Source organism: Lissotriton vulgaris, chromosome 7 (assembly GCF_964263255.1).
Source record: "Lissotriton vulgaris chromosome 7, aLisVul1.2, whole genome shotgun sequence".
Taxonomy (NCBI): Eukaryota; Metazoa; Chordata; class Amphibia; order Caudata; family Salamandridae; genus Lissotriton; species Lissotriton vulgaris.
This window is the reverse complement of record NC_141695.1, coordinates 1,774,914,853-1,775,203,210: the sequence shown is the minus strand read 5'-3', so window position 1 is coordinate 1,775,203,210 and position 288,358 is coordinate 1,774,914,853. Positions and strand designations below refer to the sequence as shown.

At 52.3% G+C, this 288,358-nt stretch overlaps 1 protein-coding gene across 4 annotated transcripts; it reads right to left on the bottom strand.

The window, feature by feature from the left end:
- Nucleotides 1-47,203: 47,203 nt before the first annotated feature.
- On the bottom strand, nt 47,204-252,794 carry LOC147706651 (nectin-2-like). 4 transcript variants are annotated; one of them, XR_015297682.1, is made up of 10 exons: nt 252,254-252,787; nt 210,096-210,428; nt 207,634-207,927; nt 202,423-202,540; nt 198,386-198,537; nt 104,008-104,152; nt 74,154-74,217; nt 59,834-59,929; nt 50,434-51,853; nt 47,204-49,361 (listed from the first exon to the last, which is right to left on the bottom strand). XR_015297682.1 is itself a non-coding variant. In XM_086933151.1 (9 exons), exons 1-9 carry the CDS (start codon nt 252,306-252,308, stop codon nt 51,671-51,673), a joined length of 1,440 nt encoding a protein of 479 aa, XP_086789277.1. In that variant the 5' UTR covers nt 252,309-252,794; the 3' UTR covers nt 47,204-51,670. The 4 variants fall into 4 exon arrangements, 3 of the variants coding, with proteins under 3 accessions (XP_086789277.1, XP_086789279.1, XP_086789278.1); XM_086933151.1 differs by having other exon boundaries at nt 47,204-51,853; nt 252,254-252,794; XM_086933153.1 differs by lacking the exons at nt 47,204-49,361; nt 50,434-51,853; nt 59,834-59,929 and adding an exon at nt 73,920-73,952 and having other exon boundaries at nt 252,254-252,786.
- Between the last annotated feature and the right edge of the window lie 35,564 nt (nt 252,795-288,358).

Sequence of the window (288,358 nt, the reverse complement as noted above, 5' to 3'; positions counted from 1 at the left end):
CCTCCTTGGATTCTGTGCAGATTATACCTTAAGTTGGAATAGTAAATACACAGCCAGCTTCCCATTAGAGTTTATCATTGCTTTAAAAGGGAGGGTATTTTTCCGCTCAGAGCCCTCCTACGAGACACTGATTAGATGGGCCACCTCAATTTGAGAGAAGTGAACCTCACTTTTCTGATGTTTTATTCACACATTCAGGGGAAAATTTACAATCCCCTTGAGCCTCTTTTACGCCACCGTTGTGTCACTTTTGTGACGCAGGGGCGGCGCAAAGCCAGCACCATGCTGCAGTGTATTTACAACGCAACGCATCTGGGAGATGCGTCACGTTGTAAAGCCCTGCGCCACATGTTGGCGTTCTGGCGCGGGGGGGGGGGGGAGTTCCGGTGCAGGAACATCTCCTAAAAGTGGCTGAGTGAAATCTACAGTCACTTTTAGGGCCATGCTGCGTCAAAACCCTGCGCCTGCTTGAAGCAGGCGTAAGGGTTGACGCAGCATGTTAGAGATCATGCATCATGCATCTGCCCATCCGAGAGCCACGGTGCGCCGCATTGTAAATGCGGCGCAACAGTGGTAGCGCACGGGTGGGCAGATGCGTCGCAACTCCTCTGGTGCATCTCTGCTGATTAGCAGAGATGCACCAGAAGTCGTAAATCTGCCCCTAAATGTTACCTTGTTTTGGAACGGGCATTGGTGCAAGTTCAAAGTCCTCTCATTCAGCCTTTCATTTGCCCCTTTGGTGTTTCACCAAAAGGATGAGACCCCTAACAGAAAGTCTTCGAGCCAGTGATATGAGGCTGATTGTTTACCTCGACGGCATGCTTCTGATGGCACAAGACAAGGATTTCGTGATAATGCATCTTACATGGACAATACATCTTCTTTAGGAGCTAGGGTTCTTAGCGAATGAGAAGAAATCACTGTAGACCCCCTCCCAAAGCAGTGACTTTGAGTTTACAGATCAGTTTGGTGGGCAAACAAGTGCCACTGCGGCTTACAAAGTGAAAGTGGCGAAGTAAGAATTGAAACAGACCTTGATCAAGGCGGGGTGTGCAAGGCGGGGTGTGCAAGGCGGGTGTGCAAGGCGGGGTGTGCAAGGCGGGGTGTGCAAGGCGGGGTGTGCAAGGCGGGGTGTGCAAGTCGGGTGTGCAAGGCGGTGTGCAAGGCGGGGTGACTTTGAATGTTTTGGCCAGAACTGTAGGACTGCTGGCTTCCTCCATTCAAGCCGTCTTATTGGGCCTGTTACATAACAGAGCCCTCCAGAGACACGAACAATACATAATCTTCAGAAAGGTGTTGCTTATTCAGAGCTGGTCCAGTTGTCTCCAGAATCCAGAGCAGAGCTGTCATGGCGGCCAGATCCATTGGCCGCCATGACATTCCCCCATCGCTCCGTGCCACCGCCTATACCCGGACCTTCAAAGCTGACCTCAAATCTCTTCTATTCCAAAGTCACTTTCAGATCTAATACTTTCATTCTCAGACCCCGCCAGGAAGTTCGCTCATGATTGTAAATGTATCATTTTTTCCTGGACATTCCTCACCCGTGCTTGCTGTGTTGGATATTGTGCTTGTGTACCCTACCTTTCTTAGTCTCCTATTTATTTTGTAACCTTCTATTGTGTAACACTTTTCTCATGTAACGTAACTGGCTCTATTGTACAGCACTCTAACACCTGCGGGTAATGTCTGCGCTTTATGAAAATGTACTAAATAAATAAATCTCATGACTGCTTGGAGTGGCCGAGCCATGTTTGGATCTCAGCTGACATCAGAATAGAACCGGACGCCAGATGTTGGGGGTGGGGAGCCAGCCGTGAAGGGGCATTTACAGGAGGTGAAGGGTCGAACTGGGGTTCCACATAAACTGCTTTTAGGAGGCTCTTTAGCGATGAACGAGATGCACCTTGCCCCCTCACCTCATCATAGCCGAGCATAACCTGTCGTTTGCAAACATCGCAAAGTCACATAAGCCCTTGAACGCCACCCTTCTTCCACTTTCCTCTCCAAGTAACTCTACTATCTACACCATACCGATCATCTCGTCTGTCAGAACCTCTCACCCACCTAAACCCTCCCGAGCACCCTCGTATAAGTACATCATCCCTATCACCCCTCATAGTCCAAGTGCCCCCGTCACCAAAACAGTCTCGACAGAGCTGCGCTGTCTGCTCCACAACTGCAGATCTGCAATAAAACACAAACTTGAAATCTCCGATATCATCACCCTTCACAATATTTACATACTCTTCCTCACAAAGACCTGGTTTAACGATACTTCTCACTCTACGTTTGATCTCCTAGTACCCACAGGCTATTTTATATTTAGAAATGACAGAATTGACAACGTTGAGGGAGGTATTGCAGTCATCTTTAGAAACTCCCTTCAACTTAAGGCTTTTCCTGTCAGCGCCTTCCGCAATTTTGAATGCCTATCTCTTGAGCTTCAACTACACCACTGCTCACCCCTCAGATTCCATGCCATTTACCACCCGCTGTGCAGTGGCCCTTCATTTATGGAGGAACTCACTGACTTCATCAGCGACCAATACTCGCGAAGTTTCAATCAGACCTTCGTGGGTGACTTCAATCTCCACTGGGTCGTACCGCAAGACTCTTCTGCGAATTTGCTGGCCTCCGTCCTCTCTGCAAACGATCTTATCCAACACTGCACAGAATCAACACACTCTAAGGGCTCAATCCTGGACCTTGTCATTTCTAAAGCAGACAGGCTTTCTATCACTATCCCTATTCACGTAGACTGGTCCGACCACCTCCTCATCCCATTCTCTCTTCACCTAGCACACTCTATAACTCTTGGCCAACCTAAGAGGGCTACCTCCTGGTTCCGTGACCCTAAAAATATTGACTCCGTTTCCCTCTGTGATTCAGCTTTGCTGTCACTTCCAAGGCTAGACATGAAACTAGATATTGGCGAACTCACCTCCCAATGCCTCTCAGTCCTTGCAGTCGAAATTAATAACGTCGCTCCAATCCAAAGCAAAAAGATAAGGCCTACTGGGTTCAACAAATCCCTCTATGAAGAAAGGAAACACCTAAGACACCTGGAGAAACAATGAGGCAAGCGCCCTCCACCGATAATTTGGCCATGCTTCATTCAGCAAGATCCAAGTGCCACAAGCACATCTTTCTTGGGAAAGCATCACACTTCAGAACCCTCCTTGACTCCGCCAAAAATAGACCTAAAAAACTATTCGATCTCATCAAGAATCCAAACTGCTCTCCCCCAATCTCCAAGGTGGAGGATTCTACAAAGAAAGCAGCGGAATTCGCTATATTCTTTGACAAAAAAGTGAAATCACTTGTGGATCAGGTCAGTCATCCTACCCCTCCAGAGGAGCGCAAATCCTTAGCCATTGGCAGAACTTTGACCCCATCTCCGAATATGCCCTCCTCAAGTGCATCCGCGAAACAAAGCTCTCCAACCATTCTCTTGACCCCATCCCTAGTGCCATTGCCATTGACTTCTATACCCATTCCCTCTCCTATTGGACCACTCTGATCAACCTCTCCCTCTGGCAAGGCTCCCTTCCTGTCTCCTTCAAAAGTGGGCAGGTCACCCCTCTGCTTAAAAAACCCACTGCTGATGCGAACGACCTCAACAACTTCCGCCCCATCACTAACCTACCCTTTCTTGCGAAGATCACAGAAAGATGTGTAGCGAAACAACTCTCTTGTCATAGCAATTGTCAGTCCGGCTTCATCTAAAACTGCAGCACTGAAACAGCCCTGCTGCAAGTGATTGATGACACGCTGCGGATACTCGATTCTGGGGAGTCTTGTCTTCCAATTCTCCTTGACCTTTCTGCATCCTTTGACACTGTCAATCACAACACTCTCCTCAACACTCTTCAACAGAGAATGGGCATGGCGGGCACTGTGCTGAAATGGATTGCTTCCTTCCTCTCGGATAGATCCCAAATGATCAAAATAATAATAATAATAATAATAATAGGGGCATTTATAGAGCGCTGAGTTACGCGCACCGGCGTGTCCCCGCGCTGACAGTGAGAAGGCATAAGACAGAGAAATGAGGCTGCTAGGCCGGCCGATTATCTAACGTAAAGATAAGTTTTGAGCTTAGCTCGGAACCTCGTTTCTGCTGGTTCCAAGCGAAGGTCTACTGGAAGTTTGTTCCAGTAGTTTGGAGCTAAGTGTCTGAAGGATCTGCCTCCCATGCGAGCTTTCTTTATCTTGGGGATCCTCAACAGTCCCCCGCCCGCAGATCTAAGCACTCTGACAGGTTCATAAGCTTCGATCAATCTCTGCATTGGCCTAGGTGCCCGGCCGTTCAAAATCCGATAACAGGTGCAGAGAGCTTTGTACTCGACTCTACTCCTTACAGGTAGCCAGTGTAGTTTTTGCAAGGCTAGCTTCGAGGGCGCCCTTTTGGGCAACCTAAGGATCAAGCGTGCTGCCGCATTCTGCAGCACTTGAAGCGTCCCACACTTTTACTCGGTGCCCCCAGGTACAGCAGGTTCGCATAGTCCAGCCTTGCGGTCACCAAAGTACGTACCAGAGTTTTACGAGCTTCTAACGGCAGTAGGTCAAGGACTTTTCTCAGTCTTTTCAAGACCCCAAAACACATGCCGACCACACGATTGATCTGGGGCCCGAAGGTAAGACCCGCGTCGAACCATACACCAAGGTTTTTTGCCTCCTGACAGGGGGTGGGAGTCGGTCCAAGACAGGATGGCCACCAGGCTGATGACCAGGCCGACTGGGCTCTCCCTACCACCAGCACCTCTGTCTTGCTGCCGTTAAGCTTCAGACAGTTCATGGCCATCCAATCGGCAAGATCTTTCATGCACGACCGGAAGCCATCTGCAGCAAGACAGGGCGCGTGTGACAGGGAGATGACCAGTTGCGTATCATCAGCGTAGGATACCAGTTGGAGGCCATGACTCTCCACAATAGATGCAACAGGCGCCACATACAAATTAAAAAGGGTCGGGCTCAGGGACGAGCCCTGAGGCACGCCCTGGCCCAAAAGTACCCCTTTGGAGTAGCAGTCGCCCTGCCTCACTTGGAAGCTCCTTCCCGTTAGGAAGGCCTGGATCCACCTCAGCGCGGTGCTAGCGATGCCACCTTTGCTCAGACACTGTAGCAAGGTGGAATGTGTTACAGTGTCGAACGCCGCGCTGAGGTCAAGCAGGATCAAGGCCATAGTTTGCCCCTCATCTACACCCTGTCTCAGATGTTCCGTTGCCATGAGGAGGGCGGACTCAGTGGAGTGACGCAGTCTGAAACCAAACTGCGTATCGTGGAGCAAACCCACCTCCTCTACATGTTTCATAATTTGGGTGTTTACCACCTTCTCTGCCACTTTGGACAGAAAAGGTAGGAGTGAGATGGGCCTCAGATTTTCCAACACCTCAAAACCGATGTGAGATTTCTTTCGGAGGGGGAGCACCACCGCCTGCTTCCACCCCTTAGGTAGTGTGCCGGACTTGAAAGAGATATCCATGACATGCCTTATATAAGGCTCCAGGACTCCCAGACTGTCCCCCAACCGCTTAGGAGACACCGGGTCCAGAGGGGAGCCAGATTTTACTGAAAGGCATATCCTTACTAGCTCTTCAGGAGGAGGAGTGATGAAATTTGTGAGGAGCCCCGAAATCTCCATACCATCTGATGTCACTTCAAACTCAACCCCCATGGGGGGAGGGTTGGGGAAGGTCGAGTAGATTTTCTCGACTTTAGTGGAGAAGTAGTTGGCGATGCGGTCACATGTTTCAATCGAACAACTCTTCGGGTCTGCAGTCGCGTCAATAGTAGTCAGTGACTTATAGATGCAGAAAAGCTCCTTAGCAGAGTTTTTAGCCCCTAGAATTTGCCCTGCATAAAAGGCCGCCTTCGACTTTTTAATCAGTCTGTGATGCAGCCGCCTTTTCTCTAAGAACATTTCCCTGGCCTGAGTGTCATAGGATACCCTCCAGGCTCGTTCAGCACGTTTACATTCTGCCTTTGTCCGCCGCAGCTCTCCATTGAACCATGGAGCAGATCTTTCCTTGCGGCTGCCCGCAGATGTTCGGCAGAGTGGTGCTGTCTGATCTAGTGCCTCTGTGATGTGCCTATTCAAGTTGAACACAGCTAATTCTATGTCCTCACCTCCAGGCTGGCCTTCCTTTATCAGTGCTTCATTGAAATCCTCCAAGGAGAATTTTGCCCACTTCCTCCTTAAATAATTCAGGGGTGCCTGACTATGTTTTATAGGTTTGGTGCTATTTATAGAAAATCCCACCAGAAAGTGGTCTGTCCAGGGGATCGGCTCAACTGTGGAGACCTGAACCCCTCCCCAGTTTGCAAAAACCGGGTCCAGCAGATTACCTTGCCGATGCGTGGGACTAGAGAGCTTGAGTTCAAGCTGAAGGGCTTGAATGTCCCTACAGAACTCCTCCGCTCCTTTATTCTCTGGGCTATTCAGATGCAAATTTAAATCTCCCAGTAGGAGAAATGTGTCCCTGCGTAACGCTGCCTCAGCCACACTTTCTACCAGACTCTCCCTAAACTTGGTACAAGGCCCAGGGGGTCTGTATATAAGAAAGCCTTTAATCACCATCCCCCCATTTATTTGTATGGTAAAAGCTCCCGCTTCGCTCTCCTCGACCGGGGTAGACTCCAGTGAGCATTCAAGACTCTTTTTAAAAAGGATCGCTATTGCCCCTCCCTTCCCCACAGGCCTTTCCAGCCTGGCCATGGAGTAGTTTGCAGGCATGGCCTCAATAACATCTGAGTCGGAAAACTGGTCAAGCCACGTTTCCGTGAGGAACAAAAGATCAAGCCTTCTCTCCGTGAGCAGCTCGAATATGTCGAGTCTATGCTTACGCAGTGATCTCACGTTGAGAAGGCCGCATGATAGCGCGGCATGCTCCCCGGTTGTTACCAGCGAGGTGGTGAAGCGATACCGACATTGGCCACATTCCTCATCCTCACTAGACATGCCGTGCCTGCGGGGACAGATAGTCTCATGACGTAGGCTAAGTAGCTGCTCCCTGTCCCAATAGATCTTACCCTCAGGAGCAGGGGTTGTCGCCCTAGCCCGCAGTCGGCCGCGGACGGGCGCGGACGGGCGCAGACGGGCTCGACTTTGGCGACACTTCGGCGCGCCTTCGTCGCGCCCGCTGCGCTCGTCCGCTGCGCTTCCGGGGAAACATCCGCCTTTTGAATCCCTCAGCCCGTCTGCCTCCCAGCGTCTAGACCGCTAACCGTCAAAATAGCGAACAGTCTTTCACCTCCTTTGGCGGTGGGTCAAGGTGTTTCTCAAGGCTCTATACTTGCACCCACACTGTTGAATCTCTATTTAGAACCTCTGGGAAATCTCCTAAGCAAATCCGGGATCCACTATCATCTCCATGCGGACGACACTCAAATCTACCTCAAGGTTGCCTCCACTCGCGATCTCTCCGTCCTAAGCTCTACTCTCGACTCCATTCATAACTGGATGTCAACTCATCAACTGATTCTGAATCCCTCCAAAACCGAATTCCTCCTCTTCTCCTCTTCAATCTCTCCTCCCCCGGTGCAATCATGGATGGATCAGACTAATCTACTTAATAATAAAACCCATCATTGTCGACAGCGCAAAATCCCTTGGTGTCATACTCGACAAGAAATTCAATCTAGTCTCCCACATAAATTCCATTGCAAAGTCTGCTCGATACCAACTGCGCCTTCTTTGGGCAATTTGTTAATTCTTCCCGGAGCAGGACCTTAAAACTCTGGTGCAATCGCTGGTCCTCTCCAGACTGGACTACTGCAATTCTTGTCTTCCTGGCCTCCCCAAATCCCACCTGTCCCTCCTTAGATCTGTTCTCCATTCAGCAGCTCGCTTCATTTATGGGGCCAAAAGAAGCGACCACATCACACCCATGTTATCCACCCTCTGCTGGCTTTCCATCGAGGCTAGAGCTATCTACACAACTGCCTGCATTACCCACAATGCCTCACACTCCTCCTCTCCTCGCTACCTGGCGAATAAACTGAAACTCTCTGGAGGCTCTAGACCATCACATAATGCGGAAAATATACTGCTTGAACCCCCCACTTTCAAGAAGGAAAGATCGATGGCCCAATCCTTCTCAGGCAACGCGGTGAGAATCTGGAACTCACTTCCGCCTCAGCTCCGGACCACCACCTCCTCCCAGGCCTTCAAAACTGACCTCGAAGTTCTCCTCCTACAAAGACACCTCCTAAAGTAATTCACGTCCTCCCTATTACCTGAAGGAAGACCCTCCATTATAGAGAATCGAATTGAATTGAATTGAAGGTTCACTTGTATAGCGCTATCTACCCAGAGGCCTCGTAGCGCTTATGACAGAAGACTAAATTAGCGTGGACTCGGGTAGAATCCTTTTCTCCATGACTATGGAAGTGCCTTCCCAGTGTGTTGTTGTGGTTTGAGAGTCTGACATTTATTGCAGTATTATCCTTCTACCTGTATTTTGTACTCTTTTGTAACATACACACATGTCATTTTTTAGGGCTCGGCCTACGTCAACACTGCGTCAGCAGTGGGGCGGAGCTCCGAGCCGTATTGTTAAGGGGCTCAGAATAGTGAAGTAAAAATTCCTCAATGTTCGTGGTGTTCTGTGCCATCTGCATGGCAATTGGTCCTCTTACGGCTGTGTTTTTGTAAGGCTTCACGCAATAGGCCCTAGGAATTTTGCTCTCTGTACTTCCTGCATATTCCGTGCTAGAACGCGCATGAGAATCCCATAAATTCCCAATTACCAGATGTCAGGGTCCGTTCACGCATTCACAACTCTGTAGTTTTCTTGAGCTGTAAGTGCGTGCATGCTGTCTCCCCGGCCAGGAGAATGCCATAAATTCTCAATTACGAGCTGTCAGAGGTGCCGGTAATTGAAGGCAGATGCCAGGCTTTTCGCGATTTTGTGCCATTGGGAAAGCCATCTTTCTTTTAACCTTTTAGTATGATTTGTAGTAGTATATAACTATTTGCAGTTCTCATTACACAGACCTGTATTCATCCAAATCATACAATTATTGTACCTAGGCTACCATTTCATTTGCAAACACACTGTCTTCATATTTGAAAGGTTACTCTAGCACATTATTACCAGCATCCACCACAATAATTTTAAAGTCCGTCCAAATATTACCACCAATGAAAACATTTTGTGCTGTAGTTGCAGCACTGTTTACTGCTTTCGCCAATATACACCTTATTTGACAGCAATGAAGACCAGCCTTTAAAAAAAAAAGAAACCTATTTAAATTCGACTGAATGCCACTGATGTTCAACATCAATGGGCAAGTACAGGATTTTTAAGGGTAGATGTTAACATCAAATGAAACGCACTGTTGTTCTGTCAAAACTCAAGGGGATGGTCACTGGGTCCAACCTTACCCCACCAACTCCCACCCAAAAATATACAATTTCAAACAATCTATGAAATATGATGATGTATTTTGGAGAGAGAGACGGCCAAAGATGCTCGCTTCTCAGTGCACTTTCCTTACTGAAGCATAAAAGGTCCGCACTACTTTACATTAGTGAATAAAGGGTCCCCATTCAAGTCTATTTCGGAAGTAAACCTCGGCACGTTGCTTTCGGTTACAGAAGCACAACAGGCCACACTCTGTTACGTCCAGGAATAAACAGAGCACTTTCAATTCTGGACTAAAGCAGTGCAAGATTCTTTCCCCTACTGAGTAAATCACTGCTGGTTCCGTTTAGGTACCGAATAAAACAGTGCACACTCCAGTCTATTTAATGACCAAAATGCGCAGATGCATTTCCACTGCTTAGGCAAACACGGCATATTGCTACACAATGTCGACAAAATGGTGCTTGGTTTTTCTTTTAGGGAATATAACAGTTGACAATTTGTTTACATTTTACACTAAAAACGTGTGCATTCTTTTCCCATTTAGTGCTGTGTGCAGCGGTGTGCTGTAGAGTGCTGTAGAGTGCTGTGTGCTGTAGAGTGCTGTGTCCTGAGAAGGGATGTGTGCTGTAGAGTTCTGTGTGCTGTAGAGTGCTGTGTGCTGAGAAGTGCTGTGTGCTGAGAAGTGCTGTGTACTGAGAAGTGCTGTAGAGTGGTGTGTGCTGTAGAGTGCTGTGTGCTGTAGAGTGCAGAGTGCTGTGTGTTGTTGATTCCAGAGTGCTGTGTGCAGTTGAGTGCAGAGTGATGTGTGATGTAGAGTGCTGTGTGCTGTAGAGTGCTGTGTGCTGAAGAGTGCTGTGTGCTGAAGAGTGCTGTGTGCTGAAGAGTGCTGTGTGCTGTAGAGTGCTGTGTGCTGAAGAGTGTTGTGTGCTGTAGAGTGATGTGTGCTGTAGAGTGCTGTGTCCTGAGAAGTGATGTGTGCTGTAGAGTGCTGTGTGCTGTAGAGTGCTGTGTGCTGAAGAGTGATGTGTGCTGTAGAGTGATGTGTGCTGAAGAGTGCTGTGTCCTGAGAAGTGCTGTGTCCTGAGAAGTGCTGTGTGCTGTAGAGTGCTGTGTGCTGTAGAGTGGTGTGTGCTGTAGAGTGCTGTGTCCTGAGAAGTGCTGTGTGCTGTAGAGTGCTGTGTGTTGTAGAGTGCTGTGTGCTGTAGAGTGCTGTGTGCTGAAGAGTGCTGTGTCCTGGGAAGTGCTGTGTCCTGAGAAGTGCTGTGTGCTGTAGAGTGCTGTGTGCTGTAGAGAGTTGTGTGCTGTAGAGTGCAGAGTGCTGTGTGCAGTTGAGTGCAGAGTGCTGTGTGCTGTAGAGTGCTGTGTGCTGTAGAGTGCTGTGTGCTGTAGAGTGCTGTGTGCTGTAGAGTGCTGTGTGCTGTAGAGTGCTGTGTGCTGAAGAGTGCTGTGTGCTGTGTCCTGAGAAGTGCTGTGTCCTGAGAAGTGCTGTGTGCTGTAGAGTGGTGTGTGCTGTAGAGTGCTGTGTGCTGAGAAGTGCTGTGTGCTGAGAAGTGCTGTGTACTAAGAAGTGCTGTGTACTAAGAAGTGCTGTGTACTAAGAAGTGCTGTAGAGTGCTGTGTGCTGAAGAGTGCTGTGTGCTGTAGAGTGCTGTGTGCTGTAGAGTGCTGTGTGCTGAAGAGTGCTGTGTGCTGAAGAGTGCTGTGTGCTGTAGAGTGCTGTGTGCTGAGAAGTGCTGTGTGCTGAGAAGTGCTGTGTACTAAGAAGTGCTGTGTACTAAGAAGTGCTGTAGAGTGCTGTGTGCTGTAGAGTGCTGTGTGCTGAAGAGTGCTGTGTGCTGAAGAGTGCTGTGTGCTGTAGAGTGCTGTGTGCTGTAGAGTGCTGTGTGTTGATAAGTACCAACAGTCAGTACAGAATGAGTGCAGAGTGGCAGTGAGTGCAGCATGCTGAGTGCAGAGTGAGTGCACAGTGAGTGCAGGGGCAAAGCGAATGCAGTTGCAGAGTGAGTGCAGGTGCACAGTGAGTGAGTGCAAAGTGAGAGCAGGTGCAGAGTGCAGAGAAAGTGAGTGCAGAAAGAGTGAGTGCAGAGTGAGTGCAAGTGCAGGATGACTGCAGAGTGAGTGTGACTGCACAGTGACTACAGTGAGTGTGACTGCATAGTGACTGCAGAGTGAGTGCGATTGGAGAGTGAGTGCAGAGTAAGTGTGACTCCAGAGTTACTGCAGCGTGAGTGTCACTGCAGAGTGACTGCTGAGTGACTGCAGAGTGAGTGTGACTGCAGAGTTACTGCAGCGTGAGTGTCACTGCAGAGTGACTGCTGAGTGACTGCAGAGTGAGTGTGACTGCAGAGTTACTGCAGCGTGAGTGTCACTGCAGAGTGACTGCTGAGTGACTGCAGAGTGAGTGCGATTGGAGAGTGAGTGTAGCGTGAGTTCAGGTGCAAAGTGAGGGCAGAGTGAGATCAGGTACAGAGTGAGTGCGAGTGCAGAATGACTGCAGAGTAAGTGTGACTCCAGAGTTACTGCAGCGTGAGTGTCACTGCAGAGTGACTGCTGAGTGACTGCAGAGTGAGTGTGACTGCAGAGTGACAGTGACTGCAGCTGTGAGTGTGCAAGGTAAACAGTGTGTGAGTATGTGAGTATGCAGGGTGAACAGTGTGTGAGTATGTGAGTATGCAGGGTGAACAGTGTGTGAGTGTGCAGGGTGCAAAGTGTGTGAGTGTCCAAGATGAACAGTGTGTAACTATGCGAATGAACAGTGTGGATGTGCAGAGTGAGCAGTGTATGTGTGTAGGGACACTGTCTGAGTGTGCAGGAGACAAACACTAAAACTAAGTTCACCACACACATACATAGGACCACACACAAACCCACACACCACATACACATACATCACACACACACTAAACACACACCAACCTCTCACCAGCACACACTCATCACTACACACAAAAAAACACACAAAACAACACACCTCCAGCCGTCAGTGCATACTTTCACTAGGCACAAATACCAACAGCCATCAATGTACGCTTTCACCAAACTCAAACGCGACAATGCATCAGTGCCGCAAATCCACCACACACACAACACAAAATTTCAGTACATGCTTTCACCAAACACACACACACACCAGCAGCTGTCACTGCACACTTTCATCAGTCACACACAACACCACCAAAGTTCACTCTTTCAGTAAGCACACTCATCAACAGCTGCCAGTGCACTCTTTTACAAAGCACACGCATTACCATCCATCTATGTACGCTTCACAGCCACACAAGCACACACACCACCAGCCATCACTGCACAATTCCTACAGGCACACACATCCACAACCCATCAATGCACCTATCAATTGTTAATGCATCCACCATAAAATATTGTAGCAATCGCTCTATGCTACACTTTACCTTTTCAAGATAATGCGTTAAAGCACAGCACACCACCATTGCTAATATTCAAATGCAAAACACATTTTTTCAACTCACACCACATGCTCACACTCCAAGACACATGCATAAAACACATTGCCATTTACAAGGCCATTTTCTCTAACTCCAAAAAACCCGAGACCTATTGCATTTCCGATGCTTGTTTCCCTCTTGTAATGTACCGCTTGCTACCTCTTGAATTTTGTTTGTTTTTGATTCATGCGCAATTGTCACCATTGCCTCATGTAACATAACGTCCCATGTCTCAGTTCTGTTCCCATCGTGAAGCCTCTGACGCTGTTGGTTTCCTGTTTCCACGTCTTCCTGAGATCACTACAGACGCCTTCGGGTAAAGTCCGCGAGGTAGAAAAACGCATTAAATAAATAAAATAAAACATCTTTTCCCCTCACAAAACAAACCGCTGCAGCCGTCTCTGCCTGCACCAGGGGCCAGTAGTCCAGTCTAAACTGGGAGGCACCAAACCCAACCTCCTGCACGCACTGACATGGCGAGAGTCCGCCGCGGGGCGGCGCTGTTCGTTTACATTCGAGACGAGCGGAACAGTTGGGTCTTAATTCCATTTCCATTAAAAGTGACGGATGCCCAAGCCCTCCTCACAGCTCGCGGGCTGCAGCGGCCTGACTGAGAGCCACCCTGGCAGGAGAGTGGTGGAGGTGCTGTCATGGGCAGAGCTGGCAGGGCACTGGGCGCTGCAGCCTGCAGTGGCCCCTGGCACGGGCCCTGGCATCATGGGCATAGCTGGCAGGGCACTGGGCGCTGCAGCCTGCAGTGGTCCCTGGCACAGGCCCTGGCATCATGGGCATAGCTGGCAGGGCACTGGGCGCTGCAGCCTGCAGTGGCCCCTGGCACGGGCCCTGGCATCAGGGGCATAGCTGGCAGGGCACTGGGCGCTGCAGTCTGCAGTGGTCCCTGGCACGGGCCCTGGCATCAGGGGCAGAGCTGGCAGGGCACTGGACGCTGCTGCCTGCAGTGGTCCCTGGCACGGGCCCTGGCATCATGGGCAGAGCTGGCATGGCACTGGACGCAGCAGCCTGCAGTGGCCCCTGGCACGGGCCCTGGCATCATGGGCAGAGCTGGCAGGGCACTGGACGCTGCAGCCTGCAGTGGCCCCTGGCACGGGCCCTGGCATCAGGGGCAGAGCTGGCAGGGCACTGGACGCTGCAGCCTGCAGTGGTCCCTGGCACGGGCCCTGGCATCAGGGGCAGAGCTGGCATGGCACTGGACGCAGCAGCCTGCAGTGGCCCCTGGCACGGGCCCTGGCATCATGGGCAGAGCTGGCAGGGCACTGGACGCTGCAGCCTGCAGTGGCCCCTGGCACGGGCCCTGGCATCAGGGGCAGAGCTGGCAGGGCACTGGACGCTGCAGTCTGCAGTGGCCCCTAACAGGGCCCCTGCACTCTTTTGTTTATGAATAAAGCACTGCTCTCGCCAACCCCCCTCGACCAACACCCGCTCCTCGTGGGGCCCCCCTGGATGCTGTTTTCGGCCCCTCGGGCTCGACCGTCGCATCCAGGGAGGACGCGTCCGGCTCTTATCTTAAGAAAGGGTCACAAGTCCTGCTCGGAATAAATGCGCACTTCAAGGTGCCAGGTGAGGCGAGGCCGCCCGACGGCAGGGGGCGCTGGGTGCAGCCACTGTCCAGCAAGTGTGGGCATCTTTAAAAGCCATCCGAGAGGCGGCATTGAAAGTGCAGGAGTGCGCCCACTGTCCTCGGAGTCGGCGGCAGCTCCTCGGGCTCGGCCAGGGGGGGGACGAGGGACGTGTCTGCCACGCTCAGGGCCTTGCCCTCGGGTCTGCGGGCGAGGGGCTGATGTGCGGGCGCTGGACTGGCAGGTGGCACCTCTGCCCGGATGAGGTTCCTTCTGTGATTTCAAGACAAACTCGGAGCTTCTCTGGACAGGTCTGGCCCCAGCTGCACCGGGGACCCTGAACCGCGCATTGTTCAAGGTTGAAAGAGTGCGAGGCTCGCACCAGGGCACACGCCACCCCAGTTCAGATATGGCATATGCAAATCAGCCTTGACCCTGTGCCTCATGGGAACAGTCCAGCCCGAACTGCCAAGCCAGCCCCTCCATGGACCGGAATCAGGCATCCTGGGACCGATTTCTGGGCATCACCCTTCATCAGCCGGGCTATCTTGAATCCAGTGGCAAAGTGAGCAAGGGACCCACGTCGGGGCAACTTAGGGCGGCACAGGCAAAAGAAACAGACATTACTCCCAGCAGCGAGAGGCAAATTGCTGGAGTGATGGCGGTCTCATCCCTCCCGGGGTGATGGCGGTCTCATCCCTCCCCTCCTGGAGTGATGGCGGTCTCATCCCTCCTGGAGTGATGGCGGTCTCATCCCTCCTGGGGTGATGACGGTCTCATCCCTCCTGGGGTGATGGCGGTCTCATCCCTCCTGGAGTGATGGCGGTCTCATCCCTCCCGGGGTCATGGCGGTCTCATCCCTCCCGGGGTCATGGCGGTCTCATCCCTCCCCTCCTGGAGTGATGGCGGTCTCATGCCTCCTGGGGTGATGGCGGTCTCATCCCTCCTGGGGTGATGGCGGTCTCATCCCTCCTGGGGTGATGGCGGTCTCATCCGTCCTGGAGTGATGGCGGTCTCATCCCTCCTGGGGTGATGGCGGTCGCACCAGGGCACACGCCACCCCAGTTCAGATATGGCATATGCAAATCAGCCTTGACCCTGTGCCTCATGGGAACAGTCCAGCCCGAACTGCCAAGCCAGCCCCTCCATGGACCGGAATCAGGCATCCTGGGACCGATTTCTGGGCATCACCCTTCATCAGCCGGGCTATCTTGAATCCAGTGGCAAAGTGAGCAAGGGACCCACGTCGGGGCAACTTAGGGCGGCACAGGCAAAAGAAACAGACATTACTCCCAGCAGCGAGAGGCAAATTGCTGGAGTGATGGCGGTCTCATCCCTCCTGGGGTGATGGCGGTCTCATCCCTCCTGGAGTGATGGCGGTCTCATCCCTCCTGGAGTGATGGCGGTCTCATCCCTCCTGGGGTGATGGCGGTCTCGTCCCTCCTGGGTCTCATCCCTCCTGGAGTGATGGCGGTCTCATCCCTCCTGGAGTGATGGCGGTCTCATCCCTCCCGGGGTCATGGCGGTCTCATCCCTCCCGGGGTCATGGCGGTCTCATCCCTCCCCTCCTGGAGTGATGGCGGTCTCATCCCTCCTGGGGTGATGGCGGTCTCATCCCTCCTGGAGTGATGGTGGTCTCATCCCTCCTGGAGTGATGGCGGTCTCATCCCTCCTGGAGTGATGGCGGTCTCATCCCTCCTGGGGTGATGGCGGTCTCGTCCCTCCTGGGTCTCATCCCTCCTGGAGTGATGGCGGTCTCATCCCTCCTGGAGTGATGGCGGTCTCATCCCTCCCGGGGTCATGGCGGTCTCATCCCTCCCGGGGTCATGGCGGTCTCATCCCTCCCCTCCTGGAGTGATGGCGGTCTCATCCCTCCTGGGGTGATGGCGGTCTCATCCCTCCTGGGGTGATGACGGTCTCATCCCTCCTGGGGTGATGGCGGTCTCATCCCTCCTGGAGTGATGGCGGTCTCATCCCTCCCGGGGTCATGGCGGTCTCATCCCTCCCGGGGTCATGGCGGTCTCATCCCTCCCCTCCTGGAGTGATGGCGGTCTCATGCCTCCTGGGGTGATGGCGGTCTCATCCCTCCTGGGGTGATGGCGGTCTCATCCCTCCTGGGGTGATGGCGGTCTCATCCGTCCTGGAGTGATGGCAGTCTCATCCCTCCTGGGGTGATGGCAGTCTCATCCCTCCTGGGGTGATGGCGGTCTCATCCCTCCTGGGGTGATGGCGGGTCTCATCCCTCCTGGGGTGATGGCGGGTCTCATCCCTCCTGGGGTGATGGCGGGTCTCATCCCTCCTGGGGTGATGGCGGTCTCATCCCTCCTGGGGTGATGGCGGTCTCATCTTTCGAACTTACCGATCTTCACTTGAAGAGCAGAGCGAGCAAGCTGGCTTGAGCGAGGTCTTCATCACGCGCTTTGTTGTTTATCGTCATACGCACAGACTGTGCGTCAGTTGGATGTGCTCTATTTCCTTTCAAAATAAAGACGTAAACTAACCTGCGTGGCGGCCATCTTTAAACATTGGGAAAGCCTCTGCCTGTTAACATTGAAAACAAAACTTTTAACCTGGATTTCATCGGAAATACGATGTGTTTCTTGATTTTAACTGTGTGAGGACATTCTACCACAAGGACAACGAAGAGAACTGCATTGCTGACATCGATTCGACCCAGGAACTGTAACATTTATAATTATTTTGTCACATCGATCCAGGAACTGTATCATTGCAAGTCAAGTTATATTTATTTTAGCTTATTATTTTCTTAACCTATTTTCCTCCTTAACAGGTGTGCAAGTGTCAGTAATTATGGCTGATCAAGGTTTATGTGCTCCACCTTCTTTTCTTCCTACTCCTGGGGAACCTGCCATTCCCTGGAAGGAATGGAAAAAGTTATTCCTGACTTTTATTCTTGCCTCTGGTGCTGATAAATATGGGCCAGTGCGTAGGCAAGCTATCTTACTTCATAATTTGGGAGTGGAGGGTAGGAGGTTGTATGAGAATTTACCTGAGGTTTCTTTAGGTACGGGTGATGGTCAGCCTATCAATTTGTATGAAATGAGTATGAAGATGTTAGATATTAGATTCATTACTAAAGTTAATGTGGTGTTGGAGAGACATAAATTATTTTGCAGAGTACAAAAGAGTGAGTGATGAAGACATTATCTTATGTGGCAGCTTTAAGGGGTTTGTCATTAACATGTGAGTTTGAACAATTGGCAGATTCTCCGATTCGTGATCAGATTGTCAGATGTACAAACAATAAAAGGGTGCGTGAAAAGTTGTTAATTAAAGATTCTACGTTAGAAGAAGCGATTCAAATTGCGAAAGGTTTAGAGCACACTGATATTTGGATAAAAGAAATGGATAAATGTACTAATTCCATGATGAACAAAGACTCTGGATCTAGAATGTTATCATCTAAGGATTCAGTGATACAAGCTGATATTCATGAGACAAAAGCAACTAAATCTTTTTCTAAGCCACCCTTTACTAAGGTCAATGATAAACGCAATGAATCCTCTCAATTTAAAGGGCCAGTATCTTTTGGGTCACGACCTATTACTTGTTATCGTTGTGGTTCACCTGGTCACATTGCTTCTAGTACTAGATGCATGGGAAGGAATGCTATTTGTAGAACTTGTGGAAGGAAAGGACAATTTGCAGAGGTTTGTAAAACTAAAATGCCTATTGTACATTAAATTGATGATTCATGTGAGAGTGTTCATGAGTTTATTCCTTCTATTAATGTGATTTCTACACAAACTGATGTTTCCACTTCCATTTCTAGTACTAGTTTCAACATCAGTGATTCGCCTATTAAAATTGAAAGTATGAGTAAGTTAGAAAAACCTCATTATGTCATTAGTTTAGATTCTAATGGTGTAAGGATGCTGATCGATTCTGGTAGTCTCTATACTCTTTTGTCAAAAGAGATGTACCTTAAATCTTGGAATGAGTCGTGTATTGATAAAAATTGGGATGTTCCAGATATTAAAGCCGTTGGCTATGGTGGTAAAACTATAGATATTTTGGGGTTAAAATGGATGGTGATTGAATTTGAGTCTAAAAAAGTGTATGGACGTGTTTATTTGACCAAACAAGGGTCAAATTTATTAGGATGGCGACATCAAAAAGATTTAGGAATTGTTCTGAATCCTAATGCCTCTGAACCTGTTCAGTCTGTAGTTGTCAATGACATTAATGATTATGAATCATTAATAATGGACAAATATGCTGATGTTTTTACTGAGGAGTTAGGAAAACTTAAAAATGTTTCCCATAAGATTATTCTTAAAAGTAATGCTACCCCCATTGTTCATAAAGTTAGATCTGTACCTCATTTAATGAGGGGTCCCTTGCAAGAAGAACTAGATAAATTGGTAAAAATGGGTATCATTGAACCAATCCAGGCTTCTGAATGGTTGGGGCCCATTGTAGTCGCACCTAAGGATGGTGGGAAGAAAATTTGTCTATGCATTGACCTCCGCGATTTAAATAAGCGTATATGGGTAGATCGTCAGCCTTTGCCTAATATATCTGAAATGCTCACTGTAATGGGTGGGGGAAGTGTATTTAGTGTCATGGATATGTCAGCAGCGTATCATCAGATTGATCTTGATGAGGGATCGAGACATTTGACATCGTTTGTAACTCCTTTAGGGGCATTCCGCTATTGTCGAATGCCATTTGGCCTAGCTTCGGCCTCAGCAGTTTTTCAAAGAGTCATGCAAAAGTACTACAAGGGTTGAAAGAGGTACTCTGTTTTCAAGACGATGTTCTCATTGTGGGTAAGAATTATGAACATCATGATAAAATAATGGAAGATGTTCTCTCTCGGATGAGAGAAAATGGTTTGACAATCAAAAGAGAAAAATGTCAATTAAGAAGGAATGTAGTGTGCTACTTGGGTCATGAGATTTCTGAGCATGGAATCAAACCTAAAAAAAATATTGTTTTAGCTATAAGAAATGCTCCTACTCCTACAAAGAACAACTTAGGAGTTTCTTGGGTTTGGCTGAATACTGTTCAAAATTTGTAAGAGGTTTTACAAACATTGTTGAACCTCTGCGATTATTAATGAAAACAGGAGCTGAGTTTGTTTGGAGTGAAGTTTGTGAGGCTGCATTCAACCAAGTAAAAGAAGGGATTTTATCTGCTCCTTCTTTAGGACATTTTGATGTTAGTGCAAAAACATACGTAACCACTGATGCCAGTGCTGTGGGTATCGGTGCGGTTTTGTCACAGGTAAAAGATGGTGAGGAGAGAGTAATAGGATTTGCTTCCAGAAGATTACAAAATGCTGAATCTTCCTATTCTGTGATTGAAAAGGAGGCGTTAGCATGCTGTTGGGGAATTAGGCATTTCAAGTATTTTGTTTGGGGTGTTCCCTTTAAACTTCGAACTGATCATAAACCTCTTGTGCACTTATTTAAAGGTGGAAAGGGGTTAGAAGGGAGTGTAACTCCGAGAATTTCAAGATGGATTCTTTCTGTGTTGGACTATAATTTTGAAATTGAGTATTTGAAAGGTTTAAAAAATGTTGTGGCGGATTGCTCGTCGAGGATGCCTATCAAGACAAGTGAGGAGGATGAGGAAGTTGTTGAGGAGTTGGTATGTTATACTGAGGAGCAATCTTTTGATAAGGAAGAATGGGAAGCAGCGATGTTGGAAGATGTTGTTTTGAAAGAGGTCATTCTGGGAGTTTCTACTGGTTGGAAGAGTGATTCCAGTCATAATTTGTCTTTTAAGGCTTATATGAATGTGGAGGAAGAGTTGAGTGTAAGGGAAGGAAAATTGTGGAGAAGAGATAAACTTGTACCCCCTCAAGCTCTTAAAGCGAGGATCATCAACATCGCTCATGAAGGTCACTTCGGAAGGAGTATGACTAAAAGACGCATTTGTCAATCTTTCTGGTGGCCAAAAATAGATAAGGATGTTGAGGATGCTGTTAAGGATTGTTACGCTTGTGCTGCTAGTGATAAAACCAAGGTTGTTCGTCAACCACCACTCTCGTGTGTTAAGTTTCCGGATCGTCCTTGGGAGAGAGTGGCAATTGATTTTCTTGGTCCCATTTCTAAGTTGGGGTCAAATTGTAAATTTTTAATGGTTTTAGTGGACTACCACTCTAAATGGTTTGTTGTGGAAACAGTTGATAGTATTGTATCTGAGAAAGTGATAACGTTTTGGAGAAGGTTTTTATGAATGAGGGAATTCCCAAGATACTTGTGTCTGATAATGGTCCTCAGCTTATTTCTAGGGTTATGCAAGATTATCTTCATGGAAAAGGCGTAAAACATGAAAGAGTTGCTATGTTCAGACCTCAAGCTAATGGTTTAGTGGAGAGAATCAACCAATTGATAATGGATAATATCCAACTTTCCTTGTGTAATGGTTTGTCATGGTCAGATGAGTTAAGGAAACTAATTTGGTCTTATAGAGTGACGCCACATTCTGTGACTGGTGTTTCACCTTTTGTTTCACTCAAAGGAAGAGAGCCAGGGGTTAAGGAGATACCCGGGTGGTTGAAAGACAAGGAATGTGTGTGGGTGGATCGAGAGAGAATTGGTAGGAAAGTTAAGTGTCAGCAATTAGCTGCTGCTTCTCGGTACAATCTAATGAGAAGTGTCAAGGTTCCTACTATTAGAGTGGGCGACTGGGTAGTTGTGAGAGGAGGTGGTGTTGTCGTCAAAGGTGAGAGTAAATATTCTCAACCTTACTTAGTTAAAGAAGTAAAAAAAAGTGTGGTGGTTCTAAATGATGGCTCCACTTGGAGTTATGGAAATATTTCTAAGTGTTCATCACCTTCTTTATTGCCATGAAACTGACTGTGTTATTTTTGTGTATATGTAAAGGTGCTTTTAGAGCTATTCAGTTGTTCCAATGTTTTTAGAATCTGTATAAATGTTTTTAAAATTTTGTATGGGGAAGATGTGTAGGGATGTCTCTGTTAGAATGTTATGTGTATCTAGGTAACATAGAATGTTATGTTTAGAAGACTGGCAGTACAGAGAGAAGCTGGTGGATAGAGGAGCTGAAGTTTCCTGTGCTTTATCTTCAAATAAAGTTATTCATCTACAACTCATCAGATCTACAATCTTGCTTTATTTACATCTTTTCAACTACGGTTATCAATGAAGCCGCTCCTCTACAACTAAAGAGAGTGCCTTCTAAAAACTCTAAACCCTGGTTCAATGACCTGCTGAACGATGACAGACGCTCTCTTAGAACCTCAGAACGTCTCTGGAGATCAGTCCCTTCTGCCAAACACCTGAAAACTCTAAGAAGGAAGAGAAAAGACTATTACAGAAAGATCAAACGCACTAAAGCCGAATTTTTCTCTCACCAACTAGATCAGGCAAGAAACAGACCCAAAAAATTGTTTGATTTAATCAAATCACAATCTAGAGATGAACCTAAACAACTACAAGATACCTCAGGCACCCATCCCACCTGTGAAGAATTCTCGGCTTTCTTTAACACCAAAACAGAAAATATCAAGAGGGATCTCCACAACGACCTCACAGTCCTACAGTCTTACCCTCCTATAACAACTCCTCCCTCATCTCCATCTACTACCCCGCTTCATCAAACAACCTCAAAACTCCAACTAAAAAATGATGCAGTGTGGTCTTCCTTCGACCCATTCACGGAAGAAGCTGTAGGCAAGATTCTGAGCACCCTCAAGCCGACCAATCATACCACGGATCCTCTCCCTGCTAACGCAGTTAAAGATCTAACCCCTCTGATCCTGCTGCTCTGGACCAAGATCATCAACAGCTCTCTACAGCAAGGGTGCATCCCTGACGTCCTCGAAATAGGGCAAGTCACACGTATCCTAAAAAAACCACAGCTGACCCGATAGATCTTAACAACTATCGACCTATTTCGAACAGCCCTACCCTAGCCAAACTCTTGGAAAAATGCGTCCTCCAACATCTGACAAAACATATTGACCTCTTCAACCTCCTGGACAATCACCAATCTGGCTTTAGAGCAGGGCATAGCACCGAAACTGCCATGACTCACATTATCGATGATGCGCTACAAATACTCGGCTAGAATGGTTCATGCCTACTCATCCTGCTAGATCTCTCCTCTGCCTTTGATACGGTCAAACATGAGAACCTGACCGATCTATTGAACCTCAGAATGGGTCTATCAGGGTCAGTGCTCAATTGGTTTACCTCCCTCTTCAAAACCGGACCCAAAAGTTCAAGGTCAATAACTCCTTCTCCAAACCAGTTCCAGTAACTCTTGGAGTCCCACAAGGGTCCGCTCTATCTCCCACACTGTTCAATGTATTCATGGAACCTCTTACTACCTTGTTGCAAGCATCCAACGTCCAATTTCACATGTATGCAGACGATACACAACTCTATCTGAAGATTCAGACTCCTGAAGATGTCATACTACTCAACCAAACACTGTTGAGAACCCAAACATGGCTAACTGAGAACCACCTCAAACTTAACGCACTCAAAACTGAATTCCTACTCATAGCTCCACCCTCCAAAATCCCCCTCCTCCAGGACTGGTTCAAACACCTCACGGCATTCAACGTGCAACCGACAATCATTGACTCAGCTAAATCTCTGGGTATAACCCTTGATGGCAACCTCAAAATGCATAAACACATTGCCAATGCAACAAAAGGTGCAAATTTTCAGATTAATATTCTAAGGAAACTTAAACCCTTCCTACCAAAAAACGACCTCAAAACGGCAGTTCAAGCTCTAGTTATCCCCAGGATCGAATACGGAAGTGTCTCCCTTTGCGGTCTCCCCAAAGCTACAACAGCACCACTAAGAGCCACCATCAACACTGCAGCCAGGCTCATCACGGGCTCAAAAAAAAGGTCTCACATCTCCCCCGACCTGAAAGCGTTGAACTGGCTACCATGGGAAGCCAGAATTCACCTAAAAATAGCATGCTTAACCCACAAAGCCATTCACCATAAAGCACCCAGCTATCTCTCTCGGAAACTGTCTATCTCGGAAGGCAAGAGATCCACAAGAAGTGCAGAAAGCCTATTACTGAAACCACACAGATTTAATAAGGCGAAAACGTACAAATGCGCCTTCTAAGGGATGGCTCCTAGGATTTGGAACACACTACCCCCAGAAACCAGACTTACCACATCTACTTCACTGTTCAAAAAGGAAGTAAAGGCGATCCTCATGGAAAAATTCACATAATCCTCTCGGACATTCACGTCCTATATAGATGCAAACAGACAATCTACATCGCATGTTGGCTCTCTCGGCCGGCACCTTTCTCTATATCTGAGTCAAGATTTAGCGCATCTTAGGATGCAGCTTTTGATCTACCTCTCTTGGCTGTTTTTATGCACACTTTATCCACACACGTCTGTATTTCTGTATTGTGTACTGCCGTATTATGTTTTTATATCGCATTCTGCTTATTTATGCTATTGTATATTGTTTTTGTATAAAAAAAAATTTCACTGTTTGTAAAGCGCTTTGATATCCGCAAGGATCTCGTTCGCGCTCTATAAAACTTTCAAAATAAATAAATAAATATAGTCATGCATTGAAAGGTCAGTTGGATTCCTTGTCACTCCCTGCAGGTAATGTATTGCTTCAATATGTCGATGACTTACTCATCGCATCGGATACTAAACAAGGTTGCAGAGATAGTACCATTAAATTGCTGCTACATTTAGCCCAAAATAGCCATAAAGTGACTCTTTCCAAATTTCAGTATTGTCGACAGGTCACCCACTTAGGTCACTTACTGTCGAAAGAGGGTAGGAGACAGACCCTTGAGTGCATCAATACCATTGTTAAAACGTCTGTCCCGTAATTCAGAAAGATGTACTCGCTTTTATAGGTATCACTTTCTATTGCAGGCAGTGGATACCTGGCTACTCCCTGCTTATTAAGCCTCTGCTTGCGCTAACACGAAAAGATGTGCATGAGCTCCTGCCTTGGACCGCTAGAGTGTCAGCAGTCTTTTGAGCAATTAAAAACTTCGCTTTGCTTGGCTCCAGTGCTTTGTACCCCTAATTATGCAAGGTACATCGTATTGTATGTCCATGAGCTGGGTGGTTGTGAGCTTTCTGTTGTAATACAAACATTTGGAGATAAGCAACGTCCGTGTGCATATTTCTCTGCTGTGCTTGACCATGTCGCCCGAGCCCTCCCGAGCTGTCTAAGAGCGGCTGTGGCAGTCTCAATAAGACAATCGGCGGGACTCGTACTATACTGACCTCACAGTTATGGTACCCCATGCTGAGGATAGACTTTTGAATAAGACAAGGACACAACACCTCACCAGTGCATGTCTGACAGGTTACGAGGTAACGCTTTTTCAAAAGCACATTACGATCTAACACTGCTCTACTTTGAATCCAGCCATGTTATTACCCTTCTGAGAATGAGGAGATTGAAATACATGATTGTAAATTTGGGACAGAAGAAGAAACGAAGGGACGGTTAGACCTGACTGATGTTCCCTTATCTGACCCCCAGGGGGAACTATATGTTGATGGCTCTTGCTTTAAGTTACCAGATGGCACTACAACTGCTGCATACGCAATTACAACACTGCGTACTGTAGTTGAGACATCACAAGTTCCCTATCAGTCGGGCCAAGCTGCAGAGCTAGTCTCTGTTATTGGAGCCTGTGAGTTGAGCAAGGGGCTGGTTGTTAATATTTATACTGACAGCCAGTAGGCCTTCGGGGTCACCTATAATTTTGTGCGGCTCTGGGCGGAGAGAGGTTTCCTTACTTCCCAAGGGATAAACATTCAGCATAGTCCTCTTACACATAGGGTTCTGTCTGCTTTGACACTCCCTAAGAAAGTGGCCACAGTGAAGTGCAGCGCCCATTAGAAAATTACTGATGATGTGGGTAAGGAGAATGCTTTTGCTGATCAGACCCCTAAGGAAAAGGCCCAAACAAAGATGAAAAGAATGTTTGTAGCGGGTCCAGCCAGGTGGGTGCCTGAGTACTCCATGTTTGAGGATACATTCGAAAACGTGAAGGAGATACAGAGTGAGGCTACCGTGGAGGAATTAGCGGTGTGGCAAGAAAGTAAAGCAAATTTGATTGATGAGGGATGTTGGATTGACAAGTCAGGGAAACAGAGATGGATGTTGCCAGATCATATGTTCTTCCTGTAGTCACTATGGCTCACTTGCCAGCTCATATCAGTGCTAAGGATATTTGCAAGTTGTTAGACCCCGTATGGCAAAATGACAATATCTCCAAGATAGCTGACATTTAGTAAAATACTGCATGATGCACAATCCTGGCAAGGGTACCCCCTACACCACCCTGTACTTATGCACCTCCCACTTTCCCTTTTGAGGTCCTTCAAATGGATTTTATTGAAATGAACAGGGTCAAAAAATTTGAAGTATGTGTTGGTGGTTATTTGTACATTCAGTAAATACTTTGAGGCTTACCCCACTAAAGAGAATACAGCTATTGCGACTGCAAAGATACTTCTGAATTAGTTCTTTCCTCGATTCGGCTTGCCCAGTTTGATCTGGAGTGATAATGGAAGTCACTTCAATGCCAAGGTTATTCAGTTTGTTTTTGAGGGACTACACATCAGACAAAAGTTCCATGCTGCGAATCACCCCCAGTCTGCAGGTTCAGGTTGAGAAGTACAACTGTACTCTCAAACTGAAATTAGCAAAGATCCAGGAGACCACATGGTTGCAGAGGCCAGAATATTTACCATTAGCCCTTTTGTCCACAAGAACAGTAGCACATTCTAAGTCAGGATTGTCACCTTACAAGGTCGTTTTCGGACTCCCGGCGAAAGTCTGGGGTGTGCAGGGACTGCGCAAGTTTTTGGAAATTGAGTATACTTTGCTGAGATTACCTGTGTGAGTTAACTCAATGTCTGCATTCTATTCACCAACAGATCCATGACTCCCTTCCACCCATACCCGAAGGGCTTGGCCATAACATCCAGTCAGGGGACTGGGTGCTGCTGAAGAACATCAGTGAAAAAAGTGCTTGGGGACCCGTTGGAAGGGGCCAGAATTGTCCCTCCTCCCCTCCAGAGCCGCCGTGAAAGTCGCTGGCGGAAAGAATTGGATACATTGCACCAATTGCCGTTGCCCTATGACGAATGGGTGAGGGATGGTATTGGGGATGCTGAGGGAGAGAAGAAACCTCAGTTTGTCCCCTTTAGTTACGCGCAGCTTATATGGACCCTAACAGATGCTGAGAACGATGACGCGCTAAATGCAGCAGTCCCTCCTGAGATCCGAGCAATAAAACAACCCCTCTGTGCCTGGAGTCATCAGGTACAATTTACGCTCTCGGATGAAGGACGGTGCACCAAAGGAGAAGTCAGATTAGTTAGGGATGGACTGTGCAAGACAGGTGTACTTTGCCAATAGTACCAACAGTGTTAGTTTTGGGTGAGGTGAGATTGGCGCACTGTTCTGACACAGGACAGGATACATCAAACGTGCTCCCTTGAAGGGGGGTACATTATCCTGAGCGACGTGGAATTCTTCAAGAGCTAGGACTGAGCAGCTCCACCACCGGTGCTCAAGAGTGCCAATGTTGATGAACAATAGGCATCTGTACCAGTGAGGCTCAGACAGACACTGAGAACAATTGCCCCGTTATTGCTTTACTGCATTTCCCTTTTGCTTCATAATGTATCCATTTGGTCTGCCTATTACTGAGGAGGAACATGCGTTCACACCCCGCGTCCAGCGCGGGTTGGTCATCGAAAAGTAAAATCATTTTTGCATCAATAGTTGCGATCGGGTTAATATTTCTATCGGGGATATCCTGATTTCTGGACGAGAAGTATCCTGTGCATTCCTTAGTTGGTACAACGCCAATTCCCCTTGAACACGTTTGTTGCTTTGACCCTCACAAAGGAGAGCACTGAAAGTTTTATAAAGATAATGTATTTATACAAATGTTGCATCAGGCTCATGAGGTGTCGAATACAACTAATTGTTGAGTTTATGGATTACTTCCCTCAGAGACTCATAAAAGTGATAACTTGTTGTCCATGCCACTGTCGTACATCAGTAGCTGTGAGCGTTGGTTTGCATTGCTCAGTATGGTGAGTCCCCATCCCCAATTCGATACTCTGGATAGGACACCTGCTGATTCTCTCACTGTGGTACAGAATGTGCATTTCTATCACAGGGCTCCCCCGACAGACCAAGAGGCGTTTGGTCAATTGTTTTTAAGGTCCTGCATGAACGCATACAAAAGTGTAAAGAACGGTACATGGTCTCGAATGGAAATAGCTGATTTCCAAAGGTTGAACTCCTCAGAGTTTTTCCAGTCCTTCCAGGTTCGGAATGTTATCGAGGACCAGCCAATACCAGTGTCAGTGATCAACACAACAGCTAGTTTCTGTGTCCGGGGGGACCGGGAAGATAAAAGTGGGGGACAGCAGATGCAATTCCACATATAAGTTGCGAACGACCGATGGTCCGCCCTTAATACCACTCCCTAGTGTCTATTTTGTCTGTGGACCCCAAGCTTATGTCTGGCTCCCGGGGGGGATGGTCAGGCAGGTGTTCTCTCTTTTCTCCTCCCCCCTGTGTATATAGCTCCGTCCAATTACCATAAAGATCATCGGCTACAGGATAGGAGTGTATACTTGCCCGAGACAGAAGGGTTATTGACACAGAAGATATAGATCAGACAGATACCAATTTGCAACAATTTGAGGATGTCATGAAGGGTATTGTCCCCATTGCCACAGTTTACATTAACAGAGTGCATTCTTGGGCTTAGCACTTACCAGTCAGCACGAAGAAAAAAGGTGTAAGAACTTGAATAAATATGAAGAAATAAGAAAAAAAGAGTGCATCCTGTTCCTATAGTAATTGATTTATCATTATTTCAGGAAATGGACATTGCAAAATACGTAATGGTTGTGTTCATAATATTTAAATGGTTTCATATTCACAAGACTTTAACATGATGTTCGGGTTACATTGAAATGCCTTATGGGGGATGCAGTTTATCTGAAGGATCAGCAGTGGGCGGGTGCAATTATGACGCAGAAAAAGCAGGAAGTTTGTAACTTGCACAACAAGTGGGCGGGGAGCAAGAAGGGTATTTAGAGAGAGGAAGGGTGGGGCACAGCTAAGATCGGGTTTAGGAAGCACGGAAGATGCAACATGTGTTTTTAGCAGTCCAAGGGCATGTATGTGTTCTGTCAGCAGTATGAATTTTTGTGAGGGGAGTAATCCTTTAGGTAATAACAGATAGATTCTTGGAAAAGAGCCTTTTTTTAAATGCATGCATTTGTTTAAGTACAACATGTCCGATAAAGGGTTTAATTAATAAAGCAAACCAGGATCAGTTGTCAAGCGATACATACAGCGATTGCAAAGTGGAAATACACTGGGAAGGACAAGGGTTGTGGTAGTTTGAAGGTAATTGGGGGTTTGAGCACGAGTGAATGGGGTGTGTGAATGTCATGGTTTATGTTAAAGTAACAAGATGCTGCTGGTACAGGATAGGTTTCATGTTTGCACATAAAATTATAGTTTTGCGCACAATATAACTGAATTGTTCTGAGAACACAATGATAATGATTTAAATTAATCAGAGACCGTTTTTTATTGATTGTAGTGACCCCTGAAGAAGTGCCTACAAGCACGAAATGCATTGGGTTATGACGAATAAATACTGCCCTAAATGAAGAAATGCTTAAGTCGTGCTCTTTCAGAGAGGTCCGGATGGGCACAGTGGGAGCATCAGAAACTTGGGAAATTGCATATTCACTCCGCTGGTGGAATTTAAGCAAGATGAAATTAAAAATAACGAGCAGAATGAATGAACAGACAGTTGAAATATGGAGTATGTCTGAAGTAATTGCCGAGGTTGGCACAACCAAGCTGTGCAATTGGATTGGGGTGAGATGTCGCCCCATTGCCACAGTTTACAGGAAGGGTTTTGTACCATTTTGTGGCCCCATGTCTAATAGCCTTTGTTAGACGGACCGGGAGGGTCGGCCGAGAATAAGGGGAGAGGTCTCCGGGGAGAGCCGTCTCCAGCGATCGTACAGACGAGTAACTTCCCCCCCACAGATGTACACCACTCACGGATAAGGTTTAACGTTCTTTATAAGCAATTCTTTAAGTACGGTGAAATGGTACAAGGAGGTCTGGACTCAGGGGTCCCCTCGGTTCTAGTCTCTCGATTGGGAGAAGGGTAGCGGGACAGTCTTGTTACCAATCTGGTAGATGAAATAGCTCACAATCCTCGAGCTCGGCGTTCTAGATGATCGGGCCGCGGCGGAGCCAGCAGGTCCCGGGATGGTTGAAGTTAGCGACGGTCCGCGGCGGAGCCAGCAGGTCCCGATGAAGGTGGTGGTTACAAACGGTCCGCGGCCACGCCAGCAGGTCCCGACGACGATGAAGGTTTCAGAAGGTTGCGGCAGCGCCAGCAGGCAGGACAATAGTTCGCAAGGTAGGACTACGGCAGCGCCAGTAGTCCGTCAAGGATGAGTTCTTCACTGCGTCTCTCGACTCCAGGATACAACTGCCTTCCTGCTCTGGAGCTGCCCCAGTTATAGGTCTGGTGCCCTTTGATGTCCGGACCCTCGCACTTGGAGGTCGGGAGGTCCGGGATGAGGGAGTCCAGACACCCAGCAGGGGGGTGGAGCCAGCGCCCGGGGGAGCTGGGTGCGATCGGCACCTGGCGGGGGAGAGCCATCGATACTTCTTTCTCCCATCAACCTGCCAAGTGAGCCGTTCACCTCCTGGGTGGATGGTGGTGCCGGGATGTCGGGGCCTGGCCAGGCCCAGGGTTAGGGTCGATCTGAGGCCACGCGGCCTCGTGGTGCAGTGTCCAAGATGGCGGCCGGGCCGGCCGAGGGAGCGGGAAGGAATTCGGCCCCATGATACAGAGATGTCCGCGGCAGGAGTCCCGCATGGGACGGGGTGCGGGTTGCCTTTGTGGGTAACATCTGGAGGACCGGGGCCCGGGTCCTGTCATGTGGGGAGGAGGCAAGCCCCTCACGTGGCCTGTCCAACATGCGTCCCCCCCAGCTGAAGGCGGGGAGAGTCACCCATCCTCTTGGGGACTCCTCGTCGAGGCGGAAAAATCTTGACAGGCCATCTGCGTTGGCGTGGTCTTGGCCGGGTCGATGTTCCACGGTGAAGTCCATCTCCTGCAGGGAGATGGACCAACGCAACAGTTTTGGGTTTTCCCCCCCGCATCTGCATTAGCCACTGCAGGGGCCGATGATCTGTTTGCACCCGGAAGTGGGTGCCGAAGAGATAGGGTCGGAGCTTTTTGAGAGCCCACACCACTGCGAAGGCCTCCCTCTCGATGGTGCTCCAGCGTTGTTCTCGGGCCAGGAGACGTCTGCTGATGAAGGCCACTGGTTGGTCAAGTCCTTCGGGGTTCAACTGGGAGAGGACTGCCCCAATGCCATGGTCGGAGGCATCCGTTTGGACGATGAATTCCCGACTGTAGTCGGGGGCCTGGAGCACAGGGGCAGTGCACATGGCGGCCTTCAGTTTCTCGAAGGCCGCTTGACAGTCTGGGGTCCAGTTGACCTTCTTTGGGTGGTTTTTGGAGGTGAGCTCCGTGAGGGGCCCCACAATGCTGCCATAGTCCCTCACGAACCGCCTGTAGTAGCCTGTGAGCCCCAAGAAGGCGCGGACCTCGGTCTGGGTGATGGGGGGCTGCCAAGACTGGATGGCAGCGATTTTGAGTTGCAGCGGGGCCACCAGACCGCTTCCCACCTGGTGTCCGAGGTAGGTCACGGACCCTTGGCCAATCTGACACTTGCTGGCCTTGATCGTGAGGCCGGCGCGTTGGAGGGCCTGCAGGACCTCTCGGAGGTGGTTGAGGTGGTTGGACCAGTGGCGGCTGTACACAGCGATATCGTCCAGATAGGCGGCGCTGAATTCTTCGAGTCCCGCCAGGACCTGATTTACTAGCCGCTGGAATGTTGCTGGAGCATTCTTCATGCCGAATGGCATGACCTTGAAGTGGTAGTGGCCATCAGGGGTGGAGAAGGCAGATCGTTCTTGGGCTCGGGGTGTGAGACCGATCTGCCAGTAGCCCGCTGTCAGGTCGAAGATGCTGAGGTAGCGGGCAGCTCCCATACGGTCGATGAGTTCATCTGCTCGGGGAATGGGATGTGCGTCGGTTCTGGTGACCGCATTGAGGCCCCGGTAGTCAACGCAGAACCGGAGCGGTGCCGGGGGCGGCGGCTTTGGGGACCAGTACCACTGGGCTGGCCCAAGGGCTGTCTGAGGGCTCGATGACCCCGAGCGTGAGCATCTTGGACACCTCCTCTTGGATGCAGGCCCGTACCCGATCTGGTACGCGGTAGGCCCGATGTCGGACAGGGGGACTGTCTCCCGTGTCTACATCGTGGGAGCACCAGGGGGTGACCCCTGGGGTGAGGGAGAACAGAGCGGCAAACTGCAGTAGGAGGTCTCGGCAGCCTTGACGTTGCTCCTGGGTGAGGGCCTCCGAGAGTCGGACCCCATCCACGGAGCCGTCCTTCTCTCGAGTCCGTAGGAGATCAGGGAGTGGCTCGGAATCCTCTTCGGCTCCGCTGTCTGTTGCCATCAGGAGGCTGAGCTCCGAGCGCACAAAGTGGGGTTTTAGTCTATTGGCGTGGAGGACCCGGAGGGGGTTCCGTGAAGATTCCATATCGATGAGATAGGTGACAGGGCTCTTGCGCTCGACCACTTTGAAGGGCCCTGTCCATTTGTCTTGCAGGGCGCATGGTTCGGTGGGAGACATCACCCATACCTGTTGGCCGGGTTCAAATTCGATGGAGGAGGCATTTTGATCGTACCACCTTTTCATGTCTTCCTGGCTGGACTCCAAGTTCGCTTTAGCCATTTCTCTGAACCTTCTGGTCTGGTTGCGTAGGGTCAGGAGGTACTTGAAAACATCTGGAGGGTTCTTCAGAGGGGGCATTTCCCAACCTTCTTTGACTAGGCTGAGCGGCCCTCGCACCGGGTGTCCATATAAGAGTTCGAACGGGCTGAAGCCGAGGGACTTCTGGGGAACTTCTCGATAGGCAAAGAGGAGGCACGGCAGTAGCACATCCCACTGGCGACGGAGGGGCTCTTCCAACCCCCCAATCATCCCTTTGAGCGTGCGGTTGAACCGCTCAACTAGGCCGTTTCCTTGAGGGTCGTGAATCGGTAGGTGACCCCACACTGTTGCCAGAGGGATTTCATGTATTTTGAGATAAAGTTCGTGCCTCTGTCGCTGACGACTTCTCGGGGGAAGCCCCCCCGGGAGAAGATTCCCATCAAGGCCCGGCCAACCATCGGGGCTGTCACAGTTCGCAGGGGAACAGCCTCGGGGTAGCGGGTGGCGTGGTCCACCAGTACCAGGATGAACCGATGTCCTTGTGCTGTACGGGGGTCCAGGGGCCCCACAATGTCTATTCCCACCCTCTCGAACGGGGTGGTGACCACTGGAAAAGGCTGCAGAGGAGCTTTCAGCTTGCGGCCGCTCTTCCCGCTGGCCTGGCACGTGGGGCAAGACCGGCAGTGCTGGAGTACGTCATTCCTCATCTTTGGCCAAAAAAAGTGGGTCACCAGGCGACTGTAGGTTTTGTCCTGACCCAGGTGACCAGCCAGGGGGACATCGTGGGCCAGGTTTAGCAAAAAGTCTCTAAAGCGGAGGGGCACCACTAGCACTCGACTGGCCCCTAACTCCGCGATTCTCTGTTCACTGTACAGCAGGTCATTGTCCCAATAGATCCAATGGGTTCCGGCGGTATCCCCGGCGCTTTGGGCGAGGGCTTGTTGGCGGAGTCCCTCGAGGGAGGGACAGGTCTTCTGCTCTTGACGAAACTGTTCTTGGGTGGGCCCCCCTTCCTGACGCCACTGAGCCAGGTCGGGAAGGTCCTGGAGCTGGGCGAGCCCTTCGGGGGTTTGCTCGGGAAGGTCAGTACGGACGGTGTCTTCAACTGGAGCGACCGGGGGAGGAGGTGCCGGCCATTCGGGTTCTTCGGGTCTGGGGATGGCACGGGCGGCTATGGACCGGGTGGTTACGCACGCCCAGTCCGGGAGACCCAACATCCCCAGGTGCTCTCTTCTCTCTACGGCGGCCCACGGGGAACTCTCCAGATCATTTCCCAGGAGGCAGTCTACGGGGGCATCATCTCGGACCGTCACCTTCAACATGCCGGAGACTCCTCCCCACTCGAAGGGGACGCAGGCCATCCGACAGAGACTCTCCGAGTTGTCGGCTGAGCGGACAGGGCAGAGAACGTTCGGCAGGATCTGTTCTGGGGTCACCAGGTGACAGCGGACGGCTGTCACACTGGCCCCGGTGTCAAGTAGGGCTTCGGCCCGGCGCCCATTAATGCTCACCCACTGACTGTACTTCCGGGTGTTGGCGGGTAGGGGGGCCCGCGGGACCATGTCTTTTCCCCCTAGGCATGCTAGAACCATGGCGGCCGGTTCCCATTCTGGGTGTTCTTGCTCATGTTCCTCGTGATCTTCGGAGATTGGTTCTTCCCCCAGGGCGGCGGCAGCCATCTGGCGGGGTCTCGGGCTCTGTGGACAGTTCGGGTCATTGGCGTAGTGGCCGACTCGCTGGCATCGGTGACACGTGACATTGGCTCTGTACCCCGGGCGCGCCGGGGTGTTGCCCCGGTTGGCCGGGGGTGGCGTGTTGGCAGCGGGAGCGGCCGGGGCGTTGTCTCTTCCTCGTCCCAGGCCCCCTCCTCCTCCTCGGGGACGGTGCTGACCGTGGTTGTTCCGGTTCTGTTCATGTGGCCCATTCCGGCCCACTCGGGTGATTTCCCACCGGTCAGCCTCGGCGGCGAGCTGCCGTGGATCAGTCAATTTACTGTCGAGGAGGTGCTGCCTGAGCTCGACGAAGCAGTTGTTAGATAGGTGCTCCCACACCATGAGATTGAAGAGTTGCTCGTAGGTCGTTATATTGCTTCCCTTGATCCAACCCTCGAAGGCTCGACTGAAATAGTTCACGTACTCCACCCAAGTTGTACCCGGGATCCGGGTGCAGTCTCGGAACCTCTGGCGGTACATTTCGGGTGTGAGCCCATAGCGGGTGAGGAGGGTAGCTTTCATGTGGTCATAGGAGGTCATTAGATGGTCGGGGAGCTGTAACAGGGCATCGCGGCCCTCATTGACGAACCTCCCCCATAGGCCGGCTCCCCAGTCGCTTCGGTCGATCCGGTGGGAGGTCATAGCGATCTCGTAGGCCTTGAACCACTGCTGTATGTCGTCATCTCGGAAATATTCTCGCACGACATCCTTGGGGATGTGTACTTTCTTTTCTGTTGCTCCCGGGGTGCGCGGTTGCTCGGGCACTCCTAATTCTTTGTTCTGCTTACGTAATTCGATCTCTGCTAGGTTGCGTTCGTGTTCATACGCCAGTCTCTTCTCTTCGAGCTCTCTTTGTCTCTGTTTTTCTTCCCTTTCTTCTCGGAGCCGTAGATGTTCTAGGTTCAGTTTTTGTTCGGCTAATTTGAGTTCGCCCTCCATTTTGAGCCGGGCCATTTCTAGTTCATGTAGTCTGCTTTTCTCTCGCTCTTGGATTTCGTTTTGCGAAAGACCCGTTCTTCGCTCCTCGGGAGCCGTGGCGTTTTTCTCGGCTGCTGTGATATTTTGGTCCGGGGTTCTGTCGGCCCCGGTTTCTGCCCATGACTCAATGGCGTGCTTGAAATCGTCCTTAGTACTCAGACCGGTGGTAGCGATACCTAGTTCAATACAGAATTGCTTCAACTCACGATGGCTGTACTCTTCCAATTTCTCCATCTGGAATTTCTCGGTGGATCCGTTCTCTTTGGTTGTCATCGTGGTTTTGTCGTAGGGTGAGCTACTCTCTGTACGATTACGCGTTGATTCGGATCGCGCCGCTGGCCACCAATGTTAGACGGACCGGGAGGGTCGGCCGAGAATAAGGGGAGAGGTCTCCGGGGAGAGCCGTCTCCAGCGATCGTACAGACGAGTAACTTCCCCCCCACAGATGTACACCACTCACGGATAAGGTTTAACGTTCTTTATAAGCAATTCTTTAAGTATGGTGAAATGGTACAAGGAGGTCTGGACTCAAGGGTCCCCTCGGTTCTAGTCTCTCGATTGGGAAAAGGGTAGCGGGACAGTCTTGTTACCAATCTGGTAGATGAAATAGCTCACAATCCTCGAGCTCGGCGTTCTAGATGATCGGGCCGCGGCGGAGCCAGCAGGTCCCGGGATGGTTGAAGTTAGCGACGGTCCGCGGCGGAGCCAGCAGGTCCTGATGAAGGTGGTGGTTACAAACGGTCCGCGGCCACGCCAGCAGGTCCCGACGACGATGAAGGTTTCAGAAGGTTGCGGCAGCGCCAGCAGGCAGGACAATAGTTCGCAAGGTAGGACTACGGCAGCGCCAGTAGTCCGTCAAGGATGAGTTCTTCACTGCGTCTCTCGACTCCAGGATACAACTGCCTTCCTGCTCTGGAGCTGCCCCAGTTATAGGTCTGGTGCCCTTTGATGTCCGGACCCTCGCACTTGGAGGTCGGGAGGTCCGGGATGAGGGAGTCCAGACACCCAGCAGGGGGGTGGAGCCAGCGCCCGGGGGAGCTGGGTGCGATCGGCACCTGGCGGGGGAGAGCCATCGATACTTCTTTCTCCCATCAACCTGCCAAGTGGGCCGTTCACCTCCTGGGTGGATGGTGGTGCCGGGATGTCGGGGCCTGGCCAGGCCCAGGGTTAGGGTCGATCTGAGGCCACGCGGCCTCGTGGTGCAGTGTCCAAGATGGCGGCCGGGCCGGCCGAGGGAGCGGGAAGGAATTCGGCCCCATGATACAGAGATGTCCGCGGCAGGAGTCCCGCATGGGACGGGGTGCGGGTTGCCTTTGTGGGTAACATCTGGAGGACCGGGGCCCGGGTCCTGTCATGTGGGGAGGAGGCAAGCCCCTCACGTGGCCTGTCCAACAGCCTTACCATATGTAGGTTAACAAGGGTTGTTGAAGGGGTTATAAATACAACAGCTGGTATACTGACAAATATTACTGCTGAGCTTCAGGCTATGAGGTTAGTTATCTTACAAAACCGAATGGTGTTAGATGTCATACTTGCAGACAGGGGTGGGGCCTGCCGCATCATAGGCAGTAGCTGTTGTGTGTACATACCTGATCACGCCCCCAATGTGTATGCTGCTATACAGAAACTGCAAAGACTCTCGTCTGACATACACCAGAAGAATGGTACTTGGACTCTATTAGGATGGTTCTGGAGGATGTTCATGTCTTGGGGTTGGAAGATCCTTATCTTTCTAGCTGTGATTGCTGGTATTTTCTTCACATGTTGCCTTTGCATACACTGTCTCCCGACCTGCTGCATTCGTTGTATTAGTGTTCTCACCCATAAACGGAAAAAGCCAGCTCCTGACCATAGTGCTGCAATCATGTTGCAAAAAGGCATTGCCGATATGATGCAGATTGACAAGGGAATTTTTGAATCTGCATCATCCCTTGCAATTTCTATCCCCGATACGGAGTATATGGATAGTTCTGAGTGTTGATGTCTTCTGTCCCTCTGACATATTACATCTTTTCCAACCCAATCTGAAAACGTTTAGAAAATGCTAAAAGGAAGGTCTGATGAAATGAGAATGTTTCACTATTTTGTTAGTGCTTTGTTCATGTGTTAAGTTAGCATTTGCGGCACCATTTTAGGTTCAGCCGCCATTTTGAATCATGTCGTTAGCTGTGTATTCCTGATTCGAGAAGCAGACTGTGGACATTTTTGTTTCTCCAAGGTTAGACCTTGCTCTGCTAATGAATACACTGTTCCTATTAATGCATTCCTTTCCCATAGATAAAGGCTTTCTCGATTACCCTAGCTGTAGACATGAACAGAATAACCTTGGTATGAATATAACGTGTACCCGGTCCCAGAGTCGAATCTCATCTTACTGTACTTCTTTGTTTTAGCTGCACCTGCTAGTAGATTTCCATTAGGGGCGGGACATTCTTGGTTCAGAAAGTGTACATATTGTATCTCTATGTTTTCTGAAGTCCGTTCCGCTGCAGCAATCTCAGGAGGCTGGTCAGACTGGACTCCGCTTGACTGTATCTGAATAAAATATACCTGGTTTGTTTTCTCTACTGTCTGACCAACTCTTCATTTGTATGGAATGCTGAGAGGTGGTTGTGAGTGACCCGGGTGGCCCTAATTGGGTCACTTCCTTCAGGAGTGCATTGCCACAAGACTTACTTTTGTTTATACTCAGCACAGGAGCGCTTGTGTTGTTCCAGTATTGCAGCACGTGCTGGAGCGCATTGCCACAAGACCTACTTTGTTATACTCAGCGCAGGAGCGCTTGTGTTGTTTCCATATTGCGGCACACACTGCCACAAGACCTAAGTGCTTTACATTAGTACAGGAGCGCTCGTGTTGTTTCGATGTTGCGGAACGCACAGGAGCGCGTTGCCACAAGACCTGCCTTGTTTATACTCAGAGCAGGAAGCACATTTCTTATCATTTACGCAGAAGCGCTTATGGTTTTGTTTCCATTACCTTTGGATGTGTGACGACTTCAAGTTCCAGCCTATCCATGTACCACACACCAGGTGGTTATAAAAGATCCCTTGGAATGCTTTTACTGACTGTATGTAAGCCTGTATAAGTGTGATCAGAGGGTGTAGAAGAACTTACCCATATAGTTTCTCCCTACAGGCGGTGATTCCTAGAGGGATTCCCTCATCATCAGTGGACGTACTCAACCAGGTCTTCACATAATAGGACACCACTCCACACTCCAAGGATTCCTTCCCCTGGCCCCCATCTCTACCCTGGTCAGTATATATATTTCCTCACTAGGGAAATGTGGGATTACTCTGCAACACTTTCTTTTTTAAGCACCCCTGGTATAAATTGAACTGGGAACAATTTCAAATTCCTCTTGTTGCCACCTCTCCAGCTACGGCTGACCCTAACGAGGCCAACTTGGTCTTTTCCAATTGGATTACTCAGCGTTTGGATGGCCTTATCCAAGCCAAGTTGTCCATGAATTGTCATATTAAATCTGATCCTTGGTATAACATCAAATTATCTGCCTTACGCAAGACCTCTAAGAAGCTGGAAAGAGTTTGGCGACATGACTTTGACTCTACCTCCAAGCATCTCTACAGCGCAGCTGTTAAGCAATATCACAGGGCTATCCATACAGAGCGCGCAGCATTTTACGCTGAGCAAATTAGCAGGAGTACTAATCCGGCTAAGAGCATTTTTTCTATAGTCTCGGAGCTTAAAACACAGGACGTTACTGGCTCATTGATTACCTCTGATCGGCAGTGTAACAAGCTTGCAACCTTCTTTGTTAGGAAGGTTGAGGATATTTATAAAAGCTTCCCTACGGCCCCCCTGAGACATCTTGTGTCTCTACCAATGGTACCCTTGAGGCTTTTCCTCCTATTACTTAAGAGGTTTTATTGACACTTTGTTCCAAGGTCAAGTTAGGCTCCCCTGCTGATCCCCTGAAGCCTGACCAATTCCAAAAAATTCTACCGACCATTATACACTCTTTGGAACAGGTGATCAATGGGTCCTTGAGTACAGCGGTTGTGCCCAAGGCATGGAAACAGGCCAGGGTAATACCGCTGCTCTAAAACCTTCCTTGGACCCCAAAGAACCTGAAAGTTTTCGGCCTATCTCCCTGTTGGACTGCGAAGATTACAGAGGCCTACATTAATTCCCTTCTCACAGAATATCTCACTGCAAATCACAGGCTTGTCCCCTCTCAAAATGGTTTTCAGCCCGGCCACAGCACCGCGTCAGCACTCTTGGCTGTGACTGAACATCTGTGGAAGGCCTTGGATGCGGGACAGACGTCGGCACTGATCCTTTTGGATCTCAGTGCCGCGTTTGCTACGGTGTCTCAGGGCATCCTGCTGATTCGTCTGTTAGAGGCTGGTGTTACTGGCTGAGCACTTAAGTGGCTGTCCTCTTTTCTAGCTGATAGGACGTTCCAGGTGATTGCCCCCCTCTTCCCCCTTCGCTTCTGGTACTTTTCCTATAGGCCAGGGGGTCCCACAGGGCTCGTCCCTGAGCCCTCTGCTCTTCAATCTCTATGTCCAACCTCTAGGAGCAGTGGGTTGACCATGATCTCTTATGCCGGCGATACTCAGTTGGGGGTGGCTCTCTCAAGCGACTCCGAGCAGGACGCCAGAAAATTTCAGGACGACCTCTCGGCAGTTGCCGAGTCGATGACCACCAACTGTCTCCAACTGAACGCCAACAAGTCTGAGGTGTTGTTGGTGGGAGGGAACCATGACCGATGGCACGAGAGTTGGTGGCCAGAGAGTTTAGGTCTGGCCCCGGTCCCCAAGCCCGTAGTGAAGAACCTGGGGGTCTGTATGGACACCTCACTCAATTTTCAGAATCAGACTAAAAAGATGGCGGGAACTTGTTTCGGTCTGTTACGTGGGCTCAAATCTATCCTGGCCTCCTTCGATGCCCCGACTAGGCAGATCATTATTCAGGCCTTTATCTTGTCTAGGCTCGATTATGCCTGTTCACTGTACTTGGGAGCTAACAAGTCTGAAATACAGAGGTTACAGAGAGTGCAGAACGCGGCTGCAAGATCTCTCCTGGCCCTGCGTAGAACCTGTTCAGTGACTAGTGCCGTCCATCGTCTCCACTGGCTGCCTGTGGCAAGCCGAAAGGAGTTCAAGGCACTGTGTATAGCCTATAAAATCCTGAAATTGGCTTCCCCGCAAATTCTGACTGATCTTCTCTTACCTTATACTCCCACACGATCGCTTTGATCGATGTGCCAATGCCTGGTCTTGATCCCCCATGTGAGTAGGATTCGTGCGGGCGGTCGCTCTTTTCGTAATAGAGCTGCCGTTCTGTGGAATTCGTTGCCGGCCCACATTCGAGGGCTCACTAACTATCTTCATTTTAGGAAAGCTATCAAAACTTTTCTTTTTCCTTCTCTGTAGGCCCCCTGTTCCTTATGTGTGTGCTATTCTCCTGTTGCTTAGCGCCGGGACGCCTCTTAGCTGGGGCAGCTGTTGCGCTTTATAACATTTTTAACATAACATATCATCCCTGCAAGATCACTCCACAAGCAGAACGTAAGACGTGTGGAGTCCTGACAGTCTCTCCCTCCAAAAGGCCTGTCTCTATCTCTAAGACGCGTCTCTGCTGTCCTTGAGTCGATGCTGTGTAAGGGGTCTCTCTGACCTCTTCTTTCCAAAGAAGCCCCCTCCCTTCTAAACACCCTCTCATTTCTGATCCCCTCAGCTTCAGCCACGTCATTGACTGCCTTCACTCCCTCCCAGGGTCTCTCTGACCACTTCTTTCCAAAGAAGCCCCCTCCCTTCTAAACACCCTCTCATTTCTGATCCCCTCAGCTTCAGCCACGTCATTGACTGCCTTCACTCCCTCCCAGGTACCATCCCTCCGGGGTTCCAGCAGATTTGCCCCCACAGAGGTCAGAAGTATCTACTTCCGGTTTAAACCCTGTAGTGTTCAATCAGGCTGGTCTTCGCAGGGCAGTTGTTGTCAGCTTCCCCCTCCTCCTTCAGCAGAGTCCAGTCCATGTTTTAGGCAGGCGTGAGGGACATCTATTCCTCCTATACTGCTCCCCTCTGTAAGTCCTCCCAGGGTGTCTCTTCACTCTCCTCTCCCCCCAGCAGGGATCTATTCAGGTCTCCCCACAGCCTGCGGTATCCGTTTAACACCAAGAGTTGCTTCATTCTGAAGCCTTGTGCATGTCACACACGTGTACAGTTAGTGGGCCTTTACTTCGAAGCCTTGTGCATATCACATACAGGTATGGTGACGGGGGGGCTTTACTCATGGTGAGGGGGGGGCTTTACTCTGAAGCCTGTGCGTATCACATACATGTACGGCAAGGGATGGCTTCAGTCAGCAGCCTGTACATGTCACATACTGTACGGAGAGGGGTGCTTTACTCTAAAGCCTGTGCACACCACATAAGTGGACGGCGAGGTGTGGCTTCAGTCTGAATCCTGTGCGTGTCGCATACTTGTACAACGAAGGGTGGCTTCAGTCTGAAGCCTGTGCGTGTCGCATACGTGTACAGCGAAGGGTGGCTTCAGTCTGAAGCCTGTGCATGTCATATACATGTAGGGCAAGTGGTGGTTTTAGTCTGAAGCATGTGCGTGTCACATACATGTACGACGAGGGGTGGCTTCAGTCTAAAGCCTGTGCTTGTCACAAGTGTACAGCGAGGGGTGGCTTCAGTCTGAAGCCTGTTCTTGTCACATAAGTGAACGGCAAGTGATGGCTTCAGTCTGAAGCCTGTGTGTGTCACATACGTGTAGGGCAAGGGGTGGCTTCCGTCTGAAGCATGTGCATGTCACATACAGGTACGGCGAGGTGTGGTTTCAGTCTGAAGCCTGTGAATGTCACATATGTGTACAGCAAGAGGTGGCTTCAGTCTGAAGCCTGTGTGTCACATACATGTATGGCGAGGGGTGTCTTCAGTCTAAAGCCCGTGTGTCACATACCTGTACGGTGAGAGGTGGCTCCAGTCTGAAGCCTTGTACATGTCACATATGTGTACGGTGAGGGGGGCTTTTCTTCAAAGCCTTGTGCGTGTCACATATTTGGACAGAGATGGGTGCTTTACTCTGAAGCCTGTGCGTGTCATGTGTACGGAGAAGGGTGTCTTCAGTCGGAAGCCTGTGTGTGTCACATACTGTACAGTGAGAGGGGCTTTACTCTGAAGCCTGTGTGCACCACATATGTGTACGGTGAGGGGTGGCTTCAGTCTGAAACCTGGGGTAGGCACTGGTCCAAACAAACGTACTGTTCCATTTCAGAGAAATGGTACATCGCATCTTTACCATGTTTGATTCGAGTAGGATAGTGCACCTATTTAAGAGCAAATTCTGGACTATTGAGCACCTTTCAGAGTTCTTCCATCAGTTATGCACTCCGTGTTGGGAAGCGGTTTTGGAGCTCTTTCGCTGGTCCTACTCTTTGTTGTGGGTATCCTAGTTTTTATTTTCCAGCTATGCTATGGACGTCCTAGTTTCCACAGAGGTGGAAGAAGCAGCCCTGGTGCGGGGTTGCCGAGAACGCATGGTACTCCATTTGGGCACACCTCTGCTTCGGGAGCTAAGTGAGCAGTGGTTCCTATTGTTCAGATCAGACTGGGTTGACTGCAGCTTGCCTGTGCTCCGCTGCCTGTTCTACGGATACGAGTATGTGTTGGACATGTAGACTCTTCCATCGGTTGAGCTGCCTGGACGTAGACGTACTACTGCACCTCTTAAAGGCCCACATGTTAGTGTCTTCAGCGTGTTCCCATTTTGATGTTGGCATTCTTAGAGCCACCAGGGGATGCTTCAGCTCCTGGCGGAACGGACACCGGCTCTACAACGGGCACGCAGGTGGCATGTGCTTCCTCAGCGGCTGCTGTGGGAACTGAAGATGATCACCTTTGCGTCATTGACCTGAGCCAAGAGGTGCCACAGGGACCGTCACCTGTGAAGGCAGGCAGCAGTGATGTTGAGTCTCCCACACAGGACACAAACACTTGGCTCTCCGTGTGATGGGAACAATTCGGCCTTTTTCGAAAACATCCCAAATTAGAATGTGAAAACATCATCTTTGTTTTATTTTCTCTCCTGCTTTCACTGAGCACCATGGCTTTCGATGTGCTCAGTTGGTCTCAACAGTATATTGAATTTCTAGAGGACTTACAGAGCTTTTTTTAATTTACATCATTTTACATATACCATGTTTTTAAGTTTTTTTACATTCTTTTTTTTTAACAATGTTTTTATGCTTTTTAGACAGGCATATCTTATAATTAATTTACCCAACATCCTTCGGATGAGGAATGGGTGTTTTGAGCCTCACTGTACCCCAATATAGGCCTAGGTTGCTGCATAACCTTTAGCCTACATTTGTCCTACTGTGCTCTACATGAAGGCTCGGGCACTGACCTTTTACCTAGTTAGGTGCGGACTAAATGTTGAGTGATGTTCTTAGAAAACCAGCCCATTTATCATGCATGAGGATTCTTAATATCAAAGCAGGATTACCATCTTCTGCATAATAATTCTGAGTATGGGTCCCCACCGTCGTCATCCTTGGCCGACATGCCCCCAGTACCATGAAACATGTAGGCAGAACCCCTGAGGGTACCTTTCGGGGATATAGGTAAAACATCTTGGCAGAGCAAACCAGAGGAGATGCTTCCACGCTGACAAGACGCTGTGGTCCCTGCACGCAGACACTCCAGAACGCAGAGGTCCGACATCCTTTGCCCGGTGTCCAACTAGCGACCAAGATGGGGTCCTTCGTTCTCTCCCATCAGGTAATGGGGTTGCCTCTTTCCTAGGCGATTCTTGGCTCTACACCTACATACATGCTAGGTACATTCAGGTACACGTAGCTAGGGTCCGCATAGTAGGAGTTCGCTGGATTACTGCATATATCGATATGCCTGCATATATTCACTGTTTTAGCACTATGGTAGAATTCTACCTTTTCTTTGCTCTGCTGAAGCTTGTAATCAAATATCTGGTTCTGACTAATGGTTGATGCAGCACAAGTATTGATACTAGAATGACGTTGGTTTAATAAATACTTATTGAAAACCTCCCTACCGTTTCTTCTGTGTATCTCTCTGAGAAGAAGTAGGCAAGAGCGACCAAGCAAAAAGTACTGTGCTGTTTCCACAATACCTCAGGGAGCCAGGGTTGTCCTGTTCGATAGGTGCCAGAAACGATTTGCTCCTTGGTATGGTTAGGGGGCTTCTAGTGTCACTGTGAGCGAGCTGGTCTACGGACTAACCTATCCTGTGGGGGTGTCAGGAATCTGTCTAGACAACGTACACTAAGGGATTGGTGCCAAACGCACAGATCCTATATAGATTTGTAAGAACTACTCGACACCTGGGGTGTAGGATTCCTATAACCGGAGGGATAGCTCTGCTGTCTGAAGATTGGGGAGTGAGAGCTACATAACCTGAGGGATAGCTCTACTGTGTAAAGCCTGGAAAGTGAGAGCCCCAAAACCTGAGGGATAGCTCTGCTGTCTGAAGATTGGGGACTGAGAGCTACATAACCTGAGGGATAGCTCTGCTGTCTGAAGATTGGGGAGTGAGAGCTACATAGCCTGAGGGATAGCTCTGCTGTCTGAAGATTGGGGAGTGAGAGCTACATAGCCTGAGGGATAGCTCTGCTGTCTGAAGATTGGGGAGTGAGAGCTACATAACCTGAGGGATAGCTCTGCTGTCTGAAGATTGGGGAGTGAGAGCTACATAGCCTGAGGGATAGCTCTGCTGTGTAAAGCCTGGAAAGTGAGAGCCCCATAACCTGAGGGACAGCTCTGCTGTCTGAAGATTGGGGAGTGAGAGCTACATAACCTGAGGGATAGCTCTGCTGTCTGAAGATTGGGGAGTGAGAGCTACATAGCCTGAGGGATAGCTCTGCTGTCTGAAGATTGGGGAGTGAGAGCTACATAGCCTGAGGGATAGCTCTGCTGTCTGAAGATTGGGGAGTGAGAGCTACATAACCTGAGGGATAGCTCTGCTGTCTGAAGATTGGGGAGTGAGAGCTACATAGCCTGAGGGATAGCTCTGCTGTGTAAAGCCTGGAAAGTGAGAGCCCCATAACCTGAGGGATAGCTCTGCTGTCTGAAGATTGGGGAGTGAGAGCTACATAACCTGAGGGATAGCTCTGCTGTCTGAAGATTGGGGAGTGAGAGCTACATAGCCTGAGGGATAGCTCTGCTGTCTGAAGATTGGGGAGTGAGAGCTACATAGCCTGAGGGATAGCTCTGCTGTCTGAAGATTGGGGAGTGAGAGCTACATAACCTGAGGGATAGCTCTGCTGTCTGAAGATTGGGGAGTGAGAGCTACATAGCCTGAGGGATAGCTCTGCTGTGTAAAGCCTGGAAAGTGAGAGCCCCATAACCTGAGGGATAGCTCTGCTGTCTGAAGATTGGGGAGTGAGAGCTACATAACCTGAGGGATAGCTCTACTGTGTAAAGCCTGGAAAGTGAGAGCCCCATAACCTGAGGGATAGCTCTGCTGTCTGAAGATTGGGGAGTGAGAGCTACATAGCCTGAGGGATAGCTCTGCTGTCTGAAGATTGGGGAGTGAGAGCTACATAACCTGAGGGATAGCTCTGCTGTCTGAAGATTGGGGAGTGAGAGCTACATAACCTGAGGGATAGCTCTGCTGTCTGAAGATTGGGGAGTGAGAGCTACATAGCCTGAGGGATAGCTCTGCTGTCTGAAGATTGGGGAGTGAGAGCTACATAGCCTGAGGGATAGCTCTGCTGTCTGAAGATTGGGGAGTGAGAGCTACATAGCCTGAGGGATAGCTCTGCTGTCTGAAGCTTGGACGAGTAAGAGCCCCATAACCTAAGGGATAGCTCTACTGTGTAAAGCCTGGAAAGTGAGAGCCCCATAACCTAAAGGATAGCTCTGCTGTCTGAAGCTTGGTAGAGTAAGAGCCCCATAACCTGGGGGATAGCTCTGCTGTCTGAAGCTTGGAAGAGTAAGAGTGGCATTACCTGAGGGATAGCTCTGCTGTCTGAAGATTGAGGAGTGAGAGCTACATAGCCTGAGGGATAGCTCTGCTGTCTGAAGCCTGGTAGAGTAAGAGTGGCATTACCGGAGGGATAGCTCTGCTGTCTGAAGCCTGGTAGAGTAAGAGTGGCATTACCTGAGGGATAGCTCTGCTGTTTGAAGCCTGGTAGAGCAAGAGTGGCATTACCTGAGCGATAGCTCTGCTGTCTGAAGCCTGGTAGAGTAAGAGTGGCATTACCTGAGGGATAGCTCTGCTGTTTGAAGCCTGGTAGAGTAAGAGTGGCATTACCTGAGGGATAGCTCTGCTGTCTGTAGCTTGGTAGAGTAAGAGCCCCATAACCTGAGGGATAGCTCTGCTGTCTGAAGATTGGGGAGTGAGAGCTACATAACCTGAGGGATAGCTCTGCTGTCTGAAGCTTGGGGAGTGAGAGCTACATAGCCTGAGGGATAGCTCTGCTGTCTGAAGCCTGGTAGAGTAAGAGTGGCATTACCTGAGGGATAGCTCTGCTGTCTGAAGCTTGGTAGAGTCAGAGCCCCATAACCTGAAGGATAGCTCTGCTGTCTGAAGCCTGGTAGAGTAAGAGTGGCATTACCTGAGGGATAGCTCTGCTGTCTGAAGCTTGGTAGAGTAAGAGTGGCATTACCTGAGGGATAGCTCTGCTGTCTGAAGCTTGGTAGAGTAAGAGTGGCATTACCTGAGGGATAGCTCTGCTGTCTGAAGCTTGGTAGAGTAAGAGTGGCATTACCTGAGGGATAGTTCTGCTGTCTGAAGCTTGGTAGAGTAAGAGTGGCATTACCTGAGGGATAGCTCTGCTGTCTGAAGCTTGGTAGAGTAAGAGTGGCATTACCTGAGGGATAGCTCTGCTGTCTGAAGCTTGGTAGAGTAAGAGTGGCATTACCTGAGGGATAGCTCTGCTGTCTGAAGCCTGGTAGAGCAAGAGTGGCATTACCTGAGGGATAGCTCTGCTGTTTGAAGCCTGGGAAGTGAGAGCTCTATAACCTGAGGGATAGCTCTGCTGTTTAAGCCCCAGGTGTGTAGGATAGATGCAACCTGAAGGATAGCTCTGGTTCTTGAGAACTATACAATAATTACTTGTTGGGATAACTTTGCTGCCTAAACTCTGAGCCTGTAAAATCTGTGCACTCCGAGGGATAGCTCTGCTGTCGGGTGCCTAGGCTAAGGCTTGTAAGATCGCGGCAGTGACCCCCCCCCCACCCCCTCACCCCCCCCAGAGACCAACGCTGACAAACACACTCACTCTTCGATTAAGAAATACCTAGCAGCACCCGCATATGAGAAACAGTTTATTTACAAAACAGAGCTTTTAATCAAAATATTTATGTTATTGTCTAAATTGGATCAAGAGATAAAAGGCACTCGGGATTCACTTTATAAACAAATGTTTCATGATTGGAACAAGATTCCGCAACACAAAACAAAATTAAAAAACACCTTAATTGGAATGACAGTCATCTCGATTCCTGGACAGAATGAGGCTGTTTGAGTGACAGCCCAAAACTATTTATAAAATATTCACATTCCAGCAGCAGCCCCGGGGTCACGTGACCCTGGGGCATTAATACAATCAGCAGTTACTACTGTTTCACAGAGAAGAAACCCAAGGTGGGCTGTGGGGGCAGAAGGGGCGCAACAGAGTTTGGGAATGTAGAGGTGTAGGCACGGGGGTGGTTAGGGGGGGGGGGAGTCAGGCAGAGACCCCGGGAGACAGGAGGGAGGCCTAAGGGTCCTCAGAAGAAGGCACATGCTTTCCAGAGACTTGGAGATGTAGTTACAGATGTAGGCATGGGGTAGTCAGACAGAGACCCAGGGAGACCGCACTACCTACTAAAAGAGCTGGCACAGCACAGTGGGCCCGGAGCAGGGGTGGGGCCATGGGGTCCTCAGGAGAATGCACAGAGTAGTGTGGAGTAGTGCTGAGCAGACACCAAGTTCTTCTGTTGAGTAGGGTTATCAGTCATGTTAGCAGCCCTAATACCTAGCAGGGTTGGAGGCAGGAGCTGGTTCAGCACTGAATAACGTAGAGGATTCACCCTTGCGGCCCTAGTGTCGAGTAGGGTTGGGAATAACACGCTGTCCTACTACGGAGTAGAGGTTATGAAGAAACTCTTGCAGCCTTAGTGTTGCGTAGGGTTGGGAGTCACGCGCTGCCCTACACTGAGTAGAGTTGATGGAGTAACTTTTGCAGCATTAGTGTCACGTAGGGTAGGGAGTCACGCGCTACCTTACCACCGAGAAGAGGTTATGAAGAAACTCTTGCAGCCTTAGTGTCGAGTAGAGGAGGGAGTCACGGGCTGTCCTACCACCGAGAAGAGGTTATGGAGAAACTCTTGCAGCCTTAGTGTCAAGTAGGGTAAGGAGTCACGTGCTACCTTACCACTGAGAAGAGGTTATGAAGACACTCTTGCAGCCCTAGTGCAGAGTAGGGTGTCACAAGCGCTACCCTACCACCGAGTAGAGGTTATGAAGAAACTCTTGTAGCCTTAGTGTCGAGTAGGGTAAGGAGTCACGCGCTGTCCTACTACGGAGTAGAGGTTATGGAGAAACTCTTGCAGCCTTAGTGTCAAGTAGGGTAAGGAGTCACGCGCTGTCCTACCACCGAGAAGAGGTTATGGAGAAACTCTTGCAGCCTTAGTGTCAAGTAGGGTAAGGAGTCATGCGCTGTCCTACTACGGAGTAGAGGTTATGGAGAAACTCTTGCAGCCTTAGTGTCAAGTAGGGTAAGGAGTCACGTGCTACCTTACCACTGAGAAGAGGTTATGAAGACACTCTTGCAGCCCTAGTGCAGAGTAGGGTGTCACAAGCGCTACCCTACCACCGAGTAGAGGTTATGAAGAAACTCTTGCAGCCTTAGTGTCGAGTAGGGCAGGGAGTCACTTGCTGCCCTACACTGAGTAGAAGTAATTGAGTAACTCTTGCAGCCTTAGAGTAGGTTAGGGAGTCACAGTTGCAATCTTGAGTAGGGGGGACAATCAACCCTTCGCGGCTGGTATCAGTTTGTAGTGGGGTGACCCCCCCCCTTGCAGTGCCACTCTTAGGGTCTGAGAGCGCACTGTAGCACAGAGATGAGACCCCCAAGTAGGTGTTATGGTAGACACTGTCACTGGACAGGCGATACTCTTACACTACAGCACTGAATGGAAGCGGTGAGCTGCTCCAAAGGCTTGTTTCGGGGGGGAAGAGAAGCTCTCCCAGGGGTCTCAGGTGGGATAGCTCAGTGTGCGCTGGTGGTCGGTCTTCCAGCCTCAGAGGTCAGTGGTGTAAAAAGACAGAGAAAGGCCAAGCACCAAAGTGCTGCCCAGTCAGTATCCTAATAGGGACTGTAAAAAAGAATTTAGGCACGGCGCAACGAGCCAGAGACATCCCTCCTATGTCTCCAAAGACATAGTCTGGAGAGAAAATCCCCACACAGAATTAGGACATGAATGGCTCTGCAGTCAACTATATAAGTGGATTCATAAATGGATATTACTGTCCACAGTGCATCATCATCTAAGGCAAAATAGTATCTCCCACATAATTTACGTAGCACGTCGTTTTTTCTTGAAACATTATTTTTTTTAAATTCTTTTTTTCAATGGTTGTTCCTTAAAATCACAGCACACAATTGACAGCCAACGCGTTTCGTCCCATCTGAGACTTCTTCAGGGCTTAGCGTGTCAAAGACATATTGCACTAGTTCCCCATGTCAAACTATAGCGTGATGAATGAAAGGTACGGAGAGTAAATGGGACAGATATCTCCCAAGTGTGTGGTTGTGGTGTCCGGTGGACACGCTAAGCCCTGAAGAAGTCCCAGGTGGGACAAAACGCATTGGCTGTCAATTATGTGCTGTGATTTTGAGTTACAACCATTGAATAAAGAATAAAAAGAAAATATTTTTTCAAGAAAAAACAACGTGCTACGTGAATTATTTGGGAGATACCATTTTGCCTTTGATGAGGGACTGTGGACAGTAATATCCATTTATTAATCCACTTTTATAGTTGAGTGCAGAGCCATTTCTGTCTTAATAAAGGTCAGTGGTATGTAGACACGCCCAGTCACCCCGCTGCAGTGGGTAGGACTGGGACCCCTGCCAGACCCAGCAGAGGTCGGACACAGAGAAGCAGAGACAGGGGCTACCAGAAGTAGGCACAGAATCCATCTGTCAGGCTGCTCCTACCTAGGGTAGAGGCCCTGCCCCAGGGTCTCAGGGGCAGGATCAAGTCAAGGTGCGTTAGGCTCAGGTGTGATAAACCCAACCTTGTATCATGTGCTCGGGCTCAGGCGTGACAAACCCGACCTTGTAGCATGTGCTCGGGCTCAGGTGTGAAACCCAACCTTGTAGCATGTGCTCGGGCTCAGGTGTGATAAACCCAACCTTGTATCATGTGCTCGGGCTCAGGCGTGATAAACCCAACCTTGTATCATGTGCTTGGGGTCAGGTCTGATAAAACCGACCTTGGATCATGTGCTCGGGCTCAGGTGTGATAAACCCGACCTTGGATCATGTGCTCAGGCTCAGGTGTGATAACCCCAACCTTGTATCATGTGCTCGGGCTCAGGTGTGATAAACCCGACCTTGTATCATGTGCTAGGGCTCATACATGAAATTCGCTCTCATGTGCGAGGGCTCACACATGAGAACCGCTCTTTTGTATCATGTGCGAGGGCTCACAGATGAGAACCGCTCTTTCGTATCATGTGCAAGGGCTCAAAGATGAGAACCGCTCTTTCGTATCATGTGCGAGGGGCTCACACATGAGAACCGCTCTTTCGTATCATGTGCGAGGCCTCACACATGAGAACCGCTCTTTCGTATCATGTGCGAGGGCTCACACATGAGAACTGCTCTTTCGTATCATGTGCGAGGGCTCACACATGAGAACCGCTCTTTCGTATCATGTGCGAGGGCTCACACATGAGAACGGCTCTTTTGTATCATGTGTGGGGGCTCACACATGAGAACCGCTCCCTCACATAACACAATGATGCCATCAGCTGCTTCTCCCTGTCCTGGCAGCCGAATGATGCTCAGTCCCTATGTCCAGCACGAATGACCCCCAGAGTGTGACCTACGAAGGGCAGAGGGCACCAGGGACCCTTGAGGCGGTCAGTGTGAGCAGGCATCACACCGAGGGTCAGAGGTGGGCGTGTAGGAGGAGGTGTAGTGTGGGACAGACGGACAGCCCAAGAAAGAGACGTCACTCCAGCTATTAGGCAGGCACCACCCCCTAGAGGGGGCAGGCACCACCCCCTAGAGGGGGCAGGCACCACCCCCTAGAGGGGGCAGGCACCACCCCCTAGAGGGGGCAGGCACCACCCCCTAGAGGGGGCAGGCACCACCCCATAGAGGCGGCAGGCATCACCCCCTAGAGGTGGCAGGCATCATCCCCAGAAACATCTCAAAAGCAGACCGACGGGCCTGCAATGTGGCTTCATTTTTAAGTTGGAGATGTGCGGGTACTGGTAGGCAGCCCAAAGTGGCAAAGATGGAAAGGCGAGAGAGATGCCCCTTAACTGCAGGATACTGGAGGCTGGAGGGGCTGGTAAAGTCAGTAGGGGCGGCATTTCCAGTGATAGTTTCAGGTGACTGAGGTACAACCAGGAACATCCAGTGAAGCGGAGGCCTCTCCCCAACTCAGCAGACATCAGAAGTGAGCACAGGGTCATTAAAGATCTCCCCAGGTCCACGGAGCACTGACCGAGGGTCCCGGAGCAGAGGCTCAGGCCCTCCAGCATGGGGGCCCGGGGGGCCCTAGACGTACATAGCCCTGGACATGACGAAGCCTTGGTCGTCCTGGTAGCGGTCGGAGGCCGGGTAGGACAAGTCATTGTAAATGGGGTTGATCTGCTCCAGGTAGTCGTCCTCGGTGCTGGGGGGGTCCTCGGTGTGGCCCAGGCCCTCGTCCACTGTCACCTCCTGGTAGAGGGGCTGCGTCTGTGGCAGAGGGGACACAAGCAGAGTGAGACCTCAGGTGTCAAGAGTCTGGCCTCGCCCACACACAAACAAGCCTCCAATCAGACCACTCGACTGTGCCAGGGGTCCCCACGGGTACAGCGCCATAGCCATGCCGCCCCCAAACCTGCCCCTGCACGCTGCGTCATGTCCACTGTACAATAGGCTTCATTCCTGTGCTCCACGGATGCACACTGTGCCCTGCGTCCCACGGCTGGGCTCCACTGATGCACACTGTCATATGTGTCACACTGCTGCCTCTACTGACGCACACTGTGCCCCACGGCTGGGCTCCACTGATGCACACTCTGCCCTGTGTCCCACGGCTGGGCTTCACTGATGCACACTCTGCCCTGCGTCCCACCGCTGGGCTCCACTGATGCACACTGTGCCCTGCGTCCCACCGCTGGGCTCCACTGATGCACACTCTGCCCTGCGACCCACGGCTGGGCTCCACTGATGCACACTCTGCCCTGCGTCCCACGGCTGGGCTCCACTGATGCACACTCTGCCCTGCGTCCCACGGCTGGGCTCCACTGATGCACACTCTGCCCTGTGTCCCACGGCTGGGCTCCACTGATGCACACTCTACCCTGCGTCCCACGGCTGGGCTCCACTGATGCACACTGTCATATGTGCCCCACTGCTGCCTCTACTGACGCACACTGTGCCCTGTGCCCCAAGGCTGGACTCCACTGATGCACACTCTGCCCTGCGTCCCACGGCTGGGCTCCACTGATGCACACTCTACCCTGCGTCCCACGGCTGGGATCCACTGATGCACACTCTACCCTGCGTCCCACGGCTGGGCTCCACTGATGCACACTCTGCCCTGCGTTCCACCGCTGGGCTCCACTGATACACACTGTCATATGTGTCACACTGCTGCCTCTACTGACGCACACTGTGCCCTGCGACCCACGGCTGGGCTCCACTGATGCACACTCTGCCCTGTGTTCCACGGCTGGGCTCCACTGATGCACACTGTGCCCTGCGACCCACGGCTGGGCTCCACTGATGCACACTCTGCCCTGCGTCCCACGGCTGGGCTCCACTGATGCACACTCTGCCCTGCGTCCCACGGCTGGGCTCCACTGATGCACACTCTGCCCTGCGTCCCACGGCTGGGCTCCACTGATGCACACTCTGCCCTGCGTCCCACGGCTGGGCTCCACTGATGCACACTCTGCCCTGCGTCCCACGGCTGGGCTCCACTGATGCACTCTGCCCAGCGTCCCACGGCTGGGCTCCACTGATGCACACACTGCCCTGCGTCCCACAGCTGGGCTCCACTGATGCACACTCTAGCCAGCGTCCCACCACTGGGCTCCACTGATGCACACTGTGCCCTGCGTCCCACGGCTGTGCTCCACTGATGCACACTGTGCCCTGCGTCCCACGGCTGGGCTCCACTGATGCACACTCTGCCCTGCGTCCCACGGCTGGGCTCCACTGATGCACACTCTGCCCTGCGTCCCACGGCTGGGCTCCACTGATGCACTCTGCCCAGCGTCCCACGGCTGGGCTCCACTGATGCACACACTGCCCTGCGTCCCACAGCTGGGCTCCACTGAAGCACACTCTAGCCAGCGTCCCACCACTGGGCTCCACTGATGCACACCGCGCCCTGCGTCTCACCGCTGGGCTCCACTGATGCACACTGTGCCCTGCGTCCCTCGGCTGGGCTCCACTTATGCACACTGTGCCCTGCGTCCCACGGCTGGGCTCCACTGATGCACACTCTGCCCTGTGCCCCACGGCTGGGCTCCACTGATGCACACTCTGCCCTGCGTCCCACGGCTGGGCTCCACTGATGCACACTCTGCCCTGCGTCCCACGGCTGGGCTCCACTGATGCACACTCTGCCCTGCATCCCACGGCTGGGCTCCACTGATGCACACTCTGTCCTGCGTCCCACGGCTGGGCTCCACTGATGCACACTCTGCCCTGCGTCCCACGGCTGGGCTCCACTGATGCACTCTGCCCAGCGTCCCACGGCTGGGCTCCACTGATGCACACACTGCCCTGCGTCCCACAGCTGGGCTCCACTGATGCACACTCTGCCCTGTGCCCCACGGCTGTGCTCCACTGATGCACTCTGCCCTGCGTCCCACGGCTGGGCTCCACTGATGCACACTCTACCCTGCGTCCCACGGCTGGGCTCCACTGATGCACACTGTCATATGTGTCACACTGCTGCCTCTACTGACGCACACTGTGCCCCACGGCTGGACTCCACTGATGCACACTCTAGCCAGCGTCCCACCACTGGGCTCCACTGATGCACACTGCGCCCTGCGTCCCACAGCTGGGCTCCACTGATGCACACTGCGCCCTGCGTCTCACCGCTGGGCTCCACTGATGCACACTGTGCCCTGCGTCCCTCGGCTGGGCTCCACTGATGCACACTGTGCCCTGAGTCCCACGGCTGGGCTCCATTGATGCACACTCTGCCCTGTGCCCCACGGCTGGGCTCCACTGATGCACACTCTGCCCTGCGTCCCACGGCTGGGCTCCACTGATGCACACTCTGCCCTGTGCCCCACGGCTGGGCTCCACTGATGCACACTCTGCCCTGCGTCCCACGGCTGGGCTCCACTGATGCACACTCTGCCCTGCGTCCCACGGCTGGGCTCCACTGATGCACACTCTGTCCTGCGTCCCACGGCTGGGCTCCACTGATGCACACTCTGCCCTGCGTCCCACGGCTGGGCTCCACTGATGCACTCTGCCCTGTGCCCCACGGCTGGGCTCCACTGATGCACACTCTGCCCTGCGTCCCACGGCTGGGCTCCACTGATGCACACTCTGGCCTGCGTCCCACGGCTGGGCTCCACTGATGCACACTCTGCCCTGCGTCCCACGGCTGGGCTCCACTGATGCACACTCTGTCCTGCGTCCCACGGCTGGGCTCCACTGATGCACACTCTGTCCTGCGTCCCACGGCTGGGCTCCACTGATGCACACTCTGTCCTGCGTCCCACGGCTGGGCTCCACTGATGCACACTCTGCCCAGCGTCCCACGGCTGGGCTCCACTGATGCACACACTGCCTTGCGTCCCACAGCTGGGCTCCACTGATGCACACACTAGCCAGCGTCCCACCACTGGGCTCCACTGATGCACACTGCGCCCTGCGTCTCACCGCTGGGCTCCACTGATGCACACTGTGCCCTGCGTCCCACGGCTGGGCTCCACTGATGCACACTGTGCCCTGCGTCCCACGGCTGGGCTCCACTGATGCACACTGTGCCCTGCGTCCCACGGCTGGGCTCCACTGATGCACACACTGCCCTGCGTCCCTCAGCTGGGCTCCACTGATGCACACTCTGTCCTGCGTCCCACGGCTGGGCTCCACTGATGCACACACTGCCCTGCGTCCCACGGCTGGGCTCCACTGATGCACTCTGCCCAGCGTCCCACGGCTGGGCTCCACTGATGCACACACTGCCCTGCGTCCCACAGGTGGGCTCCACTGATGCACACTCTAGCCAGCGTCCCACCACTGGGCTCCACTGATGCACACTGCGCCCTGCGTCTCACCGCTGGGCTCCACTGATGCACACTGTGCCCTGCGTCCCATGGCTGGGCTCCACTGATGCACACTGTGCCCTGCGTCCCACGGATGGGCTCCACTGATGCACACTCTGCCCTGTGCCCCACGGCTGGGCTCCACTGATGCACACTCTGCCCTGTGCCCCACGGCTGGGCTCCACTGATGCACACTCTGCCCTGCGTCCCACAGCTGGGCTCCATTGATGCACACACTGCCCTGCGTCCCACAGCTGGGCTCCACTGATTCACACTCTGCCCTGCGTCCCACCGCTGGGCTCCACTGATGCACACTCTGCCCTGCGTCCGACCACTGGGCTCCACTGTTGCACACTGCGCCCTGCGTCCCACGGCTGGGCTCCACTGATGCACACTGTGCCCTGCGTCCCACGGCTGGGCTCCACTGATGCACACTGTGCCCTGCGTCCCACGGCTGGGCTCCACTGATGCACACTGTGCCCTGCGTCCCACGGCTGGGCTCCACTGATGCACACTGTGCCCTGCGTCCCACGGCTGGGCTCCACTGATGCACACTCTGCCCTGCGTCCCACGGCTGGGCTCCACTGATGCACACTCTGCCCTGCGTCCCACAGCTGGGCTCCATTGATGCACACTCTGCCCTGCAGCCCACGGTTGGGCTCCACTGATGCACACTCTGCCCTGCGCCCCACGGCTGGGCTCCACTGATGCACACTCTGCCCTGCGTCCCACGGCTGGGCTCCACTGATGCACACTCTGTCCTGCGTCCCACGGCTGGGCTCCACTGATGCACACTCTGCCCTGCGTCCCACGGCTGGGCTCCACTGATGCACTCTGCCCAGCGTCCCACGGCTAGGCTCCACTGATGCACACACTGCCCTGCGTCCCACAGCTGGGCTCCACTGATGCACACTCTAGCCAGCGTCCCACCGCTGGGCTCCACTGATGCACACTGCGCCCTGCGTCTCACCGCTGGGCTCCACTGATGCACACTGTGCCCTGCGCCCCACGGCTGGGCTCCACTGATGCACACTGTGCCCTGCGTCCCACGGCTGGGCTCCACTGATGCACACTCTGCCCTGCGTCCCACGGCTGGGCTCCACTGATGCACACTCTACCCTGCGCCCCACGGCTGGGCTCCACTGATGTACACTCTACCCTGCGCCCCACGGCTGGGCTCTACTGATGCACACTCTGCCCTGCGTCCCACCGCTGGGCTCCACTGATTCACACTGTGCCCTGCGTCCCATGGCTGGGCTCCACTGATGCACACTCTGCCCTGTGCCCCACGGCTGGGCTCCACTGATGCACACTCTGCCCTGCGTCCCACGGCTGGGCTCCACTGATGCACACTCTGCCCTGCGTCCCACAGCTGGGCTCCACTGATGCACACTCTGCCCTGTGCCCCACGGCTGGGCTCCACTGATGCACACTCTGCCCTGCGTCCCACGGCTGGGCTCCACTGATGCACACTCTGTCCTGCGTCCCACGGCTGGGCTCCACTGATGCAGACTCTGCCCTGCGTCCCACGGCTGGGCTCCACTGATGCACACTCTAGCCAGCGTCCCACCACTGGGCTCCACTGATGCACACTGCGCCCTGCGTCTCACCGCTGGGCTCCACTGATGCACACTGTGCCCTGCGTCCCATGGCTGGGCTCCACTGATGCACACTGTGCCCTGCGTCCCACGGATGGGCTCCACTGATGCACACTGTGCCCTGCATCCCACGGATGGGCTCCACTGATGCACACTCTGCCCTGTGCCCCACGGCTGGGCTCCACTGATGCACACTCTGCCCTGTGCCCCACGGCTGGGCTCCACTGATGCACACTCTGCCCTGCGTCCCACAGCTGGGCTCCACTGATGCACACACTGCCCTGCGTCCCACAGCTGGGCTCCACTGATGCACACTCTGCCCTGCGTCCCACGGCTGGGCTCCACTGATGCACACTCTGCCCTGCGTCCCACCACTGGGCTCCACTGTTGCACACTGCGCCCTGCGTCCCACGGCTGGGCTCCACTGATGCACACTGTGCCCTGCGTCCCACGGCTGGGCTCCACTGATGCACACTGTGCCCTGCGTCCCACGGCTGGGCTCCACTGATGCACACTGTGCCCTGCGTCCCACGGCTGGGCTCCACTGATGCACACTGTGCCCTGTGCCCCACGGCTGGGCTCCACTGATGCACACTCTGCCCTGCGTCCCACGGCTGGGCTCCACTGATGCACACTCTGCCCTGCGTCCCACGGCTGGGCTCCACTGATGCACACTCTGCCCTGCGTCCCACGGCTGGGCTCCACTGATGCACTCTGCCCAGCGTCCCACGGCTGGGCTCCACTGATGCACACACTGCCCTGCGTCCCACAGCTGGGCTCCACTGATGCACACTCTAGCCAGCGTCCCACCACTGGGCTCCACTGATGCACACTGCGCCCTGCGTCTCACCGCTGGGCTCCACTGATGCACACTGTGCCCTGCGCCCCACGGCTGGGCTCCACTGATGCACACTGTGCCCTGCGTCCCACGGCTGGGCTCCACTGATGCACACTGTGCCCTGCGTCCCACGGCTGGGCTCCACTGATGCACACTCTGCCCTGCCTCCCACGGCTGGGCTCCACTGATGCACACTCTACCCTGCGCCCCACGGCTGGGCTCCACTGATGTACACTCTACCCTGCGCCCCACGGCTGGGCTCTACTGATGCACACTCTGCCCTGTGTCCCACCGCTGGGCTCCACTGATGCACACTGCGCCCTGCGTCTCACCGCTGGGCTCCACTGATGCACACTGTGCCCTGCGTCCCACGACTGGGCTCCACTGATGCACACTGTGCCCTGCGTCCCACGGCTGGGCTCCACTGATGCACACTCTACCCTGCGCCCCACGGCTGGGCTCCACTAATGCACACTGTGCCCTGCGACCCACGGCTGGACTCCACTGATGCACACTGTGCCCTGCGTCCCACCGCTGGGCTCCACTGATGCACACTGTGCCCTGCGACCCACGGCTGGGCTCCACTGATGCACACTGTGCCCTGCGTCCCACGGCTGGGCTCCACTGACGCACACTGTGCCCTGCGACCCACGGCTGGACTCCACTGATGCACACTGTGCCCTGCGTCCCACCGCTGGGCTCCACTGATGCACACTGTGTCCTGCGACCCACGGCTGGGCTCCACTGATGCACACTGTGCCCTGCGTCCCACGGCTGGGCTCCACTGACGCACACTGTGCCCTGCGACCCACGGCTGGACTCCACTGATGCACACTCTGCCCTGTGTTCCACGGCTGGGCTCCACTGATGCACACTGTGCCCTGCGACCCACGGCTGGGCTCCACTGATGCACACTCTGCCCTGCGTCCCACGGCTGGGCTCCACTGATGCACACTCTGCCCTGTGCCCCACGGCTGGGCTCCACTGATGCACACTCTGCCCTGCGTCCCACGGCTGGGCTCCACTGATGCACACTCTGCCCTGCGTCCCACGGCTGGGCTCCACTGATGCACACTCTGTCCTGCGTCCCACGGCTGGGCTCCACTGATGCACACTCTGCCCTGCGTCCCACGGCTGGGCTCCACTGATGCACTCTGCCCTGCGTCCCACGGCTGGGCTCCACTGACGCACACTGTGCCCTGCGACCCACCGCTGGGCTCCACTGATGCACACTGTGCCCTGCGACCCACGGCTGGGCTCCACTGATGCACACTGTGCCCTGCGTCCCACGGCTGGGCTCCACTGACGCACACTGTGCCCTGCGACCCACGGCTGGACTCCACTGATGCACACTGTGCCCTGCGTCCCACGGCTGGGCTCCACTGATGCACACTGTGTCCTATGTGTCACACTGACCTCCACTGATACACACTGTGTCCTATGTGTCACACGGCTGCCTCCACTGGTGCACTTAATGTCCCAGCTCCTGAGTGTGGATCTTGTGAACCACCCAGACATAAAGAATCCTGAGAGACTATTTGCCCCAGCTTAAGTACCCCCCTAACGGAGACCAGGGAAGCCACCACCCGAGTAAGAGAATAATAGGATACTCCCCACGCCAGACTCACAACAGCATCATAGGAGAGGGAGGACCCTAGGCCAACTAAGGGGATCACACAGTACCCTCTGATTTCAGCCAGCGCCACTCGGAGGATCTCTCCAACCTAAGGTACCCCCACAGCCCCCCAGAGAGGTTCATGGAATACCCTCCACCCCGGCCCAATTAGGAGGATAATGAGAAAAGTGCTACCCAGTACCACTTGCATGATTATGGATCCCGAGGCACCACTCCAGCCCCACTGAGGGAATCACAGGATGCCCCAGACCACAAGGCGATCATCTGGCACTCTCTATCCTGGCCAGATGGAGAAGATCACAAGGTACCCACCAACCCTTCCTCATCGAGAGCATCCCATCAGCGCAGCGCACCACCTACCGTCTCTGGATATGCTGCTGCCCAAGCCGGGGACTCGAAGGACATAGGTTTCAGAGCCACAGATTCCTCAGTCTCACTCTCTTTATTCTTAGAGACCTGAAACGACAACAGACCCCATCAGAGAAGACAAAAGTAAACATCAACCTGAAACAACAAAAAACCTCAAAGAACACCAGCCATGGAACAGAACCTGAAACAACAAGCCAGTACAAGAAGAGCAGCACAGAAATCAAACTAAAGCAACAACAAACGCTTGAGGGAAGACCAGCACAGCAATAAACCTGGAACAAGTCCCTAAGAGAAGACCAGCCACAGAAATAAATCTGAAACAAAAAACCCTCAAAAGACGCCCTGACATGGAAATCAACCTGAAATAACAAACCCCTCAGAGAGGACCAGCCACAGAAAATGAAACAAAAAAACACTAAGAGAAGATCAGCTATGGAAGATCAAACAGAAACAACAAACTCCTGAGAGAAGACCAGCCACAGAAAATAAAACATAAACCACAAACCCCTGAGATGTGCCAAGCACAAAAAACTACCTGAAAAAACAACAAAACCTCAAAGAGGACCAACCATGGAATATTACAGCAAACCACTCAGTGAAGACCAGCCACAGAAATCAAACTGAAGCAATAAACCCCTGAGAGAAGACCAGCACAAAAAGCAACCTGACAACAAATCCTTCGGAGAAGGACTAGCAACATCAATCAATCAGAAACAACAAGCCCCTAAAAGAAGACGAGCATGGAAATCAACTTGAAACCACAAACTCCTCAAAGAAGGACAAGCCACGTAAAATAAACTGAAACAACAAACTCCTGAGAGAAGATCAGCCATGGAAAGTCAAACTGAAACAACAACAACCCCCTCAGCGAAGACAAGCACAAAAATCAACAGGACAACAACAAATCCCTCAGACAAAGACTAGATACATCAATCAAACAGAAACACGCCCCTGAAAGAAGACAAGCACAGAAATCAACTTGAAACCACAAACTCCTCAAAGAAAGACCAGCCACGTAAAATAAAGTGAAACAACAAACCACTGAGAGAAGATCAGCCACGGAAAATCAAACAGAAACAACAAACCCCTGAGATGTGCCAAGCACAAACAAACTACCTGAAACAACAACAAACCCTATAGGAGGACCTACCATGGAATATTACAGAAAACCACTCAGTGGAGACCAGCAACAGAAATCAAACTAAAGCAATAAACCCTTGAGAGAAGACAAGCAAAAAAGCAACCTGACAACAAATCCTTCGGAGAAGGACTAGCAACATCAATCAATCAGAAACAACACGCCCCTGAAAGAAGACGAGCACGGAAATTAACTTGAAACCATAAACTCCTCAAAGAAGGACAAGCCACGTAAAATAAACTGAAACAACAAACCACTAAGAGAAGGTCAACACAGAAATCAACCTGAAGCAACAAACAAACCCTCAGAGAAGGCCGTCACAGAATTTAACCTCCAGCATTAAAAACCGCTCAAAGAAGACCAGTCATGGAAAATCAAACCGAAGCAACAACAAACCCATGAAAGAAGTTTAGCACAGAAATCAAACTTCTGTTCCTCCACCTTCTAAGCACACCGGGCTACTTGCAGTGACAGCAGAGGCAGAAACATAGAAAGACGGGAAGTAAGATGGACAGAGCCACAGAGGCCAACACTCTGATGGCAACAGAGTCATTGGTAAAAATACAGTCTACTAGAGACAGAGTCACTGGGAAGTCAGTCTGATAGGGACAGAGCAACAGGTGGCAGCACAGTCTGACAGGGACAGAGAACACAGCCTGATGGGTACCCAGGCAGAAACAGAGCTTGCTCAGGGCAGAGCCACGGGCAGGAACACAGAGTGATACAGACAGAGCCACAGATAGGCACAGAACAACAGACATGAACAGGCTGATAGGCACAGAACCACATATAGGAGGAACTGAACTTGACAGGGACAGAGTCTCTGTGAGAGAGAGGCACAAACAGGAACACAGAGTGACACAGAAAGCGCCACAGGGAGGACAAGGTGTGGTAGAGACAGAGCCACAGGGAAGACAGTGTGGGAGGGATAGAGGCACAGGTAGGACACAGTGTGGTAAAGACAGAGGCACAGGTAGGACACAGTGTGGCAAAGACAGAGCCACAGGTAGGATAGTGTGGTACAGACAGAACCACATATAGAAGGAACTGAACTTGACAGGGAAAGCGTCTCTGTGAGAGAGAGGCACAAACAGGAACACAGTGACACAGAAAGCGCCACAGGGACTACAAGGTGTGGTAGGGACAGAGCCATAGGGAAGACACGGTGTGGTAGGCATAGAGGCACAGGTAGGACACAGTGTGGTAAAGACAGAGCCAGAAGTAGGACACAGTGAGATAGGTAGGGACAGAGCTATAGGTAGGACCCGCTGTGGTAGGGACAGAGCTGTAGGTGGGACAGCGCTGTAGGTAGGACACAGTGTGGTAAAGACAGAGCCACAGGCAGGACAGTGTGGTATGGACAGAACCACGTATAGGTGGAACTGAACTTGACAGAGACAGAGTCTCTGTGAGAGAGAGGCACAGACAGGAACACAGAGGGACACAGAAAGCGCCATGGGGAGAACACAGTGTGGTAGGAATAGAGCCACAGGTAGGACACAGTGTGGTACGGACAGAGCCACAGGTAGGACACAGTGTGGTACAGACAGAGTTACAGGTAGAACACAGTGTGGTAGGGACAGAGCCACAGGTAGGACACAGTGTGGTAGGGACAGAGTTACAGGTAGAACACAGTGTGGTACGGACAGAGCCACAGTGTTGGACAGGCCACATGACGGGCCATTCTCCCCCGGCTCGACCAGGCCCGAGCCCAGTCACGCAAGCACCACACACCACCATTGCCCGTCCTACGTCCCCTCAGGGACCCCTGCCCTCGAACATGATAACCTCGTGGGTCCGATCCACTGCCGGCCCATGCGCCCAGCCCGGGCCGCCATCTTGGACACTTCGCCACGAGGCCGCCTGGCCCCCGATCGACCTCAACCCTGGGCCTAGCCCGGCCTCAGACATTCCGGCACCACCCTCCAACCAGGAGGTAAGCGGGCTACTTGGCAAGTCAATGGGAGAAAGAGGTGCCGATGGCTCTCCCCCGCCCAGTGCCGCTCGCCCATCGCCTCCCCGGGCGCTGGCTCCACCCCCCTGCTGGGTGTCTGGACTCCCTCATCCCGGACCCCCCGACCTCCAAGTGCGAGGGTCCGGACATCAAAGCACGCCAGCCCTATAACTGGGGCAGCTCCAGAGCAGGAAGACAGTTGTATCTTGGAGTCGAGAGACGTAAAGAGGAACTCATCCTGGACGGACTACTGGCGCGGCCGTAGCTCTGTCCTGTGCACCATCGTCCTGCCTGTTGGCGCTGCCACAGCCGTCGTAACCTTCATCCTTCATCGCCACCGGGACCTGCAGGCTCCGCCGCGGACCGTCGTCCTTCATCCATTCCGGGACCTGCTTGGCTCCTCCACGGCCCGACCATCTAAGAACGCCGAGCTCGAGGATTGTGAGCTATTTTGAACTCATTGGTAACTAAGACTGTCCCGCTACCCTTTTCCTCAACCAGAGATCAGAACCGAGGGGACCCCTGAGTCCAGACCTCCTTGTATCATATCAACGTAACCTAAGAATTGCATATAAAGACTCGTTAACCTTCAATCTTGTGTGGTGTCCGTCTGTGGGGGGGAAGTTACTTATCTGTACAGTCGTTGGAGACGGCTCTCCCTGGAGACCTCTCCCCGTAATCTCGGCCGACCCTCCCGGTCCGTCTAACATTGGTGGCCAGCGGCGCGATCCGAATCACCGCATAACGTACAGAGAGTAGCTCACCCCACAACGAACCACAATGTCGACTAAAGAGAGCGGATCAACTGAGAAGTTCCAAATGGAAAAACTAGAGGAATACAGCCATCGTGAACTAAAGCAGTTCTGCATCGAACTAGGTATCGCTACCACCGGACTAAGTACCAAGGACGATTTTAAGCACGCCCTAGAATCTTGGGCAGAGACCGGGGATGTCGAAGCCCCTGAGCAAAGCACCGCGAAAAATACCAACACGGCCCCTGAGGGGCAAAGAACCAGCCTCTCGCAAGACGAGATCCAAGAACGAGAAAAAGCCCGACTACACGAACTCGAAATGGCCCGACTCAAGATGGACATAGAACTCAAATTGGCCGAGCAAAAAATAAACTTAGAGCACCTTCGCCTCCGAGAAGAAAGAGAGGAGAAACAGAGGCAAAGGGAGCTCGAGGAAAAAAGACTAACGTACGAGCACGAACGGAACCTAGCCGAGATCAACCTGCGCAAGCAGAATAAAGAGTTAGGGGTGCCCGACAGACCGTCCACCCCAGGGACCACGGAGAAGAAAGTGCACATCCCCAAGGATGTGGTCCGAGAATATTTTCGAGAAGACGACATCCAGCAATGGTTTAAGGCCTATGAAATCGCGATGACTGCGCACCGGATCGATAGAGCCGACTGGGGAGCCGGCCTATGGGGCAAATTCCTCAATGAGGGCCGCGATACTCTGTTACAGCTCCCAGACCACCAGATGACCTCCTACGACCATATGAAAGCGGCCCTCCTCACCCGCTATGGCCTCACGCCCGAGATGTACCGTCAGAGGTTCCGAGACTGCACACGCATTCCAGGTACAACTTGGGTGGACTATGTAACGTACTTTAGCCGAGCCTTCGAAGGCTGGATCAGAGGGAACAACGTCACGACCTACGAGCAGCTGTTCAATCTGATGGTATGGGAGCATCTGTCCAACAATTGCTTCATTGAACTACGCCAACACCTCCTCGACAGTAAGTTAACCGATCCCCGGCAGCTCGCAGCCGAAGCTGACCGGTGGGAGATCACCAGAGTGGGCCGGAATGGGTTCTACGAGCAGAACAGGAACAACAATGGTCACCACCGACCCAGAGGAGGAGGAGGGGGCCAAGGACGAGGAAGAGACAACACTCCGGCCGCCCCCACTACCAGCACCACCCCCCCGGCCAACCGGGGCAGCACCCCGGCGCGACCGGGATACAGAGCCAATGTTACATGTCACCGATGCCAACGAGTCGGCCACTATGCAAACGACCCAAGCTGCCCGCAGTATCAGAGTCCAAAACCCCGCCATGTGGCCGCCGCGGCACTAGGGGAAGAACAGATCTCCGAAGAACAAGAAACAGACGAGCAAGAGTATCAAGAGTGGGAGCCAGCCGCCATGACTCTCGCGTGCTTAGGGGGAAGAGACATGGTCCCGCGGGTCCCCCTACCCGCTAACACCCAGAAGTACAGCCAATGGGTGAGCATCAATGGACAACGGGCCGAAGCCCTTCGAGACACCGGGGCCAGTGTGACAGCCGTCCGCTGTCATCTGGTGACCCCAGAACAATATCTACCGAACATTCTCTGCCCTGTGCGATCAGCCGACAACTCGGAGAGTCTGTGTCGGATGGCCTGCGTCCCCTTTGAGTGGGGAGGGGTCTCCGGCATGTTGAAGGTAACGGTCCGAGACGACGCCCCCGTGGACTGCCTCCTCGGAAATGACCTGGAAAGCTCCCCGTGGGCAGCCGTGGAGCGAAAAGAACACTTGGGGATGTTGGGCGTCCCAGACTGGGCGTGCGTCACCACCCGGTCCATGGCCGCCCGTGCCAACCATCACCCGGAAGAACCAGAATGGCCGGCGCCACCACCTCCGGTCGCCCCCGCCGAGACCCCCGACCATGGCATCCCCCTCGAACTTGCTCAACCTTCCGACCTCGCTAATCTTGACCAGTGGGCTCAAGAAGGGGGACCCACACAAGAACAATTTCGTCAGGAACAGAAGACCTGTCCCTCCCTTGAGGGACTCCGACAACAAGCGCTCGCCCAAAGCGCAGGGGATACCTCCGGAACTCATTGGGTCTACTGGGACACTGATCTATTGTACAGCGAGCAACGAATCGCCGAGCTGGGGGCCAACCGAGTACTAGTGGTGCCCCTCCGCTTTAGAGACTTCCTGCTAAATCTGGCCCACGATGTCCCCCTGGCAGGGCACCTGGGACAAGATAAAACCTACAGCCGCCTAGTGACCCACTTCTTCTGGCCCAAAATGAGAAACGATGTGCACCAGCATTGCCGATCTTGCCCCACGTGCCAAGCCAGTGGGAAGAGCGGCCGCAAATTAAAGGCCCCCCTGCAACCCTTTCCAGTAGTCACGACCCCATTTGAGAGGGTCGGGATAGACATTGTGGGACCCCTGGACCCGCGTACAAGACAAGGCCATCGCTTCATCCTGGTGCTAGTGGACCACGCCACCCGCTACCCTGAGGCTATTCCTCTCCGGACCGTGACAGCCCCAGTGGTCGGCCGGGCCCTGATGGGGATCTTCTCCCGTGTGGGGTTCCCCCGAGAAGTCGTCAGTGACAGAGGCACGAACTCTATTTCTAAATATATGAAGTCCCTCTGGCAACAGTGTGGGGTCACCTACCGCTTCACGACCCCCTATCACCCCCAAGGAAACGGACTTGTTGAACGGTTCAATCGCACGCTAAAAGGGATGATCGGGGGATTGGAAGAGCCCCTCCGTCGCCAGTGGGACGTGCTACTGCCGTGCCTCCTCTTCGCCTACCGGGAGGTCCCACAGAAGTCCCTAGGCTTCAGCCCATTCGAGCTGCTCTATGGGCACCCAGTACGGGGGCCACTCAGCCTGATCAAAGAAGGCTGGGAGACGCCTCCGGCCAAGAGTCCTCCAGATGTCTTCCGGTACCTCCTCACCCTCCGCAACCAGTCCCGGCGGTTCAGAGACCTAGCAAAAGCCAACCTAGAGGCCAGTCAAGAGGACATGAAGAAATGGTATGACCAGAACGCCTCATCCATTGAATTCGAGCCGGGGCAACAGGTCTGGGTAATGTCCCCCACAGAGCCGTGCGCTCTCCAAGACAAATGGACGGGACCCTTCAAGGTAATCGAGCGCAAGGGTCCTGCCACCTATCTGATCGATATGGAGTCCGCCCGGAATCCGCTCCGAGTCCTCCACACCAACAGACTGAAACCCCACTTTGCACGAACAGAACTCAGCCTCTTGATGGCCACAGACAATGGGGTTGAAGACGACTCCGAGCCTCTCCCTGACCTCTTGCGGACCCAGGAGCAAGACGGCTCCATGGATGGGGTCCGACTCTCGGAGACCCTCACCAGAGAACAACGCCAAGAGTGCCAAGCCCTCCTATCACGGTTCGCCAGTCTGTTCTCCCTCACCCCAGGTGTCACTTCCTGGTGTGTGCACGATGTGGACACCGGAGACAGCCCTCCTATCCGCCACCGGGCCTACCGCGTACCTGATCGGGTACGGGCCTGCATCCAGGCGGAAGTAGCTAAGATGCTCACGCTCGGGGTCATCGAGCCCTCAGACAGTCCATGGGCCAGCCCGGTCGTACTGGTCCCCAAAGCAGCCGCCCCCGGAACCACACCAGAACTCCGGTTCTGTGTCGACTACCGGGGCCTGAATGAAGTCACCAGAACAGACGCACACCCCATCCCCCGGGCAGATGAACTTGTCGACCGAATGGGCGCTGCCCGCTACCTCAGCATCTTCGACCTGACGGCAGGTTATTGGCAGATCGGCCTCACCCCCCGAGCGCAAGAACGTTCTGCCTTCTCCACCCCCGATGGCCACTATCATTTTACGGTCATGCCCTTCGGCATGAAGAATGCCCCAGCGACTTTCCAACGGCTCGTCAATCAGGTCCTGGCGGGGCTCGAAGAGTTCAGCGCCGCCTACCTGGACGACATCGCTGTGTACAGCCACCATTGGACCGAGCACCTCCACCACCTCCAAGCAGTGCTGCAAGCCCTTCAGCGAGCTGGCCTCACGATCAATGCCAGCAAATGCCAAATTGGACAAGGGTCGGTGACCTACCTCGGACACCAGGTGGGAAGCGGCCTAGTGGCCCCTCTACAGCTGAAAATCGCCGCCATCCAGAACTGGCAACCCCCTATCACTCAAACTGAGGTGCGAGCCTTCCTGGGCCTCACGGGCTACTACCGAAGGTTCGTGAAAGACTATGGTACCATCGTGGGGCCCCTCACCGAACTCACGTCAAAAAATCAGCCCAAGAAGGTGAACTGGACCCCAGAGTGTCAAGCGGCATTCGAACAGTTAAAGGCCGCCATGTGTTCCGCTCCTGTGCTCCAGGCCCCAGACTACAGCCGGGAGTTCGTCGTCCAGACGGACGCCTCCGACCAGGGCATTGGGGCGGTCCTGTCCCAAGTGAACACCGAAGGCCTTGATCAACCGGTGGCCTTCATCAGCCGGAGACTCCTACCACGGGAACAACGCTGGAGCACCATAGAGAGGGAAGCCTTCGCGGTGGTGTGGGCCCTCAAGAAGCTCCGGCCCTACCTTTTTGGCACCCACTTTCGGGTGCAGACTGACCACCGACCCCTGCAGTGGTTGATGCATATGCGGGGGGAAAACCCAAAATTGCTACGCTGGTCCATCTCCTTGCAAGGTATGGACTTCACAGTCGAACACCGGCCTGGGTCCGACCACGCCAACGCGGATGGCCTGTCCCGGTTTTTCCGCCTCGACGAAGAGAGTCCCCAAGAGGATGGGTAACTCTCCCCGCCTTCAGCTGGGGGGGACGCATGTTGGACAGGCCACATGACGGGCCATTCTCCCCCGGCTCGACCAGGCCCGAGCCCAGTCACGCAAGCACCACACACCACCATTGCCCGTCCTACGTCCCCTCAGGGACCCCTGCCCTCGAACATGATAACCTCGTGGGTCCGATCCACTGCCGGCCCATGCGCCCAGCCCGGGCCGCCATCTTGGACACTTCGCCACGAGGCCGCCTGGCCCCCGATCGACCTCAACCCTGGGCCTAGCCCGGCCTCAGACATTCCGGCACCACCCTCCAACCAGGAGGTAAGCGGGCTACTTGGCAAGTCAATGGGAGAAAGAGGTGCCGATGGCTCTCCCCCGCCCAGTGCCGCTCGCCCATCGCCTCCCCGGGCGCTGGCTCCACCCCCCTGCTGGGTGTCTGGACTCCCTCATCCCGGACCCCCCGACCTCCAAGTGCGAGGGTCCGGACATCAAAGCACGCCAGCCCTATAACTGGGGCAGCTCCAGAGCAGGAAGACAGTTGTATCTTGGAGTCGAGAGACGTAAAGAGGAACTCATCCTGGACGGACTACTGGCGCGGCCGTAGCTCTGTCCTGTGCACCATCGTCCTGCCTGTTGGCGCTGCCACAGCCGTCGTAACCTTCATCCTTCATCGCCACCGGGACCTGCAGGCTCCGCCGCGGACCGTCGTCCTTCATCCATTCCGGGACCTGCTTGGCTCCTCCACGGCCCGACCATCTAAGAACGCCGAGCTCGAGGATTGTGAGCTATTTTGAACTCATTGGTAACTAAGACTGTCCCGCTACCCTTTTCCTCAACCAGAGATCAGAACCGAGGGGACCCCTGAGTCCAGACCTCCTTGTATCATATCAACGTAACCTAAGAATTGCATATAAAGACTCGTTAACCTTCAATCTTGTGTGGTGTCCGTCTGTGGGGGGGAAGTTACTTATCTGTACAGTCGTTGGAGACGGCTCTCCCTGGAGACCTCTCCCCGTAATCTCGGCCGACCCTCCCGGTCCGTCTAACACACAGGTAGGACACAGTGTGTTACGGACAGAGCCACAGGTAGAACATGGTGTGGTACGGACAGAGCCACAGGTAGGACACAGTGTGTTACGGACAGAGCCACAGGTAGAACATGGTGTGGTACAGACAGAGCCACTGGAGAACATGGTGTGGTACAGACAGAGCCACTGGAGAACATGGTGTGGTACGGACAGAGCCACAGGTAGGACACAGTGTGGTACGGACAGAGCCACAGGTAGGACACAGTGTGTTACGGACAGAGCCACTGGTAGAACATGGTGTGGTACGGGCAGAGCCACAGGTAGGACACAGTGTGTTACGGACAGAGCCACTGGTAGAACATGGTGTGGTACGGGCAGAGCCACACGTAGGACACGGTGTGGTAGGGACAGAGACACAAGTAGGACACAGTGTGGTAGGGACAGAGGAACAGGTAGGACACAGGGTGGTAGGGACCGAGCCACAGGTAGGACACGGTGTGGTAGGGACAGTGTTACAGGTAGAACACAGTGTGGTACGGACAGAGTCACAGGTAGGACACAGTGTGTTACGGACAGAGTCACAGGTAGGACACAGTGTGTTACGGACAAAGTCACAGGTAGAACATGGTGTGGTAGGGACAGAGCCACAGGTAGGGCACAGTGTGTTACGGACAGAGCCACTGGTAGAACATGGTGTGGTACGGGCAGAGTCACACGTAGGACACGGTGTGGTAGGGACAGAGACACAAGTAGGACACGGTGTGGTAGGGACAGAGGAACAGGTAGGACACAGGGTGGTAGGGACCGAGCCACAGGTAGGACACGGTGTGGTAGGGACAGAGCCACAGGTACGGCACAGTGTGGTAGGGACAGAGCCACAGGTACGGCACAGTGTGGTAGGGACAGAGCCACAGGTACGGCACGGTGTGGTAGGGACAGAGCCACAGATACGACACGGTGTGGTAGGAACAGAGCCGCAGGTACGACACAGTGTGGTAGGGACAGAGCCACAGGTAGAACACAGTGTGGTAGGTAGAGACAGAGCCACAGGTAGGACATAGTTTGGTACGGACAGAGAAACAGGTAGGACACAGCGTGGTAGGGACAGAGTCACAGGTTGGACAATGTGTTGTAGGGACAGAGGCACAGGTAGAACATGGTGTGGTAGGGACTGTTATGTTTCATATAGGTACCCTAATATAGGCCCTGGGGACATCATACCCTTTCACCTACATCCCTTCCCCACATTACACAGTCACAAGCCTTTTAAGGATTGAACGTCTTTTATGGACTGAACATTGAGCCTAGTTCTGGGCCTGGGTGCAGCAGGAGGGTTTTCCCTGAGCAATGGTGTTCTATGAATGTATCTTTCAGACTGACACCACAGGAATGAATATTGATAAGGAAACCAGGCAGGGTCTATACACCACCACCCTAATATCTACGCACAAAGTTCATCACATACGTCATCCTCAAACCCAACAATGGTTAACACGAGAATAAGGGACAAAGGAACCTTAGACACTTTTCTCTATAAATACAGCAGCTCTTGCTAGTGTTAGCTAGAGGGAACCGAGGCTTTCACACAACACACTGAGGCTCCTGCATGCAGACGCTCCAGCTGACAGCGGTCTGAACATCCCTTGCGTGGTGTCCACCTCGAGACCAAGAAGGGCTCCGACATTCTCACACTTCAGGTAATGGGGTTTAACTAATCCTAGAGGGTTTTTGGCTTCCACACCTACTCACATGCTAGGTACATCTTGATAGGCATCTTAGGAGTACGCGCACTTGTATCCTGCATTTTATATTCATGTGTTTATTCATGCTTATTGCAAGATGGTAGGACTGTACTATCCGTTCATATTCATAGTACTGCTAACCATATCGTGTCTAATGGTGGTTGCAGCTCATATACTTTACACAAGAATAACAACTGTTCAATAAACCCTTATTGAAACGCCCAGACTGTTTCTTCTGTGTATCTCTGAGATAAACTAAATGAGCACGAGTGACTGAGTTAAAAGTAGCACATTGTTTCCACGATCCTGGGGGATCAGAGTTGTCATGTTCTAAGGTTGCCAGAAACTAATCTCTCCCAGATAAGAGGAGACACTAGTGGCACTGTGCAAACAGGCTAACATATCTGGTGGGGGTGCACGGAATCAGTCTGCCACCAATCCTACAGTTTATGTTATCCAAACACGCAGGTCCTGCCTGGGTAATATAGGAACTACACGACATGGCGCCCAATTTGGGTATGGTACTTATTGAACAGTAATATCGGAGTCGTGCGAAATTCTCAGAGAAAACTACTCACAAAACACCTGTGATGTCTGGAGTGTGGGGGTACAATCTTCGCCAAAGCCGAGTTGGTGAAATATCCTATTTATTGGCTGCTGGTTAATCAAGCTTGACAGGACATACTGTTCCAAAACAATTGTGCATAACACCTTAACTTAGTTCCCTTGAACATACTTTTTCTCTGTTACAAAATGACTGGGGCAAGAGGTGACAGTCGTAGACCTGCAGCTCTCAGAAGAGGTGGATGGAGTTCTCATTCCACCTAAATTCAGACGTACTATCACCCTGAAACTACTAGAAGATGGGTTACCACCCAGGGGTGGCTTAGTAGCCTTTGTGATTGAGGCACACAAATCAAACAAAACAGAGGTTTTCTATTTGTGGGTTACCTTCCCAGAAGCAGATGCTAGAACACACATATTTCATCTTACACAGAGGGAGATGCACCAGCGGCATATGGTCCTTGCGAGGACGTAGAAGTTCCACTGCCTTACCAGGAACATTTTACTGGTTTAAAGGCGCCCTACCCCATTTACGAGACGGAGTAAGATTAGGCCCGCTAGAAGACAGGGCAACACGGCCTACACACCACATCCTGACATTGACACAATGCCACAACCAGACTTACTCATACAACACAAAGATTTAAGCAGAATCTACAGAAACCAATACAATACGTCATGAGGACTTTCACAGCCAGACAACAGTTGCAACAAATGGTGCTCAATACCAGGGTATAGCAACTAAAATAACTCTGTAAACATTACAATCAGTAATTGGCAAGATGCCCACGAAACGCAAACAAATACCATTCTGAGTAGCTGAAAAATAACGTAGATTGAGGGTGTATTCCCAAATATGACCACATTTGAAAAACACAGAATGTTAACAATCTGCTTGCCCATGGGGAGAACACATCAGTTACAGGATTGCCCAACAGGTCAGGGAGATGTTATATCAACTTGAATACCAGGGGGTTATTGAAACATGCACCTCACCAATGAACAATCCTTTGTTTCCCGTATCAAAACCAGATAATTCATATCATCAAATTTTAGATTACAGACATTTAAACAATTGTACAAAGACAATCGCTATCCAAAACGCAGACATTGCCGCATTAATGAATAACATTATGAGTAAAAAATACTAAATGACACTTGATATCTCAAATTGATTTTTCTTGTTAAAATATAGAACCTGAAAGCAGTCATTTGACTGCATTCTCAGCGCTGGGGTCTCAGCGACAATTTTGTCGTCTCCCAAGGGTTATAAGAACAGCCCGGGGTATTTGCAGCAAGGAAACACCAAAATTTTGATGAAGAATCATAGTCCTTTAGAAAAGTGTGCGCTGCTCCTGCCACGAAAAACATTAAAAAATGTACAATACTGGAATTCCTACATTTTGTCAGAAGACACATTTTGGATTATGCAGAAAGAGTAAAACCTTTCTACGATTTAATAAAACCCTACTTTTCAGTTAGACATTGGACATGGGAACACAGATTTCCTACGTTCATTACAAGAAGACATGATTGCCTCCAAACACTTTCAGAAATGCGTAAATGTATGCAACTTGGTGATCCGTGTTATAGCGAGGGGTCAATGCTGGCCACCATCACTTACACTTCTTTCCCCTCCAACTGCAACAATCACCCGCACTTCCTTCCTCTATGCTTGCTGATCACCATCACTTATGTTTCTTTCCGCTCTACCTTCTGGCCACCATTGCTCTCTTCTTCGCTACCTGCTGGTCCCCATCACTCACGCTCTCTTCCTCTCTACCTGCTGGTCCCCATCACTCACGCTCTCTTCCTCTCTACCTGATGGTCCCCATCACTCACGCTCTCTTCCTCTCTACCTGCTGGCCACCATCAATTGCGCGCTCTTCCTCTCCACCTGCTGGTCACCATCACTTGCGCTCTCTACCGTGGCCACCATCACTTGCACGTCCTTCCTCTTGACCCACTGGCTAGATGCCAACAAGATACTCACGTGTTTATCTGTTGATTTGCCTTGATACTATCCCTTTGGGGAAGACCCCTCCATCCACAGGTCTTCCTTCTCATTCCCTCTAGCGTGTCTTCTTTCCTGAGCCCTCTTTTTATTTCGCTTGTTTTACAGACACTTCTCTAGTGCTTTAAAGTGACTTCACAGGGGTAATAGGTGCTACAAAATTATCAACAGTGAAGAAAAAGAGGACAAGATGTAAGAGGGGAAGGAATATGGACAAAGGTTCAGATGAGCAAAAAAGAGGTGGGAAGGAGAGCGGGGACACAATGATGGAACAAGAGGAGGGAGAGAAGTAACACAGGGAAGGCAGGGCAGAGGTAAGGGTGGAGAAGTAGTGATCAAGGCTGGTTCACTGACCGTGTCTTGCGCCTGCAGTTTGACTGAAGGAGGCGGAGGCTTGTACGCTGGAGGCCCCTCCAAGCTGAAAATCAAAACAAAGAATTAGAAAAGTTTGAAACTATTCAGTAAAAGGCAAAATCCAGAGAATGCAGGCATGCAGTGTGCCTGCAAATACAGGAAGGGTGCATGACTGCATGCAGTGTTCTTGAGAGTACAGGCAGGGTGTAGGACTGCATGCAGTCTGCCTGCAACTACAAGCAGGGTGCTCGACTGCATGCAGTGTGCATGCGTGTCCAGGCAGGGTGCACAACTGCATGAAGTTTGCCTGCAAAGTCAGGCAGGGTGAACGACTGCATGCAGTGTGCCTGTGTGTCCAGAGAGAGTGCACGACTGCCTGCAGTGTGCCTGCGAAGTCAGGCAGGGTGCACAACTGCATCCAGTGTGCCTGCGAGTACCGACAGGGTGCACGACTGCATGCAGTGTGCCTGCGAGTACAGGCAGGGTTGCACGACTGCATGCAGTATGCCTGCGAGTACAGGCAGGGTTGCACAAATGCATGCAGTGTGCCTGCGAGTACAGGCAGGGTTGCACAAATGCATGCAGTGTGCCTGTGTGTCCAGGCAGGGTGTACAACTGCATGCAGTGTGCCTGTGTGTCCAGGCAGGGTGCACAACTGCATGCCGAGTGCACGACTGCATGAAGTGTGCCTACGTGTCCAGGCCGGGTTGCACGACTGCATGCAGTGTGCCTGCGAGTGCAGGCAGGGCGCACAACTGCATGCAGTGTGCCTGCGAGTGCAGGCACACTGCATGCAGTGTGCCTGCGAGTGCAGGCAGGGTGCACAACTGCATGCAGTGTGCCTGCGAGTGCAGGCAGGGTGCACTCTGAAGGCAGGGTGCACAACTGCATGCAGTGTGCCTGCGAGTGCAGGCAGGGTGCACACTGCAGGCAGGGTGCACACTGCAGGCAGGGTGCACAACTGCATGCAGTGTGCCTGCGAGTGCAAGCAGGGTGCACAACTGCATGCAGTGTGCCTGAGTGTCCAGGCAGGGTGCACACATGCATGCATTGTGCTTGCGTGTCCAGGCAGGGTGCACACATGCATGCATTGAGCCTGCGTGTCCAGGCGGGGTGCACAACTTCATGGGGTGTGCCTGCGAGTACCGGCTGGGTACACAACTGCGAAGGGACAATTTGGACACTGGGGCTGGATCACAAACATTTTCACTGGTGCCATTTCAAGTCCTTGATGGCAAGATATGAAGAGCCTTGTGCGCTACCAACTGAGCTAGCCAAGCAGTGGTAGGACAAGAGCCTTGTGCACTACCAACTGAGCTAGCCGGTCCGCTGGTAAGAAATAAAGAGCCTTGTGCTCTATAGAGTCGCTAGCCAGCACCGCGGTAAGCTATGAAGAGCATTTCCCTTTACTGACTGAGCTGGCCGTGTGTAAGATATGAAGAGCCTCGTGCTCTACTAGCTGAGCTGGTTGCGCATAAGATATGAAGAGCCTTGTGCTTTTCTGACTGAGCTGGCCGGGTGTAAGATATGAAGTGCCTCGTGCTCTACCGACTGAGCTGGTTGTGCGTAAGATATGAAGAGCCTCGTGCTTTTCTGACTGAGCTGGCCGGGTGTAAGATATGAAGTGCCTCGTGCTCTACCGACTGAGCTGGTTGTGCGTAAGATATGAAGAGCCTCGTGCTCTACCGACTGAGCTGGCTGGGTGTAAGATATGAAGAGCCTCGTGCTCTACGGACTGAGCTGGCCGAGCGTAAGATATGAAGAGCCTCATGCTCTACAGAATGAGCTGGCCGGGTGTAAGATATGAAGAGCCTCGTGCTCTACTGAGGGAGCTGGCCGGGTGTAAGATATGAAGAGCCTCGTGCTCTACCGACTGAGCTGGCTGGGTGTAAGATATGAAGAGCCTCGTGCTCTACTGACTGAGTTGGCCAGGTTTAAGATATGAAGAGCCTCGTGCTCTACCGACTGAGCTGGCTGGGTGTAAGATATGAAGAGCCTCGTGCTCTACTGACTGAGCTGGCCGGGTGTAAGATATGAAGAGCCTCGTGCTCTACTGAGGGAGCTGGCCGGGTGTAAGATATGAAGAGGCTCGTGCGCTACCGACTGAGCTGGCCGGGTGTAAGATATGAAGAGCCTCGTGCTCTACCGACTGAGCTGGTTGTGCGTAAGATATGAAGAGCCTCGTGCTCTACCGACTGAGCTGGCCGGGTGTAAGATATGAAGAGCCTCGTGCTCTACCGACTGAGCTGGTTGTGAGTAAGATATGAAGAGCCTCGTGCTCTACCGACTGAGCTGGTTGCGCGTAAGATATGAAGAGTCTCGTGCTTTTCTGACTGAGCTGGCCAGGTGTAAGATATGAAGAGCCTCGTGCACTACCGACTGAGCTGGCCGGGTGTAAGATATGAAGAGCCTCGTGCTCTACCGACTGAACTGGTTGTGCGTAAGATATGAAGAGCCTTGTGCGCTACAGACTGAGCTGGCCGGGCGTAAGATATGAAGAGCCTCGTGCTCTACTGACTGAGCTGGCCGGGTGTAAGATATGAAGAGCTTCATGCTCTACTGACTGAGCTGGCCGGGTGTAAGATATAAAGAGCCTCGTGCTCTACTAGCTGAGCTGGCCGTGCGTAAGATATGAAGAGCCTCGTGCTCTACCGACTGAGCTGGCCGGGTGTAAGATATGAAGAGCCTCGTGCTCTACTGGCTGAGCTGGCCGGGTGTAAGATATGAAGAGCCTCGTGCTCTACTGACTGAGCTGATTGTGCGTAAGATAAGAAGAGCCTCGTGCTCTACGGACTGAGCTGGCCGGGTGTAAGATATGAAGAGCCTCGTGCTCAACCGACTGAGCTGGTTGCGCGTAAGATATGAAGAGCCTCGTGCGCTACCGACTGAGCTGGCCGGGTGTAAAATATGAAGAGCCTCGTGCTCTACTGACTGAGCTGCCTGGGTGTAAGATATGAAGAGCCTTGTGCTCAACCGACTGAGCTGGTTGCGCGTAAGATATGAAGAGCCTCGTGCTCTACCGACTGAGCTGGCCGGGTGTAAGATATGAAGAGCCTCGTGCTCTACTGACTGAGCTGGCCGGGTGTAAGATATGAAGAGCCTCGTGCTCTACCGACTGAGCTGGTTGCGCGTAAGATATGAAGAGCCTCGTGCTCTACCGACTGAGCTGGTTGCGCGTAAGATATGAAGAGCCTCGTGCTCTACTGACTGAGCTGGCCGGGTGTAAGATATGAAGAGCCTCGTGCTCTACCGACTGAGCTGGCTAGGAGTAAGATATGAAGAGCTTCATGCTCTACTGACTGAGCTGGCCGGGTGTAATATATGAAGAGCCTCGTGCTCTACTGACTGAGCTGGCCGGGTATAAGATATGAAGAGCCTCGTGCTCTACTGACTGAGCTGGTTGCGCGTAAGATATGAAGAGCCTCGTGCTCTACCGACTGAGCTGGCCGGGTGTAATATATGAAGAGCCTCGTGCTCTACTGACTGAGCTGGCCGGGTATAAGATGTGAAGAGCCTCGTGCTCAACCGACTGAGCTGGTTGCGCGTAAGATATGAAGAGCCTCGTGCTCTACCGACTGAGCTGGCCGGGTGTAATATATGAAGAGCCTCGTGCTCTACTGACTGAGCTGGCCGGGTATAAGATGTGAAGAGCCTCGTGCTCAACCGACTGAGCTGGTTGCGCGTAAGATATGAAGAGCCTCGTGCTCTACAGACTGAGCTGGCCGGGTGTAAGATATGAAGAGCCTCGTGCTCTACTGACTGAGCTGATTGTGCGTAAGATATGAAGAGCCTCGTGCTCTACTGACTGAGCTGATTGTGCGTAAGATATGAAGAGCCTCGTGCTCTACGGACTGAGCTGGCCGGGTGTAAGATATGAAGAGCCTCGTGCTCAACCGACTGAGCTGGTTGCGTGTAAGATATGAAGAGCCTCGTGCGCTACCGACTGAGCTGGCCGGGTGTAAGATATGAAGAGCCTCGTGCTCTACTGACTGAGCTGGCCGGGTGTAAGATATGAAGAGCCTCGTGCTCAACCGACTGAGCTGGTTGCGCGTAAGATATGAAGAGCCTCGTGCGCTACCGACTGAGCTGGCCGGGCGTAAGATATGAAGAGCCTCGTGCGCTACCGACTGAGCTGGCCGGGTGTAAGATATGAAGAGCCTCGTGCTCTACTGACTGAGCTGGCCGGGTGTAAGATATGAAGAGCCTCGTGCTCAACCGACTGAGCTGGTTGCGCGTAAGATATGAAGAGCCTCGTGCGCTACCGACTGAGCTGGCCGGGTGTAAGATATGAAGAGCCTCGTGCTCTACTGACTGAGCTGGCCGGGTATAAGATATGAAGAGCCTCGTGCTCTACTGACTGAGCTGGCTGGGTGTAAGATATAAAGAGCCTCGTGCTCTACTGACTGAGCTGGTTGCGCGTAAGATATGAAGAGCCTCGTGCTCTACCGACTGAGCTGGCCGGGTGTAAGATATAAAGAGCCTCGTGCTCTACCAGTTAAGCATAAGATATGAAGTGACTTCTGCTCTACCAGCTTAGCTGGCCGGGCGTAAGATATGAAGAGCTTCGTGCTCCATCGACTGAGCTGGCCAGGTGTAAGATATGAAGAGCCTCGTGCTCTACCGACTGAGCAAGCCGGGCCAGTGGTAAGATATGGCAGTGCTTGGCGCCGCAAACACCTTCTACCTCTCAATTATGAATGTAAGTTTGTGAAGGTGTTAAAGTGTGTCAAGAATGTTTGTGTACATTTGTTGAAATGCAGTATGTTGTGGTGGTGGTGCGAAAACACTGAGTTCCACAGTGTTAAACCCAGGCCCACGAGAAAGGCTTTGAGGCCATGTGTACAAGGTACATGTGGAGAGGTGTGGCTCACTGGTTAGAGGCGGCAGACCCGAGTGCAGAGAACGGCCCGGGACCAGGGTTCGATTCCCGACGCGGCAGGGTCTTGGACCAGGATCAGCGGACTGATAATTCTCGCATCGGTGCCTACTCCGACCAGGGAGCACACTCGGCAACTCTGGGCATTAGCTTGCCTCATCTCCACAACGGCCCCACACAAACGCCGGGGATGCCTGGTTTCACCTTGGAGACCCCCAGGAGGGACTATCTCACAGGGAAAGCCAGGACGGGTTCCCCAGCGGTCTATAGCGCTACGAGGCCTCCGGGTAGCAGTGCGCTTTACAAGACACAACAATTTACAATTTACAATTTACATAAGGTTTTAAAAGCTGCCCGCGGCTTCACGTGGAGTCGTTGGAAGCGGATATGAGCCCTGGTCACCTGATCACCCACGAGCCACTCTTACTGCAAAGCTCTCGATGTGTGTAAGATGGAAGAGGGCTGCCCCGATGGCAGAATGTTGCAGCAGTCTAATCTAGACAACAGAAGAAGCTATCACTTGCCCATGCGGATCAGATGATAAAGACCGTCAGGGGCGGTGCCCAGAACAGCTGCAAGACATGCAACAGCATCAGGCCCATCTCATAGGGCCATAGGATGTTTGTCCATCCTTCTGGGGTTAGCCTGCTACCAGCAGGTGTCTCTTCATTGCATTTACCTGTCTGAAACGACAGGGAATCCAGTGCTGTATGAAGTGACAGTTTCGCGTTCAGGAGAAACAAGGGTCACCCTACCCACATGGAACCAGGGTATAACCTATATCAAAAAACAATGGTGCCTGTGGAGAAAACAAGACAGTAACAATACTACTTATAATAATCATATCTGTGGAGCACAATAGCAATAGTTAGGGAAAAAAGATGTCCAAGCTCAGAGAAACACTCTAAGCCCAATGAGTAAATTGAAATTCTTATTTATAAATTCATGTAGAAATACAACAAGCATTAGAAATGCAATAGGTCTCGCAGCATTAGAGTTAGTGCTTTTAGAATTGTTAATGGGTTTTTTTGTAAATCTTTAGCATGAGGTTGAGGGTGAGTGAGGGTGAGTGAGGGTGAGGGGTTGAGGGTGAGTGAGGGTGAGGGTGAGTGAGGGTGGGTGAGGGGTTGAGGGTGAGGGGTTGAGGGTGAGGGGTTGAGGGTGGGTGAGGGGTTGAGGGTGAGTGAGGGTGAGGGGTTGAGGGTGAGTGAGGGTGAGGGTGAGTGAGGGAGGGTGAGGGTGAGTGAGGGTGAGTGAGGGTGAGTGGGGGTGGGTGAGTGTGAGTGTGAGTGAGGGTGAGTGTGGGTGAGTGTGTGAGGGGTTGAGGGTGAGTGAGGGGTTGAGGGTGAGTGAGGGTGAGGGGTTGAGGGTGAGTGAGGGTGAGGGGTTGAGGGTGAGTGAGGGTGAGGGAGGGTGAGGGGTTGAGGGTGAGGGGTTGAGGGTGAGTGGGGGTGAAGGTGAGTGAGGGTGAGGGTGAGTGAGGGTGGGTGAGTGTGAGTGAGGGTGAGTGTGTGTGTGGAGCGATATGAATTAAGGGACTAACTGCTTGCCCGCATAAACATGTGTATATTGCTCAGTGTTCACACCTTCCAAAATGTGCGTTCACTTCGACACTATCACTTCATTCCATATTCCTCATGAAAAGTTGCATACAGAAAGGAAATAACTAATGTGTAGAAAGATGGTGTTCCTTTGCCATATTAGTAGGAATAAATAGGACTTACTGCTGTGACCATTTGTTTGTATGTAAGTACACTCTTGCAATTCAGACAACAGGGCCTAGAATAAGGAGGCCCAGTAACCAGGGTGCAGCACGGTCCTCCTCGCACCCGAGGGCGTGTGAAGGACGTGCACCCCTCACCCTCGAGCCTCGATGGATCTGTCCCGCTCAGACTCCCTCAGCATAGGCCCGGGCTCCCATGGCTCTGTCAGATGCGTTGTACATTCTAGGAATATCTCAGCCAGAGGGCTGGAGCGACCGACGGACGGAAGCTGCGTGCACGAAGCGCGTCACTGATGCTTATATATCATATACGAACAGTAGCGTCTCTGTTGAGATAGGAAACCATTAATAACGGATCGGTTATGTGCACTTATCTAGACAGTGTGTACACACAACCCATGATAGACGGGGACAGCTGACAGACATCTCTTTGTGTTGCTTCACTGTCTTTATGCATTTACGCTGCATTTAGGTTTGAAGACTCCTATATTTGATCACACTCAGTACATTTTGATTTATTTTAAGGGCGAAACGTACATTACGTGACGGCTGATGTATGAACGTAAACAGTGGCAATTGTGGGAGAGGCGGGTGTGAACTTGCGTGGTGTGTGTCTGTATACGTGTGCTTGTCTGGTAGGGGCATGGTACAGAAATGTAAGAATGTGTGTGTGTAAGCGTGCGTGTCTGAGTGTGTATCTAAGTGCGTGTTTATATCTGTGTTTGAGCGTGTGAGGGCAATGTGTGTACGTCTGTGTTTTTGTGTGAGTGCATGTGTGTTTGTTAATAAGATCATCTGCGTTTGCGTGATTGTGTATCGATATATGTGTGTGTCAGTGTGAGGATGTTTGTGCGTATCTGCGTGTCGTAGAGGGTAGGTGTATGTATTCGTGTGTGAGTGTGTCTTTGGGTGTGTGTCTGGGTACTTGTTTGTTTATTTGTGTCTTTGGGGGCGTGATTTGCTATATATGTGTGTATTCGTTTTTGTGTATATCTGAGTGTGTGCCGGTGTATATGTTTGTGTAATATGTACGTTAGCTTGATTGTGTATTAGTGTGTGAGAGAGAGAATGTCAGCGTTGTTCAAATAATAACACTGTTTTGCAGGTTACTCTGTCATTGATTCAAAATTTCAGACCGGTTTCTAGAGCCATACGCACGCTGTAATTATGGTGTACATTGCAACTGCATAGGATTCAAAATTGAGGACCATTTCGACACTAAACAGTTTTTGAGGTATTTGCAGCGTTTACAAATGTACTGAGTAGGTGTACAACGTCTGTCATTGCCAGTGGGGTGTACATGTCAAGATGAAATTTGCATATTGTACATTGCTCATTGGTGAGCCTATTTAGTGCGGTTGTGTAGATTTGCCGGCGGTTAGAGTGCGCAGGGCCGCCTGCAGCGGGGAGTGAAGCCAGCAGTCGTGTGAGGCGGCCGGGGAGCCGGGGAGGAGTGCGGGAACAGACGGGAGGAGAGTGGGAGGAGAGTAGGAGGAGTAGGGGAGGCGAAGCCTTCAACAACAGGAAAACAAAAGGGGAACAGCGATACGAGGCAGACATCAGCAGTATTCAAATTATCGGACGTCTGCTCAATCTATACCCCAGACCCCGGGTTTACATGGGTAAATCCACGCAAACTGTATAGTACCTCATCGGCTAACACGCATCTCTGTCAGCGCTGCCGCGTGGGAGTTTCTTTTTGCGTGAATAACAATCAGGAGATTCCAAGCAGCATGCCAGTGTGTCGGAGTGCCAAAGGAGCGCTGTGTTCCGGACGGGGTGCATGCATGACGTCAAAGCGCACAGCCATTTTGAAAGCAAAAGTTTGCAGTATTTAATGCAGCGCACTGGAACAGTGATGTGCACACTTATTTGCATATTGTTTTAGCTGAACGTCTGAGGCACACGTTTGAGACCCCATAGAAGTAACACGGCGGGAAGGGGAGGGGGCGGAGAGGGGAGAGGTGCGAGTAAAATAAACAAAAAAAAAGAAGCCGGAGGGAAGAGAGGGGAGGGGGGAGGAGAAATGCGACACGGCGGGAAGGGGAGGGGGCGGAACGGGGGCGGAGAGGGGAGAGAGAGAGTAGGCAAGGCGACACGGCGGGAGGGGGCGGAACGGGGGAGGGGGCGGAGAGGGGAGAGGTGCGAGTAAAATAAACAAAAAAAAAGAAGCCGGAGGGAAGAGAGGGGAGGGGGGAGGAGAAATGCGACACGAAGGGGAGGGGGCGGAACGGGGGCGGAGAGGGGAGAGAGAGAGTAGGCAAGGCGACACGGCGGGAGGGGGCGGAGCGGGTAAACAAACACGGACGTGCACGCGCCCGTGACTTTTAAGGTCAATGCGCATGCGCATAAGCTTAATGCGCATGCGCATTGACCTTAAAAGTCACGGGCACTGCAAGGAATCGCCACGATTCCTTGCAGTTAGATAAAGAGTCGATGAGCCCCTATAGTCTCGCTTGCTCGATGCGCATGCGCATCGACAGGCGAGACCTAAAAAAGGTGTAAGGTGTCCCAAGTGAAATTAGAACCTATATATACAAGAGACAAGTTGTGACATACACTAAGGTTTCCAAAATACAAAAATCGACCATCTAATCAATATACAAAAATCATTTACAGCCTTTCGTGACAATGATGAAGGCTGAGTACATTGGTTGGTTTTGTATGCGTGTCGACAGTGTTTCGGCCTTTCATAGGGTAGGAGGTCCCATCAGGACCGTACAATTTAAATTGACTGATTCCAGGTGTGTCTCATTGTAAGGTCCAGATGAGACGACCTACCCTATGAGAGGCCGAAACTCCGTCTACACAGAAGAAAGAAGATATGGTTCATGCACATCACTTGCCCGGGTTAGGGAAGGGATGGCCACCAAGAAAGAGGTCTTTATGGTTAGAAACCAGGTCCTATGCCGTGCATTGCTTTGGAGGGTTGTTGCAGAAGTTGTGTAAGAACAATGTTGAAGTTCCACGTGGACGCAAAGGCTGATCACAGTGGTGCTGGGCTCTTTGCCTGATCCAGGAATCATCTCTTGATGACTGGTGTTTTAAAGAAGTTTCTGTCTATTACTGTTCTGTAGTATGTCAGGAAGGCTGGCAGGTGCAACGTAAGTGAGGTGCATGAAGCCCCCGTTGAGTCGATGACTGACGTATACTGGCCCAGTTGCATTTTGCGCCAAGCTGCGATCGGGCGATTTTAGGAGTGACCCCAGTTCACACAACTTCCATTTCGCAGTTTAGCGCCAACTGCGGATGGTCTAGTCTTCCTGTAACACATCCATGGTTATTCCTGACAAGAGTAGGTGTCCATATTCAAAGTCTTCAGGAGCCATGCTGAGTGTGCGGTTCTGGATGGAGCACGAGTCTCCTCTGCATTGTTAGTAGGTCTTGCTATATTAGTAGGGTTATCCTTCTACCCTGTGCCGGCTCTCCTAGATCTACAGACCTGGCTTGTCTTTCTCTGCAAGCAAATGAGGGTTAGTGTGATTGTTCTTTGCTTGTTTTTCTCTATTACTATCGGGATCGGAGACCGGAGGAATTGCTGAAAAAGTGCATCCAAATGTCTCTGACCAAATCGACTGACCGGGCATTTACCTGTGCTTGTTGCTTTGGGAATCTGGCTGTAAAGCTTTAGCATTTGGCGTCCTCTTGTGAGACATATATAGTTAGTCTTCCTCACTTCTTGAATATCAAGGTCTACCACCTCTTCCTTTAGCTCCCACCTGGGTGAGACGCTTGCATGCCATGTCCATATCTCTTGAGCTGGAGTGGACGTTTGTGCGATGCTGCCCCCTCTTGTTTGTTGAGGTAGATAATGGCTGTCAGTCTGTCAGTCTGTACTTGCACAGTTGTCCCAATGATCTGTGTCTGAAAGGCCTTTAGTGCCAGAAGGATCATGTTACTTACCCAGTAAGCATCTGTTCTTGGCATGTAGAGCTGTAGATTCACATGCTTTGCATACTCCTGCCATGCAGTGTTGGGTCCGGATGTTTACACTTTGTTCTTCTTTAAAGAAGTCGTTCCAGTCACGAGGTAAGATGAGTCGTCCTGTCGGTGATAGTGCGCATGGGCATCGACTCCATTGTTAGATTGTTTTCCTGCAAGAGGGTGAGTGTAGTACAGCGATGTCCATGCATGTAAAATGTAAGTAATAAGAACTGCAACAACCATTGGTGTCCGGGGAGGAGGGTGGGTGCATGTGAATCTACAGCTCTACATGCCAAGAACAGATGCTTACTGCCAACTAACATGATCCGTTCGAGGCATGTGTGCTGTAGATACACATGCTTTGCATAGACTCTATAGCAGTATTCTCCCAAAGCGCTGGCTGACCAGTGGGTGTTGCAGTTGTTTGAAAAAGTGTTTTCAGCACTGCTTGGCCTACATTAGCTTTTGACGAGCTAACACAGCCACACAATAATGTTTGGTAAATGTGCCTGGTGTAGGCCATGTAGCTGCCTGACATTTGTCAGCTATGGATGGAAATATTACCTAAAAAGGCCATAATGCTCCTAGTTCGCGAGTAGAATATGCTCTAGGGGGTATAGTTAAGTTCTTTTAGCCTTAGCCTAGCACGTTTGAATACATTTGACAATCCACCTAGACATAGAGATAGGATTCCCAATGACATGGAGCAAATGCAACAAAAAGTTGTTTTGCAAAAATCTTTTGTTCTATTAATCTAGTACAGTAGGGCTCTTTTTACATCAAGTACGTGTAGACCCCCGTCTGCTACTTCAATCAGGTTGAGGTGAGAACACAGGTAACTCTGACTGCTTAATATGCAAAGCAGAAACTACTTTTGGAAGGAATTTAGGGTTTGTACGAAGAACCACTTTGAAGTTGAAAGAAGGGTTCTTCTAAGGTTAATGCCTGTAGATCACCAACACCTCTTAGTGAAGTGATCGCAACGAGAAAGGCAACCTTCCATGAAAGAAATTGTAATGCACAGTTGTGTAAATCCTTGTAAGAACTAGGTTAAGGTTCCAGATAGGTGCAGGTGGTACCCAGGGAGGTATTATTTTAAGGCCATCCATAAAAGCTTTAATTTCTGGAACTTTGAATAGACACAAATGCCTGTTTTGCAGATCCGCAGCTACTGCTGCAAGATGTAATCAAATAGATGCGTGAGCTAAGCAAACTCGCTGTAGATACAAAAGACCACAAACAATATTTTGTTTAGATGCATCTAATTGATCCATTGTGTTATTATTACAATAAATAAAAAACCTTTTCCACGTTGCTGCATAACCTGCAGGTTCCCTTGCTTCTTTAAGGATTGTCCTGCAATCTGGAGGTAGATTTAGGTATCTAAACTCTAAGACTTCAGGAGCCGGATCGCTAGATTGAGCTCCTTGGGGTTTGGGTGTCTGATTTCTCCACGGCGCCGTGTGAGAAGGTTGGAAGTGAGGTGCAGCTTTTGATATGGAACCACTGACAGGTCTAGTAGTGTGGTGAACCACGGTTGACAAGCTCATGTGGGAGCCACTAGATTCAGTGTGAGAAATGTCTGCCTGAGTTTCCGAAACAGAAATGGAAGGAGAGGGAGAGGCGGAAAAGCGTAAGCAAATATCCCTGACCAGTTCATGCTTAGGGCATTGCCTTTCGATAGATGGTGTGGGAAACTGGAGGCGAAATTTGGGCATTTTGAGTTGTCCACTGGGGCGAACAGATCTATTTGTGGGAATCCCCCATGTCTGGAAATATGGAAGGAGAACCTGGGGATGAAGTTCCCATTCGTGTACTTGTTGCCACATCCTTCTGAGGTAGTCTGCAAATTGGTTGTGCATTCCTGGAAGGTGTTCTGACAGAAGATTAATTTTGTGATGTATTGCCCAACACCAAACGGTCTGAGAGAGGCTTGAGAACTGTAGAGTGTGTCCCCCTCTGATTTTATACATAGTACATGGCTGTCATATTGTCCGTCCGGAGTAGGACATCTTTCTTTATTAGGTAGTGCTAGATACACGGCTAGAAGCTCAAAGTAATTGATGTGAAGACTTCTGTGCTTGTTTTCCCATAAACCCTGAATTGTTAGACGCTAGAGATGGGCACCCCAAACTGTGAGGGATGCATCTGCTGTCAGTACGACTTGTGGAATGGGGTCGATGAAGGGCCGCCTTTTTTATAGGTTTTGTGTGTTCCACCGCTGCAGAGAGCGATGAATGCTGCTGTCCACCAACACTAGATCTGTTAATTGACCCTGTGATTGAGTCCACTGACGTGCTAAGCATTCCTGTAGAGGACGCATGTGTAGTCGTGCGTGAGACACTATCAAGATGCATTATGCCATCATCCTTAACAGTTGCATGAAAGTTTTCACGGTTAGGTAGTGGTTGTTTTGAAACTGTAGTAACAGAGTTTGAAAGTTTTGAATTCTGGCTGGATTGGGAGAGGCTAGAGCTGGGTGAGTGTTCAGCGTTGCTCCCAGATATCTTTGTTGCTCTGATGGTTGAAGATGGGATTTTTGTGCATGGTCTGTAAATCCCAATGGATGGAGAAGGTTTATGGTTTCTTGAGTGTGTTGTAAACAATCGCTCTGTGTGTTGGCTTTGATGAGCCAATCGTTCAGATACTGGAAGACACGAATCTTGTCTTCTGAGAGAAGCTGCTCCTGCTGCCAGGCCTTTTGTAAATACTCCTGGGGCAGTAGTCGCCCCGAATGGGAGTGCTTTGACTGATGGTGATTTCCTGCTATCACAAACCTGAGATATTTGCGATGTGCTCGGTGTGTAGGTAATATGGAAGTATGCGTTCTTAAATCTAGTGTGGACATGAGGCCAAGTGGAAGCATTTGTTGAAGGATAACCATATGTAAGTGTTCGGACATTTTGTATAGGTTTAACAGTCTGAGATCTAAGATTGGTCGTAGAGACCCATCCTTTTTGGGGATTAGGAAGTAAAGTGAGTAAATTCCTGATCCTTGGTGTTGTAATGGAACCGGTTCTAAAGCTCCTTTTGTTAGAAGAGCTTGTACATCTTATTTGAGGTGCTGTTGGTGTCCTGACAACGTTTGTGAGTGCGAGGTGGAATATCAGGAGGATCGCTGGTAAGTTCCGGCAATAACCATGTTGAATAATATCGAAAACCCATTTGTCTGATGTTATTGATTGCCAAATGTGAGGAAATAGTTGTAATCTTCCCCGAAAGGCGGCATATGGCCGGGGGAAGTGGCAGCAAGTCGTGCTTGTTAGAGGACTGGGAGGTACGTGCGAGTGTACCCTTACCTCTGCCTTTAAATTGTTTCCTCTATATCCACCCTGGTAGAAGGCTCTAGAGGGGTTTGATAGTGTTTGTGTCCTGTATGAAGATGCGGCTGTATCGGAGGTGTTCATGTTCGTTTTGGAGCCTCTGGTAGAAGGAGATTGAAGCGCTCCCATAGACTTTGCCACTTCAATATCCTTCTTCATCTTTTCACTGTACTGATCTATTTGAGGCCCAAGAAGGTTTTCCGTATCAAAGGGTGTATTAAGGATGGTTTGTTGCTCCTCAGATTTGAAACCAGAACTTCTGAGCCGTGCATGTCTCCTAAGCAGAAGGCTGGCGTTGATACCTCTAGCTATAGTATCTGCGGCATCTAATGCACAACTGATGGATGAAATAGAAATAAGTTTACCGTCCTTTACGATTTCCTGCCCCCTCTTTTTGTGTTCTTCTGGGAGATATTTTAATAATTCTTCCATCTCATCCCAGTGAGCTCTATCGTATCTGGACAAGAGACCCTGCGTATTAGCTATACGCCAATGGTTGGCTGACTGAGCAGCTACTCTCTTCAGACACACCTATCAGCTTGGATTCCTTATCTGGAGGTGGAGCCTCTCCTGATGTCTGTGAGTGCGCCTTTTTATGGGCAGTAGAGACCACCAAAGAATCCAAAGGCAACTGGTCCCTGTAGGAAGGTGGACATCCGACTACGGTTACCCCCCACTTTTTGCCTAGTGTTTAGCTGGTTTTCGACTTAGTTGACCTGGGACCCTGCTATTCAGGACCCCAGGCCCTCTGCTCTCTCTGTTAAAATGGACTCCATGTACTCTAGGTACATACCAATTGGAACATGGATCACCTTGTGAGCCCCTGTACAGTGTACCCTAGGTACCCAGGGCATAGGTGCATTCAAGGCCTACCAGGGGCTGCAGCACGTATTGTGCCACCCCTGGCCTGGCCTTACTATTTGACACAACTGGCTGATCACTCAGCTGGGGCAAGGTGGTGTAATCACCCTTTGCTTTAGATATAGTATCTCTATATCTAACCCATACAAGGACACACAGTAACCTATAAGTCACTCCTATGGCAGGCCTTATCAATCCTGGAGGCAGAGTGCTTGGTTATGTGTGAGATGGTGCTCTAGCATGAGCTGAGCCTGCCTGCAGCTTTCAGAACCATGTCCTTTAGCTGTTTCCTGATAGCGTCATACCATATACTCTTAAGTGCATTATGAACCTCGCGGTCAAATGCTAACTCTGGTTTGATATTATCAAAACATGTTGAGTAAGGTGTCATACGATTTGGAATACTACCCCCTCGCCAGTTCTGGCGACGGGGGTAGCATTCCATCCTTTTAGAGGGACACAACATGTACAGAACTAGAACCCCGGTTAAAGTTAACCAGAGCCTCAGCATCACAAAATGGATGCTGCTGCCACAGACACAAGTCTGACCTCCTGCTGCTGGGAGTCCTTCCAGCAAGGGAGGCCTGGACAAAGGGTTTCCTGCCTGGGGAGGTGCCAGCACCACCCCAGACAGGACTTTGTGTATCCAGATAGGCAGGGCTGAAAGGAATGAGACATGCCTGGGGCACACAAGGTGTCCCTGTGCATACCCCGGTTCAAACCAGTTGCTGGGGCACTCCAGCCCCAGCTCTGGCGCAAAACCGGACAAAGGATAGGGGGTGTAACCACCCACCTTCCTGGTCCCACCCATGGGAGGGACCTCGTCGCTAGTACAGCCCCCTTTAGCAGGATAAAGGTAGGAGCTGGTCCCATTCCAAATTCGATTATCCTGAATTGAAACTTTACTAGAAGAAACTCTGGACTTCAACGTTCTGCTCCTCAGAAGACTGAAGAAATCTCCCTTGTGGCCAAGGAGTGACCACCCTGCACAAGCAGGCACCATCAAGCGTCCTAGCGGTTAACTTTGTCGTCCTTCCTGCCGGAACCAGACCTCAGAGCTCGACGAGACCCGGACTCCCAGACCTCTCCGACCTCTAACCACATCTGCAGCACAGCTGAGACCCGTGGGTGCGACGAGACACGTGGGACCGGCCATCTTTGAAGAACTGCACTTCGCTTCCAGTACGACCTCTGAGGCACCCTCGAGAAAGTGCTTTGGGGACTGAGAAGCCCCAGCCCCGAGCAGCTCCTGCATTGAAGATCAGCCCTCCAGCATCCACGAGATCTGCGTGGGGCCCTTCTGCTTGATTGCTACTCGACGCGTTGTCTGGTCACTTGCCGACTGGCTAGTGGCCTCCTAGACGACGAACCTTGAAATCTACACCGCTGGTCTGGTTGCTCCAGACAGGCCCTTGCTTTCTTCCAAAAGAGAAGTACCCCGGACCCTCCTGGTCCGCCCCAGACGCCATCTTCACTTGCCACGTGGGTTGCATTTGCCAAGGCCTGTTGACTCCGATCCTGGAGCAGACACCGCCGACAGCGGGAGCCTGCGTGGGACAGCTTGTGCCTCCATCCTGGTCGTCAAAGACGCCTCCTGGTTCACGTGGCTGCAGAGTCAAGCGTCACCTTTTCACCGGATCGCAACAACATCATCTGGTTCCTTCCTGGTTCCACTCCGGTCACTGGCTAGTGACTTTGAACACTGTCCCCTCTGCTTTCAGGTCTCCATCTTCTTCGATCCGCCCTTGGATCACACGGGACATCTTCCTCCTGGTCACCAGCAGCAACTTTCTCCAAGGCTCCATTGACTTCAACGCGGAAACCCGACATGTTCACACCTATGCACCCGCAGCCCGTGGGTGAGATAACGAGAGCATTTCGGTGCTCATAGGTAGATTGACTCTCCTAGTGTCCAGGTATCCTGTAGTTTCAATCTCAACCAGTCGGAACTGTCCTTACTCACCTATTTTGTAAATTGTTCATGCCCATTGACTTTGCATTGAAACCCGCCTTTGTGTTCTAACACTGCACACGCGTCCAGTGGGCCTCCTGCTCCTTACCTAAGGTTACTGTAGTGTAGCCCCAGTGATTATACAGCCTCTGGGCATCCTCATTCTTCTATCGTTCTACTTATACCATTTACTTAGTATATGGTTTGCCGTGCCCCTAGGGCACCATTGTAATTTGTGCAACTTATTGTATTTTTTTTTCTGAAGAGTATTGTTATGTGCTTAGCCCTATGATCTCATAAAGAGTTCAGAGGTGTTTGTTAGTAATAAATATATTGTTTATTTTCATAACCTGTGTGGTGTCCTTTCATCTGGTATACTAGGGGTTATATGTGGTAAAACCGCTGGCTTCACATGCCAAAAGAGTTTAGCCTAAGACTGCTTTATCCATGCTACCATTAGGATAGCTGGTCTATAAGGTTGACTTGCAACCAATCACCATAAGGGTTGTTTGGACTGATACAAGGTGATCACTAGAACTAGTGAGCATCATATATCAGGCCAACTTCACACACCCATGGGTGAGGTAACAAGAGCATTTTGGTGTTCAAGGGTAGATTGACTCTCCTAGTGTCCAGATTTCCAGTCGTTTCAGCCCTAGCTAGTCGGAACTGTCTAATACTTACCTTTTCGTAATTTGTACCATCCATTGACTTTGTTACGCATCTCGCGTGTGGGTTCACACTCTGCACACGCGTCCCGTGGGCCTCCTATTACTTACCTCAGGTTAGGGTAGTGTAGTCCCAGCGATCCTACAGCCTCTGGACAACTCCATTCCTTCGATCAATTTCCTTATACCATTTACTTAGTATATGGTTTGTCGTGCCCTGGGGCACCTTTGTAATTTGTGCAACTTCACGTATTTTTCTTAAGAGTCTTGTCATGTGCTTAGCCCTCTGATCTCATAAAGAGTTCAGAGGTGTATGTTAGTTAATAACTACCTATGTGGTGTCCTTTCATTTGGTATTCAAGGGGTTATATGCCGTAAAACAGCTGGCTTCACATGCCAATAGAGTTTAGCCTAAGACTGCTCTGTCCATGCTACCATTAGGATAGCTGGTCTATAAGGTTGACTTACAACCAATCACCATAAGGGTTGTTTGGACTGATATATGATGCTCACTAGTTCTAGTGATCACCTTGTATCAGGCCAACTTCTCACAGTCCCTAATACAAACCGGGTCAGCTGGTGGGGGGTTTATATTTTTGTCCACCCTCGGTGTTAGTATGCGAGCTCTTACTAGGCTTTAAGAATATCCTTAGTATGCCTCATCAGACCTTTCAGCAGAGGCAACATTAGGGTTGTTTTGTGTTCTGTGTGTGTTTCCTAAGGTTTCGAATAGGAAATCCTCTTCTAGGGCTTCTCTGTGTAAGGGTACCCATGATAATTAGCTGCCCTAGCAATCAACTCATGATATGCGGTATTATCATCGGTGGGGGGAGGGTTTGCTGGGTATAGATCAGGGTCTGTATCTTGAGGTGGATTAAATGTTATCGTCATCCCAGGGATCTGGTGGTGCCTGATTATAATTGTCGTCATTCTCTGCTATATCAGGATTTGTGTTAGAAGACCCTGATGGTGTAATGTGTAGAGGATCTGTAGGTGGTAAAATGGGTATTGGTGAAGAAGGTAGCCGGGTCTGGGGACTATGAATGTGGCTGGTAGCCATGTCCATCTTAGGTCTCGCCTTCGCAGCACGCATGTGCTGCATAGGAGGAGACCTCTTGGAATCGATTAGCTTTTTAGGCCAAAAACGTGCACGCATTGCATTGCTTTCAATGGCAACACATGCACGTTTGGCGATTCCCTTGTGTGAGCGAGCTTTGACACCATCTGTTTGCAAATTAATTACAGAAAGATGTCGCCAAAGCTTGCTCCCGCAAGGGAAACAGGCGCAGGTCCCCTCCTCTCTCCCCTATCTCTGCTGCTTCCTCCTCCTCTCCTCGTTCTCGCCTCCTCCACCCCTCCCCCATTCCTCTATAAACAAACAAGGAAGCGGGTGTGTGTCCTGGGAAGTGAACTGGCGGAGCTCTTTGTGGAACGGTGAATAGGCAAAGCAGCATAATAACCGGCAGACATCATGCATACCCTAAGTTCCTGAACTGCATTTATAGTACCCAACCGTCAAGAGGCTGTTCCCCGGAGGATGACAGCTGACCGGCCTTTACTATGGAGCTTGACACTCTGGGCCTATCCCGGGATTTGCCATTTTACACATAACTATTAGAACTGTGTTGTATATCTCTTGAATGAACGGTGTGGCCTTTACAATGACTGGAAGTTACTTACTCAATTACAGTCTGTCAATCAGCCACCAAAATGCTTGAGCTTCTTGTCCAATGAAATCTCCTATCTCACGCTAGCTTCCGGCTTCTGAGAGAGCGTTAGCCAATGACGTATCACTTCAAGGTTCAACCAGTGTGCAGACTGCTGTTTTCAGAACCAATGGGCAAGAGCACAGGATGTGTATACCGGCGAGACCCGCCCTCCTGCTTGCACTCCCTCAGCCCTTTGATTACAATGGGAAGCACTTCAGCCCCCGGCTGGGTCCAGGCTGCACGTGCGGTGACGTAGCGGGCGGGAAGCGGGGCGGCAGCAGCAATGGCCGCCCTGTAGAGACATGCAGAATTCACACAGGAGCTTCCACTTCAGCATCAATTTCCTGCTGCCCAGGAGGAACAAGGAACTGCCGTCCCTGGCGACCGGCAGCAGTGCCGCTTTGCCAGCCAGGAAGGTACTTAGCACAGACCTTGCCGGGGAGAGCCCTTAGCCGAAGGAGACCCCACTCTTCCCTTCCATTCAGTGAGGACTCAGGGAGACCCCCAGGCAGCAGCCTGCTAGACTGCAGTCTGTTAGGAAGTCATTCTGTTCGCCTTAGTACGGAAAGCGCCCCGTCAGCGGCAGCCGTGAGAGTCCTCGTGCCTGCAACGGCATAGAAAACAAGTGTCAGCAGTTGCTCAAAAACCTCACTGTCTGCAACGCACCAACATCCCTTATTCGCACATCCGATTTTATTCCTAAACGAAGATCATGCTAGTAGTACAGAAAGACGTCTTCCAGTAGCAGCACAGATGGCTTGCTCTGTAAAGCAGTTTTCAGATCAGCAGCAAGCACCTCAGCAGGGGCAGCACAGAGTACCCTAAGTCAACAACTCATACAACCTCCACTCAACAGCGCTCAAAACACCGCATCATCACTCAAGAAAGGCCCGATCTCGTCAGCACTCCTTTATGCCCACCATTTCAGTTGCACAGTAAGTCAGCAGAATCAACAGCAGCGCATAAAGTTGCAGTCGGCACCATGCAACTCAAGCATTGGCATAGCCAATAGGTCTCGCCTTTGGGACCTTATAAGTGTTTAACCATGCAACAGTTAATGTTGTTGCACCAAGGATATTGTGCTGCATAACTAAATACTTATAAGGTCCCAGAAGCAAGACCTATTGGCTATGCCAATGCTGGTTCTCCTTGAGAGGGATTCTGTATTCAGGGTTTGCTTTCCTTTTTGAAGGTATCACTGGTTATGACCTTTAGAAATCGGTCTGCACTTTTCAAGCACTCGAGCTTGTGCTGGCATCCACCTTGCGAGAGCGAGCAGCGGTGCGCAGGGGCAATCTGTTTTGAATTAGCATTGCCGCAAACGCTTGTTTTTTTTTGCACATGTGTGTTTTTCCCCTCTCCCACATTAGTACGCCAAGCAGGTCTTCGCGGAATGTTCATTCTGCCACACATTAGAAGCGCTATTGTTTTAATTAGCGCTGAGCATCAACATCGGCAGATGGAGCTACCAAGTCCGGGCAGACTCCTGAGGGTGACATAAAAAACGGGTACATTGAGGGCAATGAAAGCAGATGCAACCACAGAAATGCCACCTTTTTGTTTTCTTGTATTTTCCCATCAGATGATCCTTACGTCAAGGCAAAGCTTTTAAAGCCCCCACTTTGACATGTTTACAGTGATAAGATGCATTATGGGAGGCATGATGCATGCCACGACAAAAGACTCCTCAAACTGTTTTTCATTCATGTGGAGAGCATGCAATTTTTCGCTATCTGCTGAGTAAGTGAGTCGTCAAGATGTACAGTTGGGTTCATACACTATAATGACGTGCCATACACTATAATGACGTGCCGTCACGCTCCATGTTTGCAATGTGCAGAATTTGCCCCTCTGGTGGTTCAGTCGGGGCTCAGGGTGGGTCTATTGCAGCTGCATTACACATGAGCAGTAGCTGTCATCTTTGTATGGGCTAAATACAAATTTCTCCTCCCCATAGCTGCCATGTTGAGATTGGGGAATAAAATGGATAAAGCGGACAAAGCTCATGTTGTGCTATGCCCATCTCATGATTTGTGGTTGGGTTGGTTTGTTTCCTGTAGCTTTCATGTTATAATTCCGCCTCATATCGCCGTGAGCGTTCTAATGTGGCTGGTGTTTTAATACAATGTGTCCACAGATGAGATGTTGGTTGTAGATACATATTGACTTTCAGCCATGCTGAACAGAAGCCCTGTTGCTTGCTATTCAGCATGGCTAAAAGACATTGACGAGGCCAATAGCTCTCCGATTGCTGAGACTTAGTGGCTTTGCCAATGCTTGTTTTGGTATGTGACCAGTATCAGGATTTATGTGAATCTTCTTCTGTTTAGGATCCAGCTTTTCCTTCATTTTCTCCAAAATCGGCTCTGGTGACTGTCTTTTTGTTTTGGTGCCAACATTTCCGGTGCCGAGCTGGATTTTTGCTTTTTCTCTTTTGAGCCGATTTGTTTTGGAACTGGAGGGGTATCATCTTGGCTTGGGCCCAAACTCGAAGGCTTGACTTGCTGTTTCGGAGTCGAGCCGTAAGGCAGGGCATTTAATTCAGAGTATCGTGCCGACTATGCCTGTTGACCGTGGCGGCCCAATAGCCTTTTGTTTTGTTGGAGTGGATTTGGTGGCCAAAGGGGCTTTGGTACCCGCGGCACCCTGTCCAGCAGGAACGTCTTGTGACTCTAGTTCGATCTCTAGTTCAGAATCTGAGTCCTGGAGGTAGAAGGCCCCTTCCTCCACTGTCATTTCTTCCTGCTTCTTTTCAATGCCCTCACCGAAGAGATTGCTGCTGAATGTCTCTTCGCAGAGTTTGACTGTACCACACAGAGTCTTTTTGGAAAGGAAAGACCAACCTGCGTCGCAGTCTACCTCTTTATGTTTCAGGGAGAGGCAGAGGTTACAGACCTTATGCTAGTCGGTGCGCGGATATTTGGATTGGCATCAAGGACAGAATTAAAATGGTATCCATCCAACAGCGGAAAGCTGGACGCTGGCTCTTGAAGTAGAAACCGAGGAAAGAGGTAGGTTTGAAGGCCGTGCTTAGAGATTTTTCAATATAGATGAGGTTTCCTTGGATTTCAACACAAAAGGTGGAGACGCGAAAACAGTACAGACGAGGGTTGTGCATTGCCCACCGAAGGGATCCTGATTAATGGTTTCGAATCGGAGCGCCGCAATTCATGTCCAAACCCAATGGTGGAAAGAAAACAATCTACCTATGGAGTGGATGCCGAGAACGGTCACTGAAAGGAGGAGTCACCTTACCTCGTGACAGAAATTACTTCTTCAAAGAAAAACAACTTGCAAACCTACGGACCCAACACTAGATGGCAAGAGCATGCAAAGAATGTGAACCTACAGCATTAATTCCTTCAACAAACTGTTTTAAATGATAGCAGACTTATGTGCTTCACTGAGCCCTGAAGGCTCCATATGTCCTTGATCCCCAGCTGGTTCACGTGAGCTCCCCAGCCTATGCGAGGCACCCGTTAAAGCAGGGACTGACTCCGTTAGGATTGTGACTGACGAAGTCGGGTTTGAAAAGGTTTGTCTATCGCAATGTTCGACATGGTCCGCCATTGCAGCTCCTAGTGTACTTTGTCTGTTACGACCACTAGATCTTCCCAAAGCCCCGGTCGCATGTGGCCATCGTCTTTGTTGCCATTCCTGTAGCGGTATCATGTGCAGCTGTGCCCTGGGGATAAAGAGAGCACAGGCACCTGTAAAGCTCAACAGTTCCCCCACCGTCCTCACTGTCAGAGCTTGTTCCTTCTGGTAAAGCAGAGTCTGGCCTGTAGCGCATCGATTCTCTTCTGAACAGGGAACACTTGCTTTTCTGGTGTTTAGCTGTGCTCCCAGAAAGGTATTTTCCTGACGTTTTCTGATTTATGGAGAAATCTAGGCTGTGCAGCGTATACTCACCAGGCATCTTTTGAATTAAAACCCACAAAGGTGGTTCAGTACTCAGCTTACAAATCAGGTATGTATAGCAGAATTTTTAGCCCGTAGTACGCAGATAGGAACAACCAAACAGTATCTTCTCAATGAACAAATGTAGGAGTCGTTCCTTCTTCCAAAAATTTCTGTATTCATCAGTTTTTCTTAAAATCACAGCATGCGATCAGCAGCCAAAGAACCGGACGACATGCTACTATACCCTGGAGCAACTGTACTAAATACATCCTATACACCATATATCTCTGTTAAAAAGCACAACATGACAATCATGCAAGAAGACAATTTGCATTCTGAGCCCTGAAGTCCCAGGTGGACAAAACGCGTTGGCTACTAATTGCATGCTGTGATTTAAAAAAAAAACTGCTGATTAAAGAATAAATAATTACATTTGTGGTACTGTCAACTCATGACTGTGCGCAGTCCGGGCCCGCAGCAACTGGGCGTGTCCCGTCGAAACTGGGCGCGTCCCGCCGAAACTGGGCGCGTCCCTGCGCAACAGCGTGCGTCCCTCCGCAACAGCGCGCGTCCCTCCGCAACAGCGCGCGTCCCGCTGCAACAGAAGGGCCAAGTCCAACAGGGACACGCACTGACAGGTTCACCCCTAAGCTTTTTGCTTTTTATTGTAACTTGGTGTTAGTGATTTTTGGCTTCTGCGCACTTTACCACTGTGTCCCAGGGTAAAGTGCGTGCGTGTAGGGAGGTTGGCCTGCCCTCCCATAGGAATGCATGGGGAATGCATGGGGAATGTATGTGTCCCTGGTAGTTCCTGATGCGTGGGGAGTGCAGGGTCGAGTTTGGTAAGTGCGGTCTCGTGTGATTAAATGCTGCGCGATGATGTGTGCGGCATAAATGTGTCTAGTGCGGAAGTGCCACTTCTAGAAGTTGGCCTGTCTGTGTAATAAAGGTGCATTCCCTGTCTGGCTTGCGATTGGCTCGAGCTGGCTGGTGAGCCTGGCTCCAAGAGTCAGGATGGGTCTGCCTGGGGAGTGCAGGGTCGAGTTTGGTAAGTGCGGTCTCGTGTGATTAAATGCTGCGCGATGATGTGTGCGGCATAAATGTGTCTAGTGCGGAAGTGCCACTTCTAGAAGTTGGCCTGTCTGTGTAATAAAGGTGAATTCCCTGTCTGGCTTGCGATTGGCTCGAGCTGGCTGGTGAGCCTGGCTCCAAGAGTCAGGATGGGTCTGCCCCGGTGGTGAATAGGGAGATTGATAGCCAGATGGGTGGGAGGAGTGCACATGGGACCTGAATAGGGCTGGGCTTTCCCCACACAATGCTGGCTCCGCCCCCTGTGGAGCGACTGATGACCCTGGCCAGTGAATAGTGAGAGGGGCTGAGCACAACAGAGTGCTCCAATACCAGCTACGACTGGTTTTCCCCCTACCCTACAGACAAAGGGTTTCTGTGTATAAAAAGGGGCTGTGCCCCCATACAAAGTGTTCTGTTCCTGATCCAAGCTTGAGGGAGGCCTGCTGCTACTGGGCGTCAGGAGGACCGCCACTGGGGAATGCCTGGAGGGCACTGTTAGCTCGCCCCCTGGGCCCAGCCTTTGCCCCCCTGCCTTTCTAAAGGACTTGCCCTGGACTTTTGCGCATCTAGCATTTGGGAGCGCTGTATTTGTTCCACTAGCGCTTGGGAGCATTTTCTTTTCACTTGTGCGGTACGTGCACAGTACCGCACTGTTACCACGGGATGTGCACGTCCCGCGGTAACAGTGCACGTCCCACGGTAACAGTGCACGTCCCACAGTAACAGTGCACGTCCCGCGGTAACAGGGCACGTCCCGCGGTAACAGGGCACGTCCCGCGGTAACAGTGCACGTCCCACAGTAACAGTGCACGTCCCGCGGTAACAGGGCATGTCCCGCGGTAACAGTGCACGTCCCGCGGTAACAGTGCACGTCCCGCCGGTAACAGTGCACGTCCCGCCGGTAACAGTGCACGTCCCGCCGGTAACAGTGCACGTTCCATGGTAACAGTGCACGTCCCGCCGGTAACAGTGCACGTCCCGCCGGTAACAGTGCACGTCCCGCCGGTAACAGTGCACGTCCCGCCGGTAACAGTGCACGTCCCGCCGGTAACAGTGCACGTCCCGCCGGTAACAGTGCACGTCCCGCCGGTAACCGTGCACGTCCCGCCGGTAACCGTGCACGTCCCGCGGTAACAGTGCACGTCCCGCGGTAACAGGGCACGTCCCGCCGGTAACAGTGCACGTCCCGCCGGTAACAGTGCACGTCCCGCCGGTAACAGTGCACGTCCCGCCGGTAACAGTGCACGTCCCGCCGGTAACAGTGCACGTCCCGCCGGTAACAGTGCACGTCCCGCCGGTAACAGTGCACGTCCCGCCGGTAACAGTGCACGTCCCGCCGGTAACAGTGCACGTCCCGCCGGTAACAGTGCACGTCCCGCCGGTAACAGTGCACGTCCCGCCGGTAACAGTGCACGTTCCATGGTAACCCTGTACGTCCCGCGGTAACAGTACACGTCCCGCCGGTAACAGTGCACGTCCCGCCGGTAACAGTGCACGTCCCGCCGGTAACAGTGCACGTCCCGCCGGTAACCGCGCACGTTCCGCGGTAACAGTGCACGTTCCGCGGTAACAGTGCACGTTCCGCGGTAACAGTGCACGTTCCGCGGTAACAGTGAACACACGTATGGTACTGTCAACAGGGACATCTCAAAGATTTGAGGAGCCCAGGGCCAAATATATTTTGGGGTCCCCTGTTCCAAACAGCTTTGAATTTGTGATCCAATTTCAGCTCACATTAAAAAGAAATTAGGAAAAATGGTAATTCAAACAATCTGTTTAAGAATGATTCAAGGCTACCAGGACAGCTGGATGGCGCAGCACTGAGCGTCTCACTTACGGAACTAAAGAGAGGGACTGATGCGGTTCAGGACACATCCCTGCAGACAGGCGCCTTTGCTCTGTGTGACTTACTCCTGTCCTATCCCTCTCCTACACTTATTCCCAGTTTTTCTTCTCCTCTCTCTTTCCTCCATCCTACCAGCAAAAGGGAAGCCTGCCGAGATGTATGCCATTACCTCTATACCGTATAACCTCACGGGCGGGTAGGCAACATACATTTTTGTCTTTGTTGTATGTATATACAATCACAAAAATAAAATAAAAAAAATAATTAAATAAAAAGCTCAGTTTTTGCTTAAAATGTTGCTTTTCTGCGTTGGTCCATCAGGCTGTTTGACAGATTTGCACTTTTCTTCAAGTGTTTTTGTTTAATATTTGGTTTGCGGTATGGAAAGGCGGGTTTGTAACATTTCTCCACTAAATATATATATATATTTTAGTGGGCATTTCCGGGTACTTCCCTTAGCCCCAGTGCTTGTAAAGTGCACATGTGCCTTTTGCCAGCAGGTGGCGGTGCAGTCCGCCCTTTACCTGCAAGGATACAGACTGAGTGCAGGGCCTTGTGCAGCTTCACAGCCGCTTAACAAAGAGCCCGGAGCTGCTGAAGAGCGGGAGGGTTCCGGGGTCTCAGCGGTGAGAGGCCTTTTGTGGTCGAAGCTTGTAAACCCAGCACTTCTAACCTGCTGTGTGCCAGCACTGGGCGGAGAAGTGCTGCTTCACTTCAGGTAATCTGTTTATCAAACACACAGTAATGAGTGTAACAAAAGGCAGAGGTGGGGGGAGGGAGGGTAGACAAGGAACAGACGAGGGCAGAGGGAGCGAAAGGGAAAAGCAGCAACAGGGAGAGAAGAGATGGTCTGAAAACACAAGTACTCCCAGGAGTGCTTGGAGACCGATAAAAACAAGCATTGAAAATGCAATAAGTCTCGCCTTTGATTAAGTTAAAGCCATTTGCTTTGCTAATGGTATTGTATAACAAAATCAAATGGCTTTAACTTAATCAAAGGAGAGACCTATTGCACTTTCAATGCTGGTTTCAGAATGATAGGAGTGAACTGAAATGTTACATTTTTCTCAAGCAAAGTGAAGAAGTGAAGGAAGAGAGCGGGGGTGGGTGGGAGATGGAAACAAGGTAGAGGGGTAGAGCGACACAGGGGTCAGGCGTGGAGGGAGGGGAGACGGTACCTAGGAGAGAGAAGTACACACACACAGAAGTGGAGCGGAATAGAGGATGAGATTGAAAGCAGGGCAGAGGGAGGGCAATGTGCACACAGGGTCTGAAGTGGAACGAGATAGAGAGGGTTGAAGGAAGCAAGGGCAGAGGGGAGAGAGATACCACACAAGGAACCTTCATGTCTGCGGTGGGCATCGTTTACCTGCTTCCGCCGGCAGAAGAGCCAGCCCGCTTCGCCGCCGCTTACAACCGGGAAGCCATGGCTGAGCTGCAGAAAGTGTTTACTAGGAGCTGCTCTCACATGGGGGTCACGGTGCCAAGCAAGTCTCGCGAAATGTACAACCAGCAGAGGTTTGGGTCTCGCTCAGATTAAAGAGCCTGCGGGGGGCGCGCGCACTGCCTCCTTTCCATCCTCCCACTTAAAGCGGACGCCTGGTTTGTAGGTCAGTCCATAAGGAATGGCACGCATTAACATTTATGAATGGCATAAAAGATACAATTGTTGCACGCTAGATCTGATCAGCATGATCGCGCAATAAACAACATCCCTCAAACAGCAGAGGTTTACTTATCTGAGACGAAGCCTTTTTTAGCCGAGTTACGAAAACGCTACTTAACTTGAGAGTGAAAATTGGTTCAGTCAGCAGTACCACAAGGGCAGCCGCGTGTTTATTTTCGCATGGCACTTTCACTTAAAGTGCCATGCGAAAATAAACACGCGGCTGACTTTACCAAAGCTGAGTGAGAAGGAAAAAGTGTGTGGGGACAAATGAAGGAGAGAGTATCATGCCACCGGTAAATGATCAAATCCCGGTAAGCGGGGCCAAAAGGAGACAAGGCGGCAACAAGGAGGGACTAAGAAGTCTCCTTTTTTATAATCAGAAGCCAGCGTTTTGCATGTAAGATGACGCTAACCAATTAAAAATATAGGCGGGGCTTGAACTCCGCCTCCAAGAGCTTCACAATCTGTATTGATTCCAAGAAGCCCTTGTATGACGAGAGCAACGCATGCGCTGCTTTCGCCAGGCTGAGACCTAAAAACAGCTCCAAACAACGGGAGCAGTGGAAGGAGACAGTACTTTGCCCATGCTCTTTGGGAGGGTCAAACACAAGAAGAAAACATGTCAGAATGCCAGGACCGAATGGCAAGCAAGCAAAGGAGAACCATGCAGATGCTTGGCAACGGTTGGCTGTTAGCCTACAGATTAAAAACAACATTTTTCGAAGGGAGAGCGCATCTGCTGTTTAGCTGCAGGGACATTTGAAGTATTATGGGGGCCCAGGATCAAACATTTATTGGGGGCCCCTGTTGGGCACAGCTTTGAATTTATGATCCAGTTTCAGCTCTTTCAAGCCCTCCTTGCCCAGATCACAGCCAGTGCAGAGGCGCAGACTCCAGATATGTTTTCAGTATTGTATATCTGGGAGTGGATTGGCTGAAGGTGTTTGCAGGAAGTGTATCTGGGAGCAGATTGGCTGTGTTTATAGGCAGTGTACCTGGGAGTGGTTTGGCTGTGTTTATAGGCAGTGTAACTGGGAGTGGATTGGCTGGAGGTGCTTATTAGCAGAATATCTGGGAGCGGATTGGATGAAGGTATTTGCAGGTAGTGTATCTGGGAGTGGATTGGCTGGATGTGTTTGTAGACAGTGTATCTGGGAGCGTATTGGATGGAGGTGCTTATTAGCAGAATATCTGGGAGCGGATTGGCTGAAGGTATTTGCAGGCAGTGTATCTGAAAGTGTATTGGCTGGATATGCTTATAAGCATTGTATCTGGGAGCCGATTGGCTAGCGGTGTTTGCAGTCAGTGTATCTGGGAGCGGATTGGCTGAAGGTATTTGCAGGAAGTGTATCTGGGAGCAGATTGGCTATGTTTATAGGCAGTGTACCTGGGAGTGGATTGGCTGAAGGTGCGCATTAGCAGAATATCTGGGAGCAGATTGGCTTAAGGTATTTGCAGGTAGTGTATTTGAGAGTGGAATGGCTGGAGAGGTTTGTAGACAGTGTATCTGGGAGTGGATTGGCTAGAGGTGTTTACAGACAGTTTATCTGGGAGTGGATTAGCTGGATGTGTTTGCAGACAGTGTGTCTGGGAGTGGATTGGCTGGAGGTGTTTGCAGACAGTGTGTCTGGGGGCAGATTGGCTGGAGGTGTTTGCAGACAGTGTGTCTGAGAGAGGATTGGCTGGAGGTGTTTGCAGTCAGTGTATCTGGGAGCGGATTGGCTGGAGGTGTTTGCAGTCAGTGTATCTGGGAGCGGATTGGCTGGAGGTGTTTGCAGACAGTATATCTGGGAGCAGATTGGCTGGAGGTGTTTGCAGACAGTATGTCTGGGAGCGGATTGGCTGGAGGGGTTTGCAGACAGTATATCTGAAAGCGTATTGGCTGGAGGTGTTTGCAGACAGTATATCTGAAAGCGTATTGGCTGGAGGTGTTTGCAGACAGTACATCTGGGAGCGGATTGGCTGGAGGTGTTTGCAGACTGTCGGAGAGTTGATTGGCTGGAGGTGTTTATAGACTGGGAGTGGATTGGCTGGAAGTGTTTGCAGACAGTGTATCTGGGAGCGGATTGGCTGGAGGTGTTTGCAGACTGTCGGAGAGTTGATTGGCTGGAGGTGTTTATAGACTGTCTGGGAGTCGATTGGCTGGAAGTGTTTGCAGACAGTGTATCTGGGAGCGGATTGGCTGGAGGTGTTTGCAGACAGTGTATCTGGGAGCGGATTGGCTGGAGGTGTTTGCAGACAGTATATCTGGGAGCGGATTGGCTGGAGGTGTTTGCAGACAGTGTATCTGGGTGCGGATTGATTACAAAGGCACAGAAGTGTGATCTTACTCTTCGTCGTCCTTCAGTGTCTGATTTTTCCGCTGCTGTTTGCAGATCATTACGACAGTGGCAATAACAGCAATGCCCACAATGGCTGCGATGATCCCGCCGATGATCCCACCTGTGGCTCCGGCTCCTGCGGTGTTCGGAGTCTCTGAGGAATGGAAAAGACAAAATGAAGACAGCTTAGTGTGGACCCCCACAGTCTCATTACTCGAATCAGAGACCCCACAGAGTTATTACTGGAGTCCAGGGACCCCTCCCCCTGATGGAGCAAGGATTCGAAATGAATCATGCTCGGAACAATCTTCTCCCATAAAACGTTAATATTAAGTATTAATAATGGTTTGTCGTGCTATTCTTACATCAAAAATCCATATTCCGTAGTCAGAGGGAAGCTTGGATATGTGTTTTACTAACAAATATCCCGACTGGGATTAAAGGTGGCTGCTAAACGCGGGAATTGAATTGCGCCTGTGCAGGGTGCGTGACAACATAATGCTTGGAGGGAAAAGCTTGCTTCTGCGCAGTAGTGATAAAAACGGCTGCTTAGAAACTCATGTGCTAAGCATCTGCTTTTCCAGAATTAACATTAGCTATATACTAAATGCTAATGCAAATATAGTTAAAATAAGTAAATGGGAATAGTGTAGAAGTAAGTGGTATACAGTAAAATCATTTTATTTTTAAATTAATATTTGTTTTCTTTGACTTTTCTAAATAGTTCGTATTTAGGCCTGGAAGGGGTAATGGAGTCTGAAGCACGTGCAGGACAGGCACAACACCCCTCTTACACGTACGGACAGGCACAACACCCCTCCGACATGTACAGGACGAGCACAACACCCTCTTACATGTACAGGACGTGCTCGACACCCCTCTTGGACGTACAGGACGGGCACAACACCCCTCTTGCACGTACAGGACGGGCACAACACCCCTCTTGCACGTACAGGACGGGCATAACACCCCTCTTGCACGTACAGGACGGGCACAATGAATGAATGAATGAATGTTGGATTTGTAGAGCGCATGGTTACCCGGAGGCGTCCCAGCACTGTACCACTGGGGAACCCGTCCTGGCTTTTCCTGTGAGATGGTATCTTTACTGGGCATCCCCGGCGGTGAAGGGGCCGGAGTGGAGATTAAGCAGGCTATTGCCCAGAGTTGCAGCGTGGGACCCCATGGTTAGAGTGGCACCGAGGCGAGATTTATCGAGCCCGCTGACATTGGTCCTGCACCCGGCCGCGTCGGGAATTGAATCCTGGTCCCGGGCCGACCTCTGCCTCCGGGTCTGCTGCCTCTAACCGTTGAGCCACACTTCTCCACAATACCCCTCATACACGTACGGATGGGCACAACACCCTCTTACATGTACAGGACGTGCATGACATCCCTCCTACACGTACAGGATGGGCACAACACCCCCTCTTGCAGGTACAGGACGGGCACAACACCCCTCTTGAAGCGTACAGGACAGGCACAACACCCCTCTTACATGTACAAGATGGGCACCACACCCCTCTTGCACTTACAGGATGGGCACCACACCCCTCTTGCACTTACAGGATGGGCACAACACCCCTCTTACTTGTACAGGACGGGCACAACACCCCTCTTACACCTACAGGACTGGGTGTGCTCGGTGTCCGTTCCTCCTAAAAGCATCCCGTCCATGTCACTTCGGTCAAGCCCCGCCCACAGCAGCTCCATGGTCACTTGGAGCCGTGCACAAAAGAAACAAACGTGTGCGCCAGCTGGATGAGCGCGCATGGTCATGCCGCATACGTTGAAAGGTTGGTGCTAAAACTGCTTTCTTGATAAAGTTTTACCACAGCAGTGACATGGTTCAAACATCTGGGGCCGCATTACATAAGGTGCCCTGAGGGCGCAACAGGCGTTTACACCCTCTTTGGGAGCTCCCCGGGCACTTTGGCACTATAGAAGGGGGCGCAAATGCTTGTGCGTCCCCTTCTATAACACGAATAGCGCTGGCGCACTTAATGCGCCAGCGCTACCTTCAGAGGGCGTTTCCTCATTTGCATAGGGGAGTGCCGTATGTAAATAAGGGAATCCCTTTGACTCTGCGCCCGCGCCATATTACAGATGTGGTGCAGAGTCAAAGCAGCCCTGAGGGGGAGCACTGTCAGGGCGCCTCCTGACAGCAGCCCCCTGTAGGAGGTAAAGGGGGTCCCTGGACCCCCCAGACCTCCCATTTGAAAATGCAAGCGGTGCAGTCACTGGCTGCACCCGCCAGCAAGGGGGTCTCTAATCCCCTTTGAAACTGCAAACGGTGCAGTCACTGGCTGCACCCGCCTGCAAGGGGGTCTCTATCCCCTTTGAAACTGCAGGCGGTGCAGTCACTGGCTGCACCCGCCTGCAAGGGGGTCTCTATCCCCTTTGAAACTGCAGGCGGTGCAGTCACTGGCTGCACCCGCCTGCAAGGGGGTCTCTAATCCCCTTTGAAACTGCAGGCGGTGCAGTCACTGGCTGCACTCGCCTGCAAGGGGGTCTCTTATCCCCTTTGAAACTGCAGGCGGTGCAGTCACTGGCTGCACCCGCCTGCAAGGGGGTCTCTATCCCCTTTGAAACTGCAGGCGGTGCAGTCACTGGCTGCACCCGCCTGCAAGGGGGTCTCTATCCCCTTTGAAACTGCAGGCGGTGCAGTCACTGGCTGCACCCGCCTGCAAGGGGGTCTCTATCCCCTTTGAAACTGCAGGCGGTGCAGTCACTGGCTGCACCCGCCTGCAAGGGTGTCTCTAATTCCCTTTGAAACTGCAGGCGGTGCAGTCACTGGCTGCACCCGCCTGCAAGGGGGTCTCTATCCCCTTTGAAACTGCAGGCGGTGCAGTCACTGGCTGCACCCGCCTGCAAGGGGGTCTCTATCCCCTTTGAAACTGCAGGCGGTGCAGTCACTGGCTGCACCCGCCTGCAAGGGGGTCTCTATCCCCTTTGAAACTGCAGGCGGTGCAGTCACTGGCTGCACCCGCCTGCAAGGGGGTCTCTAATCCCCTTTGAAACTGCAGGCGGGTGCCGTCTGCACTGTGCAAACATGGAGAGGCTGCTCCGTGTTTTCACATGAATGCGCTGCCCTAGGACAGCGCGAGGTCGCGGCTCCCCTGGGGGCAGCGTATTCACTATAATGGGGTGCATTAGCATGGTTTGCGCCTGGTGCAAATTTTCAAAGGAGCGCCGGGCGCAAACAATGCCAATACATAATCCGGCCCTAATGTTACCTCTAGACCAGAGGTCTTCAATCTGTGGGGTGCGACCCCCAGGGGGGCCGTGGACCCCATTCCCCAGGGTCACTTGTGCCTACAACTGAAAATGTCTGCTTTCCTTTTGAAAAAAGACAGGTGTCCTGGGGTGGCTAATTTAGATCGTTATCGGACGAAGTTACATCAATTGAGTGTCTTGTGTGTGAAAAGCAGTCATGCCAGGGTGCCACTCGCCTGAATGAAATGCAAACGTGCCTTTAGTTCATCTGCAAGTGTAAAGGGCGCTTGGAAGCGGGTTCGGACTTTAATTGATGCAACCGCTCCAAGCTGCGGGATGACAGATTTGTTTTTTGAGTGGTAGCGCAAAGAGTTAACTGGGCTGTGATGTGTGGGCTTTTAAATGTAACTGCATTTGCACAGCTCTTAGTCCCCCATAAGAGGTGTTGAAGGGACAGTTATGTAAAAAAAACCTAATTTGAATTACATGCACACTTGAATGACTAAAATCTACATTTTGGAAGCACAATTTTAACGTAAAACATTTTGCGCATTTTGTAGCAGTCTATATTACACCGTGTGTAGTGCAAGTATAAAAGAATGACTTACATATTCACAGTGCTTTCCGTCGCATGCTGTGACCTCGTAGCACTAGAAATACACGTCACTATTCACCACCGCACCAATCAAGATTTAATTCTGTGCCGTTCGGGTTACTCACAGACTCTGAATGTACAACTTCTAACCATGTATATTCAATTTACGCTGCCCATTATTTTATATGTGGTAATCTGAAGGTGAACGACCGAAACAAACCTGCAGAATATTCTGCTGCTTATTTACGAGAGGCGTGCATCGCCAGGGCATCTCTTTTTTTGAGGCTCCGGTAGCACAGGCGTCTCAACCATTCCTACGAGGTGGTGCAAAGCCACCTGCAACGCTGTACATGGCGTCCTAGATATAAGACATAGAAGCGCAGGTGACTGCGTTGCCTTACTCTGCGTCATGGAGGGGTTCCATGGGCTTTGTTTGGGGTTCCCACGCAACAACCATGGACTTTGATGCTGAGCCATATTAACAAAATCAAGTAAACCCGGGGCAGCTCTAAAAGCAGACGCCTCCCCAGCAGAGGCAGAACACGGAGAAAGGTTTTCATTTCTCCCCATGTTTTCCTCTTTCCATGTGCGCTGCATTCTACAGCTCGCGTAGAATGAGGAAAGCGCCTCTTGGGGTTGTTTTTGGGAAGGAAGGTGCCCCTTTCTGCACAAAAACAATCCTTGCTGTGTTGGTGCTGGGCAGCAAATTCTGCACCAACACAAGGCAAAAGGACAGGAATGCACGTATTTCATAAATACAGCACATTCTGCCCTTTCACTTTGGCCTAGGGCACCGCAGCAGGAAGACTGACAACGCGGCGCTACGCCAGTCCCTTATAACTGAGGACCTTTGATTTTATCTACACCTTTGACCACACCCCCACACTCACTCACCTTTGGTTTTCTACACACGATTTAATATCTTTTCCCCACCGTAAAAGTTATTTGCTGTGGGCTTTGGGGGTGTTTATGGTGGTCGATAGTGGTCAATGATGAGGAGTACTGGGGTTTATAAATGTTTGTCAGAAGGGGGTCCTTATGCCTTAAAAAGTTTGACAAGGGGGTCTCGGCATCAAAAAGACCTATGCTCTAGACAGAGGCAAGTACACAAATAAAAAACCTGTCGCAATTACACAGGGGAAGTAGTGATGGAGGGCAGGGCGAGCTGCACCGACCTATGTCGTGAACATTAACAGTAAAAGTGCAGCGAGAGGAAATGCCGTAAGTGGGGAAATCCGGTACAGTGCACGTCTGCACGTTCATGAGCAGCACCAAAGGCTGAAAGGGTACCAGTGGTAAGAGTCGTGCTCGGAGGCCAGGGCGCAGCTGTGGAGGAGGTGGTGCGGCATGGTGGTACTCATGAAGGATTAACGACAAGCATAGGCCCTGGTGAACGGAGGCGGAATCACAGCCTTGAACTGTATGGAGCTAAAGAGCGGCAGGCAGGTAATGCCAGATAGATGCCCGGCCGGGTAGGACCCCGGAGTGAAGCGGTGTTAAAGGGCCTTTATAGCTATGCGAGAATGGGCGACATTGGAAGAAGAGAAGTACAGATACTTGGCCTCAGCGGTATCGAGGAGACAAGCAGACGCGGTCCAGCGTAAAGGACGGCAAAGCGCTTGCTGAAGAAAGAAAAGAAACCTGTTGCGACAGGCTGGCATGCGTCCCGAGGCACACATGATGGTTCAAGTTAGCAGCCACACCTTGAATAACAAACGTGAACATTACTGGAACGTGTCCCGGAACGTAGAAGTGCCCGTGTGTTTGCCAGCGGGAGGGTGGGGAGGCGAGAGGCCTGTGTTTCTCCTTTAAAACAATGCAGCATTTATTAAAACACATAACAAAAACACCACGTGCCCAGAAAAGGGAGAGGAGGGACGAGGGAGGTGGTCAACACAGACTACGGGTGGGGGCTGAGAGCAAAGGCAAGACGGACAACAGGCAGCGCTCGGAGAGAGGAGCGGAGCTCGGGACACGCAGGAAACGAAGAAAAGAAGCCGAGGCAAAGAAAAAAAAAAACAGTGCTCCGACAATATAAATGGCTGTTAGAAATGGGATTTTTGGCAGGCTAGGGCATGTGTCAAAGCCAGGCAGAAACCACCACTCTAGTTGGGATGAGGGAGTTACACTCCTAAAAAACCCTGCTCACCCCCTTGGTAGCTTGGCACCAGCAGCCAGGCTCATCTTAGAGGCAGGGTGTAAAGCATTTGCACATAACCAACAGCGATACAGTGTAAGCACTACAAAAGGACATCACACCAGTTTAGAGAAATATCCAATATTTTTACATACTTAAGACAAGACCAACAACGATTGCTTTGTGATTCCGCTCGAGGTCCCTTCGCGATCCCTGGTCCGTTGGCCTGTAGGTCCCTGTGAAGGTAATTGACTTTTCTTGGGCTTCCCTGGTTGCTCCAGAAGTACCTGGACTCCCCATAGCTTGGAGAGTCTCCTAAATCTCCGTAACTTGCTTCCTCTGCAAGCGTGGGTTGCATTTGCCAAGGCTTGTTGGTGTTGAATCCTGACACGGACCCCTCAGCACTCTACATCCTTCGTGGGACAGCTCAGCTCCAGACTTTGGTCGCTGTCGACGTCTCTGGTCCCAGAGGCTGCAGAGTCAAGCATCCTATCTTCACACCTGAAGCACCCATCGGTGGGCATTCGTCTACAGAGCCCCTGGTCACCATAAAGTGATCCAGACTCAGTCCCCTCTGCTTTCAGGTTCTTCTCACATCGGAACCAGGCTTGGATTCCACTGGACACGTAATCTTCCCGGCAGCAGCACTTCTTCACATCACGCCATTGAAAATTACGAGGGTTCCCGACAACACTTGACCCCTATGCACCAAGCTCCTCTGGGATAGGTAACACAAGTACCTCGGTACTCACAAGGGTGCTGGCCTTAGAGCCTTCTATGTTCCAAAGGGTTTGCTTTAAGTCCTCTCCGAAGTGTCCTTAAACTGCAATTTTCCAACCGTGATTTTCCCATAGAGTTGTACGGAGCCTGCGCCCGTGTTCTCACACTGCACCCGTCGAACAAGTTACTTACCTTCGGTAACGATATATCTGTAAGAAACATTAGTTAGTATTAGATTCCTTACCTTAGAATAACCCCAGGCGTCAGTCTGGATCCGGAAACTTTTGCGTAGCAGTACCCCTGCGCGTCGGTAGGCGTCGTCTGCAGGCGTCCCCTGTGGCTCCGCGTCAGTCGTCAGCGTCGTGCGCCGTGATGACGTCGCTGGAGTATATAGACGCCGCCTCCGCGCGCTGACGTCAGTTCTTTGTACACAGCTTTTCCACGCCAGAACACGCAGAGCCGTGTGAGAACCAACACTTGTGCCATTTTGAAACTAGGGCCCTGAAAGGGATGTCCTTAACCCTAGGTATCAGTTCGCAGAACGGGGAGGATGGGTGGGTTCGGTAAGGAATCTAATACTAACTAATGTTTCTTACAGATATATCGTTACCGAAGGTAAGTAACTTGTTCATCTGAAAGAAACACGTTAGTATTAGATTCCTTACCTTAGAATAGATACATCAGCAATACCAATCCCGGTGGTGGGTCTGCGAACCAATGATCACACCAGAAAGTCTTGGAGGACAGAACGGCCAAAGAAGCCATCCCTCCGGACTTGACCGTCCAGGCAGTAGTGCCTCGCAAAAGTGTGCAGCGAGGCCCACGTAGCCGCCTGACAAATGTCCTGCAAGGGGACTCCCCGGCCCAGGGCAGTAGTAGCCGCCGTGGCCCGAGTGGAATGGGCCCTCAGCCCAACAGGAGGCTCCTTCCGAGCCAAAGAGTAGCACGCTTTGATGCACAGAACGACCCACCGAGAGATGGTCCGTTTATGTACCGCCCGTCCGTTTATGTACCGCCCGTCCCTTCTTCGCACCCACGTAGCCAACAAACAGTTGGTCATCCACCCGGAACTGGCGTGTGCGATCCACATAAAATGAAAGCGCACGTTTTGGGTCCAGACGATGGAGCTGCTCTTCATCCTTCGAAGGATGCGGAGGCGGTAAGAAGGAGGGGAGGGTGATGGACTGCCCGATGTGAAAAGCAGAAACTACTTTGGGCAGGAAAGAAGGTCTAGTCCTGAGAACCACCTTGTCAGGATGAATGGACAGGAAAGGAGGTTGGGCAGAAAGAGCCTGGAGCTCACTCACTCTCCTGGCAGAGGTGATGGCAACCAGGAAAGCCGTCTTTAAAGTCAGGAGACGGAGAGGACAAGAATGAAGGGGCTCAAAGGGAGCACACATCAAAAAGGTTAGAACCATGTTCAAGTCCCACTGAGGCATCACAAACGGAACAGGTGGATACATGTGTGTGATGCCCTTCAAGAATCTCGTTACAATTGGGGACTTGAACAAAGAAGGCTGATCAGGAAGCCTCAGATAGGCTGAAAGGGCCGAAAGGTAGCCCTTGATAGTGCCCAGAGCAGAGCCCTGCTGGGCAAGAGAGAGAAGAAACAGAAGAACCTCGGAAAGAGGGGCAGAAAGAGGGTCCACAGCCTTTGCTGTGCACCATGCCACAAATCTGTTCCACCGACAGGCGTATACCGACTTTGTGGAGGGACGCCTGGCTGCCAGAATTACATCACAGACTTCAGGAGGCAAGTCAAATGGCCTCAACTGCCGCCGCTCAATCTCCAAGCATGGAGGTGGAGACTGGACAGGTTCGGGTGGAGGACCGTCCCCTGCTGCTGCGACAGAAGGTTTTCCTGAAGGGGCAGGCGGATCGGGGGACCGACTGACATGCTGAGTAGCTCGGGATACCAGTACTTTCGAGCCCAGTCCGGAGCCACAAGGATGACTTGGGCCCGGTCGCGCCTGATCTTCTTCAGCACTCTGGGCAGAAGTGGTATAGGCGGAAAGGCGTATAACAGACCGCAACTCCACTCGCGCCGAAAGGCGTCGCCGTGCGAGTGCTGTCTTGGAAACTCCAACGCGCAGAACTGATGACATTGCGCGTTCTCTTCTGTGGCGAATAGATCTAACCAAGGCTCTCCCCATTGCAGAAAGAGGCCTCGCGCCACGTCCGAGTTCAGACGCCATTCGTGATCCATCGAGCACCGACGGCTGAGTTCGTCCGCCCTGGCGTTCAGAGAACCTGCCAGGTGTTGAACGGTCAAAGTCACGCCCTGATGTTCCAGCCACTGCCAGAGGCGCAGAGCCTCCTGGCAAAGGGTCCACGACCCCACCCCGCCCTGTTTGTTGCAGTACCACATGGCGGTGGTGTTGTCTGTGAACACCTGCACTACACTCCCATTGACAAAGGGGAGGAATGCCTTCAGTGCTAGACGAATCGCCCGCAGCTCCAACAGGTTGATATGGAGCCGGGACTCCGCCGGAGACCAGATGCCTCTGATCTCTGCCTCTCCCAAGTGGCCACCCCAGCCCTGGAGGGACGCGTCCGTCACAACAACGTGCTCCGGTTGGGGAAGGGAGAGGGATCTGCCTCTGACCCAATCGCGGTCCGTAAGCCACCACTGCAGTTGTCTCGCAGTGCCCTCCGAGATCAAGACGTGGTCGGACAAGTTGCCCTGATGCTGGGCCCACTGAAACTTCAGGTCCCACTGCAGAGCCCGCATCCGCCACCGGACGTGATGCACCAGAAGGATGCAGGAAGCCATCAGCCCCAGCAGCCGCAGCGTCAACCTGACCGAAACCCGGGATAGCGGCTGAAAGATGGGAATCAAAGCCTGTATATCCCGGACCCGCCGTTCCGGAGGATAAACCCGAAACTGCGCCGAGTCCAGAACCGCTCCGATGAAAAGGAGCTTTTGAGAGGGACACAGGTGTGATTTCGGCACATTGATGGAGAACCCCAGGCCGTGCAAGAGGTCTGCCGTCATCTGAAGGTGGTGGACGACTGTCTGGGGCGAGCCCGCCTTCAACAACCAGTCGTCTAGGTAGGGGAAGACTGAAACCCCTAACCTGCGCAGATGGGCTGCGACCACCGCCATCACCTTTGTGAACACCCGTGGGGCGCTGGTAAGGCCGAAGGGGAGCACGATAAACTGAAAGTGCTCCTGGCCTACCGTGAACCGCAGGTAACGCCGGTGGGCCGGCAGGACAGGGATGTGAAAATACGCATCCTGCAAGTCCAACGCTACCATCCAGTCTTGCGGGTCTAGAGCAGCCAAGACCTGAGCTAATGTCAACATCTTGAACTTCTCCTTCCGGAGGAAGCCGTTGACGTTCCGTAGATCCAAGATAGGACGTAGGCCCCCTTTGTCCTTCTTGGGCACCAGAAAGTAGTGGGAATAGCAACCACGCCCTACTTCTGGCCCAGGAACGCGCTCGATGGCCCCCTTGGCCAAGAGGGCCGTAACTTCCTCCTGCAGAAGCGTCAAGTGGTCCCCCGACACACGGTGGTTCTGCGGTGGCATGGCTGGAGGAGTGGTCTCGAAGGGGAGGGAGTAGCCCCTTCGGACGAGTTGCAGCACCCACCTGTCCGATGTGATTGTGCGCCAGCGGGCGTGGTGATGGCGAACCCTGCCACCCACTGGCGTCACATGGGCCTGAAAGCACGGACTAGGAGGATTTGGAGGCAGATGCTGCGGGGGGAGGTGTGGCCTGACCCCGCCGTTGACCCCGACCGCCTCCACGGCGGTTTCCACGGCCGCCACCGCATTGGAAAGATTGTTGCGGCGAGTGGCTGGCAGCACGTGTGGGGACGCCCCTTCCTTGGCCACGAAAGGAGCGAAACGAACCCGTTTGCTGGCGCTGGGTCGAGAGACCCAAGGACTTGGCCGTGACCCTGGAGTCCTTGAAGCGTTCCAGCGCGTGGTCCGCCTTGTCACCAAACAGGCGACAGCCATCGAACGGCATGTCCATCAAGGCATTCTGGACATCTGCCGAAAAGTTGTTGAATCTCAGCCAGGCGTGGCGACGAATCGCCACCGTCGTGAACATCGCTCTGCCTAGCGAGTCGGTCGTATCAAGACCACACCGTATGGAATATTTTGCTGCATCTCGGCCCTCAGCCACAGCCTTGCCCGCACCTCCATGGGGCATTCTGGCAGCAGTTCCGCGACCGTATCCCACACAGAGTGGGTGTAGCGGCCCAAGAGGTAAGCGGTGTTGCAAGACCGCAGTCCCAAACTCAGGGACGAGAAGACCTTCTTGCCATACTGGTCATACCTCTTAGATTCCCGGTCGGGCGGGGCCGACGGGAATGCGGTTTGGGAGGTTGAGGCCTGGATCACCAGACTCTCAGGGGTGGGATGGGTGGACAGGAACTTGGGGTCGTCCGGACAAGGACAGTGGCGTCTGGCCACGTTCCAATCAACAGGCGAACCTGAAGAGGGCCTGGACCACGTGCCCAACAGAACGTCTGACAAGGCTTCGTTAAACGGCAGCAGTGGCTCCTGTGGGCATGACTGCGGTTTGAAGACCTCAGTGAGGATGTTAGGCCTCACGGCCGCGACGGGGAGCTCAAGGTGTAAGGCCTTGGCAGCCCTCATCAACACCACTGAATAAGCAGCTCCCTCCTCCAATGCCACGGAAGGAGGAGAGACAAAGCCAGGGTTAGGAGAGTCGTCCAGACCACTGGCATCCCCCAAATCACCTGTCCAGTCCGCGTCATACTGGCACTCACGTGACAGAGGGTCCTCAGACCCCTCCCAACCTTCCCCGTACTCTTCATCATCTCCATATTCGGAGTCAACGATGTAGACCGGCTCCTCGGGGTTCACAGGCCCCATCGGCGTTGAGCCCGACGTCGGTTCGACTCCGCGTCCGGATTCGGGGAGGGTATGGGGACGGCGCCGCAGGAGAACCGGCGCCGCGCGGGGGCGGCGTCGGGGGTAACCCTGATGGAATCGGCGCCGGAGCGGCCGTCTTACCACTCGGCGTCGATCCCGAAGGCCCTTGCGGCGCCGGGGTCGGAGCCGTCGGCGGCACCGGGGCCGGAGCACCCGATGGCGCCGAGGCAGGGACACCCGAACCTCTAGGGCCCCCAGACGGTAGCACTGGGCCCGAAGGCGCCGTAGGCCCCGTCGGAGAAGTGAGCGCCCTCATGGCCATGAGGAACGTCTCAATCTCCTCAGGCGTCGCACCTTGCCCAGGGACCGGAGGGTATGGAGCAGGCCGCGCCGGCGACTCTCGCGGAGCCGCGGGGTTGGGGTCACCCGAACCCCCGGCCGCGTCGTGCGAGCGTCGGGGGGAGTCGGGGGTACGATGACGACGCCCCGACTTCTTGTGTTTCTTACCTGAAGAGCCCGACGAATGGTGACTACTTCCGGAGCGTCCGGCGCGGCTCCGCGACCGCTCCCTCGAACGCTCCCTGATACCCCGGCCAGACCGAGACCACTCCCGACGCGGGGCCGACACCCGGAGCTCGAGTAGCTTGCAGGACCGCTCCCGCCTAGCCTTATTAGTCAGAGCCCGGCAATCGACGCAGGCGTCCACGTCGTGGTCGGGGCCCAGGCACCGGAGGCAGAGTCGGTGATGGTCCGTGACCGACATCGTGCGGTCACAACCGTCACAATTCTTGAAACCGGGCATCCTACCAGGCACCAAAAAGATATAGAAAGTTGACAAAACTTGGTCAAAAGACCGGAGTACTGCTCTTCGGATCTGCGCTTACTGGCGCGGAAAAAAGAAGAACCGACGTCAGCGCGCGGAGGCGGCGTCTATATACTCCAGCGACGTCATCACGGCGCACGACGCAGACGACGGACACGGAGCCACAGGGGACGCCTGCAGACGACGCCTACCGACGCGCAGGGGTACTGCTACGCAAAAGTTTCCGGATCCAGACTGACGCCTGGGGTTATTCTAAGGTAAGGAATCTAATACTAACGTGTTTCTTTCAGATCTCCGTGGGTCCCCTGTGTCACTCCTTTGGGTGCTTCCTTGGGGTTCCAGCGATTCTACGTGCTCTGGGCACTGTGTCTATGGAAGTCGTCATTGTTATACAATTTTTTTAGTATATGGTTCGGTCTCCCCTTGGAGCCCGCTGTGTATTGTGCTATTGACTGTTGTTCTATTGATTAAGTAATGTGTGCTTTGTTATAAATACATATTTATATATTAACACCTAATGTGGTTCTCCTTTCATTTGGTCATTCAGGAGGTTACAATCTGGTAAAACAAGCTGCTTTACATTCCTTCAAGACTTAGCCTGAAGGCTGCTCTCTACAACTACCACTAGGACAGCTTTCAATAAAGGTGGTCTTTCACCTAATCACCATAAGGGTTGTTTGGATTGGTACAGGGTGCCCACTAGAATACTGGACAGCATATGCCAGGCCAACTTCTCACAACCCCCTCCCACTGAAGTTTGGAATAATAGGGGGTGTACCCACCCTAAGGAAGGGACCCATTGGTCCCAACCTGCACAGCACTGTAAACCCCCCTAAATGTAAGTATTTAGAGGTGACCCTGAACCTTGCCTCCTCAGATTCGTGGAAGAAAGAAGAGCCGAAGAGTTGTGCTGAACAAGGAAGAAGAGGACACCAACTTCTTTGGCCCCAGCCCAACCTGCCTGTCCCAACTCCGACCTACCTACAGCGGAAACCCTGGAGTGTCCAGCAGCCCTCAGTCTGAAGGAACTGCCCTGCACTCACCTTATCTCCCATGAGCACCGGATTTCCTCAACAAAGATTCACCCACAGAATCTGGATTCAGGCGGCTTGCGCTTTTGCACTACTCTGCACCAGATGCCCATGGCCTGCGAGAGTGGCTCAACACCATGAGGAGGTATCCCCAGTGATCCCGACCTGGGATCTGGTGCTTCCCACCCTCGCTTCAAGCAGAGGTCCACAACCTCAACCTGAAGCCCCCCCACCTCGACCGGAGCTGGTAAGATGACCAAACGCAAAAAGACATCTGCACCCGACACCCATGGCCTTGGGTGGCCCAACCGATGGTGTCCAGGCATCCCCCGAAGAACTTCACTAACCTCCCCAGCCTGTGGTCACCTTTAGAAAGCCTCCCGGCCAGAGCCGGCAGCACCTTTTCCGAACTGAAGATCTTCGTTAGAAGTCCCAGGGTGTCACTCTGCACCCGGCCGACCTCGTGACATTGATGGTGCAGTTTGAATGCCGAACCGAACCCTGGGGAACCTTGGTTCTAACCCCCAAAACTATTCTTGCAGGTCGTTTTCTTACCTGCAAACCAATAACCTTCTTTTTCCCGTAGGAACCAAAGTTGGTAGTTTTGTTCCCAAAAATGTTGTCGAGCTGAAATTTTGAATGAAAGAAAAGTAACTATTACAAACCTGAAAAGGTCTTACTTACCTAGTTTAGTAGGATCCACAGTGTGGTATCTAGGCATACCACCCTGAGTAGTTGATGTAATCCAAAAGTAACACAAAAGTAATCACAAGTAAGTTCTATCTGATTTAAATTGTTTTTCAAGCCCATACATATCTGTAACGATTGCAAATCCATTCCCAATTGCATTTCCTTGTACAGTTTTACAATTTCAAGTACAATGTACCTCGCTGTACCAGGTGCGGCTTGGTTCTATAAATGAAGCAAAAGTAACCCTTTTTATATTTGCCTAAACGCTCTGGATTTGGTCTCGGAGTGTGTTTCAGTGCTTGCTTGAGTGAATGCAATAAGTGCGTAGCACACTCTTCATAAGCCTAACTGCTCGCCCACACTACCACAAAGGGAGCTGTTGGTACCGACCTAATGAAACCTCTGCCTACCTCTGGGGATCCACTGGACTCTGTGCACACTGTACCTTACTTTGGTATAGTATATACAGAGCCAGCTTCCTACACCGCTAATAGGAGATTTGAGTTAAAACCCCACGTGGCTAATTTTCTCCAGAGCGTAGGACGATTAACCTTGTCAGAGGCAGCGCTGGAATCAAGAAAACTGCAGAGAAGCAGTAACCGTTTTATTTGGGCTGCTTGGTGATTTGGGAAAGCAAGTGTGGTGATGTGATGGGGAGGGGGCTGGGCTCAGAGGTGGGGAGGGGGTGGTGGGGAGAGTGGAGGGCTCAGAGGTGAGGAGGGTGGAGGGCTCAGAGGTGGGGAGGGTGGAGGGCTCAGTGGTGGGGAGGGCGGAGGGCTCAGTGGTGGGGAGGGCGGAGGGCTCAGTGGTGGGGAGGGCGGAGGGCTCAGTGGTGGGGAGGGCGGAGGGCTCAGTGGTGGGGAGGGCGGAGGGCTCAGTGGTGGGGAGGGCGGAGGGCTCAGAGGTGGGGAGGGCGGAGGGCTCAGAGGTGGGGAGGGCGGAGGGCTCAGGTGGGGAGGGCGGAGGGCTCAGAGGTGGGGAGGGCGGAGGGCTCAGAGGTGGGGAGGGCGGAGGGCTCAGAGGTGGGGAGGGCGGAGGGCTCAGTGGTGGGGAGGGCGGAGGGCTCAGTGGTGGGGAGGGCGGAGGGCTCAGTGGTGGGGAGGGCGGAGGGCTCAGTGGTGGGGAGGGCGGAGGGCTCAGAGGTGGGGAGGGCGGAGGGCTCAGAGGTGGGGAGGGCGGAGGGCTCAGAGGTGGGGAGGGCGGAGGGCTCAGTGGTGGGGAGGGTGGAGGGCTCAGGAGGTGGGGAGGGCGGAGGGCTCAGGAGGTGGGGAGGGCGGAGGGCTCAGGAGGTGGGGAGGGCGGAGGGCTCAGAGGTGGGGAGGGCGGAGGGCTCAGAGGTGGGGAGGGCGGAGGGCTCAGAGGTGGGGAGGGCGGAGGGCTCAGAGGTGGGGAGGGCGGAGGGCTCAGAGGTGGGGAGAGGGAGGACACATGGAGGGGTAGAGCAGAGTTCCCTGGTGCGAGAGTGTTCGCTGAGCCCGTGGAATCCTTGACACACTCAGTCTCTCCACAGCAGGTGACACAAACACTGCTCCTGCAGGAAGGAAGCCATTGCACAGAGACAGCTCTGCTTCCTGTACAGGGAGGCAGCCTGCCAAGCGATGAGCAGGCCATGGGAAACCAGCAGGGGGCAGAGGGCACCCTCCAGACAGGGGTGAGGCCCACATGCACCTGTAGGACTTCCAGCAACCAGGGCAGAGGTGCAGGCACAGGGCATCCTGCAGCCAGGGCAGAGGTGCAGGCACAGAGCATCCTACAGCCTTGGGTACAAGCAGACGCACTGCCATGTCCACGCTGCAGTCACCAGGTCAGATGGCCCGGCTGCCACTGCCAGAGAACAACAACAAACCAGGTGAGAGTCTGGACCTTAAATCACCATGGCAGGGGCTGGGGCAGGGGGGAGCGCACATTAGGACAAGGTTCCTGCAACACACAGGCTGTACTACACCTGGGGGTGGGGGGTATGTCCTGTGCTTGGCTTTGGAAAGATGGGCACTGCCATCCTGCCCTTGCACGTTTCCTGCCCTGCCCGGTGATCGACACTCACACAAGTGCACCGGAAGTGCTCTGTAGGAGACTGGGGTATTAGTTCTGCAGGAGGTGAGCCCTGAGCAAGGATGGCTCCCAGTAAGGAGACAATTGTGGACCCAAGTGCTGCGTTGTGGCCCTTGACTCTTTCAGGGAGCGAAGGAAGACCGTCCAAGCGCGGGCTAGTCCTCTCCGTCTGCCAGCACGCAACCCCTCTCAATAAATGATTGTCCAGTCTGCGCTTTTTGTTTTAAAAAGAAAAAATAAATTTATTGCACACACTACTAAATACTACACACTATCTTACATAATATGCGCATCAGATTGAAAGAAATACCTTTGGTGACACCCTGAAATCATAGGAACCCCCATAATAAGCATCCCCCACCTATACCAGAAGTGACATCACACTTCACGAAGGGTGCTTTATATTATAAGGTGAATCCAAAGGGGATGATGGACGGAGTGTTGAACATTGCAAACACTCACCCCCAGGCAACTGATCTGGGTTAAATCCATCAATCTTTAGCCCACTCCCCACCCCAGTTCAGACATGGCCATATGCAAATCAGTCTGACCCTGTGCTTCATGGGAACAGTCCAGCCCGAACTGCCAAGCCTGGTCTTCCCTGGACCAGAATCAAGCATCCTAGGACCGGTTTCGGGCTAACACCCCTCATCAGCCAGGCTAGCTTGAATCCAGTGGCAAAGTGAGCCTGGGACCTACATCTGGGCATACCCTGCCAACTTAGGGCGAACAAAGCAAAACCATGCTTGATTTGCATATGGCCATGTCTGAACTGGGGTGGCGGAGTGAGCTAAAGAATGACGATGGATTTAACCCAGATCAGTTGACTTGCAATGTTCAACCCTCCGTCCATCATCCCCTTTGGTTTTGCTTTATATACAAGGTGGACTTTTGGCTTTGGCAAGGTGTCACCACATCAATATATAAAGCAATAATCACAAATTCGAAATCACAATTGAACCCAATGGAATCAAGTTGAAATGTATTCATTGCAAAGTTCACTGACATTTGTCAAAGGAGTGTTTTAAATAAAGCATTTGAATAATAATCACAAAGGATTCAGAGCTTTTCTTTTTTCACTCCTTGGGGCCACAGCCTGTAGCTATTGGACTAACCACCAGGGGGCCCCACATTCTCACAGTGCTTCAAAGTGGATAAAACCTCTTGAGGGGGTCACACCTACAAAACCCCTGAAGACTTAGCAGCAGCATTTAGTGCTAATGGGGAGATTGTTGCACCTTTTGCAGCCCCTCTCCACACAGTGTATCACCATTGGTGGTGTCCATGCCCCTCCATTGGGCATCACAAGACAAAGAAAACGTGCAGCTTCGGGCCCTCAGGGCAGTATGGGGCACTCTTCAGCCCAAGGAAACCAATATCTAATCAGCAGCTCTCGACGCTTCCTCCTGCGGCCTCACAATGGGTATTTAAGCTTTACTTTTCCCATTCACGAAGGCGCGTGCGTACTGGGCACCCCATGTGTAGGTAGAGAGGTGGGGGCATCACGGGAAGCTCACTCAGCTCACCATGCTAACATACACCTCGGGTGTGGCACACGAAAGCAGCCTTTTATTGAGCGGCTCACCATGCTAGCGTGCACCTTGGGTGTGGCACACGGAAGCCGCCATTTATCGAGCGGCTTACCATGCTAGCGGGCACCTCGGGTGTGGCACACAGAAGCCGCCATTTATCGAGCGGCTCACCATGCTAGTATGCACCTAGGGTGTGGCACATGGAAGCCGCCATTCATTGATCGGCTCACCATGCTAGCGTGCACCTTGGGTATGGCACACGGAAGCCGCCATTCATTGATCGGCTCACCATGCTAGCGTGCACCTTGGGTGTGGCACACGGAAGCCAGCATTATAGAACTGCTGACCATGCTAGCATGCACCTAGGGTGTGGCACACGGAAGCCGCCATTCATTGATCGGCTCACCATGCTAGCGTGCACCTTGGGTGTGGCACACGGAAGCCGCCATTTATTCAGCGTCTCACCATGCTAGCATGCCAGAGGGCGTTCCTTCCACACCTTGGCAGCCAAACTTTGGAACAAGCTTCCTACTTCCATCCACAGCCTGAAGAATTATTTGGCATTCCATAAAGCAATCAAAAGGAGTAGTTTCTGTCCTGTAACTCCAGTTCTGTAGTAGGGGATCTCGGTTATAGTCATAATCTAGTGAATAGTCCCGCCCATGTGCGTGGACCCCGGCAATCAAAAATAATCTCTTAAGTTGTCAAAAAACATGCAGAAAACTGCAAAGACACTTAAGAGAGAATTTAAAGACAAATAATGCAGCCTATATCCACAGGCTACACTGTCCAGTACTTCAACTAGAGATTCCACCAAATAACACCACACAACACAGCCTGCCCAGTTTCTACCATAGAGAAACTTGCCTCCCCCAGTAAAAGACACTGGAATGATAGAGAGGAAGGCATGGACAGACAAGCCCCATAGGCTGCCATTATGTAACTTAAATAGGATACTGTGCCTTTAAGAGAACTTTCCAGAACTTCTCCCAGTATCCCAGAATGCATAGCAGGTCCCTCTACTTTCAGTTCTTTTTGAAGGGGAAGCACGCCAGGCCCGTCGCATTCCGTACATGACGAAATATCTCCACCGGGGAGGAGGGCGGGCGCTTATGACTATAACAGAGATACCCCTACTACAGAACTGGAGTTACAGGACAGAAACTACTCCTTCTGTAGTAGGGGATCTCTGTGTATAGTCATAATCTAGTGAATAGAATGGCAAGCCCATCCCCACACCAAAGCGGCGGTGGAGAATAAAATAACGCCACTACTGTGCGAACAAATTCCGCAGCGAAGCCTGCCCAACCTGAGCGTCTGCCCTGGCGTCAGAGTCCAGGCAGTAATGCTTAGCAAAGGTATGAACCGACTTCCAAGTGGCTGCCTTGCAGATTTCAGCAATCGGCACGTTACGGAGCAGAGCCGTCGTGGCAGCTTTGCCCCTGGTGGAATGAGCCTTAGGCTTACCTCCTAAGGTCTTATTAGCCTTTTGGTAACACAATTGTATGCAGGACACAATCCAATTTGAGATGGACTGTTTAGAGGTAGCAAGACCAGTCCTGACTGACTGACCCATAATTGATGAACAACTGGTCAGACCTACGAATATCTTTGGTTTTATCCAGATAAAATTTCAACACCCTCCTAACATCCAGGGAATGGAGAGACCTCTCCGCTGGGGATGAAGGGTTCTGAAAAAACGTAGGCAAAGTTATGGTCTGGTTGATATGAAAATCAGAAATAACCTTGGGAAGAAATTTAGGGTGAGTACGCATAACAACCTTAGCAGCATGAAACACAGTATAAGGTTCAGTACAACACAACGCCTGAATTTCACTCACCCTGCGGGCCGATGTAATGGCCACGAGGAACGCCGCCTTCCAGGACAGGTGCTGCAACGAAGCCTTATGAATAGGTTCAAAAGGCTCCTTCATCAATCTGGACAGCACCACATTCAATTCCCATGAAGGCGAAGGAAGCCTGACAGGAGGGAATACTTTCTTCAATCCTTCCAGAAAATCTTTGATCACAGGGATCTGGAAAAAGGAAGTCTGTGAAGGGCATTTCCTGTAGGCAGTCAATGCAGCAAGATGAACCTTAATGGAATGAACATTAAGGCCAGACTGCGCCAAATGTAAAAGGTAAGGAAGGATGACATCTTCCTTACAGGTCGTAGGGTCATGGTTCTGGCACCCGATACAAAACCTCTTCGACTTGTAATCATATGAAGTTCGAGTGGAAGGCCTCTTAGACTCCTTCAGTATGTCCATGCAATCCTCAGGCAGATTCAGATGGCCATATTGCACTCTCTCAGGAGCCATGCCGCCAAACTCAAAGACGAGAGGTTGGGGTGTAACATCCGTCCCCCGAACTTCGTGAGAAGGTCCGGCCTGCACGGCAACCGAATGTGAGGAAGGAGAGACCGGTGAAGTAGGTCCGTGAACCACCACTGCTGGGCCACTCCGGCGCAATGAGTATCATCCGAGCCCTGGGCCAGGCCAGCTTGATGAACACCGCCGGAATCAGAGGAATGGGAGGAAAGGCGTACAGAAAGCTGTTAGTCCAGTCGATCCATAACGCATTCCCCAGCGTCCCTTGCTGGTAGTACCTGGAGGCGAAGTCTCTGCACTTGCTGTTTTCGGCGGTGGCGAACAAATCTACGTCTGGAGTTCCCCACCTTGCGAAGACTTCTCCTAGTACTTCGTCGTTTATGACCCACTCGTGGTTTTCCTGAACCAGTCTGCTCAGTGCGTCTGCCTGAACATTCTGCACACCTGGCAGATGGGTAGCAGTTATCGTCAGTTCTCTGGCTAGGAGCCAGTGCCAGATCGCCTGCGCCTCCTATGACAGAGTGCGTGATCTCGAGCCCCCCTGCTTGTTGAGGTAATACATCGTGGTGGTATTGTCCGTCTGTACAAGCAGAGAGGTGGTCTGGAAGGACGGAAGAAAGGCCTTCAGTGCCAAGTGAACAGCTCTGAGTTCCAGGAAATTGATGTGATAAGTGGCCTCCATCGGTGACCACGTTCCTTGAATCTGTAGAGTCCCGGAGTGCGCTCCCCATCCCAGGAGAGAAGCATCAGTCACGACAGTCTGCGTGGGAATGTCCTTGTGAAAGGGAACCCCTCTGAGGAGATTCTCCGCTGAACACCACCACTTCAGAGACTGAAGAGCATGCAGAGACAGTCGTATCTTGTCGTCCCAAGACCCTTTCCTCTGATCCCACTGATCCTCCAAGCACGGTGTCATGTGCAGCCGTGCGTGTGGCGTTAGGAAGATACAAGAGGCGATCGATCCCAGTAGAGAAGACACCGTCCTCACTGTTGTAGATGAAGTGGTCATAAGAGCCTGCGCCTTCAGAAGGAGTGATAATCGTCGCTTCTCTGAAGGAGACACGCTGCTGACAGCGTACTGATGGTGGCTCCCAAGTACTGAATGCACTGGACCGGAGTCGGGACAGACTTGGACATGTTGATGTGCAACCCCAGCTTGCTCAAGAGAACGCACGTCTTCTCGAAGTGTGCTCCCACTTCCGAGAAGGAGGATGCCTTGATCAACCAATCGTCCAGGTACGGGTAGACGAACACCTTGTTCTTCCTCAGGTGTGCTGCTACCACCGCCATGCACTTCGAGAATGTTCTCGGCGCAGACTTCAGTCCGAATGGGAGTACTGTGTATTGATAATGATTGGTGCTGACTTGGAACCGCAGGAACTTCCTGTGTTTGTGTGTAATGGGCACATGGAAGTAAGCATCCTGTAGGTCTATAGCACATAGCCAGTCTCCCTGTTGCAACGGAGGATAAATCTGATGCAACGACAGCATGCAAAACTTTTCCCTGCGAATCCATTTGTTTGCCTGTCGCAAGTCCAGAATGGGCCTGAACTCGCTTGTCCTTCTTGCGAACCAGAAAGAACCGGGAGTACAGACCTCTTCCTCTCTGAGACAGAGGTACGTCTTCTATCGCCCTTTTCCTTAACAGGATATCCGCTTCCGCCTGATGCTCGCGCAGCTGAAACTGCGAGCTGACCGGTGGAATTGCTGGAGGAGGGCTGGTGAACCGAAGACTGTATCCGTTGCAAACAATATTCAGCACCCACTTGTCCTGAGTAATTTTTCTCCACTCTGCCAGAAAAAATTGAATGCTTCCCCCTACCGGAGTGGGTAACAGATCCGGGGGAAGTAGGTTCCTAGGGCCTAGACCCAGCCTGGCCCTTGGGCGCCGGAGCAGACTGCTGGCCTCCTCTGCCCTTCTGGCTCTTCTGGAATGGCTTACGGAACTGTTGTTGTTGCGACTGTCCCGAAGCCTGGCCACGTCCTCTGCCTTGCCCACCGAACCGCCGTTGGAACGGGCGGTACGACTTCTTCGTGTCTTTAGGCTTCTCCAGGCCCACAGCCGTGAGCGTTTCGGCCTCCGCCTTCATGCGGGCCATCTCATCGTCCGCATGCTTCCCGAAGAGGGTCTCGCCGGAGAATGGTAGGTTGGCCACCCTCTGCTGTGCGTCCGGTTTCAGGGACGTAAGACGGAGCCAGGCGTGACGTCGTTGATTAACCCCATGGCAGAACCCATGAGCTGCCAACAAGGAAGAGTCCGCTGCAGCGCTGATAATCTGGTTAGCCACCAGCATCCCTTCATTCAGCACTTCCTGGAAGTCCTTGCGCTTCTCGCTCCGCAAACTGCTGGAGGGATTCCCAGAGGGCGTGGTCGTAGCGTCCCAACAGCGCCGTGGCACTCGCAGCCTTCATGGAGGTAGCCGATGTTCCACACACTTTCCTCCCTGCCGAATCCATCCATCTGGACTCCTTATCCGGGGGAACCGTGGATGACGGGGAGGTGGCATGTTGCTTGCGGGCCGCCGTCACAATTACAGAGTCTGGAGGGGGTTCCGCCCTCAGAAAGGCCGGGTCCGAGTCGGGAGCCCGGTACTTCTTCAGCAGCCTCGATGGAGCCGCCTTCGTCACCGCAGGGGTGAGAAAAAGGGCCATAGCCGTTTCCTCCAGGCCCGGCACCAGAGGTAGGAGTGGACGAGACAGGTGTTTTTGATGCAATGTCTCAAAAATGACTGAAGTTTTAGGAGTAGGCACCGTCAAGGATATGCCCAACTTCGCAGCGCCCCTTAAAAGGACATCATGGAACGCCACCAGGTCATCAATCAGGGATACCCTTGTGTCCGGGGACTCCGACAAGGTAGGAGAATAGTCTCTGGTACCAGAGGACCTTGTGTGGGAGCGAGATTCGCGCCTCCTATGGTGGTGTCTCGACCTCGTGGACGATCTGTGTCGCAATCTCTCCCTTCTCCCAGAGCGAGAGCGAGACCTGCCAGCCCGCGGCCGCTCCACCGGTTTCCGTGGTGGGGTCTTCCTTGGCTCCTCTCGGGGTTTCGGTTTTGGGGTCCCCTTAGGAGGTACAGGCAAAGACGGCAGCGAAGTGGACCTCGGCGGAGGAACCCTCGGCTGCGGGGCGGGCCCATGCGGAGGGACTGGTGGTAGCGGTGGGTCGCCTGACTGAAGTGGAGGGTTGGGTGGAGGATCCTCCTTAGGAACAGGTGGAGGTGGCGACCGAGGCTGAGATGGCGTGTACACCTCCGAGTACACCGACCCGGTGACCCCTTAGGCGAAGGGGGCTGAGATCCAGCCCCTTCTGCAGGTGATCGCTTCCTCTTGCGCCCTCCACTAGAAGCAGTCTGACTTCTAGGACCAGAATCCCTCTTGCGCCGTTTTGTAGCGGTAGAACGACTCCCAGATGCCGGCCTCTTTCCTCGACGCTGAGCGTCGCTTTTCTGGCGTCGAACGTCGCATCCGCGACTCCGGCGTCGAACGCCGCCTCTGTGACGTCGACCTCCTCTTCCTTGGCGTCGAACGCCGACCCCTCGACGTCGACCTCTTCCTCCGTGACGTTGTACGCCGCCTCCGCGACGTCGAACGTTCCTTCCTCGACGACGAGCGTCGATTCCTCCGTCTTGATGCTCTCGACGTCGAGGAGCCCCTCGAAGTCGACCGATGCTTCGACGGCGATCGGCGGTGTCGCCTCGACGGCGAGCGCCGATGCTTGTCACTTCGTCTCCGACGTCGATAGGAAGACCTTGACGTCGACGATGACGTCGACGGTGGCTTCGACGGCGGCCTCTCCAGGCCCTTCGACGTCGAGCCGTCACGCCGTCTCGACCCGGAGCCCCGGGGAGAAGGGGAGCACACCGCCGTCATCCCTCTCGACGTCGTTGTCGATGCAATCGACGTCGACGGAGACCGGGACCGTTTGCTGGACTTCCTGCCTCTGGGGAGCCCCCCAGAGGCCTCAGCAGAGGCAGAGGGAACCTTCCCAGCCTGCCCAGACCCACCTGCAGCCTGCAGACGCCTCTCCTCAAGGCCAGAAAGCCTGATCTTCATCCTGTCCCTCAGAGTCCGAGCAGTAAACTGCTGGCAGATGAGTCCTCAGGGACATGATCTTCAGGGAGGCAGACGATGCAGACATCGTGGGGATCACTCTTGGCCTTCTTCCTCCCACTGCTGGACACTTATCAAAAAGGCCAGGCATTTTAGAGCCTTAAAACGCCTGAATCAGCACACAAAAGAGAAAGAGAACACCAAGAAAGTAAACTGAAACACTTTTAAAACACAAAAGTGCCAAAATATCCAATAAACCCTTGAAACAAGGGAGAGCTCAATGCCAGGGTCCTGTAAGCAGGAGCCGGAAAAAAGAACTGAAAGTAGAGGGACCTGCTATGCATTCTGGGATACTGGGAGAAGTTCTGGAAAGTTCTCTTAAAGGCACAGTATCCTATTTAAGCCACATAATGGCAGCCTATGGGGCTTGTCTGTCCATGCCTTCCTCTCTATCATTCCAGTGTCTTTTACTGGGGGAGGCAAGTTTCTCTATGGTAGAAACTGGGCAGGCTGTGTTATGTGTGGTGTTATTTGGTGGAATCTCTAGTTGAAGTACTAGACAGTGTAGCCTGTGGATATAGGCTGCATTATTTGTCTTTAAATTCTCTCTTAAGTGTCTTTGCAGTTTTCTGCATGTTTTTTGACAACTTAAGAGATTATTTTTGATTGCCGGGGTCCACGCACATGGGCGGGACTATTCACTAGATTATGACTATAAAAGAGATCCCCTACTACAGAACGTACCTCTTTCCTCCATTGTAGGCCTCCTCCTTGTTGGAGGCTGTTGCAGTTTTCTGCTATCAGCACCGGGGGCCCCCCTTTGCTGGGGCAGCCGTGCGCTCTACAAAACCACTTAACGCACAAGTTTCTTACCTTCGTAACGTTATATCTGTAAGAAACAGTAGTTGGTATTAGATTCCTTACCTTAGAATATCCCCAGGCATCAGACTGGATCCGGAAACTTTTGCGTAGCAGTACGCTTGCACGTCGGTAGGCGTCGTCTGTGGCTCCGCGCCCGTCTTCGGCGCCGGGATGACGTCGCCGGAGTACTTAGACGCCGCCCTCGCGTGCTGACGTCAGTTCTTATACATAGCTTTTCCGCGCCAGAAACGCAGAGCTATGATAAAAACCAACACTGGTGCTATGAAACTAGGGCCCTGAAAGGGGATGACCTTAACCCTAGATATCGGTTCGCAGAACGGGGAGGATGGGTGGGGCGCTAAGGAATCTAATACAAACTACTGTTTCTTACAGATATATCGTTACCGAAGGTAAGTAACTTGTGCATCTGAAAGAAACAGGTTAGTATTAGATTCCTTACCTTAGAATAGATACCCCAGCAATACCAACCCCGGTGGTGGGTCTGCGAACCAATGATCACACCAGAAAGTCCTGGAGATTGGAACGGCCAAAGAAGCCATCTCTCCAGACTTGGCTGTCCAGGCAGTAGTGTCTTGCAAACGTGTGCAGCGAGGCCCACGTAGCTGCCTGACAGATGTTCTGCAAGGGGACTCCCCGGCCCAGGGCAGTAGTAGCCACCGTGGCCCGAGTGGAATGGGCCCTAAGCCCAACAGGAGGCTCCTTTTTAGCCAAAGAATAGCATGTCTTGATGCACAAGATGACCCACAGAGAGATGGTTTGTTTGTGCACCGCCCGTCCCTTCTTGGCGCCCACGTAACCAAAAAGAGTTGGTCATCCACCCGGAACTGGCGTGTGCGAGAGGATTCACAGCCTTTGCTGTGCACCATGTTTCAAATTTGTTCCACCTGCAGGCGTATACCGACTTCGTTGAGGGACATCAGGCTGCCAGAATTACATTGCAGACTTCAGGGGGCAAGTCAAATGGCCTCAACTGTCGCCGCTCAATCTCCACGCATGGAGGTGGAGACTGGACAGGTTCAGGTGGAGGACCGTCCCCTGCTGCTGCGACAGTAGGTCCTCCTGAAGAGGCAGACGAATCAGGGGATCGAGAGACATTCTGAGTAGCTCGGGATACCAGTACCTTCGTGCCCAGTTCGGAGCCACAAGGATGACTTGGGCCCGGTCGTGCTTGATCTTCTTCAGCACTCTGGGCAGAAGTGGTATAGGCGGAAAGGCGTATGACAGACCGCAACTTCACTCGTGACGAAAAGCGTCTCAGAGCGAGTGCCGCCTTGGAAATTCCAACGCGCAGAACTGATGACATTGTCCTTTCTCGTCGGTGGCAAATAGATCTAACTAAGGCTCTCCCCACTGCAGAAAGAGGCCTTGCGCCACATCAGAGTTCAGATGCCATTCGTGATCCATCATGCACCGGCAGCTGAGTTCGCCCGCCCTGTCGTTCAGTGAACCTGCCAGGTATTGAACCAACAGGGTTACGCCCTGATGTTCCAGCCACTGCCAGAGGCGCAGAGCGTCCTGGCAGAGGGTCCACAACCCTACTGCGTCCTGTTTGTTGGAGTACCACATGGCGGTGGTGTTGTCCGTGAACACTTGCACTACACTCCCCCGGACAGAGGGGAGGAATGCCTTCAGTGAAAGACGAATCGCCCACAGCTCCAGAAGGTTGCTATGGAGCCGAGATTCCGTTGGAGACCAGAGGCCTCTGATCTCCGCCTCTCCCATGTGCCTCCCCCCCCCCAACCTTGGAGGGACGTGTCAGTCACAACTACATGCTCCGGTTGGGGTAGGGAGAGGGATCTGCCGCTGACCCAATCGCGGTCCGTGAGCCACCACTGCAACTGTCTTGCAGTGCCCTCCGAGATCAGGACGTGGTCGGACAGGTTGCCCTGATGCTGGGCCCACTGAAATTTCACGTCCCACTGCAGAGCCCGCATCCACCACCGGGCGTGATGCACCAGAAGGGTGCAGGAGGCCATCAGCCCCAGAAGCCGCAGCGTCAACCAGACCAAGACTCAGGATGAAGGCTGAAAGATCGGAATCAGAGCCTGAATATCCCGAACACGCTGTTCGGGAGGATAAACCCTAAACCGCGCCGAGAACCGCTCCGATGAAGAGGTGCTTCCGAGAGGGACACAGGTGTGACTTCGGCACAATGATGGAGAACCCCAGCAGGTGCAGGAGGTCGGCCGTAGTCTGGAGGTGGCTGACGACTGTCAGGGGCGAGCCCGCCTTCAACAACCAGTCGTCGAGGGAGGGAAAGACTGAAACCCCTAACCTGCGCAGATGAGCTGCAACCTCGCCATCACCTCCGTGAACACCCGTGGGGCACTGGTAAGGCCGAAGGGGAGCATGGTAAACTGAAAGTGCTCGTGGCCTACCGTGAACCGCAGGTAACACCGGTGGGCCGGCAGGACGGGGATATGGAAATAAGCTTCCTGCAAGTCCAACGCTACCATCCAGTCTCCTGGCTCCAGGGCAGCTAAGACCCGAGCTAGTGTCAGCATCTTGAACTGCTCCTTTCGGAGGAAGCCGTTGACGTTCCGCAGGTCCAAGATAGGGCGTAGGCCCCATTTGCCCTTCTTGGGAACCAGAAAGTAGTGGGAGTAACAACCACACCCTACTTCTGGCCCAGGAATGCGCTAGATGGCCCCCTTGACCAAGAGGGCCGTAACTTCCTCTCGCAGAAGACTCAAGTGATCCCCCGACACGCGGTGGTACTGCGGTGGCATGGCTGGAGGAGTCGCCTCGAAGGGGAGGGAATAGCCCCTTCGGACGATTTGCAGCACCCACCTGTCCGATGTGACAGTGCGCCAGTGGAGAAGGTGATGGCGAACCCTGCTCCCCACTGGCGTCACATGGGCCGGAAAGCTCGGTCTAGGAGGGTTTTGAGGCGGATGCTGCAGGGGCAGGTGTGAACTGACCTAGTCGTTGTCCCCGACCGCCGCCACGGCAGTTACCACGTCCGCCACCACGCTGCCACGCTGAATGTTAGTCTGCGGGCCGTGGCTGGCAGGATGTGTGGGGGCGCCCATTTCTTGGCAACGAAAGGAGCGAAAGGCAGCAGTTTGCTGGCATGGGGCCGAGAGGCCCAAGGACTTGGACATAGCCCTGGAGTCCTTAAAGCGCTCAAGCGCACTGTCTACCTTGTCGCCAAAGAGGCGACGGCCATCAAACGGCATGTCCATAAGGGTGTTTTGGACATTAGCCCAAAAGTTGGCAGACCTCAGCCAGGCGTGGCGATGAATCGCCACTGTCGTTGCCATCGCTCTGCCCAGCGAGTCCGTGGTATCCAGCTCACACTGGATGGAATGCCGTGCCGCATCTCGACCCTCCACAAGATCTTGTGTGAGTTTAGTCCGGACCCCCTCCGGACATTGTGGCAGCACGTCCGCGACCGTGTCCCACAGAGAGTGGGTGTAACGGCCCAAGAGGCATGAGGTGTTGACTGACCGCAACCCCAAACTAAGTGAGGAGAACATTTTTTTACCATACTGTTCGTACCTCTTGGATTCCCGATCGGGGGGAGCCGTCGGGAATGCGGTCTGGGAGTTAGAGGCCTGGATGACCAGGCTCTCGGGGTGGGGTGGGTGGACAGGAAGCAAGGGTCGCCCGGAGCCGGGCGGTGGTGCTTGGCCACGTTCCTATCTACAGGTGGACCTTGTGCGGGCTTGGACCAAGTGCCCAGAAGAACGTCCGACTAGGCCTCATTAAACGGCAGCAGAGGCTCAGCCGAGCTTGCCTGCGGTTTAAGTACCTCAGTGAGGAGGTTAGTCCTAACGGCCGCGATGGGGAGCTCAAGGCGCAAGGCCTTGGCAGCCCGCTTCAGCGCCACACTATAGGCAGCCCCCTCCTCCGTAGCCACGGTAGGAGGTGAGACAAAACCACTGTCTGGCGAACTGACCAGAACACTGGCCTCCCCTAGCTCACCTGCCCACAGTCCTGAGAACGTTATAACAGGGTTATACCCAATGCAGTCAAATAGGGACCTGGGTAGCAAATGGAAAGAAAGGAAGGGGTCCCGAGACCAGAAAGAAATTTACAAATTCCATTTGTATTCATAAATTCAAAAACAACGTTTTTAGATGCAAAAAAGATTTTACTTCAAGATTGCATACATCCTATTCAATGGATACATTATTCTCTATACAATTGCTTTATATACAATATATTGTGCCCACATTCACAACGGGGAGGGGGTGACGTGAGGGAAAGTGTAAGGGGTAGGATATGTGTGAACTGATTCATTCAGTGACATGTCTTATTCAATTACTAAGACAATATACATGTGGTCCCTTAACATCAGGGCCACATCTGTAGGCTCCATGGGAGTCCAAACACTGTAAATGGCGACAAAGGGCCTAACTCCGCAATAGCTGTGAGTGTCTAAATGGGGACCGGAGCTGGTCTTAGGTGACGTAGTGGTCTACGTTTCGACCCACAATCAGTAGGAGTCTTTTCCTTACGGAAGGGTCTTCATCAGGACAGACATTGTTGTGGGTGGGCAAAATCCTGGGGAACAATTAGAGAAACGAATTAGAGATACACCATTCCTGTATTAAAATTCATAGGATGGTGATACATGATAGTCAGTGAAACGAGAGCAACCGTGTTCTCTTGTTACGTCTGAATCTCATACGTACGAAATAAATACAATGCCTAACGCTCACCTTTGGCAAGGGGCGATAGGAGTAGACTCAAACGTTGAGTAGTCTTAGTCCAAGCTGCTGGAGGTACCTCTAAAAGTTAGAGGAAAGACTAGTATTGGAAGAGAATCAGCAAGTACCTTACTGGTCTATACAAAAGGTCTAGATCATTAAAAACCATGATGGTAGTCAACAAGCCATCTATGCTGAGTAGTATTTTATCACAAAAAAGGGTTGGGAAATATTAAACTTCTATGCGATTACCTGTCCGCCTGTATGGGGTGGTGTCCAGGGCTATAGAATACAATGTTGCTCAATGGTAGATCAAGGTTATAAATCTATACAATAGAGAAATGGAATACCTATTTACAAACTGATTGCCATACATAAAACCAAATTTGGGAGTCTCCCAAAGGGGATAAAGTACATCAACATTGGCTTACCACTATCAACAGAGTCTTAGAGATTAAATTAAATGGATCCTGGGTGCATTACGCAGGAAATATTTCCAGGCGTAATTATTCCATTTCGGGCACCTACGTTTGTCAGTGGTAACCTGTATGCAAAGAAAAGAGTTGGTAAAGGAACTAGTATTGTTATCTTATGAATTGGGGTCTCGTAAGGTATCTATATATATATATACATAGAACAATGTTATTACCAGCAGAGGCAGCTGAGGGTTATCTATACATCACTAGATTTTTAAGTCTCACCACTTCTTTGGGACGACATATAGGGAAATTCACCTATTTAGGAAAACAGCACGTAATTTGCCTGAAAAGAGAAAGATTGTCGCCATAGCGTAAAAGTCACTAAACACTCCTCTGGTGGTTTCATAGTCGTAGAGATTAGAAAATAAGTGCAAAAAATGAGTACCATTACCGGGATAGAGGGATCCTGCCAAAAGTCCTTAATAGTTCTCCTGGGACGCTGACATCTTGTCTAAGAAGGGGGTTAAATGTAAAGTCGTTTGGGTATAGTAGCCCAGAAACAATCAAAGAACCCTCAACACAGTCCACTAAATCCCAACTCTCCTACCTCTACCGCCGAGCAGTTCTTCAGATGCGTTCACCTCGGTCCTATAATCAGGTAAAGAAACAGTTTCAGATGACCGAGCCGGTCAGACCGCCTCGCTGCACAGATCCCCGGAGGGTTCGCTATGCATATTTACCTCGGGGTCCTGTATACACAGATGGAATCAGCGCTCCTTTCCAATCCGCCGGGGTCACTCATTAACGCTGCCGCGCCGCGTGTGCCGTGCCGGTAAAAACCTCCGCGTTTTGTATTTCCTGGTCATGCAAGGACTAGGGGGCGGAGTTACGTTTTTCAATAAAGGCAGAAAACAGACTCAACTTCCCACATTAATGTTTAGGTGAGAATATATATAAAACTGGATACATCACTACATTGCAATACTTAATGTTATAGTTATTATACACTTGAAAGCGCTCCGGGCACTCTATGTTGTATTATGTAAAGGCAGAGAGCAGACTAAACCTTCCGGATTAAGGGAAATTACATATAAACCTTGCCACATCAATACATTTCAATGCTTAGTAATATAGGTATTTTTTAAAGGTTACAGGCGTATCGTATTTTATATCTTAATACCATATACAGTGGAGCTTCGGATGTACCTGTCACAAAGGATGGTGTAGACCCATGCACTCCATATTGTATTGGATAGAGGCGGAATAGAGACCAAACTTCCCGTATTGTTATTAAGAGACAAATATATAAAACTTGCTGCATCAATACATTTCAATACTCAGTATTATAGGTGTTTTAAACTTGAAGGCACATCGTGGTTTACACCTGATTACCATAAACAGTGGAGCTTGGGATGCACCAATCGCAAAGGGTAGTGTAAATCCCTCCTCTCCATGTTGTGTGTTTGATAAGGACCATCAGTACCACCGAATCTTTTTATGAGGTTATTGTTGCACCACGTACTGATCAATTTCTTAAAAGAGTCACATAAAGTGTCTGGGTGCACACGTCTTCATAGAACCGTGAAAAGACTAATATTTGCATCATAAAATACCAAAGTGTTAAATACACTCCATTTCCAGAATAAGAAGGATTGTCTCAACCTGGTATTCGTATCATATTGCACATTGGATTTACAGTTATTGTGCTTACCGGAGTGCACAGATCACATAGGATAGTGTAGACTCCAACATTCCATGTAGGAAAAATGAGGAAAACGGTTAGAACGTATAGTCACAGATAAGTGAAAAATGTTTAGAGAGTAAGTTCTTACCCTAAAGGATGGACAATTGGGCAAAGCTATTTTCTGATTCATTCAGGCCCTGTACTACGGAGTTGAAGGTGTAGATCCATTTGAGCACTCTAATATTAAGAATATTAGATAGATCCCCTCCCCTGGGGCCTAATGTGATGTGTTCCAAAACTATCCATTTGAGTGAGTCTGGCAAGTGATTATGTGTAGTGCAGTGTTCTACCAGGGGTGCCCCGGGTACCTTGCATCTAATTCTGCTACAGTGTGAAAGGAACCTTGCCTTCACCCGTTGCTGAGTCTGACCGATATAAATGAGGTCACATGGACAGATAATTCCATAAATCACATTTTTGGTGTTGCAATTCGTGTGTTGGTTAAGTATATGTCGATCTTTAAAGACAAATTCTTTGGATTGAATGGTAGACGGGCACGCTTTGCACTTCCCACATCTGTAATGTCCCACTACTCGAGTTTGGTTCCAACATGAGGTTATAGTGGGTTCAGGTGGACATTCCAGGAAAGACGAAACATGATCTTTAACATTTTGTGCCTTCCTGAAGGCATGCATCGGCACGTTCATTATATCTAGGTCCTTTGCAATTAGATTCCAATGTTTGTTTATAACCTTTTTGATGGAATGACTCTTGGTTGAAAAAGTAGTGACACAAATCATACGTTCTTCTAATGGACAGTTGCGTACTGTTGGTTCAAGAAGTATTTCACGGTGACAGAACCATGCCCTTTTTCTCGAGCGTTTGATGAGTCGCTTGGGGTAGCCTCTCTCAATTAAGCGTGACATCAGGATCTCGGATTGTTGCATGTAGTCTTCCTTTTTACTGCAGTTCCTACGAACACGGAGGAACTGGCCATAGGGTAAATTGTCCCGGAGACTCCTGGGGTGGTGACTAGAATATTGTAGTAATAAATTCCGTTCTGCGGGTTTTCTGAATAAGGTGGTATGTAGAGTGCCTTCTTCTGCCACTATTGTAATGTCCAAGAAGTCAATCTTCTTATTACTCGCTTGCTTTGTAAATTGGATGTCGGTGGACCGTGAGTTCAACCATTGATGGAAAAGTTCAAGGTCATTGTTATTGCCCTTCCAGATTAGCAGCACATCATCAATGTACCGAACCCAAAGTTGTATATGATGATGGAATGGATTCTGGTCACAGATCACAAAGGTCTTCTCATAAAAGGCCATGAACAATATGGCCAGATCAGGGGCAAAAGCTGCCCCCATTGCCACCCCCTTCGTTTGTAAATAGAACACGTTCTGAAACATGAAATAGTTCCTCATCATGGCGATTTTGAGTAGAAGTAGTATGAATGAGGTTGGGACTTGTACTAGGGCCTCGCGACTATCCAGAGCTTCAGTGACCACCAAAATGTGATTTATGGAATTATCTGTCCATGTGACCTCATTTATATCGGTCAGACTCAGCAACGGGTGAAGGCAAGGTTCCTTTCACACTGTAGCAGAATTAGATGCAAGGTACCCGGGGCACCCCTGGTAGAACACTGCACTACACATAAACACTTGCCAGACTCACTCAAATGGATAGTTTTGGAACACATCACATTAGGCCCCAGGGGAGGGGATCTATCTAATATTCTTAATATTAGAGTGCTCAAATGGATCTACACCTTCAACTCCGTAGTACAGGGCCTGAATGAATCAGAAAATAGCTTTGCCCAATTGTCCATCCTTTAGGGTAAGAACTTACTCTCTAAACATTTTTCACTTATCTGTGACTATACGTTCTAACCGTTTTCCTCATTTTTCCTACATGGAATGTTGGAGTCTACACTATCCTATGTGATCTGTGCACTCCGGTAAGCACAATAACTGTAAATCCAATGTGCAATATGATACGAATACCAGTTTGAGACAATCCTTCTTATTCTGGAAATGGAGTGTATTTAACACTTTGGTATTTTATGATGCAAATATTAGTCTTTTCACGGTTCTATGAAGACGTGTGCACCCAGACACTTTATGTGACTCTTTTAAGAAATTGATCAGTACGTGGTGCAACAATAACCTCATAAAAAGATTCGGTGGTACTGATGGTCCTTATCAAACACACAACATGGAGAGGAGGGATTTACACTACCCTTTGCGATTGGTGCATCCCAAGCTCCACTGTTTATGGTAATCAGGTGTAAACCACGATGTGCCTTCAAGTTTAAAACACCTATAATACTGAGTATTGAAATGTATTGATGCAGCAAGTTTTATATATTTGTCTCTTAATAACAATACGGGAAGTTTGGTCTCTATTCCGCCTCTATCCAATACAATATGGAGTGCATGGGTCTACACCATCCTTTGTGACAGGTACATCCGAAGCTCCACTGTATATGGTATCAAGATATAAAATACGATACGCCTGTAACCTTTAAAAAATACCTATATTACTAAGCATTGAAATGTATTGATGTGGCAAGGTTTATATGTAATTTCCCTTAATCCGGAAGGTTTAGTCTGCTCTCTGCCTTTACATAATACAACATAGAGTGCCCGGAGCGCTTTCAAGTGTATAATAACTATAACATTAAGTATTGCAATGTAGTGATGTATCCAGTTTTATATATATTCTCACCTAAACATTAATGTGGGAAGTTGAGTCTGTTTTCTGCCTTTATTGAAAAACGTAACTCCGCCCCCTAGTCCTTGCATGACCAGGAAATACAAAACGCGGAGGTTTTTACCGGCACGGCACACGCGGCGCGGCAGCGTTAATGAGAGACCCCGGCGGATTGGAAAGGAGCGCTGATTCCATCTGTGTATACAGGACCCCGAGGTAAATATGCATAGCGAACCCTCCGGGGATCTGTGCAGCGAGGCGGTCTGACCGGCTCGGTCATCTGAAACTCTGTTTCTTTACCTGATTATAGGACCGAGGTGAACGCATCTGAAGAACTGCTCGGCGGTAGAGGTAGGAGAGTTGGGATTTAGTGGACGGTGTTGAGGGTTCTTTGATTGTTTCTGGGCTACTATACCCAAACGACTTTACATTTAACCCCCTTCTTAGACAAGATGTCAGCGTCCCAGGAGAACTCTTAAGGACTTTTGGCAGGATCCCTCTATCCCGGTAATGGTACTCATTTTTTGCACTTATTTTCTAATCTCTACGACTATGAAACCACCAGAGGAGTGTTTAGTGACTTTTACGCTATGGCGACAATCTTTCTCTTTTCAGGCAAATTACGTGCTGTTTTCCTAAATAGGTGAATATCCCTATATGTCGTCCCAAAGAAGTGGTGAGACTTAAAAATCTAGTGATGTATAGATAACCCTCAGCTGCCTCTGCTGGTAATAACATTGTTCTATGTATATATATATAGATACCTTACGAGACCCCAATTCATAAGATAACAATACTAGTTCCTTTACCAACTCTTTTCTTTGCATACAGGTTACCACTGACAAACGTAGGTGCCCGAAATGGAATAATTACGCCTGGAAATATTTCCTGCGTAATGCACCCAGGATCCATTTAATTTAATCTCTAAGACTCTGTTGATAGTGGTAAGCCAATGTTGATGTACTTTATCCCCTTTGGGAGACTCCCAAATTTGGTTTTATGTATGGCAATCAGTTTGTAAATAGGTATTCCATTTCTCTATTGTATAGATTTATAACCTTGATCTACCATTGAGCAACATTGTATTCTATAGCCCTGGACACCACCCCATACAGGCGGACAGGTAATCGCATAGAAGTTTAATATTTCCCAACCCTTTTTTGTGATAAAATACTACTCAGCATAGATGGCTTGTTGACTACCATCATGGTTTTTAATGATCTAGACCTTTTGTATAGACCAGTAAGGTACTTGCTGATTCTCTTCCAATACTAGTCTTTCCTCTAACTTTTAGAGGTACCTCCAGCAGCTTGGACTAAGACTACTCAACGTTTGAGTCTACTCCTATCGCCCCTTGCCAAAGGTGAGCGTTAGGCATTGTATTTATTTCGTACGTATGAGATTCAGACGTAACAAGAGAACACGGTTGCTCTCGTTTCACTGACTATCATGTATCACCATCCTATGAATTTTAATACAGGAATGGTGTATCTCTAATTCGTTTCTCTAATTGTTCCCCAGGATTTTGCCCACCCACAACAATGTCTGTCCTGATGAAGACTGTAGGAGAGTAGGGTCTGCTATCCTATGGTCACCCCAATTTTTGCTTTTTGCTTCACTGGTTTTCTACTTACTGAGGCTGTGGGCCTGCTAATCAGACCCCCAGCCTGCTGTTCGCTCTCTAAATTTATAATACATGTGCTATAGGTACATACCACAATTGGAAATGGACTCCTTGTCAGCCCCTGTACCATGCACTATAGGTGCTCAGGGCATAGGTGCCACCAAGGCCTACCAGGGGCTGAAGCATAGCTTTTGCCACCCCTGGCTGGTTCTTAAATTGACACAACTGGCTGATCACTCAGCTGGGGCAAGTGGGTGTAATCACCCCTTGCTTAGATATAGTATACCTATATCTAAACCTATATCTGGACACATATATAGCCTGTGAGCCACTCCTATGGAAGGCCTCATCAATCCTGGAGGCAGAGTGCGTGGTTTTATGTGAGATGGAGCTCTGGCATGAGCTGAGCCTGTCTGCAGCTGTCGGGAACAACTCCCTAAGCTGATCCGGGATAATGCCATACCATATACTCTTAAGCGCCTTATAATCCTCGCGGTTATATAGCAACTTTGGTTTGGCTTTATCAAAACATGTCGTGTAAGGTGTCATACGAATTGGAATACTACCCCTCGCCAGTTCTGGCGACGGGGGTAGCATTCCACCCTTCTAGAGGGATAAGACATGTTACTTTACTGAAACGCGGTTGATTTAAAATGAGCCTCAGATCCACAAAATGGATGCCCCTGCCACAGACACGGGTCTGGCCTCCTGCTGCTGACCGAAACTCAGCATATGGTGGCCTGGACAAAGGGTTTCCTGTCGCAGGGCGGTGTCAAACCACCCCAGACAGGAGATAGTGGATTGTAGTAGGGAGGTTTCAAAGAAACCAGACACTGCCTGGGGAGCACAAGGCTGCCCCTTGCATAATCCGGCCAAACCGGTTCTGGGGCCTCCCAGCCCCTGTCCCAGCGCGGCCAGGATCAAAGGAAAGGGGTGTAACCACCCCCTTCCTGGGTCCCACCCATAGGAGGGGACCTAGCAGGATGTCCAACCCCCCAGATTCGAATAAGGAGGGGGAGCAGTGCCAATGCAACTCAGATCATCCTGAAGAAACATAAGAAACGAATTCTGGACCCTTCGACTTTCTACACGACGTGAGAAGACTGAAGAATCTCCCTTGTGGTCAAGGAGTGACCACCCTGTGCAAACAGGTACCAACCAGCCCTCGACCCTTGCTTTGTTGCAGTTCCCGCCGGAACTCGAGCGACAGAGATCAACGAGATCAAGCTTGCCTGCCTTCTCCCTGCCCGATCCACAGTCCCTGCAGAGCTGAGACCAGTGGAGGCGACCGGAAGCGTGGGGCACGCCATCTTGAAAAGGCCACGAGACGCTGACCGTGCAGCCCACGAGTGACCCTCGAAGCTGTGCACCGGGGTTTGAGAAGCCCCAGCCCCCAGCTCCACTTGCACCAAAGCTCACCCCTCCACACTCGACGAGTGCTGCGTGGGGCCCTTCTGCTTGTGTTGGCTCGACGCGTTGGCCCGGTCACTTGCCAGCTGGCTTGTGGCCCCTGTGCCGACGAAACTTGAAATACGACTTGCTTTTCTGGTTGCTCCAGATCTGCACCAGCTCCTGTGAAAAGGAGCCCCCACTCTGACCCTCCTGGTTCGAGTGATAAGCAATCTCCCGGTTCCGCGTGGATTGCTTTTGCCAAGTGCTGTTTGCTGCAATCTTGAAGCCGACGGTGCTGATGGCGAGAGCCTACGTGGGACAGATCGTGACCTGCTCCTTGACGTCGCAGATGCCCCAGAGCCCACGTGACAGCGGAGAGAAGCCTATCGACAACCACCTGATTGCGCCCGACATTGCCTGGTTCCGTTCTGGTTCCACCCTGGTCACTGCTGAGTGACCCAGACTCTGTCCCCTCTGCTTTCAGGTACTTTTCTACTTCGATCCACCCTTGGATCGCACCGGACACTTCTGCTTCACAGCGCCTGCAGCTGCAACAGCTCCAAGCACCAAGAACCTGTGTGACAGAACCCGACGCCACTTCGACCCTGTGCACCCACGGCCTGTGGGTGAGGTAACTTTGCAACGCCGGTGTTCTTACACTGGTACACACCTCTAGGGTCTGTGTCTAAAGTTTGGTTCCTCTAGGTTCAGCGGAAGTATCTTTTAATTCACTTTATCTAACTTTTACGCACCATTGACATTGCATTGGTGCGCGCCGCACTTTCCGTGCTGCACCCGTCTCCTGTGGGCTACTCCCGACTTCAGCATTGCTAGTCCTGACTGCTCCCAGCGAATCTCTAGGCCCTAGGCCTAACCATTGTTCGATAAGTGTTCCTTATACCACTTTTTTAGTATATGGTCTGAGTGGCCACCCGCCCTCATCCATAATTGTGCAACTTTATATGTTTTACTGTGCTTTTGATTTAACGCTTGTGCCCCTTTCCTCATAAAGAGTACTGGGGAGTAATTTAGAAATAAATACATATATTTTTACAATATATACTTGTGTGGTGTCCTTTCATTTGATTACAGGATTGTATGTGGTAAAACAGCTCGCTTAACACGACCTCTTAAGTTAAGCCTTTAAGGCTGCTTAGTCCATGCTACCACTAGGATAGCTTGTCTAACAAGGTTGACTTACAACCTGACATCTTTGGGGTTTGTTTGGACTGATACCCAGTGGTTCCAGAATTGGAAACACTACATATCAGGCCAACTTCTCACAAAGACCCTTCCGTAAGGAAAAGACTCCTACTGATTGTGGGTCGAAACGTAGACCACTACGTCACCTAAGACCAGCTCCGGTCCCCATTTAGACACTCACGGCTATTGCGGAGTTAGGCCCTTTGTCGCCATTTACAGTGTTTGGACTCCCATGGAGCCTACAGATGTGGCCCTGATGTTAAGGGACCACATGTATATTGTCTTAGTAATTGAATAAGACATGTCACTGAATGAATCAGTTCACACATATCCTACCCCTTACACTTTCCCTCACGTCACCCCCTCCCAGTTGTGAATGTGGGCACAATATATTGTATATAAAGCAATTGTATAGAGAATAATGTATCCATTGAATAGGATTTATGCAATCTTGAAGTAAAATCTTTTTTGCATCTAAAAACGTTGTTTTTGAATTTATGAATACAAATGCTATGAATTTGTAAATTTCTTTCTGGTCTCGGGACCCCTTCCTTTCTTTCCACAGTCCTGAGAAGACTGGCACTCACGTGCCAGAGGGTCCTCGGACCCCTCCCAATCCTCCTAGCCACCCAACTCCTGATACTCGGGGTCAAAGGATGGGGCCGGGTTGTAGAAGTAAAAATCTCCTAGCAGCGTCGAATACGGTGTCGGACCCGAATCGAGGGTAAGACCCGGGACGACGTCGTCCTAGGACAGCGCCGGAGGAGACACCCTGGGGGCCGGCGAGGTCGTAAGGTCAACCACCCGGATTCGGAACCGGATCTAGCGGGGCTCTGCGGCGTCGGGACCGAAGCACCCGACCGGCGCCGGGGCCGAAGCACCTGGCCCGCTTGAGGACCAAGTCGGGCCGCTTGGCCCGAAGGCGAAGCGGAACCAGACAGAGGAGTGAGCGACCTCATGGCCATGAGGAAGGCCTCGATCTCCTTCGGCGCCGCGTTCAGCCCAGGAACCGGCGGGTATGGAGTAGGCTGCGACGCCTGCGGCTCAGGCGGAGCCGCGTGGGTGGTGTCGCCCAAACCCCCGGCCGCATCGCACGAGCGTCGGGAGTCAGAAGAGCGATGTCACCTCTTCGACTTCTTGTGCCTCTTACCTGAGGACTTAGTTCCAGTAGTCGTCATCAGTCCTCGGGCTCTGTGGTGACTCCGGCCCCGCGACCGGTTCCTCGACCTCCTTCCGGACCGGGATCTCGAGCGGCGCGGGCCGACTGCTGGAGCTCGAGTCGCTTGCGGGACCGCTCCAGTCTAGCTTTGGACGTTAGGGCCCGGCAGTCGGAGCAGGACTTGTCATCGTGGTGGGGCCCAGACAGTGAAGGCGATGGGGATTGGTAATCGACATCAGTCTGTTGCAATCGACGCAGGGTTTGAACCCGGGCATCCCTACCGGCACTGTCGGAATCGAGTGACTTTGAAAGATGATCAAAAAAGTTAGTCAAAAATTGACTAAAGGTACTACTTTTTCCAGATCGGCGCTTGCTGGCGCAGAAAAAGAAGGACTGACCGAGAGCGGCGTCCAAGCACTCCGGCGACATCATCCCGGCGCTGACGACAGACGCGGAGCCGCAGACAACACCTACCGACGCGCAGGGGTAATGCTATGCAAAAGTTACCAGATCCAGTCTGACGCCTGGGGATATTCTAAGGTAAGGAATCTAATACTAACCTGTTTCTTTAAGATAGAACATCTAACTGTGCTCCCCCTAAGTGGCTGCGGCACTAATTGGGCCATCTGACTATGTGCCGCTTAAGTGGACCGCTGCACATATCGGGCCATCTGACCGTGTGCACCATAAGTGGCACTGCACCGATCCAGCCATCTGACCGTGTGCCCCTTAAGTGGCCACTGCACTGATCCGACCGCCTGTGTGCCCCTTAAGTGGCTGCTGCACTGATCAGGCCATCTAACTGTGTGCCCTTTAAGTGGCCGCAGACCCGATCAAGCCATCTGACCGGGTTCCCCTTCAGTGGCCGCCACACCGATCCGACCACCTGACTGTGTGCCCCTTAAGTGGCTGCTGCACTGATCAGGCCATCTGTCCGTGTGCTGCTTAAGAGGACCTCAGCATCAATCGGGCCATCTGACTGTGTGCCGCTTAAGAGGATCCCTGCATCGATCGGGCCATGTCACCGTGTGCCGCTTAAGAGGACCGCGGCATTGATCGGGCTATCTGACTGTGTGCCGCTTAAGAGGATCCCTGCATCGATCGGGCCATGTCACAGTGTGCCGCTTAAGAGGACCGCTGCATCGATCGGGCTATCCGACTGTGTGCCGCTTAAGTCAGCGACCGCGTACGCAAGGTGAGACTGCTTTGAAGATGAATGACTGTTGAACTGATGCACTGTAGTGACTGAAGACAAAGGATGTCCTATGCAGCACTGTGATCTGAGAGGGTCATCTCCCTCTGTGCTACCATGTGTGACCCCTGTATGCTAAGTGGGCTCATTGAGAAGGAAGTTTTTTATTGATAGAGTTTGATATGGCGCGAACGTGACCCTTGGGTATCAGAGCACTTCACAGTTACATGAGGTACATTTAAAATACAGCGGGTATAGCAGCATTAATATATATAATATTCTGGTACATCTCTTTCTTAGCCGTCTCAGTAAAAACAATGTTTTTAGGAACTGCTTAAAGAACAAGATGCAACAGTATTTCTATACAAATGGTTCCGATGTGCTTTCCGGAAGATCTACATCAGAAACAATTCCCGATCGACGTTTGGGTATTAATCACGATCCAGATGATGATCAGTCTATCCTAAGGAAGGAACTGGTCATTAGGAAGTTCTTCGCTTCCCTCTTGAATGTTGCCATGTTCAGAATGTTTCTAACGTTTGGAGGGACTGAGTTCCAGATTCTGGGGGCTGCTCCGGAGAAAGCTTTGTCATCAGTTTTCAGCTTCCCAAAGATGGGTGGTTTCAGCAACAGCTCCCTGGCACTCCTGGCTGGTCTGTGTCCCCCTGATAGCTCAATTTTCTGAGCTAAGTACCTTGGTGTTTTATAGTGGAGAGCTTTGTAGGTAATACATGCCAGTTTAAGTTGAATTCTGGCTTCGTATGGTAACCAGTTTAATGCTTTCAGGTGAGGGGAGATATAATCGTATTTTGTAGACCCCGTAATGAGTCTTGCTGCCACATTTAGACATGCTTTTAGTGGTGCTGTGGAAATTTTTGATAGACCTGCTAGAGTTGTACATCCATATTCAATCCCTGAAATAACTAAGAACTGGACTGCTAGTTTGAGGATCGCAGTAGAAATGAGTGGTTTCACTTTTCTAATATTGTTCAGGTGAAACCGGGCACTTTTTGTCATTGATTTGATGTGGGCTTTCAGGTCTAGGTTCTTATCAAGCGCGATTCCCAGTGATTTTGTAGATTCAACTAGGGTAGGGGTGCAGTTTAGAACTGTGATCAGTTTTCCCATCCCTTCCCTTATGTGTGGTTCTTCGGTGTTGATATTAATAGGAATTCCGTTTTTTGTGCATTTAATTTCAGATGATTGCTGGTTAACCATTTTAATGTAATTTTCAAGGCCTCATTCATGGTCTTGATCTCTTCCAGTGACAATATCTTGATATAGATCTGGGTGTCATCGGCGTACATGTGATAAGATATGTTTACGTCTCGGAGGATTGCTGTAAGCCGTTTGACATAAAGATTGAATAGTGATGGAGAGAATGTTGATCCTTGTGGGACTCCAATCGAGTTTGGGCATATCGGGGACAGCGTCTGGTTGACCAGGAATCTTTGTGTTCAGTTCTGAAGTAAGGATTCAAACCATTTCAGAACATTTCCAGAAAGTCCCATCCTGTCTTCAAGCCGGGCTAGCAATTTTTCATGGTTTACTGTGTCAAAAGCAGATGACAGGTCAAGATGTACTAGCAGGCATGTTTGATTGTGGTCCAGAGCCTGCAGCGCATCATCCACTATGTGCAAGATTGACGTTTCCGTACTGTGGCCTGGTCTGAAGCCAGATTGACAGTCATCCAGCAGCTTGAAGATAGCGATGTGATTGCTCAGTTGATTTTGCACACATTTCTAAAATAATTTGACAAGTAATCGAATATTGGTTACTAGGCAAAAGTTATTTGGGTCTGCCGGGGCGGCTGTAGGTGTGTTGATGATGGGGAGGACTTGACCTGTTTTTAGGCACTCTGGAAGGATCCCTTAAGATAGTGAGGCATTTATTATTTTTGTCCATATAGGGACGACTAATTGATTGATTCTTTTTAGGCATTTAGAGGGGAAGGGGTCATTGTAGTGATTATTAGGTTTGATATCCGGGAGAGTTTTGTTAATGGTATTCTGGTCATATAACTTGAAGGTTGCCCATTTTGCATTGTTTTTCAATCTATCATGCTCGTTTGTCGTGGGGTCATTGTTCGGTGTTGGTAGTTGGCTGGGAAGGTTGTCGGCTGCCATCCTGAGCTCTTCCTAGTGTATTGGCCTTGTCAGTGAAGAATGTTGAGAATTTCACAGCTCAGTTGAGTTTTAGCAGATTCTTGGTCAGATTTTGCCAACTTATTGGATTGTTGCTTCAACATCTCGAATAGTTTCTGCGGTCTGCTTTTAACGTTGTCCAGTTCCGATCTAAAAAATTACTGTGTGGAGTGGAGTGCCCTTTTGTTGTACTCGTTTCTAGTTTTTCTGAGAGTTTTACGCTGGGAGGGGGGGGAATGATGGGTGCTGTCTCCATTTTCTTTCTGCAAGTCTCAGTTTCCACCTATCTTCATTCAGTGTCTCATTAAACCATGTATTTTTATCTTTCTCCGATATTTATTTCAGTTTTAGTGGCATGGTGGAGTTGACTATATTCGTCATTGACTTAGTTGAGTGTTCAGTGAGTTTATTAACGTTCCGCAAGTTGTTCAGTGGATTTAGATCCTTCTCACATCTTGCTACTAGTAGCTCAATATTAGGGTCTTTGGTGTCCAGAGTCCACATTTTAAGTTTGACAGGCTGCGCAGTCTTGCTCTTTTTTTATGGTGGGTGTTAGAATTTGGGGTCTCTGGATTGGCACAAGTATTCTCTTGTGTCAAGCAGGGACCCTCTCCTAAGTCAGGGCACAAGATTCCCCTCAAGAAATAACCCCTGCTTACCCTCTAGGTAGTGCCTGGCATCCCAGCCAGCTCCAGCTAATCACACGCCAGTACCTTTACAACACACGCACAGACATGTCTAAAAGTGGCACTTCCACCCTAGACACATACACGCCGCATACATCATTTCGCAGCATTCAATCACACGAGTCCAAACATACCAGACCCGAGGCTGTACACCCCACGCATCAGGAACTACCAGGGACACATACATTCCCCATGCATTCCTATGGGAGGGCAGGCCAACCTCACTCCACGCACTCAAGAGTGCGCACGCACTTTCCACTGGGACACAGTGAAAGTGCGCAGAACCCAAAAATCACCATCACCAGGTCACCATTAAAAGCAAAAAGTTTAGGGGTGAACCTGCCAGAAGGGCCAAGTCCAACACAACCCCCTTCCAGCCAAAACGCAGGGGAGACCAATCACCACCGTGATGGACTTCCCTGCTTTGGGCGATAGAACACGGACGCGGGCCCGCAACTGAGGGACACCCTCCTGTTCTACGCCACGGTGAACCCATGGGATTCCTTCTTAAAACACTGTCTGGACCAACTGGGCTACCCCACTGGTACTCCCGAGCTGTCCGCGGCCAGGACCAGGCCCTGGGCCACCCAGGTGCCACCGGTCCTTGCCAATTCGCAGAGCAGTGGGTAGTAACCCCTGGCACATAGTAGCCATTCTCCACTCTTCCTGTATGCAAGACAGGACTAGACTGCCACTGGTTCTCCAGCCTAGGGTCTACACCCTCAGGCGGACCAGGAGTCTCAGGGAAGGCTCTCCTCCCCCTACCTCTTCTTCTAGGGTTCCTCCTCCTGCGAGGGGTACCCTTACAACGCCACTCCAACCCAGAGTTTAACCCCTCAGGTTGCACCGAGGTCAGAGGTGGGCTCTCCCACCCTCTGCACCCCCTTCCAGAGGTCTGCACCCTCCCAACTGGAGGGGTTCCCCTGGAAGGTGAACCGGTCAGGACGCTGCGTACAGATGTCCTACCCTTCAGGTCAGGCAGATCCTGAACCTGGCCTTCCAACCTCAGGTCTAGCACCTTTGGTGGAATAATTGCCTGGTACTCCAGGACTTCTGGGGATTCACACACCATCCCCCTGAGGCTAACAAATGACACATATGTTGTGTGAGTGTCTGGCGCAGATCTCCCGTTCCCTCTTCACCTGACAGTGCGCGAAGATCCCCCAGAACAGAAGTGGTGTCACCATGGTCACTACACGGGATACTAGCCCAACTGGGTAGTCCCTAACCCACTGGTTCTTCCACTGGGGAACTCCCCCAATCACTCCTCACTCTGGACTCCTGTACCCTCCCTACCGGAGCGGTACTGCCAGACTCTAGAACCACAGAAGCTCTGTTTACAGGTGATCTTCCTCAAATGGACTAACAGGACAGCCTAGGTCCCCAACCTGGTGTTCCCTCAAGAAACCATCCAAGTCCTGAGGCAGGGCTTCGTGGGTCTGGGGACCCTCGGTCTCCCTCTCACTCCTGCTCCACTGAGCCAGGCAGTGAGCCCCTACACCCTCCTCGCCATCCTGGGACCAAGCTGGGCTACACTGAGCCTCTTCCACCACGCTGGGCTGGAAGATACCTGAACCACTACTTTTGGAGTCACTCCCTAATGACTCTAGAGAACCTCTAGCCATTTCCCAGCGGTCTGCTTCATCTGCAAGCTCACATGCGTCAGACAATCCACACCCCAACAGGAGTTGGCGCAACCCTGGTGAACAACAACTGAGCACCTGCTCTTTGAGAACCATATTAAGCAGTGTGTCAAAATCAGAGTCAGTGTGAACCTCTGCCCAAGCCCACAGTGCTCCACAACATTCATCCTCAAACTCCTCCCAAGACTGGTGAGACAGCTTCCTACTGCCCCTGAATTTCAACCTATACTCCTCCTCTTGGGAAACAGGTACCATACTCTGGGGAGTGGGACTGCTCGCACTGGGCTCTATATAGCTGCTACCACTGGACTCCACCCGCATTGGGAAGTCCAGAAAATAAAAACTGCGAGCAGGGGATAGTCTACCCTCCAGAGGTAATTTCTCTCTGGTGAAGGCCCTCTCAGCCTCCTCTATCCTCTCCTGCGCCAAGACCCTCCGAGTCTCTAGCTGTTGCTTTCTAACGCCCAGCTGTGCCATAGCCTGGGCATGCTCTAACCTGAGCTTTTCTAAAGTCAGCTGGTGCTCCCTTTCTCTCCTCCTATCTTCCAGCTCCTCTGGGGACAGGGAAAGGGATGAGGTGCTGCCTCCTACGCTGGACCCAGCAAGGGACTCCCTACCTATGGGGTCTTCACTCTCTACTGGCGTCCAGGTACCGACATCTTCTTCCTCCTCTTCTGAATCTTCAGGGCTCCCCACAGACCCACCACCCTCCTGGTGTGAGGCCCGGGCCCTTTCCTCACTGCGCTCAAGATCCCATTGATCCTCTTGCCATCTGATCAGGCGGTCCCAAAGTCCGTAATAGTCTGACTTACCCCACCCTATGTTTCTCTCTTCACAGAACCTTAACAGCTCCCCTTTACTGTAGGTACCTAGATCACTGAAATTAAAAGTAGACTCCATTTTGGCGGACGTTCCAGAGACAAGATCACACAGGGAACCTAGGGGTCTGAGCTTACACAGGAGTACACAATTCACAAAGGATTCAGCAAGCTCTCGATCCCAGAGAACTCCCACTCACTTGTCTAGTGCCACACACCATTCATTCACACACAACCCCCCACTCGGACTGGTAAGGCAGTTTCTACCACCCCTGATTCCTCAACCTGGCCACACGTGACACAGGTACCAAACTCTGGGCGCCGGGCAGGGAACAAATGTACTGGACACAATTACACAATGATACCTTTAGGAGAAGAAATATTGAACTTCAAACAAACAATCCCCAAAATGTGGTCATCTAAAATGTAGAGTTTTGTAGTGCGGCCAGCTGCCACTGCGGTACAACGCAAACACAAATCCGGATCCGCACCGCTTGCCACCAATGTTAGAAATGGGATCCCTGGCTGGCCAGGGCTTGCGCCAAAGTCAGTCAGAGACCACCACTCCTAAGTCAGGGCAAGGGAGTTACACACCAAGATAACCCCTGCTCACCCTCTAGGTAACGTGGCGCGAGCAGCAAGGCTAAACTTGGAGGCTATGTAGGTTAAGTGTTTACGCACGCACCCAGCAACAACACCCAAGGCCCACCACAAAGGAAACTCCACACAAGGTTATATATATAAAAATAGCCTTTGTATTACACCAAAACACATTAGATAAAACACACACTTCACAATGTGCCAACAGTCACGGGCAGATTTTACAGGGGACATGTACAAGACAGGGCCACATGGACCACTGTCAGGAATCAGCACTTTTAGAACTTCGCACTGGGTAGAATTAGCACTTAGAACATAGAATATAAAATTACTGTAGAACAAAATATAAAATAAAGCACACAACCAGTAATCACTGGTAACAGGTAAGTATCACCTACGCAACCCTAACCACCTTAGGAACAGGTCACGCAAGGAACCAGGACCTCACTAGCACCACCTGTACTAGCAAGAACAACCAACTAAGTATCACCATACCTGTAGGGGTGTAAGCACATTACACATGATGCATCAACACGTTCAGAGGTGTAAGGAAGGAACACAATTGCGCAGAAATTACATTAGTCACCACCTGTGACTGTCCCTAGGCCCTCTGGCCTTGTTGGGGCTAGGACGCCCTGTGTCCCAAAGTCAGGGGCCTACACGTAGCAGCTGCCCACGAAGTGCTGGGCAGCTGGAGAAAATGATGGGGCCAACGTGGGAGGCTCGCAGGCTTTGAAGAAATAAAATGTCCCCCTGAGCATCTCAGGGATCTAAACAAATGACTGGCCCCTTTGAGCCTCGCTGGGCTCTTTGCACAACAAAATGCCCCCTCTGAGCCTCCGTGGCTCTAAAGACAGAAATGCCCCGAGCCTCTCTGGGCTCTGAAAACAACAATGGTGCCCTGGAGCCTCGGGGCTCCTAATTACAAATATGGCCCGACATTGGAGTCCCTCACGGAGGACTCAGAAACAAATGCAAATGCCCCAGGAGCCTCGGGGCTCGAAACAGAAGGCAGCCTGAGCCTCGCAGGCTCGTAAATACAAATGGGCAGGTGGAGCCTCTCGGGGCTCGGGAAACAACGGTGGCGCTGAGCCTCTCGGGGCTTTGACAACAGAAAGGCCCTGCAACCGCGGGAGCAGCCCGCTGTCAAGTGGGGCCGCCCGGGGTGAAGGCACCGGCAGAGCGCCACTTCCCTCCTTCTCCCCCCCCAGCCGACTTTGACTCACCGGCTTCCATTGGGGGGGGGTAAATCTTCTCTCCTCGGTCTTCTCTCTGGTGCGGCTTCACGAGAACTCCCTCTCCTCGGGGCTCTCTCTGCACACTCCTCCATCCCTCTCTCCGGGGCTCTCCCTCGCTTTGGGAGCCCTGGGGGGGGGGGGGATGAAAAGACGCCGGCTTCCCCTCTCACCGGAGCGCGGGGTAGGCGCCCGTCCGCTTCTGGTTTTGACTCGAGCACTTCCGGGTGTCCCTCGGTCCCACCCCCGGCCTGCCTGACTTCCTGCTGTGGGCCGGGCGGCGGAGACAATTTCGCGGGACAATGTCGGGTGGGCACCGGCTTTGAAGTTAAGTAAAGCGCTAGCAGGAAAATACAGCGCTCAACCGCTAGGGAGGCAAATCCCGCGGGCAATGCCGGGTGGGCACCGGCCTCCTGCAACCAAAGCGCTCCCAAGCGCTATAAAGGCAAATCCAGCGCTCCCAGCGCTAGAGGGAAAAGTAAAGCGCTCCCAGAGCTAGGGCCCAGATAAAGCGCTGCCAGGCGCTTGAAGGCAGTAAGTCCAGCCAAAAGTTCTTCAGGAATGCAGCAAGGCGGGGGGGGGGCCAAGGTTGGGCCAGGGGCCAGCTCACTGGGCCCTCCAGGCAGGGAGGCAGTCCAAGTGGCGGTTCCTCCTGGCACCAGCAGCAGCAGTAGCCGCCCTCAAGTAGGATCAGGAAAGAACAGTTTGTGTGGGGACACAGCCCCATTTTTATACAGGTAATCCTTTGTTCTGGCACAGGGTGAGGGGGCAAACCAGTCGCAGCTGGTTGGTGAGCACTCTTGATGTGCTCAGCCCCTCACTCTATTCACTGGCAGAGCTAGGGCCATCAGTCGCACCACAGGGGGCGGAGCCAGCATTGTGTGGGGAAAGCCCAGCCCTATTAGGCGGTAAGGAGTTGGTGGCAGCTTCTCCTGACCCCGCTTGGCGCCTATCATTGCATTTAGAGCAGCTACGCTGTGCTTATTTTTAAATATCCAAGGTAGCTCGAGATCGAGATAGAATTTTAAAAATTGTATTTGTCACCATTTATTGCTTCTGATTTTAAAAGTACAATTCATCACGTCGGTAGAAATTTAGTGGCACGCTGTAACTATTACCACTTACTTGCAAACAGCGAGGTTGCTAGGAGTTGTTTCAGTTTCTCTGCCTCCTGAACCGGGCCTGCACGCTCGGCAGCCAATCCCGGTGTGTGGAGGGCGGGGCAGAGACAGGCCACACAGGAAGACGAGCGGTTAGCGCTCTAGCCCTTGGTCATTTCAGGGCTATTTAGCCCCTCGTCGGCTCCAGCGCGCAGCAGTGGCGCGCAGGGTGGCGCCTACTTCTGCGCCTAAGACGAGCCGAAGACCAGCCTGTCTGAGTCTGTGCGCGACAGGACGGGGCTAGGGGCAAGAGGCTATGGCGAGGTGATCAAAAATCCTCGAAATCCCTTACATCAACCGGAGAACATATACCTCACAGGTATTGTTAGAGCTACGTAATCACCTCCCAACTGTATGTGATACAATCATAGAAACTCCCCTAGAAGGCCAGTTTGCTTGTCAGGCATGCCATACACAGTTTGACCTCTGTGTGGAGGAAAGAAGTCAACTGTGGGAATCAGCTGCATTGCAAGTTAAAGCGCGAGAAACGGTCCCGATAAATATCATAGGGGACAACCCCCTCCTGGGGAGCAAAAACCTACTTTGTAACACTTGTTCGCTAGTGAAGCATTCCATCTGGGATCTTATATCAACGGAGGAACCTGACCTTTGTTAACAGAAACGTGGCTTAAGCCCTATTCAGTCCCAGCTATTACACTGGGTATCCCAATAGGATATAAAATAGCCAGGATGGACCGCCCTAACAAAATGGGGGGGGGGGGGGGCAATTGTTTACAAGGAGGAACTGAACATAGTTATTCTTGAGGAAATTAGTACTCCTCAGATGGAATTATTAATTTTTAAACTTAGCTCTACCCCCAGGGAAGGGTGCATTGGTGTACCGCCCACCGGGCCCGAGTGGGGATTTTTCTGTTGCACTTATAGAGGCCTTAGCACCGTTTGTACAAGAAAACCAGAACTTTCTTCTGGTAGGGGATTTTAATGTCCATAGTGAGTCAGAGAAGTGTATGGAGGCAAGAACCCTCCTAATGGACCTGGACTCTCTAGGATTGAAAAAGATCAATCATGGACCCAATCATGAGGCAGGTCATACTTTGGATCTAGTCATGTCCAATTCATCTTTAACCAAATGTAGGACACCCACCCAGGTAGAATGGACAGATCACTTCATCCTAAAGTTTTACACTGCTGTCATTGATGAGCCACGAATACAGATCGCCTTGGCTACCAAAAGGAGACCTTGGCATAAACTAACCACGGAAGCCTTCAGAGACAAGTATTAAGCTCCCCTGTTTAAAAACTCTACAGAAGATGTAACAACTGAGCTGAATAGGTTTGAGGAGACTGTTAGGGAAGCAATAAACCACTATCCCGCAGAAAGTATACAAACCCCGCCTGGCTAATAGGCAAGAAATATGGTTCTCTGAGGATTTGAGATCGCTGAAACAAAAAAACAGAAAACTGGAAAAACTGTGGAGACAGTCTTGGAGGCTGGAAGATAAAGAACTTCACAGATCCTCCCTTAAGATGTACCATAAGGCCATTAGGGCTGCTCGAAAAAAATCATATTGCAGCACAACTAACAGAGGCTGGGAAAGACTCTAAAGTATTGTATAATATCTTACAAACTTTTACCAGGCCGGTAGCCTGTGAGACTGCAGAGGTTGCCTCCCAAGGTTTGTGTGATGAGATCTCTCTATTCTTCATGAAGAAGATAGATGCAATCTATGAAAGGATAATGGCTTTGAATACAGCTGCGGGAGCAGATAACATCTCTCAGACTAATGCACAACAGGTGCAACCTATTCAATGCCTTACAAGCTTTCCCCCATCTCCTTAGAGGAGGTAACCTCACTGGTCACTCAAATTAAGAGTGGTAGCCCTCGGGACATCATCCCAGCCCGCATCATGCCTAGGTTGGCAGAAGTTCTGGGGCCAGGAATCCAGAATCTAGTTAACCTCTCTTAGTACAGGGGAGGTTCCTATAGACTGGAAAAGGGCTCTAGGAGACCGCTGAGGAAAAACACTGCTATTCCCTGGATGGAACTGGCTAATCTAAGACCCATCTCTCTCCTCCCCCTTTTGGGCAAAATTAGAGAAATTTGTAAATCGACATTAGTCGAATTACATTGAACAAGTAGGTGGATTAGATTCTTCCCAGTCAGGTTTTAGGCCAAGACACAGCACCGAGACCACCTTGTTGTCAGTCGCAGACGATCTACACATGTTCCAGGATAAAGGCCATTCTGTTATCCTGGTTCTGTTGGATCTGTCTGCGGCGTTTGACACTGTGTCACACAACATCATGACCACCAGGCTAGCTAACATCGGCCTGGAAAATAAGGCGCTGGCTTGGCTGAGGAGTTTCCCGACAGACCGCACCCAAAGGGTCACCCTGGGTGCTTATCGGTCAGAGGAGTTGGGGATCTCTAAGGGGGTGCCACAGGGCTCTTGTTTGAGCCCTACCCTTTTTAACATCTATGTGGCCCCCCTAGCTAACATCATGAGGTCCCATGGTTTCATCCCAGTGTCATACGCGGATGACACCCAACTCCACTTTCCTTTTAAAATCCTCACGGCTGAGGTTAGGAACTCCTTTGCTCAGGGGATGAAGGCAGTGGCTCACTGGATGGCATCTAACTTCCTGCAATGTAACGTTGCTAAGACGGAAGTGATGCTGTTCGGTGAGGCCAAACTTCTGTGGACCCCTGACTGGTGGCCTCAAGATCTTGGCCCAGTCCCCGAGCCCAAGCAGGTGGTGAAAAACCTTGGCGTCCGATTGGACCAGGAGCTTTCCCTAAAACAACATGGCAACCAAGTGGTGGGCTCCTGTTTCCATATCATTGGGATGCTACGGAAAGTATTTCCTTTGCTGCCAGACTACTAGAAAAACCTTGGTGCAGGCTCTAGTATTGAGTTGCCTGAATTACTGCAATGGGCTACTATTGTCAGCAAATGAAGCAGTAATTTCCAGGCTTCAGGTGGTACAAAATACCGCTGCTCGCCTTGTTCTAAACCGGCCCCCTCGCACCCCCTCTAAACCCCTCCTGACCATGCTGCACTGGTTATCCATCAAACAGAGGGTGAAGTTCAAAACCTGCTGTATAATACACAAATGTTTACAGGGGAAGGGCCCTGCTTACCTGCCCAATAAATTCTCCCTTTACACACCCACGCGCTCTCTGAGATCTAGCGAACAGGCCTTGCTGCGTGTACCTAGAGCAAAAAAAGCAAGACAAGGAGATAGAGCCCTTTCAGTTGCTGGCCCAACCCTATGGAATAGTCTCCCACTAACTTTGAGACTTTGTAAGGATCACCTCCCGTTTAGGAAACAATTAAAAAAGTTTCTATTCCAAAACTGCTAGCATTCACTGCCAGCACTCGTTATTTGCATTATGGCTGCCAAAGGCGCGGAGATACTCCTTCGGGAGTCGATCCCAGCGCGATACAAACACGCAAAATAAATAAATATTCAGGACCCAGGTGCACTCCTCCCCAGCCATCAGCATGCTAATCTCCACACTCACCACGGGGCAGACCCATCATGACTCATGGAGCCTGGCATCCCAGCCAGCTCCAGCCAATCACACGCCAGTACCTTTACAGCACACACACAGCCATGTCTAGAAGTGGCACTTCCACCCTAGACACATACACGCCGCATACATCATTTCGCAGCACTCACACGAGTCCGCACATACCAGACTAGAGCCTGTACACCCCACGCATCAGGAACTACCAGGGACACATACATTCCCCATGCATTCCTATGGGAGGGCAGGCCAACCTTACTCCATGCACTCAGAGTGCGCACTCACTTTCCACTGAGACACAGTCAAAGTGCGCAGAACCCAAAAATCACCATCACCAGGTCACCATTAAAAGCAAAAAGTTTAGGGGTGAACCTGCCAGAAGGGCCAAGTCCAACAGTGGGTATCAGGAAGGTTATTGCATGGTGATAATACCTATCGCAAGGAACAATTGAGTGGATTGGAATAACTTTACTTCTTGAAATTACCCAGTCTAAAGTTGCCCCTTTCGAGTGAGTTGGCTGTGTGCAGGCTTGAGTAAGGTATAGATCTGCTATAAAGTCTTTTAGCGTGTTCACCCGTTTGTCATTGTTGTTGTTGTCCTTGTGCGGTGCGCATAAGTGAAATATAGTAGGTTGTGTCCCATGTAACCAGAACGTCTACTTTGCACCGGAGACAAGAAGCTGCTTAGACCTACAGCTGGGGTCAGAAGGGGTCACCGTCTAACCAGAGAAGTGCAGTGGACTTCCAGCCACCTTACAACCTTCAACGAGACAACCGCCCATCACCGGAACTTGAGCAAAGTCACATGTCGGATGGCTCCAGGCCATGACGCCCTTCAGGCCTGCCTCATCACAACACCCAAGGAGCAGGGACCACTGATCCCAAAGAGCAGGGACCACTGACGCCAAGGAGCAGGGACCACTGATGCCAAGGAGCAGGGACCACTGACCCCAAGGAGCAGGGACCACTGACCCCAAGGAGCAGGGACCACTGACCCCAAGGAGCAGGGACCACTGACGCCAAGGAGCAGGGACCACTGACCCCAAGGAGCAGGGACCACTGACCCCAAGGAGCAGGGACCACTGACCCCAAGGAGCAGGGACCACTGACGCCAAGGAGCAGGGACCACTGACCCCAAGGAGCAGGGACCACTGACGCCAAGGAGCAGGGACCACTGACGCCAAGGAGCAGGGACCACTGATCCCAAGGAGCAGGGACCACTGACCCCAAGGAGCAGGGACCACTGACCCCAAGGAGCAGGGACCACTGACCCCAAGGAGCAGGGACCACTGACCCCAAGGAGCAGGGACCACTGACCCCAAGGAGCAGGGACCACTGATGCCAAGGAGCAGGGACCACTGACGCCAAGGAGCAGGGACCACTGACGCCAAGGAGCAGGGACCACTGACGCCAAGGAGCAGGGACCACTGACGCCAAGGAGCAGGGACCACTGACGCCAAGGAGCAGGGACCACTGACCCCAAGGAGCAGGGACCACTGATCCCAAGGAGCAGGGACCACTGACCCCAAGGAGCAGGGACCACTGACGCCAAGGAGCAGGGACCACTGACGCCAAGGAGCAGGGACCACTGACGCCAAGGAGCAGGGACCACTGACGCCAAGGAGCAGGGACCACTGACGCCAAGGAGCAGGGACCACTGATGCCAAGGAGCAGGGACCACTGACCCCAAGGAGCAGGGACCACTGACCCCAAGGAGCAGGGACCACTGACGCCAAGGAGCAGGGACCACTGACCCCAAGGAGCAGGGACCACTGATCCCAAGGAGCAGGGACCACTGATCCCAAGGAGCAGGGACCACTGATGCCAAGGAGCAGGGACCACTGACGCCAAGGAGCAGGGACCACTGACGCCAAGGAGCAGGGACCACTGACGCCAAGGAGCAGGGACCACTGATGCCAAAGAGCAGGGACCACTGATGCCAAAGAGCAGGGACCACTGATGCCAAGGAGCAGGGACCACTGATGCCAAGGAGCAGGGACCACTGATGCCAAGGAGCAGGGACCACTGATGCCAAGGAGCAGGGACCACTGATGCCAAGGAGCAGGGACCACTGATGCCAAGGAGCAGGGACCACTGATGCCAAGGAGCAGGGACCACTGATGCCAAGGAGCAGGGACCACTGATGCCAAAGAGCAGGGACCACTGACCCCAAGGAGCAGGGACCACTGACGCCAAGGAGCAGGGACCACTGACGCCAAGGAGCAGGGACCACTGACGCCAAAGAGCAGGGACCACTGACGCCAAGGAGCAGGGACCACTGACGCCAAAGAGCAGGGACCACTGATGCCAAAGAGCAGGGACCACTGATGCCAAAGAGCAGGGACCACTGATGCCAAAGAGTAGGGACCACTGACGCCAAGGAGCAGGGACCACTGACCCCAAGGAGCAGGGACCACTGACCCCAAGGAGCAGGGACCACTGACGCCAAGGAGCAGGGACCACTGATGCCAAGGAGCAGGGACCACTGACCCCAAGGAGCAGGGACCACTGACCCCAAGGAGCAGGGACCACTGACGCCAAGGAGCAGGGACCACTGACGCCAAGGAGCAGGGACCACTGACGCCAAAGAGCAGGGACCACTGACGCCAAAGAGCAGGGACCACTGACGCCAAAGAGCAGGGACCACTGACGCCAAGGAGCAGGGACCACTGACGCCAAGGAGCAGGGACCACTGACGCCAAGGAGCAGGGACCACTGACCCCAAGGAGCAGGGACCACTGACCCCAAGGAGCAGGGACCACTGACCCCAAGGAGCAGGGACCACTGACCCCAAGGAGCAGGGACCACTGATGCCAAGAAGCAGGGACCACTGATGCCAAGAAGCAGGGACCACTGATGCCAAGGAGCAGGGACCACTGACCCCAAGGAGCAGGGACCACTGACGCCAAAGAGCAGGGACCACTGACCCCAAGGAGCAGGGACCACTGACCCCAAGGAGCAGGGACCACTGACCCCAAGGAGCAGGGACCACTGACCCCAAGGAGCAGGGACCACTGACCCCAAGGAGCAGGGACCACTGACCCCAAGGAGCAGGGACCACTGACCCCAAGGAGCAGGGACCACTGACCCCAAGGAGCAGGGACCACTGACCCCAAGGAGCAGGGACCACTGATGCCAAGGAGCAGGGACCACTGATGACGCCAAGGAGCAGGGACCACTGACGCCAAGGAGCAGGGACCACTGACGCCAAGGAGCAGGGACCACTGACGCCAAGGAGCAGGGACCACTGATGCCAAAGAGCAGGGACCACTGATGCCAAGGAGCAGGGACCACTGACCCCAAAGAGCAGGGACCACTGACGCCAAGGAGCAGGGACCACTGACGCCAAGGAGCAGGGACCACTGACCCCAAGGAGCAGGGACCACTGACCCCAAGGAGCAGGGACCACTGACCCCAAGGAGCAGGGACCACTGACCCCAAGGAGCAGGGACCACTGACCCCAAGGAGCAGGGACCACTGACCCCAAGGAGCAGGGACCACTGACCCCAAGGAGCAGGGACCACTGACCCCAAGGAGCAGGGACCACTGACCCCAAGGAGCAGGGACCACTGACCCCAAGGAGCAGGGACCACTGACCCCAAGGAGCAGGGACCACTGACCCCAAGGAGCAGGGACCACTGACCCCAAGGAGCAGGGACCACTGACCCCAAGGAGCAGGGACCACCGATCCCCAGGCTGCATGGCCCGGACTGCTCCAGCCATTGTGGGACTTTTAGAACTCGCACTTATTAGCTGGGCCGAGATGGAATGGTGGCTCTTGAGAATGGGGAATAACCAATGTTAGTGCACAGGAGTGGCACTCAGGATCTTGCCTGGACAATGCTAGAGAGACGCCTTGCGAAGACTCTGCATATTCGCTGTTGTGGCTCGTATTTCACTTTATGTTTCTATATAAATACTTGTATTGGGCTGGTCCATCATTTACTGGGGTTACCGAGTCAAGTGCTGAAGGGGTAGCACTTGGCCGGTTACTCAGAAACCACAGTAGGTTGTGCGGCGAGACACCGGGAGTAAAGGGGCCCAGTGGCTCCTGCTTGCCTCATGGCCCTCTGAAGGGGGTTCTGACAGTAGGTTTTAGGGGATCCACGTGTTTTTGGATTCAGTACTCGTCAGATCTTTTCATCTTTGCTGCGCAGCAGGCTTGTGTCACAGGTTTGCAGGACTCTCGTTGGATGTTGAGGATTTCTGCGGAAGACGCAGGTAGCCAAACCCCAGGACCTCCGGTGCCAAACTGCTGCATTGAGCGGTTTGTGGTCTTGGGGTCTGATCTGACCCTGGTTCCTGATGCGAACGGCTGGCCTGCTGGGAGCTTCTTGTGGGGATGGATTGCTGTCTCAAGGATGGTGAGAACCAGGACTGTCTGGCCCAGGTGGGGGCTACGAGGATGAGGCTGAGATTTCTCGATCATCTTCCACGACACAAATAGGAGTGGAAGAGGCAGAAAAGTGTAAGGAAATGTCCCTGAGCAGCTCATCCGGAGTGCTCTTCCCATGGAACATGGGTAACAGAGGAAGGTTAGCCATTTTCAGGGGTGGCATAAAGTCTATTTGTGGAGTGCCCCTGTGTTGTAAGTACTGGTGAAGGACTTGTGGGTGGCGTGCCCACTCGAGGACTTGTTGATGAGGCCTGTGGAGTTGCTCCGCGAGGTCGTTGTCCAACCCCAGAAGGTAATTCATCATCAGGAGGATGTGTTGGGAGAGTGCCCAATGCCAGGTGTGCTGTGCCAACAGGGAGCGGCATATTGAGAGAGAGAGAGCGGCCCCGTTTCTGTCGACAGTACGGCAGTCATGGTGTCTATCCTTGCAAGTACGACTTTGCCCTGAATGAGTAGAAATAAGACTTTGAGGGCGAGATATCTGGCTAGGAGCGCGAGATGTGGCTCTGTTTAGGAGGGGCACAGGCTCCCACACAGTGGCATGGCTAAGACGCACCTCACAACTGGCTTGAGGTGTCCATGCCAATGGTAACTTGCGGAATGAGGTACAGGGAAGGTCTGGCCTCCAGTAGGTTTGTGTACTTCCACCACTGCACAGAGCAATGTGCTCGGCCTTTACCAGCGCGGGATGCTCATTTGACCCCAAGCCTGGGACCACCGGGCTGAAAGTTACTGCTACGGCGGGCGCAGGGGTAGCTGGGAATGGGTCACTCTGGCCATGCCTGTGAGGCGCATAAAGGGTCAGACTGACATGACTATTCGGCTGAAAAAGACGTAAGAGGTGTTGGAAGCCAGGACGCTCTACGGCCTGGGGTACGCTCTGTGGCGGAGTGAGCTGCCGCCCCAAGAAGGGCTGGAATCGGACAGGTCAGAGGTGAAACTTGGTGACCTAAGGCTGTGTAGGCGTGGGCCGGGGGCCTGAGTATAGATGAGGCGCTGGTCTGCACTCTTGATCAGCCAATCGTCTTTGTAGGGGAGACATGACTGCCCCCTACTTTGGGGGGGGGGGGCACCACAGCTAGGCACTTAATGAAGACCCTAGGGACAGCAGCAACGCTGAATGAAAATACTTTGATCCGATGATGCCACTTACCACGAAGCGTGGATCCCATCAGCGGGTGGGATGAACGAGGATGTGAAAGCAAGCGTCCTTCAAGTCCAACGCCGCCATGCACTCGCCCTGCTGACGGGGGATGGTTTCAGGCTACAGAACCATAAAGAAAGGTTCAGAGGGGGTCCCCTCGTTCGGGGGTCTGAGGTCCAGAAAGGGCCCAAGGGAACGGTCCTCCTTGGGGTCGAGGAAGAAGGGAGATTAAAATCCTTGCCCTGCTTGTTTGTGGGGGTGGCACTGAGCCTACTTGTGAAAGAGTGTTTGTAGTCTCCCTCGAGAAGGCTGGGGTGGCCTCGGCTGGGGTGTGGTTGTGTGTGGGATGCTGGGAGGGGGTTTGACGAAACTCTGAAAAGACAGACGGCAATCACTAAAAACAAGCTCCACCTCTGGAGTGCTTCCTTCTGCCCCCTCATAAAAAGTCGGTAAAAAGCCACAGCTTTATTATTGATGAGGAGCGATCAATTAAGCAGCAGGTCGGCGCAGTGACGTCCGCAGCTTCATTCAACTTTGCCACATTAAGAAGTTCAAGACATTTCTTGCCGTAGACGAGTTGGTTCAAGTCACAACGGCCATAATCATGTCAAAAATTGACATCGCCAGCTCCCTCGATCTGCGCCTCTCTAAATACCTCTCGCAGACTCCATCTATCATTAAATACCTCACTCGCAGACTCCCTCGATCTTCGCCTCCCTAAATACCACTCGCAGACTCCCTCGATCTTCCCCTCCCTATACACCTCACTCGAAGACTCCCTCGATCCTTAAATACCTCTTGCAGACTCCCTCGATCTGCACCTCCCTAAATACCTCACTCACAGACTCACTCGAACTGGGCCTCCCTAAATACCACTCGCAGATTCCCTTGATCCTTAAATACCTCACTCAGACACTCCCTCGATCTGTGTATCCCTAAATACCTCACTAGCAGACTCCCTTGATCCTTAAATACCTCACTCGCAGGCTCCCTCAATCTGCGCCTCCCTAAATACCTCTCGCAGACTCCCTCGATCTGCTCTAAATACCTCTCGCAGACTCCATCGATCATTAAATACCTCACTCACAGACTCACTCAAACTGCGCCTCCCTAAATACCACTCGCAGATTCCCTCGATTCTTAAACACCTCACTCGCACACGCCCTCGATCTGCGCATCCCTAAAAACCTCACTTGCAGACTCCCTTGATCTGTGCCTACTTGAATACCTCACTCGCACTCTCTCAATCTGCGCCTCACTAAATACCTCTCACAGACTCCCTCGATCCTTAAATACCTCACTCGCAGACTCCCTTGATCTGCGCATCCTATATACCTCACTCGCAGACTGATCTGCGCGTCCTATACACCTCACTCGCAGACTCCCTCGATCTGCGCCTCCCTAAATAAATCACTCGCAGACTCGATGTGTGCCTCCCTAAATACCTCTTGCAGGCTCCCTTGATCTTCACTTCCCTATATACCTCACTTGCAGACTCCCTCGAACCTTAAATACCACTCGCAGACTCCCTCGATCTGCGCCTCCCTAAATACCTCACTCGCAGACTCCCTCGATCCATAAATACCTAAGTCGCAGACTCCCTCGATCTGTGTCCCCTATATACCTCACTCGCAGACTCCCTGGATCCATAAATACATCTTGCACACTCCCTCGATCTACATCTCCCTATATACCTCACTAGCAGGCTTCAGCCGAATCCGACCGCTAAGCCACCTTCCGGACACATCTCTCGAGTGACCATAGATCTCCAGGGGCCCTGAGATCCATGTTCAGAGTATGTTGTACCGTCTTCAAGGCCCTGCACGTGGACAATCCGGCCTACCTCGCATCATTGAATATCCCCCACAGGAGAGCTGAGGTAAAGCCACCCACACCGTCCAGCCACCCACACCGTCCAGCTATCCCTCAATGTAAGAGTAAAAGGGCGAGTGGCGCTAGCATCTCAGTCACTGCCCCGGAACCCCCCACCCCCCACCCCAAAACCCACCTGCTCTCGGGCTTGGAACTCCTTGTCTTTGGAACTTGGGACCACCACGAATTATGCAGCATTCAGAGGCTGCTGAGGCTGGCTCTTTCCACAAGCTCCCCCAAGAACCCCTCGAGCCTGCGGACTCTGCTACCTTGCGCCAAGACACCGTCAGGTGAAAGTGGGCGCTATACAATGCAGTAACATATCATGACAGGCCTCAGACTGGATTGACACCCAGTGACAGCCTGCACTATAGAGACAGCTGAGAGCGGGAGCTGGACAGGCCTCAGACGAGAGACACCCAGGGACACCCTGCACTCGAGACAGCTGAGAGGAGAGAGCGGGGGCTGGACAGGCCTCAGACACGAGAAGAGACACCCAGGGACACCCTGCACTCAAGAGACAGCTGAGCGTGTGAAACCTGGGCCGATAATCGTGATTATTACCTGCGCCATCTTGCCCGATGGTCCTTTTCTACGCACACATAGGCCGCAGACATTTTGATCGACCGCAACCATTTTGTGTTCTGTTGTTCACGCTTGTTTCACCTGTACTTCTACAAGTATCTGTATAACCTTCTGACCGACTTGGTACGTGTGCTAAGGGCCATAATCTGGCGGACATGCCCATGTTTGATGTTAGCTTAAGAACGACATTCTATTGCCGCCGGAAACCTTTGCATTCCTTGTTCCTCCCTATCCCTGTGCATGTAACCAAAGATTGTAGATACCAAAAGGTCCCGCACTAACCTAGTTTATTGCACCCCAAAGAATGCACCTCCCGATGGACAATGGAACTTGTTTTTCTATCAACAGTAAAGGACGTTAAACCTGACCAGTCTCACATGTTCCCGACCCTGAGGCAAAGGCCAGCTGCCCGATAAACATCATATGTCCGACTATTTAAGATTGGGAGGGTACGATCCAACTTGTCCGAAATGTACGGCATCTTGTCCGGGGCGGAGTACCAAGCTTACATGACACCGCTCAAAGATTGTATTGTCGAAACCCTGTCCAAAAGTAGCCTGTTGAAGAGTTGAAGTTAGAACACCTCCCTGAGAGACATCCCGGTGTCTGCGGTAGACGTGCTCTCTAGAGTAATAAACCTCGTTCTTGCCTTCCAGTTTCAGGCGCATGCCTATTTTAATAGAATCGAAAGTGAATGAAAGGTGATAAGCCAAGCAGCTTCGGGGGTCTCTAAGGGGGCTGCTTTTCATCAAGCGGAGAGCCGGGGCTGGACAGGCCTCGGACAAGAGACACCCAAGGACAGCCTCCATTCGAGAGACAGCTGAGTCTCAGAGCTGGACAGGCCTCAGACACGAGACACCCAGGGACACCCTGCACTCGAGAGATAGCTGAGAGCCGGGGCTGGACAGGCCTCAGAGACGAGACACCCAGGGACACCCTGCACTCGAGAGACAGCTGGGAGCAGAGAGCCGAGGGCTGGACAGGCCTCAGAGACAAGAGACACCAAGGGACACCCTGCACTAGAGAGACAGCTGAGAGCCGGGACTGGACAGGCCTCAGAGACGAGACCCAGGGACACCCTGCACTCGAGAGACAGCTGAGAGCAGAGAGCTGGGGCTGGACAGGCCTCAGACACGAGAAGAGACACCCAGGGACACCCTGCGCTCGAGAGACAGCTGGGAGCAGAGAGCCGGGGGATGGACAGGCCTCAGAGACAAGAGACACCCAGTGACACCCTGCACTTGAGACAGCTGAGAGCCGGGGGCTGGACAGGCCTCAGAGACACACAGGGACACCATGCGCTCGAGAGACAGCTGGGAGCAGAGAGCCGGGGGCTGGACAGGCCTCAGAGACAAGAGACACCCAGGGACAGACACCCTGCACTCGAGAGACAGCTGAGAGCAGAGAGCCGGGGGCTGGACAGGCCTCAGAGACCAGAGACACCCAGTGACACCCTGCACTCGAGAGACAGCTGAGAGGAGAGAGCGGGGGCTGGACAGGCCTCCGAGACGAGACACACCCAGTGACACCCTGCGCTCGAGAGACAGCGGAGAGCCGGGGCTGGACAGGCCTCCGAGACGAGACACCCAGGGACACCCTGCACTAGAGAGACAGCTGAGAGCTGGACAGGCCTCAGAGACTAGAGACACCCTGTACTAGAGAGACAGCTGAGAGGAGAGAGCTGGGGCTGGACAGGCCTCAGACACGAGAGACACCCAGGGACACCCTGCACTCGAGAGACAGCTGAGAGCAGAGAGCCGGGGGCTGGACAGGCCTCAGAGACAAGAGACACCCTGCACTTGAGAGACAGCTGAGAGCAGAGAGCCGGGGGCTGGACAGGCCTCAGAGACGAGACACCCAGTGACACCCTGCGCTCGAGAGACAGCGGAGAGCCGGGGCTGGACAGGCCTCAGAGACGAGACACCCAGGGACACCCTGCACTAGAGAAACAGCTGAGAGGAGAGAGCTGGACAGGCCTCAGAGACGAGAGACACCCTGCACTAGAGAGACAGCTGGGAGCAGAGAGCCGGGGGCTGGACAGGCCTCAGAGACGAGAGACACCCAGGGACACCATGCACTCGAGAGACAGCTGAGAGGAGAGAGCTAGGGGCTGGACAGGCCTCAGAGACGAGACACCCAGGGACACTCTGCACTCGAGAGACAGCTGAGAGCCGGGGCTGGACAGGCCTCAGACGAGAGGAGACACCCTGTACGAGAGACAGCTGAGAGGAGAGAGCTGGACAGGCCTCAGAGGCAAGAGACACCCAGGGACACCCTGTGCTCGAGAGACAGCTGGGAGCAGAGAGACGGGAGCTGGACAGGCCTCAGAGACAAGAGACACCGAGGGACAGCCTGCACTATAGAGAGAGCAGAGAGCCGGGGGCTGGACAGGCCTCAGAGACAAGAGACACCCTGCACTATAGAGACAGCTGAGAGCAGAGAGCCGGGGGCTGGACAGGCCTCAGAGACGAGAGACACCCAGGGACACCATGCACTCGAGAGACAGCTGGGAGCAGAGAGCCGGGGGCTGGACAGGCCTCAGAGACAAGAGACACCCAGGGACACCCTGCACTCGAGAGACAGCTGAGAGCCGGGGCTGGACAGGCCTCAGAGACGAGACACCCAGGGACACCCTGCACTAGAGACAGCTGGGAGCAGAGAGCCGAGGGCTGGACAGGCCTCAGAGACAAGAGACACCCAGGGACACCCTGCACTCGAGAGACAGATGGGAGCAGAGAGGCGGGGGCCGGACAGGCCGCAAAGACGAGACACCCAGGGACACCCTGCGCTCGAGAGACAGCTGGGAGCAGAGAGCCGAGGGCTGGACAGGCCTCAGAGACAAGAGACACCAAGGGACACCCTGCACTAGAGAGACAGCTGAGAGCCGGGGCTGGACAGGCCTTAGAGACGAGACACCCAGGGACACCCTGCACTCGAGAGACAGCTGGGAGCAGAGAGCCGAGGGCTGGACAGGCCTCAGAGACAAGAGACACCAAGGGACACCCTGCACTAGAGAGACAGCTGAGAGCCGGGACTGGACAGGCCTTAGAGACGAGACACCCAGGGACAGCCGACTTTCAAGAGACAGCTGAGAGCAGAGAGCGGGTGCTGGACAGGCCTTAGAGACGAGACACCCAGGGACACCCTGCACTCGAGAGACAGCTGGGAGCAGAGAGCCGGGGGCTGGACAGGCCTCAGAGACGAGACACCCAGGGACACCCTGCACTAGAGACAGCTGAGAGCAGAGAGCCGTGGATGGACAGGTCTCAGAGACGAGACACCCAGGGACACCCTGCACTCGAGAGACAGCTGAGAGGAGAGAGCGGGTGCTGGACAGGCCTTAGAGACGAGACACCCAGGGACACCCTGCACTCGAGAGACAGCTGAGAGCAGAGAGCCGGGGGCTGGACAGGCCTCAGAGACAAGAGACACCCAGGGACACCCTGCGCTCGAGAGACAGCTGGGAGCAGAGAGCCGTGGATGGACAGGTCTCCGAGACGAGACACCCAGGGACACCCTGCACTCGAGAGACAGCTGAGAGCAGAGAGCCTTGGATGGACAGGCCTTAGAGACGAGACACCCAGGGACACCCTGCACTCGAGAGACAGCTGAGAGCAGAGAGCCGTGGATGGACAGGTCTCCGAGACGAGACACCCAGGGACACCCTGCACTCGAGAGACAGCTGAGAGCAGAGAGCCGTGGATGGACAGGTCTCAGAGACGAGACACCCAGGGACACCCTGCACTCGAGAGACAGCTGAGAGCAGAGAGCGAGGGCTGGACAGGCCTCAGAGACAAGAGACACCCAGGGACACCCTGCACTCGAGAGACAGCTGAGAGCAGAGAGCCGTGGATGGACAGGTCTCAGAGACGAGACACCCAGGGACACCCTGCACTCGAGAGACAGCTGAGAGGAGAGAGCGGGGGTTGGACAGGCCTCAGAGACACTCCATCAGCACTTCCAGAAGCAGAAACCACAATGCGCCCCCCCCCCCCCCCCCTGTGACTCATTGCTCTGCTGTCCACACAGCAAACCCTTCCGGCCCCGCCCGGCTCAAGGTTGTCTCATCCGAGAGAGGGGGGGGGGGGGGCAGCCACAATGGACAGAAACCTGGAAAGAACGCGGAAGTGACGCCGCCCAGAGTTTCGTTGTCCCAGGCCCCGCCCCCCCCCCCCCCCCACACCTGCAGAGATCACCACTTCCGGCTGCGGGGCGCCGCAGGCACCAAGATCACACGGGGCGACGGCCGCAGAGCCGAGCACGGCGCAGCCTCGGGCTCTTTCAATAAAGGACTCGAGGCGCTGTGTATGTGTGGGGGGAGGGGAGGGGTGAGGACCTGGAAGCACCAAGGTCACACGGTGCGATGCCCCCCGAAGCCGCCGCGCTGCAGCGCAGGGTCGGGGGGGGGGGGGGGGCGCCCACGGTCCGAAGCACCGATGGTACCACCCCCGCCCCATATGTGCTCAATACATGAACACCGGGCCTCTCGGGTGGACTGCGTGGGGGGTCATGAAGGCGCCCCTCCCCCTCCCAGCCCCCAAGGCTCATGAAAGGTGACAGCGATCCCAAGGTCACAGCTCTGCACAGACCCCTCAGCAGGTGCCAAGGTCACACGGGGCGACACACGGGGCGAGGATCCCGACCCCTGCCAGGGTCACACACGAGACACACGAGAGGGTCACACACGAGAGGGTCACACACGAGACACACGAGAGGGTCACACACGAGACACACGAGAGGGTCACACACGAGACACACGAGAGGGTGACGCACGAGAGAGTCACACACGAGAGGGTCACACACGAGAGGGTCACACACGAGACACACGAGAGGGTCACACGAGGGGAGTGCGTCCCCGTGACACCTAGAGAGGTCATAGTATCGGAGAGCAGAGTATCGTGTGACGTCAGCACAGCGTGGAAACACAAACAGGCGCGGCCTCTGGGCGCCGGTGAGACCGGAAGCAGCTGAAACTATGAGGCAGAGGGGGGACTCCAAGAGAGAGGCACAGAGGGGGGACTCCAAGAGAGAGGCACAGAGGGGGGACTCCAAGAGAGAGGCACAGAGGGGGGACTCCAAGAGAGAGGCACAGAGGGAATTCAAGAGAGGCACAGAGGGAATTCAAGAGAGAGGCACAGAGGGAATTCAAGAGAGAGAGGCACAGAGGGGACTCAAGAGAGAGAGGCACAGAGGGGACTCAAGAGAGAGAGGCACAGAGGGGACTCAAGAGAGAGGCACAGAGGGGACTCGAGAGAGAGGCAAGAGAGAGAGGCACAGAGGGGACTCAAGAGAGAGGCACAGAGGGGACTCGAGAGAGAGGCACAGAGGGGACTCGAGAGAGAGGCACAGAGGGGACTCGAGAGAGAGGCACAGAGGGGACTCGAGAGAGAGGCACAGAGGACTCAAGAGAGGGACTGTAGGGGGCAGAGAACTGCCCTGGTAACAAACCACACAACTGCCCAAATCAGACCCCTCTAACAAACACACCTGGAGATGGGACTCTGGCCGGGACAGATTCTACCATGGGGGGAGTGGGGCTGACGTCATCAGACCCCCACCCCAGCAGGAGATGGGATTCAAGCCCCCACCCCTCCCTCCGCCCAGGTCAGAAGGCAGCCCCAAGGTCACAGGCCGGACACGCTCTGCGCCGGGACTCGTGAACACAGAACGGAAACCAGCATTTCAACAAGTGACACCTTTCAACAAAGTTTCATTTTATTTTCGGAGGAAACTTGTTGCATTTTATGAGACCGCGGAAGTGAAGGTTCCGGAAGGATCTGGAGTTAAATGGCCCGCGGCGTGGAGGCGTTGGGGTTGTGGGGGGGCTGTAATCTGCGGTCCCAGAGACCTTGCCACCCACAGGCGTCCATGGAAGCTCAGGCCACTTCCAAGAGCGCAGCGAATGCGCAAATGTCCGAGGAGGAAGGGGAGTGAAAAGGAGACAAACACTGGCAAAGCCAATAGGTCTCGCTTTCACGTCTGTGTCGGAGCAAAATCCATCTTCCAGGCCATTCTAAACAAGTATTTGCAATGCAATAGGTCTCGCAATTACGAGAGTTTGAGCGATTGGCATTGTAAATGACAATGCCTTTTATTTATGCGTTGTTTTTAAAACAAATAAAAGGCATTTCCAGTTACAATGTTAATAGTTTAAACTTTTGCAAATGAAAGACCTATTGCATTGCAAATGGCGTTAGGAGAGAGCGGAGCGGGCCAGCCTCAAAGTTGCCTATCGCAATGAGGAACGAGCCACAGCAGAGAGCGCTAGCAAACTCCGCAGCTGTCTCCCCGGAGACACAGCGGAGAGCTCGAGCAGAGTCACCGGCTGTCTCCCCGGAGCAACGGCAGAGAGCTCGAGCAGAGTCACCGGCTGTCTCCCTGGAGCCACGGTGGAGAGCTCGAGCAAACTCACCGGCTGTCTCCCTGGAGACACGACAGAGAGCTCAAGCAGAGTCACCGGCTGTCTCCCCGGAGACACGGCAGAGAGCTCAAGCAAACTCACCGGCTGTCTCCCCGGAGCCACGGCAGAGAGCTCAGGCAAACTCACCGGCTGTCTCTCAGGAGCCACGGCAGAGAGCTCGAGCAAACTCACCGGCTGTCTCCCTGGAGACACGGCAGAGAGCTCAAGCAAACTCACCGGCTGTCTCCCCGGAGCCACGGCAGAGAGCTCGAGCAAACTCACCGGCTGTCTCCCTGGAGCCACGGTGGAGAGCTCGAGCAAACTCACCGGCTGTCTCTCAGGAGCCACGGCAGAGAGCTCGAGCAAACTCACCGGCTGTCTCCCTGGAGCCACGGTGGAGAGCTCGAGCAAACTCACCGGCTGTCTCCCAGGAGCCACGGCAGAGAGCTCGAGCAAACTCACCGGCTGTCTCCCTGGAGCCACGGTGGAGAGCTCGAGCAAACTCACCGGCTGTCTCCCCGGAGCCACGGCAGAGAGCTCGAGCAAACTCACCGGCTGTCTCCCTGGAGCCACGGTGGAGAGCTCGAGCAAACTCACCGGCTGTCTCCCTGGAGCCACGGCAGAGAGTTCGAGGAGAGTCACCGGCTGTCTCCCTGGAGCCACGGTGGAGAGCTCGAGCAAACTCACCGGCTGTCTCCCCGGAGCCACGACAGAGAGCTTGAGAAAACTCACCGGCTGTCTCCCTGGAGCCACAGTGGACAGCTCGAGCAAACTCACTGGCTGTCTCCCTGGAGCCACGGTGGAGAGCTCGAGCAAACTCACCGGCTGTCTCCCTGGAGCCACGGTGGAGAGTTCGAGGAGAGTCACCGGCTGTCTCCCTGGAGCCACGGTGGAGAGCTCGAGCAAACTCACCGGCTGTCTCCCCGGAGCCACGGCAGAGAATTCGAGGAGAGTCACCGGCTGTCTCCCTGGAGACACGGCAGAGAGCTCAAGCAAACTCACCGGCTGTCTCCCCGGAGCCACGGCAGAGAGCTCGAGCAAACTCACCGGCTGTCTCCCTGGAGCCACAGCAGAGAGCGCTAGCAAACTCCGCAGCTGTCTCCTTGGAGCCACGGTGGAGAGCTTGAGCAAACTCACCGGCTGTCTCCCCGGAGCCACGACAGAGAGCTTGAGAAAACTCACCGGCTGTCTCCCTGGAGCCACAGTGGACAGCTCGAGCAAACTCACTGGCTGTCTCCCTGGAGCCACGGTGGAGAGCTCGAGCAAACTCACCGGCTGTCTCCCTGGAGCCACGGTGGAGAGTTCGAGGAGAGTCACCGGCTGTCTCCCTGGAGCCACGGTGGAGAGCTCGAGCAAACTCACCGGCTGTCTCCCCGGAGCCACGGCAGAGAATTCGAGGAGAGTCACCGGCTGTCTCCCTGGAGACACGGCAGAGAGCTCAAGCAAACTCACCGGCTGTCTCCCCGGAGCCACGGCAGAGAGCTCGAGCAAACTCACCGGCTGTCTCCCTGGAGCCACAGCAGAGAGCGCTAGCAAACTCCGCAGCTGTCTCCTTGGAGCCACGGTGGAGAGCTTGAGCAAACTCACCGGCTGTCTCCCTGGAGCCACAGCAGAGAGCGCTAGCAAACTCCGCAGCTGTCTCCTTGGAGCCACGGTGGAGAGCTTGAGCAAACTCACCGGCTGTCTCCCCGGAGCCACGACAGAGAGCTCGAGCAAACTCACTGGCTGTCTCCCTGGAGCCACGGTGGAGAGCTCAAGGAGAGTCACCGTCTGTCTCCCTGGAGCCACAGCAGTATTTCCAGTAAATCAATAACAGCTGGGTAGCCTGAGTGGGGCATTCTTAGCATCAACCTGGAAGTCGGAGTTCAGTGGAGGAAAATACTGCAAGCCAATTTAGAGAGAAAAGGCTGCCGCTCCAAGCACCCAGGTGGAGATTTAAAATATTAAGCATGGCACCCGTATTGTTCATGCTCAAAGATTAGCGCCTGCCCAGGGGTGGGACAGCAATAAGGAGCAAAGCAGGGAAAAGAGGGTGCCGTGGTGCAACCTAAAGTGCAGCGTCCATGTTGTGAAAATAACAGGGGAGATGTTGACAGAGTTGGGCACGCTGTGCGTCCACAATGGTTTGCTTAGTTTCCCGGTCAGTTGTGATTAAGTGGTGTTGCGTACAACAAAAAAAAAAAAAGAAAGCTAAGTAATCGAGACAAAGAAACAATTATAGAAGCGAGCACCTGTTAAAATAGTAAGCGTGCCGCCGCCGCGTGGGTGGAATAGGGGAAGATTATTAAAGAAAATAGTGCTCACCGGCCTAATAAAGCAGACCGTGAAACACAAGCTAAAAAGTCCAGTCCTCATGGGAGGTTACAAATGCAGACAAGGCGGTATCCAGGAGGGACTAGGAATGGTTTTAAAAGGACAGTTACAGAAGCCAATTGAAAAGATAGACGGGAAATGGGCGGAGCTTCTATTCCATACCTCAATACAGCACGCCTCGCAGAGCCGCGCATGCGCTGCCCAGGCTCGACCTAAAAAGAAACAAGGGGGAGGGGGTCAACAGAAGCATTGGGCAGGAGGGGTCAAGGGTCACAGATCAAGAAAACACCTGTGACCGGTGGCGAACAAGAAAGGTGGTCGAGAGAGGATTCAAAAACTGTTTAAGCAGAACAGGGAGAGGTGGAAGCAGAAAGTGAGGAGGAGGGGGTGGAAAGTTACAGAGTGCACGCAGGAGAGGACTTGATGAACGAAACATATCGGGAGAGCAAGAAAAGAGTGTAGGGTGACAGATGCCCGAGAATCCCCCGGACAGTCCCGGTGTCAGTCACTTTTCGTAATTTTAGGTAAATGTCCTGGTTTTTCGAACAAAGGTCAGGCCATTCCGCAAAGCAGATATATGCTCCATACACAGGGCCTCTGAAGAAATACACACACAGCTACACGCCTAGCGCACATGTGGGTTTGTGTGTATATATGTATACACACATACAAGCACATTAACTTACAAGCTGTGTGTGTGCGCACATATTTACAAGGTTGTGCAAATGAACAGGACAGGCCAGATACAGAAGTAAGAGTTAAGGCATTAATACTACTTTTTATGTCTGGCCTGTCCTGGTTTTTGCTTCTCAAAATCCTGTGTTAGTGCTAAGAGCAAAGAAAAAGAAATAGTTCCATGAATGTCGGCGCAAGGATACAATCCAAATCCAAGACTGGTAAAGAAGACTTTCTCCAGGGGAGGGACTCACAAGACGAAGAAAAGCCATTTAATAAGCAAACACAAGAGCGACAAGAAATTCAACCAAAAGCCAAGTGCACGTAATGCCGTTGTCCAAAATACTTCTTTCAGTAGTCTACTACAGGTGTCCGCAGGTGAGCCCTGAAAAAGAAGAGGCAGCCACCCGACTCTGGAGAGCGCTCATCACTAACAGCCACCAGCCAAGCGGAGAGCTGCGTACAAGCAACTTGCGCCCCTAAAAAGGCACCCTAGTAAAAGAAACATAGTGCATGGTCCCTGCACAAACTTACATCCACCCACACGATCCCCCCAAGCCACTCTTCACTGGCCGCTATCCACCCGCACTGCCCCAGCTGCTCTCCAATGGCCTTTATCCACCCCTCACTGCCCCGGCCGCTCTCCACTGGCCTTTATCCACCCTGCAGTGCCCCAGCTGCTCTCCGATGGACTCTATCCACTGACACTGCCCCAGCCACTGTCCGATGACCTCTATCCACCCTGCACTGCCCCAGCTGCTCTCCACTGGCCTTTATCCACCCCTCACTGCCCCGGCCGCTCTCCACTGGCCTTTATCCACCTTGCAGTGCCCCAGCCACTCTCCGATGACCTCTATCCACCCTGCACTGCCCCAGCTGCTCTCCACTGGCCTTTTTCCACCCCGCACTGCCCCAGTCACTCTGCACTGGCCTTTATCCACCCCGCACTGCCCCAGTCACTCTCCACTGGCCTTTATCCACCCCGCACTGCCCCAGTCACTCTCCACTGGCCTTTATCCACCCCGCACTGCCCCAGTCACTCTCCGATGGCCTTTATCCACCCGCACTGCCTCAGTCACTCTCCACTGGCCTTTATCCACCCGCACTGCCCCAGCAACTCTTCACTCCTTTATCCATCTGCACTGCCCCAGCCGCTCTCCACTGCTCTGCATCTGATGTTTGTCGGAGAGGGGGGGGGGTTCGGTGGGGAGGCAAGTCACTTGCACAACAGATTTTAATGTAGCATTTATTATCAGCATATTTTGTGAAAGTGGTAAAGGTATGGTTAGATGTAAAAATATATATATATATACTTTCTAGACTCTTCCCGCTTCTATTCCTCCACTATCCTCTTCAATCCAAATAACAGACTAATATGTCCACCGCTCAAACTAATGTAATATTTCTCCAGACTAATTCACCACTAATTCTTTTTTGGCTCTGGAGAAGCGTGCTACTCGCCGAAAAGCACTTCAACACATCAGGGGTAGTAAGCGCTATATAAATGCAAACCTTTTCCCTCTTCTATTCGTACGCTATCCTCCTCAATCCAAAGAACTGACTGACATATCCACCACGCAAATTACTTTCATATATCACTTTACTAATTCACCACTAATCCTTTATGGGTGCCGGAGTAGCGTCCTCCTCGCCAATAAAGTGTTTTGATGCCCTTCAGGGGTAGTAAGAGCTATATAAATGCAATTACAATAGAAAACAGCTTTAGGAAGGAGGAGCAAAATGGAACATTCTGAAATGGACGTGGGTTGACGTCCTACTCAACCAAGGCAGAGAGCATGCAAGGGGTGAGAGGTGAAAGGGTGGGGGGGGGGGAGGGAGGGGCAATCAAGATTCCAATACCCATTTAAAGAAAAAATAAGTTTTACTGATCAAAAACAGAGCAAATGTGGAAAACATCTCAAACTGTCAATTACAAGAGTGGGGGTAAACAAAAGAGGAGCTGCAATGCACCCCAACACCCAATCCCCCCGCCCCCCGCGAGGAACCCCCACCTGTCTGGAACGAAAGCAGCCATTTACAAAACATTTCAAAACACTTGTTTCTACACTAATAATTTACTTACAAATAAACATCTTTAAAAAACGATTCCTTCACCGCCCATAATAAAAGTAGTGTTACCCGCCGAGTAGTCGTGACATGTCAGCCAGGAGCCTCCCTGTGTGCAACAGCACCCCAGCCTCGCCTGCGGGAGCCCAGGGGGGAGCGGGGCTGGAGGCCACAGTTGGCAGCCCACCTGGCACTGGGTACAAAGCCACAGGTGTCTGCAGAGTGCCTGGGTGGGGAGAGGCCCCACAGTGCAAGGACTGGGCAGTCTGTGCCAGGGGCCACAAGGAGGCCTGCCCTCTACCTAGCCGTGCCAGTACCTGCAAGATCTGCAACTTACACTCACCCATGGACACATGCACACCCCTGCCAGCTCCAGGGCTTCCCATCTGCAGCCCTGCCAGTACCACCGGTTCCTGTCACCCACAGACACATCTGCCCACCACGCCAGGACCCTTGTACCTCCTCCTGCCAGATCCCCGACACCCCAAGACAAGATGACCACCCCGCCAGGACCCTTGTACCTCCTCCTGCCAGATCCCCGACACCACAAGACAAGATGACCACCCCGCCAGTCGCTTTCAGTGTAGAGTGGATCAAGAGCCAACGCCAAGAGAGTGGAATGGGGTCCACTGGGGAAAGTTCAACAGAGCGGGCAGAACCTCCTGCAGGCAGGGTGGTTTCACAATATACAAGTCAACAACAATATGTGCCAAGAAACTCAGTCTTTAAGTCTTTAAGTCTCTATGAGTGGAGAGAGTCATGTGCACCCTCAGACAATGGCAAATAGATCAAATCTCAAAAGCGTCCCAAGTTGGCAAGCCATCCGTTGATGGCACCTGCAGGTATCAGAAGGCATCAGAGGTGCACACTGCCCTCCCCTAGAAGACGTCCTGCTCATAGGGGCAAGGCCAGGAGCCTAGACGTACACGGCCGTCTTGGAGATCATGGAGCCATCGTTCTGCGACTCCATGTCATCGTCCAGGTAGGCGTCGTGAGGGATGTGGGGTCTCAACTGGAGCATGGGTCCCACCTCATTGAAGCGCTCATCCTCTTCTTCCAGCAGGTCATAGTTCTGCTTCTCGTCGTCCTCGTCGTCGGTGTGAGTGCGTGGCATCTCCTCGGCGAGGCCCGGGGCTCCCTGAAGCGGCTTGCCCAGGTCAGAGTCCTCGTGGTACGCAAACTCCTGGGAAGTTGCCCCGTTGCCAAAGATGCGAGTATTGGGTGTGTAGGATCCCTTGTCTTTGGTCTTCCGACTTCTGAAGAACACGAAGAAGAGGATGACACCGGCAAGTGCGATGAGTAAAAGCGCGCCAATGATGCCGCCGATGATGGCTCCGGTGCGGTCCCCCTCCTGCGCCAGGGCTCGCTCTGGATAAAAGAAACACAGGCGTGTTGGTAGATGCTTCCAGAGTCATGTTAAGAGCAAAATCACAGCCAATCAAAGCACAAGTCTAAACATGCGTGTTGCGGTGGAGGACGCTGAACAATCCCACAAACCCCTAGCTGCGCGTGCACCGCTGCTGGAGGCGGAGCATTGGGGACCATGCAAAGGCTTTCACTGCGTTTCATGCAGAACATATCTGCTAACCAGGAGGCTACTCGAAGAGTATCCAACTGTACACCGTCTATCGTGTCCAACACACTTTCCCATCATGTGGACAACTAGCGTACAGGCAGTTTGGCGTCAACGTTAATATGTAATGTGCTGTTCAACCAGAGTCTATGTGTTCCTAACCAAATCTAAACTGTACCACCGTGGCAGGATACATGTGGGATAAACTCAGCAAAGCCTGGTGACAAGGGGTGTGGCTGCACGGTCAAGGAAGTTCAGTCACAAGTGTATACTCTTGTCACGACCGAGGTAATCTAAACTCAAGGAACCCTTGTTACACGGGGTGTGGTTAAGAAGAATGGCCAGAAATCATGTGGCGTGTACTCAAGGATACCTGGTTTAAAGGGGATTGGGGTGTATACTCAAGGAGGCCTTATGACCGGTCTTGGGTAAACACTAGGAAGCCTTATCACGAGCATTACACTACACACTCATGGAAACCTTGTCACAACAGGTGTGGTGTATACTCAAGAAGGCCTGGTCACGAGGGGTGCGGTGAATACTCAAGGAGGCCTGGTCACGAGGGGTGGAGTGGGGTGTTTACTCAAGGAGGCCTGGTCACGAGGGGTGAGTGTATACTCAAGGAGGCATGGTCACGAGGGGTGGGGTGTATACTCAAGAAGGCCTGGTCACAAGGGGTGGGGTGTATACTCAAGAAGGCCTGGTCAAGAGGGGTGCGGTGTATACTCAAGGAGGCCTGGTCACGAGGAGTGGGGTGTATACTCAAGGAGACCTGGTCACGAGGGGTGCAGTGTATACTTAAGGAGGCCTGGTCAAAGGGGGTGCAGTGTATACTCAAGGAGGCCTGGTCACGAGGGGTGCGGTGTATACTCAAGGAGGCCTGGTCACGAGGGGTGAGTGTATACTCAAGGAGGCCTGGTCACGAGGGGTGCGGTGTATACTCAAGGAGGCCTGGTCACGAGGGGTGCGGTGTATACTCAAGGAGGCCTGGTCACAAGGGGTGGAGTGGGGTGTATACTCAAGGAGGCCTGGTCATGAGGGGTGCAGTGTATACTCAAGGAGGCCTGGTCACGAGGGGTGGGGTGTATACTCAAGGAGGCCTGGTCACAAGGGGTGGGGTGTATACTCAAGAAGGCCTGGTCAAGAGGGGTGCGGTGTATACTCAAGGAGGCCTGGTCACGAGGAGTGGGGTGTATACTCAAGGAGACCTGGTCACGAGGGGTGCAGTGTATACTCAAGGGGGCCTGGTCACGAGGGGTGCGGTGTATACTCAAGGGGGCCTGGTCACGAGGGGTGCGGTGTATACTCAAGGGGGCCTGGTCACGAGGGGTGCGAGGTATACTCAAGGAGGCCTGGTCAAAAGGGGTGCAGTGTATACTCAAGGAGGGCTGGTCACGAGGGGTGCGGTGTATACTCGAGGAGGTGCTGTCACGAGGGGTGCGGTGTATACTCGAGGGGGCCTGGTCACGAGGGGTGCAGTGTATACTCGAGGGGGCCTGGTCACGAGGGGTGCGGTGTATACTCGGGGGGCCTGGTCACGAGGGGTGTGGTGTATACTCGAGGAGGCCTGGTCACGAGGGGTGGGGTGTATACTCAAGGAGGCCTGGTCACGAGGGGTGCGGTGTATACTCGGGGGGCCTGGTCACGAGGGGTGTGGTGTATACTCGAGGAGGCCTGGTCACGAGGGGTGGGGTGTATACTCAAGGAGGCCTGGTCACGAGGGGTGCGGTGTATACTCAAGGAGGCCTGGTGACGAGGGGTGCGGTGTATACTCAAGGAGGCCTGGTCATGAGGGGTGCGGTCTATACTGATTGAGGCCGTGTCACGAGGGGTGGGGTGTATACTGGGGGGGGGGGGCCTGGTCACGAGGGGTGCGGTGTATACTCATGGAGGCCTGGTCACGAGGGGTGCGGTGTATACTCAAGCAGGCCTGGTCATGAGGGGTGCGGTGTATACTCAAGGGGGCCTGGTCACGAGGGGTGCGGTGTATACTCAAGGGGGCCTGGTCACGAGGGGTGCGGTGTATACTCAAGGAGGCCTGGTCATGAGGGGTGTGGTGTATAGTCGAGGAGGCCTGGTCACGAGGAGTGCGAGGTATACTCAAGGGGGCCTGGTCACGAGGGGTGGGGTGTATACTCAAGGGGGCCTGGTCACGAGGGGTGGGTGTATACTCGAGGGGGCCTGGTCACGAGGGGTGCGGTGTATACTCAAGGGGGCCTGGTCACGAGGGGTGGGGTGTATACTCAAGGGGGCCTGGTCACGAGGGGTGGGTGTATACTCGAGGGGGCCTGGTCACGAGGGGTGCGGTGTATACTCAAGGGGGCCTGGTCACGAGGGGTGGGTGTATACTCGAGGGGGCCTGGTCACGAGGGGTGGGTGTATACTCGAGGGGGCCTGGTCACGAGGGGTGCGGTGTATACTGGGGGGGGGGGCTGGTCACGAGAGGTGGGTGTATACTGAAGGAGGCCTGGTCACGAGGGGTGCGGTGTATACTCATAGTGGCCTGGTCACGAGGGGTGCGGTGTATACTCGGGGGGGGGGGGGGGCCTGGTCACGAGGGGTGCGGTGTATACTCATGGAGGCCTGGTCACGAGGGGTGCGGTGTATACTCAAGCAGGCCTGGTCATGAGGGGTGCGGTGTATACTCAAGGGGGCCTGGTCACGAGGGGTGGGGTGTATACTCAAGGGGGCCTGGTCACGAGGGGTGCGGTGTATACTCAAGGAGGCCTGGTCATGAGGGGTGTGGTGTATAGTCGAGGAGGCCTGGTCACGAGGGGTGCGAGGTATACTCAAGGGGGCCTGGTCACGAGGGGTGCGGTGTATACTCGAGGGGGCCTGGTCACGAGGGGTGCGGTGTATACTCGGGGGGGGGGGGCTGGTCATGAGGGGTGCGGTGTATACTCAAGGAGGCCTGGTCACGAGGGGTGCGGTGTATACTCAAGGAGGCCTGGTCACGAGGGGTGCGGTGTATACTCATAGTGGCCTGGTCACGAGGGGTGCGGTGTATACTCGGGGGGGGGGGGCCTGGTCACGAGGGGTGCGGTGTATACTCGGGGGGGGGGGGCCTGGTCACGAGGGGTGTGGTGTATACTCGGGGGGGGGGGGCCTGGTCACGAGGGGTGGGTGTATACTCGAGGGGGTCTGGTCACGAGGGGTGGGGTGTATACTCGGGGGGGCTGGTCACGAGGGGTGGGGTGTATACTGGGGGGGGGCTGGTCACGAGGGGTGCGGTGTATACTGAGGGGGAGGGCTGGTCACGAGGGGTGCGAGGTATACTCAAGGAGGCCCGGTCATGAGGGGTGCGAGGTATACTCAAGGAGGCCCGGTCATGAGGGGTGCGGTGTATACTCAAGGGGGCCTGGTCACGAGGGGTGGGTGTATACTAGAGGGGGCCTGGTCACGAGGGGTGCGGTGTATACTGGGGGGGGGCTGGTCACGAGAGGTGGGTGTATACTGAAGGAGGCCTGGTCACGAGGGGTGGGGTGTATACTCAAGGGGGCCTGGTCACGAGGGGTGGGTGTATACTCGAGGGGGCCTGGTCACGAGGGGTGGGTGTATACTCGAGGGGGCCTGGTCACGAGGGGTGCGGTGTATACTCGAGGGGGCCTGGTCACGAGGGGTGCGGTGTATACTGGGGGGGGCTGGTCACGAGAGGTGGGTGTATACTGAAGGAGGCCTGGTCACGAGGGGTGCGGTGTATACTCAAGGAGGCCTGGTCACGAGGGGTGGAGTGGGGTGTATACTCAAGGAGGCCTGGTCACGAGGGGTGGGGTGTATACTCAAGGAGGCCTGGTCACGAGGGGTGTGGTGTATACTCAAGGAGGCCTGGTCACGAGGGGTGGGGTGTATACTCAAGGAGGCCTGGTCATGAGGGGTGGGGTGTATACTCAAGGAGGCCTGGTCACGAGGGGTGGGGTGTATACTCAAGGAGGCCTGGTCATGAGGGGTGTGGTGTATACTCGAGGAGGCCTGGTCACGAGGGGTGCGGTGTATACTCAAGGAGGCCTGGTCCCGAGGGGTGGGGTGTATACTCAAGGGGGCCTGGTCACGAGGGGTGGGGTGTATACTCAAGGGGGCCTGGTCACGAGGGGTGCGGTGTATACTCGAGGGGGCCTGGTCACGAGGGGTGCGGTGTATACTCAAGGAGACCTGGTCACGAGGGGTGCGGTGTATACTCGAGGGGGCCTGGTCACGAGGGGTGCGGTGTATACTCAAGGAGGCCTGGTCCCGAGGGGTGGGGTGTATACTCAAGGGGGCCTGGTCACGAGGGGTGCGGTGTATACTCGAGGGGGCCTGGTCACGAGGGGTGCGGTGTATACTCGAGGGGGCCTGGTCACGAGGGGTGCGGTGTATACTGGGGGTGGCTGGTCACGAGAGGTGGGTGTATACTGAAAGAGGCCTTGTCACGAGGGGTGCGGTGTATACTCAAGGGGGCCTGGTCACGAGGGGGTGTAGTCTGTAGTCTGGGGGGGGGGGCCTTAAAGGCATACACAGCACAGGGATGACAGACGTGTGCTCTTCGGCATCTGAAGGCTGCAGCCCCCAGGGGGTGAAAGGACGGGTCTGAAGCCAGGCTGGGGGCCTGGACCCCATGTCACTTCCTTTGACATACTCGGCTTACAAAGCTGGCAGCTGAGGACACTTTAGGCCTGCGGCGTCTCTGCCAAGCACCCCCCCCCACCTTAAACCCCACCTCGAGAAGGCAGCCGATCTCTGTGTGTTGTTACTACGGCGTCTCAAGGGAGTGTCCCGGCGAGTGCATCTGGGGTCAGCTGGATGTAACCCCCGGTGGGCTCCCCCGAGGTTCCTGCAGCTCCAGGGCCCCTGGTGGCCCCCCATGACCTCCCTGCCCCCCAGGAGCCCCTCGAGTCCAGGGCCCTGCCTCAGACCCCCCCCCCCCCCCGCTCCGGAGAGGATGGAGGTCCGCGCGGCCACGTGTCGGTGCCAATGCTTCAACGCCTTGTTAGAAGCCCGTGCCCACTCTGCGCAGAGGGGGGCGGGGGGCGGCACTGTATGTAGGTCAGACGTCCTCGCATCCCTCAGATTCACAAAGACGCGCTCCGAGGCCCGGGGCAGCTCCAGCCTGGGAGGCGCATGCGCAGCGGGGAGGGGGGCTATGGTGCCCACGGGGGGCTGGGCACTGCTAGTGCTGACGTCATGGAGGTGGTGCACATGCAGGGCTGGAGACTGGTAGTGGTGACGTCATAGAGGTAATACCCATGCAAGGCTGGACACTTGACACTGGCAGTGCTGACGTCATAGGGTGGTACACATACACACATACAAACAGCGGTCGTGCCCTAGTGGCGAAGGCGCTCTCTGTGGTGGTGGTGGCTCCCTGCACAGCGGTCGTGTCCTAGTGGCGAAGGCGCTCTCTGTGGTGGTGGTGGCTCCCTGCACAGCGGTCGTGCCCTAGTGGCGAAGGCGCTCTCTGTGGTGGTGGTGGCTCCCTGCACAGCGGTCGTGCCCTAGTGGCGAAGGCACCCTCTGTGGTGGTGGTGGCTCCCTGCACAGCGGTCGTGCCCTAGTGGTGAAGGCGCCCTCTGTGGTGGTGGTGGCTCCCTGCACAGCGGTCGTGCCCTAGTGGCGAAGGCACCCTCTGTGGTGGTGGTGGCTCCCTGCACAGCGGTCGTGCCCTAGTGGTGAAGGCACCCTCTGTGGTGGTGGTGGTGGCTCCCTACACAGCGGTCGTGCCCTAGTGGCGAAGGCGCCCTCTGTGGTGGTGGTGGTGGCTCCCTACACAGCGGTCGTGCCCTAGTGGTGAAGGCGCCTTCTGTGGTGGTGGTGGCTCCCTACACAGCGGTCGTGCCCAAGTGGCGAAGGCGCCCTCTGTGGTGGTGGTGGCTCCCTACACAGCGGTCGTGCCCTAGTAGTGGAGGCGCCTGTTGCGGTATCGGTACCCTAGCAGTGGCGGTCCCTCAGCAGCAGTCCTCCTCCATGCAGTGGAACCGCACGTGTGGGGGCACCCTTCCTTTGTGTTCCTACGTGGGAGGTGGCACCCTATGGAGCAGTGTCACCTTGGCAGTGGCAACACTATGTGTTGATGCCACCCTAGTGGTATTTGTGTCCAAAACGTGGCAGTATCTTGGCGGTGGCGACACCTTAAACTAAAAGGAAGGGTACCCCACTTGTACGTTTAGGTTCATAAGAAGAGGCGGCATTGTAAACTCATTTTGTTTTTCTAGCCTTTCCCCTTCCCATGTACGTCTCTCTACACTTTATTATAGAGTGGTAGTGTTATGAGACATGAAAAGCGCTAAATTATTGATTTCAGTGCATTGTAGATGGAGAGAGCCCTGAACCTGGAGTGTGAAGGCCACTGAAGGTTGGTCCTGAAGAAGGTCTTCAGAGAGGAGTACCCACCGAAACATCACCAGACCGCGATCAACACTGAATAAAGCAGGCGTGAACTCAAGGGCTAGTGGAAGCTTTGGATGATAAAGGTTTGTTTCTCGATTGCTCAATAAATATTGGAAATATACACGCACTGTCAATAATTTGAAAAGTTGAAAAGGGGTGTGAAAAATAATAAATTAACAATATGCTGCTGTGTCCCTAATCTTGCGATGTGAAGCGATGCCAGGATAGAAACAGAGGTTGAGTGGGAGGATTTATTTTTTTGTTGGTAGATTCTCCCTACACAGTGGTGGTGACCTATTTGTTGCATGCTCTGTGGGGTGGGTCTTATGCAGCAATGGTACCCTGGGCAGTGGTGGCACCTTCGGTGTTGGTGCTATCCTACCTGTGGTGGCACACTTCAGTGGTGGTATCCTGTGTGGCGCGGGTACTCCATGCCGCACAGACGCAACGGCAGCGCCCTATGTGTTGTATGCTATTAGGGGATTGTTCCTTATGCAGCAGTGGCGGCACTCTATGTTGCTACCTATGCAGGAGTTGCACCTGATGCAGCAGTGGTACCTTGGCAATGCCAGCGCTCAAATTGTTGCTCACTATGTGAGGTGAGGGAGATACCCTATGCTGCGCTGGTAGCTTGTCTGTGGCGGTACCTCGTGCGCTACTTGCTAGGCGTGGGTGGTACCCTATGCAGCAGGTGTACCTCACAGCAGGTTTAGGGAATGATGAGTGTGTACTCCAAAGAAGATCGAGAGTTTTTCCAGGATTAATATCCGTTCTTTAGACTTGTAGTACAAAGGACAGAGCTATTTTTCATTGCAGAAAGGTATCTGTATTGTTTTTCATAGAACATGGACAGCCGACACGTGTTTCGCCCCCTCATGGCGATTTGCGCCGGGGCTTTCTCAAGGCTGTCGAAGAAGACGGAATAGATTGTTCAGGTGTGCGATATGATAGCAGTTGACCCCAAGAAGAACAGAAAATCACCTAAAGCGCAGGAGTGATTGGGATGATTTATAGTATCGCAGCATCAAGGCCTTATCTGCTTTTTCAGGTAGTGGTGAATCGTGAAACAGATACAGTTATTGTGACTAAAAATATACTGGGATAGCGCAAACTAAGAAGTGCAAAAGAACAGTGAAACAGGTGTGTTATTTTAAAACGGCAAGGTATTTGAGAGTGGTTTCTCAGTGTTCAGATTTCTTTTGGCAACCCGAAAAATGTCCCAAAATACCAGGTCAGAGAAAGAGCGGGTAGGCAGACAAAGGAATCACAGTATAGAAAACAGTATATAATAGATATACCTAGTTTTTCTTTTCTGACGTAAAGTATTTAGGTTTCCAAATAGTGTCAATGTCCAAAATATCAAAAATACAGTTTTTCAGGAACAAGGTTCTTCTGTCAATTCAGCAATGTCTACAAAATGTAATATAATACATAGTCTGTGAACAAATGTGAACCATTCTGATCACTTGTTACCATAGATAGATGCTACTAACATTGAACGTATTGTCTGCACTCCTTACTTGCTAAAAGCGTTTACCTTAAATAACATGCGGAAGCGCCAGACCTGGTTACAAAAACTAAGGTATTAATAATTGTTTCTGAATTGACAGAAGAACCTTGTTCCTGAAAAACTGTATTTTTGATATTTTGGACATTGACACTATTTGGAAACCTAAATACTTTACGTCAGAAAAGAAAAACTAGGTATATCTATTATATACTGTTTTCTATACTGCGATTCCTTTGTCTGCCTACCCGCTCTTTCTCTGACCTGGTATTTTGGGACATTTTTCGGGTTGCCAAAAGAAATCTGAACACTGAGAAACCACTCTCAAACACCTTGCCGTTTTAAAATAACACACCTGTTTCACTGTTCTTTTGCACTTCTTAGTTTGCGCTATCCCAGTATATTTTTAGTCACAATAACTGTATCTGTTTCTCGATTCACCACTACCTGAAAAAGCAGATAAGGCCTTGACGCTATGACACTATAAATCATCCCAATCACTCCTGCGCTTTAGGTGATTTTCTGTTCGTCTTGGGGTCAACTGCTATCATATCGCACACCTGAACAATCTATTTCGTCTTCTTCGACAGCCTTGAGAAAGCCCCGGCGCAAATCGCCATGAGGGGGCAAAACACGTGTCGGCTGTCCATGTTCTATGAAAAACAATAAAGATACCTTTCTGCAATGAAAAATAGCTCTGTCCTTTGTACTACAAGTCTAAAGAACGGATATTAATCCTGGAAAAACTCTCGAGATCTTCTTTGGAGTACACACTCATCATTCCCTAAACCTGTTTTGCTATATGAAGCCCAAGAGGTCCAGAGCTTCGAGTGTGTCTCCATTCAACAATAATCATAGCTTATTCAAGCGTTGTTAACCCTTTCGATGCTGATGACGAGCTCAGCTCGTCATCACCCACGGGTGTCGTGTGCTGATGAGGAGCCGAGCTCGTCATGGTGCCACTAAAATGGCATTTTCCAGCACAGGGGGGGGGGGGGGGGGGGGGAAACGCCCCGCAGCCATGTGGTTAAAGCCTTGGAATTCTTGGACCTTTGCTACTCTATCCACAGTACCTCACAGCAGAAGCAGCACCCTAGGTGTTGCTTGCTATGCGGGGCTGGTAGTCTATGCAGCTGTGCTACCTGGGTGGGGGTGGGGGTGGGGGGGTGGGGGGGGAGAAGTACCCTATGTGTTTTATGCGATCTCTCTATGTGCGGTAGTGGAGGCACAGTGTTTCTGTCTGAGTGGGGGTGGTTACCGATGCATCAGTGGTACCGTCGTGGTGGTGGCACCCTATCTGTTGCTTGCTGGGTAGGGTGGTACCCTATGAAGCACTGATACCTTGGTGGTGGTCGCACCCTATGCGTTTTACACATGGGTGTGGTACCTTACACAGCATTGGCAACACCCTATGTGTGTACTGTGTGGGGTGGTGCCTTCCGCTCTAGTACCTTCGGGGTCACGGCATCCTATTTGTCGCTTGCTGTATGAGGTGGTACCTTCTGCTCTGGTGGCACCCTATGTGTTGCTCCCTGTGTAGGGTGGTACTACCCTATGCGTTGCTTGCTGTGTAAGGTGGTATTCTAAGCAGCGGTGGTGGCACCCTATGCAGGGTGGACCCTTCTGTATTTGTGGCACCCTGTGGCTTGCGGCTCAGAATGGTACCTACTGCGGTGATGGGACCCCACGTTTTGCCTGCTGTGCATGGTGGTATCTTCCACAGTTGTAGCACTACGTGGCTTGCTGTGTGGGGTGGAATATTCCATAGTGGTGGTACCTAGTGGTGGTTCATTCCTCAGGTAGTGGCACCCCATGTGTGGCTTGCGGTGTAAGGTGGTATCCTTCGCAGCGGGGTGGCACTGCAGGGTGGTACATTCCTCGGGGTGGTGGCACTGTATGTGTAGCTTGCGGTTCAGAATGGTACCTACTGCGGTGGTGGCACCCTGTGCAGGGTGGTACATTCCGCTGTGGTGGCACCCTGTGAGGGTGGTACATTACACTGTGGTGACACCCTGTGCGGGGTGGTACATTACACTGTGGTGGCACCCTGTGCGGGGTGGTACATTACACTGTGGTGGCACCCTGTGCGGGGTGGTACATTACACTGTGGTGGCACCCTGGGCGGGGTGGTACATTCCGCAGTGGTGGCACCCTGGGCGGGGTGGTACATTCCGCAGTGGTGGCACCCTGGGCGGGGTGGTACATTCCGCAGTGGTGGCACCCTGGGCGGGGTGGTACATTCCGCAATGGTGGCTCCCTGTGCGGGGTGGTACATTCCGCTGTGGTAGCACCCTGTGCAGGGTGGTACATTCCGCTGTGGTAGCACCCTGTGCAGGGTGGTACATTCCGCTGTGGTAGCACCCTGTGCAGGGTGGTACATTCCACTGTGGTGGCACCCTGTGCGGGGTGGTACATTACACTGTGGTGGCACCCTGTGCGGGGTGGTACATTACACTGTGGTGGCACCCTGTGCAGGGTGGTACATTACACTGTGGTGGCACCCTGTGCAGGGTGGTACATTCCACTGTGGTGGCACCCTGTGCAGGGTGGTACATTACACTGTGGTGGCACCCTGTGCAGGGGGGTACATTCCACTGTGGTGGCACCCTGTGCGGGGTGGTACATTACACTGTGGTGGCACCCTGAGCGGGGTGGTACATTACACTGTGGTGGCACCCTGAGCGGGGTGGTACATTACACTGTGGTGGCACCCTGAGCGGGGTGGTACATTCCGCAGTGGTGGCACCCTGTGCGGGGTGGTACATTCCGCAGTGGTGGCACCCTGGGCGGGGTGGTACATTCCGCAGTGGTGGCACCCTGGGAGGGGTGGTACATTCCGCAATGGTGGCACCCTGTGCAGGGTGGCACATTCCGCTGTGGTAGCACCCTGTGCAGGGTGGTACATTCCGCTGTGGTGGCACCCTGGGCGGGGTGATGCATTCCGCTGTGGTGGCACCCTGGGCGGGGTGATGCATTCCGCTGTGGTGGCACCCTGGGCGGGGTGATGCATTCCGCTGTGGTGGCACCCTGGGCGGGGTGATGCATTCCGCTGTGGTGGCACCCTGGGCGGGGTGATTCATTCCGCTGTGGTGGCACCCTGGGCGGGGTGATACATTCCGCTGTGGTGGCACCCTTCTTTAGACATGCTCCACGACCGCAAGAAGAATGGACCCACACTTCAGTTTGTTTGTTTCCCCTCGTGCTTCAAAAGATGGCACTTTTTACAATGAACAAAACATGTCCATCTGTGCCCGAGACGCGGGCGAAGAGCCGCAAAGTTATATGAGGCATGGGTGTGCAGCACCAGAGGTTTGGGGGCACTAGTTAGTTGCTGCCAAGTTGCCTCATGGCATGCAGGACCCTTCATTCTGGTCTGTTTTCTCCAAGCGCGCTTCACTTGAGCAGACTTGGAGACTGAGCTTTGGTGCCAGGTGGGGGTTGTTTTATCACCACCACTGACACATTCTGAGGGCGGGCTGAAGGCATCACACGTCAAGGAGCCGCTTGGCATGGAAAGAGAGGCTGAAGCCTCAGAGTCCCACCCACTCCAAGGCCTCAAGCCCTAGGTACCACCCAACAGAATCTTCTACCCACCCCAGTCAGCCAACCAGCGAGGCCCCTGCGGCTGGATCCGCCCATGGGGTCCTCCCCTCAGTCAGGCACATGGTCCCGTCTCAGATCACGCCCAACCCTCATCTGAATGGGGGAGGAAGATGCCAGCTCCACCTGCTGCGACAATCCCTGAACCAACATCATTGGTACGGATAAAACCCTACTTCCAGCACCGGATGTCAAGAATCCATAGGCGTGTCCAGCATCGCGAGGGCCGAGGGCGTACAGGATCGCCGACCGATGTATCTGCTGGAGCCATGAATTCCAGCTCTTGACTCTTGACCACCCATGGCCCTCGTTCAGCGACCTCCAACTGAGATCGACTAATAACCAAACAATCAGGGTTGGTTAAACGCAGCTACTCACCCACGAGGGTCTCAAAGGCGCTGGGGTGAAACAGGGAGGCTCCGCTGTGGGTTGGGGGTCATTGAAAGAGCCAGGTTTTAAGGTCCTTCCTGAACTGGGGCAGTGTGGAGGCTTGCCACAGGTGGAGGGGGAGGTCGTTCCAGGTCTTGGCTGCGAGGTAAGAGAAGGAATTTCCTACCATTCTGGTCTTGTAGATGCATGGGACGGTGGCAAGAGAACGGTCAGCTGATTGGAGGGAGGACAGCTGATTGGAGGAGTCTTTTGGGTGCGTGGAAGGAGAGGTGGTTGTTCAGGTATGTTGGTCTGATGTTGTGGAGGGCCTAGTATGCGCGCGTAAGGAGTCTGAAGGTTATTCTTCTTTCGATAGGGAGCCAGTGGAGATCGCAGAGGTGTTGGGTGATGGGGCTGCGACAGGAGATGTCGAGGATCCGTCTGGCTGAGGCATTCTGGACAGTCTGGAGTTTGAAGACTCGAGTGCGCTGTCAATTCCACCTCTTGGCCAACCATGGCCCTCACTGGGCGTCCTCCTACCAAGATCAGCTACAGACTCGAGTGGGCCATACATTCCATTTCTTGGCCACCCACGGCCCGCGCTCACAAGCTCCTACCAAGATCACCTACAGACGAGTGGGCCACACATTCCATCTCTTGGCCACCCATGGCCCGCGCTCAGCAACCTCCTATCAAGATCACCTACAGACGAGTGGGCCATACATTCCATTTCTTGGCCACCCACGGCCCGCGCTCACAAGCTCCTACCAAGATCACCTACAGACGAGTGGGCCACACATTCGATCTCTTGGCCACCCATGGCCTGCGCTCCGTAAACTCCTCTCAAGATCACCTACAGACTCTAGTGGGCCATACAATCCATCTCTTGGCCACCCATGGCCTGCGCTCCGTAAACTCCTCTCAAGATCACCTACAGACTCTAGTGGGCTATACATTCCATCTGTTGGACACACATGGCTCTCGCTCAGCGATCTCCTACCAAGATCACCTACAGACTCGAGTGGGCCATACATTCCATCCCTTGGCCACCTATGGCCCTCGCTCGGCGACCTCCTCTCAAGATCACCTATGAATGCACCTTTCAATGGGCCACACAGGATCAACATTTCTGGCAGGAGTGGACAGGGGTGCCTCCCTCCTTCCTTGATCACAAGAAGCAACAAGTGAACTCTGAATAGTGATTAGTGCCACAGACACCTTTTATGATCTTTGCACCACAGCCGTAACCCAGGCGGCTACTCCCGGCAGAGGCCCAGAGCCTCCAGGCGGCTACTCCCGGCAGAGCCCCAGAGCCTCCAGGCGGCTACTCCCGGCAGAGCCCCAGAGCCTCCAGGCGGCTACCCCCCAGCAGAGCCCCAGAGCCTCCAGGCGGCTACTCCCAGCAGAGCCCCAGAGCCTCCAGGCAGCTACTCCCGGCAGAGGCCCAGAGCCTCCAGGCGGCTACTCCCGGCAGAGGCCCAGAGCCTCCAGGCGGCTACTCCCGGCAGAGGCCCAGAGCCTCCAGGCGGCTACTCCCGGCAGAGCCCCAGAGCCTCCAGGCAGCTACTCCCGGCAGAGCCCCAGAGCCTCCAGGCAGCTACTCCCGGCAGAGGCCCAGAGCCTCCAGGCAGCTACTCCCGGCAGAGGCCCAGAGCCTCCAGGCAGCTACTCCCGGCAGAGGCCCAGAGCCTCCAGGCGGCTACTCCCGGCAGAGGCCCAGAGCCTCCAGGCGGCTACTCCCGGCAGAGGCCCAGAGCCTCCAGGCGGCTACTCCCGGCAGAGGCCCAGAGCCTCCAGGCGGCTACTCCCGGCAGAGGCCCAGAGCCTCCAGGCGGCTACTCCCGGCAGAGGCCCAGAGCCTCCAGGCGGCTACTCCCGGCAGAGGCCCAGAGCCTCCAGGCGGCTACTCCCGGCAGAGGCCCAGAGCCTCCAGGCGGCTACTCCCGGCAGAGGCCCAGAGCCTCCAGGCGGCTACTCCCGGCAGAGGCCCAGAGCCTCCAGGCGGCTACTCCCGGCAGAGGCCCAGAGCCTCCAGGCGGCTACTCCCGGCAGAGGCCCAGAGCCTCCAGGCGGCTACTCCCGGCAGAGGCCCACACCCTCCAGGCGGCTACTCCCGGCAGAGCCCCACACCCTCCAGGCGGCTACTCCCGGCAGAGCCCCACACCCTCCAGGTGGCTACTCCCGGCAGAGCCCCACACCCTCCAGGTGGCTACTCCCGGCAGAGCCCCACACCCTCCAGGTGGCTACTCCCGGCAGAGCCCCACACCCTCCAGGTGGCTACTCCCGGCAGAGGAGCACACCCTCCAGGTGGCTACTCCCGGCAGAGGAGCACACCCTCCAGGTGGCTACTCCCGGCAGAGGAGCACACCCTCCAGGTAGCTACTCCAGGCAGAGGAGCACACCCTCCAGGTGGCTACTCCCGGCAGAGCCCCACACCCTCCAGGTGGCTACTCCCGGCAGAGCCCCACACCCTCCAGGTGGCTACTCCCGGCAGAGCCCCACACCCTCCAGGTGGCTACTCCCGGCAGAGCCCCACACCCTCCAGGTGGCTACTCCCGGCAGAGCCCCACACCCTCCAGGTGGCTACTCCCGGCAGAGCCCCACACCCTCCAGGTGGCTACTCCCGGCAGAGCCCCACACCCTCCAGGTGGCTACTCCCGGCAGAGCCCCACACCCTCCAGGTGGCTACTCCCGGCAGAGCCCCACACCCTCCAGGTGGCTACTCCCGGCAGAGCCCCACACCCTCCAGGTGGCTACTCCCGGCAGAGCCCCACACCCTCCAGGTGGCTACTCCCGGCAGAGCCCCACACCCTCCAGGTGGCTACTCCCGGCAGAGCCCCACACCCTCCAGGCGGCTACTCCCGGCAGAGCCCCACACCCTCCAGGCGGCTACTCCCGGCAGAGCCCCACACCCTCCAGGCGGCTACTCCCGGCAGAGGCCCAGAGCCTCCAGGCGGCTACTCCCGGCAGAGGCCCAGAGCCTCCAGGCGGCTACTCCCGGCAGAGCCCCACACCCTCCAGGTGGCTACTCCCGGCAGAGTCCCACACCCTCCAGGTGGCTACTCCCGGCAGAGCCCCACACCCTCCAGGCGGCTACTCCCGGCAGAGACCCACACCCTCCAGGCGGCTACTCCCGGCAGAGACCCACACCCTCCAGACGGCTACTCCCGGCAGAGACCCACACCCTCCAGACGGCTACTCCCGGCAGAGACCCACACCCTCGAGGTGGCTACTCCCGGCAGAGTCCCACACCCTCCAGGTAGCTACTCCCGGCAGAGCCCCACACCCTCCAGGCGGCTACTCCCGGCAGAGACCCACACCCTCCAGGCGGCTACTCCCGGCAGAGGCCCACACCCTCCAGGTGGCTACTCCCGGCAGAGGCCCACACCCTCCAGGTGGCTACTCCCGGCAGAGCTCCACACCCTCCAGGTGGCTACTCCCGGCACAGTCCCACACCCTCGAGGTGGCTACTCCCGGCAGAGGCCCACACCCCCAGTCTTTGGCAACAAAACCTCACCAAGGAGCACAACCTTGTTGAGCTCCTCCCAGTTTCCCCATCATGAACCAGCAGCCTCACATTAGGGCAACAGCTGCTGCCCCTCAAGACAATCCCCATTCCTGCCTCCCTCTCCAGCACAAAGGTTGAACACCGCATAACCCAGGAGAAGCTACCAGACTGGCAAAGCCCAAGGACCCCAGCATCGATGGGAGCCCCTTCAGCAGACTTCAAGGACACGCCCCCTCTCAAACTAAGGCAGCCCGCCTTAAAGTCAAGGACCCGGCTGTTCTAGGCGCTTCTTATGAGCATCTGTAAAGCGCTTTATCACTCAAGAGGGTATCCTGGCGCTGAGTGTGTGTGCGCCTAGCCCTGCCTAGGGTAAGTTGGTTAGTCACTGGCGCGTGTATCCTGGTGCTGGGCAAGTGAGTGTGTCTACCAAGGTCTAGTGTAGGTTGGTTTATCACCATGGAGGGCATCCCTGTTTTTGGAAGATTGGTTAATAATCCGCAAGGGTATCCTGGCCCCGAGCAGGTGTGCCTCCCTAGGGTAGGTTGGTCAATCCCCGCGAGGATAGCCTGGTGATGGAAGGGTAAGTGTGCCTAGCCCCTCCTAGGGTAGGTTAGTTAATATGCGTATAACAAGAGGGAGAGAGAGGACTAGGTAGCTAGTCCGAGTCCCCTAGGGTTTATATGTGATTAAACAAAAAGGACTAGCTTAAGTTGACCAAAGTGTTACAGTACTCAAATTAGTTCTGTCACGGGCACCTTGTTGGTGTATTCATGAAGCCCTCACCCACCAACCTAGTTGGTGGCATGCTCCATCATCGGGCCCACCCAGTGACACCTAGTATGTCCCGGGTGTGCTACGACGCCTGATTACAGCGGAGCTGGTATATTGATGAGTGCAGTGAGGTTGGGTGAGTTGTGATTTAAAACGGTTTGGTGGTGGTCCCAGTACCAGTACGCCGTCGTCCTACCGGAGGACGACGGCGGGACAACAGGTACAAGGCAGGCACTGACCAGAAAGACTGGTCATCCCCTTACCGCTTCCCTCCAGGAAGCCTTGGCTAATAACCCAAAGCGTATGCATGAGAAGGGAATCCCCCTCTCACATATAGAAAAACGCCTTAGTGCGTGTATCACATAGTCTGTACCACAACACTAGTCTGTTTTATTTCACCACACCTTTTTAAAAATCGGTCATGAGGAAAGCCATATTACTCTAAGGCACTGGCAGAAACATGTCGACCATCTGAAGGACACAGGGGGCAGTAACTCGCCACCCTTACGCGTCCTGTAGCCTTACTTTTAACCGCTGGCGACGGCCCAGTTATTAAAATTTAATTTACCCTCTGGTACTGGGACCACCACCAAGCAGTTTTAAATCACAACTCACCCAACCTCACTGCACTCTCAGCAATATACCAGCTCCGCTGTAATCAGGCGTCGTAGCACACCAGGGACATACTAGGTGTCACTGGGTGGGCCCGATGATGAAGCATGCCACCAACTAGGTTGGTGGGTGAGAGGTTAGTTAATACCCTGTGAGGATATCGCAGGTGTGTGCTAGCCCTTCCTAGAGTAGGTTGGTCAATCCCCCCGCGAGGGTATCCTGGTGTTGGACTGGTGAGTGCCGCGCCCTGCTTAAGGTGGTCTTTAACCAGAAACACTAATCATCTCTACCCCCCTCAAGCAGCTCCTCTCAGCTGCTCAATATTCTGATAACCCTTGCAGAGCTTTTAATAAACCAGTCACACCACATACCACTGCTTGACAAGGCCCCTCCACCAGTGACACCGGCATAAAGCCCCCATCCAACCACCAGAGACTGCTGCATCAAGCCCCCATCCAACCATCCAGACTGCTGCATAAAATGCCCATCCCACCAGTGACTGCTGCATAAAGCCCCCATCCAACCACCAGAGACTGCTGCATAAAGCCCCCATCCAACCACCAGAGACTGCTGTATAAAGCCCCCATCCAACCACCAGAGACTGCTGCATAAAGCCCCCATCCAACCACCAGAGACTGCTGCATAAAGCCCCCATCCAACCACCAGAGACTGCTGCATAAAGCCCCATCCAACCACCAGAGACTGCTGCATAAAGCCCCCATCCAACCATCCAGACTGCTGCATAAAATGCCCATCCCACCAGTGACTGCTGAATAATGCCCCCATCCATCCAACCAGAGACTGCTTCATAAAGCCCCCATCCAACCACCAGAGACTGCTGCATAAAGCCCCCATCCAACCACCGGAGACTGCTGCATAAAGCCCCCATCCAACCACCAGAGACTGCTTCATAAAGCCCCCATCCAACCACCAGAGACTGCTGCATAAAGTCCCCATCCAACCACCAGAGACTGCTGCATAAAGCCCCCATCCAACCACCGGAGACTGCTGCATAAAGCCCCCATCCAACCACCAGAGACTGCTTCATAAAGCCCCCATCCAACCACCAGAGACTGCTGCATAAAGCCCCCATCCAACCACCAGAGACTGCTGAATAAAATGCCCATCCCACCATCCAGAGACTGCTGAATAAAATGCCCATCCCACCATCCAGAGAATGCTGAATAAAATGCCCATCCCACCATCCAGAGACTGCTGAATAAAATGCCCCCATACAACCACGAGAGACTGCTGTATAAAGCCCCCATCCAACCACCAGAGACTGCTGCATAAAGCCCCCATCCAACCATCCAGACTGCTGCATAAAATGCCCATCCCACCAGTGACTGCTGAAAAATGCCCCATCCAACCACCAGCGACTGCTGAATGCCCCCATCCATCCAACCAGAGCATCCAACCACCAGGGACTGCTGCATAAAGTCCCCATCCAACCACCAGAGACTGCTACATAAAGTCCCCATCCAACCACCAGAGACTGCTGCATAACGCCCCCATCCAACCACCAGAGACTGCTGCATAATGCCCCCATCCAACCATTTAGACTGCTGCATAAAATGCCCATCCCACCAGTGACTGCTGAATAATGCCCCATCCAACCACCAGCGACTGCTGAATGCCCCCATCCATCCAACCAGAGCATCCAACCACCAGGGACTGCTGCATAAAGCCCCCATCCAACCATCAGAGACTGCTACATAAAGTCCCCATCCAACCACCAGAGACTGCTGCATAAAGTCCCCATCCAACCACCAGAGACTGCTGCATAAAGTCCCCATCCAACCACCAGAGACTGCTGCATAAATCCCACATCCAACCACCAGAGACTGCTGAATAAAATGCCCATCCCACCATCCAGAGACTGCTGAATAAAATGCCCATTCCACCATCCAGAGACTGCTGAATAAAATGCCCCCATCCAACCACCAGAGACTGCTGCATAAAGCCCCCATCCAACCACCAGAGACTGCTTCATAAAGCCCCCATCCAACCACCAGAGACTGTTTCATAAAGCCCCCATCCAACCACCAGAGACTGCTTCAAAAAGCCCCCATCCAACCACCAGAGACTGTTTCATAAAGCCCCCATCCAACCACCAGAGACTGCTGCATAAAGCCCCCATCCAACCACCAGAGACTGCTGCATAAAGCCCCCATCCAACCACCAGAGACTGCTGCATAAATCTCCCACCCAACCACCAGAGACTGCTTCATAAAGCCCCCATCCAACGGGGGGGGGGGGGGCACCTGCACCCACAGGCTCAATTTAAGCAATGGCCCCTTCCTCTCCTTTCCACCCACCCCACTCATCTGCCCCCCCACACAGTGAGCCGCCTCTTGCTCGGTCCCACCCGTTGGCATCAGTCTTCACCGCTTGGACCCCCCCCCGTCCCTTTGCTCCTGCCCCCCCCCCTCCCCACCATGGATTGGCACGTGTGCTCCGCCCCCCCGCGCCCCCGGGCCTCGGACCCTCGAGTGTCATTCCGGGTTTTAGTTCTTTCCACCATCGAGGCGAGGGCGGCAAGCGGCCGGAGGGAGGGCGGGAGAGAGTCCGTCTACTCTGTTTACTCTGAGCATGCGCAGTAGGGCTCGGCTCGCGCTGCAGCTCTGTGGGCCCCCAGCAAGAGGGAATGCGATCAGTGCAAGGGGGGGCACAAGGGGTCAAAGAGGGGGGCACCCAGGGGGTGCAAAGGGGGGGCACCCAGGGGGTGCAAAGGGGGGGCACACAGGGGGTGCAAAGGGGGGGGCACCCAGGGGGTGCAAAGGGGGGGGCACCCACAGGTTTAAAGGGGGCACCCAGGGATATAAGGAGGGTTCAATGAAGGGGTTCAAGTGGGCGCACACAGGTTCCAGGGGCTCACAAGGCCCTGCTTCACCTCCTCAGAGACCGAACTGTAGGGCATTTCTCGCAAACCTGATACCATTTTAATATTTTTTGTGTCATTTGAAGACTTGTGGCCTCGTCCAGTGCTTGGCTCTTTGGGGAGGTCAGCCTGCACGCACATGTTTCGTCCTATGGCTTCTTCCGCTGCCTTCGAGGCACATACAGTGTTTTACTCATCCTATGGGTGTGAGTCATTAGGAACTCAGCAAGATAAATCTCAGAAACTGGCATTCTTATGAGTGACCCTCTGTAAAAGGCCGGGTACCAACATTTCCAAAATGGACCTGCCATTGAGGATGAAAGCCAAGAAATCCCTTTATTTTGCACATGCGCTCTCACCCATCCACAGCAGGGCAGGAAAAGACCAGAACCCCTCACCTCTCTGCAGGACCATTCCTGGAACTAAACCCTTGAGAGTAGGGACAGATTACGATCCTGGTGGATGGGGCACTCGGTCACAAACGTGTCGGAAATCGTGACCGGTGTATCGGAAGTTTCAAAGGATGGAATAAGATTGTAATTTGGTGGATGAGTAGCCATGTTTATGATGGAATGATCAAGTTTATGGAAGTTTTCAGTGTTCTCCTCAGAGAAGACGAGCATCAAGGTCATGGGACCAAGACCCCATTGGATGGACCCCCAACAGCTCTTGCCTCCATGAACCCACCAGAGAAGGCACTGCGCCTGGAGCTGGAACGCAACAGAAGACGCCAAACTGCATCTCAGGTCTTCCACTGCAGCAATACAATTTACTAGCTCCTACAAGCCTGGTGTACGACTCCCCGTCAGCTTGGACATGCAGGACCCCTATGGTGAAGCAAGGCCACCCAGGATTACCTTAGACCTAGTCTAGATACATCGTGGGAGCACAACTGCGGCAGATAACCCTAGCTGAGACTGGATTCAAGCCAACCTTGCCCACTAGACATAGGCCTCGAATGAACGTATTCCATCCTTATCCCTAAAGCCAACAAATACAAAGCATCTCAAGGCGGGCGCCTCACCTCTGACGAAGACTAGAAGCTGCGCAGAGCGAGTGCCACGGGCGTTGGAGGCCTCGCAGATCAAGGTCGTGTTCACCAGATAGTCCACCGTCCTCACCACCAACAGGTTCCCAATCACATCCACCGTCTTGGGAAGCGGCTTTCCATCGGTGCTGTAAGAGAGCAGGGGAGAACCCGACATCAGGAGTGCCTTATACAGTGCATCACCCTCAAGGCAGGCGCGCACATCAACCTAGCTATCCTAGGGAGTACAACATCTTCAACGTGCATTCGAAGGGGTGGCAAACCACTCCGACCAGGCATGCGAGGGGGTGGGACGCCACTCCGACCAGGCATGCGAGGGGGTGGGACGCCACTCCGACCAGGCATGCGAGGGGGTGGGACGCCACTCCGACCAGGCATGCGAGGGGGTGGGACGCCACTCCGACCAGGCATGCGAGGGGGTGGGACGCCACTCCGACCAGGCATGCGAGGGGGTGGGACGCCACTCCGACCATGCATGCGAGGGGGTGGGACGCCACTCCGACCAGGCATGCGAGGGGGTGGGACGCCACTCCGACCAGGCATGCGGGGGGGTGGGACGCCACTCCGACCAGGCATGCGGGGGGTGGGACGCCACTCCGACCAGGCATGCGGGGGGTGGGACGCCACTAAGACCAGGCATTCGAGGGGGTGGGAAACCACTCCGACCATTCGAGGGGGTAGGACACCTCCGCCCCATAGGGTGTAAGATACCTTCAGCCCATGCAACCTAGGGTGCAAGATGGCATGAAAGAAAGCACTGAGAGACAAAGAAGTCACAGACAAGAGCACAGAGATAAAGAGGCTACAGACAAGGGCAGTGGGAGATGAAGAGGACACAGATTAAGGCATTAAGATGATGAACAAGACAGACACGGGCACTGAGATGAGGCTACAGATGAGGGCACTGAAAGACTAAGAGGACAGACGAGGGCAAGGAAACGAAGAAGACAGACGAGAGGACCGAGATGAAGAAGGCATGAAAGAGGGTACGAAAAGAAGAGGACAATCAAGGGCACTGAGACAAAAAAAGTCTAAGGAAAATCCCTGGAAAAAGTAATTCACCTACTCACACTTGATACTCTGGGTACTATTTGTAATCACTGGTCACAAACTAATTTATACCGTTCAGACTTTTATTTAAAAAAAATATAGATAAAAAAGAATTCATTACATATTAGGTTTCACAATACATGTAAAATCAAAAACAATCACTTTGTGCAATAAATAAAAACAGTGTTAAAAGTTATTCATTAATGTACACAGGTAAAGCAGAGAAAAAGAATACACATTTTAAAGTGTCAACAAATCCTATCAAAATTAATCACAACATTATCTAAGGCAAAACATAAATCACCTATAATCAAAAGCAAGACCCCAATGAAAAAAGAACACCTATTTCTATTACTGATTTCAAGATTCAAGTGCCCTTACAATATTTTTGGTACAAATCCCATGTTACAATATCCCTAATATCAAGGATTTCCTGGGCTTGAATTCTAAAGAGCAAAAAAAGCGTTGACGCGTTTCGGTGCATCTGCCCTTGGATATTGGCACACCTTCCTCAGGACAATTCGGAGTCGTTTGGAGTTAAAATCATGTATCCTTCCTGTGTGTTAGAAAAGGATTTATTCAATACATGAAAAAAAATTTTTTGATTCAAAGTAAAGGTCATTTCCCTATCTAAGCAGTATGCTATTCCTACGGGTACGATTCTATATGTGCTTTATGGACACATCTTATGTTCAACATTACGGGCATATCTACATTCCACATTGCATTACATGCTCTGGTGTTATCTAAATTACTGACGGATAATCCCATGATATACTACATTGCTCACCTCCGTTATAACCTAGTTGATGACCAGGCTACTATAGGCTACCTATTCACATTCATAGCTCAGGGTATGTAAAATATGAATGTGGATTTTAAAACAGCAATAAGGAAAATGTCTAAATTGATAAACCCATATCTGTGTATTTTTTAGACTACGTACTATCTAAAGATCAAGCTTAAGATCCAGCATTACGTGGATTTGGTCATAATCTATCTAAAAAGAAACAGAACCTTAATCTTAAGGTCAGTAAAACATGAGTGAATGGTGTGTTTGAGTGCATTTAGAAAAAACTGGTCATCAAGTAGGTTATAACGGAGGTTGTAAGTAATGAGCAATGTAGTATATCATGGGATTATCCGTCAGTAATTTAGATAACACCAGAGCATGTAATGCAATGTGGAATGTAGATATGCCCGTAATGTTGAACATAAGATGTGTCCATAAAGCACATATAGAATCGTACCCGTAGGAATACCATACTACTTAGATAGGGAAACGACCTTTACTTTGAATCAAAAACATTTTTTTCATGTATTGAATAAATCCTTTTCTAACACACAGGAAGGATACATGATTTTAACCCCAAACGACTCCGAATTGTCCTGAGGAAGGTGTACCAATATCCAAGGGCAGATACACCGAAACGCGTCAACGCTTTTTTTGCTCTTTAGAATTCAAGCCCAGGAAATCCTTGATATTAGGCATATTGTAACATGGGATTTGTACCAAAAATATTGTAAGGGCACTTGAATCTTGAAATCAGTAATAGAAATAGGTGTTCTTTTTTCATTGGGGTCTTGCTTTTGATTATAGGTGATTTAAGTTTTGCCTTAGATAATGTTGTGATTAATTTTGATAGGATTTGTTGACACTTTAAAATGTGTATTCTTTTTCTCTGCTTTACCTGTGTACATTAATGAATAACTTTTAACACTGTTTTTATTTATTGCACAAAGTGATTGTTTTTGATTTTACATGTATTGTGAAACCTAATATGTAATGAATTCTTTTTTATCTACATGTTTTTTTAAATAAAAAGTCTGTGAACGGTATAAATTGGTTTGTGACCAGTGATTACAAATAATACCCAGAGTATCAAGTGTGAGTGAGTGAATTACTTTTTCCAGGGATTTACCTTAGACGTTTTGTCTGCAGTATCCTGTTCCCTGGAACATGTGGGGTCTTCTCTCTTCTTGTTGACTGAGACAAAAAAGACAGACGAAGGCAAGGTTAAGGAGAGACTAAGGCACAGAGTCAAGGAAGACAGACTGAGAGGACAAAAAGGAAGACACAGATGAAGAGGAAACATGAAAGGTACTGAGATGATAAAGAGGAAACATGAAAGGTACTGAGATGATAAAGAGGACACAGAAAAGGGAACTGGGATGAGGATACAGACAAGAGCACAGGGATGAAAAGGACAGACAAAGAAGATTCATACAAGGGCACTGAAAGACAAAGGAGGTCACAGACGAGAGGACTAAGATGAAGAAGGTATGAAAGAGGGTACGAAGAGGACACAGGCGAGGGCACAGAGACGAAGAGAACACAGGCGAGGGCACAGAGACGAAGAGAACACAGGCGAGGGCACAGAGACGAAGAGAACACAGGCGAGGGCACAGAGACGAAGAGGACACACAGACGAAGAGCACACACAGACGAAGAGCACACACAGACGAAGAGCACACACAGACGAAGAGCACACACAGACTAGGGCACTGAGACAAAGAGGACACAGACGAAGGCACAGAGACGGAGAGGACACAGACGAAGGCACAGAGACAAAGAGGACCCAGACAAGGGCACAGAGACGAAGAGGGCCCAGATGAGGTCACTAAGACAAAGAAGGCATGAAAGAGGGCACAGAGATGCACACAGCATTGAGGGATGAGTCCAGGAAGGTGTTAGGTAAACGGTGAGAGAACATGGTAGTCACTGCGGACCGAAGCACAGAATCTCTATCCACCACAGACCCTCATTGCTATGCTACCAGGAATTCCTTTGCAACGCTCACCGCAATGCTCACCGAAGATTCAACATTGGAGACACTGAGATTCCACAGAAGATAGCCTGAAAATACTGATTGTACATCAGGGAAAGCCTTGTGCAAGAGACTTGCTCACAAGAAAACCCACTGCCCCTGCAAGCGCTTTAATCCACGTTCAAGTAAACTTACGTTTTCCATTCGTACTTGGTGGGAGGAGGGTTGCCGCTGGCAGAACATTTTAGCTCCACCTGCTGTCGGTTGATGTACCAGTTGTCATCGTACCCCATGATGTTCACCTCTGGGGGGTCTAAAAAAAAACAAAAAAAAAAAAAACAAGCAGGTAAAGGGATAATCCTAGCCACCACTGGAAAGAGCTTGGGGCAAGGCAGAGACTTCTGAGGGCTAAGACAAGACAGGGTGGTGTCCACCAACCCCTCCTCCAACAAGGAAACTTGGCTTTCAAATCCACAGCGTTGGACTGAGCCTTCAAAGCCAAGGGGCGACGTAACCGACTCGTTGGACGGTAGCGCCCAAAATGCATTCGAATGGTAAGTAAAGAGTTTGCAGAATGGCCCACTGTGCGGGGTCCACTCCACACAAGTCTCAGCTGGACACTCAACGCCTGGAGAGCAGGACTGATGAACACTATGGGAACAGGGGGCTGTGCTGAAGCGATGCATATACTGCCTGTAGAGCACCCAGCGCTCTATAGCTCATCGGGGGGCAGACGGTGCTATAAACTCGCGCTCCTTGGGGGCCATGGCGCACACCCTCACACTGCACTGGATGGACCGCACCACCGCTCAGGACTTCAAAGCGGGGAACACTATGGACAGGGACAGTACCACAACTGGCCGCTTTGGAGGGGGGGTAGGAGCTACTATACACACTTACACTGTATGGACAGTACAAAGGATGAGCCCTTACAGGGAGGGGGAGCGGCTACATGCTCACACCGTACGGACTACCACCAACAGACTCTTTGGAGGGGCATAAGCTACCACTACCCTCACCCACTGGACGGACAGTACCAAAGATTAGCCATTCGAGGGGGGATGAGCTGCTCCATGCTCACACAGTACTGACAGTACCACAGCTGGGCTCTTTAGAGGGGGGTAAACTACTACCGCACACGCACTGTATGGACAGTACCACAGCTGGGCTATTTGGAGGGGGGGGGGGGTAAACATCTACTACCATACACACACACACACACACACACAGTATGGACGGTACCACAGCTCAGGTCTTGGAGGTGGTGGGTGACCTGCTACACAAACTTGAATGGACAGTCGCACAGCTTGGCTCATTGGAGAGAGGGGGGGTGAGCTGCTACACACACTGTGCAGACAGCACCAAAGCAGGACTCTTTGGAGGGGGGGGATGACCTACTACTCACTCACAAAGTACGAATAGTACCACAGTAACTCATTTACAGGGGTGAGGGGAGGACTGATACACCCACACTGTATGGACAGTACCACAGCAGCACTCATTCAAGGGGAGAGAGGAGGACTGATACACCCACACTGTATGGACAGTACCACAGCAGCACTCATTCAGGGGGAGAGAGGAGGACTGATACACTCACACTGTATGGACAGTACCACAGCAGCACTCATTCAAGGGGAGAGAGGAGGACTGATACACCCACACTGTATGGACAGTACCACAGCAGCACTCATTCAAGGGGAGAGAGGAGGACTGAGACACCCACACTGTATGGACAGTACCACAGCAGCACTCGTTCAAGGGGAGAGAGGAGGACTGAGACACTTACACTGTATGGACAGTACCACAGCAGCACTCATTCAAGGGGAGAGAGGAGGACAGACACCCACACTGTATGGACAGTACCACAGCAGCACTCATTCAAGGGGAGAGGAGGACTGAGACACTCACACTGTATGGACAGTACCACAGCAGCACTCATTCAAGGGGAGAGAGGAGGACAGACACACCCACACTGTATGGACAGTACCACAGCAGCACTCATTCAAGGGGAGAGGAGGACTGAGACACTCACACTGTATGGACAGTACCACAGCAGCACTCATTCAAGGGGAGAGAGGAGGGCTGAGACACCCACACTGTATGGACAGTACCACAGCAGCACTCGTTCAAGGGGAGAGAGAAGGACTGAGACACCCACACTGTATGGACAGTACCACAGCAGCACTCATTCAAGGGGAGAGAGGAGGACTGATACACCCACACTGTATGGACAGTACCACAGCAGCACTCATTCAAGGGGAGAGGAGGACTGAGACACTCACACTGTATGGACAGTACCACAGCAGCACTCATTCAAGGGGAGAGAGGAGGACTGAGACACTCACACTGTATGGACAGTACCACAGCAGCACTCATTCGAGGGGAGAGAGGAGGACTGATATACTCACACTGTATGGACAGTACCACAGCAGCACTCATTCAAGGGGAGAGAGGAGGACTGATACACCCACACTGTATGGACAGTACCACAGCAGCACTCATTCAAGGGGAGAGAGGAGGACTGAGACACCCACACTGTATGGATAGTACCACAGCAGCACTCATTCAAGGGGAGAGAGGAGGACTGAGACACTCACACTGTATGGACAGTACCACAGCAGCACTCATTCAGGGAGAGAGAGGACTGATACACCCACACTGTATGGACAGTACCACAGCAGCACTCATTCAAGGGGAGAGAGGAGGACTGAGACACCCACACTGTATGGACAGTACCACAGCAGCACTCATTCAAGGGGAGAGAGGAGGACTGAGACACTCACACTGTATGGACAGTACCACAGCAGCACTCATTCAAGGGGAGAGAGGAGGACTGAGACACCCACACTGTATGGACAGTACCACAGCAGCACTCATTCAGGGGGAGAGAGGAGGACTGATACACTCACACTGTATGGACAGTACCACAGCAGCACTCATTCAAGGGGAGAGAGGAGGACTGATACACCCACACTGTATGGACAGTACCACAGCAGCACTCATTCAAGGGGAGAGAGGAGGACTGATACACCCACACTGTATGGACAGTACCACAGCAGCACTCATTCAAGGGGAGAGAGGAGGACTGAGACACTCACACTGTATGGACAGTACCACAGCAGCACTCATTCAAGGGGAGAGAGGAGGACTGAGACACCCACACTGTATGGACAGTACCACAGCAGCACTCATTCAAGGGGAGAGAGGAGGACTGAGACACTCACACTGTATGGACAGTACCACAGCAGCACTCATTCAAGGGGAGAGAGGAGGACTGAGACACCCACACTGTATGGACAGTACCACAGCAGCACTCATTCAGGGGGAGAGAGGAGGACTGATACACTCACACTGTATGGACAGTACCACAGCAGCACTCATTCAAGGGGAGAGAGGAGGACTGATACACCCACACTGTATGGACAGTACCACAGCAGCACTCATTCAAGGGGAGAGAGGAGGACTGATACACCCACACTGTATGGACAGTACCACAGCAGCACTCATTCAGGGGGAGAGAGGAGGACTGATACACTCACACTGTATGGACAGTACCACAGCAGCACTCATTCAGGGGGAGAGAGGAGGACTGAGACACCCACACTGTATGGACAGTACCACAGCAGCACTCATTCAAGGGGAGAGAGGAGGACTGAGACACTCGCACTGTATGGACAGTACCACAGCAGCACTCATTCAAGGGGAGAGAGGAGGACTGAGACACCCACACTGTATGGACAGTACCACAGCAGCACTCGTTCAAGGGGAGAGAGGAGGACTGAGACACTTACACTGTATGGACAGTACCACAGCAGCACTCATTCAAGGGGAGAGAGGAGGACTGAGACACTCACTGTATGGACAGTACCACAGCAGCACTCATTCAAGGGGAGAGAGGACTGATACACCCACACTGTATGGACAGTACCACAGCAGCACTCGTTCAAGGGGAGAGGAGGATTGAGACACCCACACTGTATGGACAGTACCACAGCAGCACTCATTCAAGGGGAGAGAGGAGGACAGACACCCACACTGTATGGACAGTACCACAGCAGCACTCATTCAAGGGGAGAGAGGAGGACAGACACCCACACTGTATGGACAGTACCACAGCAGCACTCATTCAAGGGGAGAGAGGAGGACTGAGACACTTGCACTGTATGGACAGTACCACAGCAGCACTCATTCAAGGGGAGAGAGGAGGACTGAGACACTCGCACTGTATGGACAGTACCACAGCAGCACTCATTCAGGGGGAGAGAGGAGGACAGACACCCACACTGTATGGACAGTACCACAGCAGCACTCGTTCAAGGGGAGAGAGGAGGACTGAGACACCCACACTGTATGGACAGTACCACAGCAGCACTCATTCAAGGGGAGAGAGGAGGACTGAGACACTCGCACTGTATGGACAGTACCACAGCAGCACTCATTCAAGGGGAGAGAGGAGGACTGATACACTCACACTGTAAGGACAGTACCACAGCAGCACTCATTCAAGGGGAGAGAGGGGAACTGAGACACCCACACTGTATGGACAGTACCACAGCAGCACTCATTCAAGGGGAGAGAGGGGAACTGAGACACCCACACTGTATGGACAGTACCACAGCAGCACTCGTTCAAGGGGAGAGAGGAGGACTGAGACACTCGCACTGTATGGACAGTACCACAGCAGCACTCATTCGAGGGGAGAGAGGAGGACTGATATACTCACACTGTATGGACAGTACCACAGCAGCACTCATTCAAGGGGAGAGGAGGACTGAGACACTTACACTGTATGGACAGTACCACAGCAGCACTCATTCAAGGGGAGAGAGGAGGACTGAGACACCCACACTGTATGGACAGTACCACAGCAGCACTCATTCAAGGGGAGAGAGGAGGACTGAGACACTCACACTGTATGGACAGTACCACAGCAGCACTCATTCAAGGGAAGAGAGGAGGACTGAGACACTCGCACTGTATGGACAGTACCACAGCAGCAAGGGGAGAGAGGAGGACTGAGACACTTACACTGTATGGACAGTACCACAGCAGCACTCATTCAAGGGAAGAGAGGAGGACTGAGACACTCACACTGTATGGACAGTACCACAGCAGCACTCATTTAAGGGGAGAGAGGAGGACTGAGACACCCACACTGTATGGACAGTACCACAGCAGCACTCATTCAAGGGGAGAGAGGAGGACTGATACACCCACACTGTATGGACAGTACCACAGCAGCACTCATTTAAGGGGAGAGAGGAGGACTGAGACACCCACACTGTATGGACAGTACCACAGCAGCACTCGTTCAAGGGGAGAGAGGAGGACTGAGACACTCGCACTGTATGGACAGTACCACAGCAGCACTCATTCGAGGGGAGAGAGGAGGACTGATATACTCACACTGTATGGACAGTACCACCGGGATACTTTGGGGAACCTTGGCTGTCCTGGAGCTGATGACACAGGTAACAGTCTTCCCATTGGCTGTGCTCGTTGGGAAGATGCGGTACTGGCTGTTAACGGTGAGGGTGCCGTCTGTGTTGTTGGTCACCGTGGTGCTGACGTTGCCAGGAACCACTGATTGCCACGTGATCTCAGAGGGAGGCTTCCCATTGGCTGAGGTGCAGTTTGCCACAGTAATCTGCTGGTCTCCAACTGCACCAGGCACGGCCTCAGCATTATTTGTGGGTTCAGCTGGAAACCAATCGAGAAAAGTATTCAATTGTGGAAAGAGAACGTGAGCATCTGAACCCCAGCAGCGACCTTCCGTAGCAGAGAATACAAAGTAGATTCACACCGCTGCCCCAGCTTGGGACCTACGCAACAGGTGCAGCCATGGCCTGGTACATGCATGGGCAATCAAACCTTGGTGTGCTAGCAGCCAACCTCGCCCAGGCGCGCTAGCAGCCGACCTCTCCCAGGCGCGCTAGCAGCCGACCTCGCCCAGGCGCGCTAGCAGCCGACCTCGCCCAGGCGCGCTAGCAGCCGACCTCGCCCAAGCGCGCTAGCAGCCGACCTCGCCCAAGCGCGCTAGCAGCCGACCTCGCCCAAGCGCGCTAGCAGCCGACCTCGCCCAAGCGCGCTAGCAGCCGACCTTGCCCAAGCGTGCTAGCAGCCGACCTTGCCCAAGCATGCTAGCAGCCGACCTTGCCCAAGCATGCTAGCAGCCGACCTTGCCCAAGCATGCTAGCAGCCGACCTTGCCCAAGCATGCTAGCAGCCGACCTTGCCCAAGCGTGCTAGCAGCCGACCTTGCCCAAGCGTGCTAGCAGCCGACCTTGCCCAAGCGTGCTAGCAGCCGACCCTCCCATCGTGCTACCAATGACCCACTACTTGCATGCTAGCAGCCAACCCATCCCAGAGCATTAGCAGCAACCCTGTCCTAGTAGCCATCCCACCTTAGTGCACGGGCAGCAGTCAAATTCTAGCGTACTGTATGAGAAAGATTCATAAACACAGCCCCCTCCCCTAGTGTCAACCAAAAACCCAAAGAACACAGCAGCAGACCCAGGTCAAGCACGATCACCACACTTACTATCACAATTGTAACTTTGAGTGCAACAACTTCCAGCACCTGCTGCTGAGAGATGCCTTTAGACAGTAAGAATTAAAAACAAAAAGGAAGGTGCACCACATGGACAAATCAAGAGAATATAGCTCCATTGAAGGTTCTTCCTTTTATTGAATTTCTTTGAGAACAGCAGCACAGACAACGCGTTTCATTCCTCCGTGCCACGGGATATTCGTACGGGCTAATACAATATCGGTGGGGCTTCCAAGGTCGAACCCAAGTACACCGTATGTCAGAGTAAAAATCCAGTCAGCGTCGCAACATAAGAGCGTGATTGGTCCTACTATGTAGAGAAGGAATTAAGGCAGTGCGAAAAGACGAAGTTGATAGCTCCAAAGGTGTCCCGTGAATACTGCATGGAACCAATCCTACATAATTTAAATATGTTGGGTAGTGTCAGAAGATAAGTGAATTCTTATGGCACCAAGATGTAGTATTTTCTTTCAAGATGTGGCTAATGGTAGCCGTGTCAGAAGGTAAAAGGTCCCAACTGCACGAGAAAACAGTTTTTGTATTTTACCAAAGCTTCCATGATACGAAGCCGACAAGCTTAAATCGCGAGAGCTTCACTCGACGCTGCCTTTCAATAAAAGTAAAAACCTTCAATGAAGCTATATTCTCTTGATTTGTCCATGTAGCGCACCTTCCTTTTTGTTCTTAATTCCCTCCCCTAGTGTATAAACAATTGGGCCCTGCTGGTGCACTATCAAATCATCTCTGTGCACAAGCTATCAACCAACCAGCTCTATGCAGAAAAAAAACACTAAATCACCCCATACACAAGCAAACAATGACACCCTTTGTGCACAAGTAAGTAACAGATCACCGCCACAACTAAGCAAGAAATCACCCCAGTGCACAAACATGTTCACTCAAGTGGAAAAGCAACACATTGCCCTATACACAAGCAAGAAACCCTACCCTTGTGCACAAGCAAGCAACAGATCACCACTACAGGGATCAACGTATCACCTACGTGCACAAGAAAGACATAAATAACATATGTACAAGAAAGCAATAAATAAACCCTGTGCACAAGGAAGCAAATGATACCCTTGTTCACCAGAAGGCACCCCAGTGCACAAACATGTTCATTCACTCAGGTGGACAAGGAACACACACTATGCACAAGCAAGAGTCAAGGAACACGTCACCCCAGTGCACAAACATGTTAACTAAGGTGGACAGGGAACACACCACCCTATGCACAAGCAAGAGTCAAGAAACACTCCCCCACACCCCCCTTGCACAACCCATCAGTCCCCGCCATCGCAGCCCCCAAGGGTCCTCACCAAGCAGAATCAGCTTTGTCGTGCCCTCTTCGTTGCCATTGGGGTAAGTGGCAAACTCGCAGGTGTAGGCGCCCTCGTCGGCCATCTGGAGCCCGGTGATGACCAGGGTGGGCTCGGTCAGCGAGGGCTGCAGAAAGGAGATGTGCTTGATGGGCAGGTTGGTCCCGAAGGACGGGTTGTACACCGCCACATTGGTCTTCTTGCCCCCAGCTTCCCTCACCCACGTCACCTGGGTTATCTTAATACTGGGGTCATCGATGGGGAGGGTGCAGGGCAACGTCACATCCTGGCCCACGAAGCCGGTGACCTCGTCACGCACTCTCACTCTCTGGGCTGCAGGAAAACAAGAAACCATTAGATTTGCAACTAAAAATAGGATATGTTGCCCTACAGGCCAGCTAGCTCACAGCGCAATCATAAGTACCCAGAAACCAAGGGGGGGCAGCACATGGTTCTGGGAACCACTGAACACGACAACCCCGATTCCAATTTGGCCAGCAGAGGCAGTAAAGTATTCAATCAGTATTGTTAGATTTCAAGTTAGTGAGGCCCTTGCCTGCTGAAGTCCAAAGTGTGGATTGAGCCTGTGCCTCCTAGGAGATTCCGAACAGGAGAAGCAGCTGCCAACTCCCTGGCAAGCAAACCTTGTCTGAGGTCGCTGGGACCTTATATGGTCTGCTAGTGGTTGGTACATATCTACACTGGTGGTTGTATCAAGTGTTACTGTTGGATGAGGGTTAATGTCCTCATTGTTTGGGTATTTAAGGGTTCTGAATGTTTTCCGGTCTGTGATTCAATCATTGTAGGGTTGGGACTAGGGCTAGGATTTATATTGGAAGTAGGGACTAGGGCTTCCTATGTAATTGGGAGTAGGGAGGGACTAGGGTTTGACCTTTAATTGGAAGTAGCGATTAGGGCTTCTGGTGTGATTGGTTGCTGGACTAGGTGTGGGACTTAGAGTAGGGTTAGGTTTTCTATTGGAATTAGGGCTACCTGTGCCATTGGTTGCATGGACTGGTTTTGGGACTACTGGTAGGGCTAGGGCCTTTATTGGACATAGAGATCAGGGTTTTTAAACTGATTGGGTGCTTGGACTAGGGCTAAGATTGGCTGTAAGGTCCTGGTCTCCTATTGGTTCCAGATTTTAGGGCTTGTGTTGTGATTGGATAGTGTTAGGGCTAGGGTTCCCATGGACTGAAGGGGTCACCTGATTACTAAGGCTATAAAAGAGGCCAGGCTTAGGGCGTCGAGGACAAGGGCGTCGAGGACAAGGGCAGAGAGGACAAGGGCAGAGAGGACAAGGGCAGAGAGGACAAGGGCAGAGAGGACAAGGGCAGAGAGGACAAGGGCAGAGAGGACAAGGGCAGAGAGGACAAGGGCAGATTCCTGTTTGAGCCTGTTCGAGACTGGTTGGGACTAGGGCCAGAAATGTGGCCCTTTTTCTCATTTAGCAATACCCAGCCTACAACATCCACAAACCGAGCAACACACTCGCACCAAATGTACACCACACACAACACTATGCACAGATTAATGTACCAGCCTGCACTACAAACCCAACCACACCACATCTACACACCCTACTATCCCAACTACCACACATATCGACCATCACCTACAAACAGTACACAACTGGGAGCTGCTGGGCCCTCACCATTGTAACAACATTGACAAAAGCAAAAATTAGTTTTATTCTCACAAAGCACACATTGCCACAGTAGTTCCTGGCACTGAACAAAACAACTGTGTGACAATATGCTCCTTGTGAAAGAACAGAATGCGGTCACTCACAGTGAAACTGGCCGATAGAGAGAATTTTAATAAACACAAATGGTCATGGTTAACGCCAGACCTTATTAGGGGCCTACATAATCAATAAAGTCTCAAAAGTGCACCCATGTCCTTGCCCCAAGTGCAGATATATGGATTTCAGGAATTCACAAAACTTTACTGAAGTAGGCCAAGAAATATTAATTGAGTTTGCACGTTCACTTCCCACCCCCCCCCTCCCCTCCCCTCCCCCACCCCCCACACCAATAACTTTTTTCCACAACCCTGGAAGAAGTTTTAACCACATCCCTGCTGACCAAATTCCTCTCCTGTGCTGGGCCTTAATAAAAACGGGTGTGGTCATGACGAGCTGAGCTCGTCATGAGCATCGAAGGGGCTAAGTCTTCCATTGTTAGGAGTTAATTTCCTTTCTCAGTATGGGAACAGATTAGAGAAGAGTTGGTGGAAACTCTTAAAAACAGTCAAATTAGTGGGTTTGCACAGACTCAAAAGGGCATTCCAACCCTGGAACTATTGTTTCAGCCCCAGTGTGTAGATATGCGGAAATGTGGCAACATAAGGGAATTGCTAGTATTCCAACTCGAATACGGAAGGAGCCCTGGCATAATCAGAGAGGCTAATTCAGAGCTCTTATATAATGAGACTGCTGCCATAATTTGTCACCTCATAACATGGCACAAACGGGACAAGTGGATTTTGTTACAGGAGAAGTCTATTTATGAATCAACCTGCCCCACGAACAAGTAAATATTGTATTAAATTCCACACCCCTGTAATATTTCGCTGAATGTCATCCTGTTGGGGATTGCTTTAACTTTGATCCTACAGGTTTTAACCTAAAACGGTTACATCACCTGCCTTTCTGAAATGGTGGGAAAGGAGGAACACAGAATCCTGGAGAGGGATAAGTCCAGTCCGCACCTTGAGTCTCAATGCACAAAACATTGTTTACCTTTCGTAATATAAGTTTATGTTTTCTATAGACTTGCCTTCCTGGGTGAATTGTTCCTGCTGTTTTGTTCTCAACCCGTCCTCCATCAGTGGCTGCCACCATCTTCTGGATAGTCAGTTCAGGATGAGACTACCCTGCCTCCTTACAAACGTGTTTTAGCATCTCACCAGTTTTTGATTTTGCTAATGTTTCTTGCTCATTACTCTGTACTAATACCCACATTCCTGCCGAGAGGTGTCAAAGTCCAGGCTTTGTTTACTCATACTTTATTTTATTACATTGGTTATCTTTGGTCAATACTGTGAAATATTGGTGTCCGATCAACTCCTTTCAGACGGTGATACTGATGCAGAAGGTTGACCAGCCAGGATCAGGTCGGTCATGTTTTCCGAGATGCCTGTACCTCAAGCATGCCTAATCCCTACAAATACTTTTTGCTCAAATGCCATCTGGCTGAGGGAAAATTATTAGGATGCACTGTCTAGCTACATGCCTGGGTTCCATTCATCAGAAGACAAATGTCAGTCTGAGATTTTATTTCCAAGCAGTCTTTCTGACCATCGTTTGGAGATTGTTCACTTTTAAAGCTGCCGCTCAAATTTCTCCGGATTAGGAATTGCTTTATCTGGGCAGCCCCTATCTACTCAGACCCTTGTTATTGGTGGTGCTCACACCTTTTTTGAGCCTTACTGGGGAGAGCCAGTGCTCTTGACCATGAAGGGTGCAGTGCTGCCATCTGGTAAAATGACGTCCAAACCTCTTGTGGTGTCGAAGCTCTTTGTGGTTTGTTTTTCACACCTAAAGACAGGTGGTCAGAGTATGCCTTGTGTGCAGAAATAGTGAGTTTAACTCATTTGTTGTAAAGTGCCATTAATCTGCAAGATTATCTTTGCCTTTTGCTTTCATAATGCTTTTCACAAACTTCGAGGAAGAGTGCATAATGGTTATAAACTGCAGGGTAAGTCTTCCCTCTAAACTGGAATGAAATGAAGGTAGTTGAGAAATTGAACCTATGTTTTGTATTCTTTGTGTGCGCCAGAAGCAGAAATAAGGACATTCGAGAAACCTCTTGTACAATGCTGAGTTGTTCTAATATGTAGGTGCTGACATTTTAGCATTTCTATTATTACAATACACTTCTGCCACAGTATCGATATTTTTCCAAGCATACTTGCAGGATTCAAACTACTAATGGACCTGCAGAGAGAGTCGAGCGGTTCTTAAGATGGCGTCTTGTGTTCTCGGCCGCTTGGAACCGGCGAAGATGGATTGAGCTTGGACTGCGAGGAGCTGCAGCCTGAGAAGGTACCTCTGGAAACAGAGGGATGACAATTGGGTTCTGTGACACTGTTGGGCTTGGCACCAAAATTGGGGAGACTAGGATAGCCCTGATCACGGCCTTTACTGACTGGAGTGCCACTCACTTCTTTCTACACCAGGTAAGCTGGTCTGTGTCCATAGACGCTGCTCTGAGGACATCCCCCCCAGTGTTCTTTTTGTGCCTGGAGCGGTTCGCAATATCCCACTACTAACCGGTTGGACCGCCCGTCTCAGTGACCCTACCATACAGGGGAGCTCTATATTGCCCAGCGACCGGGGGAGACGGTGGGCAGCCAGTAGGGAATTCAATCCTGGGATAGTGGGCCGTGGCCCAGGAAGGTAACTGCTGTGCGGCAGCGCTGGGCAGACCAGCACAGTGTTGCAGTGGGGCATCGGCCTCCCTGCATCGTGCTAGAGGAGATAAGTCCGAGTGGGACAGCCGAGTCGACCACTGCGGTTGGACATTGGCACGCAGAATTGAAAGGACCCTCCTAGAGTCACTGGATGTGTTTATCTGAACGGTGTGGGCGAAGCACATGTGCCGAGGCATTGTGAAGAATAATTCGAATTACAAACTGTGCGCTTCATGTCCTGGACGGCAAAGCTTCTGGCATGGCCTGTGCTAGGTTGTTACCTTAGAGATGGGGCAAACTCATGGCCTTAGAGAGAAAACAGTCTGTGCCCCTAACTGATGCGGTCTGTTCCCATTTAGTGCTCTCTCTTTCTCTGTCTACTTCCTCTGCTCCCGTCCCCTCTCACCTGAAACTCTCCCCTTGCCCGCTGCACCGCCTCGCCCCTGCCCTTTGACTAAGCACTCCTTCTCCCCTTGTTGGGGAAAGATCCAATATTTATACTCTGGAGTCTGTGACCACTCTTTCGAAAGCATCAAGGGAGCCACTCACAGTTGAGGTATGGTTGGGCACCCCTTGCCAAAGCACTCCCTCTCCCCTTCTTGGGGAAGGATCCAGTTTGTAGGCCTTAGAGTCTGAGACCCCTCGGAGAGATCCCACTGTGTACAGGGAGCCTCTTGCACCAGAGATGGGGAAACGATACCACTTCCCCTGGGATCACAGCTTACTGGACTTTGGATGCAGCTTGGACTCCTCTACCGGTTTGTGTCCCCGTCCCCCTCCCCCTCCTCTTTCAATGCTGTGTCGCTCACCCTCCTCCTCCTCTTTCCATGCTGTGTCGCTCACCCTCCTCCTCCTCTTTCCATGCTGTGTCGCTCACCCTCCCCCTCCTCTTTCCCTCCTCAATACTCTGTCTTCTACTCCTGCTCCTACCCCCCTCCCCTGAATCTCCCCTTGCCTGCTTTTTCCTTTACGTATATGTCCTTTTTGTTTGTCTAACATCTGTTGGCCAAGCTCTAATAACTCTAACTTTTGTAACGATGTAACCTGCAACTATGGTCGGATACTCCTGTAAAGCGCTCGGATTCCTCCAGGTCTAGCCAGCGCTATATAAAACCTTTAAAATAAAAATACAATAAATAAAATCACTAACGACGCCAAACACCGTCATACATAACTACATCACATTCAGACACCCTCCCTGCTGTAATTACAGACCACCTTTTATCACTAACATATAATCATCCTTCCATCAGTTGTCTAACTAACACCCTCCTCTCCCTTCTACCATAATAACACTAACGCACAACACACACACACTGCACACCACCACACTTTGTAACTCTTGCAACAAACCAGCCTAAGATAAACACTCACCTACTTCATTCCCTCCTACACACAACATACACTCTACTCAAACACATCACCACCCACCCCCTCTATGTTACATCCTCCTCTCACAAACAATACTACACAACCAAATGCATTGCATGAAACCTATACATCAGCACCCCTTTGCACTACTTCTCAAAAGCAAAACAGATCACACACACCAGTACAACAAGATCTTCAAAGCGCAACAGCTCATCACACTTATCACAAAATACTAACATATACCCACCTTTCAAAGCACACAAAGGAACAAACTCCAATGCCAAGCATTCACTCTTCCACCACACCTAACACAGATACAGCAATACAGCACCTCTCTTCTAACCGCCTCTCATCCTTTGGACAATTTAGAACATTACTACATGACCCACATGCTGCACCACCTCCCCCGACTCATACACCTTCCGCCTTAAACACACACAAAAAATATAAGCAACATGCCACACGTCACAACTTTGCTTCCCCATGTCTACTTCATAACAATGTTGCACCACAAAAGCAACACAGCACTCCAACTTACTCTCAAACACCATCTCCAACACATACCCATGCAGACCCATCAGAATGCCTTCTTAGCACGCTGGATGAGGAACGATACAGAACAGCTACACGAATGCTATCCTAATACAGCTAATACCAGCACTAAACACACCTGCTACACACCCACACAATACTGATCACTCTTCTACAAAACAAAGTCCCACTATCAAAGGCCACTCATTAAACTGTCTACTATTAAATGCTCGATCCCTCTCTAAAAAAAAAGTATCACATCTACGACCTAACCGATGCAAAACCAGACATACTATTCATAACCGAATCATGGTTGGGAGAGGATTTGGCTCCAGTCCTGCATGAATCCATTCCCCTAGGCTATCAGATAATCACCCAAAATCGTATAGCCAAAAAAGGAGGTGGTCTAGCTGTTGTATTCAGGCAAACAATACATATCACTAAAATTGACAACATCACAACATCTCCACAAAGAATTGTGAGGCTCTTCTAACAAGATGCAATCCTTCACCGTCTTTCTCCTGTAACTTCCTTTACAGACCTCCACCTAGCAAGGCAACATTCCCAGACGCACTTCTAGACACAGTCTCAAACCTGATAACAATACACTCCAACCTATGCGTTTTGGGTGACCTTAACATTTGGTTTGATAAACCCAATGTGACCCATCCAAAACAATAATCACCGGCCTAGATGCACTGAAACTGCATCAGATTGTCCCCAATCCAACACACACCGCTGGACATAGCCTAGATGTCATTTTTTGCTAATACTGAACTAGTTACCTTTCAAACTAACTCCAGTCACAGGGTCAGATCACCACTTGCTTGCCTTCCAACATCAAACAACGCTAACCGACTCACCTAAAACTACCTTACATCCATCCACCTATCGACCGTGGAACAAACTCAATTTGGAACACTTGGAAACAAGACTAACATCCAGTACAAATCTGGAAACCATAAATTCTGTTCAAAATCTATACGAGTGGCTACAGGAAGCTTTTGACATCCTGATACCACTCAAAACCACACCTCAGAACAAAAGAACAAACATTTACAATGCAACGGTTTCGCCTCTGCAAAAGTTAGAGCTAATGGCATTGTAAATGACAAACGTTTTATTTATGTGGTGTTTTTGAAAACAGATAAATAAATGGCATTGTCATTTACAATGCCAATAGCTTAATCTCTCGCAAATACGTGACCTATTGCATTTGCACCCACACACACACAACCACACAGAGCCACACACACAGAGCCACACGCTTTTAAATGATATCAACCCCCACTAACATGCTGGACTTGCACCTCAATCACTGCTGTGACCCGAGGGTTTGCCCATACAGTGCATTGTCCAAGTAAACAGAACTTAAGCTCTCCTTTTGTTAGCGCCACGAGGGCTCTGGCCTGCTTAGCAGAGAGTGTGTTTGCTGCAGACAAATAACACACCTGCTCCTCACCAATCAGTGACAAAAAGTCAAGACTCGTGCTGCTGTTTTTTGAAACCTTGAAGGGTCGCATTACCGGCCATGCTCCTGCCAACAGTGAAGAGAGGCGCTTTGTGTGAATGTGATCAGGGTTTGATTAAAGTCCCTCGGTTCACTTGCAAACTGCGGCATACGTGAACTGTGGCCGATTTAAACCTTTGTTTACTCAATTTAATTTGGTTTGTGCCTTCAAAATAACATGTCTAGAATGAAGCCACTTGCAGCTCTGTCTGAAACCCGTGAATGCCAGCCTGGTAGAAGTGAACTATTGTATACGGATTATTAGATTGTGAAACCTACAGCTGATCCCGTGCCAGGTACTGGTGCGTGTGTGTGCAGTCGTGGCTCCTGGAGGGAGTGCTGCGGGCAGTGGGGCGGGCCGAGGGAGGGGCAGGGTGGGGGGTAGTAAACTCCGGACCGACCGGGGTCATGACTGAAACATGACACCTTCGGGTATTGTTCGCGCTATATAAAATCCCATGAAATAAATAAATTGGAGGAGGGGAGGCAAATGATGATGGGGGGGGGGGGGGGGGGGGGGGCAAATTCAAGCCCAGTCGGAACACACGCTTCACAGTTCCCTTTGTGATCATAAAGGCCCCCAAATTCAAAGAGCTTTGCGGATAGGAAATGAATTCCAGAGCGCCCTCCCCTCTCCCCATGTCGCTTGCCAAGCATGGTGGCAGCTTGGGCTTCAGCAAATGCCTGGAAGGGCTCAGAGATTGCTGCTGGAACTCTTTACAGCAGAAATATGTGCCAGACATGGGTCACGTGGCTTATTAAACTTTAGTTTGATCTTTGACATCCTGGAAACAAATGGCCCTGATGATCGCAAAGAGGAGGTTCATTCATGCCCGCCTCACCCCTCCTTGGAAATCTCACGGGGGCTCTGTCAGCCTGTGCTTGGGGAGACCGCAGTAATGGGGGATGTATGCAGTCACACCGCGGCTAGAGGGCATTGCTACTGAGATTGCAGTACCACAAGACCTACAGGCACTTAAGGGCGAGTTCCTCACTGCGCTGATTGTAACACGAGGCACACAGTTGAACTTACATACACAGGGGTCAAAGGGCGATTCTGATTCACAGCTCACAGTAATGCCACAAGACAGACACACAAACAAAGGGTTATAGGGGGAGCCTCTTGCAGATCTTACAGCAACGGAAACTACAAACACAGGGAGATTCCGCCGGAGATTTATAATACGGCACACAGACGAGATCTTCTTGCAGTTTACAGCAACTTATGCACACAGAAACAGAGGGACAGGAGGGACGGCGGGAACGGGCACACGGACAGCGGGAGGGGGGAGGGATAGACATACAAAGTGCAAATGCCGCTTACCTGCTAGCAAAGCCAGGAAACTGAAATCGCGCACCCCCCCCCCCCCCCCCGGAAACGACACTTTCAAAATGGCCAAAACAAACATTTTAAAAAATGTAATGAAAAAAAAACCGCCCACCGCCGCAATGACGATCGGAATGGGGCGGAGAGCGAAAAAAACAGCGGAACGCCCACGAATCTGCTCCCGCGAAGATTGACACATCTCTCTTCCAATGGCTAGCCTCCATTTATGGAGCTAGCCAATGGAAGAGAGAGGCTGGACAAAGCCCGTATTGTCTAACATAAGATTTCGCCTGGACGCCAGGCGAAACCTAAAATAAGAACCTTGGAGAAACATAGAAATAAAAGACATAAAACAACAAATTGGAAATCTGCAACGTACCTGGCTCAAAACAAACACCAAATAAGACCGTCGCCTACAGAAAATTAACAGATTATACAAGTCTGCTATAAAAAAAAGCTAAGAAAAAGGTACTATGCAGACAGAATTTAAAAAGCTAAAATGTGCAAATAAAGAATTCTATAAAATACTCAATGAATTTCAAAAACCCCAAATTGCCTAGAAGGAACTCATCCGGTTACTCAAGATTTCACAGACAAACTGGCAAATCATTACACGGACAAAGCAGACACGTTGGAATCGTACTTAAAAAAGAAACAAAGCACCAGCACTAACTTGTACAAAACAATACAAGAATGCTCGAATCAAGCCTCTGTTCCTCCCGACACATGATTAATTTATGGACCTGGTAAAAGCAAGCAGGCCTGCCGGCTGCCCTTCTGACCCCTGTCCCCCACAAACTTTCAAGACCATTCTTTTAACAACCTCTGCTGCCACTCCAGTAAGAAGAATCATCAACGATTCCTTAACTACTGGAATGTTTCCAGAAGAACTCAAAAGTCATACATACGCCCTTTACTGAAGAACAAACTTGGACCCGCTGAACCATGACAACTACAGACCCATTACAAATGGACCTTTTCTGGGTAAACTGATAGAAAGAGCAGCGTTCACCCAGATGTTATCATTCAATAAAGAGAATGACATACTTTCAGACTTCCAAACAGGATTCGCCTGGGAAGAGACACTGAATCTGCGCTCCTTGCCATCTGGGATGACCTAAAGAATACAGTTGACCGCAACGGGGCTGCTGCGCTACTCCTCTTGGACCTCTCAGCTGCCTTTGACACGGTTGACCATGACACTCTGAAACAAAGACTTTATGAAGCCGGCATAGAGGGAACAGCTCTAGACTGGATCGCATCCTACCTTCGAAACATAACTAATGTCATCCACACCCCACCTTTCTCGTCCAAACCGTACTCCACAAAAGCAGGGGTCCATCAAGGTTCTATCGTCTCGCCCATGCTTTTCAACATCTACATGAAGTCATTACCAGCACTGATCAATAAAGGTCACCTCACGTGCTATACCTATGCAGATGACACGCAAATACTCCTTCAACTGGAATGCCCCAAAGACATTGGAAAGTCATCAATTTTCAGCTGTCTCAGAGCCGTGGATCAGTGGATGACCTGAAGCCATGTCAAATTGAATGCTTCAAAAACTGAGATACTCACGTGTGGCGATTGGAAACATTACAACCCGCTTGCCGCATGTCCTGATGAACTGTGATCACTGCCTAAAGTATCAAAGGAAGTAAGAAACCTCGGAATGACCATTGACTCCAAGCTGTCGATGAATGCCCAAGTGGATAAACTAGCAAAATCAGGCTTTGCTACTATAAACACACTGCAATGAATTTTCCCTCATTCGGGATTTCCACACAAGGTCCAAGCTACCATCACCCTTGTTCTATCCAAACTCGATTACGCCAATAGCCTCTACCAAGGATCACCTTTAACAACCATGAAAAGACTAAAACGGACTCTGAACTCGGCTGCCATACTACTCTGCGAGACCACATCTCCCCTGCCTTGAAAGCCCCGCATTGGTTACCGGTTGCCAGAAGATCCACGTTCAAGCTGCTTTGTATCACCCACAAAGCGATACATGGAATAGGACCACTCTTCATCAGGAATAAAATCACCAAACCCATTCAACAAAGAAACCTCCGCTCTAAAAGAGCATCTCGCCTCAAAATCCCACCATACAAGAAAAAAACCATGGGTGGCACATCCTTCTCTGTTCAAGCAGCCAAACTATGGAACTCTTTACCCCCCAACATAAGGTCCACCGACAGCCACCTTATCTTCAGAAAACTACTCAAGATCTGGCTCTTCCTCACATTATCACCGTACGCAAACAGAAATATCCCTCAGTATACATGCATTTTTTTCATTATAGATATGGACCCATCTTTGTGTATTACTTTGTTTAAACATGTAAAATAATTATGTTGTTGAGAGAAAGAAAAATTCTAAATAAAAATCATATTTGGTCTACATGTACATACTTCCATTGTGCATCAATGTACCTTCCATTTACTTGGATCTTTCTTTTCTCCTGAAAAAGCATATCCAATGCACTACCCTATTTCTCATCCTGTGCCTCATTCAATATATTTAATCTACATATACTTACCTCCTTTATGTATCTATATACGTTCAATGTAATTATGGATGTATACATTTATCCCTTTCTTCAAATCTAGCATTTCCAATTTACTAGCCTATTTCTCAGCCTATACTTCGCTCAATATATCTTCTAACCCAACGACTCATCTCAAACTTCTTTCTACTACTCCTTCCAATGCACTACCCTATCACTCATCCTATACATCCATCAATATATCCTCTACATCCACTCTCTCATTTATTGCAAACCCCATACCACTACTATGATCGCCAAAATAACCCTTTCTAGACTCTCTCCTACTCTACCCCTCCTCGCATCATCTTACATCTCTTTTTACTATACCGATCCCCTAAAACAAACCTTTCTAAACTCTTCCCTGGGAGTCCTTCCCTCCAAAACTCCTTTTTACTCATCCAAAAACCTCTTCCTACTGCTAAGACCTAAAAATAAAAAAATAATAATCTTTCACTCTTTTATCCCTCCACTATCCTGTTCAATCGAAATTAACAGACTAACATGTTCACTTCTCAAATTCCATATTAAAGTATACTAATATACTGCCCAAATAACTGAATAACATATCTACTACTCAAATTACTTCATATTTATTCTATACTAATTATCAACACTAATCCTTTATTGGTTCCGGAGTGGCGTGCTACTCGCCAGAAAAGCGCTTCAACACCCATCAGGGGTAACAAGTGCTATATGAACGCAAACCTTTCTCCCCCTTTTATCCCTCCCCTATCCTTCTCGCTCCAAGTAACTGACTAATATCCACCACTGAAATTACTTCATATTTCACCATATTAATTCACCACTAATCCTTTATAGGCTTCCTGAATAGCGTGCGTCAACAAGCGCTATATAAATACAAACCTTTGTCCTCCTCTATCCTTCTGCTGTCATTCCAAATCCAAATAACTGACTAACCTATCCACCACTTAAAATGTACTTGCATGTTTCACTAAACTAATCCAACACTAATCCTCTATGTGTCCCGGAGTAGCGTGCTACTCACCGAAAAAGCGCTTTGTTGCCTCGTCAGGGGTAGTAAGCGCTATATAAATGCAATTACAATACAGTGGGTGTTGAACCAACGTGATTCTTGTATAGAATATAGCAATCTGGCGTACTACTACTATGCTGTCCCTAACCCAAGGGTCTGGGGCTGTGAGTGTATTCTGGCACGAATCCCCATACTAGATGATCCGACCACGGTTACATGAACGGAAAGAATGTAAAGACCCTTATCAGAAATACCAGCAACTGCTGGGCCAAAGTTTCAGCATGTACAGACCTGGTCAATGTCAGCAGAGCACCCCTCCAACCAAACCCGGAAATGCTCGTTTATTAATCATGAAAAGCATCCTAGCGAGACCTGGGCAAGCCAGCATTGTTATGGTCTATAGATAGCAGTGTCGCCTCGTGGCCGAAAAATAGAACAACATTTACACAATGTGTGCCGAGGACTTGTACATGGTGTTCAAAGAGTCGTGATAATGGTCTCAAAGTGGAATCTGTAAACGAATCAAACAGGCAAAGACGCCCCGCTCCAGACAACAGGGACAGTTGCCCCGCCCCAGGCAAAGGAATCAGGTACAGATGTTCCACCCCAGGAAGCAGAGATGCGCCGCACCAGAGAACAGGCAAAGATGATCCGCCCCAGAGAACAGAGAACAGGCACAGATGCCTGCCCTGAAGATCAAGGAGAAGGGACAGACACCTCAGAGTAGCCACGCCCCACACCCCCTTCGGAAGCAGGCACACATACACCCCCCCACAGAGCAGGTACACATGTGCCCAGCCCTATGGAATCAGGCACACATGCCCGGCTCCACCAGGGGGCAGCCACTAATGCCCGGCTCCACCAGGGGGCAGCCACACATGCCCGGCTCCACCAGGGGGCAGCCACACATGCCCGGCTCCACCAGGGGGCAGCCACACATGCCCGGCTCCACCAGGGGGCAGCCACGGAAGATGCCCTGTCCCCCCCAGGGAGCAGCCACAGAAGATGCCCTGTCCCCCCCAGGGAGCAGCCACAGAAGATGCCCTGTCCCCCCCAGGGAGCAGCCACAGAAGATGCCCTGTCCCCCCCAGGGAGCAGCCACAGAAGATGCCCTGTCCCCCCCAGGGAGCAGCCACAGAAGATGCCCTGTCCCCCCCAGGGAGCAGCCACAGAAGATGCCCTGTCCCCTCCCAGGGAGCAGCCACAGAAGATGCCCTGTCCCCCCCCAGGGAGCAGCCACAGAAGATGCCTTGTCCCCCCCCAGGGAGCAGCCACAGAAGATGCCCTGTCCCCCCCCAGGGAGCAGCCACAGAAGATGCCCTGTCCCCCCCCCCCAGGGAGCAGCCACAGAAGATGCCCTGTCCCCCCCCCAGGGAGCAGCCACAGAAGATGCCCTGTCCCCCCCAGGGAGCAGCCACAGAAGATGCCCTGTCCCCCCCAGGGAGCAGCCACAGAAGATGCCCTGTCCCCCCCAGGGAGCAGCCACAGAAGATGCCCTGTCCCCCCCAGGGAGCAGCCACAGAAGATGCCCTGCCCCCCCCAGGGAGCAGCCACAGAAGATGCCCTGCCCCCCCCCCAGGGAGCAGCCACAGATGCCCTGTCCCCCCAAGGGAGCAGCCACAGATGCCCTGCCCCCCCCCCCCAAGGGAGCAGCCACAGATGCCCTGCCCCCCCCCAAGGGAGCAGCCACAGATGCCCTGCCCCCCCCAAGGGAGCAGCCACAGATTCCCTGCCCCCCCCCAAGGGAGCAGCCACAGATGCCCTGCCCCTCCCCCCCAGGGAGCAGCCACAGATGCCCTGCCCCCCCAAGGGAGCAGCCATAGATGCCCTGCCCCCCCCAAGGGAGCAGCCACAGATGCCCTGCCCCTCCCCCCCAGGGAGCAGCCACAGATGCCCTGCCCCCCCAAGGGAGCAGCCACAGATGCCCTGCCCCCCCCCCCAAGGGAGCAGCCACAGATGCCCTGCCCCCCCCCCCCCAAGGGAGCAGCCACAGATGCCCTGCCCCCCCCCAAGGGAGCAGCCACAGATGCCCTGCCCCCCCCCCCCCCCAAGGGAGCAGCCACAGATGCCCTGCCCCCCCCCCCCCAGGGAGCAGCCACAGATGCCCTGCCCCCCCCCCCCCCCCCCCAGGGAGCAGCCACAGATGCTCTTATGGGGCAGGCAGGACTGTGCAGGTGGAAGCAGTGTACAACAAAAGGAGCCATAGAAAGAAGCTGCTGTGTCTTTCCAGTAACAAGTATCCAACTCTACTCCAGCAGCGCACCGGCTCCGCGCAGGGTGTAAAACACCAACAACCGCGTCATGGAGAGTACCGGTAAGTAATCAGAGTAATGAAGAGTACCAGTTAAGTAATTCGAGTAATGAAGATGAGCGGTAAGTAATCAGAGCATTAAATCACTCATCAACCCCCCCCCCCACAGGGCTTCGCATACGGCACCTTCAGTTTAACACAGTAAGTGCTACGTTAAAAGGCTTCAAGGCACACAAAGCTCACCAGGACCGGGGACCCACAAATGTGCAACAACGTAACTAAACCAAACAAAAATAATATTCTGAGAAACCACGGAGAGCAAATGGAGGACAGACGAAAACAGGAATAAAGTGGACCGGAAGAAAGAACGCAGCTCAGAACCACAGATCACGTCGCTTGACCTAAAATGTAGATTTTCTGGTCATTTGCACCCTTTCAAGAAGGTGCTTTGAATACAATATTGCATGTCCAAATCAATCAATCAGTGACACTTATAGAGCGCGCTACATACCCGTAGGGTCTCAAGGCGCTGGGGAGGGGGGGTGCCGCTACTGCTCGAACAGCCAGGTCTTCAGCTTCTTCCTGAAGGTGAGGTGGTCTTGGGTCAGGCGCAGGTCGGACGGGAGGGAGTTCCAGGTCTTGGCGGCCAGGTAGGAGAAGGACCTTCCTCCTGTAGTCGCTCTTCGGATGCGGGGGACGGCGGCGAGGGCGTGGTTGGCTGATCGGAGGTGGCGTTTGGGAGCGTAGAAGTTGACTCGGCTGTTGAGGTAGCTCGGGCCTTGGTCGTGTAGGGCTTTGTGTGCGTGGGTGAGGAGGCGGAAGGTGATTCTCTTGTTGATGGGGAGCCAGTGAAGGTCTCTCAGATGTCCGGAGATGTGGCCGGATCGTGGGATGTCGAGGATGAGTCTGGCTGAGGCGTTTTGGATCCGCTGGAGTCTCTTCTGTAGCTTGGCGGTGGTCCCGGCGTAGAGGGCGTTGCCGTAGTCCAGTCGGCTGGTGACGAGGGCCTGGGTGACGGTCTTCCTGGTCTCTGTGGGGATCCACCAGAAGATCTTCCGTAGCATGCGTAGGATGTTGAAGCACGCCGAGGAGACGCTGTTGACTTGCCTGGTCATGGAGAGGGAGGAGTCCAGGATGAAGCCCAGGTTTCGTGCATGGTCTGTCGGTTTGGGTGCGGTGCCCAGGGCGGGAGGCCACCAGGAGTCGTCCCAGGCGGAGGGTGAAGAGCCCAGGATGAGGACCTCCGTCTTGTCTGAGTTCAGTTTCAGGCGGCTGGTCGTCATCCACTCGGCTACCTCTTTCATCCCTTCGTGCAGGTTGGCTCTGGCGGCGGCGGGGTTGTTGGTCAGGGAGAGGATCAGCTGGGTGTCGTCGGCGTAGGAGAGGATGCTGAGGTGGTGTTTGCGTACGATGGCTGCGAGGGGGCTCATGTAGACGTTGAAGAGGGTGGGGCTCAGTGATGATCCTTGGGGGACGCCGCAGATGACTTCGGAGGCCTCTGACTTGTACGGTGGTAGGCGGACTCGCTGTGTTCTTCCGTCGAGGAAGGAGATGATCCATTCCAGCGCCTTGTCCTGGATTCCGGTGTTGCTGAGGCGCCGTATTAGGGTGCGGTGGCAGACCGTGTCGAAAGCCGCGGAGAGGTCTAGGAGGATGAGGGCCGCTGTTTCTCCATTGTCCATCAGGGCTCGGATGTCATCGGTGGCGGCGATGAGGGCGGTCTCGGTGCTGTGTTTGGCTCGGAAGCCGGACTGTGAGGGGTCGAGGGATCCGTTCGTCTCGAGGAAGGCGGCCATCTGCTTGTTGACGGTCTTCTCGATGACTTTGGCTGGAAACGGGAGAAGCGAGATGGGGCGGTAGTTCTTGAGGTCGGTGGGGTCTGCTGTTGGTTTCTTGAGTAGAGCGCTGAGTTCGGCGTGTTTCCAGCTTTCGGGGAAGATGGCGGTGTCGAAGGATGTGTTGATGATGTCTCGCAGGTGGGGTGCGATGACAGCGTCGGCCTTGTTGAAGACGTGGTGAGGGCAGGGGTCGGTTGGTGATCCGGAGTGGATGGAGTTCATCGTGCGGATGGTGTCTTCTGTGCTGATCGGGGTCCAGGCGTGGAGGGTGGTGGTGGGGGGGGGTGGCTGGTCGGTCGTGGTGTGCGTTGGTTGGTTGTTGAAACTGCTGTGTATGTCCGCGATCTTGTTGTGGAAGTATGAGGCGAGGGAGTTGCAGAGGTCTTGCGATGGGGTGATGTCGTTGTTTCCTGCGCTGGGGTTGGAGAGCTCTTTCACGATGTTGAAGAGTTCCTTGCTGTTGTGTGCGTTGTTGTCCAGCCGGTCCTTGAATGCTGTTCTCTTGGCGGCGCGGATCAGCTGGTGGTGTTTCCGGGTGGCCAGTTTGTAGGAGGTCCTGTTGTCCGGTGTCGGGTCCCTTTTCCAGACTTTCTCGAGGGCTCGGCAGTTCTTCTTGGAGCTCTTGAGTTCGTCGGTGAACCATGGGGCCTTCTTGCTGCCGGGTCTGCTGGGCGGGGTCCTCAGCGGGGCGAGTTCGTCCGCGCAGTTGCTGATCCACTTCGTGATGTTATCGGCGGCCTGGCTGGGGTTCGCTGAGCTGGCAGGAGGGTGTTGGCTCAGGGAGGTGGCGAGCTGGTCTGCTGTGATCTTGTTCCAGCTTCTGCGGGCGGTGTGTTGCTGGTGTTGGTGGGTCGTCGTTCTCTTGAAGGTGAAGTGGACGCAGCTGTGGTCCGTCCATTGAAGCTCTGTGGCGTGGCTGAAGTTGATGTCTGTGCTGGATGAGAAGACGGCGTCGAGTGTGTGTCCGGCGAGGTGGGTGGGGGTGGACACCAGTTGCTTGAGTCCCAGGTTGGCGAGGTTGTCGAGCAGGGTGCTGGTGTTGTGGTCGTTGTTGTTCTCCAGGTGGAAGTTCAGGTCCCCCAGGAGGATGTAGTCAGCGGAGGGGAGGGCATGCGGGCTGACGAAGTCGGCGATGTCCTCGCTGAATTGCGTGCGTGGTCCAGGGGGTCGGTAGATCAGGGTGCCTCTGAGGGTGGTGTTCGGGTTGGTGTGGATCTGGAAATGCAGGTGTTCGGCGCTGGTCAGGGTGTTGTCGGTGCTGGTCGTGAGACGGATGGTGCTCCTGTGGACGATGGCGATGCCTCCTCCCATCTGGTTGGCGTTGCGGTCCCTCCGGACGATCTTGTAGCCCTCCGGGATAGCGATGGCGATGTCGGGAGCTGAAGAGGCGTTCATCCAAAGAAATCGTGAAAGCCAGCTGTCGACTACACATCCCTCCAGTCGTCTCTCCGGTCAGTCGTGACATCAGACAACAAGCATCCTTCAGCCAGAAGCAAGCACACGCAGCTCCGTGCAGAAACCCGACTGTGAAAGGACGCTTCGGTCTTTTGGTTTCCAATAAATAGAAACTGCAAGCAACGTAGTGGGCGGGGTGAGCTCCAACGAGGCGGGGCCTAAAGGAGGAGGAGGAGAGGGCAGGCATGATTAGAGTATCACCGGCAACTAGTCATGTTCATCAAAACTAAAGCCGCCTTGGAATGACTACAAAAGCATAAAAAGGTCTGGTAAAACAAAGACAAATTCTTATAAGCAAACATAGTTGACGTATACTTTCAAAGTATAGGTTATTTTGACTGGTAACTGGGGGGCATTTGTTATTCGAAACGAGCACAATTTTAGTTTTTCGCAATTTTATTTCGCGTCAGAATTTTAAAAATCAATAAATAAGCTTGCTATATCCACAGCTTAATCATAGTTTATTTTACTGCGTTCACCCCCTAGCTTGAACTTAATTGCATGATAAATGCTACTAATGAAACGGCCATCCAAGGCTACGCTGGTCTGACGGAACCTGTTTGTTTCCCTGTGGCGGAAAACGAGGGTGGAGCCGGAGTAGCATTTAAAAAGAAAAGTAAACATCTCGGTCTTTGAATGCAGAGCAAAGGCAAGGAGTTAAGAAAAGACTGAGGCCTATTTATCGAGGAGCTCGGAGCGCTCAAGTGAAATACTCTTTCGGGGAGGGTTAAAGACAGGAAGAGGCTTGACGCGCGCATGCCACGGACCAATGGAGAGAAAGAATATGAGAGCAACAAGAGTCAGCGAATGGGAAGCCTATGGGCGTGCCGAGGCCCGCAAACTATATACAACTCGTCTCAACTAGACGAGACCTAAACATGATGAAGCGATACGATTACAAAACTTGCAGCATTATGCCACATAATTGGATTTTCTGGCCACAGAATTTACTAAGCCCTGCCGCAGGATTTGGGCCTCTCCTGCAGCATGATTCCACTGGCCCCTACGACAGCAGGTCCAGATGGCCCCTTGGGTGAGAGGCAGTGGCTACATGTGCAGCGACACACTGCAGACGACATCAGTGGTACCGTCGGGGCAGCTGCAATATGCTCTCTTAAAACATCCAAATTAAAAGAAGGAAATACATTATGAGGACATACAGAAAAGGGAACATGGAAAAAGGACTAAACCACCAATGTAAAGGCATTTTCAGGAGGATGTGCTCAGGCAGTGTAGCCAACTACGGGGCAGCAAAGCCAGCGGCTGAAGTGTTTAACCCCTTGACTGCTCATGAGGGAACCACGCCGTCATGAGCCACGGGCGGCGTGTGCTCATGACGGCGTGGTTCGGTCATGCGGCTGCCGCTCCTCCCACGTGACATTAATTCCCCGCCTGTGCAGGCAAATTAATGAGCGGGCGGGGCCGTGACGGAACCACGCCGTCATGAGCACAGGCCGCCTGTGACCCATGACGGCGTGGTTCCACCACGAGCATGGCAGTACCGCACTCAATCCCCACCCTCCCCTCGTGCAGCGGCAAAATTAGCGCAGCGGCCGAGGGGTTAATTTATATGTATAGCACCAAACTAACCCTGGAGGCTGTGCTGGCGCTGACTGGGCTGACTCGCTGCCACACGCGGTCCTAGATTGAAAGATGTACACTCTACAGGCCAATGGCAGAAGAGGGCGGACCCTCTATGTATATGAATTTAGATCTTTTAATCATTTTTTTTATTACAAAACTTTGGCAGACAACTAAAAATCTAATGCCTTCCAAAGAGATTCTAGCAAGAATTATTACAGTATCAATATTCCCCAAAGGGCAATCGCCCAGCAGCCCTTGTCGCAAGGGGCAGCCACGAGGGGCAGCCGCCAGCGCAGCCCTTGCCGCCAGGAGCAATCACCAGCGCAGCCCTTGCCGCCAGGAGCAATCAGCAGCGCAGCCCTTGCCGCCAGGAGCAATCACCAGCTCAGCCCTTGCCGCCAGGGGCAATCACCAGCGCAGCCCTTGCCGCGAGGGGCAATCACCAGCGCAGCCCTTGCCGCGAGGGGCAATCACCAGCGCAGCCCTTGCCGCCAGGAGCAATCAGCAGCGCAGCCCTTGCCGCGAGGAGCAATCACCAGCTCAGCCCTTGCCGCCAGGAGCAATCAGCAGCGCAGCCCTTGCCGCGAGGAGCAATCACCAGCTCAGCCCTTGTCGCAAGGGGCAGCCACGAGGGGCAGCCGCCAGCGCAGCCCTTGCCGCCAGGAGCAATCACCAGCGCAGCCCTTGCCGCCAGGAGCAATCAGCAGCGCAGCCCTTGCCGCGAGGAGCAATCACCAGCTCAGCCCTTGCCGCCAGGAGCAATCAGCAGCGCAGCCCTTGCCGCGAGGAGCAATCACCAGCTCAGCCCTTGCCGCGAGGGGCAGCCACGAGGGGCAGCCACCAGCGCAGCCCTTGCCGCCAGGAGCAATCAGCAGCGCAGCCCTTGCCGCGAGGAGCAATCACCAGCTCAGCCCTTGCCACGAGGGGCAGCCGCCAGCTCAGCCCTTGCCACGAGGGGCAGCCGCCAGCTCAGCCCTTGCCACGAGGGGCAGCCGCCAGCTCAGCCCTTGCCGCGAGGGGCAATCACCAGCGCAGCCCTTGCCGCGAGGGGCAATCACCAGCGCAGCCCTTGCCGCGAGGGGCAATCACCAGCGCAGCCCTTGCCGCGAGGGGCAATCACCAGCGCAGCCCTTGCCGCGAGGGGCAATCAGCAGCGCAGCCCTTGCCACGAGGGGCAATCAGCAGCGCAGCCCTTGCCACGAGGGGCAATCAGCAGCGCAGCCCTTGCCACGAGGGGCAATCAGCAGCGCAGCCCTTGCCTCGAGGGGCAATCAACAGCGCAGCCCTTGCCACGAGGGGCAATCAACAGCGCAGCCCTTGCCACGAGGGGCAATCAGCAGCGCAGCCCTTGCCACGAGGGGCAATCAGCAGCGCAGCCCTTGCCACGAGGGGCAATCAGCAGCGCAGCCCTTGCCACGAGGGGCAATCACCCTGTTCGCCCTTATAACCTCCTCTCAGCAGTGCTGCGCACCCTTATGAGCTGCAGGTAGCAGAGCTCCCGTACCCACAGCCTCCCGCCCTGCACCTGTCCTCAGTACCTCTTCCGTACCATGTGCCCCATGTTAGACCCCCCAGAAGCGCTTCCATGTCCTGTACCCCCCCTCCCAGCAAGCCTTGCTTCTATACCCTGCCACCTTATACCCACACAGTAACTCGTGTGTCTCATCGTCACAGCTGGACACCCACCCCCACCCCAGTCTCAGCTCTGGTGCTCTCGGGAGCAAGGCCAGCCAGTCACGTGATGTAATGGATGCTCCTGGTTGCTATGGGAACCGCAAGACTACAACAATTACCCTCCTTGGCAACGGGTCCTCTTCCAAGGCTGGAGAGAGGTGGGTCAGGAGAGGCCTGCCCCACTGGATGAAAAGAGGAGCAGCAATCCGAGGGATAGCTCTGCTGTGTGAGCCTGCCCCACTGGATGAAATGAGGAGCAGCAATCTGCGGTATAGCTCTGCTGTGTGAGCCTGTACGACATGAGGGGGAGCTGGGCTAGGAGCAGGCCTGCTCCACTGGATGAAATGAGGAGCAGCAATCCGAGGGATAGCTCCGCTGTGTGAGCCTGTACGACATGAGGGGGAGCTGAGCTAGGAGCAGGCCTGCTCCACTGGATGAAATGAGGAGCAGCAATCCGAGGGATAGCTCCGCTGTGTGAGCCTGCCCCACTGGATGAAATGAGGAGCAGCAATCTGCGGTATAGCTCTGCTGTGTGAGCCTGTACGACATGAGGGGGAGCTGGGCTAGGAGCAGGCCTGCTCCACTGGATGAAATGAGGAGCAGCAATCCGAGGGATAGCTCTGCTGTGTGAGCCTGTACGACATGAGGGGGAGCTGGGCTAGGAGCAGGCCTGCTCCACTGGATGAAATGAGGAGCAGCAATCTGCGGTATAGCTCTGCTGTGTGAGCCTGTACGACATGAGGGGGAGCTGGGCTAGGAGCAGGCCTGCTCCACTGGATGAAATGAGGAGCAGCAATCCGAGGGATAGCTCCGCTGTGTGAGCCTGTACGACAGGAGGGGGAGCTGGGCCAGGAGCAGGCCTGCTCCACTGGATGAAATGAGGAGCAGCATTCCGAGGGATAGCTCCGCTGTGAGAGCCTGCCCCACTGGATGAAATAAGGAGTAACCTGAGGGATGGGATAGCTCTGCTGTGGGAGTCCAAGACTGGAGGAAGAGCCTGTGTCACCAGGTGGCAGCTACCACAGCCTCGAGCCCTGGCAGGATTTGGAGTGACTCAGCTCCGCAGAGCACAAGATCACACAGTGAGTCATGGAGGCGCCGAGACTGGTCCTGTCCGCTGCGGTCGAGGGGGCACCTTTGCACCCCCTGCCCGCAGGAAGTGAGCTCTGCCCTGATCTGTGCGGTCACCAGTCTGACCCCCCCCCCCTCCCCCCGCCGAATCATCGCAGGAGTCCGGAGTCAGGGCTAATTACAACCTCGGAGGGAGGAAAACAAGTTCCCGTGCGAGGTGGGGGGGGGGCGAAGGAAGAGGTGGGGGCAATGACCGCTTCAGAGGGCGGCTGAAGTGCCAACCCGAGGAACGTGAAAAGAGCCGAGGGGGTGGGGGTGGGGGGGCACAACCTCACCACACTACAAGGGGGGGGGGCACAACCAAACCACACTACAAAGGGGGGGGGGGGGAGAACACAACCTCACCACACTACAAAGGGGGGGACACACAACCACCACACTACAAGGGGGGGGGGGGGAGAACACAACCTCACCACACTACAAGGGGGGGGGACACAACCTCACCACACTACAAGGGGGGGGGGCACAACCTCACCACACTACAAGGGGGGGGACACAACCTCACCACACTGCAAGGGGGGGGGGCGACACAACCTCACCCCACTACAGGGGGGGGGGCGACACAACCTCACCCCACTACAAGGGGGGGGGGCGACACAACCTCACCCCACTACAAGGGGGGGGGGCGACACAACCTCACCCCACTACAAGGGGCGGACACAACCTCACCCCACTACAAGGGGGGGACACAACCTCACCCCACTACAAGGGGGGGGACACAACATCACAAAGGGGGGGGGCGGACACAACCTCACCACACTACAAGGGAAGTGAACACAACCTCACCACACTACAAGGGGGGTGAACACAACCTCACCACACTACAAGGGGGGTGAACACAACCTCACCACACTACAAGGGGGGTGAACACAACCTCACCCCACTACAAGGGGGGGGGGGGGGCGACACAACCTCACCCCACTACAAGGGGCGGACACAACCTCACCCCACTACAAGGGGGGGACACAACCTCACCACACTACAAGGGGGGGGGGGGACACAACATCACAAAGGGGGGGGCGGACACAACCTCACCACACTACAAGGGAAGTGAACACAACCTCACCACACTACAAGGGGGGTGAACACAACCTCACCACACTAAAAGGGGGGTGAACACAACCTCACCACACTACAAGGGGGGTGAACACAACCTCACCACACTACAAGGGGGGTGAACACAACCTCACCACACTACAAGGGGGGTGAACACAACCTCACCACACTACAAGGGGGGTGAACACAACCTCACCACACTACAAGGGGGGTGAACACAACCTCACCACACTACAAGGGGGGGTGAACACAACCTCACCACACTACAAGGGGGGTGAACACAACCTCACCACACTACAAGGGGGGTGAACACAACCTCACCACACTACAAGGGGGGTGAACACAACCTCACCACACTACAAGGGGGGTGAACACAACCTCACCACACTACACTACAAGGGGGGTGAACACAACCTCACCACACTACACTACAAGGGGGGTGAACACAACCTCACCACACTACAAGGGGGGTGAACACAACCTCACCACACTACAAGGGGGGTGAACACAACCTCACCACACTACAAGGGGGGCTGCACTATTACTTCAATATATGGAGGGCCGAGAGGGTGGACGTCTGACGGTTGAGAGAAACCTGGCGAGAAGTGGAGGCAAAGTCTAGGTATAGATGGCGCCGGGTCCTTGGACTCGCCCCCACTGGGCAGCTCCAGTCGGAGACGGGCCGGCTGCAAGCACAGCACTATAAACCAATCCTCTCGTTGTATTCTACTCCGACCACGCCTACGCAATGGGGCGGCACTGGAGGCTGCCGCGTCCCAGGAGCAGACATTATCCATATGTTCAACCTATGCAATGTGCGAGGCCCTGGAGACGGCTAGAGGGACCCTCCGAACGCAGTCTCCAAGGACTAAAATAAAACTTACATCCAAAACTAATGTTATTGGGGTCATGAAGGGAGGAGCATCGGGCACACAACCAGACTTTGTTTGTCTGGCCGTGGCAGTAGTAAGAACACGCATCGCCTCTGCTTGTTTGGAACCGGCTCCTCCCCATTTCAACAGCGGCTCGGGCGACTCATCCATGTACAATCTTGAAAAGGGGATATATGAAAGAAAAGGATGAGCGTGAGAAACTTATCTGGGCTCCTATCCACAAATGGAAAAACAAGCATTTCCAATGCAATACGTCTTTCATCTACGCGAGACCTATTGCATTGCAAATGGTACTCATCACGCACAATGGGAGGGAGAATCATGGACAACGGGAGGAGAGGGAGAAGGCACGGACAACGGGAGCGGCGGTAAAAGGCACGGACAACGGGAGCAGGCACGGACAACGGGAGCAGGCACGGACAACGGGAGCAGGCACGGACAACGGGAGCAGGCACGGACAACGGGAGCAGGCACGGACAACGGGAGCAGGCACGGACAACGGGAGCAGGCACGGACAACGGGAGCAGGCACGGACAACGGGAGAAGGCACGGACAACGGGAGAAGGCACGGACAACGGGAGAAGGCACGGACAACGGGAGCGGCGGGAGAAGGCACGGACAACGGGAGCGGCGGGAGAAGGCACGGACAACGGGAGCGCCGGGAGAAGGCAAAGGCACGGACAACGGGAGCGCCGGGAGAAGGCACGGACCACAGGAGGCAAAGGGTGGGGAGAAGGCACAGGCAACGGGGAGGGAGGGCGGGCGGGATGGGAGAAGGCAAGCACGTTGTGCCTGCAGCAAGAGAAAAAAGTGCTCAGTCTGAATAACACGTACTGTGTAACAACCAAAGAAAAGGGGCCAGTCGCCATGGGAGGTAACAAAGGAAGAGGAGGCGGTACTAATGAGGGAATAACAAGCCTATTGACGAATCAGAAGCCAGCATTTAGGACAATGACAAGCCAATGGCAAATATGTGCAGCGAGTGGGCAGGGCTTCTATCCGCTGCTCCACCACAGCACATCTCGCAGAGCAGCACATGCGCGTTGACTCAATCCACCTAAAGATAGTGAGGCCGGCCAAGCTCCAGGTGAATGATCGGAATCCCTCGTACCTTGAATGATGCAAATAATGCTATTTTACTATCAGATTTACATTTACATTTAAGCAGGGGCTGCTTATTACTCGCTTCACAGGGGACACAACTTTACACACTACAAGGGGGGCTCCGAGTTACACTGCGCCAGAGCCTCCCATACAGAATCCTAACCCTGGCACCACCAGCAATGCACGGCAAGAGAGGCACAACTCCAGTACACAACTCTGCACCACACTCGGCAGCCAGAGAAGGGGTGGCAATCCCCCAGATGGCACAGGCACCCCCATTTCATTTAGAGGCAAAGGGTTCTGCCTGCAGCGGGACATGAATGCCTTAAATGTTGCTGATGACACACTGTGTGGGATGTGCCAAGTGCTTTGTGGTTGTGACCCAGTGGTAGTGATTTCTGGTCTTTGCGCACTTTAGCACTGTGGCGCAGTGTAAAGTGCGTGCGCACTCTGAGTGCATGTGGTGAGATAGGCCTGCCCTCCCATAGGAATGCATGGGGAATGTAGGTGTCCCTGGTAGTTCCTGATGCGTGAGGTGTGCATGCTCGAGTTTGGTATGTGCGAACTCGTGAGAGTGAATGCTGCGCAATGGTATGTGTGGCGTGTATATGTCAAGTGGGGAAGTGCCACTTCTAGACATGGCTGTGTGTGTACTGTGAAGGTGCTGGCGTGTGATTGGCTGGAGCTGGCTGGTATGCCAGGCTCCATGAGTCATGATGGGTCTGCCCGGCGGACTTTACCCGAAGATGTCAGAGCGCTCAATGATTCTAACATTCTATGCTGCCTCCTTAAACAGATGCCTCTTCACCCCTGAAACACTCTCAACACCCCCACCCCCGCTATTAGTACCCCACATCTAACTTGTAACCCACCCCTCTAAGATTTACCAATCACACAAAGAATTAGCTGCAGCTCTACTTGGCAGCCACGGTGGGCAGTACTTCAGGCACCCCCACATTCCATCGAGCGAGAGCACGACAGCCTCCTTTTCAGAAAGACATTCACCTAAGGATAGAATAAACCCTGCCACCACCCCCTTTCCAAAGGAACACCCCAGAAAATCTCACAGGAATCTACAATAAACAAGAAAACGGTCTCAGACTGGTGAGATGGACCCTGGGATGCGTGCACTCGGACGGGCACACAGACAGCGGGAAAGGGGGGCGGGAACGGGCTCACGGACAGCGGGAAGGGGGGCGGGAACGGGCTCACGGACAGCGGGAAGGGGGGCGGGAACGGGCTCACGGACAGCGGGAAGGGGGGCGGGAACGGGCTCACGGACAGCGGGAAGGGGGGTGGGAACGGGCTCACGGACAGCGGGAAGGGGGGTGGGAACGGGCTCACGGACAGCGGGAAGGGGGGCGGGAACGGGCTCACGGACAGCGGGAAGGGGCTCACGGACAGCGGGAAAGGGGGGCGGGAACGGGCTCACGGACAGCGGGAGGGGGGCGGGAACGGGCTCACGGACAGCGAGAGGGGGGGCGGGAACGGGCTCACGGACAGCGAGAGGGGGGGCGGGAGGTGGGAACAGGCTCACGGACAGCGGGAGGGGGGCGGGAACAGGCTCACGGACAGCGGGAGGGGGGCGGGAACGGACAGCAGGACATCGCGCAACCCACCCCTGCAAAGGACACTTCCGAAATGGCGAAAACAAAGCTTTAAAAAAATAAAAAAAACACGCCCACAGCTGCATGACGTGGGTAAAAGCCTAAAATTCTCGGGAACGCCCACAAATCTGATCCGGCTATAACGGACAGATCTCTGGTCCAATGGCTAGCCTCCATTTATGGAGGCTAGCCAATGGAACAGAGAGGAGGTGACCAAGCCACATACTGTTCTCATTAGATTTCGCCTGTGCGAAACGCTGCTTGCGCAGCTTTCGAAAGGAGAAACCTAAAAACTGCCTGGGACATGGGACGGACCAGAGGCCACAAACCTTCCCATCTGAAAAACGTACTGCCCTCGGCACTGTTCCACAGAACAAGACGTTTGAAGCAGCGCCGATATCCTGTTTTTAGAAACTTTACCGTTTGTTATTTTAAAAGTACAGCTAACATGTTGGCAACGTCATACCGGTACCCAACACCAATCCCACTCGATCACAAATGACAAATACATTTACATTTACCCTTCATGTACTACATTTGCACCGCTGTATCCACGCTATTGTAGTTTAATCCAAAAAATGAATAAAGTAACTATCGTGCACCGTTTGCCTATTCGTGGCTCTTTCTATGTCCTATTGTAAAACCCTTCTCCGTACGTTTGAAATACATGAGCATCGCCAAACAGGGAATGCTGGAGCCGTTCCCTGAATCTCAGTTAGATAAACATATACATCAGTCAAGGCTCTTTGATTGGGAAGCAAGGGGTTAGCTGAATTTTGCCACAAAGACAAACATCACTTGATAGACTTTCAGGTTGTGTGGTTTCTGCAGTCTACGGTTTAAATAAAAACTTCAACAACACTGGAGAATTCATTTAAAGAGAAGGCGAGTCTTGGCTGCTGCGTTGCATAATTTAGCTACACATCATGATAAAGGCCCTTTAAGGGGTGATTGTCTATGCTCGATGCATGGGCAGCATGGCTCCTAAACAGGCCCTACAAAAGGAAGCTGGACTATGGTTCGTGAAGAGCACACTTTCATTTAATAACATACATCACTGGACAGGACAGGGGGGGCGAAGTGGTGTTTCTATTGCAGCGTTTAGCTGAAGCACACAAACGCATTTCAAGACATACTCCTTAAAAGGAACAATGAAGGTACATCGCAGATGGCAGTGCTTGTTGAAAACACATGGGGGTCTCCTGACATCTTTAGCTAACCTCTGAAAAAATGGAACAAGTCATGCAAGCATAAGGCGGGGCGTTGATCGGATATTTCACAGTTTAGAAATAAATTAGCATAATGAGACGGACAATTTAAATGGAAGGGTGAACGTGTATTGTGCCATGCAGAGAAAACCCTAACACGTGAACATCAGCAAACAGGCCCTTTAGGCGAAATACGGAGGCGGTTCCGACTTTGCACAACTTAGTCAAAAATCTGAAAATCTCTTGACACCCCCTTTAATGGAACGGCGTTGCGATACTTAGCAAGTACCATAACATTAGTCTCCAGACAGGTCCTTCAAACGGAAGCATGCTCGCTGCACTTGGACCGCACAGATAACGTAAACACATGGCCAGCAGACCTCCCTTTGTGAAGAAGGTTTTAAGTTGCCCACGATTTCAGAGTTTAACAAAACTGCAAGAGCACAAACAGTCAGGGGAAGCACAGAAACGTATCTTGGATTACACAGTTCATCAGCACACACATGGCCATCAGCACACACATGACCACCAGCACACACATGACCACCAGCACACACATGACCACCAGCACACACATGACCACCAGCACACACATGACCATCAGCACACACATGACCATCAGCACACAGCGCGTTTGTGGACAGTTTAGTTACCGGACGGTAATGGTATGCCATTAGAGAGGAAGAAAGATGTGCCTCTTTAGCACACGTATGGAGACCACTTGGAAAGCCCTCCCAAATTGTGTTTATCTCACACGTGATTCGCGAACCAGGGTGCACAGCAGTGAAACTAAACCGCATGTAACTCACTGGAACAGTCCTTTCAAAGTAAGCATGTAGTCTGTCATATGCATTTCACAAAGGACCCAAAAAAATGACAATCACATGACACGTACTGTAATACAAAGCGCAGCACAGAGGAGAGCCGGATTGCACTCAACCAACAACATAAAATGTACTATCCAAGGGGAATTGATAACTGCAATCAATGATGTAAGATTCTAATGTAAACATAACTACACAGATTCCTGGGAGGAACCAATGAGGTGGTTTCCTGTCTCCTTTTGTCTTAAACCATGGGGATTTTTAGACATGCTCTTCACGGTACAGTTAATTGGAAATAAGATCACAGACAAGCAGACACGTGAAAGTAAAGCACGCCTGCGGTCCGTGCAGTGTATCAAAAACCAGTGAACTGCGGAATACAGAACCTTCACGCAAAACAAGGTTTGGGAGTTGCCAATTTAACCAAAGATTTAAACATCCAATAGACAACGAGCACACCTAAGGCGAAAGGGTGTTCCATCATTGCAGTGTCTGTGTGCGAAACAGTTCTCAGAGGCGACGCTGCAGCCTCTAGTCGGTGGAACGCCGCTGTGTGCAAGGCAGTGTTATTTTTCATTATGTCTCAAGCGCCACATGCCTGCATGGCTCTGTCTGGCCCCGGGCTGATACGGTCTGGCGAAGCCTGGCTCTGAGCTGGCTGCAGATGGCTCGCCACAGAATCTCTATGTGCCCTTTGAAGGCTGGTCGGATATTGGAAACCACCTCGGGCTAGTCAAGCCGGCCTGCGCGTAGTACAGTGCCGAGAGGGTGCCTGGATTTTGTCGCAAGGATGCCTGCCCAGATAAACGACGTATTCACTGCATTTATAGGATGCAGGAAAGCGATAGGACAGGCGGTAGGTAACAATAGCTCTGAAGTATCTTTGGGCTAGCTGTACATTGGTCGGCAGCTGCCTGCACCAGAATGCACTCTACACTGCATCCCAAGGTGTCCCTTTAAAGCAGAGGGGAAGGACTGCCCCTCCTGTATTCTTTTGCAATGGTTGGAGGAAACCTCATGCCCCTCCTTCCCCTGACAAAATCAGAGCAAGAGAGCAAATCACCGGGGCTGCGTGGGACTTACCTGCACCCGCTGGAGGGCGGGGCGGAGGCTGGTTGTCCCGGGCACAGCTGGTCGCACTGGAACGGCTGAACCGCGTGGAGCTGAACGGACAGCTCCAGGCGCCGAGATTGTAGTGCGCATACTCCAAAGCTCAGCGGACGAAAAGTAGGGTTTACGGCTCACTGCGCATGCCCTGAGGCAGGATTTCTCTGTTCACAGAGAGCTTCCGGCTCGCTGCGCATGCTCCTGTGCTTATTTCGCAATGATTTATGCAATGGCATCCCGAGGGATGCTGCCAAAAGGTGGACTTTGTTTTGAAGACCCTGCTTCTCCAGGGGCTTACTCTAGGCAAAGAACAAAGAAAGGTGAGACAAGAGAAATATAGGTTGATGAAGAACGACCACAGCTAATAATATACATATATTAAAGCATCACAGAACAGTAATTAATATACTGACAGCGGGGGGGGGGGCGGTCACACGGACAACGGGACATCGCGCAATCCACCCCTGCAAAGGACACTTCCGAAATGGTGAAAACAAAGCATAAAAAAAATAAAAATAAAAAATAAAAACCACGCCCACAGCCACATGACGTAGGAAAAGGGGTGGGATGAGTAAAAATCGCGGGAACACCCACGAATCTGCTCCGGCCATGACGGACAGATGTCTGTTCTAATGTCTAGCCTCCATTTATGGAGTTAGCCAATGGAACAGAGAGGTTGAACAAAGCCACACAGTGTAAGATTTCGCTCTGCGCGAAAGTCTGCTGCGCAGCTGTTGGCGAGGCGAAACCTAAAAATGTCCTTCTTCTCACTACTCCTACACTAGTGCCCAAACAGGTTGTCTTGCACAATCAAAACTTTTGCACCATGGTGCAGAGGTGCGTATGTGCTATCTAACAGAATTTTTACTGAAATCTATCAGACCATTTGTAAAGAGTACTAATTACCCGTGAGGGTCTCAAGGCGCTGGGGGAGCGGTGGGGGAATGCTGCTACTGCTCAAAAAGACGGTCTTGAGGAGTCTTCTGAAGGTCAGCAGGTCTTGGGTCTGCCCTAGGGGGATGGGGAGGGTGTTCCAGGTCTTGGCGGTGGGTTGGGAGAACGATCTGCCGCCGGAGGTCGCTCTTTGGATGCGGGGGACTGTGGCAAGGGCCTGGTCAGCAGAGCGGAGCCGGGGTGTAGAAGGTGAGTCGTCTGTTGAGGTACGCTAGTCTGGTGTTGTGGAGTGTCTTGTGTGTGAAGGTGATCCTCTTGTTGACGGGCAGCCAGTGCAGGTCTCAGGTGGGGTGTGATGTGGCTGCGGAGAGGGATGTCGAGTATCAGGCGTGCAGAAGCGTTCTGAATGCGTTGAAGTCGTTTCAGGAGTTTGTCCGAGGCTCCTGGGTAGAGGGTGTTTCCGTAGTTCAGCCTGCTGCTGACGAGGGTCTGGGTGACCGTTCTTGTTCGGTGGGGATCCACTTGTAGATCTTGTGGAGCATGCGGAGGGTGTTGAAACAAGAGGACGAGACAAAGTTGACCTGCTTTGTCATTGAGAGGGTGGAGTCGAGGATGAACCCTAAGCTACGCGGTCGGTTGGCTACCATGAGTCGTCCAAGGCCGAGGGGGTGGATACGAGGAGGAGGACTTCCGTCTTGTCAGAGTTTAGCTTCAGTCGGTTATTCTTCACCCATACGGCAATGGCTTTCATTCCTTCGTGTAGGTTGGTTTAGGTGGTGGGATAGTCCTTGGTGAGGGACAGGATCAGCTGGGTGTCGTCGGCGTAGGAGATGATGTTGAGGTCAAGCAGTCAGGCGACGTGGGCGAGTGGTGCCATGTAGAAGTTGAACAGCGTTGGGCTAAGGGAGGAGTACTGGGGTACGCCGCAGATGAGCTCAGTGGCTTCGGAGCGGAAGGGGGGAGAGGGGGAAAGCAGACGCTCTGTTCTGCTGGAGAGGAAGGAGGTGGCCCAGTGCTTTCTCTTGGATCCCGGCGTCGTGTGCGTAGTGTGTGGTGGCAAACCGCATCGAAGGCGGATGACAGGTCCAGGAGGATGAGGGCCGCGGTCTCGCCATTGTTCAGCAGGGCCCTGATGTCATCGGTGGCGGCAATGAAGGCACTTTCGGTACTGTGGTTGCTTCGGAACCTCGACTGGGACGGGTCCAGGATGCGAACACAAGTAGCCAAGCGGCGTCGGTGAGCTGCACCTTCAACCAGGTGAAACAAGAAGGTGTGTATAGATTTCCCCTGACGAAGGGCACTGCGAAAGGTGGGGAGAAGGAGAGACACCAAAAGAGATGTGAAGGCGGGTGGGAGGATGGAAAGAAGGTGCAGGACACAGGACCTGGAGCAGGGAGTGTTTAGAGAAGCAAGGGTGGAGGGCAGAGCGGGGGGAGGGGGGTGAATATTGAGAGGGGTAAAAGGGGGGGGGGGTAAAAAGGATGGAGTATGGCGGGGAACAGAGGAAGGCAAGATGGGAGAGAGAAGGATGATCTGGGCAGAGGGGCTGAGACACTCAAACCGGACAACTCCGAGGGGGGTGGGGGAGGGAGGACACACAACCTAGCCAAGATGGGGGATGAGAGACAAGCCGAACAAGCCAGGGGGGGCACCAGAGAAACAAGCTGAACAAGAGGGGGGGGGGGGGGGAAGAGAAAAGCTGGACAGGCCAGGGGGCCGAGAGACAAGCTGGACAATCTAGGCACACTGCCTGGCCCAGGGACGCCGAGCCAGGCGCAGCACTGCCTAGCCCAGGGCCGCCGAGCCAGGTGCAGCACTGCCTAGCCCAGAGCCGCCGAGCCAGGCGCAGCACCGCCCCAGGCGCAGCACAGCTTAGCCCAGGGCCGCTGAGCCGGGCGCAGCACGGCCTAGCCCAGGGCTGCTGAGCCAGGTGCAGCACCTCCCCAGGGGCAGCACTGCCTAGCCCAGGGCCGCAAAGCCAGGCGCAGCACCTCCTAGCCCAGGGCCAAGTCCTGTCCTGTGTCTTCAGTTTTCCTGCATGGCGGACCGGCCTCAGGTGAGGGGACGGAGAAGGAAACACCCCGACTAAAGACGGATTGAAAGGTACTAAGAGGTATGACAGGAACAGAAAACACACTGGCAAAGCCAACGTAGACTGCCCTGAAGACCCACCGGCTTTAACACTGGCCACCCCCGGGCACAACCCCAGCACCAGTGCCAGCTTCCACCCCAGCCCCTGTCCCCGTGCCAGCTTCCACCCCAGCCCCTGTCCCAGTGCCAGCTCTCCACCCCAGCCCCCGTGCCAGCTTCCACCCCAGCCTCTGTCCCGGCCCTCCACCCCAGCCCCTGTCCCAGTGCCAGCCCTCCACCCCAGCCCCTGTCCCAGTGCCAGCTTCCACCCCGGCCCCAGTCCCGGCCCTCCACCCAAGCCCCTGTCCCCGTGCCAGCTCTCCACCTCAGCCCGTCCCAGTGCCAGCCCTCCACCCCAGCCCCTGTCCCCGTGCCATCTTCAACCCCAGCCCCTGTCCCAGTGGCAGCCCTCCACCCCAGCCCCTGTCCCAGTGGCAGCTTCCACCCCAGCCCCTGTCCCAGTGGCAGCCCCAGCCCCCCTCCCAGTGTCAGTTTCCACCCCAGAGTCCTCCTCCACCCCCCTCCCACGATGTATCAATAGTTTTCTGGGTGATGCGGAACATCTCACTGATGGGGGCGGGGGCTATTTTAGGCGGCCGGGAATGTACCATCCTGGGAAGTCCCTGCAACCGGAGGCGCCCGTGGTACCTGGCACGAGGGAGGGGGTGGGTACAGGAATGAGGGGGGGAGGCAAGAAGAGGGGGGGCTCACTGGAATGGCAGCCCCTCCCCAGCCCTTTATCTCTGAACCAGGAGTTCCCAGCACTTAGCTCTGACTCAAGGCCCCTCCACTTGTTATGGTAATGACCCCCCACCCCCCTCCACTCCGCAGGGAGGAGAGCCTCGTGCAAGCAGAGGGTTTAAGAGCACAGACAGTGCCTTCCCAGTGTATTCCTGGGGTTGGAGTGTCTGCCTCTTTGGAGTATTTTCCATGTACTTGTGTTCGGTGCCCTTTTGTAACCTGCACACACCACTTTGCCCTTGTAACACGGTTTGCTACCTCTCACATGTTTTTACCTTTGATACTTGCACAAGGGCCACCTCTGCCTACGTAACGCTTGTTCTTGTGCCGGAGTGTCTAGCACCTTTTGCAGTATTATACCTCAAATGATACCTTGTTTTCTCTTATATCCTGCACACTTGTCACTTTTTCCTCCTGTGCACTTTTTACTACCTCATGTATTTTGTTTGCTCACAATTGTCACTTTACCTTATGTAACGTATGCTTTTGTAATCTGTTCTTTTGTAATGTTTCTCATTATGTTTCATTTCTGTTCCTTTTGTGAAGCGCTCTGACACCTTCGGGTAAAGTCCGCGCTATATAAAAATGCATAAATAAATAAATAAATAAAAAGACAGCAGCAGTGCAGGCCTCGCTCGTGCACACAGAGCTCGTGCAGCACAGACAGCAGCAGTGCAGGCTTCACTCGTGCACACACAGAGCTCGTGCAGCACAGACAGCAGCAGTGCAGACTTCACTCGTGCACACACAGAGCTCGTGCAGCACAGACAGCAGCAGTGCAGACTTCACTCGTGCGCACACAGAGCTCGTGCAGCACAGACAGCTGCAGTGCCGGCTTCACTCGTGCACACACAGAGCTCGTGCCGCACAGACAGCAGCAGTGCAGGCTTCAGTTGTGCACACACAGAGCTCGTGCAGCACAGACAGCAGCAGTGCAGGCTTCAGTCGTGCACACATAGAAGCAGCGCAGCACAACCAGCAGCAGCGCAGCACAACCAGCAGCAGCGCAGCACAACCAGCAGCAGCGCAGCACAACCAGCAGCAGCGCAGCACAACCAGCAGCAGCGCAGCACAACCAGCAGCAGCGCAGCACAACCAGCAGCAGTGCAGCCTTCCCTCAGACACCAGGCAGAGTATGAAGAACAGTGAAGCTTCTCTAAGCCGCTCCGGGTACATCATGGGTGCAAGCACCGCAAGCATCCTTCTCACAAACCAACAGCTGTATCAAAGTGAACCACAGTCCCACAGACACCAGCGCATCACAAGCCTGAAGGGAGGGTCCCACCAGGACAACAGACCTCCAGTACAGGACAAGAGCCGGACCAGGAACTCAGCCATAATCAACTTTCTGAGCATGAGGCCCCCTATTGTGGAGGACAAGGGTCGTCTGTGGCTTCAGCGGCTTCCGGCAACAACGGAAGACCTGGCCTGGAGGTCGGTAAACAGGTACTAACCAGTGCGCAAACACTGCTGACACCACAGGCCCAGAGCAGGGGACGAGGCACGGCAGAGGCGAACAGGTGGGGACACCACTGGCCAAGGGTACAGGGCCGCCAACCTCCATGGGCGCAGACCCAGCCAACACCACACACCACCTGGGGCGCAGAGGAAGCCAACACCACACACCACCTGGGGCGCAGACCCAGCCATCCCACCGCAGGCGCAAAGCCAGAACAAACCACCACGCACAGCCCATCCTCCCGACTGCGCCTCATCCAGCGTCACTATTTGCACGCCACCTATCCAACACTGCTGCGTCTCTGGAGGGCGGGTAGAAGACTTCCGTCGCAGTGCAACTGTTGTGTGGCTCGGAGGCAGACTTACCATGTGGTGTGGTCGTGTCCCATTATTGCACAATACGGGTCATCTGCTGTGGGGTTTTGGAGGTTGTGTTGGAGAAGTTGGTGGAACCTTCTCTCAGACTGGCGCTGCTGGGGTACTCAACAACCTTGGGGTCCCAGAGTGGGCTTGGGGATGTTGCTCGCTAAACAAGACTCCCAAACTTGCGATGGACTGGTTCTCCAAGCTGGAGGTGCCCCTATACCGGCCCGGGGGTGGCCGCACAAGCGTGCCAAGATATGGGGTTGGTGGTGGGCTTATTCTGAACTCAGTGTGGTTGCATCCTCGGGGTGAGCTGCCGGTGACCCTCTTTCTGTGTTGTCGTACTCTGGGATTCGGCGTGGGATGGGCGAAGAGGTGCATTTGCTTGTATTTCTGTTCTTGTGAAATAATACAAACTGGTAACAATAAAATCTGATGGATCTTATCTAAATTTTTCAACTTGCGCAATGGTCAACACCGAGGGGAGAGCAAATCACGGAAACACCGAGGGGAGCACAGATCACAGACTGCATGTACCATGATGCAAAGGAGTAAACTTTTCTGGGATGTGATGTAGTGTAGGGCCACGCAGTTTTCTCTGCACAAACTGATTTTATTAAACGTTCCCAATGTTCTTTTTTGTACAAAAGGCTGTGGTCCCGGTGCGGAGAGTAAGGGGGGGGGGGGGGGGGTGCAGACGTAAAGATACGACCCGTAAATGACGTCTGTGAATACCAAAAGCCGTAAAGTTAGACTTGTCTCAGACTGCCTTTATGAACCCTGCCCTACAGCCACTACACAGTAAAATCATCTATTAAACTATTTTATTATTTTGTTTGTCCACAGCTAGCTCCTTGTCCCTAGTGCCGGTGTCTGGGAGCTAGGCATTGGTTCAGCAGACAATGTTGCTGCTGAAGAAGACATGAGCGACACAAAAGTTGTTTAATGGAGCAGACTATTTCCTAATAATGGCCTTGGATGGCTCGGCTTTCAACACAGGAAAAACATCAAAGGACAGAAAATACTCCTGGGAAGGGAACGGGACAGTATCAGTGGTGAAGACAATCACTGACTTTATGCTGGACTGCAGTATTTTGTGGTGGTTCCCCATGCAGCAGGCGGCCATCACCGAGTGTTATGTGGATGGGTTGTTGCTTTGCAGGGGGTGCTTAAAGCAGCAGGTGGTTTCCGGGCATCACCGAGTGTTATGTTGACGGGTTTTGTTTCCAGCGGTTCTTCTAAAGCGAGTTCACCGAGCTTTATGTTGATGGTGTAGTGGCTTTGCAGGGGTTCTTTTAAAGCAGCAAGCAGTTTTTGTTTTTTTTAGGGGGGGGGGGGGGGGGGGGGTTCATTCACTGAGTGTTATGTGGAGGATGCAGTTGGTTTGCAGTGGTTCTCTTAAAGCATCAGGGGTGTTTGGGGGTTCACTGAGCATTATGTTGATGATGTAACTGTAGTTGGTCTGCAGTGGTTATTTCAAAGCACCAAGACTTCCCAGAGGGCAGGTGACGTCAAAGCGCTAAAGGGGGGGGGGGGGCTCATTACCAGAGCTCTCAACACAATAGATCGAAGCTGGCCTGCCCACCCTTTCTACAGGAATAGCCTGTCCAGCCCCCCCCCCACCACAGCAAACCTTGTCACTGACAAAGGGGGGGGGGGGGGGGGGGGTGGCTGTACGGCCCTCATTGAGGGCCCTTCTCTGGCTCACGCGGACCCCAGACCCTCTGCATCCACCGAGACCCCTCAGTTATACCGCCAGCGCCCCCCCCGCTAGAGTGACCCCTGTCGGGCACAGGTCCAAACCGAGCCCCCCCCAGGGTCATGGGGCAGTGAGCTGTCCACCGTCCCCATACCCTTCCTGGCCTGCCGACCAGCCCCCTCACCCCCCCCCCCCCGGCCTCGGGGGCTCGCTCCTCAGAAATGTTGAAAGGAGTGACGTGTGCAACCAGCGCCAGCGACCCCTGTAAATTCAGTAAAACAATAAAGCGCAACTGTTTGTACAAGAGCAGAGCGGGGAGAAATGCAGAGCGCACAACGCACCCCGGGGGGGAGGGGGGGGGGGGGGGGGCATGAGAAGAAAAGAGGAGAGGCCGGGACCCTCAATAACATCCTTGAGCTTGGCGAGCGCCATGACAACACCGCCCCCCCTCCCCCTAAAGGTGAAAAACAGGAAATACCGCGCAGGCCCCACCCAGCCCATCACAGGAACATTCCTAACAGCCCCCACCCACCCACCTTCAGACTCCGCAAACTCCATTCCAAGAAAGATACGGTTATAGAAAGATTACAGACATTTCTATTTCTTTAATAAAAAAAAAGCAGACACTATTAGTAACCTCAAACCATGCACGGCGGGGTCCAGCACGACCACTTGTACATTATACAATTTCAACATTACGATGTTCCCAGCCCAGACCCCACACAACCCCCAGCCCAAAGGCCCACAAACGTTTCAAATCTACTAAAAACAGTAAAAAGTTGACCAATAGAAACACAGTTCATTCTGCCCCAAACAGGATTCCAAAGTGCGGGTGAGTTTAAAGAATTGAAAACAGCCCCTTTCACCCCACAGCCGCTTCCCACGCCCTCCCTATAGGGGGCGCTCCTTTACCCGACAGTCTTACTAAGAACATTATCACAATCGCACCGACCCCACCTTCATCCCTGCTGGGCCGACAACACTGACCACCATAGATAATTATACCTAAGGGAGCCCAGGACACCCCGCTGTAGTAACATTACCCTAAGGAGCCCAGACACCCCGCTGTAGTAACATTACCCCTAAGGAGCCCTGGCCACCCCGCTGTAGTAACATTAAGGAGCCCTGGCCACCCCGCTGTAGTAACATTAACCCTAAGGAGCCCTGGACACCCCGCTGTAGTAACATTCTAAGGAACCCTGGACACCCCGCTGTAGTAACATTCCTGGACACCCCGCTGTAGTAACATTAGCCCTAAGGAGCCCTGGCCACCCCGCTGTAGTAACATTACCCCTAAGGAGCCCTGGCCACCCCGCTGTAGTAACATTACCCCTAAGGAGCCCTGGCCACCCCGCTGTAGTAACATTACCCCTAAGGAGCCCTGGCCACCCCGCTGTAGTAACATTACCCCTAAGGAGCCCAGGACACCCCGCTGTAGTAACATTACCCCTAAGGAGCCCTGGCCACCCCGCTGTAGTAACATTCTAAGGAACCCTGGACACCCCGCTGTAGTAACATTACCCTAAGGAGCCCTGGCCACCCCGCTGTAGTAACATTACCCCTAAGGAGCCCTGGACACCCCGCTGTAGTAACATTACCCCTAAGGAGCCCTGGACACCCCGCTGTAGTAACATTACCCCTAAGGAGCCCTGGACACCCCGCTGTAGTAACATTACCCTAAGGAGCCCTGGCCACCCCGCTGTAGTAACATTACCCTAAGGAGCCCTGGCCACCCCGCTGTAGTTACATTACCCCTAAGGAGCCCAGGACACCCCGCTGTAGTAACATTACCCTAAGGAGCCCAGGACACCCCGCTGTAGTAACATTACCCTAAGGAGCCCAGGACACCCCGCTGTAGTAATATTACCCCTAAGGAGCCCTGGACACCCCGCTGTAGTAACATTACCCCTAAGGAGCCCAGGAAACCCCGCTGTAGTAACATTACCCCCAAGGAGCCCTTGACACCCCGCTGTAGTAACATTACCCCATAGGAGCCCAGGACACCCGCTGTAGTAACATTACCCCCAAGGAGCCCAGGACACCCCGCTGTAGTAACATTACCCTAAGGAACCCTGGACACCCCGCTGTAGTAACATTACCCCTAAGGAGCCAAGGACACCCCGCTGTAGTAACATTACCCTAAGGAGCCCTGGACACCCCGCTGTAGTAACATTACCCTAAGGAGCCCTGGACACCCCGCTGTAGTAACATTACTGGCTACCCCGCTGTAGTAACATTACCCCTAAGGAGCCCTGGCCACCCCGCTGTAGTAACATTACCCCTAAGGAGCCCTGGCCACCCCGCTGTAGTAACATTAACCCTAAGGAGCCCTGGACACCCCGCTGTAGTAACATTACCCCTAAGGAGCCCTGGCCACCCCGCTGTAGGAACATTAACCCTAAGGAGCCCTGGACACCCCGCTGTAGTAACATTCTAAGGAACCCTGGACACCCCGCTGTAGTAACATTCCTGGACACCCCGCTGTAGTAACATTACCCCTAAGGAGCCCTGGCCACCCCGCTGTAGTAACATTACCCCCAAGGAGCCCAGGACACCCCGCTGTAGTAACATTACCCCTAAGGAGCCCTGGACACCCCGCTGTAGTAACATTCTAAGGAACCCTGGACACCCCGCTGTAGTAACATTACCCTAAGGAGCCCTGGCCACCCCGCTGTAGTAACATTACCCCTAAGGAGCCCTGGACACCCCGCTGTAGTTACATTACCCCTAAGGAGCCCTGGACACCCCGCTGTAGTAACATTACCCTAAGGAGCCCTGGCCACCCCGCTGTAGTAACATTACCCCTAAGGAGCCCAGGCCACCCCGCTGTAGTAACATTACCCCTAAGGAGCCCAGGACACCCCGCTGTAGTAACATTACCCTAAGGAGCCCTGGCCACCCCGCTGTAGTAACATTACCCCTAAGGAGCCCTGGACACCCCGCTGTAGTAACATTACCCTAAGGAGCCCTGGACACCCCGCTGTAGTAACATTACCCTAAGGAGCCCAGGACACCCCGCTGTAGTAACATTACCCTAAGGAACCCTGGACACCCCGCTGTAGTAACATTACCCCTAAGGAGCCCAGGACACCCCGCTGTAGTAACATTACCCTAAGGAGCCCTGGACACCCCGCTGTAGTAACATTACCCCTAAGGAGCCCAGGACACCCTGCTGTAGTAACATTACCCCCAAGGAGCCCAGGACACCCCGCTGTAGTAACATTACCCCCTAAGTAGCCCTGGACACCCCACTGTAGTAACATTACCCCTAAGGAGCCCTGGACACCCCGCTGTAGTAACATTACCCCTAAGGAGCCCTGGACACCCCACTGTAGTAACATTACCCCTAAGGAGCCCAGGACACCCCGCTGTAGTAACATTACCCCCTAAGTAGCCCTGGACACCCCACTGTAGTAACATTACCCCTAAGGAGCCCAGGACACCCCGCTGTAGTAACAATACCCCCTAAGTAGCCCTGGACACCCCACTGTAGTAACATTACCCCTAAAGGAGCCCTGGACACCCCGCTGTAGTAACATTACCCCTAAGGAGCCCTGGCCACCCCGCTGTAGTAACATTAAGGAGCCCTGGCCACCCCGCTGTAGTAACATTAACCCTAAGGAGCCCTGGACACCCCGCTGTAGTAACATTCTAAGGAACCCTGGACACCCCGCTGTAGTAACATTCCTGGACACCCCGCTGTAGTAACATTAGCCCTAAGGAGCCCTGGCCACCCCGCTGTAGTAACATTACCCTAAGGAACCCTGGCCACCCCGCTGTAGTAACATTACCCCTAAGGAGCCCTGGACACCCCGCTGTAGTAACATTACCCTAAGGAGCCCTGGCCACCCCGCTGTAGTAACTGGTTTGCAGGTATACACCCCCTCACGCACACAACACACTTTAGGTGGAGAGGTGTGGCGCAGCGGCCAGGCTCCTCACGCAACTTTTGTAGCTACAATTCAGCTGATACCTGAGCTTGAAACAAGTACACCTTACCCCCCCCCCCCCTCCCGGGGCGCACCCCAGGGTGTCCGCCCTCGCCCCGGGTGCAGCTCGGAGGGTTTGGCAGTGGAGGCCACAAAGTCGTCATCGAGGAGACACACCTGGGCCCGGCAGGTAGGAGCCGAGGGTGACCTCCTCCGGGGGGGGGGGGGGGGGGGGGTAGACCGGAAGAGAAGGGGCTGGGGTGGGAGCATGGGGAGGCTGGGGTGAGAGCAAGGGGGGGGGGGCTGCGGTAAGAGCAAGGGGGGGCTGGGGTAAGAGCAAGGGGGGGGCTGGGGTGAGAGCAAGGGGGGGCTGTTAATTTGAGCGGGAAGCGCGGGGCTGGGGTTCGAGGGGGGGCAGCGGTGCCTCGATTGAGGGGTGCAGCTGCCCCGAGGCACGGGGGGGGCGGTTAGGAGGTCGGCGGGGGGGGGTGGTATCTTTTGGGGGGACTCACCGTGGCCGCACAGCAGCAGCAGCGGCAGGAGCAGCAGCGCCGCCCGGGGGCCCATGCTGGGGGCCCGGGGTCCCTCTCGGCCTCCCTCTCCCTGGAGGTCTCTGCTGGGCGCCTGAGGGTCTCGCCCTCTGGTCTCCTCAGGCCCTCTCTCGCTCTCCTTGGGAGTGTCTCTCGTCCAGACCCTGGAGGTCTCTTTCCCTCTGGTCTCCTAAGGTCCTTGGAGCGTCTCTCGCCCTTCGCCAGGGAGACTCTCTCAGGCCTCTCTCTCTCTCTCTCTCCTTGGAGTGTCTCTCCCTCTGCTCTCTTCAAGGCCTCCGAGGTGTCGCTCTCTCTCGTCCAGGCCCTTGGAGCGTCTCTTCCACCCTTTCCCGGGGAGTCTGTCGCCCTCTCCTTGTGAGGGTCTCTCTCCTTCAGGTCTCTTCGGGCCCCTGGTGCCTCTCTCGGGCCCTCGGTGCGTCTCTTCCTCCTCGGTGCCTGCCCTGCTCTCTCCCCCTCCAGTCTGGAGCTTCCCTCCTCGGCTGTCCCTGAGAGTGACGCACCCTGTGCTCCTCCCCACATCCCAGCCCCCACCCCCTGCTCCAGGCCCTCCCCTCGCCCCTCCTCCCCCGCCTCTCCCTGCTCCCTCAGTGTCCCTCCCTCCTGCCTCAGCCCTGCCCTCACCTCACCCATCGCACAGCGCTTGCACAGCGCGGCAGCATTCATAGCGCTTCCTTCCGCTCCCTGGGACGCTGCAGCGCTTGTGCACGGGCCTCCGTGGCCTGGCACTGCAGGGCTCAGAAGCTTAATGTGAAATGTTGGGGCCCCCTGCAGCACGTGACGCGGGGCCCCTGAGACTCCCATACCTCACCGATACTCACAGGATTTGAGCTGAACCCCCCCCCCCCCACAGTTCAATAAATAAATGAACAACAAGCATTGGAAATGCAATAGGTCTCGCATTAGGAAAGTTTGAGCGATTGTTATTGTAAATGACACTTTTTTATTTATGTGTTGGTTTTGAAAATAGCAAAATTAATAGCTTTGTTATTTACAATGCCAATAGTTTTAACTTTCGCAAATGTGACACCTATAGCATTTGTAATGCAATGTGTGTTGTATTTACGTGACTTAGATGTATTGATATTACAAATAACAATGGCTTTTATTTTTGTGGATGTGGTGGTGGATGTGGTGGTGGATGTGGCGGTGGATGTGGTGGTGGATGTGGTGGTGGATGTGGTGGTGGATGTGGTGGTGGTGGATGCGGTGGTGGTGGTGGTGGATGGGGTGATGGATGTAGTGGTGGTGGGTGTGGTGATGGATGTAGTGGTGGTGGGTGTGGTGGATCTGGTGGCGGTGGATGTGGCGGTGGATGTGGTGGTGATGGTGGATGTGGTGGTGGTGGATGTGGTGGTGGATGTGGTGGTGGTGGATGCGGTGGTGGTGGTGGTGGATGGGGTGATGGATGTAGTGGTGGTGGGTGTGGTGATGGATGTAATGGTGGTGGGTGTGGTGGATCTGGTGACGGTGGATGTGGCGGTGGATGTGGCTGTGGATGTGGCGGTGGATGTGGCAGTGGATGTGATGGTGGATGTGGTGGTGGATGTGGAGGTGGATTTGGAGTTGATGGTGGATGTGGTGGTGGTGGATGTGGTGGTGGATGTGGTGATGGTGGATGCGGTGGTGGTGGTGGATACGGTGGTGGTGGTGGATGGGGTGGTGGATGTAGTGGTGGTGGTGGATGCGGTGGTGGTGGTGGTGGATGGGGTGGTGGATGTAGTGGTGGTGGGTGTGGTGGATCTGGTGGCGGTGGATGTGGCTGTGGATGTGGCGGTGGATGTGGCAGTGGATGTGATGGTGGATGTGGTGGTGGATATGGTGGTGCATGTGGAGGTGGATTTGGAGTTGATGGTGGATGTGGTGGTGGTGGATGTGGTGGTGGATGTGGTGATGGTGGATGCGGTGGTGGTGGTGGATGGGGTGGTGGTGGATGTAGTGGTGGTGGGTGTGGTGGTGGATGTGTTGGATGTGGTGGTGGATGTGGTGGTGGTGGTGGGTGTGGTGGTGGATGTGGTGGTGGATGTGGTGGTGGTGGTGGGTGTGGTGGTGGATGTGGTGGTGGATGTGGTGGTGGATGTGGTGGTGATGGTGGATGTGGTGGTGGATGTGGTGGTGGTGGATGCAGTGGTGGTGGTGGTGGATGGGGTGGTGGATGTTATGTGACAGTAGCGGGGGTGGGAGGTGAACGCTGTGGTAGAGATGCTACTGCCTCCGGGAGTTGTGATAAGGCTGCCAGCTGCAAGGCCGTGGTACAGGCTCCAACCTGGCAGTGACAAGGCGCCCCCATAAGTGGCACACAGATAGCCTTGTAATCATGACTTCTAGACTTAGCGTATCCAGATTACTTTCACCTCTAAGAAATTCGATCAGCTTAAACATAAAGGTGGATTTAACAAAGAACAACCCTTTTTACACGATTAACTTGCGCACAGAAAGCAAAGTATTCAGTTTGCGACAGCTCCTCCGTTTCCGATAAAGCAAGACCCGCAAATTAAAAGGAAGCTTTCTAAAGAATTATTTACAGCGTGGAAGGCGCCCGGCGTGAACCCTCGACAGATGCTAGGTGTGACGTTTCACTAATTGTACTGCCTGTTTGCTCGGTGAAGCGGCACGCTCTAGACACTGTAACACACGTTGGATAAAGTGCCAGTTCTTTTGAAGTTAATGGATTTCATTGTGCAGCATGAGGGGGGCAATATGGGCCCAGGTGGGCTGTTTGCACCCACATAATCTTGGTAGGGAACTTTGTGAGCACTGACAGTTGCCTCAAAAAATGCAGGCCGCTATGTAGTAAGATTTGAGGGTCTGTAAATATAGACTTTAAAAAAACAGTAAATAGGCTCTTGGTGTGTTGACATTTTAAAACTGATGACTTCTCACTTTCTGTAGTTAACATCTCATCTGCTGGGCAAAGAGTCTGCACCCTCTCTGGTTGTTTATGCTGTCTCACATACTTAAAGTTGCGGCAAGGTTGTGCTGGGAGAGAGAGAGTGGGGAGGAGAGTAGGAGGAGGAGGGGGGAGGAGAGTAGGGGAGGCACGGCCTAGCGGTCGTGCAACCAAGAAGTGAGGGGGCAGAGCTGGGGGAGATAAAGCAAGACCCGCAAATAAAAGGAAGCTTTCTAAAGAATTATTTACAGCGTGGAAGGCGCCCGGCGTGAACCCTCGACAGATGCTAGGTGTGACCTTTCACTAATTGTACTGCCTGTTTGCTCGGTGAAGCGGCACGCTGTAGACACTGTAACACGCGTTGGATAAAGTGCCAGTTCTTTTGAAGTTACCGTGCAACCAAGAAGTGAGGGGGCGGAGCTGGGGGAGATAAAGCAAGACCCGCAAATTAAAAGGAAGCTTTCTAAAGAATTATTTACAGCGTGGTGGAGGCTGTGAGAGAGAGAGTGGGGAGGAGAGTAGGAGGAGGAGGGGGGAGGAGAGCAGGGGCCTGGAGTGCGGCTGAGGGAAGTGACGAAATGCGACACGGCAGGCAGGGGAGGGGGCGGAGCGGGGGTGTGGGAGGAGTGCGCCTGAGGGAAAATCCATGCAAGGCAGGCGGCTGGGGGCATGTGCACGAGCTTTCAAGCTCAATGCGCATGTGCATTGAGCTTGAATTTCACGGGCACTGCAAGGAATCGCCACGATTCCTTGCAAGTTAGTTAAGAGTGTTTAAGCCCCCATAGTCTCGCAAGCTCGATGCGCATGCGCATCGACAGGCGAGACCTAAAAATAAATATGGGGTATCTGCGGTACAGGGTGGGGGGGTGGGTCGGTTACACCCCTGCCTGGGCCACAGGTAGTATCTGGCAATGAAACGCCCATTTATGCAGCAGATTGAATGACCCTTCTACCGAGGAAACGCAAACTATGCAGGGCCGGCCTGGCCTTTCATCCCGCACTTCCCCGGTGGGCCCAGCCCCCGAGGCAGTGCTGTAAGTCCCTGTGTTACGTCCTGTGATGCGGGACTGAACCGCAGCGAGCGCGCTGCAATAACTACACACGAACACAGTATAGCTATTCGGGCGCGGACTGCCTTTCGCGGTTTTTATCTACGCAGTCAGTCGAAACTTTATTCGGTTATTAAAACAAAATAACCATAAAAGTACATTTAAACAATCACAGTTAATAAAGTTCTTACAATACACCAAAAATAGTTCCACATAATTCAGATTACAATTGATTTTCGTGATTTGAAAACATTTTTAAGAAATGAAGAAATAAATACTACAGAAATAAATACTACAGAAATAAATACTACAGAAATAAATACTACAGTTAAAATACTATCGAGCTTCTTACAGCTAAAAAAGCAGGACGGCAACGATTGATTCCCATGGTCTTCAGTAATGGAACAACCCACCTACGTTTAGGTACAGTATAAAATTTGCAAAAGAAAAGTATATGTATATCGGATGGAACTGACAATTCATCACAGGGACATTTAATCAAACTTTTCAACCAATCATTCATAACTGGAAAACTGAGTAACCGAGACAACAGATTCAATCTAAAACGAATTAATAAAAACCTTTCATGGTCACTCATTGGTAGGTTCAAATATGGCTGTATGTTCCTAGAAAACACAATTTGCTCGTGGGCTACTACCGTTATTTTTTTCCTTTCGGTCATAGTTCTATTTTCATGCAGGAAGGTCATACATTTTTCTTTTAAAAGCTTTCTAGAGATATTACATAGAGAAGATGGATCTGAGAAATAATCCCCCATGCCCAATCCATCAGGAATTTCCTCACATAACACAGCCATCTTATTTTACCACATTTCTCTAGCCCGACCGCATTATTCATAATCAAGCGGTTCAACCCGCATTCGTCAACTGTCCATATTCTATGCCATAGCAGGACTGGGGCCGTCCTTACGGTGTCTTCCAGGTAAGACTCCCCAAGTTCCACATGACAGACATATGTAGAAACGCTCTGCGGGACGGCTAATAGACATTTCATAAAAAGATTTTCAACCAGCGGCAGAGATCTCACATTGGCGTGTCCCCACAAACCTGCGCCATATGTTACAATCGCTGCACAAGTAGCTTTAAATACAGTTAACATTTCCTTGATTGGTTTCCTCCCTATTTTACGGCTAAAATTCTTTAAAGCCATAATTGATTTGCAGTACAATAATTTCCTAATATTAATTGTGGTGTTCCATAGTCCCGTGCGATCAATTAAAACTCCTAAATAACAAAACGTTTGAGTAACATCAACTGGGGTAGAACCAATATAAACTGGCTTTCTCTTTTCATGTGAACACGATCCACAATACATGGTAACTGTCTTAGCACAGTTAATTCTAAGATCTAGCCTTGTCATGAAATCAGAAAAGGAGGCGACCAGTCTTTGCATGGCCTGCGGTGTTCTGGCCACCAGGACCGCGTCATCGGCGTACAGCAGAGTTGGGATTGGTCTTTCCCCCAACATTGGCATGTCCCTGCACTCCGTCAATAGTGTATTCTCCACATCATTGATGTAGAGTGTGAAAAGGAAGGGAGCCAGGACGCAGCCTTGGCATACGCCCCTTCTGATTCCGAAAGATTCGGTACATTCACCGTTTTTCCCAAATCTAACTTTGGCGGATGCTCCTGCATAGAGTTCTCGAAGGAGGTTTATAATAGAAGGGTCTACCCCCACCTTACCCATAACCAGCCAGAGTTTACTATGCGAGACACAGTCGAATGAAGAGGTGAGATCTACAAAGGTTAAAAACATTCGACCCTCCTTGGCTTTGGTATATTTTTCAGTTAAAATGTGCAAATTCAAGCATTGTTCAATTGTTCCAAGCCCTTTCCAGAAGCCGTACTGTAAATCGCTTCTTATTTTATTTTCATCCGCCCATCTTTGGAGTCTGTTTAAAATGACTCTTCCAAGAATCTTGACAGTGGAGTCCAGGAGTGATATTGGACGATAACACTCACAGCTATCTCGGGTGCCCTTTTTAAATATGGGTATTATCAGAGATTGGCACCACGAGGGGAGTAAGCCCGTATGTAGGGTGGCATTGAAAAGGCGTGCATGTATTGGGGCCCACAATTCCCTGTTATTTTTATATAGATCAACCATCCGGGACCCCATCGGGGCCCGGTGCTTTTCCTCCCAAGCATGCATCAATACATTCATATACCTCTACGACACTAATCTCAGGGGCTAAAACACTACAAGGGTAACTACAAACTCCCGTCCTGGCGTTGTCAGTTACAACATCCCTCTTGCATCTTCATTAGAGTACAACCTTGCGAAGAGTTCAACCCACTCTCTCTCCGGTATTGCCACTTCTAGTGGATCTGTGTTATTTTGGTTCAGGAAAGGGGCGTTAACAACTTTCTTTCCTCATTGAGGCCGCACGCAGGGCATCCCATGCCTCTTTCTGCAGGGCATTCTTTCTACTTTTAAGTGTTTGCTTATAAGTATTCCTACAGTCTCTGATTAGATCAGTGTCCTTTACTGTGGCATGTAAGGCTTGCTTTAAATTCGAATATGGCTTTGTACATGCTGGGTCAAACCACCCCTTCTGCGCCTTATTTCCACCTTTGGTTTCAACCCATAATAGCTTCCTGATTTGCACAACAATCATCAGGAAGTTCTTAATTAGGTCGGGATCAGTGGTATTTCCATCTGTACATGCATAAAATTGTGGCAACGTGCTCACTATTAGTTTTTGAAAAAAATCTTCTGGGGCGATTTTAGTCCATTTTAGGGTAAAGCCATTTTTACGGACCATGGAGATATTGTGAACTACTGCTTTAGACTTGACCTTACCACAAGGTTCCTTAAGTCTCCGCCTTACAGTTAAGCTAAGAGGAAAGTGGTCACTAAGTGTAGTATCAAGGATAGCAAAATCCCGTATCATACCCCCATGTCTAGCGGTCATGGTAATGTAATCAGTGGTTGTTTTAGCCCCTCGTCCATTAAAAGTAGGAAGAAAAGGGACCTCAGGACTAACCAGCCTATTTGCAAAACACACATCGGACTTCATTTAAATAATCCCCACACTTGGAGTATTCAAAGTGGCTAAAACTAGTATTTTTTCCAAGTTTTACTCCACATGTCCCTCTCTCTCCTTTCATACATACGGAACAATTAAAATCTCCGACCCCTATAACACAGGCCTCCTTGAATCTCCGATCCATCGCAGATTTAATGTTATTTCCTAGTGTTTTAAACACATAATCCATGTCCTCTCCTTGGGCATTGTTATAAAAATTTACCAAAACAAAAAACCGTCACTTTGTCAACTGTAATCCTGATAATGTGATAATACCTATTATTAAAAAATACTTCTATATTCACACATACTAACGTGTTGGAAACAAAGGCGCACAGACCTCCTTTAGCTGGGGAAAAATAAGTTCTATAGCCATTGATAGGAACTGGTTCCATTGTCCACGTCTCTTGGAGACTAATAACATCATCATTATTCATCTGATTAACCCAGTTTTCATTTTCCAATTTAGATCTTAACCCTGCAATATTCCAACTCATCAGTGACCATAATCCCTCATTTGTTTTTCCGACCGGGCTTTCTTCTTTTCTTCTATGTTACAAAAAATCCCCTTGGAGTATCTCATTGTGTGGACCACGCAACACACAGAGCCCTGCTCCGTGCTCGAATGCTCCGCTGTGCCTCTCTTATTGTTTACGGTGGTAATCTCAGTCCCACGTTCCTCTGCCTCTGGCCACCCGCAGGCAGTGGAATTAGTGGGTCTACTGTCTGTGGCAAGTCAATCAATATCCTCTAACCCCTCCAAGGTATGATATCGGTTTGATAATGGACTGTCGAAGTTAAAATGATCTCTATATCCGGTCCTATACTCCCCTTGCTGCCGTGGATTAAAGTTAATCATCCTAGGCTTCATTATTGGGTAAAAGTGAGTCAGGTCCATAGTTTGAATCCCGTCGTTACCGTGCTCAATATTCCAATTACAGATAAATCTTACAGCCCGTCTGTCTCTGAAGTTAACAATTATGCAGTCTCCAGGGACGTCTCTTTGCCTATGACCAATCCAGCGTACTCTTCGGACGTGCATGATCTCTGCTTGTGTATGTCCCGGCAAGGGTCTGTTGTTATCTAACCAATGTATTACCTTATTCGTGGGTTCTAGGTACGTTTCCCCTCTTTCATTTCTTAACTCTAGCACCCCCGCCATCACAACAGTACAGGGGGTTGACCGAGGGGGAAGGTCGACACGTGGATGGTCGAATCTTCTCATTTCTACTAATAGTCTTATCTGAAATTTAATCCTTCTTATCCTTAGTATCTTCCCTCCTTGTTGGTCCCATGCCAGACCCCCTCTCTGCCCCATCTTGTCCTGGATTCTTATGGGCTTGTGCTTAGGTCCCTAGGGGTAAGGTAGGGGGAGCGGGCGTTTGTCGCCATTTGCCGCTAGTGTCGTTGGTTTGCCAATTGCCTTTGGAGCGCCACTAACAGTACTTACAGATGAATTAGAGTTGGATGCAACCACTGGCTTAACTCGCGTGTTCATGTGTTTCAGTATATCTGAGTTGGCTAAGCCCATCTTTTCTAAGTTCCCTACTTTATCTACTAGGACCCTTAATCTTTCCACTATTGGCAAAATGAGTGACTGCATTAGCTGCTCAAATTGACTCATTAAATCAATCGAGCTTAGGGGTAATGTTTTTTGTTGGGCACTACACCTCTCCTCATTGTGCTGTTGTTCTGCACTGTTCAGCTGTGGTTTGCTCATGTCCCCCTTGTGATTCAATGCAATTGGTAATATTTTCTTCTGTTTGCCTTTGGATTTCCCCCTAAATTTATTAACAAACTGCAGTTTTCTACGAGGTGCCAGTTTACCTTTGGGACCTTTCCCTTTTAAGCTTTGTAGGGGAATCACGTTAACTGTACTATCTGCTAAGTTGGTATTATTAATAATGCAGTTATCTGTCTCCTCTACATCATCTGACACATTAATTAGGACAGGGGATTTCTCGTTTAGCCGCATATTAGGTGTTAATGACAGCCTACTTTCCCGACATACAAAATCAATAGGAGGGCTTTGATGTGGTATAGTGGCACAGTCCAGATCTTTTCCCCGAAAGTCCGCATATGAGTCCATTAGGATAGAGTCCTGAGAATACGTCGTAGTTATGGAGGTGTTTACATGTATATTTTTATCTTGTGTAGATTGAGTAGGTAGGCACATACTTGGCGGTAGTGAAAGACGCCTCTCAGTGCTCTCTATTGCATTGACGACAACCCCTATGGTCTTCTGAAACATCCTGTCTATTGCAGTCAGGCTTGGAAGTGGGATTGTTGTTTGTGCTTTTCTTCTCGATGAGGAACGGTTTGACATAGGAGTATGTTTACCCATATTTATCTCTATCAACTGCAGGAGTACTTATCTACAAATTACTTACAATCAGATGTATAGACACAATATTCCTGGTACAACGAACTGATGGGAAGACCAAGGGCGGTGGCCCTGCCCGACCTCCTTCGGCCCCAGACGGCAACAGACGGCCAGCCCTTTGCCCGGGCTTCTCCCGGGACGCTCCCGCGATGCGGTGAGGTGATGGCGATTTTATGCGCCTCCAGGCGCGGAGCGTGCGTTGGCGCTCTGATGCTGGAGAGCTGCGGCGGCAGGGGAAGACCTACGGCAAGGTCACCAGCAAACACATGAGTGGGCAGAACGAAGGTAAGGCCCCCAGCAGGACACAGAGATGCTGCAAACAGTGGATTTTGTAGAAGGATTTATCTACGCATTCCGCCTTCCCACGCGAGCGCGGGGGTCCTACGCCAGCAACAACAACTGGTGCGCCCATTCGTCACAACCCATCCCAACTCGGCTCTTGACTGGCTCCCCAGTGTCTCACAAATCACTTACTTGGCAGGCAAAGTCCTTCAGGCGAGTGCTGCTCGGTTGGGAGTTGCCTCTCAGAGCGTACCTGGACTGGCCACATTTGGGCTTGGGCTCAGTAGTTGGTTCGCTGAGTGGGGGTAGTGTCTCTGGGGGCTCTTGTGCTGCTTCCTGAGTTCCTGGTGGGGAAGTAGGCCCTGAGTTGTGGCCCTCCACTTCTCCGGACCGCACTTGCCGGGCCCTCGGTTCTCCAGAGTCGCTAGTGGCTTCAGTACATTGACCAAGTTCGACCACCCTTTTGTACCAGGAGATGTTGCGGGTCACAGATTCCACTTCCTTGCTGACCGTTACCATGGTTCCCTTCACGTCGGTCACAGTCTAGTACCCCTGTTCGTACTGAGTCCGGAATTTCCCTCCGGGCCTCCAGTCCTTCATGATAACGGTGTCTCCCCGGTGCAGCTGATGAGGCTTAGCCCTCCTGGCCTGGCTGGCCGTGAGGTTACGATCTCCCTACTCCTGAGGGCGCCTTCTTCGTCAAATGGAGGGGGTGTCCACCCCGGTTCAGTGGGGAGGCCATATCAGCGAGTCCCGTTAAACATTAGCACCCATGGTGCCTGTCGCGAGGAGCTCTGAAGGGTGCCTCAGTAATCTCGCAGGAATTTCTGTAGGTGCTGTTCTGGGTCAGCGTGCTCTGCTATGGCAATGCGAAGAGCTTTATTGAAAGTTCCCATAAAGCATTCGATTTTGCTGTTTGTTTGGGGCCATTGTGGGGTGATGCGTCTGTGCCGGACACCATGTCGTTAGAGGAATTCCTAGAATTCGTACCCTCGGAACAGGGGTCCGTTGTCACTCCTGAGTTCTTCCGGACACCCAAACATTGCGAATATCTTCTTCAGCACTGGGCTAACATGGGAGACGGCCGTCGAGTTGACCACCTCCACGACAGGGTACTTTGAGTAGCTGTCAAATAGGGCTAGGGTGACTCTGCCATCCGGGAAGCTGCCGAAATCCATGCTTAGCTTCTCCAGGGACGTTTTCCATGCTCTTCTGTGTGGATGGGTGCAGGCCTCCCAGGGCCACTCGTCAGCTGACAGGATGGGCACCTCTGGACTGCCTCGTCGACTCGTACATCCATCCCCGGGAACCAAGCCTTCTCCCGCATGTAGGCTTTAATTTTCTCCACCCCTTGGTGCCCTCCTTGGGCGAGTTGTGTCACTCGCCATTGGAGAGACGCTGGTATGACGATCCTTAATCCTCTTAGTAGGGTTCCTCCTTGGGTAACGCTCAGCTAGTTCCTAACTCTCCACATGTGTATTATGCACTCCTTCTCTGGGCCAGTCCAGTTGTTGGCCGACTGTAGAAATTGATGCCAGTGTCCCCCTTGGATAGCTGCCCGGACCATGGCAATGACTGGGTCTGCCTCCACTGCAACTGTCACCTCCTCAATTGTCAGTGCCTGGGGACACGTGAGTGCCGAGATCATGTTCAGGTGGTCTTCGGTGGGGTCCGTATCAGCCTTCCCGCCCTTGGCTTCCACTGGGGTCAGTGTCTTGAGAGGAAGTCAGCAGAGTTCTTGGCACCCGGCCGGTATGCGACGTCCATCTCATACTGTTGGAGCCCGATAGCCCATCTTTCAATTCTTGGTGGTGGATGGGGCGCCAAACCTTTGAATAACGGCACTAGGAGTTGATGATCCGTAATGATCTTGAACGGGTGTCCGCATATGTACAGGTGGAAGTGCTGGCACGTCCAGCAGATGGCTAGGACTTTCCTTTCAATTTGGGCATATCGTCTTTCGGTCGGGGAGAGCTCTTTGCTGGCATAGGCTAGGGCGGCCCACCGTCCAGGTTCTTGCACCTGAGTAAGGACGGCCCGAGACCTACAGGGCTGGTGTCCACCAGTATCTCTGTTCGCTCAGTGGGGTTGAAGTAGACAAGTGTGGTGTGGTCGAGGAGAGCATTCATGACTGCGTGGAATGCCTCTTCTTCAGCTGGGCCCCACTGCCAAGAGGCATCTGCTCAGGTGAGGTTTCCAAGTGGCTCTGCGATAGTGGCCAGGTCTGGGATAAAGCGTCCGCAGTATGTGGCCATCCCAAGGAATCTGCAGACCTCCGCCACTGTCAGTGGTGCTGGCACATCCTTGATGGCCTGTGATTTCCGGGGGTCGACCTGAATTCCTTCTTGCGTGAAAGTGTAGCCAAAGAACTCTATTCGTTGCTGCAACAGCAGGCATTTTTCTCGATGTAAGGTGACTCTGTGATCCTGGAGCCGCTGCAGGGTGGCTCTTAGGTGCCGTTAGTGTTCATCAGCGGTCTGTGAGTGAATGAGGCTGTCGTCACTCACGTTTAACACGCCAGGCAGTCCGACCAGTATTTCTTTGATCGCATTCTGGAAAATTTTGGCAGCTGATGATATGTTGAAATGTAGAAATTTGTACCTCCTGAGTCCAAGATGGGTGCTGAACGTGGTTCTGTACCGGCTTTCTTTGGCAAGCACCTGCTGGTCGTAGCCAGCATTTAGGTCCAGCTTCAAAAACCATCTAGCCCCATTCAGGTCGGCCACAATATCATCTATGGTCGTCGTGATGTGGCGTTCGCGCCAGTGGCCTTGTTGGGGAGGCGCATATTGATGCAGAGTCTTATTTTTTCTGGTCGCGGGGCTTCAGCGATCACTATGGGGGATACTGTGAGAAAGTGCCATCTTTCTTGCATGGTATGCCACCACTTTTTGCTGAATTGCTGATATGCTTTGACTGAGTGTGCCCTGGGCTCCTGCCAATCAGGTACCCAGGGCTTGTGTTCCTTCTCTAAACTGCATTGAAGCCTAAACCAATTGGCATCTCTGGCCACAGGTCAGCCCCTGATAAATGGTATCCTAGGTACCCAGGGCACAGTGACCAGGGAAGACCCCTATGGGCTGCAGCACTTATTGTGCCACCCTTATGGGCCCTGTACCCTGACACCCACACACTGCCATTGCAGGCTGCGTGTTTTGGTGCAGAACTAAACAGAGAGTCGACATGGCACACATCCCTGTGTTGATCCATACTTGAGGGCACAAGTATATCCCTGTGCGCCATGCCCACAGACACACTGCCCTGGCATACTTCAGTCACCACTCAAGCTGGGGGACCTATGCCAGTGGTGTGGGCACAGGTGCATGAGCCCTGTGCCCCTACAGTACCCAGGGCCATTCCTGGGCGCTGTACGTGCAGTGATGCCATTAAGAGTATATGGCGCTGGGAGGTTGTCATTACGAAATCCTCAGCACCATAATGGCTACACTGAAGACTGAGAAGTTTGGTATCAAACTTCTCAGCACATTAAACCCGCACTGATGCCAGTGTGGGATTTAATGTAAAATGCACGACAGAGGGCCTCTTAGAGGTGCCCCTTGAAACCTAACCAACTCCAGGTGTCCTGACTGCGTGGCTACTGAGGCTGCCACCACCAGACATGTTTCTGAATCCTTGGGTCGAGAGCCTGCCGCTCTCGGGGGCCTGAAACAATGCACATCCTGGGACGAGGTGCCAAGCCTCCTCCCCCAGGATGGGCAGGGGACGCTTCAAAGGCATGCCGCCTTTTGTGAGCTTCTCCAGGCCAATTGCTGTACTCAGCAACTGGCCCACACCGGTTCTGACCCCCACTCTGTCAGGAAGAATGGCGGGAAACCCTAAGTGAGGAAAGGGGGTATGCCAGCCTCTGCCAACCCCACCCCTCAGGTGGGAGAGCCGAGGTGAAGCACAACTCTGGGCACCTGCCATCTTGAGGATGGGGATCCCTGCCCAATCACAGCTAGGCTCCTGCCCCCCTCCCACAGGAGAGGCGCAGGCTAGGGGGGAGTACTCACCCCAGGACAGGGACCCATTGGTTCCTACCCTTGCCCTACCTGTAACGCCCCTAAATTTAGTATTTAGGGGCACCCTGAACCTTCCTCAGATCCCGATTTGAAACAAGAACAAGAAAGAGAAACAAGAAGACCTGACGTGCAGCTGCTAAGAAGAGGACGACACCAACTGACTTGGTCTCCGAACCTACCGGCCTGTCGGTCCTTGAACTAGCTCCTGCTTAACCCCGGCGTCTCCTGCGGAAAGCAACCTCAAAAACCCAGGAGGACCTGCCTGCCTTAATCATCTAAAAGACTGGTACTCCCATGAGCAGTGGTTCAGCTCAAACAGCAACACCCCTGATGCAAGCCAGGAACCGCGAATCCAGCACACTCTGCACCCGCCGAGCCTGGCCTGTGCCTGAGTGAACAAAGACCACGAGGACATCCCCCCGGCGACTGTGACCTCGAATCCCGCTTTCAAGGACCCTCCTTGACGATCCTGACGACGCCTGCAGCCTCACAACCAGCGACCCCTCCAACCGCGACCAGCTGAGGGTAAGATTTCCTGACACCAAAAGACACCCCTGCACCCGGCGCCCTGCGGCCCCCTGTGCCCTCCTCTGTGGTACCTACTTATCCTCCAAGATCCCAACTTACCTCTCGAAGTGGTGGTCGCACCTGAAGAATCTCCGTCCCAGAGTCTGCAGCTTTTGTTCAATCTCCAGTTCTCCATTAATTAAGATTGCCAACCGCCCAAAAGCACCCTGCGCCTAGCCGCCCGAGTGCCGCTGGAAGTGCAGCAACTAACCCACTTGCCCTGTGTAAGTGACCAGGAGCTCAGTTCCCACAGCCGCGTGGCCTGCCTGCTAGCAGCCACGAACCGAAGGCTCCCTATCCTCCGTAGGATAACATTGGGCCTACTCTCTCTGCACCCGGCTGCCTCTGTGCCGCTGAGAGTGTAACAACTGTACCTACCTGACCCTGGGAGACCCTTGAGTCTATGCCCAGAACCTTAACTCTGCCAGTCGAGTACTTACCCAAAAGCGGATAACTCACTTTTCTTCCATAGGGTAACATTGACTGGTTTCACTTGGAAATTCTTCTAACTGTGGAGTTTTGAAACTTTAAAATATTCATCTAAAATCAGCCGAACAACAAATTCCAATTTACTCACCCAGTGCTGTATCTTTCAGCCCAGCACTGACCCTGAAAAATAATTATAACTTTACAGGTAAGTTGTACTTATCTGTAACTTGAATTTCCTTCCATAGGATAACATTGCCTGGTTTTTGCTGAAAAAGTTTTTAAGTGTCGATTTTTGAAACTCACAAATATTAGTTAAAAATAGCCTGAATGACCTAAACTAATTATTTCAATGGTTTACAGGAGATGCACCAGTGCTGGATCCAAGACCCAACAGTGAGTAAGAAAAAGTAATGATAACACTACTTACCTGCTAAGTGAATTTACTCCTATAGAGTAACATTGGTAATTCTATGTGAACAAGTTTTTAAGTGTCAACTTTTAAAATGCAATAATATTCCTTAAAAATCACAGCTGTAACCAAAACGCTTTTACTCCATTGTTTACAGGAGATGTCCCAGGACTGAATCCAAGATCCAGTCCTGTGGTTAGAAAAGTAATCCATAAATCAATTTATTGCATTTAACTAGAAATTCCCATTGAACTGAATGTCACATTGTGTTGCCTATTGCAACAACTTTAACTACTGTACTCAAAAATCTATTGCCTATTTGAAAAGTATTTAACTAAAGTAGCTCATTCTGAAAAAGTATATTTTGATACCTATTGTTGGTTCTAAAATAAAACAACTATATTTTTATATACAAAACAATTGGCCTAGAGTTCAGTTCAGAAAAGTATTTAACCCCTTCTCCGCAGGGCTAATTCCCCCGCGGTGCAGGGGTTAGGGGGGGCCACGCGCGTCTCCTCGGTACTCGTGACGAGCTGAGCTCGTCATGCTGCACAGCGGAGCTGTGCTCATGACGAGCTCAGCTCATCATAACTCCGCCCACTCAATGGAACGCCCCACACAGGAGGGGAATTATCCCCGCGTGGGTGTTCCGCGGCGGTTATGACGAGCTCAGCCCGTCATGAGCAGAGCTCCACTGTGCCTCATGACGAGCTGTCGAAGAAGTTAACTAAAGTAACTCATTCTGAGAAAGTATATTTTGATACCTTGTTGGTTCTAAAATAAAACAACTATATTTTTATATACAAAACAATTTGCCTAGAGTTTAGTTCTTGAGTGTGTGAGACCATTTGCTGACTGAGTGTGTACATCAAATGCTTAACACTGTCCTCTGATACTGCCTTTCTGCTCGACCAAGCTACCACTTTAGAGAGTAAGGTTATATCTAACTTTAGCCTCTGCCAAACCTCTGGGGATTGTGGACTCTGTGCACACTGTACCTTACTTTGGTCCAGTATATACAGAGCCACTTTCTTACAGATACCCACGTCATGGGCCCTGAGACCTTTTCTATGACCCCTTGATCTTCCAACTTCTGTAGTTCATCTTCCACCAGCTGCCGGAGGTGGAAAATTATTCTCCTGTGCTTCAGTGCTGTTGGCATGATGGTTTGGTCTATGTGCAGCTTGTTAGGGGCTTTGTTATCCTCCCCAGCCCCTTGAACAGGTCCTCAAATTGGTTGATTAGTTCTTTGGGGTGTTCGGCTCCCATGCTCCTGGCGAACTTCACCAGGCCGAGGTCCAGCGCTGCATGGCTGCTTAGCAGCGTATCTGCCTCCTGGTTGATGACGTGGATGTCAACCGTGATTTCGGTGTCTTCCGACCGCACTGGCACTGCCATTTTGCCTCAGAGGGGCAACGGTGAGTCACTTCCATAAGCGAAGATTTTAGTCTTTGAAGGCTGGGTTCTGGTCTAGGCTTAAGCTTCTTGTATTGTTGGATTCCCATGACGGTGACTGACGGCCTGTGTCGATCACTGCACTGACGTCCGACCCGGCTATCCGCACAGTGCATCGGGGCTGGGGACGTCTAAGTCGTTTCAATGCTTGGGTGAACGAAACCAGGTAGGTTTCTCCTTCTTCATTAGATGAGGTGTCGTCTGGCTGGTAGACTGTTCCGTCTTCCTCTGTCCCGGCTTGGATGACAGCGAGATGCTTGACAGCTGGCGGGCCAGTTTCCGCACTTGTTTGGGCCGTCTGCCTTCTTTACGCTGTGTCTTCCTTCTGCAGACCGAAGCGAAATGGTTCGCAATGTCACAGTTGGTGCCCGTTTTCCCTTGGGCCGGACATTGTTGAGGGGGCTGTTCTTCATACCCACAGTTTCCGCATTGGCCTTTAGGGGTCGGTGGCGGGCGATCCCCTAGTTTGGTAACTTTGTCACGCATTCTGACGGCGTCAGCTTGTCCAGCCTTGACAGTAACGCCTTTTTCATCAGCGCAACGTCCATTTCTTCCTCACGTGCAGCTGAGAGGTCATGGGAATGTGCTAACACTAATATGTCGTTCATTGGTATGTTCGGCTGCCTTAAGATGAGTCCTCGCATGACCTTACTGCGGATCCCTAGGATCAGTTGTGCTCTGATCTCTTCCGTTCTGTCTCCCATGAGGTGAGTGCTGCGAGCTCTCTCAGTATCGCATGGAAAGAGTCCACTGATTCACCCTCCCTTTGCCTCACTTGCCTCAATTTGAAATGCTCAAAGTCTGGGTTTAACTGAGTATCAAAATGCACATTCAACGCTGTCACCGCTGCCGCATAATCGTCAGGGGGTACCGTGTTGAGGAGATGTTTGAAGAGCAGGATATTTCATCCCCTACATAGTGGAGAAGCAGCAAGCGCTTAACAGCTCCGTCTGTCTCTCTGGTGGCAATTAAGCTGTTTTCCAGACAGCCGAGCCATACTTTCCACCTAGGCGACGCTGTGGTGGGATCTGCAGACTCACTGAAAGATGGCGGACACCTGTAGAAGGCTGCTGTGTTGCAGCTCTTGCTGGGGCCTGAGCGCCCTCATCCTGGTCACCCATGATGCTGGCAAATGAAGTGTCTGTGTGACTCAGTGAGGGTGTGGTGCCTCAAGATACAGTGCTGACGCTCTAGGCTGTAGAGCCGGAACCTGTGGGGCCTTGTTTGTTCAGCGCCTGTAAGCACGGCCTTCTAGCACGTGGCCGGTCTTGCTGCGAAGAGAAGTCACAGTTGCCCCCTCCGCGCTTCATGCTCAACTCACCCGCGTCAATGTGGCGTGTTCTGCCCTGTTGAACCCTGTGCAGGTGCTGCTCTCGTGCCAGGGCCCTTATGCCAATGAAAGACCTCCTTGCTGCGTGAAGTTGGCCCGCAGTATGCGTCTTGCTCCTGGGCAGGCCGTCTCTATGGCCTTCACAATGTGGGGGAGGACTGCTGCTCCTTCCTGCTGGGTGCTACTTGGAGTGTGGGCCGATCAGCTCCTCATCGCCAATGTTACGTCCTATGATGTTGGACTGAACCACAGCGGGCGCGATGCACGTGGGTGCCGCTGCAATAACTACACACGCACAGTATGTACCGATTGCTACCTCATGTATTTTGGTTGCTCACTATTGTCACTTTTGATTCATGTAACTTAACGTTTGCTTTTGTAATTAGTTCACTTGTAATTTTTCTCCTCATGTATCATTGCTGTTCCTATTGTGAAGCGCTCTGAAACCTTCGGGTAAAGTCCGCGCTATATAAAATCGCACAAATAAATAGCTATTCGGGTGTGGACTACCCTCGCAGTCCCGCCCACCTTTATTCATCTACGTGTTCCGCCTTCCAGTGCTCCCACTCTTCACATCTGGCAAGGCAGAAGAGGGCGCAAGTGAGAGATGAGGCGACATCAGAGGGAGAGAAGGGACAGGAAAGGGTTGGGTGCAAAGAGAGAGTGGGGTAGAAGTTACCAGGCGCTTTGAACATTTTTGCCTGGGCTATCCTTGGCTCCCAGGCCAGCCCTGAAATTATGTGGCATTAAAGCTGTTTATGCAGACAGTTGTTTTTTAGGTCTTGCCTACTCAGCGCACATGCGCTGCTTAGGAGACCATTAGCCGTCGCTCTGCTCTTTTTGGAAGCCCATATTTGTGCTTGTGGCAGCATCCACCTTGCGGAAATGAGCAGGAGCGCACCACAAGCAAGAGTATGTGCTTCGAAAAAGAGCAGACTGCGCGTGCACGCACACACGAAATTATAGGTTTTCAGAACATGCCGATTCAAGTCTTCACTTTAATTGTTTCTTTTATTTGTTCTGCATGTATTTTTTTGCATATAATAATGTAGTATCCTCAAAGCATTACAAATAGCCACAAATTGTTAAACTCTGCAAACATGTACGGGTTTTATATTCTAACCATTGTCACAATGAAATTTGAGCTTTAGAGTACTCACCCTAACTACAAATGACTTGCATTAATGACTGACTCACTCTCACTGACTATCACACTCTCACTGACACTCTCACAGACTCTCACTCTCACAGACTTTCACTCTCTCACACTCTCACTGACACTCTCACTCACACTCTCACTCTCACTGACTCTCACTCACACTGACTTTCACTCACACTGACTCTCCCTCTGGCTGACTCACTGACTTTCTCACTCACGCTGACTCTTTCACTCTATTTCTATTTTTTCTATTTATCTAAACTTGTATTGCGCACAGCTACTCTCAATGGGTTTCCCGGCGCCAGGGACAGACAAGAGAAGAAAGCAAGCAAAAAGCCCAAACAGAACAAACAGTGCAGAAGGATCAATTAAACAAAAGAGTCTTTAATTTTTTCCGAAATGAGAGGAGATCAGTCTCCGCTTTCAGAGCTGGCGGAAGAGCATTCCAAATCCTTGGACCAAGATAGGAAAACGAGTGGCCGCCCATTTTGGCCAATTTAATTCTAGGAACCAAGAGATTGCCACTGGTGGAGGATCTTAAAGTACGACCAGGCTCATAGACTTGAACCAGGTTCTGTAGGTATTTAGGAGCAGAGCCCTGCCGAATTTTGAAAAGAAGACATAAGGTTTTAAATTGTACGCGGTTCGGGACCTTAAGCCAATGAAGGTCACACAGAGCCTTGGCTGCAGAAGATCTCCGGGGTACATTACACAATAGACGAGCTGATGAGTTTTGCACCACCTGGAGTTTGTTTATTGTGGCCTTATCGGCCCCGAGATAGAGCACATTCCCATAGTGGATGCGGGAGATCACAAGAGCCTGGACGACAGTTCTCCGAGTAGAGCAAGGTAACATCCATAAGATCTTCTGCAACCATCTTAAGATGGAGAAACAGATTGCAGCGACCTTTGTTACCTGCTGTCTCATTAAGAGCTTATCGTCAATAAGAAAGCCGAGGTTGCGGGCTACGGGGGTTGGATTTGGCAGAGGACCCATGTCGCAGGGCCAATGTCGAGGGCCCCACAGATCTTTATTTTTGCCCAAGATGACCTCGCTCTTGTCACTGTTGAGCTTGAGCAGATGGTCGTGCATCCAGGCAGCAACGCGTGATAGGCCAGATTTCAAGGCAGAGACCTCGTGGCCCTCACTGCTAGAGAGAGAGAACACAATCTGCGTGTCATCAGCATATGAATAAATTGTCAAACCGGCGTCCTCCACGATGGTGGCAAGGGGTCTGATATAGATATTAAACAGCAAAGGGCTGAGAATCGACCCCTGGGGGACGCCGTATGCTGATGAGTAGACAGCAGATTCAGCTTCTGTTGAAAATACCTGAAAGGTGCGTCCGCTTAAAAAGGAGGCAATCCAGGCCAGCGCAGATCCAGCAACACCAAGGGAGTGGAGAGAGTCAAGAAGGATGGAATGAGACACGGTATCAAACGCTGCACTCAAATCCAAAAGGATGAGTGCAAAGGTCTCCCCGCGATCGATACCGTGCCGAAGCCTCTCCGTCACCCCAAGGAGTGCGGATTCGGTGGAATAATGTGCGCGAAACCCGGATTGGGATGGATGGAGATATCCCACATTTTCAACAAACAAATTAAGCTGGGTGTTCACATGTCGTTCTAAAATTTTAGAACATGCAGGCAGCAGGGATATGGGCCTAAAATTTGCTAGGTTCGTGATGTCAGCGCCGGTCTTCTTCAACAAGGGAACGACCATAGCATGTTTCCACTCCTGTGCCATTGTAGACTTTATAAGAGAGGTATTCAAAAGTCTCATTAGGACTCTCCGTGGCTCGAGGTCCAACAGTTTTAAAATTTTCATAGGGACAGGGTCCCGAGGGGAGCCTGACCTGATACTATTTAGGCATGATAAAAAGGTAGTGTCATCAAATAAAGACCAGTCGTTGATGATCGTTGAAGGGAGGGGAGGACTCCCAGAAGTAACCACCAGTGAGGACTCAGCAGATGGGGGGGAGGTAGACAAAAATTCATGAATACGCTCCACCTTAGAAATAAAGAAATCAGCAATGGCATCACACTGTGGTTTGTCCAAAGCCGGAGGAGAAGGTACCGTGTCTGCTCCTGTTAGTTTCTTTATCATTGTAAAAAGAGTCAGCGGACAATTCTGGGCTTGAGTGATCGTAGATGCCGTAAAAGTGGCCTTGGCCAGTTTACAGTTAGCATGATATCTCTTTAGTGCCTCTTTATAAGCTGCCTTACTGGGGATTGAATAGAAACGCCTCCATTTTCTTTCTAATGCCTTGCACTTGGCTCGTTGAGATTTTAGCTCTCACTGACAGACTCTCCCACTCTGTCACTCACTCACTCTCTCTCACTGACAGACTCACTGACATACTCTCACTGACAGACTCTAACTGACAGATTGACTCACTCACTCTCCCTGAAAGACTATTTCACTACACTGACTCACTCTCACTGACAGACTCTCACTGACAGACTTTCCCCGACAGACTGACTGACCCACTCTCACTGACTCACTCTCACTGACTCACTGTCACTGACAGACTCTCACAGACCCTCACTGACAGACTCACAGACTCTCACTCACAGACTCTCACTGACAGACGCACTGGCAGACTCTCACTGACAGACTCACTCTCACTGACAGACTCTCCTACTCTCTCTCACTGACTGACTGACTCATTCTCACTGACATACTCTCACTGACTCACTCTCAGTGTAAGAAAGTGGCTCCGCCATTTTGGTCGGCGGTCTAGCTGTCAGGAGACGGTTTTGTGGAGTATTTAGGAGGGTCATGATATGGGAGCGCAGCGGACGTGCGCAGCGGGCGTGCCGTCGGCGCGCCGAAGGCTCTCCAAAGGCAAGCCCGTCTGCGCCCGTCCGCGCCTGCATGGGCCTAGGGACCAGGCACTATGGTAAAATCTTTAGCTACTCCTCTATGGAGCTTCGCTCATTAAAACATTCTAGCCTCTCCAGCCTGGATCCAGCTACACGAACCTGTTTAGTGGCTAACAACATCTTCCTTTCTCCGGCGGGCCTCGCCTCCCCTCCTACACCAGAACCCTGTCCTCCTTCCATCAGAAAAACCTCGATGATCAAGGATTCTACTCTCCGCTGTCTGTATCTGAACACGCGGTCCTTGGTAAAACATCAACTGCATATTTTCTTAGTCCTTAGTACGGATAAGCCCGACATCCTACTCATTACCGAAACGTGGCTTACCCACAATTCTCTGCCGGATGTTCTTGCAGCCCTCCCCTCTGACTACTACATACTGTCAGCGAACCGATCTCCAGGGAAGCTGGGGGGCAGTGTTGCAGCCATTATCCACAAGGATCATAAGTTTATGATTCTATCTCCCCTGATTCTGCCGGACATAGAGAATCTCGTAATTAAAATCGACACAGATAAAGGGACCATGGTGTTGGCACTAATTTACCGCCCCCCTTACGTTATGCCCACCTTCCCCGTCTCATTAAGTGATCAACTGGCTGGCTTAGGTGTCAATTTTGCCAAGGTTTTGTTGGTCGGGGACTTAAACTACTGGTTCAATGACATAGCAGGAGGGCCCCAGGCTACCGAACTCTCTGAGCTTCTCTCTCACTTGAACTTCACTCAACATGTTCGGACCCCCACCCATGAAAAAGGACACATCCTGGACCAAATCTGGTCCTATAATGTACCTTTGTCTATCCCCACAGCAACTCCATGCATCTGGTCAGATCATTATATAATCCAGTTCTCACTTACTCTGTACGGTCACTCAAAAGTCTCCATCCCAGTGGGTGGGGTAACTAGGAAATGGAGATCACTGAATAACCAGGATTTTCTGAGCTCCCTGTCCAAATCAATCCCTGCTCCCAGCCATAGCCTCAACCTCATGGAAAAGAATCTTTCTGACTGGCTCCTGGCAGCATGTAATGAACATGTACCTCTCACTAAATTCTCTCGCGCCCGCCGCGTAGATGCTCACAGATGGTCTCGGCTGACCTAAAGAAACAAAAATTGGAACTGCGTTAACACGAGAGGAAATGGAGACACGGGTACTCTGATAAAGACAGGGTGTTATATACGACCGCCCGTAGGAAATACAAGAACACCATACTAACCACTAAGGCAGCATTTTTCTCGGAGAAAATCTTAAATGCTCAAAATAAATCAAAGGAAATTTTTAAGGTGGTGAATGACCTTTGCAATGATGAAAGAACTTCTCCACCCCAAGTCCCGACGCAAGAGCTCTGCAATTCGCTCAATGACTTCTTTATGGACAAAATAGTTACCATCAAAGAAAACATATCGGAAACGTCTAGCATGGTCACCATACAGGACACCCCTAGGAACCTCTATGAACTGGATGTTATCCCACGATCAACCATTCAAGGCTAGTCAAATTGATGACTCGGATTAAATCTGGCTCACCTAATGACTGTTGTCCCCCTCACGTCCTAAAGGAGGTTTTCTCGGCACTACCACTCAGCATACTCCCCCTTCTTAATGAGTCATTCATACAAGGTAGGGTTCCCAGTGCTTTTAAAAATGCGACGCTGGTACCGCTCATAAAAAAAGCTCGGATCGAGCCTGCCAATCTCTCAAATTATCGGCCAATATCCCTCCTTCCATTTGAGCTAAAATCCAGGAAGCTCACATGGCTAGATGTATCTCCAACTTCATCGAACTATCGGATTACTTGGAGCCTAATCACGCCGGATTCCGTCCGGCGCATTCAACTGAGTCAGTGATTCTTGCGGTCCTGGATACTTTGAGATCTAATGCTGATAGGGGCACCCATCAGGCCCTAGTGCTCCTTGACCTGTCGGCGGCGTTCGACACGGTGGATCACACCATCTTATTGCACCGTGTCGAGAAGGCCGGCTTGCGGGGCTCCGCTCTCAGCTGGGTGAATTCCTTCCTGACTGACCGTATCCAGGCGGTCAGGCTTGGGAATTTTACTGCGCCCAAACTGGTCACTACCTGCGGTGTCCCGCAAGGCTCGTCATTGTCTCCACCCCTGTTTAACTTATATCTTAAACCCCTACTACATTCTTTAAAAAACAGAAAGGTCACAATCTTTAATTATGCCGATGACCTGCAATTAATATTCTCATTGGACACCCCGGACTTTGCCACGGAATTCCAGGCTACTATGTTGCACATCCAGCGGCGGATGGAGTTGCACCATCTAAAACTCAACCCAGGGAAGACAGAGCTGGTGCTTCCTGGCAAAAGTGAGGCCAGCTGAGGCCTCCACTTCTGGCCGTCAACTATGGGGTCACCTCCCTCTCACTCTCCTTCGGTGATAAGCCTCGGGATCACCATTAACTCCGATCTTTCTCTTAAAGGACAGGTGGGAGCTGTGATTTCTTCCAGCTTCCATCAATTGCGCAAAATTAAAAAAAATTGCCCACTTGCTTACCCATTCTGCGCTTATACAGGTGGTGCTTGCTCTGTTTTTATCCCGATTGGATTTTTCCAATTCCATCTATCTAGGATTACCCTTATTTCTGTCAAAGCGCCTGCAAATCGTCCAAAACCAAGCGGCCAGACTCATTTTCAAACATCCTAATTGTAGATTGGCAAGACCATTGTTGGCCGACCTCCATTGGCTGCCTATTGTTCAGCGGGTGACATTCAAAGTAGGATGTCTGGCTTTCAAGGCCCTGCACGGGAAAAGTCCCATGTTTATCAACAGCATGATTGTGAAACATGAGCCTACCCGTAATCTTCGCTCAGCCCATCTCTCTCTGCTTACCTTACCTTCCTTCAAACGGAAGCGACAGGGAGGTTGCCATTTTGCTTATCTCACCCTGAAGGTTTGGAACACTCTCCCTTTGACAATCAGGAGTTGTACAAACCTTATGGAGTTCCGGAGAGCCTTGAAGACCTGGCTATTTAAGCAAGCATCCGGATAGGTTATCTGCCGTCAATTTTCCTCACTGTCAGCGTCATGAAACCCTTGGGTGCCTGTGCGCTTAAAAAGTTCTGATTAACATAACATAACATAACATAACGTAACATATACTGCACCAAAGTGAGGTACAGTGTGTACAGAGTCCACAGTCCCCAGAGGTTTGGCAGAGGCTAAAGTTAGATATAACCTTTGTTAGAAATGGGGATTTCTGGTTGGCTGAGGCGTGCACCAAAGCCACCATTCTAAGTCAGGGCAAGGAAGTCACCCGCCAAGATAACCCCTGCTCACCCTCTTGGTAGCTTGGCACGAGCAGTCAGGCTTATCTCAGAGGCGATGTGTAAAACATTTGCGCACGCACCCACCAGCAACAACATCCAAGGCCCCCCACAAAAGGAACTCCACACAAGGTATATATAAAAATAGCCTTTGTACTACAAAACACATTAGACAGTAAACACACACTTTACAATGTGCCAACAGGCAGAATTTACAGGGGATATGTACAGGACAGGGCCACGTGGACCACTGTCAGGAATATGCACTTGTAGATTTAGAATACTTGTAGAAATAGCACTTAGAACATAGAATATAAAATCACTGTAGCACAAAATAGAAATTAGAGCATACAACCAGTAACTACTGATAAGAGGTAGGTACCACCTACGCAACCCTAACCACCTTAGGAGAATACTACGCAGGGAACCAGGACCTCACTAGCAACACCTGTTCTAGAAAGAAAAACCACCTAAGTATCACTATACATTTAGGGGTATAGGCATGAACACATTACACATGATGCATCACAACATTCAGAGGTGTAGGGAAGAAAACACATGATGCATAAACATACATTCAGCGGTGTAGGGAAAAGCACATGACGCATAAAAACACATTCAGAGGTGCAGCCAATAACAATTGCGCAGAAATCACATAAGCCACAACCTGTGACTGTCCCCAGGCCAACTGACCTCTCAGGGGGCTAGGACGCCCTGTGTCCCAATGTCAGGGGGGGCCTAAATGTAGCAGCTGCCCACTAAGTGCTGGGCAGCTGGAGAATTCCTCTAGGCTCTCTGAAGGAATACTGGGGCCCAAGAACAACGGGGGAGCCTCCTGGGCTCTGAACAACAATGCCCCCGACATTGGGGTCCCCCCTCCGGGGACTCGTGACACAAAAATGCCGCCTTTGCCGGTGGAGCCTTTCAGGCTCAAAACAAATAAATGCCCGGGCCCCCACGGGGCCTTTAAAGGACAATGGTGCCCCCTGAGCCTCTCAGGCTCTAAAGAAAAATGTGGTGTTGTTGGAGCCCCCCCTCTGGGGGCTTGAGGAAATGCCGCACACGTCGGAGTTCCTCTCGAGGGACTCGAGAACAAAGGGGGCATTCGGGAGCCTTCAGGCTCTTACAAAGATGGGAACTCGCGCTCACCAAGATGCCGCCTGAGCCTCTCTGGGCTCAAGTAACAAGGAAATGCCCCTGGAGCCCTTCCCAGAGGGCTCACAATTCTACTTTGGCCCCCGGAGCCTCGTGGGCTTTTCTGCCGGCCCGAGCGGGGGAGCGACCACGGGGACTCCCGCACTCACCAGCTGTCAGGGGAGGCGGCGTCGGCTCCTCTCCGCTGGGCTTCTCCGGGTGGCGGTAGCGGGGTTCCCTCCTCGGGGGAGCCTCGCAGGGGGACAGCTTTTCCTTTTCTCCGGGCAAGAGCGCGGGGTGGTCTCCCGTCCGCTTCCTGGTTCTCCTGCTCCTCCCCCGATGACGTGGTGGGAGGCTCGTCCGGCTGGGCCAGTCCCAGCGCGGCCTTTGCTGGATGCCGGCGGCTGCCTGCTCACGGGAGACCGGGCCTCGGGGCCGCAGCGGTGATTCTCCCGGGTCAACGAGGGGTAGGCTCCCTCTTTTAAATATAAAGCCGGGTGAGCACCCGCTAGTGCAATCAAGGAAAAAGCGGCAAGGTCCCTGGCGGGGTGGGCAGCTGCCAGGGGCTTAACCTGGCAATTAAGGAAGGGAAATGGCGGGTGGGCACCGGCGGCGAACAGAAAGCGCTCCCAAGCGCCAGTAGAAAAATAAAGCACTCTCAAGCGCTAGGGGGGAAATCAAGCGCTCCCAGGCGCTATAGGGCAAAGTTTAGGCCCCCAAAGTCCAGCAACAAGTCTTTCAGGAGGTGGGGGGGGGGGCAAGGCTGGGCCCAGAACCAGCTCACAGGGTCCTCCTAGGCAGGGAGGCAATCCTCAGTGGTGGTCCTCCTGGCGCCCAGCAGCAGCAGCCCCCCTCAGGAAAGGATTCAAGAAGAGAACAATTTTGTAAGGGGACACAGCCCCTTTTTACACAGTAAAAACCTTTGTCTTTAGGTGCAGGGTGGGGGGAAAACCAGTCACAGCTAGTTTTGGAGCACTCTTGATGTGCTCAGCCCCTCTCACTATTCACTGGCCAGGCTAGGGACATCAGTCGCACCACAGGGGGCGGAGCCAGCATTGTGTGGGGAAAGCCCAGCCCTATTCAGGTCCCAGGTGAACTCCTCCCTCACATCAGCATGCTAATCTCTCCACTCACCACCGGGGCAGACCCCTCCAGACTCCTGGAGCCAGGCTCACCAGCCAGCTCCAACCAATCACACGCCAGCACCCTTACTGCACACGCACACCATTGTCTAGAAGTGGCACTTCCACACTAGACACAATTATGCTGCATACATCATTGCGCAGCATTTAATCACACGAGTCCGCACATACCAAACTCGCACCTGCACTCCCCACGCATCAGGAACTACCAGGGACACATACATTCCCCATTTATTCCTATGGGAGGGTAGGCCAACCTCACTACACGCACGCACTTTACCCTGGGACACAGTGGTAAAGTGTGCAGAAACCAAAAATCACTTCCACAAATTCACATTCATAAGCAAAAGGTTTTTAGGGGTGAACCTGCTATAAGAGCCAAGTCCAACAACCTTACTCTCTAAAGTGGTAGCTTGGTCGAGCAGTAAGTCAATATCAGAGGACAGTGTAAAGCATTTGTTGTACACACTCAGGCAGCAAATGGTCTCACACACTGAAGAACTGAACTCTAGGCCAATTGTTTGTATAAAAATATATAGTTGTTTCAGTTTAGCACCAACAAAAGGTATCAAAATATACTTTCTCAGAATGAGTTACTTTAGTTAAATACGTTTCAAGTAGGCAATAGACTTTTAAGTATAATGGTTACAGTTGTTGAAATAGGCAAAACAATTTCAAACACAATGCAACATTGAGCTCAATGGGAATTTCTAAATAAATGCAATTAGTTACTTTATGTATTAATTTTCTAACCACAGGACTGGATCCTAGATTCAGTCCTGGGACATCTCCTGTAAACAATTGAGTAAAAGCGTTTTGTTTACAGTTGTGATTTTTATGGAATATTATTGTATTTTAAATGTTGACAGAAACTTTTTCACATAGAATTACCAATGTTACTCTATGGGAGGAAATTCACTTAGCAGGTAAGTAGTGTTATCGTTACTTTTTCTTACTCACTGTTGGATCTTGGATCCAGCACTGGTGCATCTCCTGTAAACAATTGAAAGAATGCGTTTAGGGCATACAGGCGATTTTTAAGGAATATTTGTACGTTTGGAAATTGGACACTTAAAAGATTTTCTGATGAAAACCAGACAATGGTTTCATATGGAGGAAAATTGAGTTAACAGTAAATCACGGTTATAATTACTTTTCAGGGTCAGTGCTGGGCTAAAAGATGCAGCACTAGGATCTCTCCTGATAACAGGTGAGTAAATCGGAATTCGTTGTTTGGCTGATTTTAGATAAATATTTTAAAGTTTAAAAACTCCACAGTTAGAAGAAATTCTGAGTGAAACCAGTCAATGTTACCCTATAGAAGAAAAGTGAGTTATCCGCTTTTGGGTAAGTCTCCCAGGGTCAGGTAGGTACAGTTGTTACACCCTCAGCGGCATGGGGCAGCCGGGTGCAGAGAGAGTTAGGCCCAATGTTATCCTAAGGAGGATAGGGAGCCTTCGGTTGGAGGCTGCCAGCAGGCAGGCCACGTGGCTTTGGGGGCTGGGCTCCTGGTCACTTGCTCGAGGCAAGTGGGGAAGCAGATTAGGGTAGTTGCTGCACTTCCAGCGGCACTCGGGTGGCTGGGTGCAGGGTGCCTTTGAGCCGTCGGGCACTCAATTCTATTCAATGGGAGACTTGGAAATTGAACAAAGGCTGCAGGCTCGGGGATGGAGATTCTTCAGGTGCAACCACCACTTCGAGAGGTAAGTTGGGATCTTGGAGGAAAGGTAGACACCCAGTAGTAGGGCACCGGGGGCCGTGGGGCGCCGGGTGCAGGGGTGTCTTTGGACGTCGGAAAATCTTTCCCTCAGCTGGTCACGGTTGAGGGATCCCTGGTTATGAGGCTGCAGGCATCGTCAGGATCGTTGAGGAGGGTCTTTGGGCACCGGATTCTGGGTCACAGTCGCCGGGGGACGTCCTCAGTTCACACTGGCCTCTTATTATAGACACTATCTTCTGATTGCGGACACTACCCTTTGATTGTGGACACTGGCCTCTGATTACAGACACGGGGTTCTGCTTGCGGACACTGGCCTCTGAATACAGACACTGCCCTCTGATTGCTGACACTGGCCTCTGATTGCAGACACTGGCCTCTGATTGTGGACACTGGCCTCTGATTGCGAACACTGGCCTCTGATTGCGGACACTGGCCTCTGATTGCGGACACTGGCCTCTGATTGCAGACACTGGCCACTGATTGCGGACACTGGCCTCTGATTACGGACACTGGCCTCTGATTGCGGACACTGCACTCTGATTGCGGACACTGGCCTCTGATTACGGACACTCCACTCTGATTACGGACACTGCACTCTGATTGCGGTCACTGGCCTCTGATTACGGACACTCCACTCTGATTGCGGACACTGGCCTCTGATTGCGGACACTGGCCTCTGATTGCGGATACTGGCCTCTGATTGCTGACAATGGCCTCTGATTGCGGACACTGGCCTCTGATTGCGGACACTGGCCTCTGATTGCAGACACTGGCCTCTGATTGTGGACACTGGCCTCTGATTGTGGACACAGGCCTCTGATTGCGGACACAGGCCTCTGATTGCGGACACTGGCCTCTGATTGCGGACACTGGCCTCTGATTGCGGACACTGGCCTCTGATTGTGGACACTGGCCTCTGATTGCTGACACTGGCCTCTGATTGCTGACACTGGCCTCTGATTGCGGACACTGGCCTTTGATTACAGATACTGGCCTCTGATTGTGGACACTAGCCTCTGATTGTTGACACTGGCCTCTGATTGCGGACACTGGCCTCTGATTGCGGACACTGGCCTCTGATTACAGATACTGGCCTCTGATTGCGGACACTGGCCTCTGATTGCCGACACTGGCCTCTGATTGCGGACACTGGCCTCTGATTGAGGACACTGGCCTCTGATTGTGGACACTGGCCTCTAATTGCGGACACTGGCCTCTGATTGCGGACACAGGCCTCTGATTGCGGACACTGGCCTCTGATTACAGATACTGGCCTCTGATTGCGGACACTGGCCTCTGATTGCTGACACTGGCCTCTTATTGCTGACACTGGCCTCTGATTGCGGACACTGGCCTCTGATTGCGGACACTGGCCTCTGATTGCGGACACTGGCCTCTGATTGCAGACACTGGCCTCTGATTGCTGACACTGGCCTCTGATTGTGGACACTGGCCTCTGATTGCTGACACTGGCCTCTGATTGCGGACACTGGCCTCTGATTGCGGACACTGGCCTCTGATTGCTGACACTGGCCTCTGATTACCGACACTGGCCTCTGATTGCGGACACTAGCCTCTGATTGCTGACACTGGCCTCTGATTACAGATACTGGCCTCTGATTGAGGACACTGGCCTCTGATTGCGGACACTGGCCTCTGATTGCTGACACTGGCCTCTGATTGCTGACACTGGCCTCTGATTGTGGACACTGGCCTCTGATTGCTGACACTGGTCTCTGATTACAGATACTGGCCTCTGATTGTGGACACTGGCCTCTGATTGTGGACACTGGCCTCTGATTGCTGACACTGGCCTCTGATTGCGGACACTGGCCTCTGATTGCGGACACTGGCCTCTGATTGCTGACACTGGCCTCTGATTACCGACACTGGCCTCTGATTGCGGACACTAGCCTCTGATTGCGGACACTGGCCACTGATTGCTGACACTGGCCTCTGATTGCGGACACTGGCCTCTGATTGCGGACACTGGCCACTGATTGCAGACACTGGCTTCTGATTGCGGTCACTGGCCTCTGATTGCTGACACTGGCCTCTGATTGCGGACACTGGCCTCTGATTGCGGACACTGGCCTCTGATTACAGATACTGGCCTCTGATTGCGGACACTGGCCTCTGATTACAGATACTGGCCTCTGATTGTGGACACTAGCCTCTGATTGCTGACACTGGCCTCTGATTGCGGACACTGGCCTCTGATTGCGGACACTGGCCTCTGATTGCGGACACTGGCCTCTGATTACGGACATTGGCCTCTGATTGCGGACACTGGCCTCTGATTGCGGACACTGGCCTCTGATTGCAGACACTGGCCTCTGATTGTGGACACTGGCCTCTGATTGCTGACACTGGCCTCTGATTGCGGACACTGGCCTCTGATTGCTGACACTGGCCTCTGATTGCGGACACTGGCCTCTGATTGCAGACACCGGCCTCTGATTGCTGACATTGGCCTCTGATTGCTGACACTGGCCCCTGATTACAGATACTGGCCTCTGATTGCGGACACTGGCCTCTGATTGCTGACACTGGCCTCTGATTGCTGACACTGGCCTCTGATTGCGGACACTGGCCTCTGATTGCTGACACTAGCCTCTGATTGCGGACACTGGCCTCTGATTGCAGACACTGGCTTCTGATTGCGGTCACTGGCCTCTGATTGCGGACACTGGCCTCTGATTGCAGACAGTGGCCTCTGATTGTGGACACTGGCCTCTGATTACGGACACTGGCCTCTGATTGAGGACACTGGCCTCTGATTGCGGACACAGGCCTCTGATTGCAGACTCTGGCCTCTGATTGCAGATACTGGCCTCTGATTGCGGACACTGGCCTCTGATTACAGATACTGGCCTCTGATTGTGGACACTAGCCTCTGATTGCTGACACTGGCCTCTGATTGCGGACACTGGCCTCTGATTGCGGACACTGGCCTCTGATTACAGATACTGGCCTCTGATTGCAGACACTGGCCTCTGATTACAGATACTGGCCTCTGATTGTGGACACTAGCCTCTGATTGCTGACACTGGCCTCTGATTGCGGACACTAGCCTCTGATTGCGGGCACTGGCCTCTGATTATGGACACTGGCCTCTGATTGCGGACACTGGCCTCTGATTGCAGAGTCTGGCCTCTGATTGCAGACACTGGCCTCTGATTGTGGACACTGGCCTCTGATTGTGGACACTGGCCTCTGATTGTGGACACTGGCCTCTGATTACAGATACTGGCCTCTGATTGCGGACACTGGCCTCTGATTACAGATACTGGCCTCTGATTGTGGACACTAGCCTCTGATTGCTGACACTGGCCTCTGATTGCGGACACTGGCCTCTGATTGCGGACACTGGCCTCTGATTACAGATACTGGCCTCTGATTGCGGACACTGGCCTCTGATTACAGATACTGGCCTCAGATTGTGGACACTAGCCTCTGATTGCTGACACTGGCCTCTGATTGCGGACACTGGCCTCTGATTGCTGACACTGGCCTCTGACTGCTGACACTGGCCTCTGATTGCGGACACTAGCCTCTGATTGCGGACACTGGCCTCTGATTATGGACACTGGCCTCTGATTGCGGACACTGGCCTCTGATTACAGATACTGGCCTCTGATTGCAGACACTGGCCTCTGATTACAGATACTGGCCTCTGATTGTGGACACTAGCCTCTGATTGCTGACACTGGCCTCTGATTGCGGACACTAGCCTCTGATTGCGGACACTGGCCTCTGATTACGGACACTGGCCTCTGATTGCGGACACTGGCCTCTGATTGTGGACACTGGCCTCTGATTGCAGACACTGGCCTCTGATTGTGGACACTGGCCTGTGATTGTGGACACTGGCCTCTGATTGCTGACACTGGCCTCTGATTGCGGACACTGGCCTCTGATTACAGATACTGGCCTCTGATTACAGATACTGGCCTCTGATTGCGGACACTGGCCTCTGATTGCTGACACTGGCCTCTGATTGCGGACACTGGCCTCTGATTGCTGACACTGGCCTCTGATTGCGGACACTGGCCTCTGATTGCAGACACTGGCTTCTGATTGCGGTCACTGGCCTCTGATTGCGGACACTGGCCTCTGATTGCGGACAGTGGCCTCTGATTGTGGACACTGGCCTCTGATTACGGACACTGGCCTCTGATTGAGGACACTGGCCTCTGATTGCGGACACAGGCCTCTGATTTGGACACTGGCCTCTGATTGCAGATACTGGCCTCTGATTGCGGACACTGGCCTCTGATTACAGATACTGGCCTCTGATTGTGGACACTAGCCTCTGATTGCTGACACTGGCCTCTGATTGCGGACACTGGCCTCTGATTGCGGACACTGGCCTCTGATTACAGATACTGGCCTCTGATTGCAGACACTGGCCTCTGATTACAGATACTGGCCTCTGATTGTGGACACTAGCCTCTGATTGCTGACACTGGCCTCTGATTGCGGACACTAGCCTCTGATTGCGGGCACTGGCCTCTGATTATGGACACTGGCCTCTGATTGCGGACACTGGCCCCTGATTGCAGACACTGGCCTCTGATTGCAGACACTGGCCTCTGATTGTGGACACTGGCCTCTGATTGTGGACACTGGCCTCTGATTGCTGACACTGGCCTCTGATTGCGAACACTGGCCTCTGATTACAGATACTGGCCTCTGATTGCGGACACTGGCCTCTGATTACAGATACTGGCCTCTGATTGTGGACACTAGCCTCTGATTCCTGACACTGGCCTCTGATTGCGGACACTGGCCTCTGATTGCGGACACTGGCCTCTGATTACAGATACTGGCCTCTGATTGCGGACACTGGCCTCTGATTACAGATACTGGCCTCAGATTGTGGACACTAGCCTCTGATTGCTGACACTGGCCTCTGATTGCTGACACTGGCCTCTGATTGCTGACACTAGCCTCTGATTGCGGACACTGGCCTCTGATTACGGACACTGGCCTCTGATTGCGGACACTGGCCTCTGATTACAGATACTGGCCTCTGATTGCAGACACTGGCCTCTGATTACAGATACTGGCCTCTGATTGCAGACACTGGCCTCTGATTACAGATACTGGCCTCTGATTGTGGACACTAGCCTCTGATTACAGAAACTGGCCTCTGATTGCTGACACTGGCCTCTGATTGCGGACACTGGCCTCTGATTACAGATACTGGCCTCTGATTGTGGACACTAGCCTCTGATTGCTGACATTGGCCTCTGATTGCGGACACTGGCCTCTGATTGTGGACACGAGCCTCTGATTGCTGACACTGGCCTCTGATTGCGGACACTGGCCTCTGATTGCTGACACTGGCCTCTGATTGCGGACACTGGCCTCTGATTACAGATACTGGCCTCTGATTGCTGACACTGGCCTCTGATTACAGATACTGGCCTCTGATTGCTGACACTGGCCTCTGATTGCGGACACTGGCCTCTGATTAATGACACTGGCCTCTGATTGCGGACACTGGCCTCTGATTGCAGACACTGGCTTCTGATTGCGGTCACTGGCCTCTGATTGCGGACACTGGCCTCTGATTGCGGACACTGACCTCTGATTGTGGACACTGGCCTCTGATTACGGACACTGGCCTCTGATTGAGGACACTGGCCTCTGATTGCGGACACAGGCCTCTGATTGCGGACACTGGCCTCTGATTGCAGATACTGGCCTCTGATTGCGGACACTGGCCTCTGATTACAGATACTGGCCTCTGATTGTGGACACTAGCCTCTGATTGCTGACACTGGCCTCTGATTGCGGACCCTGGCCTCTGATTGCTGACACTGGCCTCTGATTGCGGACACTGGCCTCTGATTGCGGACACTGGCCTCTGATTACAGATACTGGCCTCTGATTGCGGACACTGGCCTCTGATTACAGATACTGGCCTCTGATTGTGGACACTAGCCTCTGATTGCTGACACTGGCCTCTGATTGGGGACACTGGCCTCTGATTGCGTACAATGGCCTCTGATTGTGGACACTGGCCTCTGATTACGGACACTGGCCTCTGATTGAGGACACTGGCCTCTGATTGCGGACACAGGCCTCTGATTGCGGACACTGGCCTCTGATTGCAGATACTGGCCTCTGATTGCGGACACTGGCCTCTGATTACAGATACTGGCCTCTGATTGTGGACACTAGCCTCTGATTGCTGACACTGGCCTCTGATTGCGGACCCTGGCCCCTGATTGCGGACACTGGCCTCGGATTACAGATACTGGCCTCTGATTGCGGACACTGGCCTCTGATTACAGATACTGGCCTCTGATTGTGGACACTAGCCTTTGATTGCTGACACTGGCCTCTTATTGCGGACACTGGCCTCTGATTGCGGACACTGGCCTCTGATTACGGACACTGGCCTCTGATTGCAGACACTGGCCTCTGATTGCGGACACTTGCCTCTGATTGCAGACACTGGCCTCTGATTGCGGACACTGGCCTCTGATTGTGGACACTGGCCTCTGATTTCCGACACTGGCCTCTGATTGCAGACACTGGCCTCTGATTGCGGACACTGGCCTCTGATTACAGATACTGGCCTCTGATTGCGGACACTGGCCTCTGATTGCGGACACTGGCCTCTGATTACAGATACTGGCCTCTGATTGCGGACACTGGCCTCTGATTACAGATACTGGCCTCTGATTGTGGACACTAGCCTCTGATTGCTGACACTGGCCTCTGATTGCGGACACTGGCCTCTGATTGCGTACACTGGCCTCTGATTGCGGACACTGGCCTCTGATTACAGATACTGGCCTCTGATTGTGGACACTAGCCTCTGATTGCTGACACTGGCCTCTGATTGCGGACACTGGCCTCTG

Excerpts from the sequence above, each read along its gene's own strand:
- LOC147706651 (XM_086933151.1), bottom strand. The coding sequence starts at position 252,308 with ATGGGCCCCCGGGCGGCGCTGCTGCTCCTGCCGCTGCTGCTGCTGTGC. Across the intron at positions 104,153-198,385 it reads GCTTCTAGTCTTCGTCAGAG|AGACTCCGAACACCGCAGGA; the intron begins GTGAGGCGCCCG and ends TCCATTCCTCAG. Across the intron at positions 51,854-59,833 it reads CAGCAGCATATCCAGAGACG|ACGCAGCCCCTCTACCAGGA; the intron begins GTAGGTGGTGCG and ends CCTCTGCCACAG.